Genomic DNA, 288,358 nt, shown 5'->3' with positions numbered 1-288,358 from the left:
TGTCTCAATGGGGCGTATTGAACAGAGCGCACAATGTGAAGCAGGAGTGCTGACGGACCAGAGGGTCAGTCTAAGGAGGCAGTGAAGCTGTGTAGCTCACCCTGAAGGACGAGTGAGACCCCTGGGGGTCTGGTACACTGAACCGGTTCCTTCAGCTGACAGTTCCAAAGCTGGAGGCATAGCACCGATCCTGTGGATCCGTGACAACATCTCAACCAATCTGCTTATTCTTTGAAATACACAACATATAATTGCCCTTCTTGTCTTCATTGAAAATATCTGTAGTTATGCACATTATCATGAAATTTGCTAGATCTTTTAAAAAGCCAGCAAATCTGCTTAAATCCAACTGGAGTTTCTCAGTCTCCTATAGCTGTGGCTCTCAACCTTTCCACACTATTGTACCCCCTTTAGGAGTCTGATTTGTATTGCGTATCGCTCAAATTTCACCTCACTTAAAAACTACTTGCATACAAAATCAGACATACAAATACAAAAGTGTCACAGCACACTATTACTGAAAAATTGCTTACTTTCTCACGTTTACCATACAATTATAAAATAAATCCATTGGAATATAAATATTGTACTTGCATTTCAGTATAGAGTATAATGTATAGAGCAGTATAAACAAGTCATTGTCAGTATGAAATTTTAGTTTGTACTGACTTTGCTAGTACTTTTTATGTAGCCTGTTGTAAAACTAGGCAAATATCTAGATGAGTTGATGTACCCCCTGGGAAACCTCAGAGTACCCCCAGAGGTACATGTAGCCCTGGTTAAGAACCACTGTTCTATAGCTTTTACTAATGAAAGGCTCATGGCTTGTCTACATGAAAAGTTACTGCACGGCAAGCCGGGCATGAATCTACAGCTTGCTATGCAGTAATATCCCATGTGGACCATGCGACAGCACAGTGGAAGTCCTAGAGTGAGGCCTGGCTTACTACTATTTGCATAATGTGCAAGGCTGCTCTCCAGGTTCAGTGCACTGCAGCAGTGTCCATACAAGGCGTTACTGCATGGCAAACTGCTACTCCATAGATTAATATCCTGGCTTGTTGCAAAGCAACTACTTGTGTAGAAAAGCCCTGTTGTTCATCACCAACAAACTTCCTATCACTTGAACTGCTTTTAACTTAGAACAAGAGTTTGTGCTTAACCTGCAGCTAATGATTTCCCTTAATAACCTCCTATAAAGGACCTTATTTAAAAAATAAAGGATTTGAAAATCAATTGGACTACATACAGTATGTAAAGTTAAACACACACACACACCCCTTTGCAGGATCAGGGCCTAAAAACACAGACCAAGGGTGGGAAAAGGGACGCAACATACAAGCATAGTGAGTAAGATGGTGATTGACACGTGTCTTGTTAGTTCTGTAATATTTAAAAGTGTACTATTATACCAGCGTTTCTCAAACTGGGGGTCCTGACCCAAAAGGGGGACACAAGGCTATTGTAGGGGGGTCGTGAATCACGAAAAATATTACTGGTGGGAGAGGGCGCTGAAGAGGAAGAGGGTGTGACCAGATAGCAAGTGTGAAAAGTCAGGATGGGGTGGGGGGTTATAGGCGTCTCTATAAGAAAAAGCCCCAAATATCGGGACTGTCCCTGTAAAATCTGGACATCTGGTCATCCAAAGTACAGCAGCCTGAAGGCAGCGCCGCCACGGCAGCTGTGCAGAAGTAAGGATGACAATACCATGAGTATTCAGTAATTTGCTATCACTTTTTGAGGTAAGGGGGTGGGGAGGGAGGATTGTCACATCCTGAAATATTTTCAAAGGGGGATGCAGCAAAAAAAAAAGTTTGAGAACCCCTGTATTAGACTGTCCCCAGTTGTTCCTTTATACAGTTGTTAGCTGTTATTTTTCAGAGGCAAAGGGGCAGGAGTGGGCTTTGAAGATGGATTTGAGTGTGAAGAGAGTGTGGCAGAATTGCTACAGTATGCTATTTCACCTACATATACCTAATTTATTTTTTTATTGTAATTTGGATTATAGTTTCAGGGTATCCACAGTGACCAACATAACGACAGCCACCCTTTAAAAAAATACATCAGTGCATCTATACCTATTGGTGTCTCTGACATGACATTAAAAACAAGGCAGGATGTGCTATTACAATTCCTATGGAAACATAAAAGGCAAAGGTGAATTCAAAGCGGGTGGAGTAGCTTTCCCTAATTCAGGCTGTTGTTATTATGTATAACAATTAAGAGATGTGACTAACTGGGTTAATAATCGACCATCCAAAAACATGGTAACATTCAAACAAGACTAGAGCCCAATAATTGTTGGACTAAAAAGAAATTTGAGTCACCAAAAATAAATAAATAAATAAATAAAAATTATCCATTTATCCAGGCCACCTTAGGAGCTTTGGACAATTTTTTAAAATTCCTGTTGCTGAGGATCTCTCCCTTAGCTATTTTCATTAATAATCAGGAATTTATCCCTAGGAAATATCGAAGTGGCTATTCCTTGTGGGTAAAAGTTGAGATTACACAATTTGGAGAACCTGTTCTTGGGTCCTGATTTGAAATCATATCACGAGATATACAATAATGGAAAGTAATATAAAGATTCTGTATTTTTGAAATTTACAAGTCATTTTATTGTGAAATCTGGATACAAGACAGCTCTATCCAGACCTTAAAGCACATTTGAGGAGTTGAGCCAGGAGCAAGCTGGAACAAAAGGTTTAATTTCTAAGATATATACGATTTTAATGGAAAAAGATGTTGATAAGAAAAAAACCAGATTGCAAGACAGGAGAGGGATTTGGACAAAGAAGTTGATCTGAATGAATGGGTCTCTATATGAGAAAGAGGATATTCATCTTCAATTTGTGTAGCTCATAAAGAAAATTGTTATAAATTACTGTATGGATGGCATTTGACTCCAGTTAGGTTCTATCATATTTTTGCTACTAGGGAGGCATTCTGTTGGAAGGGTTGTAGGGAAAGGGGAACATACTTGCCCGTGTGGTGGTTGTGTCCAGGAATTAGAAAATTTTGGGAGGAAATTATTAAAGAGATTCATCTTATAACAAAATGCCAGTTTTCTGGAGATCCCCTGACCTGCTCACTTAGTGCTCCAGTGAAGGATCTAGATTTTAAACAGAACAACAAATTAATTTTTTTTATTGTTAGCATCAAGATTTTGTATTGTGCATTATTAGAAAAATCTGTCTTCTCCTATCGAATTGTGGCATAGTAAAATATGGACTGTCTTTGTAAAGTAAACTTGAACACCAAGTATGTACACAAGAGAAACACTAAAAAGCTTATGCCTGCAGAAATTAAATTTCTTAGTCTTTAAAGAGCTACAGGACTCTCGTTGTTTTTGCTGTATACAGACTAACACGGCTACTCCTCTGGAACCAAAAAGAGGATAGGTATTTAGAAATCTGGTCACACGAAAAACTGAATTAGGTTACATTTTATTGTAACTTTTCCTTAATAAAATGTTTTAAATCCCATCCCCTCCCCAAATAAAATAAAACCCCATTAGTACAGAATCAAGATCTAGATGTTGGAGGAAAAAATATGGCCTTTAGTTACCTTAGATGCAAGCTAGATGGTGCTAAAGCATACTAATATGATCAGCTAATGGCTGTTTGAAATTACAATCCTGATGGGCAGAAGGACCTGGAATAAAGGAGACTCTGGAGTTAGATTTTGTTGTTGTTGTTTTTGGTATGGCTTTGCATATAACTTTTGACTTGACTGAATAACAGTAGGTCCTGGTTCCCTAATCCTGTTAAAAGACCCTGTCAGGTATGTTTGTTTACTGAAAACTTTGTAGAGACTCTCATTTATAGCAGATTTACAGGGATGCTCCTGCTCCAACATGATTTTCAGTAAGGTACGTTTGATTTTTTCATATATAATAAAATACAAACATTTTTTCAAAGATGATTCTGTGGTCTCCAACTCATAGTATAGCATGGGAAAACAAGGCTGTGTACTGGTAATGGCTGGGGCTAGTTAGTAGCCATTTCAGAAGTCTACAGGATAAGAAGGGAAGGGGACCTGGAATTCTTAGGGAAGGGCAACACGGTTAGCCTACACATAAAGGGGTGTTCAGTTTACTCAGATTGCATCTAGGTTTAAAGGGGGTGGTTTAAAAAAAACTTTTAAGTGACTGAAGAGTGCAAGTCTCATTTAAAGACTCTGGGACTTCAAAATCTCCCTGAGAATAGTTGTTGAAATTTTTAGCCTAGTACTTCCACACCTGGTAGTCTAAAGAAAATGTTAATCTTTGCCTGTAAATTCTCTCAACAAATATTTTAAGTCCCAACTAAGAAAGCTAGACACCCACATGTATTTGGGGGGGGGGGGAGAGGGGTTCTTCTCCCTTTTGGGAAGTGCCTTCTTAGAAATGCTAGATTCAGAACAGTTAAACTTTTATTAAAACAAATTCTGGGGGGCTGCATCACATGGAAGAATTATTTTCAAACAAGAATCTCTGCCTATCCCAGGCTTCCATGTATTTAAAGTGTGGTTTTACTTATTAAATGTCTCTTGAAAAAACAGTGATTTAAAGGGAAAAAGCATTTTGTAAAACTGCGTTTAGCAAATCCCTGAATTTAATTGTTTAAAAAGTTTTCACAGAACTCAAAATTCCACCTGATTCTCACATCCTTAGGAAAGAACTAAACCAGTGTTTAGTGTGTAACTTTACCGCTGTGAACAGTCCCATTGAGGCAATGAGACCACTAACTTCTGTACAATTATTCATGCTGTTAAATCTGCAGGTTCAAGGCCTTTGTCCGAACTCAAACAACTCTGGTTATCTACCAGCATAGAGCAGGTACACAAATTTCCCCTTTGGCTCCCCATAGTGAAATGTGGTCCAGCGGAGAAGGCCCTAGACTGTGAATCAGACAAACCTACCTTCTACTTCTGGCTCTTCCATTGACTTGCTATGTGATCTTTTGTAAGGCTTTTAACTCTGTCTCATTTTCCTCATTTATAAAATGGAGACAAAGATGCTTATCCATCTTTGTAAAGCACATTGAGATCTACAGATGAAAAGCACTCTATGAGAGGAAAGTAGAATCAAATATACAAAAAGGCTTAAAAAATAGCATTGTGGAAATTTAAATATGCCTCCAGATTAATGGTTTAATTGGCACAGAACAAGTCGGTTGCCTGGAGCTTCTACTGTATCAGTCTAACTGGTCTGCTGTTGTGCCTACGAAGACTGCACCTCTAGTTGTCTGAGCCACTTTGCTGCATCTCACATGCTTCCCATAACATCCTGAACAGTTCAGCCTGAACTGAAAGAAAAACATTTCCCTTCAGCAAATCTCTCTGAAAGCTAGACGTCAGTGGAGTCTACTGACCTACACTGGCTATTGCTCTAAACTCCGTGAGGTACAGGAGTTGCTCCCTCTTGCAGTCTGTGAAGGTGACTGACAAGCATAGCTGAAAACTGTCACAACTAACAGAGGAGAGGGAGCTACTGCTATGCTCACTCGTCTTAAAGACATATACACTCTTGTATTTTCAGTTGAACACTGAAAGGGGTTATACAGGCATGAAAAGTACTTGTGGGCGGTAACGCCATCTAGAACATTATCATAATGGGATGTTAAGGTTGTACTGTTAACTCAACTGTCAGAAAATGGCACAGTAAGGAGTGTATGTCTTGTAATATTTTTGTTTGTCTACTTGCACACATTAGCTGCCTTAATAATCCAGCACATCTTCACAGACTTAGTCGTCACAATAAGTTCTCTTCTTTTGAAGGTGTGTGTTGTAATAAATCTGTCATTTTCTTTTCAACCAGCAGCAGAGCCAACCAGAGGTGCAATTCAGGGCAGGAAAATTGTTAACCATGAAGTTAAATTAGCTGTGCATGTACATTGGGCCTGATCCTACACAAAAATGAAGTCACTGAGAGTTTTACCACTGACTTGAATGGGAGTGGGATCAAGGCCATGCAGTACAGCCTTATTTAGGAGCATTTCAGGGGATGCCCACATCCCCTGAGATCTGCAGCAGGGTCACCTTCCTGCAGACCTCATGCAGAGTGAGAAAGGACTGGTTGAGGAGAGAGGGTTTGGATAATGTGAAGGTATAAAAGATACCATTCCTCTGGGGTAAGAGGCCTGAAGCTGACTGGCTGGCTGATTAGCACTACCTGCTGCACCTGAGAAAAATGCTGGACTGTAATCAGCTGACCCTTATCAAAAAGGGCAGCAGGCAATGGAGGGGGGAGACTGCAACACTGTCCAGAAAGCTGAATGGACTGCTACTGGAGTTACTGCTGAGAGGAATTACTCAGGAAGCCTAATAGACAGAAGGGAGACTGCATCAAATCCTTTGTTGTTGAGGCTGTGAGGTAAGAGCCAGGAAATTTTGGGTTGCTGAAATTACTGGGGTGAGGGATAGACTTGGGGAAGGGACCACTCAGCCTGCACAGATTTTTGAGGGAAGAGTCTGTGAGGTTTGATGTGTTTTGCTAAGAAGGCTTAAAATAAAGCATTGAATGCCATTGAAACTGCTTCCCTGTATTCCTTGAGCGAGTTCAGACAGATCTGCCCGAGAGAGTAAGCTGGCTTGGTAAGAGCAAAATCTAGTCCAGCGGGATAAGGGTGCTATAAGACAGGTCCCAATCCGTCACAGGTGGGAAGAGACCTTGTCCTTCTCTTTCCTATAAACTATTAGAACATTGGAGGGGGGGAAAGTTCCCTCCTGGACTTTTGGAAGGAAAAAAATCTTTTTTTCAAAGATGAGCCTCTCTGGCAATCAGATGGCACTTTAAACTCAATCCTTGGATGGAAAGGGACTAGAGATTTTGCTTTTAAATGAGACCTTAAGACTTCATAAATCCTTTGTCATCCAACACCAAGATCATCAGAGCATATTGGAGATGTCACTAAAGAAACTGTTAATTCTATATTAATGACTAAAGTTTGGGTCTGGGCTCTAGATCTCAGCTAGAATGGAATCCAGCAAAGCTGCTTCTATCCCTCTCTTCCATTCTGGGTTGATGTTGTGGGTTTTTATATTTTTGCCACAAAGTGGCAAAAAAGTAAGAATTTGGGAGTTGTGTAAATATCTCTATTTTAATATAACTTATTTAGAAAGTATAAACACTTTGACAAATTGTTACCATATAAGTACCAAAAATTCAATATTGCTAATTGCTAATTTTCGACATCATAATTCAGGAATCTGTTTTGCCTCATTCACTTTAGATTTTGCCTAAAAATTTTATCTTTTTCCTGGATGTAACCTAACAATTTTGAGGCTGAAAAGTTGAGTGTGTTTTAGATTGGGCCCAAAATTGGGCTTATAATAGAAACTCAGTGCCACTACCATCAGTTACACAAAAAAGGAGTGGCTGTTAATCCCCCTGGAATCATGCAGGAGGCCTCTATGCACTGATAAAAGAAGCTTGCCTGAGACCAAAGGGGCTAAATGTGCTGTCAGCCTTTGCTGATAGGAGAGGGAAATATCTGGACATTAAACTCAGATTCCCCCATTGTGGCACTATGTTGTATTGAGACCAGGCTGGCCACTACTGAGAGTAATATTTTAATTTAGCTGCAGTGCAAATTTCCCCTGGATATACAAAACTTTGTGGGTGTTTGTGAAGGTTATGCAAAATGTCAACATTTCTCAAAAATCTGGTCAGTAAACTGAAAACAATTTCTGGCTATTCAGTAAAAGAATACAAGTTGGGGGGAGGGGGGATTGGTTTGGAAGAAGATGGGATTGTCTCCCTGAAATTTAATTTCCCATGTTTGATTTGCCAGGGATCAGCTACATGTTGCCAACAAATCAATAACCTATATTATAAGAGTTTATCCGACTAGAGATTCAATTGCATACTGTAACTGCAAGAAACTTTGGGCACAAAATCATCCTAGGTTTGCAATTGACTTGAGTTCAAGAATCTCATTTTATGTTCATGAAAGGAGCATGGACAAAACTTTTTCACACAGATGTAAAGCTGGCAAACGTCCCTCATCACTATTGGACTCCTTTATTTCATCTCCAAGAACACATGTACGATAACAAGCTGTACGAAGAGGATGCTGGACTTTTCCAAAAGAGAAAATGTGGCCATGGGGATAAGAGCTGGTGGTTGTGGATGACTGAGCAGTGGCAGATTAATGCATGGGTCGATGAGGCTCTGGCCAATTTGGGGGCCCTTGGAAAAATCTCATGATGCTAAAGCCGCTGGGATTGGGAGCTCCCTACAGCCAAGGGAGCTGGGGAAATTCCCCCTGTTACCTCAACCCGCAAGGACAGCCCCCTAGGTAAATGTAACCCCCACAAGCACATGGAGACCCAAGGGGGTGGAACTCTCTGCTGTCCTGCTCAAGGGGGGGAACATGGAAACCCCCAACACACCATGGGGAGCCCCCATCACCTCTTCCTTCTCTCTCAATGTTCAATCATTTATCTCCCCCAGGCATGACCTATTCTCTCCCCTCCTTTTTGAGTTTTTTCCTTTGTCTTTTGGTGACTGCAAACTATATGGTGAGACAGAGGCTTTTTTGGGGGGTTTATGCCTCCATCCACAGTTTCGAGACCTTTAGATGCCCCTATCCCTGCATCTCATGATATAGTATTTTTATTCTAACCTAATATGTCATGATGTAGCCCTATTTATCCCCACCTATACCCCTGAGACCTTTGTGGATTCCACCTTCCCATAAATGTGGTTCACAGCCTTGGGATTTTAGTATGGATTCTTGCCATGTACATTGTTATATGGCATTATTTATCCACCTGCTCTGCTGATCTGAGGCCTTCCATTGTATATTCTTCCACCTTAGCAGTGAATGAAAGATTATAATGCTGTTTACCTCAGACCATACTTTTAAGATCTTTGTGTGTACTTCTCCCCCTCATCCAGCATGGATTGATGTGGCCCACTTTACACTGGTCCACAGCTTCCAGACCCAACTCACTCAACTATGAATTTTACAAATGAATTGTGGTCCAACCAAATTTATTTAACAAAGATGGTTAGTGGAATCAACTGTTGTCATGGGCTGATGGACATCTGTTACTATTTGAATGCCAAAGCCAACAAGCCTGATTGGGGAATAAAACATAAAGGACAAACCCAGATAGTTATAGAAATGGGAGAAATTTATCTTGTGAGGACCTTCAGTTTCAGTGACTCCTCCCCGCCCCATTACACTGATGACAAGGCATTGGTATAATGGAGGGATGAATATTCTCTCTCTGCAGTATTACTGGAAAAACTATATTCTCATTTGTTTAATAATGACTGAACATCCTGTTGCGTGCTCTGGATAATCAGACCCTGGCCTACTCTTAAAAGTGATTTAATGTAGTTTTTGATTATCTGAAATAGTGAGTCCTAAAACTTAATTGGTAAAATGTTAACTTTCTCATGGTTTGACATGAATTGCCTTTGGCAGAAAGCCAAGAGTCATTTTGGCACACTTCAGATTCTTTCAACATTTGTTCTGTGTTCTTATGTGATCAATTGCCAACTTTATTTTAAACCAGTTTTCACCATTGGCCGAAACGTAAAGTTCTTAATAATAAAATAATTTTACCTTGGGCTAGGATTACTTCTTTTAATTAAGTTACTTTCTGGAATTATGACTGTTGTCTTTCAGACATCTTTGCTTCCATGGTAGAAAAACTGGACTGCAACAGGATCAATAGTTGGGGGAAAAAACGCATAATGGTGAGATTTAAAAAAATTGGGGGAGATGAAAGAAGCACTTTTTGACCTGTGAACGACTGATTCTTGTAGCACCAGTGTTGTCCAGATTAGCAGTGAACATCTTTGTGTAATGGTATGGATAATATCTAGCCATATTCATTTTCTGTCTCAAAAAACTGAGCAGTTAATATAGGCATAATGAACTGGGATATGATTTGCTTTATTATTAATGCAGTGTGTAAACACTGAATGGTATCTTTGTATTAATACATTTTGATACATTCGGGTTTTAATGAGATGTGGGGGGGCCCAAATGTTCTTTGTGCCCAGGGCCCCAATAAATCTTAATCCACCTCTTGCTGTGAGTTCCCACTTGTAATTCAAATTACTAAATTTGAACCTCAAAGTGAAGTTGCAGGGTTGGGTTTACTGTGAACCTTTGCAAATCAACTGCAGGACCCAGTTTCTGACCGGAACCATGTGAGACTCTCACAGTCCTATTCTATATGTTTGCTTTACCAGAAATCATACTGCTTTGTGTTACCACAATTAGAGTATTCATGGATATTCACTCCTTGCCAGGAATTATAAGGATTTGCTGTACAAGGAATTTCAGCCCAATGTTTGTTCTGCCTGGAACTGGCTTATATATGTGCTGACATAAATTAAACCTGATATCTTTGCCATAAACAATACAGGATTTTTCTTTTGGGAATTTATATTTTTTCCTATTTGGTAATTCAACACTCATCATGTTCCTGCCAAAATATAATCTGTTTGATCTCCTGAAGGTTTATCTTGTCTGTATCCCTCCTCCCCCACTTATTAAATATCCGTTTTCTCTCCATCACATTTGTCCTGCTCCTCATTGACTCTGCAATTACATAGATTTGCTGTATCTGAACATCCATCTTTTAAATCCAGCCAGGAATAATTAAGTTTTGTCACCTGGAATTCAAAACAAGGTTTTCCTCCTCCTGAATTACATGCATGTCCTGCCAGGAACCGCATATGGTAAGTATATCTGGCTAAAATCCAAGCCATGCTGTATGTTTGGGCTGTCAAAAGGAGGCCATGTGGTCTAGATCAAAGGGCTCAGGGGCCCCAAAGGATTCTGGGTACTAATCTACACTGAGATATTTGCACACTGTGTGACCTTAAGTAAATGGCTGACTTCCTTGTGCCTCAGGTCAACCATTCAGAAAAACTGGGAGTGGGGTGATAGGGCCTGCTGGATAAATTGTGTCTGTGATGTATTTAATTAACAAAATGATTCATGGATATTTGCCCTTCTTTTAAGTCAATGCCATATGTATTCTACTTACATTAGATTTATCTTGACAAGTGATCAATACTTTATTGCTCAAAATCATATACAGAACTGGTATTCTATTAGAAAATCAACACCCCCCCCCACCACCACCACCACACACACACGTGTCTACCCTTCAAGCATATTATCTATCTTTTCTCCTTTTAGGATTCCTGGGAGAACAATATAAATTATTTTTCTACCCTGAAATTCAACACTTAAAATACCATTTTTTATTATTTATTAAAACTTATATGATGCCTTTTTTTAAGGCAATCTGGTGTCAGATTGCCTTTAAAAAAAGGCATTGAGCTTTAACAAACCTTTTTGTGGGATGTAGTTAAATTTACAGAGAATGTAACTGAGAGTGATTCATCCAAGGTAACAGGTCAATGGCAGAGCTTGGACTGGAACCCGCAGCCCTTCTTGTCACTTGCTGTATTGCTTGTCACTTGCTTGTATAATATTGTCTCAGTGTTTAATTTTTACCACTAATCATATACCTTTTTCTTACTAAGTATTTAGTCCCAGAGTTTGTCCTATTTAAAGTTTAACAGAATTGTTTTTTCTTTCTTTCTGAAATCATGTGCTATACTACTGGGTTCTTATCTGGAATTTATAATCCTCTATCATTTTCAGCCAGCAACCATATATAATTGTCCTAGCAGGAATTAATCTTATATCCATGCTAAAATGTATATACATACTGGTAGTGATTAAATGTATAGGGTTGATTTGCCAGGATTGAAAATGTGGTAATAGTCTATTAACATTATCGTAGATTTGTCCTTTGCATAACTCAAGGACTTTTTCTGCTGGGAATATTTTATATTCTGATCCCCATTGGAGCTATATCTTTCCCTTTTTAGTCTATATTTCGGGCATAAAAGATTAAATTTTTATTAGCACAGTTTAGATTTAATGGTGTTACACCAGGAGGTAAAACAAAAATATATTGCCAATATGACTCATATACACTTCTTCTTCTTAGTATGGCTGATATAAATGTAGAGTAACAACTATAATTTTACATTCAGGTGGCAAAGCCAAATAAGTGCGTCTGGAATACCGGAGTGTATTGTTGTGATGCCACTTTTGTATTTGTGAACCTAGTGTTGTGTCCCATGGTCTGTTATCGGTGACCACAGTCACAAGTTGGAGAGTCATTAATTTTCCATTTGTGCAGCAAGTATCTGTGTCTGCAGTGGTTTGAGCAGATGCGGTTTAGGGTTGCCCATGAGTTTCATGGGAGATTGAAGCCAGGGATCTTCTGCTTCGGGTCTTTTATGAGGTTTATTTGTAACTTCTTGTGAACTCCATTCAACTTTCCAAGCTTCTTCAGAGTTGAAGTTGCATTGTGGAAGGTTAAACCTGTGGGTCCAAAAGGGCTTTCGTGACTTCAAGCAGTGCTGTGAAGGGCTTGGTGGATGGAAAGATATTCATCTTCCATGATCCTCTGGAATTCCTGAAGAGTTGCGGCAACGTAGCAATTGGATGGGGGGGGGGGGCAATGTGCGACTGCAGTGATAGTCAAGGTATTGGGGTTGACTTGAGGCTTCCAGTGATGTACCACATTGCAATGTCCAGTTGGACATCAACACACTGAGTATGGTTACTTCTGGTCCATATCGGCGCACAGTACTCTGCTATGGAGTACACAACAGCCATCACTGACGTCCCTAATAGTGATGCTCCTCAGCTTGTGCTTGACAGTTTCTGGACCTGTGTCTTTGTCTTTGTCTTGGCAGCTACCTTCTTCAGATGGTCATGGTCATCCAACTTCACTCAGACATACGTCCGAGTAGGGTCGTATCGCATAGCGTTGCCACAGAAGGACACTTTCAGGATAAGCTTAGCATTCCTCTTATCAAGATTGAATGCTGTGACTATTTTGTGAGAATTTGACTTGAGCCTCCATCTCTGAAAATATTCTGAAAGGATTTTTAGGTCCCAATTCAAGATGGATTCAATGTCGCTGAAGATGGCTGCTTGTGTTGCCAAGGCACGATCATTTGCATATGCAAATTTGCACAACTTTGTCAGCGGCATGTCTCTTGTGTAAATATTGAAAAGCATCGGCATGAATACTGAGCCTTGTCGCAGTCTACTGTTGAGGAACTGGGGCGAACTGACTTTGTTGCCCAAGCGGACATGTAGCCGCCCATTGCTCAGCATTGTCTATAGCAGATGTAGTGTTTTGTGATGGGATGAATCCTGTGAGCTTCAGCCTTTAATTCAGACCAGGTTGTAGGCTGATGACAGGACTTCAAAGGCTTTGCTGGTCTTAAATTTCCTCTGGAATCCAGCCTTGATGGGTGTTACAAGGGCCAAAACTTGGTCGCAACAACTGCATTTAGGCCAGAATCCTGATTGTTCTTCAGGAATCACTGATTCAAAGAGAGGACTGAATCTCTGGAGGATGATACATTCCAGGAGTTTGTAGTTAGAGCGCAGGAGTGATAACAGCCTATAACTTCCTGGGTCATTGGTCAGCTTGCCCGGTTTCAGTACAGCAGTGACTATTGCCTCTCGGCAGGCTTTTCGGATGCATTCGGATTCTATGGTTTTGGTGTACAGTTTTGCCAGCGATTGGAGTTCCCTGGGACCTAGCTGATGAATAAATTCTTGGGGGATACCATCTCCACTGGCCGCCTTTCCTTTCTTCATTGCAGTTTAAACCCTCTTTCACTTCATCTGTACTGATGGCGATGGGTCTTGTGGAGGGATTGAGGTTATTGTCCAATGTAGGTTGGTATTTTTGTCGAGTGGTTCCTTTTATTCTCTCCACCAATTTGGAGGCTATGGAGGTGGACCAGACTTTTGAGGTCTGATTTTCCGTTGGATTAGTGGCTCCAAAATGTTTTAGTAAGGCTCGGGCACAGCAACTAGAATTTGTGAAGTTCAAACCTTCAATATACTTGATCCATTGCTGGCATCTGGATAAGTTGAGAGACTCTAACAGGGCCTTCACAACCTGTAGGCTGCCTGACTGGTTGTACTGCCAGTGCAGGTCTTGGGTCTCTTTTGTCCAGCAGGGAGTCTATTCTTCTCAAAAGCCCTGTGGGATAACCTTCTTGGTAGCAGCAGTAAGGAGGCCAATGAATTGGTGATAACGTTCTCGTGTCATGGGGATTCAGATCACCATTTTTTGATGGCTTTCTTATAACAGTCCCCATCGGCTTTTGCCAGGTTCCACCATGGGATTCATTTCAACAGAATCACAGGGATTTTGATGCTGACCTGGGGGATGATGGACCTATGTTGGCTGTTAGGGAAGTTGGAAATGTATAAAATTTCTTAGCTGAATGTATGGAATTTGCTGGCAGGAGTTCCTGGATACCAGAATTCTGAGAGTTGCAAATGTCAGAATAACTTAGAGAAAGCTCCCTCCCCATATCTCCTAGAATTTAAGGAATTTAAATTCTTCTTGCTCCAGTTCTGAGCTCATGGAACCAGATCAAACTGTTGGTTTCTGGTGCCACTCAAACCTGTGTTCAATGTGAGAGAATAGATGCAGCATTTTTCTTCTGAGCCAAACTCTCTGTAAAATATGACAGAGTATTTTTTTGAGCGTGTTGGGATAATTGGGCCTAAAAATTTACCATACTTCTGAGCTCAACTGTAAGGAGTGAGGGTAAAGCATAAAGTGTCACAGTCACTTATAACAACAAATCTTGAGAAAAGTTGAAAAAGGGAGACGGACTAAATTAGTTCAAACAAAAAGGCCCTAGTGATATAATTCAAGAACTGTGTTAAGATCATGCCTGATATGCAAGAGAAGTGTGGAACCAAAAATCAGTGAATCAAAATTGATGTGTCAGAAACTGGGCCTAATTGGCAGAAAAAATAATGAGGGGCTGTGCTATTCTGTCCATTACTTCCTTTTGGGGTCCTTAAGAAAAGCGACTTGGGATGGGGGGAATTGGCTACTGGAGCGAGCTTCACCATCCTGGTTGCTATTTTCCCTCTTCTGGGACACTGGGCCTTCATCATCCTAATCCTGAGAAATCCCTTGATCAGACCAGGCCAGAGAGAGGGACCTAGATGACATTACCATCTCTACCGGCTCTGGCTGACTATCTGGGACGAGAGTCTTTCTCTCTCTCACCCAGCCCTGATGTGTCCTTTTCCTTCACCACTTTATTCCTTCTCTTTCCTATCCCGCTCCTCTTTTCTTCTGTCTAGTAAGAGTCTGACTTAGCTGACCAAGAGTGTATGTTTTGCAACACTGCTGTAAGCCTTTGATCAGGAAGAGGGAACTCAAAGCAATGCCACAAATAACCCAGTGCTGGTATAAGTTTTCCAGGTCTCACAGTGGCTGATAAGATCATGTGCTCTGCCTGTGTTTCTCCAGCAGCAAGGTTGCGAGTGAGAGTCCTCACTAGAGACAGAAGCTGCATTTTCTATTTTTTGTTGTTCTTTTCTCTCCCCTTTCATGTGTGTTTGTTTGGATTTGTTTTCTAGGAAATGAAATCTGACTTTAACAACAATGATGACTCCAGCCCAGCTCAACTAACTTCTTTTTCCTCAAAAAGGACAGTTATTGTCATCTTTGATACCACCTAAAAGTCTATTAAACAAAAGGGGTTTTCCTTCTAAAAACAGTCCCCACTTAAAGAGGAAGGGAACAGGTTTAAAATAAAAAACCGTCCTTTACATTTCAAGTGATTTAATTTTGTTCTTTTCTGTATCTTTAACAGGTTAAAAGCATATTTAATGGTGTGTCTGTGAGATTAAGGAGGCGGAGGTCTCTGTATACTAAACCTCTGTATACTTGTTTAAAACTGTTTTATGTTGGATAGCGACTGGGACATGTTAGTACCTTTGACCCATATATTCCATCTAAATTAATACAACATGACTCAGTCCCAAAATTATTGGCGAAAGTACAAAGGATAATTGCATGGACAAGTCTCTACAACCATTCCAAAAGATCAGAGGCCTAAAGGATCTGTGTATGCTTCAGCGCCAGTGCTAACTGGCTTTACGTTTAGCTTTGATGTGAGAAGTCTATTTGAATTTCAGCCTGGTTGTGCTAACATAGTACTGCCAGGTGAAATTTAGCCAGTGTGTGTTTAGAATTTCATTAGAAGTAATTTCATTTTGTCCTGTGGCAACAAATTAGCTACTGACTAACCTGAACTTTTTCCTTTAATCCATGTGCTAGGGCTAGTCTGCTGAAAACAAAGATAGTGTCTTCATTCTACCAGTGATGCCACCTCATCCGTCTCTTTGTTTCTTTCTCCCTTTCTAATTTATGGGGATGATCTTCCACTTGGGGAAGTCAATGTCAAAACTCCCATCAGTAGTGCAGGATTGGATCATTTAGGTCATCTTTCATGCTGTCTCATGCCTGGAACAAATAGTGTATGCCAGTGCACCGACTCGCTCTTTATTAAAATCTGAAAACCCACTCAGTGATGAAGCCCACACACACTAGTGCAGCAGTTCCCAAACCGTGGGTTGTGACCCCAAGTGGGTTTGCTTTATCAGCAGATGGGGTCACAGCAATCCCAAGCATGCAGAGGACGCCATTTTACAAAATGGCTTCCTCCGCACAGACTGACCTCACATGCACCCTATGCACGAGGTCACGTTGCACGAGGGAAGCTATTTTGCTCTACAAATCAGCACTTTCCATATGGCATGATGTCACACGCAATGTATATGTGTGAGGTCATGCACTCCAGAGGACGCCGTTTGTAAAGCAAAATGACATTCTCTTTGCAATGTGACCTTGCATGGACAATGCATGTGAGGTCACTCTGCAGGGAGGACACCATTTTTAAATGGCAACTTCCATGCTGTGTGGGGTAGTGGGAAACAACACATCTGAAAAGGGGCTCACACAGGGAAAATGTTTGGGAACCACTACACTAGTGTATATCACTAATGTCATCAAAGCTCATGTGTATGTATGAAATATTAAATATAATTTTCTGAGTTCCCTAGTACATTCTTGTCTGATTTTTTGGCAATACATTTTGGGCACCAATCCTGCCGCTGACTGTTGATGGGTGGATGACTAACTGAAGGATTGGGTGTCTGGATTGTAAACTACTGATCCTGCAAACACTTACTGATGCTGAAATTTTAATATGTGCTTAAGGGTTTGCAGGACTGGGGCCCATGTGTTTGTTTGCACTCTCTACAGCAGGGAACATACTGTCAATGCTTCCCTAATTATAAATAATCCCCCAAATGCAGTCAGATTTCAATGAAGATAGATTTGTTGGAGTCATAGTTGAGTATATATGGCTTGCTGAATCCTATTTTATATCATTTACAAGAAACTCTAGCTCGTAATTTTATAAACTAAAATACTCAAAAATCAGTACTAAATACAAATATTTGAGGTTAAATCAACAAATCTGAAGAGAACTACCCAAATTGTCAGTAGCCTTATTTATAAGACAATGATAAACCTACAATAAAGTAAAAAAATTAAAGTCAAGGAAGAGCATGTTCTCTTTTCTGCATATTTAAAGAACATCAAGGAATAAAATCGGATCGGATGAAATTCCTGAGAATCTGTCCCTTTATTATAGCTAGCGCTCTAGCAGGCTGGATATTTCTGTGACATCAATGCTTTGGTAAGTACTGTAGTTTACACTAGACATGAAATGAAACTGGTATATACTTAAATGGGGTAATCCTGAACATTCTATCAAAACTGCAGTTCCTAGGATCTAACTGTAGAAGTTCTGCAGGATTCTTTGGTTCAGCTGCCACAAAAGCTTGGAACTGAAATTCTGGGACTAAAATTATGTTGTATGTGGCTCTCGGTTTTGCAGACTGCTTTGGACTCCTGTGAAAGATGAACCTTGTAAAGGTAAATATGGAAAGTGTTTCAGACGATGTGAGAGCTACATGAACAAAGAATGAGGAGAAAGCGTAGGTACAGGCAGATTGATAACTGCCCTGCAGCCAGCTGTAAATGCCTGCTATGGTTCTGCTAGTACATATTCTAGATTATGAGGGTAACGGAAGTTTGTCTTCCTACTTCTGCTCTTTTTATCTGGTTGAATCTAAAAGCAAAGTACTTTATCTTTCTGCCCTAATCTTTACCAGTGTTTCATACAACCAGAGCATAGGTAAAAGGTATGGTTCACAAGTTTGGTTACATATTCTGAGTGGTTTTCTCCAGTAAGAGAACACTGCTGACAAGCTGTGGGGTTATGTGCCTTTGGCTCTTTGCCTGGTTCTCTGGGTAAGCATGCTAACACTGATGTCAGTCTGCAATTGACTTGCCTTCTTACAGTAAGCACAAACAGTACTTGAAAATTGTCATTTTCACAGCCCATATGTTCTTAGCAGGGTTTCTCAGGTGCCGAATGCACTGTAAAGAGAGGCTATTCACCTGTAACCCTAGTCACTGCTGCTCAGGGTAGAGGCTGATGAAGAAGAGGAAACATCCAGTCCCAAGACTGGAATGTATTGATCCATGATAGCCTAATTGACAGCAAGCATCACTGAGATAGGAGGTTCAAAATTAGCTTCCCTGTCAACATAAGAAATAATTTGTAAAATTAATAGATTTTAATGCCAGAAGGGACCACTCCAGTGTTTCTCAACCTTTTTAATACCAGGGACTAGCTCACTGCCTTCCTAAACTGTCAGGGAGGTCTTGGGGACCAGCACAAGTCCACGGACCGATCATTGAGAAACACTGCACTGGACTATCTAATTTGACTTCCTGCATAGCACAACCCATAGAATTTCACCCAGTTACTCCTATTGAGTGTTGAGGCTGGTGGACCACAGAAGAGGGCATTGAGGTGTTACAGTGAAAGCTTTACAGCCTTTTAGCAGTGTTTGCTTCTGTTTGGGGAAATGCCCTTACAAGTAGATTGTTGGAATAAAGCTGGCCTAGGAGATGGCTGACTTTCTACCGAATCTTAAAATAATATGCAATGAGTCAATTAATCCAGGCATATCTCCACTGAAACCCACAGCAAATACCCCTATAAGAGGCCTTTACTATCAATTCTATGTTAAAATATTATCAGAATAACAGACCAAATATCTAGAGAAATCCAGTTTAATTCCCGAGTTGCGTTAGGGCTAGCCCAGGCCATTATCATACCTCCAGCCCAAAGGTTTGTCTTTCTAAGGTTCTTTGACATTGGCTTAGTCTTGTAACATATCTCACTTCTTTTTAATTCTCTTGATTTGACTATCAATTTGTTGATATTTAATAGAAGTATCAACCTGAATCATTTGTAGTTACTTAAAATAAACAACTCCTGATATACATAATCAGGACAGGGCAGGCCACCAAATACTTGCCCAGACTGAATAAAATCCACTGACATCAATAAGGGATTTCAATAACTTAAGAATCATGAGACAATGTTGTGGTGGTGTTTAATTTTATTTTTTAAGGGTAACATTTTCAAAAAATTATTTGAAAGTCAATGTCCCAGTGACTTTCAATAAGAGTTAGGCGTCTAAGTGTCTACATCGCTTTTAAAATGGGTGTTAGGCTCCTAAGTCACTTAGGTACTTTTTGAAAATTTTACCCAGAACGCTTTGTGTTGGATTTGCATTTCATTCTCAAAAAGCAATGTGTCTTGATTTGAGGATAACATTTGCTGGTTTTATCATAGCTCCTGTTTTTAGTATGTTGAACTCAAATGCAGTTTAGAAACTATTTTGACTCTCAGGCCACAACCTACAAAAACTTAGTCACAATCATATCTTCAGTCATTTAAGTAGTTCAGTTGAAATCCATGGGCTACTCATTGGAACTAAACTTCAGCACATGTTTAAGCGTTTAGTGGAATGGGACCTTAGTGAAGGCTCAAGAAGCAGCACACAAAATGCACAGTAGAGCTCTACCAATGGAGAAGAAAACCAGTTACTCACCATGGCGTATTAGCATTCAACAATAAGATCTATAACTTTAGAAATGTTAAAATTCACAGCACTTCCAAAAGGAAGCCAGGTATTACAACACCCATTTTATAAATGAAGAAACTGTGGCTCAGAGAGGTTGATTTTCCCAGTTCCATTTAAGGTTAGTCTAGATTAGGAAAACAGGTCAAAGTTACATCAGGATTAGCTGATATGCATTGGCTAACCTTAGCCTAACCATGAGCTTTCCTTAATATGTGAACATAATCTGCATCTGTGTTGGAGAAAAAGGCAGGGTTCGCTAACCCAAACCTAACCTCAACCTTTCTTCCTAATCTAGTCAATGTCTGTGACAGACCTGGGAATAGAATACAACTGTCCCCTGCTCTAATAACTAAGCAACAGAAACCTGCAGATGAGAAAATTCATGTCATACCATACTTGAAAAGACTAAGATCTGGGCCTCAATAACTAAGGTAAGCTAATCAAGTTAGGCACAAAATGTAATTCCATCCTATCCTGAGGTACAGTATCTGAACAAGCTTTGTGCCCCAAACTAGTTAGTGGTGATCCAAGCCATCTGCATGTATCACCAGTATATTTTTGTGATGATCAGAGGTGAAAGCACAAAAAATGTATACACGCAACAAAAGATGGCTCTTGTGCAAAATATCCATGCTGTATTTGCTTTTATTAAGTCTTCGTGCTGGTATTTCTTTTGTGTTTCAAGCTCACATATTGTTTGCTTTATGCTGGGTTTGAATTGTATTTGATCGGTTGCTTGGATTTGTTTGGACAATGATCAGGGTTTTCCTTTATATTTAAAGTTTATACTAAGGCTGTTTTTTCAGAAATGTATCAAGGCATCAAGCCAGAATATGAATGCCAGAAAGCAGCCGTAGAATTAAAATGAAGGCTGCACCAATTTTGCTCATTAGTTATTTATTTGACTTTTAATAATTATTAGATAGTGCTCAAAGGTGTGCTGGGCATTCCTTAGAGGACTAGAGGCACAATCCTTGCCAGAAAGAGTTTACAGTCCAAGGCTTTGATCCTATAAAATGTGCACAACTCTTACATTTTGTGTGCAACTCTTTTGCTATTAGCTCTTCTTAGAGCTCCAGATGCTGGAATAATGAGACTTCATGGGAATCTCAGATTTCGTTTTTAAAAAGGTACATTTCTAGCCCTTGTGGTTAAAGAGAAAGTTTGAAACATGACCAAAATGCACCTTAAAGGCTCAAGTGCAAGTAGCCAAACCAGAAGGCAAATAAAAAGAACAGAAAATATTTTTTTTTATTTTTAAGCTAATTTCATAATTTTGAGTAAGCCTGACTCGTGATGTTTGAACTCTTGAGGGTGGTAATGCTGCACATGAGTAGCCCTATTAACTTGAATGGGTTACTCATGTACATAAAGTTAAACCTGTGCATGAGTCTGTACAAGATTGAGGCCTAAATTTTAAGTAAGGCATGTGAGTTGCAAAGAGCAGTGAAGGGACAGTGAAGAAGGCTGAGTGAAATAGCAATGCAATGCAACGTGGCTACCCAATTTGGGCAAATGCACAGCATGGTGCTTCAGTTAAGGGTTTGGTCTTTACATTTTCTTTTTTTTTAATCTTTCTTAATAGACAGCATTAAGATGAGACAGTGAATATTAATGATTCTCTTATTCTGGGCATCTAGGAAGAGACGAGTTTTCAGGAGTGACTGATTGAAAATGTAGAGACTAGAGTAGGGAGGGCATCTAAATTGTGTGTAGGTTGAAAGACCTTGTAGTTTAAAGATAGGGTGACCAAATGCCCCGATTTTATAGGAACAGTCCCAATATTCAGGGCTTTTTCTTAAATAGGTGCCCATTACCCTCCACCCCTGTCCCGATTTTTCTCACTTGCTATCTGTCACCCTATTTAAAGATCATATGGTTTAAACCAGATCTGAGAATCTTCCCAGATGATCTCCTTGGCCCACTTCACTCTCAAATGGGCTGTGACTGGCCTGAAGATCGACACCATGAAGCCTGGGCGAGGCAAAAAATGAGGCCCCAAGGCCCTTGGTACAGATACAAGACAGAGTCATTCCTGTGTGCAGTGAGAAGTCCCTTCTTCCGTAGCTCAAAGGCTGTCAAGGAGGTGGATCTGAAGGAAAGTGGATGAAACTGCTGTTACCACATCCTGACGGGTGAGAGGGATGATAGTAAAGGTTCTGTGGCCGCTCCACACATTTCTTCCTGAAGCTGCCTCCCGCTGCTCACTAGCAGGTCCTGGGCACACTACTTGTGGTCACGCACATTTACATGGCAACAGGATTGATGAATGCAAGCTATATAATGCTACTGATTTTTTTTTTTTTTTTTTTTTAATAGCTAGCCAAACTTTTATTTAGGATTGGCTTTTTCCCCAGCTATCCAAATCTGTTAATTGTCTACTAACAGAAGCCTTGGTATAACTCTGGGTATGACAGACCTCCATCAATGAGACCCTTTGTCTTTCTGTAGTTGTACAATTCAGGGCACAACTCAGGTTGTACAACTAGCCTTAAGCATGAGTAAATCAAAGATGTTGGGATCCTGCTCTTTTGAGGGTCCTGAAATCCCTTGAAAATCATGGAGCTCTCAAATGCCAGCTCCTCTCCATCAGCCCTTTCACTACCAGACTTCTCCCTCTAGGCATCAGGAGCAGATGATCCCCAAGTCCAGTGGCTTACATCCCTGCTAATCTCAGGTTGTCCCTGCCCATAGGTGCTGGAACTAGGAATGCCGGGAGTGCTACTGCACCCCCTGGCTTGAAGTGGATTCCATTATATACAGGGTTTACAATTTCGTTCCATGGCTCTAAACACCCCTGTCTCTGCCTGAGAGTTGCTCAGGATTTTCATGCAGCACTGTACTCCATGTGTGAAACCTCACACCCACGAATATGCACCACTGTGTTACTCAAGAAATTGCTTATCATAGGAACTTAAAATGTAAGCGTAGTATTTAGCATCCATAGCCTGAAATTCCTCCGATGATAAACCAGAGTCAAAGCAGGTTAGAAAATGGTTTGTAGCCATTTCTATTAATCTGTCCTCCTGGCAGAGTCACACAGGACATCACTGTTCAAAAAATCCTTTATTCTTCTTTGAGTGATTGCTCATGTCCATTCCACTACAGGTGTGTGCATGCCTCCGTGCACGGTTCCCGGAACTTTTTTCCCCTTAGCAAATCCTTTAGGGCCGGCTTCGGCATCCCCTGGAACCCCGCACACATGCTGCGGTATATGAGGCGCTGCTGGTCCTACATCCTCTCAGTTCCTTCTTTCCGCCCGTGACGGTCGCTGAAACTAGCGTTGCTCTCAGCGAGTACTATTCCCCTTCTTTGAATTTGTTTGTTATTCTAAGTAGTTTAGTTAGTTAAGTAGTTGTTAAGTGTTGTTAAGAGTAGTTAGAAATAAAGCAAGTCCCTTCGGGGACTTAGAGCTGCCGGGCTATGCCCTGGTCGCCAGGATTCAAGCCATGTGCCTCCTGCAGGAAGGCCTTCCCACTCAGTGACCCCCCACGACCGCTGCCTTAAGTGCTTGGGGGAGGCACACAGAAACGACAAGTGCAAGATCTGCAGGGTTTTTAAGCTGAGGACTCAGAAGGACCGAGAAATCCGGTTAAAAGCCCTGCTGATGGAGGCAGCGCTCCGCCCGGCGTCCAAGCCAGTTCACTCCACCTCAGCACTGAGTGTGACCAAGCATCGTTGCCGGCACCAGCTTCGACTCGGCACCGCACAGCATCACCGGCACTGAGGAGGAAGAAGGCACGCGTGGAGCGTGGACACTCCCCTGTGCCATCGATATGGGCAGGGTTGAGTACAGAGATGCATCAAACTCAGCCCATTGAGACTTTCTCCGGTGCCTGCATCTCTGGTCAGGGAGCCTCCCCCGACTCCTGGGAGTGGGAGAGTGCCCCTGCCAACGCCGTCGACACCGGAGGCTTTTCAGGCGGCAAGAGCCTTGTTGGCCTTGCCACCTCCGCACCCCCTCTGCCGAGGGAGAAGGGGCCAGTGTCGCGGGGGAAACCCGCGTTGGATCCCCCTGAAGGGCAGTGGAGATCTCCAGTACGGGGAGGAAGATCTCCCACTGGACAGCCACCGGGGGTAGAGCGAAGACGCTACCCCAGCAGCTGCTCCAGGTCAGCATCATCGAGCTAGCCTGCTTTGATTCAGGACGAGGAGTCTCCCTCTCAGCGCCAACGTCGATCTCTGGCACTGGAGACAGCGCAGGCCAGAAGGCGGCACCAGTCGAGGTCTGCCAGGTGGTGCTCGGACAGCTCCCGCTCCAGATTCCAGACACCCAGGAGTTCGCCTGCACTGAGGTGGCACAGAACCCGGTCACCATCAGAGGACCAGGGACCGCGCAGTCCATGACGTGGAACCCGGTCGCCAGAGTCTGGCGTGGCACCGTGGAGTTCGGAGCGGCACCAGTCTCGGTCACTGAAAGGCAAGCGGCACCGGAAGTAATCAGTACTGAGACGATGCTCCTGTACCTCTAGCTCTTCAGAGTGCACCTCTGGTCGTCGGCACCGCTCACGGCGACGGAGGTGGTCCTCGTCGTCCTCCAGGTCAGAGGCGTCAAGAGGGCGGTACCCGGCACGGAAGGGCACCCGGGACCAAGGATGTGCACGGCACTGCCAGCCCAGTGGCTTGGAGTCTCCCAGGGGGGACAGTCGTCGAGAGAGCCGACACCCCCACAAAGCATCACAGCCTGTAACACAGTCAGCCCCATGTTGGCCCTAGGGTCAATGGCCGCAACAATGGCCTTACTGGGTCCCATGGGGTATCCAGATGGGGCCGGGGCCCCAATCCATCCTGTCATCAGGGGTACAGTACATGCCTCAGGAGAAGACCCGTAGACACCACTCCTCGGACAAGGAGTTGGACCCCATGGAGGGACCCTCAACGGGTGCAACCCTTCATCAGGAAGGGAAGCACCTGCAGGACACACCTCGGCAGTCTTCTTCCTCCTCATTGGACAAGGCAGTCTCCCAGGGCCACATGGCGCCACTGAAGGATTTCAGGTTGCAACAGGAGCTGCTCAAGGTGGCCTCCAACTAGGGGCTGGAGGTGAAGGAGTTAGAGGAGGCCGATGATAGCCTCTCTAATGTGCTGGCAGCGGCTGCCCCAGCAAGAGTGGCCCTACCAGTCAAAGGGTCTTCAAAATCATAAAGGCCTTGTGCCAAACCCCTTCCTCGGTTGCCCCTATGTCAAAGGTGGCCGAGAAAAAGTATTATGTCCCGGCTGAAGGGTCCGAGTGTCTGTTCACTCACCGCGTCCTGGGAACTCTGGTGGTAGACGTGGCCAACCAGTGGGACAGGCAAGGCCAGCCAGGGTCCACTCCCAAGAACAAAGACAACAAAAATCTGGATTTGTTTGGGAGCAAGGTTTATTCCACGGCAAGCCTGCAGTTCATGATTGCCAACCATCACGCCCTCCTGGGTAGATGTAATTTTAACTTGTGGGACTCCCTCAGGCAGTTCACTGAGGCCCTAACCCAGGACCAGGCCGCAGACTTTACCACCATTGTGGAGGAAGGAACCACGGTGGCTAGGGCAGCATTCCAGACATCCAGTGACATTCAGCAGGTAGGGCCATAGCCTCTGCCATCTCCATGAGAAGGTGCTTGTGGCTGCAATCCTCTTGCCTGTCCCAGGAGGTGCAACAATCAATTCAGGACCTCCCCTTTCATGGGTCGGCCCTATTCTCCAATCAGACCAATGCAAAGCTTCATGATCTGAAGGACTCCAGGGCCACACTTTGCTCCCTGGGTCTGTACACGCCCCAGGCTTCCAGGCATCAGTCACGGCCCCAGGGGTGGCAGCAGCCAAGGCCTCCGCCTAGGCCCTTTCAGCCCTATAGAAATAGGGACAAGAATAGGGGGTTCAGAAGGAGGAATCAGCCCCCCCAGCTCGTCCTCAGCCCCCCAGCAGGGCCCCCCCAGGGGGTCGGACAACCGGAGGCGACAGTTTTGATGGTGCGCCTGAGGGTGGCCCCCTGACTGCTCTCCTGGATCCACTCCACCCCTTCCTAAACAGGTTAAGGCCCTTCTATCCTGAATGGGCAAAGATCACGTCAGACCGCTGGTGTCCTTGGGATAATCATAGGGGGCTATGTCCTACAGTTTACATCAACCCTTCCCCTACATCCCTCTTCAGGGACCCCTTTCAGGAGCAACTCCTCTTGCAGGAAGTGGACACCCTCCTCAACATAGGAGCAATGGAAATGGTCCCTCAAGACAGAAGGGGGAAGGAGTTCTATTTGAGGTACTTCCTCATCCCCAAGGAGAAGGGGGGGGTCTGAGACCCATATTAGACCTGTGTCGTCTAAACAAATATGTCAAACGACTCAGGTTTCGCATGGTTTCCCTAGCTTCCATAAACCCTTCCCTGGATCCAGGAGACTCGTCTGCCACCCTCGATCTCAAGGATGCATACTTTCATGTGTCTATCCTCCCCAGCCACAGGCACTTTCTTCGCTTCATGGTGGCTGGCTCCCACAACCAATTTACAGCCCTACCCTTTAGCCTATCTTCGGCTCCAAGGGTGTACACCAAGTGCATGCTGGTAGTGGCTGCCCACCTGAGATGAAAGGATGTGCAAATTTTTACCTTACCTGGACGATTGGCTGATCAGGGGCAGGTGCAGGTCCCAAGTGCAGGACAGCGTGACCCTCACTTGCTCCACATGCAGCAGGCTGGAACTGCTCATAAACGAGCAGAAGTCCACACTAACCCCAGTGCAACACTTAGAATTCATTGGGGCCACCCTGGATGCTTCCCAGGCCAGAGCCTTCCTTCCTCAGCCACATTTCGAGGTGATGGTCTCTATCATCTCTCAGCTACACTGATGCCCCACGACAACAGCCAGACACTGCCTACAGCTGTTAGGCCACATGGCAGCCTGCACGTACATAGTGAGACTAGCTCGCCTGAGGCTCAGACCACTTCAGGTATGGTTGGCCTCGGTATATGTGCTGAGCAGACACCCACTCAATCGGGTGGTCACAGTTCCCCCACCTGTCTTAGCCTCCCTTAACTGGTGGCGGACTCCCTGGGCAGTGTTGAAGGGCGTTCCATTCAGGGAACTGCTCCCGTCGGTCACCCTAATCTCCGATGCCTCAGATATGGGATGGGGAGCCCACATCAGCACCAACCTGAGCACTCAGGGGCTCTGGTCAGGGAAGGAGAGACATCTGCACATCAACGTGAAGGAGCTGAGGGCCATTTGCCTAGCGTGCAAGATGTTCCTCCAATTCCTGACAGGCAGGGTGGTGCAGGTGCTGATGGACAACACCGCAGCCATGTTTTACATAAACAGGCAGGGGGGAGCACGCTCCTTGGCCCTCTGAGAGGAAGCTATCCGTCTGTGGGACTTTGCTGTGAAGCATGATTTCCACTTGACTGCCTCTCACCTCCCAGGAGTGAGGAATGACAAGGCGGATCACCTCAGCAGGTCGTTTCTACCCCGCCATGACTGGTCATTGCACATGGAGGTAGTGACTACGATCTTCCAGAAGTGGGGCATTCCCCAACTGTCGGCCTGGAACACGAAGTGCCTGAGGTTCTACTCGCTCTGGGGTCACGAGATTGGGTCGATTTCCGACGCGTTCCTTATCGACTGGATGGGGACACTCATGTATGCGTTCCTGGCCATTCCTCTCCTGCCCAAAGTCCTGCTGAAAATAAAGAGGGACAGGGCGAACGTTATACTCATCGCTCTGGCCTGGCCGAGACAGCACTGGTTCAGCATGCTGCTGGACCTTTTGATCGCCCCACTCCTGGAACTCCTGAGGTGGCACGACCTTCTCTCCCAGGACCATGGTTGTACCTGTTGTACCCAGACCTGGACTCCCTGCACCTCACAGCCTGACGGAGGGAGAGAGAGCCTGCTTGGTGCAGGTCCAACAAGTCCTGCTGGGCAGCAGGAAACCTTCCACACAGGTCATGTATTGGGCTAAATGGAAACGGTTTACCTCTTGGACGGAGTCCCAGGGCATTCCACACAGCCTCTTCCCTGTACAGGTGATCCTGGAGTACCTGCTCCAGCGAAAGCTCTAGGGTCTGGCGCTGGCCTCGCTGAAGGTTCACCTGGAGGCCATTTCAGCCTTCCATCAGCCGCTAGAGGGGAGATCCCTGTTCTCCCACCCATGTCGGTCAGGTTCCTCAAGGGGGTGGAGAGGCTTTATCTGCAGGTCCATGACCCGGTGCCTCCCTGAGATTTCAACCTGATCCTCTCGAACTCATGGGACCCCCCTTTGAACCCATGGCTTCATGCCCTCTGCTCCCGCTTTCATGGAAGGTAGCCTTCCTGGTGGCCACTACCTCAGCTAGGAGGGTCTCCGAGATTAGGGCCTTGACCTCGGAGCCCCCTTATACAGTATTCTATAAGGATAAGGTGCAGTTGAGGCCGCATCCGCCCTTCCTGCCCAAGGTGGTTTCCCAATTTCATTGTAACCAAGATATTTTTCTCCCTGTGTTTTTTCCCCAAACCTCACGGTTCGGAGGAGGAGAGGAGATAGCATTCGCTGGATGTGAGACAAGCCCTGGCCTTCTACATTGAGCGTACAAAGCCGTTCCGGAAATCGACGCAGCTCTTCGTCGCAGTGGCGGACTGTATGAAAGGATCACCTGTCTCCACCCAGCTCATCTCCTCGTGGATTACATCATGCATCAAGTTCTGCTATGAGCAGGCAAAGGTGTTACTTCCAGGTACCATCACAGCGCACTCAACCAGAGTTCAAGCCTCATCTACGACCTTCCTGGAGAGAGTGCCCCTGCAGGACATCTGCAAAGCTGCCACCTGGTTGTCAGCACATACCTTCATGTCCCACTACGCCATCGTCCAGCAGGCGAGAGAGGACGTGGGATTTGGCAGAGCGGTGCTGAGGGCAGCTCACTGGTAACTCCGACACACCTCCAAAGGTATTGCTTGTTAGTCACCTATAGTGGAATGGACTTGAGCAAGCACTCAAAGAAGAAAACAAGGTTACTTACCAGTAACTGATGTTCTTCAAGATGTGTTGCTCATGTCCATTCCACATCCCACCCCCTGTCCCTGCTGCCAGAGTTGGCAGAAAGAAGGGACTGAGGGGGCGTAGGGCCGGCAGCGCCTCATATACTGCGGCATATGCAGCTCTATGGGATCTGCTAAAGGGAAAAAAGTTCTGGGAACTGTGTATGGAGGCATGCACTCACCTATAGTGGAATGGACATGAGCAACACATCTTGAAGAACATCAGTTACTGGTAAGTAACCTTGTTTTTTAATGGACTATTGCGACAGAACTATGTGGAAGCTCATTTCTGAAGGCAGATGTAGCTGATCCATTATTTATAGTCAGCCCAAACAAGAACACCAAATCCAAACAACTCTAAGAGTGAGGGAATTTTGACTATGCCCTTGGCTTGGATGCATCTCAATTTATAAAAAAAATTTGTTGCCCTATGTCATGCTGGTTGGCTTGTGGGGAAGCGGGGGCATTTGTTATATTGTTTAACATCAATATGTCAAGATCATAATAATTAATGAGAGGTATGCCATGTCAGGTACTGTTAGAAAGGCTATAATGCGCTAAGTAAGATGATGATGTTTATGTTCATGTGTTATATGTGAGATGGAAGTTATGGATATGTTTGATATATCAGCATTTCAAATTGTGCTGTCTGGGTAACGACTCAGACAGGAGGGCTGCAGAACAATAGCCTGCTTAATGGCCCATTAAGACATTCCCAGGTGCAAGGGACCTGTGGGAGAAGCCAGGGATATTCCTGATGAGTCACCAGGACTGGCCCACGTGACTCTGGACTCCATTTTGGTTCCTGTGAAATTCCACAAACAGCATGGCCAGGGCCAAGATGTATATAAGGCAGAGGCCTGGGCAGTCCATTTTGTCTTGAAGTCAGGATTCAGCTTCAGCTACCAACCTACCTCTGGATCAATTCATCTGCTACTGAACTGAAGATGTGAAACAAAGGACTGAGACCCATCCAAGTACTGGATGTGTACCAGAGGACTATACAAGCCTGCAAAATCCACAATTCTTCTAGAAACCTGATGTAAATGGACTTTCAAATCACTTGTATGTATCTGATTGCTCTAATCCTTTAACATTTCTCTTATGGTTTGTTTCTTTTATAATAAACCTTTAGTTTTAGTTGAGAAAGGATTAGCTGGCAGGATGGTATTTTGGGTAAGATCCAAACTTGTATTGATCTGGTACTGTGGCTGACCCTTTGGGCTCAGAGGGAATCTTTTTAGTAAAGAGCATAAAGGTTAAATAACTGGTTTCTTTACTGGACCTAGTGACTGATTGGGAGCCGAAGACTGGAATGCAGTAAAGGGGACTGTGTATATTTGTATACTGGCTTCTTGATAACCGGTGTGGAAAATCAAAAGCACAATTTGTGGCTGGTTGGGAAATCTGGCTTCAGTGCCACCCACCAGTGCTGGGAGAATCTGCTGTCCTTTTACAGCCTGCCCTGACCTTGGCATTTTCAGGTGGCTGCCCTAGACACAGAAGGGTTACAGCCTAAATGTCTGATTTTTATCAGTGCTAAGTTTTCATCTGGAGTGCTACAGCTATATATATATGTGTGTGTGTGTGTGTGTGTGTGTGTGTGTGTATATATATATATATATATATATATCATAGGGTGAGTTATATAACACACCATAAATCAGTGCTCTGAGAAGTGTTTTCCATGGTTCTTTAATTCTCTGTTAGCTTCAGATGTCACAAAATGATTAACAAACATCTGTGGGGGATGCTGTGTATAGGGATGTTATTGTTTTATGAACTCAAACTGCATTCCAGAATAGACTGATGGTCCACATCTAGGTCAGTATCCAATGTTACTTCTTCAAAGGACTGAATGAAACACCCATAAATCACTAATCAGTGCACTGCACACACATTTCCCCTAACCCATACTGCCTTATGGACTGATTCATGAGGATCAATAGCACTTGTAATTTTTTTCCACAATAAATTCTAGTTTGTTAGGTGGAAAATAACCTTTTGGAGAATATACTTGCAGATTGTATTTCAAGAGAATTTCCTGGTGGCTTTATAATGCTCTTAGGTTTTCTCTGAGCTATAACAATATAATGTGTTTATATACAGACAGGTTTCAATTACAGTTGTGATGGATTCTGGCTGACATGAAGTATTTAGTAAAGCATTTCAGTGCTGCAACATTTCCTACATGTTTGAACCATACAGCTCTTCTATTCCACTTCACATCTGTGCTCTTGCTACCCACGGTGTCCGTCATGTATTCATGCCATCTCACCCTGCTTAGCTTGTGAGGACTGACAGACTCAGAGCCCAAGATGTATCTCCAAACAAAAGAAAAAATTACATTACTGCCTTGCACCTTGGCTGGTCAATTACAATTACTTTTATGAAAAGTGTGTGTAAAATCCTACCAAATGTTTTACGTTCATTTTGCAAGGTGTAAATGATAACTTTTGGTGCTATTGTAACACAAATAATGACATGCAAGATCAGACCCTCTGAAAGAAAGGAATATTCTTCCACTATGCCTCTTTATCCTTTTCCCCCTATTAAACAGAATTGTAGCCAATTAGTTCATTTTATCATCCATTTATCGTTGTGTTACATGATGTTATGATCAATTTATATGCTATTTCATATATAACCAATGTACACTAAATAGATTTAAATTGTAGGATTATGAAAGTATAGGATTGATAAGTATTTAGGCATGATGAGTATGTATTAGGTATATAAGTAAAGTATGGCTGAAATGCAAGGCCTACAGGCTGAGATATGAAAGATTTTAGTTTAGCCATACTAGGCCATAGGCTCTCAAATGCTTGACATGAGTGAGTGACCAAGGAATAACCTTATGCTCCAAAGATCACTAGATTACTGTAAAAATGTGCCAATAGGTGATTGCAATAGACCGCAATGTATTGTCCAAGACATCTTTGAATGTAACATTTCTGAATGTCTGTGTTGACCACATGGTATTTGTTATGCATAGATGCTAATGAGAATAAGACCAATTATAAATAACCTATGAAAAATGGGGCACCCCAGTATTCATGGGGTGTGGAAATACCAAGGAAAAGAGGGCTGACCCTTTCATGCATCTGCATAAGGTGTTAAGGATAGTTAAAATTACAATATATAAAGAGTTCCCTGATCAGGTAAAAGTGGGAATACCTTTGGGAAACCCCTAACAAGAACCATCCCTCTACTGATGATCAATTGGTGAGAGGTCCATCGGACCCTAGAACATTTTTGAAGATGTGAGTATGACAAGAGTTATAATTATTGCATAGGTTTTTGTAGGATTTCTAGACGCCTGGGTAATTGTAACTCTATTTATTGCTTTAATAAAACTTGTAGTACAGACAAGACATTGTACTGTGATTGTGTCTGTGGTCATTATCCTTGGACTTCATGGGTTCCTAGAGCCTCCAAATCTGAGAAAAGCACCAGCAGCAATTTCACTCTGTTGAGCTTCAAACTATAGCAACCAGAGCCAAATCCAGGGAGGGATAAGACAACCTCACCTCATTCACTTTAAATCAAATAAAAGGCTACAGAATACAGTGAGACAAACTACTTGGGCTCAACTACATATGAATGTGGATGAGCAACTTCACTAAATGACAATACTGAGGAAGCATTATTTTTTTTAATACATATTGAGAATGTGTGAGAGGATTATCCATTGGGAAGGCTGCGAAAAAGACAATCCTATATACTGACCTGGAGATGTCCCTTCCTTCCACTCATATGTAGAGGCACTGTCCATTGAACTTTTTGAAATTCACTAATTAAAAAACACAATTGTCTTATTTTACAGCCTCTGAAATAGTATGTCCTGATTTTTTTTAATTCCTTGAAGAAAAATTTTGTGACGTTTTTTCTACTTGCCTGCTGTGTTTCTAAGGTTTCCTCCATCCCCTGACTATCATGCTAGCTGCAGGCTGAATGTAGGTCCTCACATCAGTCCTTGGATAGCGGCTACATCACTTGGAAATGTAAATTCACAGTATCCATGGTTTTTTTTGCAGTTTGAATTATTCTTATTAAATGAGAAAAAAGAGTAGGCAGTGAAAGGATGGTTGTCACCTTTGCATATAACAAATAATGCATTGAAATATAATACTTTTTTATATAATGTGAATAAAAGAATGTTGTTCATACATGAAGTCAGGAGATTTTAATTGAGTAGGGTACCATCTCAAGCACATGGAGATCACATGGAGAATAGACCTGGGGGATATTTACCTTGCCACCACTCTTGAGTATGTAATATACAAAGTGTAGGAAGGTGCAGTGGCCTTCCTCTGAGCCTGGGCCCGAGGGAGGGCCGCAAGTACCCAATCAGGTCCTAGACAGGTCGGCAGCCCAGTCTGCCCGGAAACCAGACAGCTGGGCTCCGAAAGGCCCGGCCAGTCGGCCAACCCGGCAGCAGGGAGGCGGGGCCTCAGGGAGGACGGCAGCCATAAAAAGCAGGCCCCGTAGCTCAGAAAGGGGGAGGTAGCCGACGGAGGCAGACGCGCTGTCTTGTCGGCTGCAGCGAAGGGCTGAACCACGCCAGGCCTCTGCCTCAGGTAACCCTCCCCTGGGCTTGAGGCCCCAGGAACAATGCCGACAGCCCGCCTCTAAGGCCTGGGTCGGGCCTCCAGGCCCCCTGGACTGGCCAAGGCCTGCAGGCCCGAAGCACTGGGCCCAGCCTCGGGGCCGCAGCGACTGGGACGAGCCCCCTGAACCGGAGGGCTGGGAGTTCCGCCCGGAAGCTGGTCCGGACCTGGAGGAGCTGCCGGACGCCCAACCCCTGGAGGCAGGACCAGACCTGGAGGAGTTGCCGGAGGCTGAACCCTACCTCCAGCCCTGTGATCTGGAGGAGCTGCCCCTCGCTGAGGAGCTTCCCTCTCTACCCCCCGTGGACGCAGAGGGACTGACTGGTCTACCCCGTGCGGTGTACCCCAGCGACCCGGAGGAACTGGCGGACACAGGTACCGGGGAACCCGGGGAGGAAGAAGCCCAGGGACAGCCAGAGGCATGGCTGTAATAGGGGTAATCCCTGTCAGCGTGTTGTGGCGGGAGCCCCGCCAACTAAGTGGCAACACCTGTGCCACAGCTAGAGCCCTGGGCTGGGACACAGTGGGGTTGGGTGGGCCTGCGTCCCCCTCCCCTCCCCCCGATCCGTGCCAACCCCAAAGAGGGCATAGCATCTACCGCTCCCCTGACTCGAGGTCACTGCTCCTTGCTCGCCCGCCCGCCCTGCCTGGGGGGCCGGGGCGAAAGACTCCTTGCTCGCCCGCCCGCCCTGCCTGGGGGCCGGGGCGAAAGCTCGCCCGCCCGCCCTGCCTGGGGGGCCGGGGCGAAAGACTCCTTGCTCGCCCGCCCTGCCTGGGGGGCCGGGGCGAAAGACTCCTTGCTCGCCTGCCCGCCCACCCTGCCTGGGGGGCCGGGGCGAAAGACTGCTAACACTAACATTCCCCGTTGGTATAGGAAGGTGCAGTGGCCTTCCTCTGAGCCTGGGCCTGAGGAAGGGCCACCTGGACTAGACCGGACAAAAGCCCATCCTACACAAAGACATACATTTTTTTACATCTTTCAGAAAAATGCCATATAAAATGGCTTCTATCAGGTACTGTACTCCCTGCCCCTTCTTAAGGTTCTTGAAATGAGGCGATGCATTAGGAACTGGCAGATATATGTATGATCAAATTCTTATGTGGAATATAGTGGTGAGCTAAGGAAAAGACATGAAATGAGTCAGAGTACACTCTTCATGTGAGACATTTCATTCTAATACCTCATGTATTGCACTAACCTACTCAAATTCCTGCGGAAATGCTTTAGCTGACAATACTGGATCACACAGATGCCCAGTGTTGTGTATCTGGATTATTCCTGAGACACCGATCCCCCTACCTTATGTGAAAGTGGCTTAGTATTTCACAGCTATATTTTGTGCTGCAGATGTGTTCCTAATTGGCTCATGTGAAAGTATATGTAGATCTCTTACCTGACATTGATTTATCAGTGTTATGATTTGTTGTTTAGTGTTGTACTGTGACACTATTTTATTCATAAACTGAAATCCAACAGCTTAATTTGCATGTTTTGCTTTTCAGTACACAGAGTAGAGAGAATGAAATGGTTCATTACAAGTGAATTGGGTCTCTGCAACAGTGAAGAAAGGTCATGAAAATTCTCCTTCTGTGCCAGAGAGATTCTGCCAAGATGAAAATCAATGCAGATTAACAGTAAATTTAACATGATAAATACTGGAGCAGTTTCATAACATGGTATGTGTCCAGTTCAGGAATAGAATGTGGGTCCAGGAAGCCCTGTTACTGGATATAAACGTGGCAGTTTAACATGATTGGTAAGACATTGAATTAAATGTCCTAAGTACATTGTGTTTGATTTTAATGGGAAACAGTGTAAAGTTAATTAAATACCAATTGATTATTGCAAACTTTTATTGAGGAATAGGAATTCTGAAATACATAAATTGTGACAGTTTGTAACCCTTAAATCTTTTTACTCAAGTGACTTAATTAACCTACAATTGTGGTAGTGTAGCTAAACAGAAGCATTTATTGTAATGACTGGATTCTAATTATATTACAATTGATTCCTTAAAACAGATTTAGATCCAAATCTGTTCAGAGATTCACTCTGCATAAATCTTATTTAATATGTAGTTTTTTATTGCATTATCTGAATCTATACCATAGCAGATATCAAATCATAATAGTTTACTGAAGACAGCAGGATTTTCTCTCCTGGAGGTGTAGTTGAGCGGTAATCAGGATACAGTGTGTTTGGACCATGGAGATGTTGCTGCCTTTGTACAGGCTGCACCAATGTCTTCCACAGATTGCAGTGTAACTCACCAGCTTCTGCTTCACTTAAACAGCAGGGATCAGTTAATTTTCATAGCTATGGTATAAATATGATTTTTCTAAATTCGTTTTTCAAGAAAACAAATACTGAAATTGGAGGAAACAGAAACAGCATTGTATATTTTCAGTTTTTATATAACATCTCTCATGTGAACAAGTGAACAAAATATTAATATATACAAGAGTCTTATATAAAATGAAAAATAAAATAAGCATACACAAGGTATAGCACTTGTCATTTTGTATTTAGTGATCAGCTTGTTTTCTCTATAATACATTTTTGTTGTTGATTGTCAACATTAATATATACATTATGTGGTTGAAACTTGGCTCATACATTCCCATTCCAGGAGCAATTTATTTCACAAAATTGATCTGACTGCATTTTCAAAGGGTTTTTAAAAAATTGTTGGTTTTGTTTTTGGTTTTTTGGGTTTTTTTTTTTTGCACACTGCTCCTCTGCACAACCAGGAAAATATATGCCTCATGAATATGAAATAGATATGTGAGTAAGTGTAATTATCTCCCCCCCCACCTACATAATCCTTTTATTTTGAAGACTCACGCTAATATTTGAGTACTTCTGTGACAGAATATACCCCTGTGTTCACACCCTACACACCACTGTAATAATGTTTGTCTAAGGCACAAACCTTATACTAGCCTTGTTGAGGTATCATTTAAAACCTCATAACTGCTGATCTGTATTGTCCTAGTAAAAAGTATGGCAACAATGTATGTGAAATTAAGATCCTCCTATATGGTGGTGTCACTGTTAACACATGTTCCAAACTCCACAGCCCTGACCAAACAGAAGTTGGCAAACAGATCTGTTCTAAACAGAGGAATGTGTGCTTGCCTTAAATTGCATTTAAACAGTAAACAGTGTCATCAGGCAGGGAGGGAAAACAGAGGAAATTCAAACAAGTGAAAAAACCAACAGGGACTATAATTTCACATAGACGCTTTGTCTTCTGGGTCTCAGCTGGAAATGCTTTTCAAGAGAGGGACTGAAACTATAAAAAGGAGGGACAAATGCTCTAAGGTACCCCTCCTCTCTCTCTGTCTATCACTTTCACTGCCTCTGAAGAGACAAAGGAAGCAGCCACTGGACTCTGAGAGTGGGGTCCTGACCTAAAGAGCTTGGTCAGTAAGACTGCTCAAAGCATGTGGTGAGAGAACTTTCCTTTGAATCTAATGTAGTTTAAGTTAAGACCCCAGTAAGCCATTTATCTTTATTGTTCTTATAACAATTTCTGATTTATGTCTCATTACTTGTACTCAAAATCTCTCTTTGTAGTTAAACTTGTTTTTATCAAATCCAGTGTGTTCAAACTGAAATGTCTGGGTAACTCCATTTGGGGTATCAAATTGTAACCGTATTATTTGCTTAGAGGAAAAATGGGCTCAGTATATTTATACTGTTCAGAAGAGGGCTGGGCAGTACAGGACATATGTTTTTTGGGGGAAATCCAGGACTGGTGGAGTGTTTGGGCTCATCCTGCATTATAACCAAGCAGGTAAGAGCTAAGGGATGGCTGGCTGGCTGGCTGCAGCACACAGACATAGCTGAGAGACTTGCGTACCGGAGGCTACAGCAGCAAGGCATTGTAAAGGGCACCCCAGGTTAGAGGGTAGGGGTAACACAATTACTCATTAGTCTGGATTGTACCTTGTATGTCACAACTTCCCAAATTGTAGAGCTCTAAGATGTTGCATAAAAAGTAAAGGCTTGCTGCACCACTGTCAGCAAAAACCCAGGTTACAAGAACCTAGCCACATTATGACTGCATGAGAGAAGTTTTGCAGTGATGCAAAGTTCTTGCAAACTGTGCTCTGCCTGTAGACCCACATTCAGCCAGCATAGTCTGTGGTGTTGGTGGGATAGAGCGAGAAACATGGCCAGATGCTGTGAAAAGCTCAAATTCACTATATTCTTCCAGATAGCCCCTCACAGTGGCTTGTTTGTCACTCAGCCACAATATAAATCTGCCCTCATGTGATTGAACCTAGGGGGGAGGGGGAAGACAGCATATAAAGACCCTATATGCCCTCCCTCAGGCGTTAATCTTAGAACACACTGGCTCCTACTGATTGATGCAGGGCCCTGCATACTGACAGGGGTGAATTTCCCTTGATAAGACCTATGTCAAGGTGGTATTGTTGTAGCACCTAGCCCCAGTCATGGACCAGGACTATATTGTGCTAGGTGCTGGACAAACAGAATGAAAAGACCGTTCCTGCCCCAAAAAGCTATTGTAATGCCTCTGTGGTTCTGTGTGTATTAGGTTGCAATGGAAATAGCACTTTATATGTGTTTCTTTGAGTTTTGACCTGTGATCAGTATAAATCCCTGCCACTCACACAATTGATCATTCAGACCCTTTCACGCTACACACACATTTATAACAGTCCACAGTGTATGTGTTAGATATGCAGTCTACATGTCTTTTACCAGGCTAGTTACAAATGGCAGGAGAGAGAGAACATCAAAGTAGTTAATACTCCTTTCTGTGCCACAGACACTCCAGACATGATTTTAAAGAAACATGGTTCCTGTGATTTCAGCTCATTAAGGTGGCCATTTCCAGATCCAGTTTTAGATATTTTATTGCCTTAATAATAATAAAGTTAGTGTCCCCAGTTAGTTGAAATGGGTTTCCTCTTAGCTGAAAGGGAAAGAGTCAGCATAACTTTGTGATGCACACATTCTCTATTCCCCATTTAAGAGCTTTCCCCCCATATTTGTCTGGGCAGTGCTAGTGCAATAAGGCCTATTCCAGGATTAAGTCTCTTAGTAGCTACCATATTCATTTCTGTAATGCCATTCTTCCTCCCATTTTTTTTCCAGTTTATTTTCTATTTTTATTATTTTATCTTCTGTGTATTTAAGCTGTTTCCTTTTCTCTCCCCCGAGTCTCCTCCCTATAGTTGAGTCTTACAGATCAGTTGTTTGTACCATAAAAAAGGGTAACCTTGATTTTCATCTCTCTTGATTGTTATGCTATTTTTTCCTCTCCTTTGGGATAAATAGGATCCATAGAAAGCACATGCACATTATGTCCAATATAGTATAAATATGGATGATTGGGGGAGCAGTTAACAATAAATTGGAAAGCCCAGTGAGTGACATTGACTTATGCCAGCAGTAGTGAGGGAATGGATGGCCCAAGGGATTGGAAACTGGATATGGTGCACTTTATCTCTAAGGCACCGTTTGAACCTACAGTTGTTACCTTCTGAGGGTATTTGGTCACTTATGTTGATCTAATGTGTTTACATCCAGTTCCTAGCAAAGAATACACATCCCAGAAGACAATTATTACTGGCACCTTTATTCACAGCCTTAGCAGAAAGGCCAACGCTGGATGAACCTGGAGAGGGAACTCCCTCACCCTCTGGATGTGGCCCTTCCAGATGAAGGTTAAGACACACTAATGGGGCATCTTGCTAGATCTTGCAGTTCCAGTTCTTTAACTGGGCTATGACTGGAGGAATTCAATTTCCAGCACTGTCAATTCAGCACCTTCCATAAGCACTAAAAAAATTAAACTACTGCTTTGAATTAAGATTTATTCTCATGGAAGATAAATTTACAACTCTGTGAGCTTCCTAGTTTACATTCACCTACAGTTATTCATCTTCAGTATTTTTAATAGTTATTCTGCACAATTTACTCCTTGAACATAAAAGCTGACTGACCTGCTTTCTTGATTTTTGGATGCTCTCAAGTGCCATAAAACATAATTTGCTTAACTGCCCTAATGCTGTCTGCAGCTAAACTAGAGGACTCATTGTTCTTGGATGTTGCCTTTTAAGAGGCTATCAAGAAAGAATTAAACAAGTTGGAAATCCTCCAAGGGCAGTGAAATCTTTCCTTATGGTATGTTTACACTGCAATGAAAAACCTGAGGCACCAACTCTCAGAGACCACGTCAGATGGCTTGGGCTAAATATTGCAATGTAGGTGTTTGGGCTCAGGCTGGAGCGTGGGCACCTTCTCACGGACATCCTAAGCCAAATGTTTACCCTGCAATTTTATAGCCCTGCAGCTCAAGCCTGCGGCCATGGGGCGGGTCTCTTATTGCAGTGTAGCCATACCTGTAGGGAATGTGTTGCAAAACACAGTATCAGGCTACATCTTCAGTGCAAGAAAAGACGTGTTAGCTCCCTCAGTGTAAAATCCAGCTGGAGACAAGGCTCAGGTAGGGTTTTTTGGGGGGGATTTTTTTAACCTTGATGTAGCTAGTTGAGTTCAAACTTTGTACCTCTTCCCCTCACACCTGGCATTTATCTCCATTAACTATACTGAAGTTAAAACTATCACTTGTGCCTTGTCTCTACTAGGCCTTTACATTGAGAAGAATATCTTGGTTAGTTCTCTGTGTGAACGCACACTTCTTTTTTTTTTTTTTTTGCAGTGGAGTCATAACCTCAGTCACTACAGATAACCAAGAAGTATCACTAATAGGCTCGAAAGGGTGTCCTATCCCTAGTTTTTGTTGGCTGTCATGTCACACACTTTCCAAAGGGAAAGGTTCTTCCAAGTGTAAAGAAGCCATTCCCTATCTTATATCAATTGGATAAGCAGAGGGAAGCAGTTCCCTTGCTGCCATGGTAAGCGACTCAGATATTACCAACACTGCAGAGACATCTCAGAATGAATCAGGCAGGCTGGTGTTGGAGAAGGAAGTATTTTTACCATGACCTTTCCACTGTGGATCAAGATAGACAGAAAACAAAAAGTGGAACAAACGGCCAATTTTCAACATGGTAAAGCTTAGCAGTGGAGAGCTTTGGGATTCTGTAGTGGGACCAGTGTTGTTTGCTATATTTATTAGTGATCTGGAAAAGAGTGAACCGTTACGTGGCAAGATTTGCAAATGATATGCAATTTAGGTGAGGTAAGACTAGAGAAGACTGTGAGGAAGTTGAAACATTCCCCTCAACCTATTGTTATGGGACTCAGTGTGTAGGCATGAAAAAATCTATTCATGCGGGAAACTTAAAATGCTGTGGGATCTATTTCTTCAGTGTAACAGTTTCTATAATCCCAAAATCATGAGTCTTTGTTTTTGATGTTAAAGACAACAATTTAAGTGGGAAGATGCCAGATTTGTGTGGAATAGAGTTAACTTCTGGACTAAGATGGGATCAGCCACTAACTGATGGAGGTTAAAAAGAAATTTCTCCTTGTTATAGTCAGTATTAGTTGTCCATTACAGGATTTCTTGGACCACTGTCAGAAGTTTCTGGTGCTGACCACTATCAGAGACAGGGTACTGGGTTAAATGGACTGTTGGGCTGACTTAGTATTGCAATTCCTCTACTGTGATTAGAGCTGGATGATTTTTTTCTGGCTGAATAGTTCATTTGCCAAAAAAAAAAAAAATTAAAAAAATGCAGCTTTGGATCAACTGAAACTATTCATGAATTTGGGTCAAACTCGGCAAATAGTTTTGGCCAAAACAGCAAAACTTTTCAACTTTTCATTTCAAATTAATGACCCTTTGTTTAGAAACTTAGCTAGATTTATTTATTTTTTTTAATTCAAGAGGGTAAAACCTTTTTCATTTTGTTTTTAACCTTTGTCTGAAAAATGCACAGCTAGAAAATAGGGAATAATTGGCTGGGGGGTAGTATTGCTGAAGAGGTTCTGGGGGTCATAGTGCATCACAGGAGCCTGCAATGCAGTGCAATTGCAAAAAAGCTAATATCATTCTGGGGTGTTTGTCACAGGGTCCACTCACCACTACAGCACCCCCTTCTGGTTGTTCTGGGGATTAGCTCTTCTCCGGTCTGAGCACAGGATTGAGACCGAGGAATCTTATCTTTGTGCAGATATCTACTCCTCCGTCTGCAACCTTAAGAATGTGACTTCACCTCTTTGTCTCATTTGTTCCCTGCATGTAAAATGGACACACTAAAGTAGTTTTTCACCAGCGTATCATACGGGAATGTTATGCGGCTAAATTAATTAATGTCTGAGAGGCACTTTGAAGCTATCTATGTTTGTAGTGGAAATATCACAAATTCAGCAGTCTTGCTGAAATGCAAAATAATGATGTAACTCAAAAGCTCGAGGTCAATCCAAATATTGAGTGTCTTACAAAGCTCTGCAATGAGCCTATTTTAATGGTTACTATAATGTACAGAGCAAATTGTATTGTTTTATTAGAAATTTCATTTCAAGGCAGCATTTTTTACAAATATTAATTCTAACAAAGAAGACCGGTGATTTCCAAGTCTGCCTAATCTTGGAAATTCTGAGGCTGCTGTTTAATCATTCAGTTTTGTGCTTATGTGGCTGGATATAACTGCTAATTGATTAAAGAGATGAACATTCTGCGAAGATTTGTAGCCTGCTAACTCATAAGAGACCAAGGCGTAGAATAACATGGAGAAGGCTTTTTGACCAAAACGCATGTTGTTGTTTATTCACTTAGGGTGAAATTCACCTCTAATTTTAAGATTCCCAAACAAATTACCTTTATGCAGGGTACTAGTACAGAACTGATCCTACAGGAGTGAGCAGGCTACAGTGGAGATCCTCCAAGGTTGATCCTCCAGCCTGTGGCTGGAGTAGTGGCTGCTGCTCCATCCACATCCCCTATTCATGGGTTTTGGACCTTTGGGTCCACATGAATGGAGATCACATAGCCCAAGTCCAGCCTATTCAGTTGGCACAATGAACCCCTCTGTGGGGCACAGTGAGAGGACAGACAGAATGCTCTGATCGGTAGTGTCACTGTGTGGGAATAAATGGCGTGAAAGGCTTTGCACAGGCTCTCCACTGCTGGGTAAATTTACATTGATGCACAATGTGGTGACAAGACCCTTATTCAATTTAAATGGTCTTTATCCTGCACTAAGACAAATAGGCACTAGATACATGTAGAAACCACCAAACCCCACCCAGTATGCTGTAAGGGCCAACCTGAATTTCATTAACGAGCACTTAGAAAATTCAGTCCCTCATGTCTATAAATATAGGTTTAAATTCTGTGACCCTGCTGCGCTGTTACATAATGCATGACGCCTAACTACTTATACTATGACTAAATTGCACAATGCCACATTAGTAATTTTCAAGTTCATGCTAAAGCAACCTATCTAGAAACATTGTAATGATCAGGTGTTACTTAGGTTAATTCATTTCTGTGCCTCGTGTTTATAATATGTTTAAATTTGCTGTCAGTGGTGATAGAAAGCTAAACTAAGTGTAAAGAATGATTCCTGGGTATTGGGCTTCTTATAAACTGTGCTCAGTGCAAGCCTGGAGGAAGTAAAAAGGTGGCTTAAACCACCTTTATATTGCCCCAACCCTGAGGACACCAGATCCTGGGACCTGGTCCCCAGTGCAAGTTAAAACAGCCTTCAGGTTGCTCTATCTTTTGTCCTGTGAACACTTCCAAGGGCTGTGTTACTGGCAGAGGATCAATCAGATGCAGTGGTACCATACTAGAGCCTTGTCCACTGGGAACTTGTCAATATGATGGCCAGATCTGATGGCTTTATTAATACAGCTTTTTCATCACAAAATAGGCCAGAAGCAAAGGACTTAAGGTCATTGGTTGTGCACTGTAGCTTATTAAATACTGACATGTTTTGTAGATAGCATGGAGTATTGATTTAATTTGTAGATGTGTTTATTAACTCTCCTTCATCCCAGTCTTCAATACTGTACACAATTGGATAACTGACCTTAACCATTCTAAGACCAAATTCAACAGAAGTATAGAGCCAATGTAAAAATGTCATGGTGGCAATATTTATTAAACTACTATATGTATAATCTCTTGCCTATTTATTTATTTAATTGTATGTGCTGGAATCATAGTGCTATGTTTGGAATGTGTTTCTTGTTTTGTAGCTATGTTAAAGCCTGACTATACTTGAAAATTAATCCAGAATCAGGTAAAGTGTGAATTTAAAGCAGATTAACTATTCCTGATTAACTCCATATCTTAATTGAGAATAAGGCACTCTTATTCTGGAATAACAGCATCAACATATGGAGTTAATCAGGAATAGTTAGTCTGCTTTAAATTCACACCCTACCATATTATGAATTAATCAGGAATAACTATTTCAGAATAACTCAACATGTAGAAAAGGCCTTACCCTTGTTTAGGGTTTTATCTAATTTTACCACATTGGCCAAGTGAAAAGTGTGTGTGTATGTGTGGGGAGGGAGGGGAAGGGAGGATTGTTTTGTCACTAAAACAAGCAGCTATCACTCTGAATATACACAGTAGGCAGATTTTTTCAATACAAGGATGCATTTTTACAGTCGCTTTTCAGAGAAGAACTCCACTTGAATGTAAACTGCAATTTGGTTTACACTGTTGACCTTAGAATTTTTTCCTCCTTTTGATTTTTGTCATGTATGTTGTATTAATGTACCATTATAAATACATTAGCGAGCATAGAACAATAAATCTTTGACGTGCTATGTGCACTGCCATTTTGCCATTCATAATCTTTTCTAAAATGTCATGTTTAACTAGTAAATATTACAGTTATGCTGGTCAAAGTTGTCTAAATTTGGCCTTATTTTACCAAGAGCTGGTCTTCGCTAGTTAGGAAGTTAGTTAAGAATTTTTTTTTAAATATCCTGTCAGTCATACATCACAAATAGAATTCTCAAAATATTCCTGCTTTGGTACCATACTGTAACACAACTATTCTGTGAAAATTTCAGAACATTTAACAAAAACGCCATTTATTTAAAATAATAAATAAGACATTTTAAATAGGTTATGTATGCTAACTGGATAACTGTTGCATTAATTTCAGGCTTTGTTCCAATGAGAATTAACCTTTGCACTCAGAAATTAGTGTTTTCAATAAATTATCTCAGACAGAAACTGAGTTTAACAATGAATCGAAGTTACTTAATCACATGGCTAAATGCAACTTGCTTTCAATGAGTATAACAGCATCCTTACTACACGCAAAGATACTTGTGATATCAACAGGATGAGACAAAATATTTAGGACTGTGCCCATATATTGTATAAGAATATGCTTTAGGAAGATGAAATGTTTGGTTTTTGTTATAACTCTTTCTGAACTTGAATAGCTTAGTAAGGATGCCAGCATCAGTCGCAAATAATATAATGCTTAGCCAGTCTTTGGACAGCAAAATGTATGCAGTTATGACATAATTAATGGATAATTTTCAGTGTTATTCTTTTTAAAAGTGCATTACAGCTACCTCCATGCCACATTTGTGCATTGTGATAAATGTCTCTACTACATTGGATTCTAAAGGAAGTAATAGCAGTGATGCTGTCTATGGTAAGTGTTTCCCACAGTTAATATTAAGATTTTGTCTCAGGTATTTTTAGTAAAAGTCAGGAATAGGTCACAGGCAATAAACAAAAATTCACAGAAGCCTGTCCCTGACTTTTACTAAAAAGGGAAGGACTAACAGAGCACTGTCGGAGGTTGATCTCCAGCAGCTGCTCCAGTCCTGTAGCTGCTCCAACCCCAGGGGAGCTGACCCTACCCCAGCCACTGCTTCAGCCCTTGGGCCGCTGCTCCAGCAGCCCAGAACTGACAGCTGCTCCAGCCTCTGTGACCTCCATGACAGAATTGTATCCTTATCTATGGCATACGTTACCAATGAAAACAATTGTAGGAACTCTGTCTAGGACTACCTCCAAGGTAAACGCTCCGACCACTGAACTATTGGCTGTTCGGGGGTGGGTGTCTGTCTCCCTCCCTCTCTCTCCAATGCAGAATGAAACCAATGTTGAAACCTTCACATTTTTCATGAAACAGAATTCTTGTTTTCTAACCAGCCCTAGTTATTATATCCAAGCAATAATCAGACAGCCACAGTGTAACACACAACACAGCCACATTACACACTCAGTTATATTTACTGTAACTTTAAAGAAACAGTATGAAGTTGAATGTTTGGTTTTAAAAATATTATTTCTAGAGAAACATCATTTGGATCATTTTTTTGCTCTGAAATTTTAAATAAAAATTAACTTTATAAGACAAAGGCAACATTTTGTGCTCTTTTGCAACCGCATATAATTATCTCTAGTCCCAAACTGTGCATGCATTGAGGATGTGGATACATAAAATAAGCTCCATTAATGTCAAGCTACATTAGGAACACAGGAGTAAAAGCAATGTATGATCAATGGAAAAAAGGCAAAATTAGAAGTAATTTTATTTGCAGGTTTCTCCTTGGTTTTATTACCAGGAAGCATAAAAAATAATTAACACAAAGCACCTAAAAGGAAAGGTTTTGTTACAAGAGGACTGAGTTCATCTGGTTCAAATTCTCCATTTGGTCTCTCTTGGTTTCATCAGTAAAAACTTTTGGTAATTTCTAGGATGGACAATAGTAACATTTGTTAAGGTAATAAACCTTTACTCACAGGAATAGCCTCATTCCAGCCAATGGGACTACTCATGTGGGGCCTATAATCATTCTTTATCCAAATTGCACTCTGAAGTCATTTTTGATTAGATGTTTATTAGGTGTCTGGGTTAATGTGGGCCTGAGAGGCCAATTCATGCACCTGGAAGGTGGGCTACATCTAATTAAAGATAAAGCCCAGCTGGGGAGAAGCTAGGTAGTGCAAAGAAGAGAGGAAGTCTGGAGTGGAAGGGCCCTACAATCAGAGAGTAAGGAACTCTGAAGTCTCTTGCTAGTAGAGTGGCGAGACCAGCGGGGAACAAGTAAGCTTCTGCTGGATGAGGAGGAAGCCCAGGGTGGAATACCTGGAAGACACAGGATTGGAGAAAGTTCCTGTAGCTCATCCCCCGACACAAGGGCATGAACCAAACCTTTGGGGAGGTGCTGATTTTTACCATGAGCCCTGGAAGAGGCTGAGAGAAAGGCCTGAAGGAAGGCTAGTGGCAGGAAGACGACCATGAAGGGAGCAGCAAGATGTCTGATAGAGCAGACCTTAGTTGCTTGTTCTAGTGTCTCTGGACTGGAACCCAGTATAGAGGGTGGGCCTGGGTTCCTCTACTGGTAAGGTGGCATAAGCCCACTGGCATAAGGGGATAAGGACAGTTTAAAACCCTCAGTGAAGGGTGTCAGGCCCATGTGGCTGACAACTAGACATAAGGTTTCTGGACTTCCTGTTGGACTTTCTGTTGCCTCAGAAGGTGTGGGACTAAAATGTGACTGGCTAAAGGGCTGAGGTATGAGGGGGGGGGCAGGAAACGACCATCAGCAGGGGGCACTAGAGAGGAGAAAGCAGCTACACCACATTCAGGCATAATGAGGCATGCTCATGTGGAGTCCACTCTCCTTCAGAAAACCTGCCAGTCGTTACTAGGGAGAAGTGTGCACCAGTGATGTAAGTACACGGCCTGCTATCAACAACTTCTGAGTTCAAAGTCTGGCTCTGAGGCCCTTTTGGGCAACTCACTTCCTCAGCTCTGTCTCAGTTTCTCTATATGTAAAATGAGGTTGACATTTACTTACCTAACTCACAAGTGTATTATGAGGATTGATTAATTAGGTGGTGCTGGTAAAGTGTTTTGAACATAAGTGCTGGGCATTATGATTATTTTATTTCTTTTACACTGGTGCTTGCAATTTCATTTAAAACACATGTAATGAATACTATTTCTTGGGAAATATGGGTTCTGATTCAGTTTGGGGTCTGCCTGACAAATCACAGGATCTTTACACTCTCCTGCCCTCAATGCCTATTTGTTTTGACTGCTGCTGGCTAGATGCAGACTTCCCCAATATATTCTTGTACGATTTCCTTCTGTTTAGCCTGTCATTAACTCTGCTTTATCAGACTAAATTATAGCCTGGATTATTTCTTACAGCTGCTTCAGAATCATTGGTCACAAATAAACAGTAATAAGGTTTAATTATATGGCCAAATTTTTCAAACCAAAAGTTAAGCCCCTAAATCCATATTTAGACATTTAAATAAAAATTATTGGTTTTCAGAAGTGCTGAGCAGCCACAACTTTCACTGAAAGCCCAGGATTAAAAATCATGGCTAGTAGATAAGCACCATACAATATACAAGAAACATACTTTAAAAAACAATCAATAAAATCAGTTCTCATCTCTAATGAGAAGAAACCAAGGACCTTTTCAGAACAGAAATGTAATAGATCAGTAACCTAGTCACCCTTTTCAGAACAGAAATGTAATAGATCAGTAACCTAGTCACCCAACTGTTATTTAACAAATTTTCCTCTTCATAAAGGCTTCTGTGTGGTGAATCACATGTTCATCAACCAGTGTCTTTCCTCGTCATACAATTCAAATTTACCAGAATGGAAACCAAAATTCACCAGTCTAACTCTTACCAATTCTCAGCATCATTGCGCTACTGTTAAAAGTAAACCAGATCTTTAAAGATGAATTTGGTGAGCTTGATCTAGTCCCTACAGGATATTTGCATAAATGGCAGAATCTGGAGTGATGAGAAAGGGGAGGCGAACAGGCTCAAATATTAAGCTGATGAAGGCTGTAAACTTATCTAGATCACTATTACAAGTGGGTCTAGAGCTGGATGGGCATTTTTTAATGATAGCTTTATTTTTTATCCCTTCTTCTATCCACTTTCAACTTCCAAGGAAAAGGAATATGCTAAAAAGCAAATAAGGACACTTTCCATTTTACCTCTTAAAGAAGATAATTTATAACCATTTATTTTATGTGCTCCACTATTATATAGGATCTCCAATCAAGGATCAGGCTCCTGTTGTGTTAATTGCTGTCCAGACCCCAATAAAAAGATAGTCCTTGCCCCAGACCTCACAATTTAGGTTGTAATATAATACTATAAGTCTCTAATTGTGTTATGACTAGAGGCGAAGCTTAAATATAATCCTCAGTATTTTATGGAAGCTTTTTAAAGCACTTATGGCATGTCCAAATGAATCTCGGGTATAACTCCAGTGGCTACCAACTACTCAAAGGCTTTATCCTCATCCAAGCTATTTCCCCTGCAGTAGTACTAGGCAGGATTTCTGTAAGGCTGTCAAATTTGCCACATTTCTAACTGGCAAGAAAAGGTCAGAAGAGGGAGTAGTCCTTTTAGCTTAGGTAATGTACCTGCCTAATTAGGAGAATGGTTTTACTACCTCGCTCTGCAGTGCACACTGCTGTTGCTCTTCACACAAAGTACCTCACTTATATGCCACCCACAGCTGCTGTATTTCCATTGCAAAATCTGAAAAATGAAACTACTTCTGCCTTCCCAGACAGTGTTGGACAGACCTGCAAGTAAAATAGACCAACAAACTTGTTTATAATGTGTTGGAGGCTGATCTGTATTTAAAATGGCCCTGGTTCTTGGTTTTCTCTTGCATATTTTTTCTTATCCTCACTTTTGAAAGAATTCCATACGGTTGTTCTGAGACAATTCAGTTTTGCACTTGACCTAGTTGAAAGGGCCATCCTGAAATCCCGCTGTTATATTATTGCAGCTTTTAATGTTTCTTTTTGCTGGGAAGTCTGCAACAGCATTCTAGCTGTCCACAGAATGGTGAGGTATTTTTTCCTTTTACAGTCTACTAAATAGTATCTATAGTATAGTCATAAGGGAATAGACCAGTTTCACAGCTATTTATTCTGTGCATATATTTTTACAGGAGTAGGACAGCAGTGATATGGGGTCACAAAAGCTCATGGTTGCATGTCCAATTTGTACTATTTGTGAGGGATGTGTTCTGCTATATTTCAAACAGAAGTTATGAAGAAATTACTCAGTGAGGTTCTGTGCCTGTTATGCAAGAGGTCAGACTAAGGGTTCTCCCATCGCTGTAGTTAATCCACCTCCCTGAGAGGCAGTAACTAGGCTGACGGAAGAATTGTGCAAACAGAATTCTGCCACTGGAAGGAATTCTTCCATCAACCTAGTGCTGTCTACACCAAGGGTTAGGAAGGCTTAATTATATAGCTCAGGGATGTGGATTTTTCACACCCCTATGAGATGTAGCTGAGTCGACCTAATTTTTTAATACAGACCTGGCCTAAAATAACTAATTGATCAATAGCAATTACAGAGAGGAGAGTTAACACCTGCTCCCAACTGAAAAACACAAAATTATGGAATAACCAATGCTTTCATTGAACAAATTATAACCAGAGGGCGGGAAAGGCGGGAGAAATGCTATATATGATTTGTAAGAGATTCTCTATTTTTTGATATTTTGATTTCATTTTCTTAGGAGTACTCTATAGCTTTAACATTCCAAAACTAACACTGGGAAAACTTTTTTTATTTTTAGTAGACCAAACTCTGCTGTTATACTGGTATAGATCAGGCATAAATCTACTGAAGATAGTAGAGTTATATAGATGTAAAATTAGTCTGATCAGAATCTGCTTCATTCTGTATCTTTTACTCCTTTTCATACAATAGTATGTTCTCTTACATTTCCTTTCTCCCTAAAACCAAGCCTAATCTCAGTGGACAAAATATAAGTACTTTGGAGGATTTTTTTTTCTTTTTGGAAGAATATCTCAGTTGAATAAGGAATGATACTAAAGCATGTTGAATACTATAACTAAGGAAAGCCGTGGAGCAGTAAGAAATAATAGCCATCACTAACAAGTGCAGAAGTAAAATAAACAAACCATTATCCTCCACTCCTTAAGTATCTGCTTGTTTTGTCTCCTTTCGATGCTAGTTATAAACATAGAGCTACAGAAAGCTTTCTAATAATAGGATAAGAATGTCACCTCAGCCACTATTCTACAATAATAATAGCAACAAATTAGGATCCTTGTTTTATCTCATTAATGGATCATCCCTTTTCCTGAATCAGTGATTACTTTAATGAAACCCTTATCTTTTAATGATAATTATGGGTATGCAGTGCAGTCTTTGTCCCATAGGAAAGGTTTTGAAGAATATAGGTTGTTCAGAATATGGACATTTTTGGTATTTATAACTATCACATTTCATAGGCAATAACTTTCAAAGATATTCAGGCACAACCTGTGTCAAACTTTAGGTACTGGGACTGATCATCTGAATGTCCCCAAATGTCCCCTTCAGTTTCATATACTCATGCAAACTCTAACATGTAATACTATCTACTCTACTGGTGTAACATAAAGACAGGTAGTTGGAGAGGAAACATGATCACTTTTGTAGGGGGGATGAGGCTGGAACCAGGCATTGAAAACACTTTAAACCTTTGTGTTGGGAACCTAACAAGCCATCTAGGCTCCAGAGAGGCTCTGAGTCTGTATTAGGTACTTAATTTAACCCTTACAACACTGAGACTGAATGAAGCAATTTCTAGTGAACTATACTGAGAAGTAAACTTGATCTGAGCTCTTCAGTCCTCCCTTTCCCTATTCTGACCCACCTCCACTCCCACATCCTCCAGCCCTCTCTATCTCTTCCCAGTCTCTTTCCTTTCTATCAGGAGGCACCCAGCCCTTCTACATTCCCCATCCTCAGCACTTAACCCCCTCTCCTTGGGCAGGTTCCTGCCTCTTCTCTGCTGCCAACCTACCTGTCACGGGGTTCACCCACCTCAGGTGGTGCCTCCTGCTGGCCATCTTGGGGATTGACTCTGGCCAAGCATTTTGCCCTCCTCTGGCAGCGTCTCTCCCACCATCTTCTTGCTCTAGAAACCACAGCCTCCTCTTTGTGACTCAGCCCTCTGGCCAGGTCACTACATGGTTCCCCCTTTCAGGGGGGGATGTAACAAAGTCTTTCTTGGACAAGCCATCCAAAGCGGATGCAGTTCGCTGTCCTCTGCCTGGCCTATGCAACAACAAAAACCCCTAAACATTAGTCTGAAAATGCACAGCTAAAGTTTGCAACCAATTCCCCTCAGTTAAAGTAAATGGAAAAAAAGGCTCTGTCTCTAGCTTAGCCCTAGAAGCTGAGACTCATTAAATGTCTACACTACAGTGGCACAGCTATGGTACTGCAGCAATTCCGCTGTAGTACGCTATTGTAGGCACTTCATATGGAAGGGGTTTTTCTCTTGATCTAGTTAATTCACGTTTCTAAGAGGTGGTAGCCAGATCAACAGAAAAATTGTCCCATTGACCTAGCAACATCTACTCCTGAAGTTAGGTCAGCTTTATTACATTGCACTGGGCATGAATTTTTTCACAGTCCTGAGAGATGTAACTAGTTTAATCTAACTTTTAAGTGTAGACCAGACCTTAGTCTTTGAACATCTCATTAGTAAAATTCAGGCAGATAGAGTCAATTATGTCAGGCATCAGCTATGAAAGTCAGAAATGGGGAGTTTCAAGGACAATCTATAAACTCCATTGTTTTTTGTAGTTTCTGTCATATGTAGTGGTTGAGTGGGCCCAGATACCAAGTTCCCCAGAAAAATAGAATTTTTTTTTAAAATTTAAAACTCACTAAATATAATTATTTTACAATAACCGCTCTTCACTAAAGATTGGGGGTGGTAGTGGAGGGAGGAATGACCTAAATGGAGGGAGTTCTGATGTGCTGATCAGAAGGAACTGAGGGTGTGTGGAGGCCATGTCTCCTTACAAAACTTGCATGGATTGTTCCATGTTGAGGCAGAGTCCAGGTGGCCCCCAAGAGTCAAAACCTTTTAGAGGTTTCTGGGCTTTGTGTGAAGTGAGTAAGCACATCCCTAAAAAGTGGGATATGTACTGAATGTCAGTACTTGACAGGGAAGAGGTAATACAGCTCTGGGTGAAGTATCCGTTGTGTAGAGATCTTCATCCCTGGGCTGTCCACAGAAAGCTAAACCCAGGAGATGCCATGGAATTGCAGCTCTACTGTCATTATTCTGCCAGGGAAGGGAGGAGTAAGTCTGGATGGTCAGAATATATGCAGCTGCATCATTCACTGAACCCCATCCATCCTCTGCAATGAATGAGGCAGCGATCCTTTGGAAAAACTAGTATGTGATCATATAATATGACACTGTCATATAATACATAAGGGGTTGGAATTCAAGTTGGCTCAGGGAGGTTGTCTAGGGATCAGTTGGGCTGTAGAGGGTAGAACTGTGACTCAGTCTAGCATGGGCAGCCTTCCTTTCCAATGAGTAATTTGAGAGAAATGCAGTACAATTCCTTACAATTTTTCTACCTATTTCTTGGTGTAGGGGAAGGTTAATCAGGGCCCTGGAAATGTATCTTCAGCTTGCAATATACTCCTTTAAAGACCTGACCCTATTTTCATTGTAATCAATGGGAGTTTTGCTATTAACTTTATTGGAGCAGGATTAAGTACTGAGAGATGTATGGTTAAATTGGCCTCTCAGCTACCCAGTGAAATAGACAGAAGATTAAACCCTGATCCTATCTTTGCCTCTTATGCCATTCCAGACAAATACACACACACTGTCCTAATTCTTTCAAGCTACTTCTTCACCTTCCCATTTTTGAATGTTCAGTTAAGTTACATATTTTATAGTTGTTAACTAATTATTCTTAAACTAATCCATTATTCACCAGGCGTGTTTTAAGTGAATTTGTTAATAAATCCCAGCAAAAAGCTTTGCAATAGTGCAAAACTAATGTGCAAATAGGTCGGTCTGTTTACTATTTTATTTTTGCTATTATTATATCCAAATAAAACTGATCTATCTTAACCCCTCTTTAGATATATATAATGACAGAATGGCTGGCTAATAAAAGCTGGTTTAGAGCCAACAACTGGGGAAGCCTCATTTGTAGACTGAGAAGAGACACTGTTTTTGTAGTTCTTTTGCAGAATTTTGGGTCCATTTAAATAAATAAGAAAATTGGGGATCAGTTGGGCTGTAGAGGGTAGAAAAGTATAAATGGTTACCTCTCAAACTGAAACATTCAGTGCTATTTTTATGCCTTTCATATTGTGACAACATACTGCTTCAATGCAGACTGATATAAACTCCAGGGGGACCACACTGCCAATGGAAAATAGTGAACTAGTGAGACTTTTTTTAAAAAACCCATTGAATATTATTTTACAATAACATTTTGAAATATAACTTGGGAAAACCTTTGTTCCATTGCACTTATGTATGAATGATATTGGGATATTTCTGATGGCAGAAAGAGCTAGATTTAACCAGGTGGCGTGACCCAGGGGTCTGATGTCTGTCTTGTCCAGTTTGCTATTTTTAACTCATAGTTAGACACTGGGTGAAATTCACACTTGTGCAAAGAGACAGCTCAAGGCTAATGCACCACTTATTCCATGTTTTAAGCTCTCAATGAGACTTAAATCATGCATACACCTTGTGTTAGTCCCTTACAAAGGGGCAAATGTCACCCATTCAGCGTACTCTGAATATCAGAGTCCTCTCACTTTGTCCTACTGTGAGGATTTGCCAGCCATCAATGGCCAGCCACCAGTGCAAATGCCTAGTCTAGAGAGGGTAAACTACTCTAAGCCCAGACTTGCATCCGCGCAATTTACCCAGGTTTTAAATAGGCACAAAATCCACTGGTACAAAGTCAAAATTTTCACTAGGAGTTTGCAGCTATACTATTGTTTGAAAATAAGGCAAACCCCCAACAGTGTGAACGTGGCCTCAGTACCAAAAGGTCTATCAACAGGATTGCAAAATTGGCATAACAATGTGGATTTTCCTATTAGAATTAACTTCTGCCTCAGAAATGCTGCATTTTTCTTCTGAACCATCTTTTTGAGTTCTCTGTTACCTTCACCCTAGTTTCAAATGGGTTTAAAAAAAAAAAAAAAAAAAAAAAAAAAGGCCAGTTTTAGATTACATTTACACTGTTGTAAATCTGGAGTAACTCCACTGACTCTCTGGAGTTACCCCAAATATGCACCTGTCTAAGTAGGATCGGAATCCAATCTGAAGACTTTGCATGGTTGACTTATCAGATAAGGAAACAATTTACAGCAGGGACCAAAGACTTTCTTTTTAACGAATAATGGTACAAACAAGCCTCTTATATGTGATAACACAGACTTCTGAAATGAAACACAGCAGGTACAGCAGCAGTACCCTGCACAGATTGTAAATAAGATCTGGTGTCTGTTTGCTGGAGTCTGGTGTTTTGTGTTTTGTTTGATTTAGTTTGATTTTTAGGTTTGAAACCAGAGCTTAAAAACAATTCTCTAAACATTAAATCCAAGGCAAATCTCTAGGGTAGATTATAATGAATGCACAGATGTAAAAAATTGTACTCTCAGAATAAATCATTTAAACCAAAATAAACATTAATGCTACTTTTAAGGGGTACATAGAACCTTTTCATTGAAGGATCATTGCTACTGCTTTAGGTCCTGTGAATTTTGCATGTTAGTGTGCGTATATGAAATGCAAGTATGAAGTTCACAGAAGCTCCAGTAAAAGACATGCAACTACTAAACTGAATTGCTCTCTCTCCAGGGACACCCCTTTTAAATGCTTATAGAGGGAAATGACTAGAGCTGGCTGGGAAAAGGGACATCTTTTTCACCAAAAAAATTGACAAAAAAGTCCTTTTTTTCATTAATTTAAAAAAAAACAATTTTTTTTTTGTCTGGCTCTAGAAATGAGGCATAACTGGTCCATGCACAAGAGTGGGGTGGCAGAAGTATGTACAAGGCATCTCACCTCTCCTTTGTTATCTCTCACTCAAGGGCTTGTTGCAGTCTCTCCACTTGGGAAAGCACACCGATTGCCTAATCCTTGTGCCTCTAGAGATATACCTTGCCACAAAGGGACTAGGAAGAGGGGTCACTATTGCTGTACCCACCCCCTGCCCAGCAGAGTGGGCACCAGGAAGTTCTGGGTAAGACTGTTGCTCCCTGGGGCAAAAGCCGGTTGGAGCTCCCTCCACCCTCAGTGGAAGGCTGTGTCCACAAGGTACAACTAAGCCCTAAATGAATAGTGGAATGTAATGCTTAGTAAGGACTCAAGTGCCTGTCTTGTCAGAAAAGAAGGAAAAGCACTTTATCAACTGCATTAGCGCTCACCTCAGACTGAGTCTACGAGAAACAGCCAATTCACATTGCCCATGCTCAGAAAATTAACACGTCTGTTAGCATAGTGTTGCCCCTTTGGCCTGAGTGGTTAGCCAATATTTGGGGCCTTGCCACGTTGCTTCTGTTAAGAGGAGAAATGGATGATATGAGCCAGGTATTCTTTGGGGGCAAACCTGTTTGTTTACAATGAATGTACGCATGGTCCTGTTCTCCTGAACACAGTAAGAGTAAACAACAGCAGACAATTTCCTTACTCACAATTTCCAAGCTTGCCTTTCCAGTCAGTTCTGTGCCTAACACACGCTATGTATCTGCTCCTTCTCAGGCCATGCTAACAACTGTTTCTCTTGCTGTCTGCCAGCTTTTCTGTCTCTAACATACACACTGCTTGCCAAACAAACCCCTAGTCTTTTCATTTTCACCCAGGGAAACCCTCAACCCACCTGGCTGGGTTGCTGATCAAGCCTTGTCATGCAGCCTATGGGTGGTGGCTTCTGCTGTTTCCAGCTCTTGCTATATAACTGACTTAATTGCTCCTTCCATTTAGTCTGGAAGAAGAGTAGTTGGCACACCCATCAGTTTTCACCAGGTCTGTGATTGTCTGTAGATAAAAGACTTACGTGGTGGCAGCCATTAACACCTTCCAGCATAACAATCACTCCTATGCTAGCATTACATCCACTCATTAGCCTAGTTATTTCCTAAGTAGTAGAAATATAGCTATATTTCTATTATCAACTGATTGTAGCTAATTCAGACTATTACTGGCTATCAGTTCTAAACATCTCTTGTACTTTTATTTAGGTATTGTATACTTCACTTCCTCTCCTAAACATTATATAGTGTTGTGCACTATTAAGCATCTTCTATATTTCACTAAAGAGGTTGCTGCATTAAAATAGTTGGTGAATTTATCCCTATATGTAGCTTTGAAAGGCCTGATTTTCCAATGCTTTTTACTTTGAGTGTGAGCTCTTACCATCAATGTAATTAAAGGCCGAATTCTGATTTGGTAGCATTTTAAACCCACTTTGCCTATGTGTGAATAATTATGCAATCTGCAAGGCAGTGGAAAATAAGGCCCTAATTGTGTAAAAGGTTTCGGGATGAATGGCACTATATACATGTAAAAATGTATTATAAATATTGAGTATTTGTATAACCTCTTGGAAAAAATAAAATATAGTAGACTACAATGACTCAGTGGAATCAAGTGATTAGCAACTAATAAAGACACAAGTAACTACATAAAAATGTTGGACTAACAACTGTCATTTGTACCCCATAAAAAGCAACTATTAGCAAATAGGCTTTGAGATTAACAAATTGATTATCATTATCCTAGTTTGTTTGAAAATGTTCAGTCATTAAGATTGTTAATTATGATAACAGATGCAGTGTCAGTTGAGAGACTGGAGTTTAGTTTTCAGTGTAGGTGCCAAAACAGCAAAATCATGTAATTAGCAACAAGTTTCTGAACTTTTATATTTACTAACACCAGTAGTCAGTTAAGTGGCCAGCACTGTTTTGGCACACACAATGCCTGATATGAAGAAAGGAGATGTTTTGGAGTGCCACACTTTCAGCATCAACATAAAGTTAGTTAAGGTAACCTAGGTTGCCAAAACAAAGTATTTGTACAAAGGAGGGGTAAAAATACTAAAAAGAATTCCTGCTTTTGTGTTGCTAATAAATACAAAATATTATTTGAAAAATAAATTCAAATTGGTATGGACCAAGGAGTTCACGTGTAATTTTAAGAGCAGCAGTCCTAATGATATGTTGTAAACACTATTGCCTATGGATGAGAAAGTTTAAGGATCCAAAGGTGACAATATGATACAGTATCTTATTAAGCTACTGCTAAGTTACCTATATTCCAAGATAATGTTCATTCATATGCATTCATGTCATGGAGCAAGTGAATAGAATAAGAGGAAAAGTAAAGATGAAAATAAGATGAGTAAGGGAAGGATGACATCAGACAAAGAGGTGCAGAAAGAAAGGGAATTCAGTGGAACCTTGTTAACTAATGATTGGGAGTCCTGCTGAGGATACCTGAGCGCTGTAAATTAAGCAAACAAATACTATTAGAAACATAATTATATTGCTTCACAAAAAATACTTTGTTCATTTATTCTGATGAGTGTTGTCTAGGTTTAATTAATGATATTTTGCACTGTCTTAGTAAATTCCTACAGAACATGTTGTAAGAATAAGGGCATGATTTGCAATCTGAGCCACCGTTAATGAATTCTCGGGCTTGTCTCCACTGCAGAGCTAACACTGATAACTTTCTCACGCCAGCTAGGCTAATCAAGAGCAGTTAAGTCTGCAGGGGGGACATAGCCTTTGGTTTTCAAGCTCTTCTAAGAAGTGGGGTAAGATCCCTGAGTGTTTGGTGAGAATTATCTGCTTTATGGAGCAGTGAAGAGAGAATTAGCACTTTTCTACTTTATACGTGAATACATACTAATTGCTACAGCAGTATATATCTTTCTGCTCTAGACCTATCTATATACACTCATTCCAGTGCAAACATTTAGAATATGTATTTAACCATATCTTATAAGAGTTTATTATTAATGTTGACTAGGTTTATGGGTTTAGGGGAATCACTGCATAACTATTGTAGGAGAATCGGACTTCGGAAGTGACCATGGAATTCTAATTTCCTTGTTTGAGTTCCACATAAGAACGGCCATACTGGTTCAGAGCAATGGTCCATCTAGCCCAGTATCCTGTCTTCTGACAATTGCCGATGCCAGAGGCTTCAAAGGGCAAATATCAAGCGATCCATCCCTTGACATCCAGCCTCAGCATCTGGCAGTCAGAGGTTTAGGGACATCCATAGCATAGGGTTGCATCCCTGACCATCTGGGCTAATTGCCATTGATGGACCTATTCTCCATGAATTTATCTAATTCTTTTTTTAACCCAGTTATACTTTCGGCTTTCATATCATCCCCTAGCAATGAGTACCACAGATTGACTGTGCATTGTGTGAAGAAGCACTTCCTTTCATTTGTTTTAAATCTGCTGCCTATTAATTTCATTGGGTGACCCCTGGTTTGTGTGTTATGTTGTTTTTCTCCATACCATTCATGATTTTATAGACCACTATCATAGTCATCTCTTTTCCAAGCTGAACAGTCCATCTCTTTAAGGTCTCCTCATATGTAAACTGTTCCATACTCCCTAATAATTTTTGTTGCCCTTCTCTGTACCTTTTCCAATTCTAATTTTTTTGATGGGTGGTAAACAGAACTGCATGTCATATTCAAGGGGTGGGTGTACCATGGGTTTATGTAGTGGCATTATGATATTTTCCGTCGTCTTATCTCTCCTTTTCCTGCTGGTTTCTAACATTCTGTTAGCTTTTTTGGCTGCCGCTGAACACTGACTGGATGTTTTCAGAGAACTATCCACGATGACTCCAAGATCTCTTTCTTGAGTGGTAACAGCTAATTTAGATCCCATCATTTTATACGTATAGTTGCGAATATGTTTTCCAACGTACATTACTTTGCATTTATCAACATTGAATTTCATCTGCCATTTTGTTACACAGTCACCCAGTTTTGTAAGATTCCTTTGTAACTCTTTGCAGTCTGCTTTGGACTTAACTATCTTGAGTAGTTTTGTATCATCTGCATATTTTGCCACCTCACTGTTTACCTTTTTTTCCAGATATCCAGATTCATCATTTATAAATATGTTAAACAGTACTGGTCCCAGTACATACCTCTGGGGGACACCACTATTTACCTCCCTCCATTCTGAAAACTGACCATTTATTCCTACCCTGTGTTTCCTATCTTTTAATCAGTTACTGATCTAGGAGAAGACCTTCCCTGTTATCCCATGACAGCTTACTTTGCTTAAAAGCCTTTAGTGAGGAACTTTGTCAAAGGATTTCTGAAAATCTAATTACACTATTTCCACTGGTTCACTTTCATCCACATGCTTGTTGATCCCATCAAAGAATTTTAGTAGATTGGTGAGGCATGATTTCCCGTTACAAAAACCATGAAGACTCTTCCCCAGCAAATCGTATTCCTCTATGTGTCTGATAATTCTGTTCTTTACTATAGTTTCAACCAATTTGCCTGGTACTGAAGTTAGGCTTACCAGCCTGTAATTGCTGGGATCGCCTCTGGAGCTTTTTTAAAAATTGGCATCACACTAGCTATACTCCAGTCCATGGGTGCCAGGGTTGTATAATTTTTGGTGGTGCCCTGGCCAGGGTGCTGAGCCAACATCATGTGGGAGAGGGGCAAGGGACAGGGTGGGGATGGGAGGAGGGAGTGGCCGCTGTGCTGCGTGGTGGTGCTTGGGGCCAAGAGCAGCTCCAGCAGGGCGCTGGGCCCATGTGGGAAAGAGGCTGGGGAAGGGGCAGGGTTGGAAGAGGGAAGCAGCCACCATCGCGCCACATGTGTATCTTGGGGCTGGGGCTCGGACCAGGGCTGGGGACTGGGTCCAGTGTGGCTCCTGACCAGCCACTGAGTGTGTTGGGCCCAGGAGGAAGGAGGCAGAATGGCCGGATCGCCCTAGGTGCTGGGGGCTGCTGCGCTTTTAACCTCCATGGCCATCCCCCCAACACCACAGAAATATTGGTGGAGCCAGGCCCACCATCCTCAGTGTTGGTGGAGCCTGGACACCACAGCCCATGTAACTCACCACCTATGCTCCAGTCATCTGGTATAGAAGCTGATTTAAATGACAGGCTACATACCACAGTTAGTAGTTCTGCAATTTCACATTTGAGTTCCTTCAGAACACTTGGGTGAATACCATCTGGTCCTGGTGACTTATTACTGTTTAAGTTATCAGTTCGTTTAAAAACATCCTCTAATGACACCTCAATCTGGGACTGTTCCTCAGATTTCTCACCTAAAAAGAATGGCTCTGTTTTGAGAATCTCCCTCACATCCTCAGCCATGAAGACTGATGCAAAAATTCATTTAGTTTCTCCACAATAGCCTTATCTTTCTTGAGTGCTCCTTTAGCATCTCAATCGTCTGTTAGCCCCACTGGTGGTTTAGCAGGCTTCCTGCTTCTGATGTATGTAATTTTTTTGATGTTACTTTTTAAGTCTTTGGCTAGCTATTCTTCAAATTCTTTTTGTGCCTTCCTAATTATATTTTATACTTCACTTGCCAGAGTTTATGTTCCTTTCTATTTTCCTCAATAGGATTTAACTTCCACTTCTTAGAGGATGCCTTTTTGCCTCTAACTGCTCTTTTTACTTTGCTGTTTAGCCATGGTGGCACTTTCTTGGTCCTCTTACTATATCTTTTAATTTGGGATGTACATTTAAATTGAGTCTCTATTATGATGTCTTTAAAAAGTTTCCATGCAGCTTGCAGGGATTTCACTTTTGGCACTCAACCTTTTAATTTCTGTTTAACTATCTTCTTCATTTTTGTGTAGTTCCTCTTTCTGAAATTAAATACTACCATGGTGGGCTGCTTTGGCATTGTCACTCCCTCCCTCCCGCCACAGGGATGTTTTATTATATTATGGTCACTATTACCAAGCGATTCAGCTATATTCACCTCTTGGACCAGATCCTGTGCTCCACTTAGGACTAACTCAAGAATTGCCTCTCCTCTGGTGGGTTCCAGGACTAGCTGCTCCAAGAAGCAGTTATTTAAGATGTCAAGAAACTTTATCTCTGCATCCCATCCTGAGGTGACACATACCCAGTCAATATGGGGTTAGTTGAAATCCCCCATTAATGGCCTTATCCTCCATGAATTTATCAATTCTTTTTTTAACCCAATTATACTTTTGGCCTTCACAACATCCCTGGCAACAAGTTCCACTATGCGTTGTATAAAGTAGTATTTCTTTTTGTTTAGTTTGAACTAGCTACCTATTAATTTTGTTGGGTGACTTCTGGTTCTTGAGTGGTGAAGGGCTAAAGGACACTTCCATTTTCACTTTCCCCACACCATTGATGATTTTATAATCCTGTTTAATATTTCCCTCCCAATCTCTTTTCCAAGATAAACAGTTAATCTTTTTAATCTTTCCACATATGAAATCTGTTCCATAACCCCTAATCATTTTTATTGCCCTTCTCTGCATTTTTTTCAATTCTAATGTATCTTTTGAGTTAGGGCAACTAGAACTGTATGCAGTATTCAAGGTGTGGATATACCATGGATGTATATGGAGGATTTATATGGAGGGTTTCTTTGGTATCCCCCACCCCTTCAAGTATGTCAAATTTAATTATATTATGGTTGCTATTTCCAAGTGATTCAGCTATATTCACCTCTTGTACTGTTCCCTGTGCCCCACTAAGGACTAAATCAAGAACTGCCTCTCCCCTTGTGGGTTTCAGGACTAGCTGCTCCAAGAAGCAGTCACGGTGTCTAGACATTTTATCTCTGCATCCTGTCCTGAGGTGACATGTTTCCAGTCAATATAGGGATAGTTTAATTTCCCCATTATTATGGGGTTTTCTGTTTTTCTATGCTCTCTAATCTCCCTGAGCATTTCACAATCACCATCTTGGTCAGGTGGTTCCTTCTGCCATACTCTTATTAATCAAGCATGGAATTTCCATCCATAGAGATTCTAGGGCAGCGATTCTCAAACTGGGGAGCGTGAGGTGGATTGTGGGGGTGCCATGGCAATGCCCCCCGAAACTTATGATGATGGAGCCATCTCCCCCAGCTGGGTGAGGGGGCGTTGGGCTGAGAGTGGGGCTGGGCAGCAGTGGGGACCCTGGCACCTCACACGGGGATCCCTGGGCAGGTGTTCGGGGTGGGGCGACCCTTAGGAGGGGAGCAGAGACAGGGGGAGGCTGCTGCAAGTGGTGGGCCTAGCACTGCTGGTGGAGCGGGAACAAAGCCAGTCTAGCCCCACGCTCTGCACTTTGTGCAGCTGCTTCTGTCTCCAGTCAGAGCGCTGCTCCTGGCAACCGCCTCCCGCAGCAGCAGCAGCCCCCTGCCGCTGCCGGGCACACTCTCCTCTCCCTTTGCCGCTGCTGCTCCTCCTCGCTCCCTGCGCTGCTTCCTGCTGCCGCTCTGCAGGCTCCCAGAGGTAGTTTCTTATTTTGTTGTTATTCTTATTGCTTATTGTTTTCAGTTTTGTGTGAGATGTCAGCTGTTGATATATACGTAGGCCCTGTTTTTCTTTCTGAAAGTGTGACGGTTCAGGAGAAGCGGGGAGGTGCAATTATTACACAAAAGTCCACGGGGGGGCTCCATTTAAAAAGTTTGAGAACCGCTGTTCTAGGGTATTTTTGGACTCATTTAAGATTTTCCCTATGCTTGACTCTATGCTTTCTTTCACATATAAAACCACTCCCCACCAGCGCCACCTACTGTCATTCCTATATATTTTGTATCCTGGTATTATCATATCTCATTGATGATCATCATTCCACCGAGATTCCATGAAGCCTATTATATCAACATCCTCATTTAATACCATTTAATATTCAAGTTCACTCCTCTTAGTATTTAGACTTCTTGCATTTAAATACGAGCACTTGTAAAATTTGTCAATATTTAGTTGTTTGCCTTCATGTGATTGAATGAGATTCTTTATCATTTGATTGTTTTTCTTCAGTTCATGCCTGTACTTCTATCCTTTCCTTTTTGCTAGGACATAGAGTATCCCCTTTCATAAATATTCCCTTTAGGGATGTGTCTGTCCGAACCATGTGCTCCTCTGCACCTGGCAGCGTTCTCCCAACTCTTAGTTTTAAAACTCCTTTATGACCTTTTTAATTTTCCATGCCAATAGTCTGGTTCCATTTCGGTTTATGAGGAGCCCATCCTTCCTGTATAGGCTCTTCCTTTCCCGAGAGGTTCCCCAGTTCCTAAAAAATTTAAATTCCTCCTCTGAACACCATCTCAATCTGTTAGGATCCCAACAAAGGCAGTTGGGACCAAAGGTCAGAGAAGAGGCAAACCTGAGGTGGGGAGTAGCGGAGGAGTGTGGAGTCAGTTTCCAGGCCAGGGCCAACACAAAGAGTCAGAGTCTGTGTCAAGTTTCAGGGTTCAAGTCAGGAGGCAAAGTCCAAATCAAGCCGAGTTTGAAGAAAGGAGTTCAGGAGCAAGGAGCAGGAATGGTCATGGCCATGGCAGCTACAGCAGATCCAAAGTGGTTACAGCTGCTGCTTGGAGACAGAAGAGAGATATAAGCTGCCTGGCAGCTCTACAGGTCTGGGCTCTAGACCTGTGGGTCCTTACATGCCCCTGCATTGCGGCTCTGCAGTTCTGCCTGTCCAGCTGACCCTGAATATGGAAGTGGAAGCTTGCCCCAAATGCACACACATGCCACAAATCATGTAACCATACATGTTGTATTCATTGCAATCAAGTGGATACTGCTACTGGGCTTCTGCCTTCATTATTTTTACTCTTGCAGGGTTTTGTTTGTTTGTTCTTTGTGTGGTTTTACTGGGGAAGCTATTAAATTAAATTCTGAGAGAAGAATGATGCTCAAACCTTTCTACTAATACTTTCTGTTTTCTGATCGATGGAACAGCAGAGGTATCCAAGTTTAAAAATATAAATGCATTTTTTGAGTGGAGGGTAGAAGTGGAAAGCTGAGGATTTAACCCTTTAATTTCTCATGTTGGTGAGCCCTCCAGACCTAACTGGTTTACTGAAACACTGAAACTTCAGGGGTACATGTGCATATTCTGCATGGTGCATTAGACCATAAAGGGGCCACTCATTTGGTGATGTATTGAATGTTTTCAGGATACCATATTAGTAAACCTAAAAGTAGTCATTGGTTTCCATTGTACCAGTGGTGCAACATTCATCCCTAGTGGATATATAATGCTGTGTGTCAACAAGCGCTAACAGTCGCTATCCATCTAATACTGTGCTGCACAGTCAGGATTGCTTGTCAGCTCAAGTTCTGATGTGAGATTGTCCTAAGAGAATGAATATAAATATGGATACCAAAGAAAACTCTTGGTCTCTGGACTGTTTAGATTCTAACAGGGCAGAGTAACTGCACAAGAAGATGGTGTAGGCCCCCTGTACTTCAGGGGCCTTGGAACTTGATTGGGAGTTTACAGTTGGGAAGATCCTGGGAGACTACAACTCCCATGATGCCTTGGGGAAAAGGAGAGAGACTCTTCCCCTTCCAGAGAGACAAAGACTAGCATGTGGGGGACTCCATTTTGGTGCTAGGGTGGAGTGCAGCCGAGGCCGGAAGCTGCTGGCTGCCTGCTGCTGGGGTCCCAAAGCTGCTGCTCAGAGCCTGCTGGAGCCTGATTGAGCAGGGAGCTTTGGGGGTTGGTGGCATTGCCCAAGCCAGGGCAGGGACTGAGCCTGGAGCTGCCTGAGGTGGGCCTGCAGTGAAGGTAGTGTGAGTGCCCCCCTCTCTTCCCTCCCCTGTTGTTTGGGGCAGGGCGTGTAAAGGAAGGGGCACTGCAGAGAGACTTTGACTGGGCCTGAGAAGAGGCAGAGAGAGAGTCCCTTCATGCAGGGCCAGGGCTGCAGACATTTGGTTGGGCCAGCTCCGAATCTCCAGCGTGACAACTGGGCTGAACTGGTGCACTGAACCAACAGAGTGCTGTCTCCTTCTTCAGATCTTCAAGCGCGCCCACGTGAGCAAGGGGTTAGGGCGCTGAACCCTGGGGGAGTGTACACTCTGCAGGTGGGGTACACAGTGGCAGTGTAAATGCAAGTTTAGACAAGTTTCATTTGTTTTTATACTATTTTTATTAATTGATTTATTCAACTTCCCTGTGGATTTAACATAATAGTGATGTTTAATTTCAGTCTGTTATGCCATATTTCTTTAATTTGTTAAGTAAAGTTGTGTTAACTCTAATTTAAGTATATTGGATATTTAGTTTGCATAAATGCAATTGTTAAGTTAGACCTATCTCAGATTATTATTATTATTATCAGACTAGGTTTAGTCCTGGAAGCTCCCAAGGCCCGCTATTAAGCATGTGCAGGGGCCAGCCAAGTGGAGGCACCGCCAAGTTTAAATTCCTTTAAAAATAAAGGGACTGCAGCAGGGGGGTGGATAGAGGATTCCCACCTATTCTACATAACCGCTGGGATACTCAGGATCTCCTTTGTTGTTAACAACCTTAGGTGCCCTTGCACACAGGTGAGTGTTGCCTGCTCCCAAGTAACCCAGAAATAGAAGGGGGTTACAATGGAGATCCCCAGAGTTATTCTGGATAGCCCTGAAAGACTTTTGGGAAATTGGCAGATTACTATCCCTCTGCTACCATTTGAAACTATCCACTGTGACTCACCTGTACATATGTTTTGCCTGCTTTAACCTCTCAATAACTTTCATTTCTTTTTCTTAGCTATTAAACCATTATTGAGCTTACTATTGGTTACCTGCATTATCTTCGGTGGGAGATCTAGGTTGCAACTCAACATGGGTGAGTGACTGGTCTCTTGGGACTGAGAGTAACCTGGAATATTTGTGATTTTTGGTGTAAGTGATCATATATTACATAGTCCAGCCTGCCTGGGTGGCAAAATACACTGGCATGTCTAAGGGGCCTGTCTCTGAGTCCATTATAAAACTATTGCAGTACTTTGGATGTTCACATTTGGTACTGGATTGGTGAAATCTAATTATAGGACATATCACCATTTTGGGGTGTCTGCCTTGCTTCTGACAGTCTGCTCTGAGAGAGGTACTCATGGTCATGAGCCACTCCAGACAGCATGATTGGGACATTAATAAAGAACCACCACTATATAATCTGCTTCTTTCTCTCACTATGAATGTGCAGGTCCTTTCAGCTACAGATGCATGAACCTTTGTGCAGTAACCACGGCTTAGATTCTCAAAGGTAGGTGCCTAATCCTTGGGAGAGAGGCACCTTGATACCTTTGAGTATCTGGACCCAAAAACATACAATTACATGCACATTTATCAGTTTTGCTGGATGATATCTGATTCCCATTAGTCAGTAGCTGAAAGTTTACATCCATTTTACAGAAACCCACTAAGCATGATATTGGGGTCCAGAAATATAATCTGCTAAAGAACATCCAAATTCTTTACAAGTAAATTGGAGTTTCTTTTGTGTTTGATTTTTATCCAGCTGCAGCCTGTAAGAAAAAACATCACAGATCCTTTACTAGTTTGCTGTTACATTCAGAATAATTCCCAGAACTCTGAGTGATATTTTTTGTATCTGCATCCAAACCCCTTTGAATTATTCACAGGAGATATTGCTTTAAACTGGCTGATCACTGATCTTGATTCCAACTGCTATTTAATTCCTATTAATGATAACAGATGATCTATCTGTGATTATACATACGCTACAGCATATCCATCCACATTTACATGGGAGTAGTTCTCACTGGGATCTAAAGGAGTTACACACATGTATCTGAGGGCAGAATCGGGGCCTCTAGATACATGAAGGTGGTTCAATGGCACTAAATGAACCCTTGACTTCCAATGTATATACAAATTAAAGTTCTGAGGTGCAATCCTGGCTCTATTGAATTCAAAGGCAAAACTCTCACTGATTTCAGTAGGACCAAGATTTCACCTTTAATTGGTTCATGTAGAAGCAAAATACTGTTGCTGAAAGAATCTCTTTAGGTTTGTTTACATCGACAGTCATTTGTCTAAGGATTCTTTCATTAACACTTGTTCATTCTTTCTAGTGTTGGCATTGTTTCGTACACACATACTGTATCCATACCACCAATAGCAGTTTATATGTGGTTTTCTAAGCCAACCCAATAGACAATGCTAATATTAAATATAAAACAATTCTTAATTCTGGAAATACTTTAGGTAAACTATGTACTGTATTGATAAAACCACCTAGATTCCATTATTAGTCTTTAATTTGTCTGGATGGGTTGAAAGATCCAAGAGGTATCAAAATTCAGACTATAGATTCAGATACTTTGGATGACATGCTAGCAGAGTTAGCCATCTGATTTCACAATTCCTCAGTGTTTTTTCCTCTTGCCATTGTACTGATCTAACTTTCTCAACAGAAACTTTCTCCCAAATGAATCCCAGACATGACACATCTGGTGTGAGTCATATACTCATTTAAAAGTGACAATCGCAGAAAGACGCTACGGAAATGAAAAGAAGCACTTCTGATCATATTTTTCTGAAAGGAACATGTCAAAATGCTGGACTGTAGCCATAATAATCCAGCAGTGTAGTTCTTTGCAGTTTAGTAGTTAGTAATTCAGACTGAAAGAATTTAAAAAAAAAATCTCTTGGCAATCACAGATTTAAGATTTCAGCCTCAAGAAGACAATGTATTCAGTTAATTTATTCCAAGCTCTGGAATGGTCATGGAAAGCATTTCCAATGCAGTAGATCCCCGGAGTATACTTTGTAGACAAGAAACTACATCCATTCATTTACGGATCAGTTGAAGTTGCCCGTTTGCCAGACAATTATTTCAAACCCAGATTAAATAAAAGAAGCAGGAGCCAACATTTAGGCAGACATATTAACCATCATATGGATGATTAGCCAGGACAACTGGCATTAAGCCTCCCCTCTTCTGAGCTCTGGGAAATTGAAAATATTTATCACTTGTACTATTTGTTCATATAATGAGATGTTCATTTTTTAGGGAAAACACAGTAGGTTTGAAATGTATTCCTAGATTATTAATAAGGGTAAATAAAGTGGAGAGTTCTGTATATAATTTATTATTATAGCTTTTATTGTCATGCCTACTTATAGGATGCTATACCAATAGTAGATAAGTTTTTGTTTGGGTGAGTGATCCTTATGTTAAACATCAGTGGTTTTAACATTTTCCCTCTGTTCACTAGAGAATAAGGGGACTAAATGGGTGCTACCTTCATTCCAAGAGGTACTGAGGCATGGTGTGAATATGCCCTACTATCTAAAGGGAATTTTCTTCTCGGGAATGAGCTCCATTTTTTGTACCGTTCTTGTGGAATTTTGGACAACGTGCTATTCTTAGCTAACTAAGTGGGAAAGAATCATGTCTCTGACAATAAATAAATAGATTAATAGATTCCAAGGCCAGAAGGGACCATTGTGATCATCTACTTTATCCTGTGTAACACTGGCCATAGACCTTCCCCAAAATAATTTCTAGAGCATATATTTGAGAAAAAACATCCATTGTTGATTTTAAAATTGTCAGTAATGAAAAATCCACTGCAACCCTTGGTTAATTGTCCCAATGGTTAATTACCCTTCCTGTTCAAAATGTATATCTTGTATCCAGTCTGAATCGGCTTAGCTTCAAGTTCCAGCCATAAGACTGGTTTAGAAATCAGGAGTTTAAAAAAAAAGGTGGGGGGTTTCTTTGCAGTCTGGTTTTTGAGCCTCTAGAATAGAGTGATGTTTTCAAAATTTTCTCCACAACCAGGAGGACTAGAAACTTACTTAAGAAAGAAAGAAAAGAAACAAAGCTGAGATTCTCACATAATTGATTAACTCCTGGAACTGGAGCTATAATAGCAAATGTCACAAGATTCACGGCAAGATCAAGAGAGCTGACAACACTATACGAGCAATGGGCAAGTTGTAACCTATGTATGTGAGGCATGTTGATCAGGATGCTGATACTGATTATATTAAGCAGCTCCTACAGCAGTTCCTCAGTGACGTGGAAAAAGAAAAGCACCTGGGAACAGACAGTACAGAAGGCTGAGCTAGCTACCAAGATGCCCTCTTACTGTCCCCACCTCTTTTTCAGAGCAAAGTAAAGTGAGGGCTGTAAGTAGTCCTAAGGATTCTTTCCCACTTCAGCAAAGTAAACACAGCCAGGCTATAAACAAAAGAAGTCTTGGAGTTCCATTTTTTTTCCATAACAACCTAAGCACGGCTTGTGAGCAAGCTGCTAGCAAAGACTGTCTTTTTTCTCCTCCAAACAAGCAAGGCTTGGCTGCTTCAAAAACACTCTCTGGTGTTTTCTCTGCTCTTCAGATGAAAGCCTTTCCAGACAAGCTATAAATCAAGCATTATTACTTGTTATAGTTAGTAGAGTTTTCCCCTTAAGGAACACATTTTCTCCAGTGCAGCCACATAGGACTGCTTTCCTACTCCCAGCAGCCGCCAACAACTAGCTTTCCTTCTCACTCCAATGTTAACCCTTGTCTTCCCAACTCAATGCATTGTACCACTGTAAACTATATCAGTATGAAACCAGTAAAGTTGGAAAACAACCCTTGTGTGGATGCAGTTATATCAGGATAAGAAATTCCTGTACCAATTTAACTTATTCCCCTAAATTTAGGGGAGACAAACTGCTATTGCTCCAATTTAATTATAACTGTTTCAAACTGATATAGTTAAAGTGGGACAAAAACTGCATCACAAAAACTGTAGTTCTAAAAGTACAAGTGATCTTGTTTCAACACCTCAAGAACACACTTCTAGGAGTTGGTGTATGAACCATTTTTGTACCTACTTAACTATTTTGTTAGGGGTGAGGTTTTTCACTGAAATAGTAATACTTGTTTGTAGCTTTTCCTTGTCAGAGTCTCTGGGTGAAAGGGGAACCCAGGAATTACATAATCAAAACATAAAATAATTTCTCCCAGTGTAATCAGCTTACAAGATGTAGGCTGTTCCTGTTCTCCATGAGGCCAGCTAAATGCTTGCTTGCCAGAGAGTATGTATGTTTTTAATTCTGCAAACCTATAGCATTCTTACTAAGTGAATAGTGACTGAGTGATATGTATATTTTCATGGTGCTAAAATGAAATCATTGTATTATTGCAATCCCTGAATTATTTTAGGGAGTGAAAGTCCACCCAAGCCCCCATGTCTCTGCCCATGAGAACTGAAGGAAAAATGAGAATGGCTGGCAAGATGGTGAGAATGGGTGTGGTGGTGGGGAGATCCAAAGAGGGAGATACTAGAACTGACAGACTGGGCAAGGAGACTGGAACTTGGATGAGAAGCCCAAGAAGCAGAGACTGGACTAGCTAGGTGAAAAAGAATGGGACTGAGAGGAGTCGTGGAAAAAATATTATGTGATCATGTACTTAAAGACTGCATCATAATGCACATGCACAAAGGGGTTGAATTAAAGTGGCACAGATGACCTTAATTCTATCATTTCTTAACTTTAGAATACTTGATTATACAACTTTAATAATGTTCTTTTAACATAGTTTTTATACAAGTGATATATATGAAGTTCCTACTGCAGTCTTTGAGGTTCTGGGAAATAAAATGGTTTTACATGGCTGACATGTGTAACTAATGTTCATCCATAATCAACTTACCTCCATCCAATCCCCCATGCACTCAGCTCTCGCATTCTACTAACCACAATATCTGGAGCCCACAAACTACATCTCAAGTGGACAGTCCTTAAGTACTGGGCAATGACGGGATGGAGCAGCACCACATTTTGGGTCTCTGGCTATCTTAAGAAACCTGTGTTGTCAGCTGAACTCAAAACTGAAGTACCCAGGTAACTAAATACTGAAGTACAAAAGGATTTGGGGTGGTATTTAGGGGTAGAAATGACCTTAGGATGGAGATGCAAGGAGAGAAAGACAGCAGGCAAATATTAGTTTTTCAATAAAAACACTATAACAAAATATAGGGGGTTAAAAACAAAACGTATATTAATATTGGTCATAAGAACGGCCATAGTGGGCCAGACCAATTGTCCGTCTAGCCCAGTATCCTGTCTTCCGACAGTGGCCAATGCCAGGTGCTTCAGAGGGAATCAACAGAACAGGTGAAGTGATCCATCCCCTGTCGCCCATTCTCAGCTTCTGGCAAACAGAAGCTAGGGACCCTTCAAGAACATGAATCTATCCTCCATGAACTTATCTAGTTCTTTTTTGAACCCTGTTATAGTCTTCGCCTTCATAACACTCTCTGGCAAACAGTCCCACAGGTTGACTGTGCGTTATGTGAAGAAATATTTCCTTTTGTTTGTTTTAAACTCACAAATAGTTACAAGAATCAATAACTTCAAGCTCAGTTCTCCTGTGAAGTGCTGAGTTTCTTCTTCAGTGACTTCAATGAGTCATGGTTATGGAGGATTGGGCCCTTACATTGCAAGGGTACAAGATTATTAAATACAGCTATGGCATGATGTATAATAATCTGGTAAAAAACATAGCATGTCACATGGCATCTTGCATTGTATCACATTCAACCTGCTATTTCTCAAATCCTGGCTTTGGTCTTTTATCTGCTCCTTCCACCATACTTGATGTCTGGGATTCATTTTCACTGTCCGTTGGATATTGATCCATTGTTGACTGCTACGCATAGATTAGAACGCATCCCTATTAAAGTACCCTTAGTCTTTAATAAACTGTAAAGTATCTGAATTAAAGGTCTCCCTGAGTTGAGTTGTTGACATATCCTTACACTGTTTTAGAAGAAACTGAATGTCTAATGGTATTTGCAAATACAGTACAAACAGTTCTTTCTTCATATTATGTATATGAATGAAACCATAAAACTGTCAATGAAACATAGTCAATTACCTGTTGTTTTGTTGTACAGGAAGTTCTACAACAGATAATAGTTTTTGCTGGCAGAGATCATCTTTTGGATGCAAAGGATGATCAAGATGATCCTGGAAGGTCCTTAGAGTCTGAGGAGGATGAGTAGAAAGAAGCACTCATTCTCCACCTACAAGATACAAACATTATCTAGCCAGGAAACATAGGTGAGAAGTGATGAGCAAAAGTAGCTTCAAGAATAGGTAAAAGAGGTCATTCAGATGCTGTTCCTATTTCCCTTTCCTTTTAAAAGTGTCCGATTCCTTCATTTTATGCAAAGATATTTCTCCTCTGGCAAGAGTGTAAATGAATAAATGCTGTAGCAGACTTGGCAGGATAAGTATCTTCATAAAATGCTATAGCAGACCTGCAGCATAGTATCTTCAATATAAGTCTTATTTGCCTGTTTATCCAGTGGCCTTTGGGACTTGGTTAACCCACAGAGAATTTTGTGAGGACCACAGACTGGATAAAGGTTATGGGAGGTGGTATTGTCCGGGCTGCCGCTGATGTATTGGTTGACTTTCCTTAAAGTTGCAAACTTTTTCTATTCATGTTCCTGTGCAGTGATATCCCAGTACCTTTTTGTGTTATCTAGACAAAATTAGATACAGATGTATCCCCACCCCTAGTGAATTTGAGTGAGTGCACTCAGTGTTTTGAAGGAAGCATGACTTTGCCTATGTTGCTAAATTGTTTCAGCTAATAAAATCTAAGCAGGAGTGTGAGAAAGAAACTCCACGTGGATTTAAACTATTGGGGCACTATGTAGTTTGATGGCAGAAAACTTTTAATTTGGGTAAATGTAAAGTGTAATGCATACTGCCAAAAATAATCTCAAACATTCATATATTGGTTTGTTTTGGACTGGTGCTGTGGAAAAACTTCTATACGTAGGAGATATTGTGTACTACTGAGAGTGACCAGTGTATTTTCTGCAGTAACAGTTAACTAATGCTCAGGTGCATTAACAAGGAACAGAAAATACTGAAATAATGTACTGTATAGCAATGGTGTAGCTTACATACAGTATTTATACTTATTAATAATGTAATCTAAAATGCTGTGTCCAGTTTTGTTTCTCATCTCAAGAAAGAAACAGTGCATCTTAGACTGAAAAAGTCCAGAATGGGTAGTAAAGTTAGAGGTATGATAGAACTTGGGTTTAATGAGAAAATGCAAAAAAACCAAAACAACAACACACACACACACCAGGATTATTTACCCTGAAAAGGAGATTTAGTGAAGACTTGATTGATTATGATTGGTATAATATAAATAGATCAATCTGTTCTTTTCACCTGTTGCATAATACAAGAACACAGGGATACTTGATTAAATTAAAGGGCAGTGAATTTGAAAGCAATTATGGGAAATACTAATTTATGCTCCATGAAATAAGCCTGTGATATTCACCGTTGCAAGAGGTCATTCAGACAGATTGTGTGGCTGAATTTAAATGAACCCGTGCTGCATGCAAAAGGAGCATAGAGTATTTTCTACAAGGCAGCAATGGAGTTCTTTACCCTGCTCTCCTCTCTAGCTGGTCAGACAGTAAACTGATCTCTTAAAAACAAAGATGGAATTTTTTTAGGGTCCACCATGCCTATGGTCAGGTAGTTTAAAAAAGGAGTCCCAATGTGTCTCATGATGCGGAGATCAGGCTGAATGAAAGTGGCCTCCACCCTATTTTTACAACTAGATTTCAGAGGTAAATTGTTTCTTCTCAGCAGTTGGAAGTATTAAAGGTATCACATACTCATCTCTTGCTTATACCCCCAGTGTAAGTAATATAATTCTAATTGTACCACATATAAATTGACACAAGATTATTGTAAGTATTTGTGTGAGTTAGTATGTATTTTTGTATGTACAGCATATTTATAAGTATGTTATGTTTACATACTCAGTGTATAATCTAGTTTTTCTGTTCTACCATGTAAAGTTTCTGTACCATTTGCTCATTAACAGTTGCTGTGTCCTGTCTTATACCACCAACTCCCATAACTAGTATATTTGTGGCAATGTAATTCCTTTAATTAGTGTTCCTAACATGCAGTTAAATATTTCACAATGTGTTGCTTTTTCATGACTGTTAATTATCATGTGATGTGCTAATTTAAGTTAGTCTTGGCTCTCTCTGAATAAGGTTCTTAATTTATAATTAGCAAGAATAAGTCAGATATATAGTTTATCCATGTTTTTCACAGTCATATGACATTTTTAAATATGTATTTGAGCGGTGTGCTTTTAGGTCCACACAGGTTTGGTACCAGGCTCTGCTGTCACCTCCAGCAGCCCTGGAGCTGCAGTGACCTCCTCCGCCTCAGTACTCCCTCTCTCCTGGGGATGAGAGGACATAAGATGAATGTAGCAGTGGATCTTTTGGCTGGGCTGTGCCCAAGCCTTATTTCTCACCAATCCCTTGAGCCCTGCCTTGGAGCAGAGCTCTGCATTGCATGGGCATGGGTACCTGGCCATTTTTTGTGCCTCAAACTGTCTCAGAGGAGTTGCACTTTGTTGGCTGCCTTGGGTCCCAACATAGCTATTGAGGTAGTTGTGCTCCTATAGGCAGAACCCATTAGTGGTACCATTGTAGCTGGACCTTATGACATTATTTAGCACAGCTCTTATCACAGAGATAATCATCCACGTCTGTTGGAAGAAGACAAAGAGTCTCCTTAGTGTGGGCTATATTGTTTCTGTGGAAAGTGTAAAGAGATGAGATTCATTCATTCTTTATCGCTGTGAGAAGTTACAAATATTACTCCCGCAGAGGATACGAAGGTACTTGGTAGACGTACATTAAGATTAGCTGCTGGTGGAGATTCAGATCACGTCTGGATGCTAATCGGTTCCCACTGAACTCTGCCCTGCCTCCTAACAGACCCAACTTTCCTCTACCAGCAGTTGTGGTGTTCTCTTGAGGAGAGGAAGATGGAGGGTGTTGGAGTAGGCCATCCAACCATATAGTCTCATCCTCAGAGAGTAGTCAATTGGTCCACTGTTCTCTACTCAAGCCACATGGTAAAAACCCATGGCATCTTCAGCTTGATTGCTGGATTGTTACCCCCTCCCTCTCTGTGCTTCTTTTCATTATTTTTAATTTTAAAGAGTGAATAATTATAAAGTGGTCACTTTATCCAGTGCCTTCTCTCTTCTGTGCATTTCACCTCCCTTCTGCCTTATCATTCACATAATTGCAGATGTTTCTTTTTACAATAAGTGCACTTCACTCTCCTGAAAGTGAAATTCCTATTTCAGGTGAGATATATGAGGAAACTGCTTTCCTTCTAGGTAATGAATTGTATTGTATTGTAAGTCTGAAATGCACAAGTCTAGCAAACAAAGAGCTTGAGAGGCTGGAGCCTAACTAGTTGGGCAGGATTCTACTATCTCTTGCTTTTTATTATTATTATTTTATTTTTATTCTCATTTTGCTTTTTCAAATTAGCCTCTCCTCTCATACCTATAAATCTGTGATCTGATACTCAAAATGCCAAACCTTAAGAGATATAACACTGATTCACCACCGGATGTGTAGATGGTGGAGCAGTAAGCAACTGCGGACGCAATAAGGCGGGTGCTTCCTTCAACTCGGAGTGATGCTCCGGCTAGAAGTTGCAGTAGGCCTATACGAATCATCTTGACCTTCTTCTTGCCATTGGAGTTCGATAGTCCCTGCTGAGAAAGAAGGTGGAGAGCCTCTGGCAACCCCTTCCTTCTTTGTTTTGATTATGCACACACATTGAAGGTCTATGCTCGATGGTCTCTCATCCTGGTGAGAAGGACCCAGGCGTCAGCAGTGGCTCAGAAGTTCAAGCAGCCCTGTTTAGGAGTTGCCTTCTTGCCCCAATTCAAGGAAGGCACTAGAAAAAGTGGGCTAAAAATCTCCCTCCCAACTTTCTTTTTCGTGGCTCTAAATTAATCATTCCTTGTTGGAATGTTCATACTATGTTAACTGGACTTGAACTGAAAGACCATGAACTTCGGAAAACAGCCATAATTGATAGAGAACTACATCAACTGGGCATTGATATTGTAGCCTTAGTGAGACAAGACTTTGGAAACTAGATCACTAGATGAAGTAACTACCACTTCTGCTGGTCTGGGAAACTTGAAAATGAACCAAGGATGCATGGTGTCAGATTTGCTGTCAAGAAGTCTGTCCTTAGTGCATTTACCTCTCCAGTATTTATTAATGAAAGGATCATGCGGCTGGTTGTGAATACGAACTCGGGAATCCTGATTTTTCCGTCCATCTGCGAACCAACACTTGACTACTTGAAACAGAAAAAAGATGAGTTCTATACTCCCCAGGAACAAAGTGTCAAGAATGTCCCCATACGGAACAGACTCACTGTTCTCGTGATTTCAATGCCCATGTGGGTAAGGACTGGTAGCACATCATTGGCCAACACGGCACATGTAGCCTTAACAAAAATGGTCAACGTGTCCTTGAGCTTGCACCTCTTGTGAGCTGGTAGTCTCGAATACCTCTTTTGCTGGCAAGAGTGGCAGCAAGGTCACATGGAAGCACCCCTGATCTGGACACTGGCATCAGCTTGACCTTATCCAGATCCGTTGCAGAAACATTTGTGATGTACTGCATGCTCAATCAATGCACAGCGCTGATTGCAACACTGACTATGCCCTTGTCAGGGCCAAGCTCCAGTTACATCTTAAAAAGATCCATCATGCAAAGCCAAAAGGCAAACTTCGCCTTGACTTTACTAACATGAAGGACCCTGACACTTGTGCAAAGTTTCAATGTGCACTTGAGCGTGTTTTTGAAAATGATTCCCCTAATTCTGACACCCTGTGGGACAATTTTAAGAATAAGGTACTGGCCACGGCCAAGGATGTCTTTGGGACAACAAAGAAAAAACAACATGAGTGGTTTGCAGCGTCTGAATATCTGCTGCTCCCACTCATAGAAAAGAAAAAGCAAGCTCACCTAACTTTACTTCAACAACCAGCTAAGTCCAGAACTCTTAAGTTCAAAGAGGCTTAGGCTGCGGTCCAGCAAGCCACTAGAGAATATACCCAGAAGTACTGGCAAGACCTGTGCAAGATGATTCAGACCTGCTTTGAAAGAGGGGCCTTCGTGCTACCTATGATGGAATCAAAGAGGCACTTGGTCCAATTTGTAAAAAGATTGTAAACCTGAAGTGAAAAATGGTACTATCCTGACTGACAGGCAAGAACAACTTGACAGATGGACTGAGCATTACAAAGAACTCTACTCAAAGGATGCCATTATCTGTGATACTGCCTTAGCTGCTATTCCCCAGCTTCCAACCATACAGGAGCTGGACCAAATACCAACTCTCGAAGATGTAGAGAAAGCTATCAAAAGATTGCACCTGGGAAAGCAGCAGGCAATGATCAGATACCTTCGGAGCTCCTAAAGGCAGGAAGGAGAAAGCTTGCAAGCAACATCCATGCATTTCTCTGCGCCTGCTGGGAAGAAAGCCACATACCCTGGGATCTGAAAGATTCAAACATAATTACTTTATACAAAAATCAAGGGGACAGAGTAGACTGCAACAACTACCGAGGGATATTTCTGCTCAGCATGGTTGGCAAGGTGCTTGCAAAGGTCTTGCTGAAATGACTCGAAGTTCTAGCTGAGAGAGTTTATCCTGAGAGCCTGTTCAGGTTCAGAGCTGCACGCTCCATGACTGATGTGTCCTTCACATTGTGCTTGTTGCAAGAAAAAAGCCATGAACAGGCACCTCTCTATGTAGCATCAGTTGACCTACAAAAGGCCTTTGACATGGTTAGCAGGAATGGCCTATACAAGAACCCGTTGAAAATTGGCTGTGCCCAAAAAGGGCTCTCCTTACTTAAGGAATTCCAGGAGGGAATGAAGGCAACTGTCCAGTATGAAAATGAAACATCGTCTGAGGTTAGCATTGATAATGGCATGAAACAAGGATGCTTCTTAGCACCAACCAACTTTGGCATCTTCTTCTCTATTCTCCTTAAATACGCTTTCAGAAATGATCAATCTGATGTACTAATTGAATTGAAGAAAGACGGCAGGTTATTTAACATCAGGCAATTTCAGAGCAAAAGGCATGTCACCCAACTCACTATTGGGGATCTGCTCTTCACAGATGATGCTGCATTCATCTTTAAGTCACCTGATGAATTGCAGAACATGATGAATAATTTCTCTGATGCATGTATCAAGTTCAGTACGGTAATCAGCATCAAGAAAACAGTTGGCACGTCACAGGGCACCAACACCCACCTAAAGTCTACATCAATAATGAAGCTCTGGACAATGTGGATCACTTCTGTTATCTTGGTTCAACTCTAACCAGCTCACTTAGCCTTGATACTGAACTTGATGTGAGAATTGACAAAGCTTCTGTCACCTTTGGCAAACTTACCTCACATGTCTGGAACAACAAGATGTTAACCCTGAATACCAAGTTGCCCATTTATCAGGCTTGCGTCCTCAGTACCCTGCTTTACAGCTGTGAAAGCTGGGTCATGTACTCCAAGCAGGAGCGGAGATTGAACAGCTTGCACCTTCGCTGTCTCAGAAAAAGCCTTGGAGTCACTTGGGACCAACGGATCATTAATAACGAGACCTTTGAGAGAACCAGCCTACAGCCTATGCAGACTATGCTAGACCCCTGTAGGCTTCGCTGGGTGGGACACATGGATCACATCCCTCAAGATTATCTGCTGAAGGCTGTGCTCTATGGCCAACTCAAGAACTACCTGCGAAGCAGAGGAATGCCAAAGCTCCGACACAGCAATAAGATCAAGCAGGGTCTCAGGAAATTCAGCATTCCCACTGACAACTGGACGAGCCCAGCCCACAACCACTCAGTCTAGAGAAGCTGGGTTAAGGCTGGTTCAGTCATTGTGGAGAGTCATCAGAGAGCCCAGGATGAGGCCCATAGGCGAGCCAGGAAGCAGAGTGTGCTCCAACCTCGATCTGGCGAATGGACCGATACCACCATGGGAAGGTCTGCCACTCACACATTGGGGTCTTCTCCCACACTACTGCCAAGCACTACTGACTGACTTGACTTTGCTGTGTTTCCTTTCCTCTGTGAAGATGTTGGATGGCCATACATGAATGAAGCCTTCCCATTTGATGCAGCAGATTCTTCACAGCTCACCCCACATGACCACTAAATGTCCCAAGAAAGACAGGTTCTCCAGGGAACTGGGTGGGGTGGGGTTACATCTTAAAGGCATTAAATAGCAGCGTCCCGCTTGCTTTGGTATGAGAAAAGGTACAACAATCATCAGCAAGTCTTCCCAACACAGATATGTACAGCAGCAGTGTGCAGCCACGTCTGGAAAGAAGTGAAGCCAAAATGTAAAACAAAGATGGACGGGGATAGAGTTGAGTACTAATTTCCTGCTTGGAAAATATAAACAAACGGAAAGAAGATTGGAAGGATGAAGAACTGGGCAGTGGTCCAGAATATCCATTTGTTGAGTGAGTCCTGCTGCACCAGATTTTTCCCAGCAGTAGTGGAGCTGATTTCCTCTCATTTTACCCCAAATATTTATTGTGGGTTTTAAAATAGATCCAATACAGAATAAATGGAAAAGCACTACAGAGCACCTGAAAGCTGATACAAAGATAAAAGAGAAAAATCAAGGAAGTATTAACAGTTTTATTGGGTCTTAACGACTGGGAAGAGATTTTAAAAGCTGCCAGAACAAAGTAATTTCTTTCTTCATGTGTAATAATCCTCTTTCAGGGCATCAGCTCTGTTGCTCAGAGCCTCAGGGCTTGTCCATGGACAGAAGTTATACTGATATACCAGTGCAGTGCAACTGAAATAATCTCTTGGTAGAGTGTATTCACCCTGTCACTTGCCCTAGAGCATGCTGCAATGCACACAGCAGCACACACTGTATGATAACAGCATGGCACACTGTGGGTAGGTATTCCAGTGTCCTTTGCACTGCCTTGTGGGCAATTTTTTCATGAGTTTCAAACAAAACAAAAAGCCTTCTCAAGGGAACATGTCTAGGGACCCAGCCCCTGCAGTGTCTATGGAGCCTTATGCAGAAGCGTGGGAGTCTATGGGATTGCGCTCTTAAACCCCATACCTGCAAGCATGTTTGGTTTTCAACCTGTGAGTAGTCCCATTAACTCACATGCAGATTAGGCACATTAATAAGCATTTGCAGGGTCAGCACTTTAGTTGGTAAAGCACAAGTGAATTTAATAGCACTATAATAACAATAGTTGGAAATTAATACACATGCCAGCCAATCTATTCCCTTCTTGTCACCTACAACGTATCCAGAATCTCCCCTGGTAGACACTCCATTATACTCATACAATATGATCACTAGCAGGGCAGGCCCAGACAGATATGGTTATCTAGCAATCTGTTAATAACAGGCCTGAAGCAGAACAAAAACACCATTGTCACTAGGAAATTAAAATGTGGTTCACATAGCACATGCCTGTCTATACCAATGTTCTTAGTCAAATGCAGACTCAGCTGCCTGTGCCTTATTCAGCAAAGATAGGGATTCCAAATAAAGATAAACCTTCTGTCTTATTGAACTTTTAATTGGCCTATCACTTGATGAAGAAAGTTCAGGATTACACTGGAGACGCTAAATCAGGAAATTCTGCAAGCTGGACAGATGGATAAAGGGTAGCACCATTTCCAAGTAGGGACAAAGGGTTTTGATTCATATTATAGACACCTGGTTGCTTCATACTGTTTAAAAATGTCTGTTTCTTCTATTATGCCATTAATGGTTCCCTTCGTGGCTTGCTATGGCACTGTTAAATTACGGGCTGTTTGAATTGCAGAGAATGATGTTTTAACTAGAGATGTAAAAATTAGTTCGGCTCCTCGCTGCCAAGTGAGAACTGCCTAGCTGTGGCTCCCCCCAGCTGTGCACGCAGAGACGCAGGTGGGCAGCTCTCACTCGTGGGGAGCTGAGCCGAGCCCCGCTGTGGCTACCCTCTCCACCCGCTGGGCGCCAAGCCTCTCCACGAGCAAGAGCTGCCCAGCTGCTGCTCCCCTCCCTCCCAGTTTAAATGGTAATCAGCTGTTTAAAACATTTAAACAGTTGATTACTGTTTAATCGGTTATGCTTTTAAATCCCAAGTTTTTACACACAACAGTGGACTGATGGAACTGCTTTCTAATGCATTTACATACTTGTGTAAACACCTCTAGCATTTGGGTTTATTTATTATTGAAAACATTGCACATTTATTTCTCATGCTTTGGCAATGCCAGTTACTTTACGTGATTTTGTGCTAGAATTACCCTGTTGGGCTGTATGTGACGTGTTGATCACTTCTTTCTTTTGCTCAGTTGGAGTTTAAAAAGGTCTTAAGAGCCAAATCTTTCACCTAATTTGGCTGTTTTAAGTGCAGAGCAGCCATTAAAAATGCCTTTAACCAGCCCCTTCAGGAATTCCCTGGAATTAGGGAGTCCCTGGGTGATACTGAGCAGCCATAGCACTACCTACAATCGCCCCTTTTGTAGCCCTGATGCAGAGGATGTGGACAGGCATTCATTGCTTTGCTTCATTGGTGAATCTCACTGTTGCCAGAATATTCCCATGGGAGCTGTGAGCAGTCAGCATAATTTAGAGCAGCATAATTTAGGCATCTCCAACTCGTATCTGTGGCCAGCCAGCGCAGATCAGTATGCGGGGTCTGCAAAGGTGGCATAACACCCCATTTTCTACAGCCTCTGGTCTTTCTTCCTCAAATCTCTAACAAGTTGTTACAACATTGTCTTGTAGGCTGCCAGTTGTATTAAATTAGGCAGTATGGCTAAACTTTTCAAACTTGGGTGCCTAAAGTCAGTCACCTATAACCATATATAGATAACTAACGTGATTTTCAGAATTGTTGAAAACTTGGACTGAAGTTGGGGGAGGTGCAAGTGCTCAGTATATATGAAAATTTGGTGATTTATTTGTGTATCAAAATATTGGGCTAGGTGCCTTACTTCAGGGACCAAAATTTGAAAATCTCATGCAGTTTCTAATTTTTTTCTTGACACCATAAACTAACTATACTGGCTGAACTAGGTTAATGTACCTGTAAGTATTTTAAGTTTTCCTAGCCCATCAGAGATCATTGGTACTATTTGAAGCAGACCTGAAGCTGGCATTTGTAACATGGAACCATTTTTTCCTATGAGTTGGTACAACATGTACAAGATGTGCCAAGCCTGTTTTGGGTCTCTGTATGCTCATTCTCTGCTAGGTAAACCCTGTACATCATGTTTTCTTGCAATCTGAATTTTAGATTCATCGGTAAAGCACTTTGAAATGTACTGATGAAAAGCGCCATAGAATCATAGAAACGTCAGACTCAAAGGGACTTCCATAGGTCATTTAATCCAGTCCCCTGCACTGAGGTTGGACTAAGTATTATTTAGACCATCCCTTACAGGTGTTTGTCTAATGATTCTTAAAAACCTCCAATCACAGAGATTCCCCAACTTGCCTTGAAAATTAGTTAAAGTGCTTAACTACCCTTACAGTTCAGAAGTTTTTCCTCATGTCTAACCTAAATCTCCCTTGCTGCAATTTAAGCCCATTACTTCTTCTCCTGTCCTCAGTGGCTCAGGAGAACAATTTATCACCCTCTTCTTTAGAGCAACCTTGTATATACTTGAAGACTGTTATCATGTCCTCCACCAGTTATCTCAGTTTTTTCAATCTTTCCTCAGAGGTCATGTTTTCTAGACCTTTAATCATTGTTGGTAATCTCCTCTGGACTTTCTCCAATATGTCCACATCTTTTCCAGTGTGGTGCCCAGAACTAGATTCAGTACTACAGCTGCGGCCTTATCAGTGCTGAGGAGAGTGGAAGAATTACTTCTTGGGTCTTGCTTACAACACTATTGCTAATACCTCCCAAAATGAGATATTTTTTGCAATAGTATTACATTGTTGACTCATTTAGATGGTGATCCACTATAATGCCCAGATCCTTTTCTGCAGTACTCCTTCCTAGGCTGTCATTTTCCATTTTGTAATTGTGCAATTCCTTCCTAAATGGAGTACTTTGCATTTATCCTGATAGAATTTCATCCTATTTACTTCAGACCATTTCTGCAGTTTGTCAAGATCATTTTGAATTCTAATCCTGTCCTCTAAAGCACTTGCAACCCCTCCCAGCTTGACAACATCCTCAGACTTTATCAGTGTGCTCTCTATGCCATTATCCAAATCATTTATGAAGATATTGAATAGAATGGGATCCAGTACAGATCCCTGCGGAACCCCACTCGATATGGCCTTCCAGCTTGATTGTGAACCGTTGATAACTACTCTCTCAGTACAGTTTTGTAACCATTTGTGCACACACCTTTTGGTAGTTTTGTCTGGCTATATTTCCCTATTGTTTATGAGGTCATGGGAGACACAATGAAAAATATTACTAAAGTCAAAATATATCACATCTGCTGCTTCTCCCCCCCCAAATCCACAAGGCTTGTTATCCTGTCAAAGAAGGATATTAGGTTGGTTTGACATGATTTGTTCTTGACAAGAAGAGCTAGGTTTTATTATTTAATAAAAATAGGAAATTAATTCTTAAAATAAATGCCTCACAGTTGATAACACTATCATAAAATATAATTTTTGAAATACAACATATTCCAAAGGGATAATGCCAAGAGGTAAAAAATTAAGTACTTGATCCTAGTGTATTTTAATTCAATTTTAATGCCTTCAGACTTCATTTGGAGGGAGGATGTCCTACAAACGATACGTGTGTGTGCTGGTAAGATTATATACTTAGATCATCAGCCACAGGAAAGCTGATCTTTTTATTGACGTCTCATCTCTCTTGACAAGCTCACAAGGGCCTTTTAGAGTTAATTGTGTTGTGTTTTTTTCCTGACCAGCCAGTAATGAATTATGAAGCTAGTTTGCAAAGTATTGTTGCCCCTTTTTGACTCGAGCAGTTAGTCAAAATTTGGGGCCCTGGGGATGTTCCAGTTGGGTGTAGAAATTGATGATGGAATCTGGTATTCTCTTTGATGCAATTTTATTTATTTACAAGCAATATATAAAGTTCTGCTTTTCTGAATGCAGGAAGAACTAAAAAGTGGGGTAGCTTCTTTGCATAAAGCCCCAAGTCCCTTCAGCCAGCACCCAAAAAACTCTCTAGATTTTTCCAACGTCACACTGTGCTTATAGGCTGCAACTTGGCTTCTAGATCTCCTCAGAGATTCTCCCACTTTCTTGTCTGGCCCCACAGCTAGACTTTTTCCACTGACACACACAGTCATCCAGTCAGAACAAGCAGTGGAATCCTCCACCACCCTGGTGCTAGTTTCTGGGCAGACTCAAACCCCTTGTAGGTGTGGTCCCTTAACTCTCTCTACAAGTATTTTAAGTGAAGGTGTGTTCACACACTCATTTCAATGAAGTTTTAACTCATACCATACCAAGGTTTAACCCAGCTCATAACAGTACTTTGACCTTTAACTCAGGGAACGAATGTGTAGAGTTCTTCACTGTTGGAGTTTTTCTGTCAATCCCAGATTTATTTAAAGTGTGGTTTCACATAAGAACACCCATACTGAATCAGACCAATGGTCCATCTAGCCCAGTATCCTGTTTTCTGACAGTGGCCACTGCCAGGTGCTTCAGAGGAAATGAACAGAACAGGTAATCATCAAGTGATCCATCCTATCGCCCATTCCCAGCTACTGGCAAACAGCAATCCCTGCCCATCTGGCTAATAGACACTACTGGACTTATCCTCCAGGACCTTATCTAATTATTTTCTGAACCCCACTATAGTCTTGGCCTTCACAACATCATCTGGCAAGGAGTTCCATAGGTTGACTGTGCGTTATGTGAAGAAATTCTTCCTTTCGTTCGTTTTAAAGCTGCTGCCTATTAATTTAATTGAGTGACCACTAGTTCTTGTGTTATGAAAGGGAGTAAAAAACACTTCCTTATTTACTTTCTCCATGCCAGTCATGATTTTATAAACATCTATCTTATCCCCCCTTATTCATCTTTTTTCCAAGCCAAAAAGTCCCAGTCTTATTAATCTCTTGTCATATGGAAGCTTTTCCATACCTTTAATCATTTTTGTTGCCCCTTTTCTGTACCTTTTCCAATTTCAATATATCTTTTTTGAGATGCGGTGACCAGATCTGCATGCAGTATTCAAGATGTGGGCAAACCAAGGATTCCTAAAGAGGCAATATGATATTTTCTGTCTTATTATCTAATCCTTTCCTAATGATTCCTAACATTCTGTTAGCTTTTGTGACTGCCACTGCACATTGAATGGATGTTTTCAAAGAACTATCCACAATGACACCAAGATTTCTTTCTTGAGTGGTAACAGTTAATTTAGACCCCTTTATTTCATATGTATAGTTGGGATAATGTTTTCCAACATGCATTACTTTGCATTTATCAACACTGAATTTCATCTGTCATTTTGTTGTCCAGTCACCCAGTTTTGTAAAATCCCTTTGTAACTCTTTGCAATCTGTTTTGGACTTAACTATATTGAGTAATTTTGTATCAACTGCAAATTTTGCCACCTCGCTGTTTACCTCTTTTTCCAGATAATTTATGAATATGGTCCCAGTACATACTCTTGGGGGTCACCACTGGTCCCAGTACATACTCTTGGGGGACACCACTATTTACCTCCCTCCATTCTGAAAACTGATACATTTTCCTAACCTTTGTTTCCTATCTTTCAACCAACTACTGATCCAGGAGAGGACCTTCCCTCTTATCTGATGACAGCTTACTTTGCTTAAGAGCCTCTGGTGAGCGACCTTGTCAAAGGGTTTCTGAAAATCTAATTACAGTGTACCCACTGGATCACCCTTGTCCACATGCTTGTTGACCCTCTCAAAGAATTCTAGTAGATTGCTGAGGCATGATTTCCCTTTACTAGGTGTTCAGGCTCTAGAACCCCATGGAAAAGAGTTTTTTGAGTCTAGAACACACTGTCCTTGCTTCTGTGTTGACATACAGAATTACTCTACTGATTGATTCATCTGGGCAGCAGCCAGGTCCAGGTTTTTCATTAGCCCCCCACTCATCCGATATACAAGGCTCAGAGCTTCCCTTAAGAAGAAAGCTAGAAGCACAGACAGCCTTGCTATAGGAAAGCTTTCACACTAGGTCTTTTTGGAGAGAATATGGACCAAGTTTATGTTGACCTCTTTCAGAGCATGCCCTGTGTCAGGACTTCATTGTTGAGCTAAATCACTGAGAAAGCTGAATAAGAAAAAACACCTAAAAGGACGTGAGTTACATTTAAAAAAGACTTCTCCTTATATATAAAAACATATGACTGCCTGCTTAATTTAGAACTCAAAATACTGCAGCATCACCACTATAAGCAGGAGGATTTGGACAAGTATTAGAGATTATTCTGGTACACTTTTTAAAAATAAGGACTGTGAGAAATTAGATTCAGTGGAAACCCAAAGGCAAACTGGGGAAATGAGACATTTTCTTATACGTTCAAAATATAAAAATACAAGAACGACACTTCTCAGACTGCTAGAAATAGTAAGACTAAAAAAAGTGCAGAAGAGAAATTGTATATCTCTGGAAGGAAGTGCATAGCAAAAATAGCCCCACAATGTGTTACAGCCTGATATTGCTCTAATTGAAATTTAGTAGCAAAAGTCTCATTGACTTAATTGGGAACAAGATTGGATGCACCAATACTACAACAAGCTGTGGGGCCATTCCTGACATGCTCTTCCTTTTCTTCCAGAAATTATTCCAGAATTATACAATTTCTCTCCCTCCCTTTTTAGTCTTACTATTCCTGGTAGCCTGAGAAGTATCGTTCTTGTATTTTTATATTTTGAATGTATAAGAAAATGTCTCAGTTCCATAGTTTGGGTTTCCACTGTACATTATGTCTTCCAGTTTTTAATTTACTTAAAATGAACTAGCCTCTGTGAGAAGACAGCTACTGAAGGGTAACTTATTCCAGTGAATTCAACTTAACCAATGATACGATAGTTACTATAGAAGAAAGAGAATTTGTGCTCCAGTTAAGAACTGGCTGAGAAATTGTAGATTCATCTCAATGCATTATTTAGGAATGTGGTGGTGCATAAGACACAGCTACATTAGAAAGCAAGTATAGGACACTGTATGCAGAGAGGAGCTGAAAGAGGCAAAACCCATCAGTACATGACAGGAAGGACTGTAGGAAGAGTAAAGAAGGGGAAAGAAAAGATGAAAACTGAGAAGGTAAAATCTTCATAGCATAGTTTGTTTTTAATTCTGGAATTATAAAAATGATGGGCATATTACGCTGTTGATGTCCTGTGAAGTTCGTCAGCATGGCATTTTTGTGTAAAACAAATAGATGAGTAAATGAAAAGAAATAATCAAATTGGCATACTATTAAAATGATTAATCAACTGTCACATTTTTAAAAAGTTATTTTTCTGTACTGTAGCTATAACAATCCAATTGATTTAGTAACAAAGTAAAGGTAATAAAATGTTGCCATCCTTTTCCATCTCAGTAAAAAGCTAAATATTGCTGTAAGGCTATGTGGTTTTCTGACCACTGTTTTTTATACTACATGATCTAATATTTGGCTGGGGTACATTTGGAAAAACTTTACCTTTTACTTAAAATCCATCTGCATGTTCGCTTTCAGCAGGTTTAATTGGTGTGTCTTCCAAACATACTATTATACACAGTAAAGTAATGAAGACTCCATCAGATATTTTTAGGTCATAATTTTTTGTCAGCAAAAATAGCAGCCCTTTAGAATAAGTTGGAAATTATCATCACTTCCATTCGGAATCACTGTGATAACAATAATTCTGATGAATGTATATGGTATTCATGCAGTTACAAATAATTGATTTCATGGAATTTCAATGATAGGTCACCAAGGGCTAGATTGCCCCCCTGCCCTGGAGAAACCCACAGGACAGAGCAGAGTATTAAAACTTTGGTCTTGCAGATATTCTAGACTATCATTTTTCCAATTATGTTGTGTTTGGGGGAGCACAAAAGAGGGAAGTAGTGAAATGCTGGCCCTACTGAAGTCTATGGCGAAACTTCCATTGACTTTGATGGAGCCAGGTTATCACCCCAGGTGTACAGTCTCCTTCTTCTATGGAGCTTGGGAGCTATTGGAAAGAGAGGAAGTGTTGTCTAATGATTAGGGCATTAGCCAGGAACTCTGGAGACCTGGTTTTAATTCCTTTCTCTGGCATAGACTTCCTGTATGACCTTGGCCAGTCACTGAGGGCTTGTCTACATGGGACACAAAGGAAATTAATCTGAAGTAATTAAAGATGTGAATTTAAAGCACATTAATTTAAAAACTGCATTAAACTCCAGTGCAGACAATCTCAGAACTAACGTGGCCTAATATGTGAATTAAACTAAAACGAATTAAAACCACTTTATTCATTTAGCTAATTGGACCATGTAGACAAGTCCTGAGTCCCTGTGCCTCAGTTTCCCATTGCAATCCCCTCCCTCATGGGATGTTTGAGGATAAACACATTAAAGATTGTGAGGTGCTCAGATACTATGGCAATGGGGGGCCATACAATTACTTACTGTATCTAAATTGATAGAAAGAGAAGCCCCAGTCACACTCTGATACTGGGTATCTGCCCTCTCACAACATATCACCACAGGACACACTGTGGTAGTGCAGCAGCATTAACTCCCATTTATTCCTTTTCACATGGAAATTCTGCTGATCTTCCTCCCTCACTGTCCCCAAAGTTTCACTGGATTAAGCAGAGGAGCATCCCTGGGTTTCCAAGCACACATACTCTATTTCTCTTCCTAAATCCCTTCCATAATATTTTTTTTTAAATTTTATCTTGAAATGTATCCACTTTGTAGCAGAATAAAAAAAAAATTACAATTACATTTCTGCCTCTCACCACTTTTTTAAGATAAAGGCATATTTTATAATAAATGCCTGGCTGGATAAGCAATAGAAATGATCAAAGTATGTTTATTTCATGGAACTTTTCTTTAACTCAAAATTCCATGTCGTTCAAGATTTTCCATGAAATGTTTTGTTTCTTCCATGACAATACTGAAAACAAAAGTTTCAACTTTTTTCTTAATTTTTCTATTGAAAAAAAATAGGAAGTGTTTTCCCCCCACTGAAATAAAATAATTAATTTTGCCAACAAATGAACATTTTTTACCCAAAATAAATTTCTTGTTTTTGTTCTTTGTTTTTGCAAAAAAAAGTGTCAGATGGTTTTAGTGTCAAAATATCAATGGAAATTTTTCAACCAGCTCTAATGAATAGCTAATTCATTAGCTGAGGAAGCTCAAAAGATCACCCTTCAAAATTGATGTGGTAATCTTAAACAATTGGAAATCAGTTGAAAAGTAAAAATATAACTCCATTTTAAAACATTTCTTTCTAGAGAGATAGAATGATTAACATTATTTTCTGAGTGTGACTGCTCATTTTTCAAATATAAAGTGGTAACTGATCATTTGATGTACTGTGGCATTATTTTTTTAAAGCTGCAATCATTACAAATGTCTAACTGGGCTCATCATTTATTTAAAATAAATACCTGGGCATTCATGGAACCCAATAGCTCAGAGATATTTATTCCATTTGTATCACAGCCTTAGACTTTATTCATTTTAGGAGCTCAATGGACTGAGATGAAAACAATAAAAAACGGTTAGACTTTATTCACTACCTAAAAGGCAATTCTGAGCATTACAGCATATAAAGGGTACAACATGTTCTAACTGAGTCCTGAGAAATAATGATTTTTCAATTTGAATAGATACCAGTTAAACAGTAGCAAAGAGACAAATGGAACGTACCTAAAAATTAACATTCTTTTTCAGTATTGACTTGCACCCAATTTTGTTTTACACACACACATTTTCATCCAACAAAATGCAAAGTTGTATAAAGTACTATGAAGTCATCAAAAGGAAATTCTGATGGTCAAATGTGTCACGAATAAAAACTCAGCTACTTTCATTTAGATGCCTGTTTTCTAAACGGAATGGTAATTACAAATATGTGCATGTTTTAGCAATTGTTCCTTTTTTTTTTTTTTTTTTTTTGTATTACATAGGACCAAGACAAAATGCACCTGACTGAAAATACTAGTGTAAATAACTTCAAGTCTACTGAGAGATACTGGGGTCATATTGCAGGATATGAGAGCAATCAGAAAATGAGAATAGATTTCATTACTGTAGACAGTGGTCACAGAAGTAAACTGAGCTACTGCTGATGCAGCTTAACGTAACACACTAGATTCATTTTATAAATGATTTATAATTTTGCCCATTGAATTACCCCACCTCCTATGTCCCTCATAAAGTTCGATATTCAGAAGCTCTGGAGACCCCAACAAGTCCTAATTTGCTCACTGAAGACCCAGACCTGCTCTGACTGAAGTCAAGGGCAAAATTCCAAAGGACTGTACAGGATTAAGTCTTCTGAAAGTTGTGACCACATTATGGAAACTATAAGAATTAACTGATTTATACAGGAGTTACATTTTCCCTCTTCATTCAGCAGTAATATCCCAATACCATATATTCCTTCACTTTGTTATGCCTCCTCATAGTTCTAGTGGAGGCAATCTCATTATTTGACTAGAGAGTTGCAAGTTAAATTTCCTCACCAGGATTTAGGCCTTTACCCAGAGTTGACAGCGTCCTGTTCAGTAGGTTAGCATTTCGATACTACAGTTATTAATACTCTAGAAACACCTGGATATGCAATCTAAAAATTTAAGTTTTGTTTAAGCACTGAATAGTTTTGTTCATATTCCATAGGATTAGGCAGAATGGCTAGACTTCCATGAGAATTAGCCAGTTTCCCCTAATGAAGGTCCAAACCAGGCCAGGAGAACTTGAAGAAAGACCAACAACAGCTTATGGAAGAAGGTAGGAATCAACCTGGTCATAATGTTATAAATTATCACAGCTGTATAGCTTTTAGATACACTAATTCCTGATGATTTCAATGTAAATTGTGATGTAAAAGCTCTGTACAAAGGTTTGAATTTTAGAGATGTGTGTGTCTCACTAAATTGCTTTTGAGAAAATAATAGGCTTTGACCCCACTGTCCCTACTGAAGGAAAGTTAGTGTTTTGAGCCAAAGAAAAAAATCTTTTTTTGTCTTCCTTTGTTTATCTTGGATGGGATTTTTAAAAACATGAATGTTTACAGTGGAGCTTTCATTGGGATTTGTGCTCTTAAATCACATTGGTACTTTTGAAAATCCCACCCTTAGGGCTTATCTACAGAGTGGGGTAATGCGCACTATAAGGGTGTGACTTCTAAATCACATGAATGCCTTGCACATTAATTAGTCTGTGTAGATACTGCTGGTGCACGCTAAATGGTCCCTAGTGTGTTTTAGCTTAGTGTTAAAGTGCAGTAGGGAATATTAGTGCACACCATCAGGGTCTATGTGGACCGATTAATGTGCAACACATTGGTGTGCTTTAGAAATCACAGCCCTCATAGTGTGTCTTACCTCACCATGTAGACAAGCCCATAGTCTTTAGAGCTGGTTGTTTCATTAAGAGATATGGAAAATTATTATAAATAATAATAGTAGCATAATGATCCACCTAATTCTCTGTGACTCAAAAGGCTGCTGTACTCCATAGGGATGCTGCAGTTGGAGACAAAGGGCTCAGTTCTTGGTATCTACTGAAGCTGCCAGAAAAGATGTTAATTAGTACCATTTGCAATGTAGACACTTGTTCACAATGAACTAGAGAGAGACCATAAATCCTCTCATATAGCTCCACTGAATAAGTGTTAGATTATACATAATTTTCACTAATTATTCACCTGTGCTGGTATAGAGCCAGTGATGTAGATATAAAAGAACATTGCCAGTTCTTTCAGCATCCACATTGCTCCACTCGTATCTAATTTTTTTAGCTTTAGAAATGCCCAATATTCATGCAAAAATTAGAACAACGTAAATTTAATTGTAAATAGAATGCTATGTTCTTAATAACAGCACAAATAATACACATTATTGGACCACATCCATACATGAAGAATTGACTCAATATGTATATAATACAAATGAATAAAAAGGAGCAACTCTCAAATAAATATCCAGCATTGAAGTATTCCCAGTATTTAATGCAGCTTTCACTCCTTCTCCACTGGTCTGGGTTGTTCCATATGGACTAGGACCCCATGGTGCTAGGCACTGTACTGACACAGAATAAAAAGATGGTCCCTGCCCCAAAGAGCATTAATGCTTTAAAGCACTTGGAGATCTTTGGGTACTAATAAAATGCAAAAAGTCGTGTTGGTATTTATTAGTCAAGTTATAATAATGGAAAAAGAATCAACAGATGCTTAAAAGGTTAAGAGAAAATTAGTGTTGCAGATAAACTCATCAGAAGAACGATGTATGAAAGTACTATCAAGAGATGAGATCATGTAGTCCTAGCCCCATTGAAGTAAATGACAAAACTCCTGTTGCTGTCAATGGGACCAGGAGTTTGCTCACATGGTTTGTCAGCCATATTGTCTTTTACAGATAGTCTTTCTATCAAAGGTCCTTTTGGGCAGATCCTCCTCTGCTTAGAGAGCTAAGAGACTTAGACAGTGCATGTACACCAAATTACCTGGAAAGCTGTACAATTCTAAATATTATTAGCTTAACATGGATATGCAAGATTCCTGGATAGGAGACATTAGTTAAGATGGCTGTGGCTTTCACTGATAGAATAGCTCAGAAAAAAACTAGTGGAATCCATCAGATTAAATAAGGATAGTGCTAAATAGTCTCTTATTTTACTAGGGGCAGAGAAGAAGAGTCAGTCATTGGCCCCCTGAATACTACTGAATGAACAAAAGTAAAAATTGCTTATTAAATTTACATATTTTAAAAGGAATAAGTCTCCAGACTTTCCTACCTCATTACCTTGTTCACTTTAACGCTTCCCCATTTTTCATTCCTTATCACCTGCCCTGATGTTTGTAAATGGGTTTTTAATGACCAACATTGTTTTCATCCAGGTCCATGACTAGGACTCTTAGGTGCTACAGTAATTTAATAAATCATGATAAACAGTAATGATTTAAGCCTCAGAACATGCTTATGAGGTACTGTAGAGAGTATAATCAGCTCCATTTTAAATAGAGAGAGACTGAGCCATAGATACGTTAAGTGACCTGTTCAGGGTCTTGCAGATGGTCAGTGGCACAGCTAGGTATAAATCTTAGGAGCCCTGACTCCTCACCCTCTATTCTAACTATTAGAATGCTGCATGGACCATACTCCTCTGGATAGATATGGCAAGGTAGAATAGTATTAATTTGTAGATTCCTAGGCCCAGCTTCTCATCTGGTGTAAATCAGCACAGATCCACTGACTTCAATGGAGATACACCAATGAACACCAGCTGAAGATCTAGCCCTTAGCCTGTAGATTGAATTGAAATATTGTTCTCCAGTTTATGTAGCTTAATAATATATATATAAAAAGACACGCAACTCTTTCTGTTAGCGTGGTGCAGTAAGAGTGCTACCATTCACGAACCAGTCTCGCTCAGCTAAAGCTATTGCTGTATTTTCTCTTCTCCCAACTCCTGTTTAGCACAGAAGAAAAAAAGGAAGGCCTGCAACCCTTAGAGGAGCACAGACAGCAAGAAAAATATAGTTTGTTAACTGAGGTATCAGAGAAGTATAAATTACACCTCTTCATATTATTAAGTACTAATTAAGGGTTGCAAATCTGACATTCTGGCACCAGACATGGAGCCCTGTGTGGTGTCATGAAAGCAGCTACCAGTATGTGTCGGGAGGTTGATTGCTATCCTGTGATTATATTGAATCTGATCATGGTCTTTTTCTTCTCTGACTAATGCTGTCATTTGAATAATAGATCACGAGTACATCTCGCTGTGATAATCTGTTATTCAAAAGAAGTCATTGTCCAAGGAAGACTTGATGCTGCATCACAGAGCAGAGTCAGTTTAATTCAGGAGACAGGAAAGAGCACCAAATTACTGTACAAAAATATACTTTGTGGCCCCTACGTCAATATCTAGCTGCTGTTGTGGATGGGAGGTTGTAAAGTGGAGTGAAAATATCACGACCCAGAGGAAAGAGTGCTTGACAGTCCAAAAGAGGTACCAGGAATGAGTTAATCTCTTGTACTATTAGACATTTTCTCCTTCACCCTCAAAGGAGGCTGTTATTTTTGGATATGATACTGTACATCTTGGTGCAGCTTCCGGTGCAGTGCAAAAGTTTATCTGAAGCCTCTTCAACCAATATATGCAGCAAAATGGAATGGCCAAAATTAACAGATATGACAGACAAATCTAACTGTATGCACAAAATAAAGTGTTAGCAACAATCAGCCATTTTAATGGTAAAATGTTATCTTTAAAAGCCACAGACACATTAGCAAGGGATTGACAGGGAAGGGGAAAGTGCATCTGCAGCTGTTCCAGAGGCATTCTGCAAAAACTTGCTCAGGGCACTGGGGAGCACATAGAAGAGTGACAACAACCTTTTTCAAGCGAGCCTTGAACCAGTGGCCTTATCTACACTTACCTCCACTTCTGGCAGCGTATAGGGTACGTGCAGCTAGCTACATGTGGCATACTCACAATGGTGTGTAGCTATGCACAGCAGTGAAAAGCTCTGGCAGGAGGGAGGCAGCAGTGAAAGGATCTGGCAGGGTGGAACTGCCAGGATCTTTCCCCACTGCCTCCCACTGACAGAGTTTCCCCCCATGACCAGGGAAAGGCTGGGAAAGGCTCCAGCAATGGGACAGTACACTGCTAAATATAGCAGTGAGGAACTTAGAGGCACTACTTGGGTGTGTGCAGAGCCTAGTAAGGTATTATATATCCTACGGTTTAGGTGTGCAGGGCACTCTACTCAACTCACCTAAGCAGTACCTCACCATCTACACTGCTATTTATAACCATGTTAGCTGGGCGTGCAGGCTCTACACATCAGCACAAAACTAGACCTATTAGTTCCACTGATGTGGCTAATAAGGTGTTCCTCTTTCTTCCCTCATCCAAAGATCCAGAATTCTGACAGCCCCTGCACATGTTCACAAAAGCAGGAAAACCAAAATCTGACCCTGAGCAGAATCTGCCTTGTGCCGAAATCTTAAATTGTCCAAAATTGGGGAAAAGGTAGAGGGAAGCTCATTTTAATTTATAAACAGGTTATGGAGAACTGAGGAAAGGTAAGAGTCAAAGAAATGGTAGGCAATGTTTGTTTGGACTGAAATAATTGTTAATTAGGTGTTTCCAAGGTTTCTGGGGAGATTATAAATTTCTTATAGCAACAGCCCAGAATCTTAAAATGAGAAGTGACTGTGTATGAATGAATAGACGTTTGCTTGGGGCACTATTGATGGCACAAAGTTGCCATCCCTTTTGGACATTTTTTTTTCGGGGGAGCACTTGCCTAGTGATGGGTGGAAGAGTGACAGGAATCTTGGGGCAGCACTACCTTCATCGCATTACCTTCACATCACATTGACACTGCGGTTGCCATTACCAGCACCAAAGATGGAGAGACCTAAATTCACACTATTGAGCTTTATTTTTCCTAATCCCATAAGATGTTCTCACCAAACCAGATGAGGAAAGGAACTTAGATAACTTCCTCATCTTCATGGCTGGGTCCTGAGCAACTCCTTCATCTTATTCCTCCTGCCTCCTTTCTGCCTTTTTTGCCTTTAGTCTAATAAAAGTCCATCTTAACCAGCTAGAGCAAATCTGATCTTGCAATAAAATCTTTTCTGCCCACCCTCTGGCCATAAGAAAATAAGAATAACCCAGCCAAAGGTTTTCTAGTGTCAGGGGAGTAAAGCTGAGCTCCAAGAGTGGCTTACTGGTTCATGGGCCACATGATCTGCAAGCATCAGCTGCAGAAACTGATTTTTCTTATCTTTCACTGTTCTTTTGTCTCTTTCTCTTGTGCGTGTAGTTGTCTTGTTTTGTCATAAAAAGAAAATCTGATTCAAACAATACTTGAGAGCTGCCACTTAGCATGAACTTTGACATTTGATTCTATTTAACAGAATTTCAAATTATTTCAGTTGCCTTAAATTCATTAGACAAATAGAGAGAAGAAATAAAGACGTTTGATCATATGCACACTGAGTTATTTATGTTTTAAATATTTTGGGTTTCCCCACTTATGTTGTGTGCTTAATACATTTAAAAAGAATGTCTTGTTTGGGGGTTTACCACAAGCAAAACTAACTTCACAGCAACAGAATCCAAAACCTAAATTATTTTTATTCGGATAGTAAGGAAGGTAGGAATTAGGTATTTTTTAAAATGATAACATCTTAAAAACCTTCTGTGGTTCTCACATCTGGGGAAATGGCTTACCAGGAATTCAAAATAAAGTCTCAATATCAATCTAAATCTAAAATATTTTGGGGTGGTTGGACTTGAGTCTTTGGGCCAGACCCATCTTAGTTATAATCATTGCATGAAAAAATAAGTTATGTTCATCAATATGTTTCAAAGTGTATAGATAATCACATACTTTCTTTTCTTACTTCAGATGATGAAGACATTGTTTGTGCCCTAGTATTATTTTTACAGGACATGTGTAAATAATACCTTCCTACTTGATCTATTTGTTTGATGTACCATTGTAATGTGGGACACAGAAAAAAGCCAATTGCCTGCTCACACGTGTTTACCAAAGCTTGTAATTGGGGAATTATAAATGTAATTATCCAAGAGACATTTGCCTCTTGAATAACAAGTGCATCTCTGGCACAGCTTTTTCACTTTGAATCAGAAATCCAGGAAAGGACAAGGAAACAATGTGATCAGCAGAAAGAACAAGCAAAGCTGAAAAAGAAGAAAACAGAGACAGATGGAGAAATCTGTGTTACATCACACAGAACCAGCGCTTCAGCAAGTAAGGATATTAATTGCTCAGTACATATACACAATGACAAACAGAGATTATTTAGAGTAAAAATGGACTTTTTTCCTAATGTGTCCTGTATGATGGCTACGGATTGCCCTTCTATTTGCACAATCCTGTTTGAGCTCTGCTAACCAAATCACTTTAGGGTTGCATGAAAAAATGAGTGATTAACCCTTAATTCGCCCATCATGTTGCCTTTAAAATTGTCTTATCTTAAAATATCATCTGTCTCTGCATCCAGCTCAGGCTGTCCCTGACATTCTACCACATGACAAGGCTCTTGCTTCCCCTGAGCAGGAAGCTTTAGGATTTAGGGTCATTTTTGTAAAAGAGACTTACTAAGAAAGATCATCTGACAGAGAAACTGGGTATGAGGACTGCACCTAAAAATAAAGATTTTATTTAGGAAGCCTTAGATTATGCTTGCTCCCACTTAGGCATTGCCCTCTGACTAAGCCTACTCCTGGAATGATGCTCTGAATCAGGGAAACCATACTTAGACTGACAGCAATCATACGTATAATCAGAAATGATTGTTCTACAGAACTTTGAGTAGTCACCTCTTACTTGCACCAATTCTACACCCATATAACTCCATTATTTTTAATGGTGCTATAATAGGGTAAATATAGGGACAATTAGACCCTAGATGTCTTTAATATAATCATTATTGTGAGGTAGGACCCTAATGTTGTTGTAAGCTACAGCATCCATTATTTCAGTACTTAAAATATTCTTCCAAGTCCAAAAACTTGCTCTTAGAAAAAAGGAGGAGCTTCTCAAGAAAGTGTGGAGTCTCGACCAGACACAACATTAGTGACAGCATATTTTAAAGTAACAGAAAGTAAATTATGTTCCACAGACTTCAATACTTTGAGGCTGTTTGTTTTTTTTAAGCAAGGTGGGTCACAGGACACCAGATGTTTGGGGGACTGATAACCGAACACAGAGCCTTTTCCCCCTTGTGTAGGCCATTGACTGTAATCCACTCAAATCATTAATTACCAAAAATTGGTACCAATGGCTGTTTGGTGCTGTCACACTAGTTCCCAATACCTACAGTTCACATCACAAAAATTACTGTAGCTGGCACCCTTGTTAGCTGTTGTATTAGGGAGACCAAGGAGTGAATGGACATGTAGACTTAATAACCTCATTTTCCTTGGGGGAGGTCCTTTCACATTAGAGATGGGGAAGTGTGAGGAAGCTTTCACTCTTAGTGCATGTGCTGTATCTAGGCTTTGTTCTCCCAGCCTTTCGATCTGGAACAGGCTCTAAATTCATATTATTATTGTTTTTTAGTGGACTAACGTCCACTCTTGCAGTAAAAACATAAATATCAAAGGGCGGAAGCAAAGTGTTTTTCTAAAAGATGCGCTCTAGGAATTATTTTAGGAAAGTTCTGTGGCCTGTGCTATACAGGAGGTCAGGCCTTTCTCTGCAGCATGGGACATGGGTCATTTGCTGGTGGATTCTCTGTACCGTGAAGTCTTTAAACCATGATTTGAGGAGTTCACTAACTCAGTCATAGATTAGGGTTCTATTACAGGCTATTATATATAGGATATATAGATATTATATATATCTGTTATAGGAGTGGGTGGGTGAGGTTCTGTGGCTTGCATTGTGCAGAAGGTCAGACTAGCTAATGATAATGGTCCCTTCTGGCCTTAAAGTCTATGAGTCGATCACAATGGTCCCTTCTGGCTTTGGAATCCATGACCTTCTAGGGACCAGTTCTCCTAATTACTGTGTACTACTCTGAATGTTCTTGCTGAGAAAATAATTCCTTGTTTCTAGGCCCCTGATACGTATAAAGAATTGCTAACATACTACACATGACTTCTATTCAAATATGAACCTCCACTGATTATCATATGTTAAATACATGAAATAATAATCACATTACAAAACTAATACCTAGTTCTATTAAAATGAATCTACATTAGCCAGAGTAATTATACAAAAATAATTAACTTCATCTGCATATCCAAATATAATCACTGAGGCTCAGGTTCTTATACCCTTACCTGTGTTAAATAGCATCCTGCTCCACAAGTGGTCCGGTTGAGCTCAGTAAGGTGACAATAAGATATTGTTCAACATGAGTAAGCAGATCTGTTCCAAAGGATGTCATACTCGCCTCAGTTGCATGTATGCTGCAGGAGGAAGCAAAAGCACTTAGACATGGATGATTTAGCTGAGGTTAGTCCTGCTTTGAGCAGGAGGTTGGACTACATGATCTGCTGAGGTCCCTTCCAACTCTAATCTTCAATGATTCTATGATAACCCTGATGCAAACACCACTCATCAGCCCATCTTTAATATTTAGTAAATTTGGCAATATATTTAATTTTATATCATGATTTTTGACACAATCCCACACAGCATTCTCATAAGCAAACTAGGGAAATATGGCCTAGATGAAATTAATATAGATGAGTCCACAACTGGTTGAAAGACCGTACTCGAAGTGTAATTATCCATGGTTCACTGTTAGACTGGGAGGGTGTATCTAGTTGGGTCCTGCAGAGGTCAGTCCTGGGTCTGGTACTAGTCAATGTTTTCATTAATGACTGAATTATGGAGTGGAGAGTATGCTTATAAAATCTGCAAGTGACACCAAGCTGGGAGGGCTTGCAAGGACTTTGGAGGACAAGATTAGAATTCAAAACGATTTTAAATTGGAGAATTGGTCTGAAATCAACAAGACGAAATTCAGTAAAGACAAGTACAAAGTATAACATTTAAGAAGGAAAAATCAAATGCACAACTACACAATGGGGAATAACTGGCTTGGCTGTAGTACTGCTGAAAAGGATCTGGGGGTTATAGCTGATCAAAAATTGAATACAAGTCAACAATGTGATGCAGTTGCAAAAAAGGCTAATATCATTCTGGAGTGTATTAACAGGAGTGTAGTATGTAAGCTACAGGAAGTAATTGTCCCATTCTATTCAGAACTGGTGAGGCCTCAGCTGGGGGTACTCTGTCCAGTTCTGGGAAGGAAAGATGTGGACAACTTGAAGAGAGTCCAGAAGAGAGCAACAAAAATGATAAAAGGTTTAGAAAATGTGACCTGTCAGAAAAGGTTAAAAAAACTGGGCATGGTTAGTCTTGAGAAAAGAAGATTGAGGGAGGGCCTGATATCACTCTTTAAATATGTTAAGGGCTGTTATGAAGAGGATGAAGATAAATTGTTCTTGGCATCCACTGAAGCTAGGACAAGAAGTAATAAACAATGGGATTTAGGTTAGATATTAGAAAAATCTTTTTAACTATAAGGATATTTAAGCTCTAGAAGAAGCTTCCAAAGGAGGTTGTGAAATCCCCATCATTGAAGGTTTTTAAGAACAGGTTGGACAAACATCTGTCTGGGAGGGTCTGGGTTTACTTGGCCCTGCCTCAGTGCAGAAGGCTGGACTTGGTGACCTCTCGAGGTCCCTTCCAGCCCTAAATTTCTATGACTCTATGCCAAAGTTATATAGGATCTCCATAGGAGAGCTTTCAATGTCAAAACTAAAAAGAAAGGGAGAATTTCTTGAATGATTTGTCATGCTCTTGTGAAGAAATCAATGATCTACAGCTTTTCACCTTGAATTTAGCCACAAAGTTATTTTTATTTAAAACAAGCACAGATCATTGGAAGATTAAACTGTTGTTGCAACTAATACTCTTCTGTATACTACTAGCAAAGCTGTTTGCTTTGATTTTAATCTGAACCTACATGACTTGCAGAATATTTGAAATGACTATATTTCTAGTTATTTTAATTTATTAATAGTTGCTTATCCAACAAATAGACAAAGGATAAAAATCTGTGTTTATCGTCTTCCCATATTGCCCCCAAACCTGGCAGATTGTAATCATGAGTGAGTATAGATTCTCGGACTCTGGGTTACTTACTCTTAATGTAACTGGACGAAAAGCCATAGACAATTGTGGATTCTACTTTTCTAGTACATTCTTGCAAGGGTTTAGGGTACTGCTGGTATTAGAAAGCATACTGAAAACAAGCTGTTAGTGTGTTGGCCTTAAAAGTATTCTTGGAAGACTAGATATATCAAAAGATGATTTAATAACACACTCAAAGGCAATATTCTGGAGCTTAAACCTGATGGCCAGGAATGATCAAAACAAACAGGTAGGAGTAGAAAGAACAAATCATGAGTGAGAAACTTCCATGTAAAGCAAATGTACTGTAAACAAGCAAAATGAAAAGTGAACTGTTCTGTAAATGACCATTTACAAATATATTAATGTAAAAATGAAGTGCTCCGTTTACCCTCACCTAAGAAATTACTGTACTGTACCCACTGAACTATGGCACTTCTGCTGCATCAAAGTCCTGTGTAAACATGACCTTTACAATAAGTGACTTGCTCTAACGTGTATGTTCTGTGCTCAGACAAACAGGGTGCAAATTAGTGATTGATGAGGTTGATGTTCTTGTAACATAGACAGTTCTTCACTAGGAAATGGAACAAAAGTGCCAATTCATTTCACATAGATTACCAAACAGCTGAGAGATTGTAACTGTATTCCATCATTACCAGTCTAGGTTGGATTTAAATTGGTACCTAGAAGTGAAAAACTCTGTTACTGCAAGATCTCTAAATAATCCAGTTTCAGGATCTGAGCATAGAGGATGAATGCATTCTAGTGAATTGCTCTATTAATTAGTTATAGTACTTTTTTAGTATTCATTTTATGACAAGCAGAATTATATGATGTAGTTCTCTGAAGCTTCTGCATGAATATCATCAATAGTTTTCCATTCATCTAACACTTATAAAATATAGTTAATATGCTAAGCTTTTACAACCTTGCAGCACCATCTCAGCAGGTCAGACGTTTCTCAAGATTGTGCCTTTTCAAATAAAATACATCTAGGCAAGTGAAAAAGAGATATTGCTACAATTAAGTAAAATAATGAAAATATCATGAATAAAATAGATCATGTAAAGTGCTTGATATTCCAAAAATTGAGGTTACAAATGCAGGTTTTAAAAACTAAAAAAAAAAAAAACCCTACAGATTTGTATAATTTATTTTAAAATATACTAAAGCAAAAAGACCATTTTTATAGGTGTACAGTTTATTCATTAAAATCTTTCTGATTTTTTAAAAGCCTCTTAAAACTATATAGCTATCCATACTTCTATCCATTCCACACTCATTTCCATAGTAGCTGCAGTCAATAAACTAGAACTAGTTGAAAACATTCTGCAGCATGTTTTTCTATTTTCTTTTTTTGTTTGACATTTTGATATAAACTTTCATCAAGATTTTGAGTTTCAAAAGAAGTAAATTATATATAACTTTATCTTTCTCTTGATCCCTTTTGAATTCAGTGAACTGTTTTACAGATAGGCACCACAAGAAAAGTCTCATTTGTTTTCAAGTTAAAAGATAAAGGAATGTATATACTGTATATACTGAGATTAAAGGTTTAACTGTGTTTTTCCCCCCCTCACAGGCCGTACGTCTCCAGTTATTTTGAAAATATCCCCATGTATATCTACTGCCAGCCAATAGTGAAAGCCAGTCAAAGAGTGAAAACCAGAAATACATAAGAAAAGGGTAATGATGGGAAGAAATAAATATTGTCTTTTAAAATATTTATTTTTGTACTGAGCCACTGTTGTACGTTTGAAACCAAAAATATTCTTTCCCTTTGATCATATTCATGATGAGCTGGGATTTAATATTTTTCAGTGAAAATAAATTTGCCAGAAACAGTTCACCACGTTTTTTTCCTCAAATGTTTAGAGTAATAATACAATTGTCTAATACTTGACGATTCAGGAGTACTCTCATATCGGTAACATTCATTAACGTTACATGAAGGTGAGAATGCATCATATTTGTAAGCTTAAAGATGGACTTTCATAGAAAATTTCAGGGTTTTGTCTAATTTTACAAGAAGTTATAAATTGGTCTACCACATATGGGGCCAAATCCTGTTTGTCCAGCACATGTGCTTACTGTTCCTACCCTGCAGAAAATATTAATGCCAATACTGGCTGCCCCAGAAACCTATGCGGAAGTTGCTCGGCAGACAGTACTTCCCTCCCCCACCCCCTACAACATGCCAAGAAATGCAAGGGGCATATTGGCAAAGGTTTATGGATCTGGGTATGGTCCACATGTTTGAACATTAGCCCCACAATTTGGCAATGGCTTTTGTAGTTTATCTGTAAGAAGTGTGGCCTATTCATCTTTTGCTGCTGGCCAGAACGTTCCAGCCTATTTATAGATAGTTACACCACTTCCCTTGCACTGGCCAGATTTTGGCCCATGAAAATTTCTACCTCAAGGTAAGACCCCCAAGAGGACAAATTGACACATACTGATAGGGACACAGAAGAAATTAAGTTTTAGAAAGTTACCATGGAACAAGGAGTTATATAAACAAATGTCACATTTTTAACGATGACTTTTGTCAAGTCAAACACACAGGAGCTGAGTAAGTTAAATCTAATGGTAAAAATCACATGCCCACTGAACACAATAGCGACTTGTAGCTAATACTCTCAGGAGAACCAGAGCTTGTGTTTGCTTTTCTTTTGCAATATTTCTGCAACAGTAAACTGTGCCTGATTTTCAGTTGACATATTATCCCTAGACTATCTGGTTCAGAGGATTGGTAATGAGATATAGAAACTTCCATCTCCAAGTCAGCTATCTGAATGCAGTTCAGGTCTGTGGTGAAGAAAACAAGTTATCTGATAGCCATTAGATGCCCCGACATAGGTGAAATGAGTTGGTAGCCTTAGTCTATTTCTTAGTGGACAATTGGATGCAGCAAAATAAACCTACCATCACAGTTTGCACTAACTGGCACTTTAGTTGGCAGTTTCAGCAAACAGGTGAAGGGCTGTGTTAACTGATGTTTTCCCAGCTTGCTCTAAGCGAAATTCACATGCTTGGGGTTTGGACTTAATGGTAAACAAAAATTACAAGAAGATAATGAAAAGTGCAACTAAGACTTCTCCTCAGATTTGGCTGCTCCTAATGTTCCTATCTCGGGGCAGAGCAGCCCACACTCTAATTCCTGTAACCTCAGAGCTCCACTCTCACCTCCCTCTTCTCCAGATGGGGTAACAAGTCACTTGTTTGGAGGAGCCTTCAATTCCAGGCTGATCATGTACAATATGCATACAGATCTATCATACCATCACCTCTCTAGAGGTGATTGCAGAGATGAGAAAACCCTTTGTCAGGGCAGGAACATTTGCACTGCTACTGCTTTACTTATTATTTGGGGAGAGTATTTCAGCTTCAACTTGGCATTTTCCTGAGCACTAAAAAATTAAATATAATTTCCTTGTTGATCAGATCCACAGCCTCCTGAGTTGACCCAAACCCATTGAGGGCAGGATTGTAACACTGTAGTACTACTTACACAAGCAGTCCCACAGAAGTCAATGAGATTTGCCAACATGGATTGCACAGTTCTAACCCAAATTGCAGATAAGATGCCAAAATGGCAAGCTTCTCAATGTATGATGAGCCATAATTTTCTAAAAAAATGGAATGAAGCTATAACTCAGAAATGTTATGCTTTGGGTCCAAGCAATATTCCCTTCGACAACTAGCTGAAAATTGGTAATGTTGTTGCTTTTGAATTATTTGGGGGTTATTTTGAGGTAGACAAGCTAAAAGGCATGGACTTAGACACATCAAATGTATTTAGCTTGTGAGCATATGTCAGCACTGCACTAAGCCTGGGTTCTGACTCTGCTGTGAGCCCAAGCCCCCCTTCCATCCACGTGCAAATCACTCAGGACCCAGGTCGTAGGCTTCTGATAAGGGGGGATGGGTCAGAGGGTAGATCCCGAGTCCCACTGTGACTTAGATCTAAGCCCTGTCATTTTGGAGAGTGGATGCAGCTCAAGCCATGAACTTGAGTCACAAAGTCTGTGTGGACACCTCACCACAGCTGTGCAACTTGGGTCCAGCAACTGTAAGACCAGGTTTACAGTAAAGTGTGGACGCTCAAGGGCTAGCTTGGAAACACCAAGTCCAGAAGCCCAGGTCCCACAGCCATGGGTTTACAATGCACTGCAGACATACACTCGGTTTGTCACATTATATGTTAATTTTTTAGTTTTGATTAAAATGGCTTGAACAAAAGCTAACATCTGCTGGGTGTCCACCGCAGGTATTCTATTCAGGGGTCAGTGTGGTCCAGTGGATAGGGCACCCGACCAAGAGTTTAGAGACCTGGCTTTTGTTCCTCGCTCTACTACTGACTCGTTGTGTGAAACTGGGCAAGCCACTGAGGCCCATATTCGCAAAGGAAGTTAAATGGAAGCTGCAGATGCCTAACCCCTCTTAAAATTAAGCTGTAGGAAGCACCTGTTTGGCAAACAAAATTAGTGGCCACTTTTGAAAAAGTCGCTTCTAATTTCTCTGTGCCTCAGTTTCCCCACCTATAAAGTTAGGATAATGATGCTTATAATATCTTTAGCTTTAGAAAGGAGTGTAAGTGTCTAACTCTCTGAATAATGACATCCCCTCCCCAGTCAGTTCACTATGCCAGCCCACAGTGGTTTCAATTTTCTTCCTTATTCAGCACTTTCTTGTATTTGACATTTTCCCACCTCACTCGAGAGGGGCGAGAAAAGAGGAGCGAAGGCTTTTCAGTGAATTATTTAGAAGTATTTTAATAATTTGAATTCCCTCAGCTCAGCTCTTTCCCCTTTTCAGTTATCCTCTCCTGCAACCCCAGGACTTCTGATGCTGTAGGAATTTGATCCCATATTAGCGGCTTGCGGGTGGCCTGGATCTTCCCCTCTTGGTGTCCTCTGCTGCCTCTTAACACTTTTATGGTTGTTTGAGCCAGGCCCTGGGCTTGCCTAGCTTTGCTACTGCTGGCATTTCGTCTTCAAAGGACCATGGCTGTGGCCATTCAAGTCTCTGCAAGCAGTGAAAAGCCTCTGAAAGCATTTGAAATTTATGAGACTCCGCAGCGTGGTGAGAGTGATGATGAGCATGAAAGGAAAGCTGTTGTTTGTTTAAAATGTTGGTCGATACTATATAATTAAGGAGATGAGAAGGTCTGGGTTCTTGGGTTTTTTAAAGCAGGTTGTTCTGAATCAGTGGCTTCCACTCTGCTACACGTTCCTTGCAATTCATCCCTGATTGTTATCCAACGACTTCACAGTTATTAAACTCAGGATAAATCTGTCCCTTGTGTCTCAGTCCATGTGTATGTTGAATGATGAATGTTGAGTCTGATGTAGGTATTCAGTTACTTAGATTATAAAGTACCTTAACACAAGGACTGCATAATTATTGGGGTAAAGAAATGTTTCAGTTGGTATCAAAGTTTTGACGGGTAATGTAACAAAGAGGTGGACTTGCCTTGTCTTCAAGCACTAATTATCATTTAAGAGAGAGAAAAAAACCCAACATGGATCTGCAGGAGTACATGATAAAATGTTAACAGACTGAGACAGACTATATTCTACAAGACATTTACTTTTTGATTCTGGTAATGTCACTGCTTATATTATATCACTTCAACTTCTCAAAAATGGAAGCAGCCACTTGAATTTGCCTCTGGCAGTAGAGGAACATGGTCAACAGAGACTCTTTGACAAGTGATTCAGCCAGCTGAAGCATTACCTGAGACTGGGCTCCAGCCTGACAGGTTAAACAGCGGTCCCCACAGTTCTCAGGGGGAATAGCAAAAGGCATCTGGGGTTTAGGGCATTCTGCTCTACTCAGGAGCAGAATCCTCGGTATTGCAGGCTGGAGGTAACTACATGGTGCTGCAAGGGGTTAGTGGCATCAGAAAAAGAGTTGCAGGATCCAACCATTACTGCAACAAATGGTGACTTACTCCCAGGGTCCAGTGCCAGCAATGGAGGGGAAGGGTGGATCCTACACAGATACGATTCCCAACCGCAAAGTTCAGATCTCAGTCCCAGTCTGAACTTTCCCAAAATGTAAAGGAGTTTGTGCTTGGCTTTTTTTGGGGGCCCAGCTCTAGTCTCGAGAAGCTTGGATCAGAATGTGGGGAAGTGCATTCCCCCACCCCGCAGCTTCTCTTTCATGCAAGGTGAAGAACAAGTGCCGATGAATCATGAAGGATTCAAGAGTGTAGGGGCAGCTCTCTGGTGCTGCTCAAAGCAGTAGCCTGTGAAGTAACAGCAGCCTCAGCATAGCAATGTGGTGCTATTCAAAGCCTTGGCCAGCAGGGAGTACTGCAAGCTGGTAAGATAACAGCATCACAGGGTGTTAATGGCAATGATGGTTTTCAACAGGTATTTGGGAAAGAAAAAGGCGAAGAATAAAATATTGCCCAATACCGTAAAGGAAACAGAGCAATGACATGATCTAATCCATGTCATTTTAACGTATCAGTGGGTATATACAAATGTTCAGTTGTTTTATTTGATAGCATAGATAGAATGAGGTTAATTTGTCCCTTTAATAAACTAGAGAGGTTTAGACATGTTAAATCTGTTAAGGTAATAAGCTATTTTACTAATATGATAATCTTGGAAAGATCATTTCTGTTTGATTTCTGGGCAGCTGATATTTGGTGGAAAAATATGAAAATCCAAGTAGTGTGAAATCAATGAAACAAGAAGGGATTACTGAAGTATAATTACATGGATGCATTTGAGGAATTACTGAGGAATTCAGAGTATCAAAATGAACATTCTGACAGAGGTACTGAACTGTTTGTCATACTTCATTTCAGAATTTATCCAGGTAGGAAAGTTGATTGGACAAATATATTAAAATCAACGGAAGAAAAGTATGAGAGCTTTTATACTGTTATGTATGAGGCAATAGTAGATCGTTAACCCAGGTTAAAGAAAAAGATACTGGAGTGATTAGTTTTAATCACTGGGAGGCATGTCCAGAAAGGAGAAGATTTTGAAGTGTGACAATTCTAGAAGCCCATGTCTGCTTGCTGCATAGCACCTTCAGCTATCCGAGGAATGATGCGCTAGCTGTGCAAGAGCAAACAGAGCATCCGTCGGCTCAGCAAGAAGAAGGTGCTGAACATCTCAGGGGTTGGTAGCAGAGTCTTGAGTCAGAGCCTGAGTTGGGCTGAGAGGAATATGTGATTTGATTGCAAAAGGCTGAAAGGGCCATTACATGGCTGCCTCTGAGGGAAAAATATCCTTTGAAAATAACAGTTGTATACACAGCTCAGGTCAGCAGCAGCTGTAGAGGTAAATTTGAGCTGGACAGGACTCATACTCTGTGATCGAGGAAGTGGTGGCTATCACATGATTGTAAGACTTTACCAACACTTTTAATTAAAATTCTACTGTTTACCAGTGTCAAGATAGACACAATTTTAGGCTAGATGCATCCCAGTTTCAACCAGGGTGGAGAACTCTGCTGAAGGAAAGCTTGGCATAAGAGGGTTTGCATCAGGGTCACACAGCTGCAACCTCCCTTATAACAGACAGACTCCCAGGAAGCTAGCACAGCCTGAAAAGTGAGTAGAATTAAACAGGGCGGGGTACGGTCAAAGTGGTCTGGGGATGAATGGATTAAGGATCTGATACAGTTCCTATTTAAAACAATGCCAAAACTCTCATCACTGTAATGGAAAGGATTATGCCCTATGTGCATTCCCACTGCATTTTCTGTAAGTAGAAATCCTATGTAGCTGCTGGAGGAAATTAAAGCTATGTCTCCTGATCTCCCCAGGTTGTGAGTTTCTCCTCTGCCGGCAGGGTGAATCTCGCCTTTTGTGTACACATGAGAATCTACTGGACTGAGTCCAAGGGCCTGACCCAAATCTCATTGAATTGAGTGGGCTTTGGATCAGTGCCCAAGTGATAGTACACCTCATAATGGGCTGTAACAAAACATGCAATGGAACTGAATAAAAACAAACATGAAAACACTTATGAAAATGAACTGTGTGCATCTCTCTCTCTCTCTCTCTCTCTCTCTCTTTCCTTTTATTGTTAAATGTTGCCACCCACCACAACCCATCTAATCCGTAGGTAGCTAAATCGCTGTTGCTGAGAGAGAAGAAGGGACTTCCTGATTTTTTTCTGTGGTTTTTTTTCTAATGTTTATTATATTTAATATTTTTTACATGTTGGTGCTAAGCATATAAGGTGCAATTTGTAAAACTGTTTGTATCTGCTACTCCAAGTCTTTAAAATTTCATAAGCACAAACATGCCTTGTTCTTTCCCCGAGCAGCCCGATTTCCAGTTCGGGTGTCTCAGCACATACAGTCTTAAGTATCAGATAATTAGCTTTAAACACAGAATTTAGCTTAATTGACATAACTTCAGCATAACTGAGGTCCGAAAGCTGTAACGCTCTGTTCAGGACACCTGGAGCTGTGAGCCACTGCATTACCCCTGTGCCTTAGCAAGAATGAGCTTTACTGGAGACTAGACTGCATGTCAGCTCCCTGCCCCACCAGTCTGTCCATCTGCCCCAGCAAACTCCTCAACACTCTGCCAGTCTTTACCTTACCTTGCATTCAACAATCAGTGAACCCCAGTTCCCAAGATCCCCAGAGACATGTCTCTGCAGTGTTCAGTCCCTCTCACTGGACACTCACAGGAATGATTAAGTCTGCTGCCTCCAAACACCCAGTGTACACACCAACCCACTGGGTTAGCTGAGGACTCACTCTGTACTTCAGTATGACAGCAGTGATATGGTTTATAGTAAAGCAAAGAATAAGTTTATTAACAAAGAACAGAGGTTTAACTGATACTGAGCAAGAGAAAAAGAGGCAGGTATGGTTACAAACAAACAAACACTACGAAACACACTTTCTAGAGACTAAAAATTAATTTTAGCAAGATATGGTCTTTGCCCAAGCTGTTTTCTCATATCAAGTTACCAGCATATCTAGCCCGCTGGACCAGGAGATCCAACTTTCACAGAATCAGAGGGTGTTGTCCCCTTTGTTCCTTAAGTGATGCATAACTAGAATGTCTTTTTGCGCCCCCTTAGATTTTTCCAACGTCCATTGTCTTTGTCTCAAGAGCCAGGAATACTTCCTAGGGATGGGGAAGGGTGCAGAGTCAGACCCTTCATGTGCTCAATAAATTGTTTCCTCTACTACTTGTTAGCTTGATTGCTTTGTTTACCTTACATGTAAATGTCCTTTCATTGTTCTCTGCCTGTAATCAAGCCAGTCTGACAGGTAAATCTATATTCCTTTGTCTAGGGCAGACTTGATTTATACACAGCCTCCAAAGCATGTTTTAAGAACTTATTTCCAGGAAACGTATATAATCCTTTATACACAACCCTAATGCACATCATGATTTCCAGAACCAGCATGTACCAGTTTATATATAATACCTTACATAACACATCCTAGGTACATTTTATGACACCATTATGCTGAGGGTAGTGACCATGTCAGGTCTGATATGAGTTACACTATAGTGGGCACTGAAGAACTCTTAGGGTCACAAAAGTGTAATAGACTGATCGTATGCTCACACTGATTTATGCTTGCACAAAGCTACCAGTATCTGCTCACTAATGTGGTAGAGGTACATAATTATCTGTATTTCAGACCATTACTGTCCACATGCATGAAAAACCATTCTGGTATCATTGTGCTTCAAGTCAGCTCATCTATGCTAATGTACTCCATCAAATCAACATCCCCCCAGGGCACTAGTTTGAGCACTGTATAGAATAATTATACAATGGGTTGGAGGCAAATGTTTGTGCAGTAGTCATCCTGGACAGCCAGCTGTATTGTCAGTACTGTTCCTCTATGCATGTAGCATACATATATTTATAATATTAGAGACTATTGCGTGGAAATGTTTGTGTTTTATTCTTCAGTGCGGACTGGCACTTATTGAAATTTTCATTAAACATGCAAGTAAACCCACAATTACAGTGTGAAATGAATGCCTAATTTAAAAACATTTTTTAATGTGTTATGTGGGTGATTTGCTGCCATTCCTTTCTAGTTTTATTAAATCAAATTTGCGGACACAACCAGCCATATTTAAAGCTGAGGGTGTAAAAATCTGCATTTATAGATTTTTTAAAAATACTAATAATGTATTAATAAAACTTTCTGGAAACTTTAGCAGGCTGTTATGATCCAGCCAAATTTTATGTTTTAAAAAAGTCTGTGAAGTATAATTTTTGGCAGGTAATTTCCGACATCATATATTCAGCAGGTCAGAGTAAATACAACAAATGAGGACTGTCTGCCCAGATGTATGTAAAGTACGAAGCTTGTTATCTGAATCACAGGGCTCACTTTCAGATTTCAAAGGTTATCTTGAGGGATTCCATACTCTCAGTCTTTTCATTCCTTCAAGTTCCATTATCTTCTGTCCCCAGTAAAACTCAGCAATCAGCAGCAGATGCCACAGTCTTATGTTAAATTTGATACCATCACACAAATTGTGCTCCCCTATATGAATCCCCCTCCCAACAAAAAAAGCCAATTCTGCTGAAATGGGAGTTTCATTAGATCAGTTCTGAATTAACTTTATCTTGAAATGAGTGTGTTAATAATGGGAAAAATAGTTTCTGCATATTAATATCATATTTTATGTAATCACAAAATTCAATACTGTATTCATAATGGAGATGCAGATTCCCTGCATAAAGCTTCTGCTTTCACAAAACTCAATGAAGTAGAAAATCATTCTGAGGTTAAACAATGATCACCAACTAAAACCTTTAGTCTGAATCTCTAGATTTTGAATGCACTAAGAGTTATGAATGATTGAGTCACGTAATTTGCTATAGTTTACAAAGCACTAAGAATAACTTGGTTGAAAAATGTGTAAGAGACTTGCATTTTTAGCTTATTGTTTCTTTCTAAACAGGCAGTAGAATGTGTGTGTGAGAGAGAGAGAGAGAGAAAGAAAGCGAGAGAGAAGGTTTTTTTCCTGGCATTTCAATCAAGTTTTCATTTGTTAGGAAAACATTTTTAAACTGTAATTACCATGCTGATTTGTAGTAATGTATTCTTCATCTGGGGAGAAATCACTGAGTTTAGCGCATTTATAATTCTATCGTGCTGTGGTTGTGGGATGAACTACTTTATTTAATCTATGTTACAAAAATCACTAATCTTTTGGGTCTGAGATTTTTACACAAAGTTAAAAATTGGGCTCGTTGAAACTTTTTTGATGGTTTTTTTTACAGGACAAAAAGGGAAGAAAGTTTTTAAAAAATAGAGACAGTAAGGAGAAAAAACTTATCTCGTTTATTTTTTCCCACTGGAAAAAAAAAAGTTGAAATAAAGTAAAGTGAGAGGTAGTAATGGGCGGAAGCTCACTTTTTTACTACTTTCTGCTGGAAAAGTTAAAAAAGCTCTTCCCCACCCACACTCAGACTCTCTTTCACTTTTTACTTTGCCCCTTTATTTCACATGAAGGAAAAAAAGGGGGGCTGGAATAAATAAGTGAGAGAAGGGGGGGAATGAAATTTAAATTAAATTTTTAAGCAAAAATTAAAATTTTCATTTTGAAAAATCTTTGTTTGAAATTTTTTGTCAAAAAGTGAAAAATTTCACAAGAAATAAAGCTTTCTTTTGAATTTTTTTTCAGAAAGGAAAACCCAAAATTTCAACCTGCTCGAGTTCAATTCAAGAGAAAAATATTGTTCTCTTGAATTGGTTGCTTGAAACATGATTTAAAGATGTAGATCTGTAAAGGTACAGGATACTAAATGATATAACTGTTCTTTATGTACTGTATGTAGAATTATTTATAGCCATTACAATTATATAAAAGTGTATACACATCTCAAATATTAGGGGTTTTATGGAATTGTAATCATTAGTTCAAGCATGAAATGTATGCCAGATAAAGTGTTTGGCTTTCTATAATGTATACATTTTAATTAATACAATTGTTATATTAAAATACTTGGAGATGTGTAATATTGTTAAGTCCAGACAGTTTGCTTCATGCTGTACAAGACGCAAAATATGATGACCTCGCATCCAGTCTCTACCCGCTCTCCTGGCACAGATCTGGACAGCATACAGAGAACTCAGGTGTGTATGGGGGAAATAGTTCTGTGAAGAGGGCTGAGCCCCAAGGCTCTGTGGAAGATCTACTTGACCTCTCTAAACACAGATATACTGGGGCACAGTTTGGCTCATTATAAATGTTATGGTCTCATTTTTTGTAGAAGGGAGTCTTTAGGGGAGATCTGAATGAAGTGTGGGTAGCGGCTTGGCAGACAGGAATAGAGAGCGCATGTGGGAAAAGGCACAAAGACAGCTGAGGGAGAAATAGGCCAATCAGCTTATTAAAAAATATATCCATCTTGTTCAACATCTGATGTTATCATATTAAAGAGACATCAGAGAAGTAGAAAATGTTTATCTTGTCTTAGGGTTCTATACAGTGCCTACCTCTGTGGTATCTTTAGGAATGTAAATAATATGTCTTTAGGAATGTAAATAGTATTAAAATTCATGGCATTACTGAGTGGGTTTCGGAGGGGGAATTTAACATGGAGAGGGAATTTGTGTAGGAAGATAAGAGAAGACAGGAAGGTGAAGCTGGTTTGGAAGGGTGAGGAGAAGAGCTCTGGAAACAGAAAGGGGGATGTTGAAATATGTATACATACAAATATTAAAGGATGTACTTCTCAAACGATCCTAAGCAGGCAATTACTGGTGCCATGAACAAATCACTCCTGCTTATCTCTTGTGACTTAGGATGTGGTGAGAATCTCTATTGGGAATGAGAGCTTTGTTTTGTACAGTTGGGAGGGAACATCACTACTCTTTATGAAAACAAGTATTTATATTCAGCATTGCCATCAGGAAAAAAATGATGCCAGAAAGGTACATACTATTACAAATGTAATTCAGATCTTACTGTATACTTTTTTGAAAAGTAAATAGTCTGAAATATGATATTATCAAGATAGGGGCCAAATGACTGGGGAAAAAGGACAGAATGAAAAAGCACAAGGAGGATGAAAGGAGGGCAGAAGATTTAAGGATAAATCCTGCTCTTGGAGGTGCAGATATTGAAAATTGAAAACAACATAAGAAACCCCATAAACTAATGTGGAACCTGTGTAATGTGGGTGGATCAGAGAAGACTTCACCATGGCACATGGATGTGCCGGCAGTATGCACAGCTAATGTGATGAGGGATGCATTACAGTCAAAGGGGAAAAGGAATGTGGGGTGGTCCACAATCCAGCAAAAATATATGTTACTATCCACAGCAGATATAGAAAGTATACTGTTCCTGGTGAAAGGAGCAGTAAAAAGGACCTCACAGAACTTGTGTGGACCTGTAAGGGGAGACACTGCCCTGCTACTATATTCTTAGTTTCGATACGTGTGCAGTCACATGCCGTTATTGAAACTGATCAAAATGTTTGCTATAAAGTGAGGATTTAGGACCAGATTTTTAGGCACCTAAAGACCTTTAAATATTTGGCCCTTAGCCTATAGAGCGAAGGAGTAGATTTTAGCACAGTGGGTGTTTTATATAGAAAATATACCACAGTGTAAGTAAAGGCTGTAATTCCAGTTTGGAGTCTGATAACAAACATTGGCTTTTATTTACCTGGTTCATTCGGTCACCAAAACACCTTGATTGAAATTACTACCTTAGTAAAACTGGTGATGCATTATTTATGACATGATACTTTAATTGAAACTATACTAAAATCATAGCTTCATATAATGTTTTATGAAGAGAAAGTTATGGGTCAAGATAGTCCTCTCCTCAGCCCTTCCCTCCCACTGAGAAACCCACAGGAAATTTCATGAGGGTCCACTTTGTAGAGTTTCCAGAGAGTCATCATTCCTTCAGGCAGAAGGGATGGTGCAAGAGGCATGGTCTCCCAACCCTGCCATCCTGGGATCCATGTTGAAAGGAAGCCTCAGTGGCACAAATGCCGTGGTGTCTGCTGTGTTGTGGTTTCTTCAGGATGAATTCCTTATGACCATGCAGTAGTAGCCACAAAGAGGATCAGCAGGCATTAATGGTGCTTCCACGGGTCAACAATACAGCAAACAGCACCTGGTCCCTAGCATCATCCCCCAGTTCCAATCCTTTACGCTGCCCCCAAATAACACACAGGGACTAGCAACTGGGGATAGGGGGAAAGAGCTAATGCTGTAGAGTGGCAGATGTCCAAGCATACTAACAAACCTATCATCTGATAGCGAAACAGAAGTGCAAAGCACATAATAATAGAGAAGTGTCTAAATTCCAGATTGCCACCCACTAGCTATTTCAACTCTGGAATTTACAGCCAAACCCACCCCTCCACACTTACTTGATGAAATCCATGCTGTCTACTGGAGGGGGTCGGGGGTTTCCTGACAACACAGTATATATCTAAAATGCTGAACAAGTTGGGAAAATATTTAATGAGTTAATCCTATACTGCAAATGAAATTAATTTAACTGCATATCTTCAATTCCATTTTATGGACTAAAAAGCCAAACTGTTACACAAGCTGAATTTTTTTCAGCCAATGATCTTTTCAGGAAAAATGATAGTACAACTAAAAAAAACCATACATCCAGTCCTGCAATACTTTTAATATTTGTTGTACAGAGTTGGTCAAAACAATTTCAATGGAACAGTTTTCTGGCAGAAAATGCAGCTTTGTTGAAATTGAAATGTTTCACAGGAACATGTTAATTCATTGAAATTCTATAGCAAAAAATGTCAATGTTTTGTTTTGATAATACTGAAATATTTTGATTAGATCAAAACATTTCATTTTGACTATCATTTTGATTCATTTTGTTTCTTTTATATTATATTACAATATTATTTTAATATTTTATTATACTATGTAACATATTTAATATTTTAATATACTATACAAGTCAAAAATGATTTTAATGGTTCTGAATTAAATTTTCTTCTGAATGTTTGTTCCACTGAAATTCCAATTTTTTGTTATAATTCAGAACATTTTTTTTTCAAAATTTCAGCATTTCCCACAGAACAGAAATTCCAGTTTCTAATCAACTCTAATGTCATGCAATATTTACACTATAAACACACAACACTAATTAGCTCAATAGTAGCTCTAAACACTAAAGCCTTAGATGTCGTAGTTGTGCTTGATTAGTTACTGGCACTCTTGTCACCAAGTCTGTATTGAACAATTCCTATCATAGAGTTAGGGGGCATAATGCTATCGGAAGTATTATTGTTTGCATAAAACTAAGTTCCTGACCACATGTAGCCATTGAAAAATCCCATTGCACTTTTTGAAAAGAACGAGGTTTGTCTCAGACAAATTATAACAATGTAATGTCCTTTAATAACATACTGGATTTTTGGTCCAGTAACTCAGAAATGAGCACCCCCTACTGAACAACCAGCATTATTTCCTACAGCATTTTTGTTTTTTTCTCGGTTTCCTATGCCATAACCTGCTTGCTTTGTGAGCCCTGATAAGATTACAACATGAAATGATATGGCTGTCAGCAGCCTTAAACACCCAGACTAGATGGTATGATGTGCTCCATTTTATCTTTAAGATCTTAAGTATCGAGCCTGACGGATCATTTCATTGAGCCAATTCTAATGCAGAAAGCCATTATTTCCTGTGATTACAGAACAGGTAAGAATGAATAACAAATAAGTGTTCTCCAAACACAGACAAACATATTTAAAAGTAAAAAGGCAATCTTTGAATAAAAAACAAATAGCATATGCTAACCCCCTACGGAAAGGCACTTAGTTATAGGGGGGTTTGAGGATCCCTGGAATTCATTTTTTTAAACTCCATGTTACTGGGACAAGAGATTGTAAGTCCCTACCACAAATTTATAGTTTATTTTTATGTTGTCATCTAGCTATCTACAAAAAAGAGAGAGAGAGAGAGAGGTTAATCTCTTTAGACACTGCCTAATTAACATACATTTGCAAATCCATCAAATTTATCATTTTATTTTGACATCAAAAAAGGCACCATTTCATTTTTCTGAATAAAGAAAGGGAAATATAACTCTGTAGCTTGGCTTATATACACTCAAAGATTTAAGTCAGTGTTTCTCAACCTGGAGGGCTGCAAACCCGTGGGACGGGGGGAGGGAGTTGTGAGACTGGCTTAGGGAAGTCATGGACTCAGGCTGTCAGCCCCAGGCAGTGGGGCTTGGGTGGCTTCAGCCCCCTACCTTTTCAAAACGTAAGTTCCACTTTTACTTGCGATGGGTGAGATCCATGGTGGGACTTAGGTGTTGCAACAGTGAGCATCACAGCACCTAACTTTTAGGCACCTAGAAAAATCACAGAAACTTCTCTGCAATCCACAAAGCCAGAGTTAGGTGCCTTGGCTCCCTATAAAAGGGGAGTGAGGGGTACCTTAGAATGTGATCCACAAAAGCCAGCATGCAGAGCTGCTGATACAAGCCAATGGGACATGCTGACAAGGGGGGTTTGGCCCCACGTCTCCCACAGAGAGGCACCTAACCCAGGGTTCAGGGAGGCACCTATCTCTGCTTGCAATCCATGGATAGGAAACCCCCCCCCCCCCCCACACACACACACACACACACCCTCTGGAAGTCAGGCAGCTTAGGCACCTCAAGCATTTCTGATATAAATGAGTTAGCAGCCTGCCTCGCTCCAGACAAAAGAGGAGGGTGGGGGTGCTGCCCTTAAAAATCCTGCGGTTAGAGCACTCCCCTGGGACAGAGAAGACTCAGGTTCAATCCTTTCTCTTTACCAGAGGGCTAGAAAGGATTTGAACAGGGCTCTCACACAGGAGTGTTCTAACCACGGAGCTACATGCTAGTCTGAGATAACGGCCTTCAGTCTCTTCTCTTGAAGCTGTTCCACTGTGAATAAATAATTAAAGAGTGATTGGAGCAGGGGCACTGGGCCAGTAAACCACTGCCCTACAGAGTCACTTTCACGCTTTGTCTTCCTCCCTGCTCTTCTTCCTCCCCTCAGTGACTGTTCTATTGTGGATAAGCACTTAAATAGTTGTTGGGCCAGAGAGAGAGAATGGCTCTCTAGCCCAGTGGTTAGGACACTGAGGTAGGAGACCCCGGTTCCACTCCCCCTGCTCCAGTCACTCTATCATTATTTATTCACAGCAGAACAGCTTCAACAGGAGAGAATGAAAGCCTTCCCCCATGTCAGAATATCCCAGGGTTCAGTGGTTAAAGCACTGCTCTGAAAGATATGAAACCCCTCCCCTTCAAATCCTTTTTCCATCTCAAGTAGAGAGGGGAGGATTATACCTGGGCCTCTCACTGGGCTGAAAGTTATGAGGTGGGGAGAATGCACACACCCTGGATTTCAAACGGAACCTGATCCGGTAGGGGCTGATGTGGAAGGTAGGTGTCCAGGTGCCTACAGGGAGGTAGCAGAGCACATGCACAGAGGCAAGAACGTAGGTACCTAGGGAACATTTACTCTGAAAATTTAGCCTCCATATGAGCTTAGGCACCTGCCAGGTTCAGTGGGAATTTTGTGAATCACAGTGAAGCCAAAACTGGGACTTTGGTGCCTAAACTTCAGACATAGGCACCTACTTCTGGAGTTTAGGCACCTAAGTACCTTTGTGGATCTGGACCTATATCACCTAAGATGATCCCTTCCACCTGTAGTTACCATAGTTACTGGTTAATAGCAATTGTTGCACTTTAGTGCTCAATTTCTTTAACATCAGATGAAATCATCAGTATCACAGATAACTACATTGTATTCCCCATTGTCAGGTCCTTTCCTGCTGAAGTTTGCCAGAAGATTGCAAATCAAGCTTACCATATATTACTGACATAGTTTCCATGGTGAAGAACCACAAATTATAGGTACAGAGAACTGATTTCACATGTCACTGGAATTAAGCCTTGCAGAAGGTATAATCTGTTTAGTAGTATTTAACAATCTAATAATTTGAGATCAGAATTGAATAATTTTTTGTTCAATTGCAGACCATAGCAAGAGATCTCAGTAAACTGAGTCCTGTTGCCCAGATTGGCAATGGAGGTAAGATGCTGGGTAGAGCTAGTAGAAAAACAAATTTGTCCCTATTATTTTTCCCCCGGCCCCAAATCTTACAAATAAGTGCAATAGGACATTATTGCCTACAAATGGTTACCTTTATTTTCAGCTTCAAGAGCCAGAACCAATCTCTAACAGTGAAGTGCCTTCTTGCACTGATTCAGGAATGACTCAGAAGGAAGCATGTCAGTTCATGAGTCACCACATTACCTTCCCTGGAACATGTGTTTTATAACCGGTGTCTCCCATCTCAATAATGACCAGGCCCAGCCTTACATAACTTGTGAGCACTGATGAGATCACAGCAAAAAGTGGTGTGGCTATCAACCAGAGATATAGTTAAAGCCTTTTCAGCTTCTTTGAAGTTTCAACACCAAAATACTTTGTACACTACATTTTTGTTTTTGATAATGAAAAGCAATGCTTAAGCTCTGGTGTGAGTTTGTAAGGCTTGAAAGACTATGCAGATAAAACACTATTTATATTGCATCAGAATGATTATCATGATAATAACCAGGCAAGGGGTTATAACCTTGGTAGATTTACAAAAACTATTATTTAGACCCTGGGGTAAAAAACTGTGGTCTATAATTCTTAGAAAACTGGAAGGTCACATGGTACTGTTTCTTCCTCCTTACTTCCAGTTGTGTCTAGAGGCATCCAAACTTTGCAAAGAAGCACAAGGACACCTATAAAACAGCTGGAAATGAGGAAGAGCTAGCATCTATAAGGGCCATGGCTGCATAAGAGAAGGGGAGGAAACAGGAACTGCCTTTAGAGAGCTGCTTCTAGCTAGCCTCACCTTGTCTGTGAGAGGACTTTAGACTATCCAAGCGCTGTCCTCAATTTGATATCCCTTTCCTAAACAAATGTTCCTTGTGTAGATAAATATTTTTTGTTTTAGTGTGGGTCAGATTTTCTGACTCTGCTTTCTTAGTAAGGAAAGGATAAAAAAAAAAAAAAAAGCAGCAGCAATTAGATGATTCTAAACTAGCTAAGTTAGAATTTGGAGCAGCACCAGGTATATCAAGCAGGAGATCTACCCCCAAGGATGGGGTGTAGGGAAGAAAGAAGAGGATGAGCTTGAGTGCAGACATACCAGGATCCATGTCAACTGTCCAGTGCTAAACTTGCTAATTTGAACTAAGGAACCAGGAAAAGAAAAGTTACTGGGAGGTGAGGGGAGGCAGAGATGGGTCACAGTGATAGAGCCTTTTTCGAGCGTCAGCTCTCTCAGTTTGGAATGGGAAAAGAAGAAGAAAAATGGGGAAAAGAGGAAGAGCCTTTACTCATGCAAGTGCCTCTCCAATGAGAAAGAGAACTTCTATGTAAACTCTATTCCTTCCTTTGACACTCTGTTGCCTGAGCTGTCCTCTTGAATATCAAGAGCAATTTTTCAGTGGCCTCTGCCTTTTAGTATCCTGTTTGATTTCCTCAGGGCAGGAATGGGCTAATGCTAGAGCGTGCACTAGGAACCTCTTGTGCTTTCCCAATGGACATCATTTCAATCGAAGCGGTGAAAAGCTGAGGCAGAAGACACTCTGCTGTCTGAAATCTGGCATTGGACAGTTGACATGGATCCTGGTATGTCTGCACGCAAGCTCATCCTCTTCTTTCTTCCCTATACCCCATGCTTGGGGGTAGATCTCCTGCTTGATATACCTGGTGCTGCTCCAAATTCTCTTCCAATTCAAGGAAGTCCTTAAAGAGATGACCTTTAAATCTGATGCTTTGGCTTTCCTCTGGAATATACCTGCTGAGGCTCTGTCTCTCCTCTCTATACCTCACAGACACATCCCTTGCCTCCTGCTTTTGCTTAATTCTTTCTGCTGTGTTCTAATTATTCAAACTTGGGGAGGAGACAGTGTACCTTCTCCAAGTGACCCCCAGCTGGTGCTTCTGAGTATCTTAGAATCTCTTGTAATTCTTTGCTCCTTTTATCGAAGAGGGACCTCACTCCTGTCAATTTGTTAAAATCCTATTGTCTTCAGAAAAGATACTAATTAAAGGAATCTGAAGGATGAGTACTTGGCTAGACTACTAAAATGCCTTGTGAATGTCCTCTTGTCACTGCAAACTAATCCTTCATATGTCACAGAGCTACTAGTTCTTTTGCCAAGATATTGCTATGAGAAATGTTGAGACCAAAGGCATTATCAAGGGATGGGTTTTTCTGGTGTCACGTATCTTCATGTAGTTTAGCCACATTAGAAAATATACCCTTACAATCAAAGACTCACATTATGGAAGGATGTGGAATAGCGACACCTCAGCTGTTTAGTGGCTTAAGCTTTCATGAGAGAGACCATCAACAAAAAAGTAACTATGTAAAGGCTTTTGATTTTCTAATTAAAAGGGTTATTGTATCTTGATTTCCCATAGCTTGAATTGTTAGAACTGATTAGTAAAGGTTGATTAGTAAAACTATTAAAACTTAATAGGATTAAAACTTTAGCTGATGGTAATTGAGTCTTTGAATTATTCATTGCAAATAAATTGTCTGACAAATTAGTCCTCTTTTTCCTGCTTTTGAACCAATCACAAACTGATCCTAATTTCTATGATTTTATAACTATTCTGTAAATTATTCCTGAATATTTGCCAAACAAATATGAAAAAAATAATTTTCAGCATATATATCAGTAACAAACATTGACATTGGTAATTCATTGAACCACTGGGGTTGTTTGCATCATTTTTAACTTGACGCTGTATTAACTTTCCAGAGTGGCCCCTTCCATTCTGGGGAATGTGCCTTCCAGCAAAAAGATTGCAGAAGCAATTGCTGGGAAAGCCCTGGCAGGGTGGCTCCAAAAGAGCAATGCTGTAGGAAACCATAATGTCCACTAAACAGTCTTATTGCCATGCTTATTTACTAAAACAATCTGAACTTGGGATGTTTTAGGTGAGCTTGGTTCTTCTGGGTTACAGGTAAGAATATTCTATTGATTCTCTCAATAGGCATTTGGCTTTCAAAATATTAATTCTGTGTGTTTTTGCTTTTAAAAGTTAGAAATAGAATAGATGTATTTTAATCTATTGTAGAATTTACAATTGAAAATAGTTTACCCTATGGGGTGTGCATGTGGATTTTGAGGGGGTTTACTGGACTTTCTTATGAGGGGGAAATAAAATATTCTGATTTTATGCTATGTCTGGTGCTTTAGTTTATCTCATGATTACTGCTCTGTGTATTTTGTTAACAAGTAAACAATTAAAGTTAACAACTAAAAGTAATTTATCAATATAGGATGAAAGTATTTACCAATGCTGATAAAGCCTTAAATTATTAAAAGATTATTAAAACTGAAATAATTACACAAATTTACTTGTCACCAATTATGTGGACCATTTGCTTTTCGCACTAATCATGCATAGGTGGACTCCTGTAATTGTAAGGTGCAAGTTGCAGGATTGGGGCTTTGGTTTCATTTTCAGCTTCTTGTGCTGCAAAGACTGGGCTGTTAATGCTGCCGTAGACTATTTAAATGCATCAAACTGTTCTGCTAAAAAAAATTTTTTTAAAGTGAAATTTTTATTAACATTAGGATTTGTGTTGGGACATAGCTTTCTGACATTGTTCCTTTTAAAATATCTATCTACCTTAGTTTTTTTGACAGTGCCCCTCATTGTAGTAGCTGAGCTCTGTTTGTCATTTATAAAAGAAAGAGTTGTGAAATTACATCCATCTATGTTGTGATCCACCTAAGTGGCTGAACTAAGATTTTGTAAAACTTGTACAGATTTATTTGTTGAGTAATAGCAGGGATCTAAGTGTTTTCTATATGTTCAGTTTAGCCACATACTGGCCAGAATACAATACAGAGTGTTAACCAGTAAGAACCATATACATGTAAATCCTTCTTGGTTTGACACACAAATTGTTAAAACTAGTGTGCAACCTTGTTCATGTGCGTAATGCCACACTGCCAGACAAAAATTAAAGTAGCCATGCCAGAGAATTGATGGACAAAATTTATTTCAGGAGTAAACCCACTGAAATCAGTGGAATTGTACCAATTAGCAGTTAGCTCAAATATGTTCAATAAAATAATTTTAGAACAGCAGCACTCCTTGAAGAGTTTTCATGCCACATGGTTATAAGACTATGCGATGGCCACTTCAGGCCAGAAATGGATTATGTTGAAAGTAAAAAATGGTTTCTGTGGCTGCCTAAGGCAAAATTTTGGATCACATACATTGGGTTACATTGTTAGTATAAGTGAGGGGGGAAAATTACTTGCAGAATTGTTTTTTGCTCTTCAGATTCACCAAACTAACTCTTTCAGGTGGATTTCTCACTCCAGAGAATGACCAATTGGTCAGACCTTTGATGGTGATCTTGGAGTTTTTGGTGTTTTCTAACCAGAGCTACTACCCTTTAAGCACTTTTTCTTCTCAGTAAGTAAATTACATAATTGATTCATAAATAGAAACGTTTCAGAAAAGCAACATCTTTAACTACCTTTTAAAAACTAAGGCCCCTTCCATGAGCATCTAGGAGGGTCATAATAGATTGAAGCTGAGATGCTTAAAACGTATTTCCAGGAAAAATGTTATCTTAAGCAAGACCATAATTACTTGGACTAAATCTTCCTGCCATGGTTCTCTTATATGGAGGAGGGGATAAGCAGTAAAGTGGCTATGCAGAGAAGCTTTACAATCCTGTGTCCACCATGGACCCAATTTATTTGTTTCTCTTCTTTTCCCTCCCTTTCTGTCTGCACAATATATGTAGGGATGAGGAATGTCGTAGATAGGCTAGGGAATGGTTTGAGTTGGCCACTGGATCTCTAAATTGCCTGGATCTACTGGTCCCAAGTCATGTGTGTGTGAAAGGGGCATAATAGGTTGTAGCTACTATGAGCCATGAGCTCTAGATCTTTGCCCATGCTAGCATTTTTCAGGAAATCTTCTACTATTGCACTACCACTGATGCAACTCTACTATTGACAACAATGGTAAGAACAGTACACTGTAAACAGATCAAAGGCATTTTTATTACTGTACCATCTAACCCTCCTTGGAGTTCAGATGCTCATAGCAGGGCTAGATAATTTGGTGGTAAACCGTTTACACTAGTGCTTCAGCCATTGTTCTTACCAATGGTAATACAATGGTGGGAAATTCCTTGAAAAATGCTAGTGTGGCCACATCTTGGCTGTCAAGGGGACCTATGCTATCCTTCCAGGTGGGGGTGAACTAACTCCAACCTCTACAGAATTCCCTTCCTTCCTCAGGCTTTTCACACACGTCCAGAATTTTATTTTAGAAGGTAGGGTTAAAATAAAAAGAAAGCATTGTGTATGTGGTCTGAAACATATTGGTTAATCAAAAGTGCCCTCTTATATGGTATGAAGGTAAAATTGCTGCATGCGACTCATGTGAATGGAGAAACAGAAAAATATCCCTGATGTACCTAATCCATCTACCAAAACAGTTATCTATATCTAAAACAGAAGAGAACAAATGATAGACATGAACATTTTATTATATTTGTGTTCCTCAATGTTATGAAATTTCTATTCCTTACCAGTAAGAACTGCATTTTACTTTTTTTGGAATTATGATTTGGCACAGCTAGAGTATTTTTCTCATAGCTTCTAACATATAGTAACTGGATGTGTCCTCTCTGGTAACTCTCAAAACTGTAAAAAGAAACTTACATTTGGTCTGGAGGAGTAATTTTGTTAATGGCTGAGTGCTTTTAAGTTTTTGGATACACTTGAACAGACAAGAGACTTTAGAGTGCATTCATTTAACATTTTAAAAATTTTGTTTTTAATTAATATTTTCCTTTATTTAAAAATGTTTTTGGAGGAAAATATTTGTGCAAGTGGCATGGTTAGGAACTTCTTCTTCTCCCCAAAAAGCAAGCAAATAAACAACAGACCCCATGTGATATACTGTGACATGGATGACTATTGAGGTTTTCATGTCATGAGAGTGATTTAGAAAATAGGAACCAAAACCGATCTATGCCTCACCACAGAAAGCACAACAGTACAATATTCACACATACAACACACGTACATATGACACAACTCTTAAAATCAATTGTTGGTTAATATCTTTGCAGTGGGTGGAATTGGCCCCAGTGCTCATTAAATGTGAATTATAAAGGAGAAGTGTAAGATATTGCCTAGTCTAGAGAATACAAACAAGGAATTATTCTGGCCTAATCTAATAGTTTTTCTTTCCAAACTGTTGTAAGATATAAAATGCTTAGTGATTGTTTAAAGCAAAACTTATTGCTTGCTCTTTTTCAAGTGAATCTGTACATTTCACCAGCTAAGACTAATGAAAGTTAAACTTCATATTTTTAAAATCACACCAGACTATTGCACTAGCCTTTCTCCCTCAGAGACTTGAGTTCAAATCCTCTTTTGAGTTAATCAAGTATGGTGATTCCACATCTATGTGCACCATAAAAGCTACCTGTTTGGCACAGCAGGGAAGTAGCCCAAGCATATTCCAAGTCAGGATTGAGGTACATTGACAGAGCTGGGTGGGGAAGTTTGCACAATACCAGGGTCTACTTTGACTGATGAAAATCAGCGATGAACTCCTGACCCCATTAAAGTTAATAGGAGTTTTGCCATTGACTTCAGTAGGGTCAGGGTTTCATTAGAGGAGTTTTAATCCTTCTTTTCTATGATCACTATACTGACTCATATTTATCATATTTTAAGAAAGTCATAGCCACAAGGCTCCAATGAGTATTACTTTTGCACATTAGTATATTTATGCTATTACTATGGTAAAATTCAAATAATTTTAAAAACCTAACTATTTAGGCAACAAATTTTTACTCAAAATAGTCCATATTTGATCTTAAATGCTAACATACTGTGTTCACATACTCCTTAGTGGAAAAAAAATTATTTAAACAGTAAGGACCAAGTTAATGGCTGGAATAAGCAGAGATGAAGGTAGTGCAGTCTGGTGGATATGACACGCCTGGGATTCAGGGCACTTGGGGGCTATTCCTAGCTTTGCCACTAACTTGCTGTGCGACCTTGAGCAAATCACCTCATTTCTCTGCTCTCCTAGCCACTCTTGCCAGTTGTCTGTCTTACCTCGATGTGGAAAGTTCTCACAGCAGGAACTGTCTCTTACTGTGTGTCCCTACAGAGCCTTGCATGGGTGGCCCTGATCTCAGTTAGAGTCCTTAGATGCTACTGTAATATAAATTCTCATTTCTTTATACTGATGAATTTGAGATAAACATAAAGTACCATTTTGCTAACGAAAGACCAAAATTAATCAGTAGAGAAACATATTAGAAATAGTACAATAAGATATTTTTAGTAAGAAACTGCTTTTATTTTATAATCCATAACAACTGAATGCCACCTCTTATAGCTGTATGTGTGTTCCTTCTAGTCTGACTACATTACAATTAATTGTTAACCAACACCGTACAGTTCATGGTCCCTGCCTCAAAGAGCTCACAACCTCAGACACATTAGGACTTTATGCAATACTCTTGTGTCATCGTATTGAAAAAAAGTCTCCTTATGGTATGAATTGCTCCCATTCTCCTATGCCACAATGATATTTAATATACGGCTTTGTTGTCTAGTCCACAAAATGATCTGTGTGGAATAGACAAAGCCATTTCTCTACCTTAACTCTAAAGCTGATATGCTGTAGCATGCTTTTCCAAAATAAGGCCCTGATCTCACAAACACTTAGGCATGTGCATAACTTTACTCACACAAATAGTCCCAGTGTGCATGTGCACGTTTGCAGGATTGGGGTCCAAAGCTTGAAAATATAGTGTGCTCTATCCTAAATTTGGCAATTGAATAGTTTCCTGTATTTTTAAAAAACACCTTCAAAAAGTGCAGGTCAGAAACTTTTCAAGACTCCCACTTGGGTAAAGAAACCATATAATTTAGCATACAGGCTTACATAACTTGAAAAACAAAAACATCATATAAAAACACAGAATGAATTTGCTTATGAAATACAGTCTTGCCAGTATATGATACTGTAACTATATACTTACAATTGGAAATGCAATTCATTGCTACATTAAATTTAGTTACAAGAAGAAATGAGCATCCTGTATAAGCTTACAATGAATACACAAGAATGAAAATTAGATTTAAACACAAAAAAGGGCTTAATTTTATGGACCTAATTTGGCAATTCTAACTCAGGCAAAACTCACTTTGACATTCTGGTTTAGAAACTGCGGGAGTGGGCACCTAATCCTTCAACTCCAGTTAATACAATAAATTTAAATATGGAAGTATCTTGGCTGTTAAAGCATAGTTATAAGTTGTGTACCATATGACATCGGAATGAGGAGAAACAAGTTTGATGTATCCTGCAATGAATTCTGCAGTGGCAGATGAGGCTCTACATGTAGTGTCATCAAGTTCCTGTGATGAGATGGTCATACAAGGATTGCAGGGGAATTCATAATACATTCTAGTAATACATAATGATACACTATCTTTTGTATTTAATAGTCACATACCATCCATCTTATCAACTTAATTAAAAGAAACACATTGTATGTAATATTTTAAATGATTAAATGCCTTTACATAAAACAGACTAAATGAGAACTGAATATTTCCCAATGTAAAGTTCAAATAATTTTGCAAAGTGTAGGTTCTGGAATCTAACTTTCAACTTTTTAAGGTTAGGTTGTCAGCTTCAGTAAGGGCAGTCCCAAGCATTCAAAAATCATGAGTCAGGTTCTTCAAAAGCACAAGATTTTTTTTAAAAGGGGATCTTGTTATTTGCCCTTTATGCTTTGTTTCTTTCAGATGAACTTGGGTCACAAGCTCAACCCTTTCTCCACAACCATTATGCCTGGAAACTTCCTTTTGAAAAAGAAAAAAAAAATGAGTGTCTCATGTATTCACAACACTGCAGGAGCTGGGCTTTAAGAAAAACACTAACATCATGAGACTTGTGATAAAATCACGAGAGTTAGCAACAGCAAACTCACCCAGAGGAAAAGGCCAGGTCCCATGGGCTATAAATTCAGGACTTCATCCTCCGCTCAGTCAACTGTGAGATCTGCCACTGATGTTGCTGAGAGGTTCACACAGAGATCAAGAGACTAGTTTTTGTAACTATACTTCTAAATATTTATTCAGTGAATTATTGTTTCATTCAGTATCAGTCACTAAGAAAATCTGCTCCCAGTTATGCCTCCAATACTTACACTATTTCTTTTTCTCATCTTCCTTTCTTTGTTTCTACCCATCTTCACTTGTCTCCTCTGTTCTCCCTTTGTATTTCGTTCCCTGCTGCAACTCCCAAATTCCATTCCTCAAGGGCTTCATTTCCATTCCATATGGCAGTGGCTCTCAACCTTTCCAGACTACTGTTCCCCCTTCAGAAGTCTGATTTGTCTTGTGCACCCCCAAGTTTCACCTCACTTTAAAAACTACTTGCTTACAAAATCAGACAAACATACAAAAGTGTCACAGCACACTACTACTGAATAATTGCTTACTTTCTCATTTTTACCATACAATTATAAAATAAATCAATTGGAATATAAATATTGTACTTACATTTCAGTGTATAGTATATAGAGCAGCATAAACAAGTCATTGTCTGTATGAAATTTTACTTTGCTTGTGCTTTTAATATAGCCTACTGTAAAACTAGGCAAATATCTAGAAGAATTGATGTACCCCTTGGAAGACCTCTGCGTACCCCATGGGTGCATGTACCCCTGGTTGAGAACCACTGTCGTATGCCATTCCATCCGCTAAAATGATCAGCAATGGAATAGTTCATGTTGACATTGAAGTGTTATCACTGGCCTTCAGAACTGATGTTCCAATGAGATTAATAGGTGACAGAGGCTTTATATCTTTGACTCATTATTTCGGGCTGTCTGCAGCTTCAGGCAGACACCATGACATCAGTTCACACTTATCTCACATTTGGAAGATTCTCCTTGCATCCATGAGGGCTAGAAATTTACTTTAAAAAAAAAAAAAGGCAGCTTAGAGTTTGCACAATCTGAATATGTCATGTAGGACATGTAAATATAACATGCAGGCCACAGCTGGCCCTGGGGCTGCATGTTTGCTACCCCTGCCTGACACAGTGTTAATATAGCACAAACATACAAATAATTTCTCTTAATGTCTGTGAATATTATATATACACAGGAAACAAATAGAAATTATACACATGCAATATATGGCCCATTGAAATCAACACAGCTGATTGATAATTCATACCTCATACGGTATGAATACCTTGCACATTAAGCCCAGGTCTACGTGACCAGGCTTGTTGACTTGTGTTTCCAAGGTTGCACTTTAGTCTCTACACAGCAATGGAAACTCAGACCTCACAGCTGCGCTGGCACGTCCATATTGCACTACTCAGATCCAAGTCAGAACTTCAGTTTCTGTGGGTGAGAACTATCATAGCCCAGGGTTCCTAGCACCCTTGCCAGCTGAATTGTGGGAGTACTTGTTTGCATATCCCACCAGGAGTTCGCTGGAAGTTGTTTCAGCTCACACAGGCATACAAAATGGCTCAGCTGAGTCTGTGTGCTGCCTGCAACCAGAGCCAACATAGATCCCACACCAGTGGAAGAACTTCTCTATCTCATACTGTCAGTCCTATTTCAGGCCACAGACAGTGCATCTGTGAGATGCTGGTGGACATTTCTGTGGCAGTTTTTGGCCTGCCAAAGGTACCTCTCAGAGGACACTGCTGACATGCCAGCTCAGAACCAGCTGACGCTGTTCATGCCTGTTGTTGCCTTAGCCACAGATTCCTTGTAGGTATATCAGTACAGACTGATAGGACCAAGTCATCATATGGATCAGGGCTGACCAGCACTGGGTCAGAACTTTTGCATGAAGAAGCAGATGCTCCTGGAAGTTTGTGATCAGCTTGCCTCTACCGTCCAATGCCAGAACACCCACAGGAGGACAGCCAGGCTGGTGCAGAATTGGGTTGCTATAGTCATCTGGAAACTGGCTACCCCAGACTGGTCCACTGCTAACCATTTTGGAGTTGGCCAATCAACTGTGAGGTTGATTGTTGCAGAGGCTTGTGAAGCAACCAGGATTGTGTCCAAAGATGGTGGGTATGTGACAGGGAGTACCAACCCCGCACTGGGCCACTGTGGGCCCTTGAGGCCATGCGCCCTTGCCCCTTCAGGTGGAAGGGACAGATAAAAGGAGGCAACCCAGCTCAATCTGGGCTGGCTGAGGAGGATGGATGTGTGTTGCAGGCTCCTGCAGAGGCATCTGCAACTCTCCAAGCAGAGGGAATGGTGGACCCAAACTACCCTGCGGACAACAGATGACCACAGAAACCAACTGGGACACTGAGCAGCTGCCGGTTGAGGAGATGCCCAAGATAAGTACAGACTCACTGTTTGCTCTGCTCTGCCTATAGGGTCAGAGCCACCCACAACTGCTATTGTTTACCCTAGCCAGGAGGCTTGGGAGACTAGAGACTAAGTGTTTGCTCTGCCCCACCCAAGAGCTGCAGATTATTTGTTGGCTCTACGATGTCCAGAGCCTCAAAGCCCAGACTGAGATTGTTTGCCCTAGCCAGGAGGCATAGACTGAGTGTTTACTGGGCCCCACGAGGAACCCTGACTCCCCCCCATCACAATTGCCTGATCCAACAGGGAGTACTGATGATCAACCCTGTTCTGGGCCAACAGGGGCAGCCCCACTCAGCACGCAGGGTCCCCTGTGACATGGTATAAGAAATGTTCCTGAAATAATTACAGGTTTTCAGAGAATGGGTTTACCAAACTGTGCTGGGGTCATCGATGGGACTCACGTGCCCAAGGAGCACAGGAGTACATAAACCACAAAGGTGCTGCTATTCCTTCATTATGGGTCAACCACAGGGGTAGATTCGTGAATATGATGGTGGGATGCACTGGCAGAGTGCATAATGCTTGGATATCCCAGAAATTGGGACTTTACCTTCAAGGAGAAGCTGGAAGATTATTCCTACAAAATGACAGTGTTATAAATGGAGTAATTGTCCCTACCAGAATTACAGAGGACCCCACTTACCCCCTGTTGACATGGGTTATGAAACCATATCTTGATTTCAGAGGACCTGGAAAAAGAAGGTTCAGATATACACTCAGTAACTGTATGAAAGTGGTAGAATGTGCATTTGGAAGATTGAAAGCCTGTTGGCATGGCCTTCAAAACCATTTAGAAGCCAGTGTCATTAATAAAAGTCCACATTATTGAGGATTCCTGAGCCCTTCACAATGATTGCAAAGAGGAGGAGAAACCTTTTCATCAGGAGTGGACTCAGGACACTGCTAAACATCTGAATTGGTACGTACAAACCGATAGTGCCCCTGTTGTTACTGGTGCCGGATCCACTCATGCAATGGAAATCTGACATGGTTTGTGTGTCCATATAATGTCTGCATATAATGGGTATGCATGGTCCTATCCATGAGGAGAAACGAAATGGTATTTGAAGTGGTTGTGTGTGAGATATTTCTTGTAAATGTGTGTTATGCATGTTATCCATACTGGCAATGTACTGCCATTTAAAGGTTATTGATTACTGTGCTGGCAGTTTGAAAATTTTTATTATGAAACTTTGAGATTAGGTATTTGATGACATTCACTAAAGTCTGTGCCTCTTTTACCACTACCTGTAATAAAATGTGTTATTGTTGCCTTCTGTGCAAATCCAACATTTTATTTCACACACATATTTACAAGCTGCCACAAACAGTAGTGCAGACCAGCTGACCTCACTCCATGAATTTGTCTGCCAATCTCTCCTCATGTTGTGAAGCCTCTGTGTCTCTTTCCTCCCTGCGAATATCTTTATCCTTTTGGTAGCTGAGTTGGGCCTGCTGGACCCGGATCTGGCAATTCATTTAATCAAGCATATCTCCCATCAACTCATCCTGAACTCTCTTTTTCTTTCCCCACAGTAAGATGGTTTGCACACCCAGGCTTCAGGTACTGTGAATGATGCCTGTAGAGGTGGAAGACATTTGAAAGAAGAGAAACAGAACATTATTGCCTCAGCATGGTAAAAATTACATTGGAAACAAATGGTTACATACAAAATAAAATCATAACACAGGATATGTCTACACTGCGGAGTGAAGCCGATTTATTTTAAATCAACTTTCACCTGCCAAAGTTTAGAAGTTGCAGGAGCGCGACCACACCACACTCATTGCGTCCCCACTAGCTTGGGTCGACTATCAAGGTGGTGCACTGTGGATAGCTATCCCACAGTACAACTAGCCACAGAGGCTTTTGGGAAGATTGTCATCCTCCCATGATGCAACGTCCTCTCTCCCCCTTCTTGTTCCAGTCTAAACAGACGATTGCCTTTTCGCGCCATTTTTTCAAACCCTTCACTCTCTGCCACACGCACACCATTGCCTGAGAGGAATGGAGCCTGTACAGCTCTGCACTATTATTGTGAGCATTACAAACATCTCATGACTTATTCTGCAGTATTTTCAGGGGCAATACAGGAGCCACAGTGCTGGAATTTGCGATGTTACAGAGGCCACCTTGCTACAAGCCATAGAAAAAAACAATTCCTGTTTGCTGCAGGCTGTCACACCATCTGCAGTCGGTGGGGTGCCGCTTCTGGTCCCGGGAAACAAGTGGTGACTGGTGGGATCTCATCGTTATGAAGGTGTGGGATGATGAGCATTGGCTGCAGAACTTTTGAATGCAAAAGGCCACTTTCTTTGAACTTTGCAGAGAGCTATACCCAGCCCTGAAATGTATGAAAACTCGCTTGAGACCAGCTCTGACAGTGGAGAAGAGAGTGGCCATCACTCTGTGGAAGTTAGCAACGCCAGACTGCTACCAGTCAGTTGAGAATCAATTCAGAGTCGGTAAATCCACTGTGGGAGCAGCTGTGATACCAGTGTGCAGGGCCATTAATAGACTTCTGTTAAGAAGAGTAATGAGTTTGGGAAACATGGAGAACATAGTGGAAGGCTTTTCTGCAGTGGGGTTCCCAAACTGTGGGGTGGCCATAGATGGCATGCACATCCCTATCTTAGCCCCAGACCACCTTGCCACAGAGTATATAAATTGAACATCTGCTGCATCCATGCCACCACCCAACAACTCTGACAGAGCAGCGACTGATGGGCTGTGAGCCTTGTGGGGCCAAGCACCACTGAACGCCCCATCTATAAGATCCAGACTGGCAGAGCCAACTGCATTCCGATTGGCTGAATCACACTATTTAAAGGCTAAGAGAAACATCTGGAGGCTGTCTGTGCAAGTAGGCAGATCCCCGACTTACTGTTGCAAACAGATCCTACTGTGCGTTCTTGATACCTTGCATTGTTCTTGGTTTCTGGCCCCAACCTGCCCCTGATACCTAGTCTGGCTTGTGGTTCTTGGTCCTCTGCTCCTGTGTTCTCACCCTGCCTGTTTTACTAGCCCTACTTTGACTGACTCACATGGCTGTGACCTGGTGTGGCTCATCGACCTTGACTCCAACCTGATCCTACAGCAGGGATTCTCAAACTTTTTTTGCTACGACCCCATTTGGAAATATTTCAGGCTGTGATAACCCCTCCCAAAAAAGTGATGATGCCCCCCCATGCCATATCACCCATACTTCTGTGCTGCTGCTGGGGGTGGCGGCGGCGCTGCCTTCCGAGCACCTGGCCTGCAGCCGCTCTCCGGCCACCCAGCTCTGAAAGGCTCTGCCTGCCAGTCATGCACAGCGCTGCCAGCTGCAGCCATGGCATGCATGGGGGCTGACAGCTCATGCCCCCATAATAACCTCATGACCCCTTGAGGGGTCCCGACCCGTTTGAGAACCCCTGTCCTATGGCATGACACTAATACAGACAACTGCTTCTGGCTTTGACCCTCTTGACAGAACTGGGACAACATCCCCACAAACCCAGGCCCCAGCCTTAACCTGGGCCACCTAGCTGGGGGGCTGACAGTCTCTTTGCTCTCCAAGATACACCAGACTAATCCTTTGTCTTTATTCATAAAAAAGATACTCCCTTGCTGTTTGTTTCATCTAGTAGATTTCTTCTCTTGTAGATTTCATAATCTCTCAATTCACACCTGGCTCAGTATGCAAATAGACACACAGTGTGAAGCATGCATACACAAATGGCCAGATAGGGAATCAGGAGTCAGTTATCTCCTGCCTGAGGGAAACATCTCTGAGGTATATCACCTCCTGGTGACCTCCAAGACCTTAAGGGCATAATTTTCAGTCTAGATACACAACTCCTTAAATACTATCCATACATTTTGCAATAATTTATGACAACCAGATGGCTATTGGCTCTAGGTAGAGGTCTCACAAGCCACCCTTTGATGAATTATTATGCAGGTATCGGATCCAGGGGATCCTGTAAAACTCAGTGCATCCCCTGTGCCCTCTGCCAGTTGGTACCAACACGTCCCTGAATCACAATATTGCATTGCAAGTTTGTGGCCTAAAATAATGATAAAATCATGAGAGGCCACACAAAGAAGCTCTTAACTTTGAAGCCTGTAATCACTTTCTTTGGTTTGTATGCTGCCAGCCTTGAATGTTGATTTTTTGGCCTCTGAAGATAGTCACAGTATGCTTAGACTGCTATCTTAAAAGGCTACTAAACTGCATCTTGCATTCAGAAGATGTGAATGCAGCATGCTTCAATGTTGATTGTGGGATGGACTAGCAACTGAACATGTTTAGAGATGTTTGCATGGTTATATGCAATTCATGGACACAAAGAACTATATGAAGTTTCCACTGCGTTAGCATTTCTCAGCATTTATATTGACGTTCAAAGCAATAGGGAAGGCGGAATCCACAACCTTGGGAGATGATTGCCCATAACTAGCAGAAATATTTATTGATATCAAAATTATAAAAATAGGGTGAGAAATGTAACAGAAAATATAAATACATTATTAATCCCAGTATTCTCTTTTTTTGCTGTTGCCAGCATAGACTAAATACTTGTTCTGGTCTTTCCTGAAATGTTAGGTCTGGTCTTGAACTCTTTGCTTTTGATCTAAAGAAGTCTTAGTTGGTCTTTAGTTGGTATTTGGATAGCATACCATCCTCTACCCTGGTGTTGGCTCCTGAGCAAAAATCAAGGCTTTTAGTATATGAAGTAAGCCACATAATAGCAATAGTTGGCTAAGACAAAAGTATCTAGGGTAGGTTTCTTCAGTGTTGGTTCAACTATTGCATGTTTGAAGGAGGAAAGAAAAGTTTCTCTCTGAACAAGGCATTGGCTATTTACGTTAGAAGTCGCACCAGTTGTTCGTGACTCTCACAAACCAGGAAGGGTATGGGTTAGATGCACAAGTCTTGGGTCGGGACTCCTTTAGCATTTGCAGAATGTTTTGATTAATGAATGTATGACTAAGCAGCTTTCCAAAGACCATGAGCAAGACAATGATCACAGACCTATGATTCTTTCTAAGGTTCCCATACTTTCTTTACTCTCACTTTCACAATTTTGGGAAGGATCCCATCTAGTCTAACCAACCATTCTTTGAAATGCGATTATTATCTATTTTGGTATGAGTTTGAGCTTCTCTAATACCTTCTCTCCTTTGGAAAATAAGCTTCTGTCTGTACCATCAGCCTTCCAATTTCCCTTGAGAATTAATACAATCTGTCTACAGCCCTAATTTTATATAACCCTTATTATTTTTACAGGTCTTGTTTTGCTGACCTCTTTTTCCTTATACAGTATATCTGAAGCATATTATTTCTTGTACAATCTTTCATTTTATTTTCTATTTTAGGTCCTATTATTTTTTACAATGGACAGAATTCCATTAACTTGACATTTTTCCTGATGATTTGACTTAATGCTAAGTCAGGCATTGAAGAGAAATAATAGACAAATACCTATGTACTGGTTTTTTTAATACTAATAATGTGGTGTTTGTTGAACATGGAGGAATCAGACCCTCTCCTAGGAGGGCATTTGGGGGAAAAACACCTTTAATAATTCCTTTGTGGAAACCACAGTTCACTGAAAAACATGGGCATCTGGGTGGAGGCTTTATCTTTATTTTAGTTCAATTTCAGTGACAGAGGGTCTAGATAAAAAAAGGTCACTAACAAACACTTCTGACATGCCCCAAAAACTTGTGTTTTGGAGATTATAAAAGTTAGTGGACAATATTTATAATAAAAATCTTTCGCTGAATGTTTTCTTCTAGGTGTGAACAAAGTTTAACACATTATAAGCAAATAACTATTTGTTTTTTCCTGACAACTGTTGGGACAAGCTGCAGGCAGGAAAGTGAAAAGGCCTCCTCTATACCTGTTAACTGAGACCTGGTCTACACTACAGAGTTAGGTCGACGCATGGCAGCTTACGTAGACCTAACTATACAAGGGCAAGTCTACAGTTAAAACGCTGCATTGGCGCAGATGTAGCACTGTAATGAAGACGCTGAGAGGAGAGAGCTCTCCTGTTGGCATAGTTAATCCACCTCCCCGAGAGGCGATACTATGTTGATGGGAGAAGCTCTCCCGCCTAAACAGTGTGGTCTACACAAGGGGTTAGGTCATGGATTTTTCATACCCCTTAACAATGTAGTTATACCGATATAGCTCTGTACTGTAGACCAGAACTGTCTCTACATTAACATTTTGCTCCTGCTGATGTAACTGCCCTGCTATGCTGACTTAATAACTCCACCTTCACGAGAGGCGTAGAGTCAATATTGATGCAGTTAGGTCAATGCAGTGTCACTGGAGACACTGCATTGCTTACATCGACTGTTAATGGCTTTCAGAAGCTGTTCCGCAATGCCCCACATTGACAGTACAGTCAATACAAGCACTCATGGTGAGGACGCACTGCTGACACAAGTGAGTGTAGTGTGAACATTCAAAAGCGATTTAATTACTGAAGCAGCTGTACTTTGGCAAAAATCAGCTTTTGTTGAGAAAACAGTGGAGGTGTACATACTGCAATGCTCCTCCTGCTGATTTAACTCTCCTGCTATGCCAACATAATAAAACCACCTGGAAATGGAAAGAAGAGAATCCACATACAAACTTGTACTCATCTAGCTAAAATAGGTTTGCAAACACACTTTTAGCCAAATCAGTTCAAGTTTGTATGTTAACAAGGCCTTACAGATGCAAGCCTGATACATGCCAGGTTTAAACTGAAGTTAAGAGATTCTACACAGAGTTTCGTACCAATTTAACTAAATTGGTTTAAAATACCCTTTTGTTAAACTGGTACAGTTATGTGTGCACAACAGACCTAATCATTGCAGAAAAATGTACTCAGCCAATAACAACAGGAGCAAAGGTGTGAATGCACCCCATTCATCACAGTAAATTATGGACTATTTATCAACTTCAGAGCTTATTTCAAACCATTTAAATGCTAACAACTTTCCTTTTCTTTAGGAAAACAAACAAGGAAGTCAAATACACAAAAGCTATGTACTTGCAATGTTAATGTTCCACAATTAAACACACAAAGCGAGGGAATACAGCAGTTAAGGTTCGTGAATTAGCATTAACTTGCCCACATTGTGCATACATAGTTGTGATTACTGGTTAGGCTACTAAATACACACTATCTGCAAAACAGATGAGTTCATGTTTCTGTGAGAACCTTAATTTTTGCATTCCCTGACTTTGTTCAAATATATAACTTTAATGTTGCACTAATGTTAATTTTTTACGCTAAAACTCTAATCTTGCAACGGATGTAGAGGCGAGCCACGTGGATCCAATTACAGAACTGGACCTCAGTTCACACATATTACATTAATTACATGCATCACATAAACTAACGCTCTTTTTGTGGAAATTTAATAAAACATTGCTTGTGAAAAATAAGCAGAGAGCACAGAAATATATGAAGGATAAAAGTCTTCCTCGGCAATAAAAGCAACTCTTTAGACTAATAAGACTTATACACTGCCCTCAGTCCAAAAACAGAACTCCCAAGTCTGTCAATGGTCCAAATGATTCCATTTTTTTAATTGAACAAATAAAATAATTTTAATCCTTTAAGCTTGTTCTAGTTCAATGGGGGGCTTCACTTTTCACACTGCATGATAACTTATTTACTTGGAATGCATTAATATCTGAAACAGGAAAAAAAGGAGAAAGCTAATAGCTTATTATGATAGTATGATAATATCATGCTATCATGATAAGAAGATAAAAAATACAGTTCCATCCTAGGCAAAGTGAATAGACTGATGAATTCAGTAACATGAAAACCTGTAGTTATGCACATCAAAATATGTATTTAAGTTACCATAAAGGTTTGCAAGGTATGCTATTTTGCCATCAAATATTACATTTCAATTCATATAAATTATGTTAAAAATTCTGTATAAAAAACAGTGAGAGTTCTGTGGCACCTTAAAGACTAACAAATTTATTTGGGCATAAGCTTTCGTGGGAAGAAACCCACCCACGAAAGCTTATGCCCAAATAAATTTGTTAGTTTTTAAGGTGCCACAGAACTCTCACTGTTTTGCTAAAAACAGACTAACACGGTTACCACTCTGGAACTCATGTATAAAAAAAGTAGTTTTGGTTAACCTACCATATACTTTCTTAGCTGAAATAGTAAAATCCTTTTAAAGATCCAAGAATCAAACCTGCCTGAGTAAAGAACACTTGTGTGTGATTTCTTGTTTGAGTTAGTCCTATAAAAGATTTTGTCACCCACTTTGTCTCGCTAAGAGCCAGAGAGCCACAGTGCAAGTCCGCACTGTCTCCACATTGTGTGTCAGAGTTGCTGCCCCATCCACCCTCATTCTCTCCTGTAAGTGTATTCAACAGAGCTGCTGCCTTCTTACCCCCACCAACTCCTACAGGGTGTGTGTGTGTGTGTTTAAGGCTATATCTCCACAGGGATAAAAAAAGCTGCGGCAGGTTTGGGTCAGCTGACTCAGGCTCACGGGGCTCAGACTCTGGAGCTAAAAGGGTCCCAGAATTCTGGCTGGTGCCCACGCTGAAGTTCAGCAATTTTTAGCCCCACAACTTGAGCCCAGCAAGCCCGAGTCAGCTGACCTTGGCTGCAGCAAGGAGCCTGCACTGATCTTTTAGCCCTGCGGAAACACATTCCACCAGCAGCTCCCTTCCGCAGCCAGCAGGAGGGGAGCCACAGGCCACTCTGAAAGCCCCTGCGGGCCACTTTTGGCCCATGGGCCACAGATTGGGAATCACGGCCCTAAAAGCTTCTGCCCTCCTGCCCCCACCTATTGTCTCCTTAGCTGTGTGTGTTTCAGCCTGTCTATACACTATGCCAACTTTATAACTCTACCTCCACGTGAGGCATAGAGTCAACGTCGATGTAGTTAGATTGAAGCAATGCCAGTGTACACTCTGTGTTGCTTACATCGACTGTCATTGTCTTTCAGAAGCCATCCCACAATGCCCCACCACACTGACAGTACAGTTGGTACAAATGCTCCTAGTGAGGACGCGCACCGTAGACATACGGAGCAAAGGGTAGACACGTACAAGTGGTGGAATTGATGTGGCAGCTATATGCCACCATAAATTAGGCTGACAATTTTGTAGACATACCTACGGCGATAAAAATGGGTTCTCTCATCAGCATAGATAATCCACCTCCCTGAGAGGCGAGAGCTAGATGACGGAAGAATTCATCCATCGACCTAGCACTGTCTACACAGGGACTTAGGTTGGCTTAACTACATCACTCAAGGAGGTGGATTTTTCACACCCCTGATGTCGTTTTCTAATTTTTGAGTGTAGAGCAGCCCTCACCACTGCTGCTGCTGCCCTCCCACCCACTCATCGTCTCCTATGGGTGTGCGCGCATAACTAGAATCCTGAAAATCTGTGGCTATCCACTTTACCTCAGCGGCGACCACGCCTCAGAGGCAGATACAAATTTTGTATCCGCGCAGGGCTCTCTGTGTAACAGAGCTGCTGCCCCCGTCACCCCCGCACCTCTGGGGGAGAGAAGGGGTAACAGTGCTAATTGACACCCCCGGCTCTTCCACGGAGTGAGTGCTTAACAGAGCGGCTGCTCCCTGCGGGAGCATCAAACCCAGTGGTACCCCTCCTCCCCCGCCCCGCGGCGTGTGTGCGACCGAGCTGCTGCCCCCTCACGCTGGGGGATCACAGCACTAATGAGGGCCCGGCTCTGGCCAGTGAGGAGCGTGCGGCAGGCCAGACAGCCGGGCTCCGGCTCCCGCTCCCCTCCGGCCTCGCTCACGGGAAGGAGGCCGCTGCCCGTCCTTGGCCCAGCTCCCTGCTGCTGCAGCAGCGCCCTGGCCTCCCGCCGGAGTTAAACGCGGGGAGAGCGAGCGAGGCCTAGGCAGCCGGGCTGGCCCGGCCCGAGAGGAAGAAAGGAAGGAAGGAGCGAGGAGGAGGCGGCGGCAGCGGCGGTAGCAGCAGCCCCTGCCGCGGGGCCAAGCCTCCCCCGGGAGGCGGAGGGAGCCGAGCGAGCGAGCGAGCCGCCCTCCCCCCTGCCGCGGGGCCGAGCCTGGGCGCGCCGCTCGTCCCTGGTGGTTCCGGTTGCCAGGCCGGGCGGCGGCGGCGGGGTCACGGCGGCGGCGGCGGGCGGGTCAGAGGGTAAAGGTCGCTCCCCCAGCATCCTTCGTGCTGGATACTCAGCCATCTTGGATCCGCGGGACAAGAAAATTCATGCGGTGAGTTCGGCCCCCATTATTTTCTGGCCCCCTCCCCGCGGCGCGCTCGGCCCGCTCCTTCCCAACGGGGCCTGCGGGCGCTGGGGGTGAGGCCCCCGGCGGTCCGGGCCCGGCTCGGCGGGCGGCCTGGGCCTGGCCGCAGCCTGCCGAGTTTCCGTTTGCTTTTGTCTCCGAGGGAGAGAGAGCGAGAGAGGGGGGGACGCGCAACGTCTGAGTCGGGAGCGGAGCCCTTAGGCCCAGCCCAGGCAGCGGCCCTGGCCTCCTCTGCCATCCCCAGCCGCGGCGGCGGCGGCGGCGCCCGGGCCCCGCTCTGCGGGGAGGGAAAGGCCGGCGCTGCGGGAGGCGGCAGAGCCCGGGGCCCCCACCCGGGGGCCTCCTCATCCTCTGCGGCCGCCTCTGGCACCTCACACAGCCCGGTTTCCCTTCCTGCTGCGCCGCTCGCTGCCCCTTGCCCTGCCTCCTGCTTCTTCTCCCCGCTCCGGCCTGGCCCCCCCATCTGTTTCTCCTCCCCGCCAGTCCTTGGCCTAGTTGTGGTTCCTGAAACCCTCCAGCCCCATCGCACATTCGGCTTGTTTAGCACCAACTTATCCTCACACACCTAATGTCCCTCGTCCCCTGTGCCTTTTGGCTCTGGGCTAAGAAACCGATGGAGCGAAATCTGCCACTCACAGATTCTGCTGCCACTGGTTTTTCCTTATAGGCGATGCTGGGGTTTTGCTGTTCGCGAGTGTGGCCTTGAGGCCTGGGTTATATGAGTCCACTAGATGAAGAGAGGTGGGTGAAATACGGTTCCTTGCTTTTTGGTGTATTCTCCACAGCCTTCCTGAGGGTGGTTGAGATGATGTTGGAACAGGTTCTGAGCCTCTCTCAAGAAATGTTTGTTAAATAAACTTGAAGCAAACGGAACCGCTTCTTCTGAGTGCTGCTGGCTCTTTCTATGTAGGATGGTAGCTTGTTTTCCTGTGTGTGGTGATGGTTCTGCTTTGAAGCAGCTTTCATTGTGAACCAGTGCTAATGGGTACCCTGTAGATATAGCAGGGGAGAGTGAATTCTTGTGTTTACAGTTGTAGTGGTGCATGCATTACTTAAACTTTTATTGTTCAAGTTACAGCTAGCTTTGGTTTAGATATTTTGTATAGTCTGTCCAAAGCCCACAACATAATTATGTGTCATTGTGGATCAGCTGCTTTTCTTTTTTAAAAATCCATGTTGTTAGAGAAACTTACTGCAATAATTGTGGTGTTGGGTTTTTATTTCAAATATAAAATTTACAGATCTCCTGTTTGATTGTTGGGTGGGAAGTTAATTAAGTCCATCAAGGAAGGAAACATTCATGTTGGTTTATGCACCAGTAACATTTGGTGGAAGTGATTGGTTGCTGGGCTTAGTGCAGTAATAGGGGAGCTTAAAGTTTATCAAACTTGCTGTCACATCAGTCAGGAGGCATTATTAGATTTCTGGAAACATGGATGCAGTTCAAACTATTAAGGCATATGCGGACCAGAACAATCTAAATATAATTATTCAGATTTTCATTGCAGAATTTCCTTTATTTGGACCTGAGTGGATTTACATATGCACTAATGTCCTTTGATTTTTTTCCCTATAATAGTATTTTTCAGCATAGTGTATTGCTGATTAAAGCATTCCTAATCCAGTTCTTGAGGACTGCACTATTTTATAACATCATAACTGTGTTGAGAATTCCAGCTGACACATGCTAAACTTCCAGATTTCAAGGTGCTAGATCCTTTTGGTATTGTGAAGGAATTTGAGTACTTTATAGTTTATAAAAAGAATTGGCATACCAGTCATTGGAAAGCGGTATTTCAGTTTCTTTTTCAGGAAGCTGATGATGACGCTAACATTAAGTAGTATTAGAAAAGGAAGGATAAAACAAGTTGGTTTGTTTGCTCATCTGTGTTGTTTCATTATCATTTCTTTCTGATATATGTCTAATGCCTTTAGCTAAGATTTAAAAAGTGACTAGTGATTTTGGGTATTCCAGTTTCTGAATGCCCAACTTGAGATGCTTTTAAAAGCATCTTTTATAAAAAAAAAAAAAAAAAAAAAAAAAAAAATCAGAGGTGTGATTACTTAGTACTTCATGAAAATCAGGCCATTAAGGTGTCTCCAGTTAGGCAGTCAAAAATTGAGGTCTGAAAATCTTGGCCTTTGTCTCTAGCTTGTATTAAGAGTTAGGTATGCTATTTATCCAGGTGCTTGACCCTACATCTGAAATTGGAAACTTGCATTTTTAGGCTTCAGTTTTACACAGTTTGTATGGGTGCAGGATACTCTATCTATCCAGAATTCATTGTATAATCATAGTTTTAATTTTTATAGTTATTTTTGTATTTTAAAAATACACTTCACATCACTCTACTTTCAAGTATTCAAGAATTCTGTAACTTGTTCTATTTACCTGCTTTATGGGTTGAAGAAGTGTGTCAGTTACTAAATCGACAATGTATTGTTAAAGTAAAATGAAAGCAACCTGCATCAGACTTTCTGACTTGATCTAAAATATTGAGCCTAACACTAATTTTTGTCAAATTCTTCTGTCAGAAATGCAAATCTGACTGAAATCTATTGGAATTGTGCACAAGTATTTCAGGGACAGAATTTGGCCTTAAGCACTGCAGGATCCTGGTTGTTTTAAAGCACTGTTTAAATAAATCTATAATTCAACCTGTTACTCGTTTGTGGCAATCTGAGTAGTAATTAAAGAATATATGGTAGTTCCCGCTTTTTCTTTACTTGTTGGTAAACTACTCATCATATTTGTTGTGTATATTTCTAAATATTAGAAAGAGGGAGGAATTTTCAGTGCTCCAGCCTAAGCACATATACAAGAAATATGCTATGTACTAGTCTAAACAAAACTGAATTTCTTTTGTGGGATTGGGGAAAAGGGGGAAACAAAGCAAACAAACCAACAAAAGCTGTTAATCATAATGATATACAGGATTAGTCAATCATTTTTATAATTAATGCAGAAAATACAGTCTGAATTTCTTGGCTTTTGTCAAAGTTTCATAGTTAGGTTAACATTCATTAGCTTATCTAAGAATCTTAATTAAAAAAAAATAGTGTTAGGAATTTGATAAAATTGTTAGTGAAATTTTAAAGAATACATTTGTAGTTGAAAACTTCTGATGTTTCAAATACACTATATCCAAAGACTCAGATTGGTTTGTTTTGGTTCCAGTTTCCTGGGTAGAGGTCATTTATGTACTATAAATAAGACTGACTGAAATCAAGGGCACTATCTTGGTCTATTGGCAAAGGCTCTGATCCTGTAAACGCTTATGTGTGTGCTTAACTTTAAGCGTGCAAGTAGCCTCAGTGACTTAAATAAGTCTACATATTTGCATAAGTGTTTGCAGTATTGGGGTTTAAATATGTATCGATGATTTTCTGAAACCTAAAAAATATTTGTCTTGTTAGATTGACGTTAGTATCATTGAGCTTTATTATAACACTAAAAGAACTGGTTTTTTTTTTAAGTGAAATTATTGCATAGACTATTTTAAAATGCTAATAACCCTTTACTGGTTTTTGGGGTATATATGAGAGAGAGTTGACATCCAAAGAGCCATGTCTATGTTGAATAAGTGGTTACAAAATTAATTGTATATAAAGTATTTTTGAGACTCAATACTGCTGAAATAAAAGCACTATTTTATTTGTACACTTTTGAAGTAAAATCTAACTTACAATATCTTTTGAATTTATGGGAAAATTAATAGTGCCTTGTAAAGAAGGTTCTCAAAATGCATTACAATGATGTACAAGTTGCTAGGTTTTAGCCTAAGGCAAATATGTGGTAGGTGAGATCACCTGAAAATAAAGTTTTAATGATGAAAGTGTTTGACACCTAATTTACACTAGAAAGTTTGGTGGTATAGCTGTATCCTCCCAGTGTAGATGCAGCTTATACTGGCAAAATAGTGTTTTGGGATAGGTTATACTGATTCCCTGAAAGAAGTAAGCTATCCTGGAAAAGGCACTCTTTTGCTGGTATAACTGCATCTGAAATAAGGCTTTTGCTGGTACAGATATGCCTTTAAGAAATCATGCCCCTAACTGACATTATTATGCAGGCAAAAGTTTTTGGTGTAGACCTGGCCTCCATGCCTCTTATGTGAAAAATTTTAATTGTCACTTGTCTCAAGCTTTAGTAGAGAGAGAACTGGTGACAGAATATCAGGCGGTAGCTTGAAGACTGTTATGCTGCTTGTAACAATGTACAAACATGAATTACACATCATTTACTGTACATGTGCACTACCACCACATTAGCCTATTATACAGTAATATCAATGGCTGCTATATTTTTTTAAAATGCTTCCACTCTTCTAATAAATTGTCATGTTTGAATAAATTTCATCTCCAGATAATACATTTTAGGTATTTCTTTAAAAGGTATGCTAGATTTATTAATAATAGCAAGGTATACTTTTATAAGTTGTTTAGTACTGACACTGCTTCATACTGTACAGTACACAAAAAAAACCCCATAATTTCTACCCTGCAGAATTTAAAATTATATAAGAATATACAGCTGGATAAGTAAGGATACCATTTTCTTTTGTAGCTTTTTACTTCTCTGTTGTTCATGATACCCTCTACAAACTTGTATTATGGTAGCACTTGTGTGCTCAAGTCATGGACTGGGACCCCAGTGCTAGACACTGTACAAATTGAACAAAAAAGATGATCGCTGCACCAAAGAAGCTACTGGTGTTTGTTTCCTATTATGTAAATGTTTCTCTTCTGTTTCTCCCCTCAGCTCCCTTATTTCTGTGGCACATAGTTCAACAAGCCTTTGTCTATTGTATGTCAGCCCTTGTTGTTTTTTCATTGATGATCAAAGGTGCTCTGAAAATAAGATTTTTACTAAACTTGACCTCTTCTGCTGTATGCTTGGGTGTTTGTGAAATTAAACAAATCACAGGTTGGGAGACTTAAAAACACAAAAATCCCTTGAGCATTCTCCACCAGATTGTACTTGTAGGTTAAAGTTTGAGAATAAGCTATTTGAGAATCCTTTTAAAAAAATTAAGCATTGTGATCTTTTCAGTCACTTGCTTTTCTTTGCTGATTTATTTGATGTAACAGTCCAAGAGTAACTTATTTGATATTCATTAAAATCCTTCAGGTTCTCACTTCCATTTGTTTGTTTATTTTGGTTTTTTCCCTCCCACCACACCACAAATTTCTGGTGGTTTATATTTGCTGAAGTTGCATCAAAAAATCTGGTCATGGACATTAGTTTGTGTGCTTGAAGCATTTTCAGAGCTCTGGTACCAGTTGATTAGAGCACATGAAACTGATAAGACTGCTGAAGTCAAGTTGCATCTATCTATTTGTAAAAAGCTGTAGTTGGCTTATTAACACAATTAGTGTGAAATACTCATACTCTCTTGGGTAGTGAAATGGAAAGTATTATTTTGCATGTTGTTATAATTGTCGGAGCAGTAGTCCAGAGCATGAGAACGAGAGTAAGAAAACCTGAGCTCTGTTCCTGGCCCTTCCGCTAACTTGATGTGTGACCTTGGGTAAGTCACTTAACCGGTTGTACCACAGTTTCCTATGTGTAATATTGAGGTAATACTTTGTAGCCTTATGGATGGAAAGTTGTGTAAAATATATAGTATTATTATTTTCTTAGTTACTCATAATGGTAAATGTGTAAACAGTGGAAAACTAGCACTTAAAAATGGTGTTGTACATTAAGTCGGTAGGTGACAGTTCTGTTGTTTGCACCTAGTTGTTTTGTTGTAGTGTTGCTGAAACACTTTCCATTGCAATATAAGTATTGTCGAGGAAAAATAAAGTCACACTGCTACATTTTAGAGTTGGATCGGGTGCAGCTTTAATTGTGACACACGCACAATCACATAACCATAGCTATGGGGAATACTATAGCCATAGGGAAAACCCAGGTGGCCATAGGGAAGTCAAGCAGCATGTCTGGATGCTGGGCAAATGTACTTCACCTGGCTACCAGATACAAAAGACTTATATAGGGGTTGCTTAGGTTCATTTACATGTTGATCATATAGTGGAATTGGATTAACAGTTTATACTTAACAGGAAAGATAATCAATGCACAGTGGGGCACACCAGATGCCCTCACAGGAACGCCCAATGAGTCACTTGAGTATACAATGTAGTTTTCAGGGACCCTGGCTAACACCCGAAGATGGGTGGTTTACACAATACCTGTTCAAATGCTAAATTGTATGGAGTGAGTTTCTATGGGGCCGGTAAGACAATATAAATATGTATATTTGTTTGGAACCATTAACAAGGAGTTTTTTCACTTCTGTATCTGGATGAAATAGAACAGCGGTTCTCAAACTTCATTGCACTTGCAACCCCTCTCTGACAACAAAAATTATTACGTGACCATGGTGATGGTGGGGAGGCAGAGCCTGAGCTCCGCGGCCCCAAGTGGGTAGGGGAAGCTGGAGCCCGATTCCGACTGTTCCAGGCTGAAGTCCTTGGGGTTCAGCTTCAGCCCGGGGCGGCGGGGCTTAGGTTTCAGCATCAGCCCTGGACCCCAATGAGTCCAAAGTTGGCCCTGGCGACTCGAGATCCACTTCGGGGTCCTGACCCACACTTTGAGAACCACTGAAATAGAATGACTAATTATATAAAGCAACTGAGTTTATTTCAATATATGGACTGTTAGTCTGAATTTGTAGGTCATTCCTTGGTAAATAAATTTCCTAATGCTGTCCAAATTTGACAGAAAAACATCACTGTGCACAGTTTCTGCCTCTAATTGTCTCAAACAACTGTTCAAAATATTCTAATTAATGAAATAATATTCCCCCTTTTCAGTCTATACCAGGGGCCAACAATCTTTCAGAAGTGGCGTGCCAAGTCTTCTTTCCCCCCGCCTCTCTCCGATGTGACGTGGGCCCCCAGCGCCCTGCCAGGAGCTGCTCCCGGCCCCACCAAAAACGATAAACAACCCTGACACCAGTGGCAGTGTGAATGCTGCTCCAAATCATCTCGCATGCCAAACCCATAGGTTGCCGACCCCTGGTCTATACAATTAATATATTATATGAAATGGGAAATATTTCCTTGTAACTAATTTCTTGCTTTGTAGTTGTTTATGTTGTAGTTGTAAAAATGTTTTCTTACAAATTACAAGTAATTCCACAGAATGGCTAGTTACCAAGTGCATATTCAAATAAGAGCCATAGTGCAGTAAAGTAACAGGAACAAGGTTGGTATGGTTTCCTTTTCATTATTATAATTATGTGGTAGCACTTAATTTGTGAGAGAACACTTTTTACAAACAGCATGTAAAAAGGTGCACAGCCAGAAAATAGTTACAAAGAATGTTCTTCCATTACATATAAATTGTATAGACTGAAAACAGGAAAACACTGGTTCATTAGAGTCAGAAGAGAACAGTCTAAACAGCTTTATGTGACAAGTAAATACTGAAAGCTCACTAGGGACTTGGCTATTGATATTGATTTTACGTGGAAGGCAGTCAGGTACGATGGTATTGGGCCACAGCATAAAACCCCTAAGATAGAAACTTGACATGAAGAAATGGCAGTGTGTGCAATTTGTACGGTGTTAGGAAAATGTATTTGCTACAGAAATGATCTACAAATCCAGAGTTTAGCAGTCCATTTTATATATGTGGTAATTTGGTTTCATTCAGATACAGAAATGAAAAGCTCATTGAAAACCACTGGTTTAAAAGCATTAACAATCTGTGGTCCACGGCCTTATGCCTAAGATTTCCAAAGGGGTCCGCACCTCCATTCCAAGTTTTTACGGGTTCGCAAATGAAAAAAGATGAAAACACTGTTCTAAACATACACCTTACAATATCACCTTGTTCTTGTTACTTAACTGAATAATGGACCAGATAATTTAGTTATGATCATAAAGTAAAATGGTTACTTATATTGGAATCCTAATGTTTACTTTATAAAGTAAATCGTTCACTTTGTACCGTCTGATTTGTGAGAACTGTACTTTTCCAGACCTGGCTGCTTAAATTTTAGCACTATATGCATCAAAATAAACTCAAACGTATTTTTTTGCTTTAAAGTTAAAAATGAAAGCTGAAGTAAGCAGAAGTTTATATGCTAATCCTCTGTGTTACGATGTAGAGCAGGGGTGTCAAACTCATTTGCTATGGTGGGTCAGATTTGAATTAAATGTACTTCAAGTGGGCCATACATACCATAAATCGAAATACTAGGCACTTTTGGAGCGCTGTCTTGTACACACAGCGCTCCACGCACTGCCACCAGAGTACACAGATCTCGTGGCAGCACACGACTCCGTGAGATCTCGCGGCATTGTACTCCCTGGCGGCAGTGCGCGACACTGCCAGAGAGTATAACGCCGCGAGATGTCGTGGCAGCATGTGCTGCCACCAGGGGCCGGACCAAAAAGGTTGGCGGGCTGTAACCTCTACTCAGGGGTGTCAAACATCTGGCCCGCAGGCCGGATATCAGCTGAATTCAGATTTAATTTTTTTTTTTTTAATTTTGTTCCCTCTAGGAATTATCCTGGCATGTCACTTAGAGTATCCTAGAATACACTATTCTGACAATTTAAATGTGTTTCATGGGTTGAAAGGTGATTTCAAATGTGTCTGATGCATTCTGGGCTGCCTTAAGTGAACCAGAAAACACCATAAGGATTTCTTGAAAGAGACAAAGTAATCTTAAAAACTAGCTAAAATTTAGTGCTCTTCTGAATGCTTCCACATTTTATTAGTGTGAGGATTCAGCATGTATACCTGTGCTTAATCCCATTTTGGTTTTTTTTAGTTCATCTTTAATTTGTAACATTTAAGACATCACATCAATTACACTGTTAGACAATTTACTGGTGTTTCAGTTATAGAACAGGATTCTTCAACTTTATATTTTTATTAAAATTCATATACTTTTTTAAAAGTTTCACTATCATTAAGTTTATTATGAATTCCAGATGCATCACCATATTACTTTTTAGCCTAGTCACATGTAAGATCTGATGTCTTTACATCCAGTAATAGGTTTTTAATAAATATAGTTTAAAATAGATATGAATGGTAGGTAATATTTTTATAACAGATTGTATATTCACAAACTATTTATATTGGTCAAGATTGTCAAAAAAGGTGCCCAAGTCACTTATTTAGGAGCCTAATTTGACTGTCTCTGCATTCAACAGCTCCCATTCAAATCAAAACCCAGGAGCACATCTTTAGGAACCCATTTTTTTGCAAACCTTAAGTAATTCATTTTTATAATATGTGTCTTAAGAGCAGGGGTGCCCAAATTTTGACATAACTGGCACTCTTACTTGCATGAAATGTCTCATTGAGGACATTTCCATCTTAATTATTGAGGCATAGTTAGTCCATATATTCCCCAGCATGCAGTGCTCTGTTTTGAGCCAACCCAGTACCTGCTGGGCTTTAAGTAGAACAGTGTTTGCTAGGCTCTGTAGCCTGTGTGGGTGGGGGGTGGGGATTCTCCTTAGCTTTTACAATACTTAAAAACAATCTGTGAGCCTTCTTGTGGAACTCAGTGGTTAAGCTTTGTCCACAGGTCATACAGTAGCCACCCTTGGCCAAGAATTTGTGGTGAAATTGCCTAAGGTGCAAGTCATGAAGCCTACAGATGCTAGAATCTCTGTTAAAAGCAGAACTTTTTTCGTGGCCTATTTAACTGCTCTGAAGGGTACTGAGTATTATGTGCCTAACTTATGTGTAACAAACGTAGGAGTAATATCAATGGATTCATATGGGAGTTTTATCATTTCTTCTTACCATGACACACAATCTTGAAGTTAGCTGGAGTGGTTTTAAATTTGGGTAAAAATTCAAGGTGCAAAGAAAATCCTAGATGGCAAGGAAGTGCAGAGTTTAATCTTTTTTCCTCATGTTAGGTTCATACTGCAGTGGCTTACAAACAATGTAAAGCTAGAAGACAGGTGAAGGAATCATTTTAAAAAAGGATATCATCAAAGCAACTTTGTTAATAACAGTTTCCTCCCGATACATATCCTTAGTGGCGCCTGGAAACTTCAGAATCTTGTCAGTCTGGAATAGGATAAGCCAGTGCTGATAGGGGAAATCGCTCAAACATTCTAGTATGAGGGGCATGGGTAGAAACCCATATCTAATCTTAATCTAGTACGCTATTTTTGTCAGTGTCCTCTTGCAGATGTTGAAGAGGAAGGTGAAAATCTTCATTAATGATCTTGGGCAACTGTGCTTTCCATACATTAATGTAATTGGCCATGTCTCTGCGCTATATCCAGTGCAGCACTTACTTTTAGAAGAACATTCTAGAAAATTAATAGTATGAACATATAGTCTGTGTTCTGTACTTTATTATTGCTGATTTTCTTTTTGCGTTGCCCACTGTGCTGGGAAGCATACGAACACATCCTACTTTGTATTTTGAATTGTAAGTGTTTCCTTCCATGGAATTATTTCCTCTATCAACAAATATTAGGATAAATGATAGCTTTAACTGCATTTGATAAATACTAAATGTCTTATCGGTATTATTGTTGAGTTGCTGTTGCCATATATAAAATCCTGCGGTACTGTTCTTGGAAAGTCTGAGAAGACCAACAGTTTGAAAGTATTGTGTTGCACATTAGGAATGACTCATGCAGTTTAAGGCAGTAGAGAGTATTACTGTTTACAGGTATGTGCATTACACATATGGTAGATATATTTTTTCATTAGAGAGGATTTCTTGTATAATTTGGCTCTGAGCAGTACAATATATAGAAATGTCAAGGGATTAATTTTTTAAATAGTTTTAAAGGTGTGGGGTATGTGTTGTAGATGAGGGGAGGAGGAGAGTATGAAGTGTGGCTTTGCTGTTATGACTTAACAAACCAGAATTGTTAAAATATATAAACTTTTATATTAAAACCCAGCTTCAGGGGAAATTCTTGGTCAAATTATATTTAACACTTTTGGCTTTTCTATGCCCATAGCAGTGCTCTTACTGGCGCACTCAGAATATCTTTGACATGATACTCCCAAGAACTTGCTTTGTGTGCTACTGCTCAATTATAAGTTATGAATTAACCTATGGGTTTAGCAGTTTATCACTGTATTAAGTGATAGAGTGCATCATATATCTCATTTTTGGGGTCACAGTCAAAACAAAAACAGTAGATAAATTACTTGAGGGTTGGAGCAGTGTAACTTTGATTTGTTGGGATTAGTCTTTTAATTAAGAGTAATTTAGTTTTCATCTTCCCTTTTGCCTCATGAAGCTGGTGCCTTATGAAAAGAGTAGTGTATGTTCTAAACACTTTGGGTATGTCTACACTGCAGTTAGCTGACACAGGCCAGTCACGGATGTTTGACTGGGACTTGTGGGTTTCGGGCTGTGGGGCTATTAAACTGCACTTTAGATGTCCAGGCTCAATCTTAAGCCATGAGCGGGGAGAGTCCCAGAGCCCAGGCTCTACCCTGAGTCAGAATGTCTATACTACAGTTTTATAGCCCATCAGCCTGAGACTCGTGAACCCAGTCAGTTGACATGGGCCAGCAGTGGATGTTTAATGACAGTGTAGACCTACCTACAGGGAGTGTCTACATTGCATAGTCAACCTGGGTTCCTTATCTGGGTTTTTAGTCTTAACATCCCCTTGACCTTCCCCCACCTCCACCATACACAAAGACAGACATCTGGCCTGAGTTTGGGAGGTGCTTTAAGATCAGGGTAGATTACCTGGTTGAGAATGTGTATTAGAACCCAGTCTCCACTTTAATTTGGGCTGGAATATGCCCACTTTATAGTGAGCATGCCTAAAATCCTAGCATGTTTCAGCTCAAAGAACCATGGTGAGTGCAGAAAAAGTGAGGAACAGTAACAAGGGTAGGGATTTGTAGCTAGTACACACACTTGGGCTAGGCAAACCCAGGTGACCAATCACCTAGATTAACTGTGCAGTGTGGACATTGAGTGCAACTACAGAGCAGGGAAGCAAAGATCTGGAGTTCTCTTAAATACAAAAAAGAGAAGCTGAAACATAGAAGAGAAAATCCATCATCTCTATTTTTCCACTATCCTTATAAAGACAAGTGTGCACTGATGTTTAATAGGTCATAAAATGCTTCATTTTATATATGTTTTTTTAAGATTAATTTTAAGATAAGTTTTGTATATTTTGACTTTTTTTCTGGAAAAACATCCTGTTTTTCTTCTACATTGAATTTTTTTTGTTCAATATAATTATCTTAATGCCATTTGTCCTGAAGAAGTTTGCAGGTCAATGCAGTTTAAAGCAAAATGAATTGGCAAGGGAATCTGTAGTCATGAAGACAGATTTATAAAAATGCTCAGTGAACCTGCTTTGTAAGGTTGTATCTGAAGATATATAAGGGATTTCTTAGGTGTTTTATTAGTGATTGTGTTAGGTGAATCATTTCAATTGCTTGGCTATCTTTCTAGCAGTCCCTAGAGTGTCAGTTAATGTTGCATTTGGATAGGATAAATAAAATGTTGAAGATGCTTTGACAATAAAAGTGCATCTGTATCTTTGCCAGGTTTTGTTATGTCGCCTTTTTAAGAGTGCATAGTATAGGCAACTCAGTACAGAAATAACATTCATAGTCTCTATAGTTCAAGGTTTTTGTATTTTGTAAAGCAATTGTATTGAATTACAATAAGCCTTGTATGCTTTGTCTGCATTTAGACCTTTTCTTAAATTTTTCCCACTATGGCTACTGTTGGTGCAGCTCGTCTGCTGGTATGAGTTCTAGTGTAGAGAAGGCCCTGGTGGCTGCTGGCATTTTAATCGTGTCGTCATCTTGACCTGCATTGAGCAGGATTGGGTAGCAGTGATTAAAGTGTTGGTGGCTAATGCCCACTCTTTGCCTCTAGCTTTGGTGGTAGCAACCTTGGGCTATTGAGAGCATGAGTCTGTGAAACGCAACCTATGAATTTATTAATAAACAAAAAATTACCGAGGAAAGTTGAAAGAACGTGTCCCTGGAGACTAGTTAACATTCAGAAAATGCATTGTAATGTAATATTATACGTCAAAAAAGTCAAATGCAAAGGCCTAGAAATGAACAGCTAAGGGATGTAGTCACTTGTATTGTATTACTTCACCTATTCAGTATGCACATTTTTTTAGTTGAAACATTGATTAATACAAGGATAACTAAATATAATTAGCATAATTTTTAATCTTAATTTTTACATATGGTTAAAGAAAGAGGAGACTACTGATGGTAGTCATTACCAAAATCTTAATTTATTTTACTTTTATGAAAGACATTTAGTTTTATTTCCAGTAATTACATTTAATGGAATTATGAAATCATCTTTCAGGTATCCTGGATGTGTGTTTTGTGTTATGAATTATAAAATTATATTGTTAGCTGTCAGCTTGTTTTCAATTGTCACATAGTCACATGACTACGTTGGCCTTTATGGAGCATAATTCTTTTGGTTGTGAGAATGTTACCTCGAATAATTACTGGGACATAATTATTTTTTAATTTATTATTGGGGTGGGGGAGAAAACACATTTCTCATAGAGTGTACAAAGGACAAGTGTATTACAAATAAAATTGAAAAGAGGTGTGCTTCTGTCTTGCAAACAAACATAAGACTCATTAGGAGTTTGTTTGTTTAAAAAAAATCATTTAAAACTTTCTGCTATGGTATTGCTAAGTGTGGGCAGATGTTTTTCCTAGCCAGCTCTAAAACACAGTCCATATGCTGTATAGAGTCAAAACTTGCTATCTTCTTTCAATTTGACTTACTAACAATAACAATGTTCAGTTCGTCTTCTCCCCAGTCTTGGTTATTAGTATTTGGACTGCTCCTTAGGTCCTTTCACTCTGGAGAGCCATTCCCACTTCCCTTGTATCTGAGTGAGATAATGAATCACATGCTTCAGAGTGCACTTAACATCTTCCAGTTGTTGCCTTTTGGGTGGATTTCCTAGGAGAACACATTCAGTATGGTACACTAGAGATTCATTCAGTTCCTCACTGCCATATACCTCCACCTCTCACCAACAATCTGACTTACGTTGCCCACTCAAACTTAACTTAACATTGTCTCAATAAAATTTGCAAAAATGAAAATAACAGATTATTAGGATATTATTGGAAATAGGTTGTTGGGTAAGAAATGGGATTTTATGATCTAGTAACTTCTTTTGACTTTTGCATAAAATTACACAAATTTTAACAAGGCAATCAATGTTAAATTTGTGTGGCCACTGATAATGAATATGGAAGACCTATATAACACTATTGAGATAGTTGCATCCTGTTAACTGTTCATTTCTATCCTTTCTAATGTTTGGGTTTTCAAAAAATAACAATTTTCATTTAAAAAGTGTAGCTATTTTGGATGTGTTGGACTCTGTTGAAACATACTTCAACCTTAATGCTTAAAGTTTTAACAAATATTTTTAATTTTAAAAGAAGTGCCAAAGATTTTAAATTGAGTCTGTGTATAAGATCTTCAGGAAGGGAGCTGTGCTCCAACAGATCTTATGAGGCCTACCAGAGCAGGACTCTAGTCCAGATGTTTGTTAGATGGTGAATGTATGTGATGCTGGAAGTTTAATTGTGTTGGATATTGTGCGTAATGGATGGTAGAGAAGATAAGGTGGTCTTTATTCAGATGCAAAACTTCTTAACCATTCTGCATTTTCCTGCCTCCCCGGGCTCCCTGTGCCCCTTCTGTAATCTCCTGGTTTCTCTTGTACCCCCCACCTTTTTTTTTTTAAACCCATTTTGTCCCTCTCTCCCACTCCATGCTCTGACAGAGTCTAGTTCTTTATTCAGAGCCCTGTTTTCCAAAAATGTTTCCATGTCCCTTTCGGTCCTCTACTCTCTCTCTCTGTTACTATTCCTTACCGCTTCCCAGACTTCACTCTGGTCTTTAAACCACTACCTTTTGTTTCAGGAGTTGAAAAGTCAGTTTATAAACACTTAAATGTTTATATTATTACATTAAAAAAACAACAAACCCTGTGTTAAAAGAACATTTAAGTTGCAAAGTCAAAGCACTCAAAAGTTAGGAAATGCCAGAATCAAGGCTGCCCAGGAAATCTTTATTCAACCCCCTTTTGTATATGCTCTATGACATGGTCTGTAATCAATTGTATACTATATTTTTCACACTACCTTGCTTCATTCAGTGCATGGGATGGGCCCTGCTCATTGAATGGGTAGCTATTTAATATTTCTTTTTATCTTCTACATTCAGTGTGTAGCCCCCTGCCTTATTTACCGCACAACTTCCAAGGCCGGCATGGATTACAAAATTATTAATTTCCTCATGGGGTTTTCTAGGATATTCTCAGTGGTATCTTAAATTCATTAATCTTTGTGAAGATCTATCTTTACAACACCACTGTGAGGTATCATCCCTGATTTACAGATGGGAAAGTGAAGAGTAGAGATGAAAGCCTGAAGTGTCAACTAAACTTCGTGTGCTGTTTTTGAGAAGTCTTAGTGTTTTATAGCACTTTTTTCAGAGCCAAGCTTCTTTTATCCTCAGTAGAAGTTGAGTATTCAGCACTTCTGCACATCAGGCCACAAGTGTCTTAAGTTGAGTACCCAAAAGATGAGGAACACAGAATAACCACCTGTGAAAATCTTGGTTCTTGTGCCTTGCCTAGCATCACATAGGAATTCTGTGTCGAGGCAGGGATAGAATCGAGTTCACTAGGATAGAATTCATCTGCCTTAACCAGGAGACTTTTTGCTTGCAGCAGTCCTCTGCCTCATTCATCACACACCTTCCTGTTTTTGCAGCAAATGACATAGGGGTCCTAAGGACAACAGCCTAATTCTGTACACAATGCTGATTCATTCCTGGAATACAGTCTGTCCTGTGCATGAATGAGTCAAGCTCTACAAAAAATAATATGTAATCATGCAATTAAAGGATAATAATGCTTATACAACCAGGGACTGAATTAAAGTTGTCTGTGCAACCTTAATTCTGGCATTTCCTTATTTTTCAGTGATAGACTTTGCAACATTAACATGCTTTAACATAGTTTTTGAGATGTAATTTTCTAAGTATTTTAAAATCTTTAACTTTTGATAATACAGAAATTCCATCATGTGGAACTATGTTAACCCCTCCCCCCCAGTGGATTGTCAGCAGGGTTGGGACCTACTGTAGATCTACAATACAGTCCTCTGCCACTTTAGCTGATGGAGTAACAGTTAATATTGGCTGTTTTGTGGACCTGCCCACTAGAGGGAGATGGAGACACACTTTGCCAATGGGTTTCACAGCTGGTTGTTAGACAGCAAAGGAATGTTCAGATTTAAGAATGTGTTCATTTTAATGCTCTGAAGGGGAGTTGTTTCTAGGGTCTAGATTCTTCTGTCTCTGTTGCCTTTTACTGCTATCCTCCCAGCTCCTTGTCCTTGTTCACCCCTCTCCACCCTTTTGCTTCTATTTTCCTTATTCCACATCTCCTGTCCCTCTCTGCTCCTGACTTTTTGGTTCCTCACCCCTGTGCATTCAAATCAAGAAGCTTCCTCCTCTATACTGCCCTGGTGCCCGCAGGGCAAAGCATTGAGAGCACAGGAGAGACTCTCTCCTTGCTCTCAGTTCTGGTGACCAGCACTAAAGTGACAACTGGCTGATTGGAGGAACAGTTTGAGGACAAGTCCATAGCCACAGCAGCCCTGGGATGAAGCCTGTTCTCTTGCTCAGTAGGAATTTCAGATGCACAGTCCAGTCAAAAGCAGGAGCTGTTTGGGGATGGATATGCCTGGTGCAGGTGGATTTGTAGAATTTAGCTGTCAAACTCTTAAGTCTCTACAAAGCATGTGATGAGTAAATTTTCAGAAGTTTATAATTTGGCACAATATGGGTGCATTTTGCCATTCTTGTTACAAGGCATACTCCTGACATGAAGGAGACTCCATGACAAATTTAAGTCCTTGCTCCAAAGCATGGATGTGCTAAAGCTTCTCAATGAAACAGTTGTAAGAATTTAGGTTTTACTATGTTAAAAACAAATTTTTCCTCTAATCTCTCCTAGAAATGATGGATCCCACTTTTAGGTGCTGCTGCCTTTAATAAAAGTTTTTTTTTCAGATACTTAAAACCATTTATATAAATGTTTATAGCCTCCCTCTCAAAGTAACTTAAAAAAACCAAACAAACCTTAAAGGCACTTATCAACAAGACCTTAAAAAAAAATCTTAATTTCTAGGCTATTCCATTTTTATAAAGATGACTAGCCCAGAAGTGTTAGACTAAACTTTAAGTAGACTACAGTATCCTTTTCAGAGAGTCATAACTGTAAAACTTTAGGTAAAATTTTCAAAAGCTCATAAATTCCTTTTTTCAAAAGTGGCTCAGGCCTGGTTTATACCTAAAACTTAGGTTGACCTAGCTACATCTGTCGGGAGTATGAAAAAGTCACCCCCCAATAGCCATAGTTAAACCAATCTAAGCCCCAGTATAAACACCACTAGGTCAACAGATGCATTCTTTCATCAGCCTAGCTACCTGCGTCTATGGGATGGATTAACTACAGTGATGGGAAAAGCCCTTCTGTAGCTGTAGCAAGTGTCTACACTGTGGTGCTACAGAGGCATAAGTGCAGTTCCGTAGTTGCGCTTCTGTAGCATTGACAAATCCTACAAGATTACGTGACGTAGGCTGCACTTTGAAAATGGAATTTAGGATTGATCAACATGTAAAAATTAGGTTGGCATAGCTACATTTGGTTGGGGTGTGAAGAAGCTGAGACACTCAACTGTGTGGCTATGCCAACCTAACCCCCAGTGTAGATAGATGCAGCTATGTCTATGGAAGAATGCTTCTGTTGATGTAGGAACACCACCTCCTCAAACAAAGTTAGCTACATCAACAGAAAAACCCTTTCAATCCGCTTACACTGTTTCCGTGCTGTGGGATTATGCCAACATAGCTACATAGATGTAGCTGTGCTGGTACTGTCTCAGTAGTGTACATATACCTGTAGACTCATAAGTCACTTAGGGATTGATTACACTTAAAATGCTACAGTGGACAGCTGCATTGCTGTAGCACTTCAGTGTAGATGCTACCTGCACCAATGGGAAGGATTCTCCCGTTGCTATAGATAATCCATCTCCTCAAGAGGCAGTAGCTAGGTCAACAGAAGAATTCTTCTGTTGACCTGTTGCCGCCTACACAGAGATTTAGGCCAGGTCTACGCTACAGACCTATGTTGGTATAACTATGTTGCTCAGGGGTGTGAAAAATCCCCACCCCTGAGCGATGTAGTTGTACCAACCTAACCCCCTGTGTAGACAGTGCTATTTCGACTGGAGAGGTTCTGCCATCGACATAGCTATGGGCTCTCGGGGAGGTGAGTTAACTACGCTCTCCAGTCTGCTCTCCTGTCTGCATAGGAGTGTCTTCGCTAAATTGCTTTAGTGGAACAGCTATGCTGCTGTACATAAAGACAAGCCCTTAGGTCATCTTAACAGCATTGCTCAGCGATTTTTCACATCCATAACAAACGTAGTTATGCAGACCTAATTTTTTAGTGTAGACCTGTCCTTTGGCCCTTCTGAAAATTTTATCCTTTGTCTGATTTTTATCACTCTACCAAAAAAAAAACAAAAAAAAAAACACCACACCAGACACACACCCTGTATCCTGACATCAGTTTTGGCATGCAAAATTTTAGGAAGATTGGTATCATTTGAGGGAATTGAAAATTGGGCTCAAAATGAGGAGTTTGCTCCACCCCTCTAATTATGGAATGACTTCCACAGTTCCATATTGAGCCAGCATATTTTGTATTGATAATTTTTATGGGGGAAGGAACAGAAAAAAAAATTCTTTTTGCTGCCAGTTCACAGTTATGTGGAATAAAAGGATGCAAAACAGAAGAGATTGAGTCAGATAAAAGAGAAGGTGTAGGTTAAATAGTAGGTGAAAATAGGGTGTATTAAATAAGCTGAAAGTGATGATTGAAATGGGACACATTAAATGGAATTGTCATGGGAGATGTAAATAGAGGATAAATTATATAAGTTCAAGTAGTAGATAACTATGAAGTTTTTTTTTTTTTTTTTTTTTTTAAATTGGAGAGAGAGGGTGGGGGGAAGGAGGTGTGAAACTGATACCAAACGATTCATTGGACAGAACTTGGATACTAAGAAAGAAAGTAAGAGTAGAAAGGATAGGAACCATCTAGAGTAAGATTCACTAATTGCAAAATGATCTAGCAAATTTGCAATAATAAATTGTGGACATACAGCAGAATTTTTTTTTTTTTTAAATCAGCTGAGTAAAACTTGGGGAGTGATGTGAAGAAAGGATCTGCAGGGCTTTGTCTACACTTAAAGGAAAAAAAATCTCCCACTAATTCTAACAGTGGTGAAGGTATTAATGGATAAACTGTTATATATGCTAAGAGCAGCTCTAGATAATACAGTGGTAAAAATGCCGGCAGCTAGTAGTCTACACTAGTATTCCCTCTATTGTTTTAGTGAAGCTGCAGTACACCAGTGTTGCGCTACCGCAAAGGGGAAGATTTCCAGAAAAACCTGGGTGTAGACGACAAAGCCTAGATGCATTCATGTCAGGGAGAGACTGCTGTTCCAAAGGGACAGTGTTTTAAAGTTGTTTGACGCTTTGCCTGCACTAATAAGTTAATTCCCTGCTAGCAACAGGTGCAGCTGAACTGGTGTTGAAGGCAAGTCAGTGTTTGAGAACAATTCTTTCTGAAATGTGACTGAAAATTGTTTTGGTCTTTTCTCAACTCACATTTTTGGGATGGAAAGGAACTATAAAAATGATTAGTTTCCAGAATAACAAAATACATCTGGGAGACAGGGAAGTCAAAGTTTTTTTCTGGAGGGTGGGTGGGAGGCATAGATTGTCTCTTATTCTACATTTTGTATGGTAGCTAGCATAGAGACACTGCCATGTTGGTGTTCCCTAGGTGGTACTATAATACAAATAATAATTTTGGAAGTCAGGAGGGAGATTACACTCCACTGCATTGTTACACCTTGTTCATATTTAGAAAGGTGGTGATAATGGACCACTTGAACTAAAGTGATTATGAAAAGCTTTGTCAAACTTTATATACAAAAGCATTTTATCATATTAGCAGGCTCTTTGGATTACATAATTTTTAACTTTGTTTAATTATCTCTCACATCAACATAACACAGCACTCTTACGGTGGCACAGCTGTACCTATACAGCCGTGCCACTGTAAATTTTAAGTTTGGACTAGCCCTTAGATGGAAGGACGCACCAATCCCCCCTACCCACCCGGCTGCAACCCCCGTTGGTATGTGTGTGGGAGGGGGCTCGTGTTACAGGTTTGTACTGGGCCTGAAAAAATTATGCTTGGGCCCTGAGCATAGTATGCACAATGCTACAAAAAGATGTCTTGATAAATATAATAGTAAGTACTAATGTCTACTTTACAATTCCTGTTTTTAAATGCACTGACTCTATGATTTTTAATAAAGTCTGCCTGATTGTTTTGCAGCAGGTCTCTCCAAAGAAACTATCATACATTCTGTGGCTGGCAGGGATAATACTAATTTTTTCCTCAAGAAAACTTTTTAATATATGACCGTTTTGGTACTTGGAAATTCTGCCTCACCTGAATAATTGCAGCTTGGGAAGTATGCAAAGGTACCCAAGGAAAACTGAACCTTTTTCATAGACCAAAAAACATTGTGATAGAAGAGTTATACAGGACAGGTCTAGTAACTGTAAGAGTATCCGCAATATGCTATTTCATCTTGTATAATTACATGTGAAAGGAAATAACATAATCTTGTCATGTTGCCTGCTGGTTGGGGAAACGGGGTTGATCAAGGTTTCTAAAGGTCTGGTGTTCTTAGACCTTTAGATGGTTCACTGCTGCTTTGCTGCTAGCATTAAAGAGCTTCTCCTACAAAGCTAGCTGTTGAGAGATTTGAAATTAATGCCAAATCTCTCAAGTGTCATTATTTGCCTAAATCCCTTTGAAAGTGATACTGTAAAATGATTAGCACTATGACTTTGTTGCAACAAACTTTTTGTCCTTGACTGACCCCCTGTTGTAGATCTCCTTTATTTTAATGTATTATGATGCAATTACCTAATCTTGCCATCCCTCCTTTTTAAATACTCTCTATTTAACCCCCACCCCCCAGAAAAAAAACCAAAAAACCAAAACTGCTCTGTGTATGTGTAATAAAAAAAAATATGTACATGAGGCAGTTAGTCTCACTTTTTTGTGTATTGTGAGGTCTGGGTAGAGAGAAGGCTAAATATATCACCTGTTCCTTCCTCCCACAGTAGCTCTTCTTGTGAACTAGCAGGAACAGCAGACTGAAACCAAGGCTGTCAGTTTGCCAATGCAAACAGCAGTCAGTCAATCTTGATGGTGCTTTATGCAGGCACAGTATCTTTCCCCCCAGTTGTGATTCTCTTGTATAAGAATAATAAGTATTTATTTTGTGGGACACGGAGTGTAGAGATGGCAGTGTGATGATCCATGAGAAGTTTAAACCTTCTCAGCATATCTTTTTCTGCTCTTGAAAATTATCAAGAGAATATACTTCTTACACATTACATGCTCTTTAAAGGTGTCAGAAAAATACCTATGCACTTCTTGAAGTATTTACTGAAAATATTTCTCAAATCACAAGTTTTCCAGTCATAGGGTCCTTGGAAGTGGGTAGGGGCTGGATTATGTACTCACAGTTGGAAAATAGTTTAAAAAAAATACAAAGACATTTAAAACACAAACTTAACCACATTCTTCTTTAAATTACACACAAGAAAGAACTGTGTGTGAAATTGCTGCACATACTGTGTGTGGCAAATGTACTCTTCTTTTGCCAAGCATACAAGATGGAACTTTATCGTTCATTGATTTAAAGGTTATATGCATTTTCAAATACCATGACAAGACTATGCAGGTGGAGGAAGGGATTCAGAAGTGAAGAGACTAGCTAGACATCCAAAATTAGAACTGTGAATACTCCAAAATACCAGTGAAAAAGTGGAATGCTGTTTGAATCTGAAGTTTGAGTTTAGCAGAATGTCTTCAGAGAAACCATTGTACATAAGAAAATAATTCACACCTAGAAATATTATGGGTACCCCTTTGCCATTACAAAGATCTTAAAAGCATCCCACAAGCAGGCAAATAATAATAGTGCAATAAAAGAATAGAGCTATATATCCAGTACTAAAATTTAATCTGACGGTAGAAAAGCTTCCCTGAAAACTTAGTATCTGCCATTACTAAAGTAATCTCTAAAATAAGTAAAACATTGATTATAGAGGAGAAATTTTTCCCTTTTACTTTGCGCATTTGACAGCGCTCTATGTGCATCCAGTTTAACTGTTCTGCTAACACTGTTACATTACCTGTCTCCAGACCATGTATCAGAGCAATATGCATACCTTGCCTCAGCAAGGGCGTGGTGTTCGCTTCTGATACTGAAAAATCAGGGAGAAAAAGGAGAGGGAGTAGTGAATCACTGTATACTAGTATTACTTTTTTGCCTGAGAAAGATGCAGACCACTTTCTAGGAGATCCTAGGCCGAGCAGAGCAAGCCCTGGGCAGCTCAGTGCTTGCAGAAATCGTGGGTGGAGGGCAGTGGCAATTGAACCCCCCATGCCTAGCCTGTGTTTTGGGGGGCAGTGCCTCTCCCAAACTATGCCCATGTGTGTGGTTGACCGGTCAGTTCATAACTCCTGTGTTTGTATCTCTGAGGTTCTACTGTATGGTATATTCCTTTAATGTATTAGAAAATTGATTATAAATTAATGAACATATAAAAATATAGATCGAACTCAGTCCCTTTAAACTTTAACATGCACACATCAGAAAACATGCTAATACCAGAAATAGAGCTTTGTTCCATCTAAATGTATGAACATAAATGAACAGAATAAGTTGCATGGGCTATGGTACTACGTAGTACAAGTGACACCATCACCACAGGCTGGAGTGCACCATTTCGTCGCTCCTGGATTATGAAGTTATGGTAACTTTATTATTCCACTCTGTCATAACTTATTCACTTTTTAACAGTTTTGTAATTTATTCAGTGAATTTGTATTGTGGTTTGGTGTTGATTTGATACAAATTATAGATAAATATATTACTAGGATGGACTTGTATTGAGTGATTGTGACAGTGTAAACCATCAGAGTGGAGAGTTCTTCTATTTTATCAGATGGTATCTTCTTCTTAGGCAAATTTTGTTACTATTTTGTGTGTTGGGGGTTTTTTGTGAATAATTACAACAGGGTTTTGGAAAAATCTCTTTAGACTAATGGTGAAAGTAAACATATTTACAATAATACAAATCAAAGCATTATCAATGTGGTGGTTAGAATATTGAATGTAAACAAATGTTTCAAACAGACAATTCAAATCTAAAACAACTGAACAAATATGAAACAATGTAGTATAGAATAATCCCACTGGAGTTCTGGTGATGTGTTCCTTGAGCATCACTCTTGAGTTAGTGGTACTAATAGCCTTATAATTACTGCCTTATAATGGATAGTAATTATATTTTAACCTATATTTAGATCTGTCTCTGACCTCCTATCTTCCTTCCTTCCTTTTGGTCCATGTTAGGCATGCATAGTGGCTTTGAAATCAAGTACTGGTTTGGAGCTGCTGCTGTTGAGCAACTGGGCATTTTATTTGCTCTTTGTGTCTGCTTCAGACACAGTTCCTCTGAGCGCTCCTTTGGGTCCCTCCTTTTACACCCTCCAATCTGGGCATATGGTTTGTAAAGTGTTTAGATTTTATAGGTTGAAGGATGGCAATATAAATGAAAGATTAGTTAGTATGGTGATTGGGTTTTATGCGTGTTCGTTTTGCACGTATTCGTTTTGCAAACATTTTAAGTTGGATTTTTTTCATAAGTTTTTAAAAAGTATTTTAAATGTATTCATATACAAAATCTGCAGCCTTACCAACTTTGGCTGTGATCTGAAAGCTATAAACTGGATTAGGAATAAGTATTTGGAATGTAAAACTCCAGTGGAGACATGACTGTATAGTAAATTATGTTTGTGATTCAATAGGTGGTGAATAGGGGGTGTTTGAATCTGTACTGGACTAGCAAACTAACATAATGTAGGGAGTGTAAAATTAAGGTCCTGACCTTGTTTGTTGTCATTAAAGATCCTAGGATGTCTTTGGCAAGATCACTGGCATTAACCCCGTGTCCTAACTGAATTAAGCAATAACGTTATCTCTCTAAATTTCCTTTGAAGTTAATTGCTTACGGTTGTCTTAACTTCCCATCTAAAAGTAAAAGCACAGCAATACTGCATGATAAGCAACCACCACATTCCATTTCAGAATGGCTGTGTTTTAGTGGTGAGTGAATTGATTATATGGTTTTGTTTAGTGTTTAAAAAAAAAAAAAAAAGACAAAACCAAGGTTCTCTTAAATATGTGCAGTCTATGAATGTAGAAAAGTACCTTAAATTGATATAACCTTGTGTACTTTTACTTACATCTAAATGTAAAGTTCTGTTGCTGAAATTTGGATTTAAAGTGGCATTTAATGTTTTAGTTGCAGTGAGTTAAGTTCCAGTTCAATGAGCATCTTAATGATGGAAATCTAAATCCCTGAAAATAAATAGCTGAAGAGGTGCTTACAAAGCCTTTGTTAAAGCAGCACAAATGAACTGCTGTAATGTCAATCAAATACACATAGATTGTTGTATACTACTTTCACATTATATTTCACTTATTTTATCTTGTAATGTTTGGTCACAATACCAGAACATCTTCTTGTCCAAATTTACACTGAGAGAAAAGCCTACCTATACAGAAGGCAGATGTCTAATCGAAAAGTGGAGCCAGGCTAAACAGCTTGAGATGCTGTATATCCCCGTTAAGTAGGATAACAAAACCTTTCATCCCACTTCAAATTTTAACTCTTCTCCTCTTGTTCTGCAGGTCCTTTAAGAGCAGTCCTCTTCAAAAAACCAAATTTCCCTCTGCTAAAAGGCAAAGCTTCACTCACTAACCTTAATTCTGGTAGTAATACCCACTGGTCATCCCTTTTTTATTGGAAAAAATTGGGCTTGACTTTGGGGATGATGTTATTTCTTATTACACAGCTTTCTGAAAGTTTCTCATATACTCTTATATGATCTGGGGAAAAGTGTGTCTGAACTTGATTTGCAAATATGAGTAAGGCAAGATCCTGATTAATGTTGGGAGTGATGTAATCAATACAGTACATGCTGGAGCATATCACAGAGGGAAGCTGGCAATTACTTTGAAGAGGGATTTGCTCTCAAGGACTTTCAAATGTAAGTTAAAGCATTTTAGCACAGCCATAATTTTACTATATTTTGTATTTTTGGACATCTAGCACATAACCCTAAAGTGAACATATACTTACATATTTTGCTGTGGAAGAGTCTGATTTAGGATTCTCAATCAGTAACAATATATAGGTGTAGAACAGACCATTACAAATATTTTATATTAAAATGTAAAAAAAAAAAAAAAAAAAAAAAAAGAAAAGTATTTGCAAAGCAGTGTCACCTTAATTTACCCAAGTCATTAGTTTAGGGTTGTATTTCTCCTGCTAAAATTCACTTCACAACAGTCTAGAACAATGCAAAGATGTGGCTGTGATGTCATCAGCTGTTGCAGAGGACCCATAGGTTCCTGATCTGAAGGTCTGGTAGGTGAGTAAAGGTGCTACTGAAATTGAAAGGACCCTGTCAATTGAAAGGACCGTATTAATTTAAACATTATTTATTTTTAAACCCCTGTTCCATGAACATTCTGCCAATATTTCTAACTCTTTATTTTATCTAAAAAGTTTATATTTTGACAAGCAAACATCTTGAACTATTAAGACCCTTACAAATGACAGCTTGAGAAAATGCATTGCTGTCAAGTGTAAAGCTTCCCTAGAAAGTCAAAAGGTGCTGCCCACGGAATAACCGTGGAAGATAGATGTTCAGGCCTTGTCTTTCAAGTTTGAAGTTGGTCCCAGAGCTCCCCTCTGTAATAGTTTAGGGAACCCAGTAGAGAGAACTCATTGTAAGCTATTGGATTCTTCTAAAAAAATAACCTATTTGCAGCCTGTTAGAAAACACCCGTTCAAATGATGTTTGACAGTGATATGTAATAAAGAACAATCAAATACCTTTTCTTTTGTCGAGGTCTCTCTGCCTGTCATTAGGGAGAATGCAATAAGGGGCCCTAGCTTTGCATCCTTCCCTTACTGTTCCTGTGGCAAAATCTCTTTGTTCTCTGTGAACCTAGCTCATATGGGATTCCTTTCCAGGGCAATAGTTGTTCTCCACTCCAGAGTACCTGCTTGGTTGGAGGCTGGTTACCACCAAGTTAAGGGAAGCTGTTAGCTTCAGTAGTGACCACTAGGATTTCTCTTTCTAGAAGATGGAGGCATGGGACCTTTCCTCAGGTGACCTGTCAAGGTGGCCCTTCCTGCCTGGAGAAGCCTTGAATCCCAGGTTTTGTTCTGTGACAGAAACCTTGTGTGGAGAACTGTGGGGAAGAGAGTCTCCTTCACAGCGTTTCAAGAATAAGCTCTTCCCATTCATAGTCAAGTAGGGGAGAGGAGGGAGGGGGAGATGTAACAAAGGAAAAAGAGGCCATCCATCTTTCTGGGGAATCCACAGTAGGCTATAGCCTCATCAATTTCCTTCCATCCATTTCTTTGATTCAGAGCAACGAGGTTGGAACATGTAGGGAAGGCTCTGCTCCCCTCTACAGAGAAGTCAAATAGGTGCCAGAGTTGTCCTTCCCTTCCCTATTCTATCCTACCCTGGAGGTGAATTGCCTGAGTCTTTTTTGAACAGTAACTAAGCAGATAAACTACAGTGACCCACCAGCATAGATATTTGAATGACTGGAAAGAGGACAAGTGAACATAAACTAAAAGGTTCCTGGAAGCCTTTAATTATTCAGACAAAGCTCCTGGGGGAGCTGGTGGACAAGATGGTGGTAGAATTGCTTGATAAATCCAGAAGATCTTTGGCTCCTCCCATTCACTACATGAAAGAACACAAGCATTACACAAGAGTCATACAATGGTCTTGAGAGTTTCCAGCAAGGTAGTTCAGTTGGAAAGAACTGCTATATCTGGAGAAGATACAAACAACTTTCTAGGAGATCCCAGGGTCATTCAAACAGTCTGCAGAACTCCGTGCCATCCTCATCCAGACTGGAACCCCAATTAGGAAGCTACCTTCTCCAGTGCATAAATAGCTGTTCGCTGTCACAGAGTATGCTGTGGAGATCATTAAAGGGATAGTGAAGAGGGGCTCAAATTAATTTAATCTTAGTCATCTATGAAAAGAATCAGGACAGGAACCTGTTAAAGAAATCTAGTGGGAATAGTGCAGGGCCTGACTTAGAAAACCTCAGTAGGTTCTCTATGAAATCAAGTCCAAGTTGGAGACACCTGAATCCATTTGGGCATCAGTCAACATAGGATTTTCCCATATTCTTGATCAGAAAAATGCTGCTTCTAAATCCCCATTTATCAAAATTACACTTTGCCTAGGTGTGACAGCATTTCCAGCAAACAGTTTGCTTTTTGGTCAGTTCTTCCCTCTTCCCCTATCCCACCCCATCCTGATTATATTCAGAGGTGCTTGTCATAAGTCACTGGACAGGAAGCTACCTTGTTGCTATCAGCACATTGTCTCAAAAACAACATAGAACTCAGCAAAGTCACTGGCCCAAAATGAAATGGCCCTTTGTAGACAATTCTGCACCCGTGACTAAAATTAGTGATGGTGCGAGTCAGTGCTGATGAGACAGGAAAAATTCTAAATCCACTAGTCTGACACTGCAATTAGACACCTACAGCTGGCTTGCACCAGCTAACTCCGGCTAAGAGGCCGTTTAATTGCAGTTTAGACATTTGGGTTTGTGCTGGAACGTGGGCTCTGGGACCCTGCAAGGGGGGAGGATGCCAGAGCCTGGGCTCTCTAGCACAAGCATGAAAGTTTACACTGCAATTAAACAGCCTCTTAGCCTGAGTTAGCTGGCATAGGTTTTTAATTGTAGTGTACACACGGCCTGAGAGGTCAACAATTCCAGAGTCACTGTTCATCCTCTCTTGTCACCAAGGCACACGCGAGGTCTCTTCAATTCTTCATTCCATCTTTCCTATACCCACTTTTTTGTCTTGCCCAGCGTTAGCAGTCTTTGTCACTTCTCGGGCATCTGAAGGGTGACACATTCTTCAGGGGTTGGGCCACATCCCTTCCTGCTAGCCTCAGACAGGTCTGGTTTTGCCCTCAATGCTGTAGATGGACTGAAGACCCACTGCCATAGATATATGGACTTTATTAATCTGAGAGGAAATTCTCAGGTAAGCACAGATAGAAAATAGAAACATTTTTTCATGTCTCTAACAGAGATTTTGAGCAGGGTCTTTCCCCATACTCTATGCATAGAGAGTAAACAAAGAAGAGTATATGTGCCTTCCAGAGAAGTACATGAGCCTTATGTCCCCATATTTATGAGCAGCAATTAACAATGTGGAAATAACAAATTCCCTGCAGTTTTTCTCTGTATTAGTCTTCATAATTTCCTGGGTGCAATTCCAGCCTTGGTGGCAATGGTGAGAGCCCTAATGTAAACACAGGCATAGGTATCTTTAGTACTTTGTCCAGTAGACTTGCTCTGAGCAGTTTTTGATTGTGTTGAAAAATGCCAGAAACCACAGAAGCCTTGTTTACACAAGGACTAACCATGCTAAAACTACAACTTATGTTAACAGTGGAGAATTTTTACCAAAAATGCTAATGTAGACAGGGCCTTGGTATGTCTAGGAATTAGAACATGAAAACAATCTTTAAAACTGGAAAATTACAAATCTGATTTGAAAAATATTTTCATTTTGAGGTTTCCGAGATGATTCTGGAGTATAAAATCTTCAGGGCAGGGATTAGTTTCTAATGTCCATATAGCACCTAGAAAAATTGGTCCCTGAACCTCATTTTGCTCTGTGCTACTACTGTAACATACTCCTTTAAATATATTAGTAACACAACCAGAGGAAAATGACAATATGGCCTTAAAACTTTTTAATCTGTATTAAAACTTAAGTATTTGAAGTGCACACTTTTATTTTATAGTATCTTGGACAGTTTTACTTTTAAAATCTTGCTGTTAAACTACATTTTGCAAATCTAATACTTTCAAAATATTGATATTTTATTTTCAAGTCTCTTTTTTCCCATTTTTGTTTTTCTTTGTATTCTTTAAATAACTCAACCCTGTTTCTCCACCTCATCAACCTTTTCTACCATCCGCCCCATTCTCGCTGTCTTGCTTTTCGTGCCTTAATGTTTTTTCAGAGGTCCTTCGGTGTTTTCAAAGATATTGTTGGGTAGCTGAGGCAGCAGAAAAACTAGTTCTGCTGCAGAGTAGAGTAGAAGATAAATATAGTTTACCCAGTTTTAATTCAGAACCAATCATAAAGAGAGGATGCCCAGCTTTTAGTGATATTTTTTTAACCAAACCTAGATTGCTACATTACATTTTCTTTCAAATACGTTGTGAGTAGGACTCTATATATTGAGCTCTTCTGGGATCTTTTTTTCTTACAAAATTGTGGTATCTTGTGTGGATTCTTGAATATGTCTCATCATCTACCTTAAAAATTAAATGTATTTACCTATTTTTTTAAATCTACACTTTCATTCTCTGTGGTTAAGAAGAAATCCTTAACTATGAAATTAATGTACTACTTCCCCGCTCCCAACTATGACAAAATAATTCATCATCTCTTGGTTGCCAAAAAACACATCCCTCTTGTTTTTGTTGTTGTTTTCCCATGCATGCCAAAAGCCCTGAGGGAAAACTGCATGCTACCTTACTGTCCAAACTTCCAGCTTTTCATCCAATTTTTTTCAGAAATCTAAAGCACCTTACAAATAAAGACTTGAGAGCTGTATAAAATTAAAATGTACAAACTTGAGATCCTAAAATATACCTGGACCTAACTTTCAGAAGTGCCTAAAAATAATTAGGTGCCCACGCTTTACAATTTTTTTGGCCCAAATGAGGAGAGAGAGAGGATTTATATTAGACTAAATGGTGTGGAGGGAGCATAATCTGAGGAAGAAATTCCATTTGCAAAACATAAAGACTTCTGATAATTTGGTATACCATTTTAGCTATCTAGTCAGACCATTTAGAAAGTAAATGTGGGAAAGGGAAGAGAATAAAATACAGAAATGAAAGAAGTATAGGATTAAAACAGGAGGGGTTCCACTTCTAAATGCTAGAATACATTTTCCTTGCTAAGAGGATGGTTGAGTAGGTGGGACACGAGTAACAATGGCTGAGGTCAACTACAGACATAGCTCAGAAGTAATATTTAACAGCCCTAAAATAGTTAATGAGGTAGCTGACTTTTTTATTCCCAAATTTTCATTCTACAAAAGCAAAGGAATATGTTACGTAATCATAATTTAATACAGATAAGACTAGTAGAAGAAGTTGCACCACAAAATGATTCTTTAGTATGTAGTTTGTTCCCTGTTCTCCACATAAGTTCTAAGATAGTTCAAATGGCTTTGAACCTGAATGGGTTGAACAAATGTACAAAAGACCAAATACAAGTAAATTTTGCAATATCAGCAAGAAACTAGTTGGCTTCCATTTATCTAGTAAATTACTTATCTACACATTCCTATGTTAGCCAACCATGGGAAATCTCATTCTGTCCTTGGACTCTTCTATTTAAACTTCATAAAAATCTTTACATCTGTGAAAAGGTCCAGTATGCTAACAAAATAATTTTGTGACACTTCATTAGTTTACATGCTGGGTTGAAAGAGGGAGAAGTGCGTTTACCACCAGGTTAAAATATAATTAATGATGGAGAGATTGTCATCTGTGTTCATGGATGAAAATGTATGAAGATTGATTTCTGAAACTGCAAAATAATAGCTAGATATTTACAAGGCAGTGTGGATGAAAATTCTTCATGCGCTTGCTTTTACATGATATTCTATTGAAAAATGGCTTAATCATCACAGTTCTATATGAGGAAACATCAGAATTTTTTTAAAGCAATTGGTTATGCTTAGTAGATGCAAGTAGATCATTATGTAACATCTGATCAAAGTGCAGCCCAAGTCATGTTGTCTCTTTCAATTGTAGGGCTTGTCTATGCTACTGCGGCACAGCTACAGCACTGCAGTGTCCCTCTGTAGTGCCATAGTATAGACACTTGATACATCAACAGGGGATTTTTTCTTTCGTTGTAGTTAACCTACCTCCTTAAAAGGTAGTAGCTATTCTTCCATCAATCTAGCAGCATCTGTACTGGGACATCGGTTGATTTGAGCAACGTAGGTCGGTCAGCCGAAGGTTTAGGCTATAGATCAGTAGTTCTCAACCTGTGGGACACTTGTGGTTCAATCAACACAGCTATGGCCCATGTGACATCTGCAGGGTCCTACAGGTTGTGGATGCGGCCCACATAAAACAGAGAGAGCTGCCTATGCGGCCCACAATGATAAATAGGTTGAGAACCACTGCTACAGAAAACAGGAATATCACTGGACTGCTTGACTGTCAAAAGTCTTGGTACCAAACATCCCCCTAAGAGATTGGGGTATCCTTTGGAAATATCTGTACAAGGTTACTTGTCATAACAAAGCAATTAATTTGGTAAACTGGTTGGAAAACATCTGAATGTGGGGAAAGGAAGTCTATTTTTTGTTTTGTTTTAAGACACACTTAGAACTCCAGGGGTGACATAACATCTGGAAAGCTATAATTGCTAATCAAAGTGAAATTGTTTCAAGGGTCAGGGGAAATCTATGTGATCACAAAAGAGAACTATTACTACATGTCAAGTACATTTTCAATGTAGTACTTTCACCTTGAGAGCCAACTTGTCTATCCTAGCTGACTACAGTTCAAAAATTGAACCCCACAGTTCTTTAAATGGCTCTGCATGTTCCCACTCTATGGGTGGCGCCTTGCGGCCGAACCACCTTCTAGCAATGTAAGCTAGAGTGCTCTTGTTCCCCACTCCGTCCCACCCCTACCCTAGTGTCCCCAGTGTATTGAGGGTGAGGCTATTTAGGGGGCATAATGCCCTCACTACCTCAGTTACTTCTAACTTCATGCCTGGACAGATGTGAACATCTCTGGTCTCTTTGGAGTCAGTTTCTTTCTTTCTTTAGAAATAGTGTTAGCTCATTAAGTTTAGTTCATGAATTAATTTTTTCCTGATTTCAGGTTCTGGAGGAACTGAAGAAAGAGGAAGAATGTTTTAAGAAGTGTGGGTCCTGCCCAGCTGTCTTTCTGGCATGTGATGACTACATGTGCTGCATCAAGTGCCTGGAAGAGTAACACTCACCTTCTGGGTGCTTGATCTGCCGAAACTGTACTGACAGGGAGATTTGCTTGAAGGTCCTTCTTCTAAAAAATCTCTTGAGGCTAAACCCTCTGGATCCGATCAGGCCTTGCATCGTAGGTCAAATAGGCTAGTGTCTGGCCCTATGGCTGACAGCACCAAGAGACTGAAGTGCTCCAAGAAGCCACAATCTCTCTCTAGATTAGGTTTGGTTTCTGTGGCTCCCTCAGCCAAGCCCTAAAGCTATGGATATCCAAATTGAGGACCATGTGACTGCCCTGGTTATGGAAGAGAAGTCGAGAGACAGTTGTACCATTATCCCAGGTGCCATACCTTGCTCCTCCCAGCTGTCCGACCCTAATATAACCTCTGCAGCTGTGGGATCAGAGTTGGTTCTGACTTTAATTTCCGAATCTAGGAAGATGGAATTGTTTGAATATGGGCCGTCAACATGCTTGGTGTCTATTGCAGTGCCGAGGGAGACCCAGCAGAGACACAATGGCTGCTGTTAGTTCTGATGCACAGGAATTGACACTGCTATCAGCTCCGTTCAGATCTAGAAATCTGTTCTGCCCTTGCATTTGGTAGCAGGGCAGATGGATTTGTTTAATCTGATTTGTCCATCTGATGTTACCCACGTCTTTTGATCCACTGTTGTTCCAGCTATGTCCTTGATTCTGGAAAACTCCATCATTGCAGCAACCCAGGTTCACCTTTTGGCTGTAGTTTGTTCGTTGGTTACAAGTGCGAAATGCAAAGTTTTCAAAAGGAGACATTTTTCCCTGCTTCCAAGATCTTCCTTGTCTCCTGTTAAGAAGAAGCAGATGGTGCTGCTGGTCTTTCCCTGGAATACCCTATGCTGTTTTCTCCTGCATGCCTACAGAGTCCCCACAAATAGCTGGATCTCCCTACTTCTGTCCAGATCCCTGTTGCATTCTAATTCAGATCCAGACCTTTAGCCTTACCAGGAGGAGGATAAAGGAAAAATACAGAGACCCGTGGTTTACCTGCCTCCTTCAGGCATGTTTCCAAACCCCAGTTGTTGGGGAGACTGGTAGTCCTGGGGCTTATGGCCTTATTGCGGGCCACCTTGGGAATTTTTATCAACTATCCTCTGCATGAATGAAGTGGTACTGTTTTGTCTGCAAAGGATCTGGCAGTCCAGAGCTTCTCAAATCTGACTCCTCTTGATCAGTTATTATTACAGACAGTGATGCCTGAAGTGTCTGAGGAAGAAGGCAAGGAGGTAGCTCCCCTCTTTGAGCAGGGGCATTTGGAACCTCACTATGCACCTGATTTAGCATTAGATGAACACATGGGGTGGCCTCTGCCTCCTATTGTTCTGAGAAAGCTTCGCAGTTCCACAGTTTGGTAGATCTTATGGTGTTCGCTTTAAATCTTCGTGCAGTGCCTGTTGAAGAGACTTGTGACCTGTTGTTTGATATCCTGGGTCCTACGTCAGGCCATAGAATATGCTTACCCATTTTTGGACGGTTTGCTACAGCCAGCTAACTCTGTTTGGGCAATGCCTGCTTCTTGTCAACCTGCTTCTAAGAAAGCTAATAAGTTGTATTAGATCCCTCTGAAGGGTTTCCTTACTTTCATACCCACCTGGTCCCTAATTCACTGATGGTGGCTGCTGCCAGTAATAGGGCAAGATCTGGACAATCACACACTACCCTGGCTGATAGAGAAAGGAAAAGAATTGATTTATTGGGAAACATGTTCTCTTAATCATTCCTTGGTTATTAGGGTGGCGAATTATCAGGCGGTCATGGCTCTCTACCAGTTCTATTTATGGGAAAAGATTGTATTTGTTCTTTCAGGACTTACCTGACAAGAAAAAGTTGGCAAATGCCATATTGGTGCAGGACCAAAATGTGGCCAGGCATTCCCTCTGGGCCTTTCTGGACACTTCAGAATCTGCTGCCAGAGCATTGGCATCTGCTGTGACCGTCAGGAGGCGTGAATGGCTTTGTTCTTCCTCCCTGACTCTCAGACACACAGATTAAGTTGGAGAATCTCCCCTTTGAAGGGATTACTGGAAAAATTAAAGGAAATGTGGTTGACAGCCATCTCTCTAGGTCTGACTTCCTCTGCTAGTAGGAAACATTTATTTCCTTTTTCTAGTACCAGAGTCCTAACCTCAGTCTTCATCTTATTTTTCTCAGAGATGCCAACATAGTAAGAGGCCTTTCAAACAGAGGACTAAGCTCAAATAACCTGCTGCTTTGTCAGCATCTTTGTCAAGGAACAGCAAACCTCAACTTTGTTGAGGCTATCGAGAGTGAAGAACCAGCTAGTCTGCCCCCTTCTTTTTGGAGAAGAAACTAGTTCTCTTTATGAAAGCATGGAGACTAATTACATCAAACCAATGGGTTCTATCGACTATAAAAAGGGGCTGTGTCATAGTTCGAAAGATTGCAGCCTCCCCATTTCCCTGCAAGTTCCTCTTCAGGGAACCCTTTCATGAGACTATTCTCCTTACAAAAGTAGAAAAATTGCTTCCGATAGGGGCAGTCAAGGAAGTCCCTAAATCCCTGAGGGCCAGGGCTTTTATTTCTATTACTTTCTGGTGCAGCAGGAAGATGGTGTTTTTTGTCCAGCACTAGACTTAAGGGACTTGAACAAGACTTAAGGGAACTTCTGCATTTGGAAGTCCTGTTTTCTATCTGTTGACTTTGGCCTCCATAATCCCTTTGCTATTGATCAAGGATTAATTTGTGACTTGATCTTAAGGAAATGTAGTTTCCTGTTCCATTTTTAATGCTCATTGCCAGTACCTCCATTTTTTGTGGCTGGACACCATTTCCAGTACAAGGGGCTTCCCTTTTAGCTTCTGCACAGCACCCAGAGTGCTTACAAAATGGTAGCAGTTCATTTGAGGAATCAGGGTATTTTCGTTTATCCTTCTTTGGATGGTTGTCCACTGAAGGCCACTGTACACTAAGACTTGTTAAGCCATTTTGTTTTTACAGCTAATTTCTTTTCAGGTCAGTTATCTGTCCTACTCCAATGGGTTCTCTTCATAAGTTCTATATTGGACTCTGTGGAAGGCAGACCTTTTTCTACAAGAGGACAAATTTCTCAAAATGAGTCAGTATCTATTAAGGATTCCACAGGGTTCCACTCAGAGAGTGAAACACTTTTAGGGTCTCGTGTGCCTGATGGCAGCCACTACTTACGTGACTCCATTTGCTTGTCTCAGAATGAGATCTATGCAGCACTAGGTCTCAAGTCAACAGAATAAGTCAGTACAGTCTCCATATGCTGATCACTGTACTTTAGAACATCATAGTCTACCTGAAATGATGGCCAGTACGAACAAATTTTGCCAAAAGGTTTATAGTTTAATCCCCAGGACCTGCCTCTGATGGTAACATTGGATACATCAGTAAGGGTTGGCAGGGGCTCATCTGAATCAGTTGACAATTTGAGAGCATTGGTCTTATCAGGAAACAGCCCTGCATATAAATATGTTGGAACTCAGGGCTGTTCATTTGACCCTCAGGTCATTCCTTCACCTAAAAAGAAAGTTTGTGCAAGTGATGATAGACAATGTATTGTCTATGTATTACATCAACAAGCAGGTGAGTGCTCGTTCACTCTCCTGTGTGTGTCTCACATTCTGCTCTCCTATAAGTCTGTGGGATTGGTGTCTCTCCCTGTGGCCCTGCATCTAGCAGAGAAAAACAATGTAGTTGCAGATGGGCTGAGCAGAGACAGCTTTCAGTGCATGAATGGTCCTTAAAGGATCAGTTGGTTCAGACCATATTCTCCAGCTGGAATTGACCAGAGATGGGTCTGTTTACAACAAGGCCCAACAAAAAGTGTTGCCCCTTTTTGTTCCAGAGCTGGCAGGGACAGTTTCTTCCTGTCTGATGCTGTGCTACTGCACTGGAGAAAAGGTTTGTATGCCTTTCTCCCATTTCCATTGATCTAGAAGGTAGTGAGAAAGATACACCAGGACACAACTAGGATATTCTCATTGCCCTGGCATGGTCGTGGTAACAGTGATTTATGCATCTCCTTTAGTTGTCCAGAGGAGTTTATTTGTGTCTTCCTCAGTCACCAGACCTACTGTCTCAGCTGAAGGACAAGATTTTTCTCCTAGACCTAGCATCTCTTCATGTGACATTGTGGGCGGTTGGACTGTGACATTCTCTGCTCTTGAGAGTCATGTTCTTTCTGTGCAGGGTATACTAATTAACTCTAGAGAACAGTCCATTAGAAATTACCATTTAAAATGGTCCAGATTTCAGGGATGGATGAAGGGGAGAACCTTAATCTACTTCCATTCCTTGTGTTTTGAAATAATTAATGTCCTTAATCCCAGAGTTATCTAATTTATCATTAAAAGTTCATTTGGCAGCCAGTTCAATATATCATACTTTAGTTGATGGTAGAATGGTAGGTCATTTGTTCCTTGTTCGGTCAAAAGGTTCATGAAAGGTTTATTAAATGTGTGTACCTCTGTTAGAGATCCTTCTTGGGATCTCAGTTTGATATTGGCCATGCTGGTAAAATTACATTTTGAAATCTTGGCTGAGTGTTCTCTCTATCACATATCAAGACAGCCTTCAATATTGTTATCACATTGGTCATCAGAGGTAGTGAATCAAATGCTTTTATGGCAGATCCAGCTTTCGCATCTTTTCATAAAGACAAATTAATTCTCAGATCTGATGCCAGGCTCTTACCTAAAATGGTGTCTGATTTTCACATTAATCAGACTATTAATTTGCCATTTTATTTTCCCTAAACCACATTCTCATGTGGGAGGGAATCTGTTTTACATACTGTGTATGCAAGAAGGACCCTTGCTAATTGTTGAAATAGAACTAAGTTTTCATAGATTGTTGAGATTTTTTTTTTGGTTTTGCACTAAAAATCAGATGTCTTATATAGTTTCCTCACAGATTATATCTTTATGGATTAAACAGTGTATTGCTGAATATTACATGTTAGCAAAAGGTCCTGTGCCTGCTTTGATTTGACCACATGCCACAAGGACTTTTTTCTTTGCTTGTCTTAGGCAGATACCAATTACTTAAATTTGCAGGGACGCAACTTGGATTTAGGTGCATGCTTTCACTAAGTGCTGTTGTTTGGACCTGGCCTTTACAGTAGTCAATGGATTTGGTAAAGTGGTGCTGCTGTGTCTATTCAACTAGGGCTCTGTTTCTGCCTTCTGGTCACTTTTCTGCACTAATCATCAGTCTGTCTCATAAGTGGGAATATGCAGAGCCACTCAGAGAAGAAATGAAAGTTAGTTACTTGTAACTGAGATTCTTCAAGGTGGCTCTGCATATTTGCACTTCCTACATGCCCTCCCCTCTCTCTGATCCCTGGTTTATTCTGTGTGTTTGGCTTTGCACTGGAAGGAACTGAGGTGGGGATGGTTCTCCTCTTTCTGCATAGCCTCATCTCAGTACATCAGTGACGCTGAGGAGAAGGGGAAGTGGCGTGAGAGTGCCCTATTGCAAGGCACCACAAAGTGGTGCAGAACCTATAAGTGAATATGCAGAGCCATCTTGAAGAACCTCAGTTAGAAGTAAGCTTCATTTATAAGTAGGGATGTAAATATCGGTTACAAAAGGTAACCATTTAAACTATTGAAATTATATTGGTTAACCATTTAACGGATATAATTTTGTGTCCCCTCTCACACACTCCATCCTCTCCCCATAGTCCCATGGTAGCATCCCCAGCCTGGCTCAGCAGGAAACCCCCGGTCTTGGACCTGTGGTCCAGATTCTGCAGCAGAGTGCTCCACAGTGCCTGCAGCAGTGCCTTGGCTTTCCCGGGCGCAACAGCAGTGTGACTGCGGCCGCCTCCGCCATGGCCCGACACAGTCACCGTGGAGATGGTGAGCCCGCGCCACCAGTTAACAGATAAGTATTAGATGTAACAGTAAGACTATACTTATCAGTTAACCGTTTAGCCGTGTAGTATTTTACATCCCTAACGAAGAGACCCTCAAACCATAAATTGTTATAAAATTGTTATAAAATGACAATGGCCAGAAGTGGCAGGAGGCTCTGTAAACAAGCAATTTTTTTTGGACCCTCCATATCCAAACGTCTTAGTGGGGTATTTCCTTATTCTGGTGAAAGGAAAGATCTTTTCTTGTTGTCCTTTCTACAATTAAAGCAGTTAGTTTGCTTCATGTTGCTGTGACTTCCTCAAAGGTAACACTTATGTCAGATATTGTCTCCAGTTTCCTATATGATGTAACAGAGAGGTGCTGAGAGTTAGAATATTCACCAAGAAACTGTGATAACCAAGTGAGCAGAGGCAAGTTCACAATTCAGTAAAAGAGCAATAGGCCAAATTGCGGTGTTGTGGTGTTAAACATAACTTTTTGTTAGTTTCTGTGGTGATTTTTACTTAATTGATTGCCTGATATGGCCCTGGATCTTCTAAAGGCTTTTCTAAATGCCAAAGGCGTATTGGCCTAGTCTACGAAACAAGAAATTGAATTGGAAATATTTATCTTAATCTTAGACTAAGATCTATTAATATAATAAGATTTTGAGGGAGAGTTTTACTAATCAGTGGAATGTGACTCCAAAATTCTAGCATGGGAAGTGACAGAATTAGAATATGCTGTTTCTTGAATTCCTATGTTGTTGTGTGTGTTTTATCCAAAACCCCAAACCCTAAAGTTCCTTTTATTGTACTGAACAACCTATTTAAGCCTTGTTACTATAACTTCATAGAATTGTTAGTTCAGTATCTAATATTGAATGCAATAGCTTCTTTTGTACGTATTTTATTATAAATCTGAGTGAATATCCTGATCTAGCTATGGGACTAGTCGTCAATCTACAGTTTAGCAATTCTAAATGTGGTGATTTATTTTTGAATAACCACTACTAAAAGAGAGTCAGTATTACTGGGTAAGATGACAACTTCTTCTCAGATGAAGAGCCTGCATTCAGACCATACATAAAGACTTGAATTACTCACCACAAACCGAACATAAGTTTGCAATTTTTAAAGGTTAATTTAAACATGCAGTTGAATATCTGCTCCTTAAATCTAGATATCAACAGGAGAAATGAGACTATGATAAGAGGAATTATTAAATCATCCATGCATTCCTGCATTCAAAATTCTTGCTCTTTTTTTTCTTTTTAAAACCAGCCTAAATGTGAACATAGATTGGAAACTGAACACCTTCTTACAAATTTTGTCTGACAGACTGTCAGTGCCACCATTTTCTCCTCTTGTAGAAATCAATTCTGCAAAAAGTGAGACTATTCATGCTACTGACTAGAAGAACTTTTAAAAACTGAGCTGTAAGGGAGATTCATATGTCACACATTTTCATGGGGATAAAGTAAAAAACATTTAAATGGGAAAGACAAAATGAATGAACAGTTAACAGTTGAGTTTCTGTGGGATTTTAGCCTGAGAGGAGAGTGGTAATTTTGTGTTCTGTAGACACTTGAGTTTTGAATAATGTGTTCCAGGTGTGTGGTTTGATCCAGTGCTTGTTGATATCCCTTAAAGAGGGGGATGGTGCTGTCCTAGTTTGGATAGGTTTAAAAGCCAGTCACTAGCAAACATTCGAGTAGCTAATAGTAGAGTTTCTGTGGGAGTTTGTAGGTGAAGATTTGGGGGAATTTGTGTATTTTTCTTTAGGAGTAAAAACTAGGAAGAGAATATGATGGCAATGGCTATTGCACTAGAAGTGACCTGAGGAGGAGTGGAGACAAAGGCTATGTATACATTGATGGAGGCAAATTTGCCGCGGTCAGATTGATTTTTTTTTTCCCCCCTGAATCGATTGAGTGGCAGTGAAGACATGTTCAATTGATCTGGAAATCGATCTATTAAAACCACTTCCAAAAAAGTGTAGCGCTGTTTCGACGGGAACGCATTTCCTGTAGGCGCAGCGCACTGGAGACTGTGTGCTAAAGGGAAGTAACGAAGTCGATGGGAGTTACTCAAGCTACTCTTCATAGCTTGTGTAACTCCTGTCGACTGCTGCCGAATTTGCCAGCAGTGTAGACCTGCCTAAAGCAAATGGTTGGATGTAGAAACCGTAGAATGCACATCATTCTTGAGTGGGTACCTGATGAAAGCTACTTATTGGTGATATGTCACTTGATAGAGTTTATGGCAGAAAAGAACTAAGGATTAGAGATGTAGGTGGAGCTGACAATAGAATTCAGAAGGGATTTGAAAGTATAATGCAGGAAAAGAGAAAAGTAGTGGTATAGACAACTTGAGGTTTACAGTTAACTGCTGAACTAAAGGACCTGGAGGGTGGACTGCCAGAAGAGGAGCGTGATCCATGGAAGAATGTGACTGGCTAGTGGGGGTGAAATTGAGCTGAATAGCAGGTTTGCTGCTTTGGGAAGTGAGAAGGAGAAATAGGCAAAAGATGGGGTTGTGAGGAAGAAAAGAAAGGAAGCCAGTCCCTGAAAAAGAGCAGAAGAAAGGATGAAGGTAGCCAAGGACCAGAGTCCATGGAAAAATGAGGATGATGAACAGGGAACTGGGGGAGAGAACATAAGACACATTCATACTAATACCAGGAAGAGAGAGGTTTATGTGACTGTGGACTCCATACTAAGAAGAATCAACGGCGTGTGTTACCAGACCAGATCCAGAAAATAGAAGTGTGTGCTATCTGCCAGGAGCAAGGTTTCAATGGAGTCAGTGGATGTGAGACTGGAAACAATTCTGATGGGAACTGGGAAAAAGCGACTGATTGTGCTATATGTGGAATGAATGACATTGCTGGATTCCCACTGGAATGGCTGAAGGACAGCTACACTAGGTTGAATAAAATGTTTAAAGAAATGGAAGCTCATATGATCATCAGTGGAATACTTCCAGTCTCTAGAGAAGGAGGGTGAATCATGACAAAATAATGAAGATGGCTCAAGAAAAGGTTTGGGGATGATTGGCCATTGGGAGGCATTCACAGAATACTATTTTTGACTGATGCTGTCCATTTTAGTATCTGGGTATTAACCTTCTGGGATCAAGACTGTCACAACTGATAAGAAGGTATTTAACCTAGAGATGAGGGGAGAAGGGTGGGGAAGACTTGTATAATCTCCACACCTGGCTTCAAAACACATAAGGAGGAAAATAGTAAATTGAAAATATAGTAAAAGAAAGCAATGCCAAAAGGTAATGGAATGGAAAGTAAGTAGAAAAGAAATACAAATATAGATTGTAATAGTGGTCAAGTAGGTGTTATAATTAGTGGAAGGACTATAACTAATCCAGCTAGAAAACTGGGTGAGGTCTGAGGGAAACGATTGAAATGCCTGTACATGAATGCAAGGAGTCTGGGCATTAAAACGGAGGAACTGGAACTGCTGGTGCATGAAGTCAAACTGCACGTTATATGGTTACATAAGCCTGGTGGAATAGCACTCATGACTGGAATACAGATATTGAAGGGGATGTGCCAATTAGGGGAGAGAGAGAAATGAAGGTGCTGGAGTAGTGTTTACCATATCATTACTGTACCACTGTAAAGAAATACACAATAGTATGGACAAAATAAAATCTGTGTGGGTCAAAATCACTTTGAGGAAGGATTGTAAAAGAATCCCACTATTGGGTTAGTGTCAAGAGTCTGCTATAGATTCCCAGAGTCAGACTTGGATGTGGGTACATGTATCTTTAATTTTATTAGAAAGAAAAATACTACCAGGAATTATGCTATAATAGCAGACTTTAATTTTCTGGGTATAGATTGGAGAATAAATGCCACTTTTATTGTTAGTGCCCAGTTATTCCTGGACATGATAGACAACAGTTTTCTTTTAGTTATTGAACCAAGAGGCACTGCAGTTTTAGACTTTGTTTGGGAAGTAGTGAGGCCATTGTAGAAGAGTTGAACATAGGAAGTAACTTGTAATCAAGTGTTCAGGAGTTGATTCAGTTTGAATTAATTGGAAGGATAATCAAAACCAGGTAGTCAACTATGGTATATTATTTCAAAATGGTATATTTTGGAAAATTAAGGGAATTAGTTAAAGAAGTCAGCTGAACTGAAGAACTCAAAGGGTAAATGTGGAGGAGGCTTGGAATTTATAGATTTATACATTCTGAGGCCAGAAGAGACCATTGTGATCATCTAGCTTAACCTCCTATATGACACACACACTATAGAATTTCCCCCAAAATAATTCTTAGAGCACATATTTTAGAAAAATATCCAATCTTGATTTAAAAATTCCCAATGATGGAGAATCCCCCATGACACTTGATAAATTGTTCCAATGGTAAATTGCCATCATTGGAAATGAGGCGCATTTTTTTTAACAGTCTGAATTTGTCTGGCTTCAACTTCTAGCTATTGGGTCATGTTATATCTTTCTGTGCTAAACTGAACAGCCAATTATCAAATATTTATTTGCCATGTAGGTACTTATAAACTGTGATTATCATCCCTTAACCTTCTCTTTGTTAAGCTAAATAGAGTGAGCTCCTGGAGTCTGTCGCTATTAGGCCTTTTTTCTAATCCTTTAATTTTTCTGGTGATTCTTCTTTGAAGCCTCTCAAGTTTATCAGCTTCTTTCTTGAATGTTGGCACCAGAACTTGACACAGTATTCCAGCAGCAGTCACACCAGTGCCAAATAACCTTTCTGCTCTCTCTGGAGATTCCCTGTTGATTTTTTTTGTCAGGAAAAAAAACTGCTTGCAATTTGCATTGCAAGCCAGGGGGAGAAACTTTTAGGGAAAGGCTGCACACCCAACTGGATGAAAAGGTTATTAGCAGTAATTAGAGATCCTATAAGGAATAGGGGGAAAAAAAGGAGTGATCAGCAAAGAATGCTGCATCTTGGAGGTTAAATGTATGAATAAAGTGAGAATCGCTAAAAGTCAACCTGAATTAACTCTTGCCAAGGAAATTAAGTAATGAGGGGTTTTTTTGTGTGTAAGGAAATGAGGAAGGATGAGATTGGGCTACTATGCAGTGTGAATGGGGAGGAGATTTAAAGATAATTTAGGTATGGCCCAAAAACTAAATTAATACTTTGCCTCAGTTTTAAATAGCGATGATAATATGGAAAATGGATATGCAGGCAGGTTGGCTGATGGCAATGAGTGTAGAGAAATAGAAATTTCCATACCTGAGGTGGAAGAAAAACTTAGGAAACTTTGGCCATACACCTCAAACCTGGGCCTATGCAAGTTACATCTGCATATATTGCAGGTGTCAGTATATTGCTTGTGCAAGTGCTTAGGTGGCTCCTTGCATCGGTGCTGCACATACTCCCCAGGAGTGAGTGTATCTGTGCATAGTGTGGTGCATCATGAGTAGGTATCCCAGTGTGCCACTTGCCACCATCCAGCACAGTTGTTTGGGAAGTTTTGTTAATGCATGGTGGGACAGAAATGGGTCGTGTGGGGGGTGATGGAGAGCAAGGGGTAAAGTTTTAGCATGCAACTTTCTCCATCCCATGATGTCATTCATATTTCAGAATTTTTGCACCTTTTTAAAAAAAACAAAAACAAAAACAAACCATAAACCTATGCAGCCCTCTTCCCTCTCCACCTCTGACAGAAGCATGGAATCTGCACATCTTTGCACTATTATCATCAATGTTGCAAGCACAGGGCGCACAATCCTCTTGTATTTGCAGAACCACACGAAGAACTTCATCAGTGGGGAACATAATTATTTCATGGAGGACAGATTGCTGTGGGACAGTGAAAACCAATTCAAAATTTTTGTGGGGTGGTTCTGGAACAGTTGCAGATGGAGCACTGTTTCTGGGCCTGAAGAAAGGAGGACTGATTCGTGGAATTTCATCATCATGCAGGTTTGGGACAATGAGCAGTGGCTGCAGAACTTTCAGATGTGAAGGGCCATGTGCCTGGATCTGTGCACCAAGCTTACCCTACCCTCCAGTGCAGGGACACCAGAATGAGAGCTGTACTGACAGTTGAGAAGTGAGTGGTGATCACACTGGAAACTTGCTGGACTGCTACCAATCAGTGGAAAATCATTTTGGAGTTGGAAAATCAACAGTGGGGACCATTGTCACAAAGGTGTGTAGGGCCACTAATCATCTCCTGCTATGCTAAACTGTGACTCTCGCCAATGCATGGGACATAGTGGATGGATTTGCCTCAGTGAGATTCCTGAACTGCAGTGGAGTAATAGACGGCATTCATATATCCCTTATTTGGCCCCAGCCACCTTGCCCCAGAGTACATGAACAGAAAGGGCTGCCTTTCTATGGTTATGCAAGCATTGGTGGATTACTGGGGATGCTTCACTGATATCAATGGTGGCTTGGCAGGGAAGGTGCACAACGCTCACATCTTTAAGAACACAGGCCTGTTCAGGAAACTGCAAGCAGAGACTTATACTTTCCTGATTGGATTACCACTGGCAGTGTTGAAATGCCAATAGTGATTTAGGGGAACACAGCCTATATCTTGCTTCATTGGTTCATTACGCTGTATACCAGCCGCCACAAGGAAAGATTCAGCTACCAGCACAGTGGGTGCAGAATGTCTGTTGAATGTGCTTTTAGTAGATTGAAGGAATGCTAATGTTGCTTACTCACAAGATGGAATCTCTGTGAGAAAAATATTCCACTCGTTAGACCTGCCTAATGTGTCCTGCCTAATATCTGTGAAGCAAAGGAGGAAAAGTTGCTGCCAGGAGGGTGGAGGTGGAATGACTGTATGCTGAGTTTGAACAGCCAGACACAAGGGTTATTAGAAGAGCTCAGCAGGAACTATATGGCTGAGGGAGGCCTTGAAATAGCACTTTATAGTGAGCCACTGTAGTGCAGTGGTCCCCAAACTTTTGAGGTCATACCCCACCTTACCTGGTCTCTATCCACCCCAGGAGCTGCAATCAGAAGCCAGGGCTGGGAACGGGGCCAAAGCCCCATTGGGGCTTGGACCAGGGTGAGGGCTGGAGCTGCAGCCGTGGAGCCAGGAGATGGGGTCCAAGCTGTAGCTGGGGCCGGCAAAGGGGCTAGAGCTGCAGCCATGGGGCTGGGAGCCGGCGCTGTAGCCGGGAGCCGAGGGTGGGACTGGAACGGAGATGGCGTCAGAGTGGGGCTGGGTGGTGCTTTGTCCCTGCCCGTGGGGGCTGGCCCCCGCCCCGCCATGTCTCCCATAGGTTCCTCCATGCCTCCTTTGTGGGAGCATGCCCAACTGCTGGGCTGTGCTCTGTCTGGCTCTGCAGTTTTGAGAGGAATTGTCATTGCTTTTGTTGTACGTCTATGAACGTAACACTGTTTATCATTGATCCTGTGAGTTCTGTCACACTGTACAATAATAAGTGAGTGGGTGCTTTCAGTACCACTAGGCACTCTGCAGCATATATTGTGAACTAAAAAGGAGGAATTATTTTCCAAAAAATAGTTTTATTGAGTAACAAAACCAGTGCAAAAAAAAAAATCTTGTTTTTAATGCATTTGCTTTTAATTTAACTTAATACATTAATGGAACAGAACTTAACAAGGAGGAAGAACATTCATGTCTGTTTTGGCTACACAAAGAGCAACTGTGGCTCTCCCAGGTCAGTGTATGTGAAGCTGTGGTTGTCCTCACTGTCCCCCAGTGTGGAGTGATGGGGTAGGGTTGCAGTCCCTGATGCCATGTGAAATGTTGAGGGGGGTATAGGAAGGTGCTAAAATGGAGTTCTCCATGGACTGTAAGTGGAAGTGAGCCTGTAGCTTCACAAGAGTCTGCAGCATCTGTGAGGGCTGCCAGAGTAGCTCCATTATGTGCTAATCCTACTCTTGCACTTTTCTGTTGTCTGCTCTTTCCTTCTCTGCACAGTCTACCGTATTCACCCGCCAGGCTCATGGTCTGATGCAGCACTGGCTTGCAGGATCTCACTGAACATGCCATCCTAAGTCCTCTTCTTTCTCCTCCTTATCTGGCTCAGCCTTTCAGGGGGTGTGGAGGGGAAACCCTTCCAGACTGTAATGGCAGCAGCTACAGGTAAAATACACAAAGGTGCCATTCTCAGTATAGTCACAACAGAAGGCAAAAGCTCAAATTCAGAATTCCCTTCCCTTGTTCCTCTGAAGTTTTATACAAGACATGCTTCTTGACATTTCTGCTTTGGAGTTCTTGTGAACAGCATCACTCCCAGCACTGGCCATAGTGAGTACGGCCTGCCAGGGTGAGGGAAATGAGGAAGGAATTGCTTAGATGCATGAAACTAGGAGTTTAGGGCAATGGCACTAAATACTGTGGCACCATTTTCCACAAGTGGTGATGATGATGATCATTGATATCTCGCTCCTGAGGGTAACACAGGCACAGAGAGGCCAGCTACTGCTGGAGTCCCGAAGCTGTCCAGGCCCATATGCCATCAGCCTATTTGCTACCATGGTGTGTCTGCCGATGTTATTGCCAACTGGTTTGGCAAAGTGTTGTACTGCGGAGGAAGAAATAAGGCTGCCATCCCTAGAAACCTTCAGGAGAAGATTGCAGAGTACCTCCCATGAAAGTTTCATTGCGATCTCTCTGAAGGATTCAAGGGATATCCCTGTGTACATAAATAAACAGCTCCACATGGGTCCCCTGCCTAATTCTAAATGGAAATGAAAAACAGATAATTCTGCTTCTCTTTATTGCACTGCTCCCTTTCTAGTACCAGTACATTAATGAAAAGTCAAAAGCTGTGTTGCTCTAAGTTGAGCAGTGGCGATGTGTCTGTATATCACTGTAATGGGAAATACACACTTATCCAAGGTTCCTTCCCCTGCATTGCGTTTGTCCACGTCTGACTGTTGGGATTGACTTTCCTGTGATGTAGTTTCAGATCCTGTCTTGTGGCATAGCTGGACCCACTGGTTGCATGTCCCTCCTCCTCCTCCTCCTTGTTCTCGCTGTTCATGACAGCAGTTTGTCTTGGGCTTCTCAGAGGTGGCCATGGTGGGGTCTCTGCCAAGTATGGGATGCAGCACTTTGTAAAAGCAGCTGGTCTGCCCCTTGGCACTAGATTGATTGTTGGCCTTCCTGGCCTTCTGATATGCCTGCCTCAATTCCTTTTGCTTTTATGCAGCGCTGCTGATTCCTGTCATACCCCTTCTTCTACATCTGCTGTACAGCTAGCTCGTAGATGTCCACATTTCTATGGCTGGTCTGTAGCTGTGCCTGAATAGCCTCTTCTCCCCACAGCCCCAGGAGATCCAATACCTTCTGTCTACTCCAGGCTGGAGTGTAGCTGGCATGGTTGACTGGGCAGTTGCATGCAACAATGGAGAACTGCTAGGTGTGTTTGCCAAGCTGGACAATCAGGAAAAAAGCATTTTAAAAATCCCTAGGATTTTAAAGGGGGGGGGGGGGGTCAAGGACCATCCATTATCTGTGACTCTTGGGCAGTGGCATTCACAATTGTGACCAGAGCAGTCTGTTGGGCATTGTGGAACAGCTGCTGGAGGACTATTGGATTCAATTTTAGGTATCACAGTGTCTACACTACTACTGCATTGTCCTCCGTATATTAACTATGGCTCAAAGCTGTTTGGGGAGGTGGTGTTACTGCATTGTTGTAATGGGGTGCTTACATCAGTGAGAGACAAATCTAAGTGTAGACACGTACACGATTAGTTTGACATAAGGCATCTGATGTTAACCCAGGGCTCAACAAATTTGCTTCGGAGCTAGGAGCCAGCCCAAAAATGTAAGGAGCCAGACAATGTGGCCCAGCAGCGCCCTGGCCCAAGCGTGGCAGCCGCTCTCCCCTCCCGGCTTCCCCCTGTCCCTCTCCCACAATGTGGGCCCAGTGGCAGGGTGCCCTGGCCGGAGCATGGCGGCCACTCCCCCCAGAAAAAAACTAGGCGCCAGACTTAAATTTCTAGGCGCCATGGCGACCTGGCACCCGGGGTTTGTCGATCCCCGTGTTAACCTAACTTTATAGTGTAGACCAGGCTTTAATGCACTCAGCTTAGCGGGACTAGATAATTTCCATCCCAGAATATTGAAAACTGCCACATAAGATACCTTGCTACCAGACAAGCAATTTTAAATAAATCTATCTGTCCAGGGTTAGTACTGGAGAATAGCTATTGTCTTACCTATATTTAAGAAGGGTGGGGAAAAAAGATGTGGACAATTACAGACCCATTAGTCTGACCTCAGTAGTATTCAAGGTTTTAGAACAATTGATGAAGTCAAAAATAATTAAATACATAGATGATGAAGATATAATGCAGCATGGGTTTACCTGGGGGTAGATCATGCCAGACTAAGCTGATTTCCTTCTTTGAGAAAATAATTGATTTTTTTTTCTTAAATAAAGAGAATGTAGTAGATGTAGCACACTTGGATTTTAGTAAAGCATTTGAAATGGTGCTCTATGGGAAATGAAAAGTTAAATTAGAGAAGATGGGGATTAGTACAAGAATTGTAAGGTGGGTAAGGAACTGGCTAAAGGAAAGAAGGCAAAAGGTTGTGCTGAAGGGTAAATTATAAGACTGGAAGGAGACTATTAGTGCCGTTCCTCAAGGATTTGTCTTGGTACCAATCTTAGTTAATATTTTGTGTTATTAATGACCTTGGCATGAAAAGTAGGAGTGGGCTAATGAAATTTTGCTGTTGATACAGATTTAAATACCCAGGATAAATTGGGTTATTATATGGAACAATCTGGATGACTCTGAAGCCTGGAGTAACAAATAGGAAGAAATTCAATAGTACAAAGTGCAAGATGCTGCACTTAGAAATTCTTATTATTAGATCCTACTATGAACTGAGTACTCATCAGTTGGAAACGGGAGATTGACCTAGCTGTGTTGGCAATAACAGGATTAGTGTGAGCCACCAATGTGATGCCTCATTGATGTGAAAAAGGCGAAGGTGATGCTGGGGAATGTATCAGGCAAGGTGTTTTCAGTAGAGAGAGAAGAATTAATGCCATTGTACAAGACACTAGATCTAGAATATTGTGTACAGTTTTGGTCACTCATGTTCAAGGAAGAAGAATTCAGACTGGAATAGGTACAGAGAAGAGCTATTGTGAAGATCAGGGGAATGGAAGGCCTATCATATGAGAGGTGACTGGAAGTGTTTGGCTTATTTAGCCTAGCAAAATTAAGGCTGAGAGTGGATATGGTTGCTCTTTATAAATACATAAGAGGAGCAAACACTGGAGTGGGTGAAGAGCTATTTAAGCTAAAGGACAATATTGGCACAAGAACAAAATATGTATAAACTGGCATAAACAAATTTAGGCTGGAAATTAGAAGACTGTTTGTAACTATCAGAGGAGTGAGGCTCTGGAATCGCTTACCAGAAGGAGTAATGGAGGCAAACAATGTATTAGTTTTAAGAGAGCTGTACAAATTTATGCATGGGATTGTATGCCAGGTTTGCTTGTGATGGTCAGGGACAGAGCTCGGCAGCCTTGAAGGGTTCCTTCTGGTTAATGTCTTATGTTTCTAAAAGCTCATTCTTCAGGGCTTCAGCAGTCACCAGCGGTCAGGAGGGGATTCTCTTCTCTCCCTTCCTCCCACATGATGGTTTTTGTCTCTTTCCTCTGAAGCATCAAAGATGGCCTTTAGCTGGAGATGGATCAACGGGATGGGATGAACCCAGTGCTTTTAGATGGCACCGAGCGTGCGCACACACTCATTGCGTGGTTCATTGATTCTTGCTCACATGCTCAGGGTCTGATTGCCATATGTTGGGAAGGAATTTCCCTCAGGACAGATGGGCAGTGACCTTAGGGTTTTTTTTTTGCCTTCCTCTGCAGTATGTGATGTGGGTCACTTGCTGAGATAATCTGGGTATATCTCACTTAATCAATTTTCTACTGTTGCAGGGACCCCTGACATGGGTGCACCTTCATGCCTCTTATTTTCTGCCTATGGCACATAATAGTTTAGTCTCCTGGGGGCTGTAATTTTGGTTGTTGGATTTAGTGTGAAAGTGCTGAATAGTGGTGGCTTGTGATATACAGGACTACATGTTGATGGTCCCTACTAGCCTTAAACTGGCTCTAAAATGGCATAAAACTGAAGCTGCATGAAATTTGAAAATTTATTTCTGAACTATCTAATTTTGTTCACAGCTTTTTCACATTTCATTATTAGTTAGCTGGATGATTAATTGTTGCATCTGAATTTTATAGCAACAATGCAATCCAACTAGTGTATGTTCTTTAACATATATACAAAATAGTCAACAATATGCAGATTTACAGAGTATATCAGGCCAAGGTAGTACATACACACTCCTTCTGTTATGGGCAAAGAAGAATAGGTGGAATACTTAAGAGAAACATTTTAATATCAATTTGGACAAAGTGTTTTGCCTGCATGTAGGGAGAAACAAAATATCATTTTGGTATATACAGTAGAACTTCAGAGTTATGAACATGTTGGGAATGGAGGTTATTCGTAACTGAAATGTTTGTAGCTCTGAACAAAATGTTATGGCTGTTCTTTCAAAAGTTTATAACTAAACATTGACTTAATATAGCTTTGAAACTTTACTATACAGAAGAAAAATGCTGCTTTTAATTATCTTAATTTAAATGAAACAAGCACAAAAACAGTTTCCTTACCTTGTCAAATCTTTTTTTTTAAACTTTCCCTGTATTTTTTAGTAGTTTTTATTTAACTCTGTACTGTACTGTATTTACTTTTTTGTTTGTATTTTTTGTGTCTGCTGCTGCCTGATGGTTCCAAATGAGCTTCCGGTTCCAAATGAGGTGTGTGGTTGACCGGTCAATTCGTAATTCTGAGGTTCTACTGTACCATGATTTAGTTAACAGCTGATTTAACACATTAGTAAAAACAAAGGGCAATGCAGAGGAATTCAGAAGATAGCAAGACACAGAAAGGAAAGGAAGTGGAATCAGAGGCAAAGTGTGAGGGGATATCATGTGAAAACCCATTAGTCTATGAATAAAGTTTGATCGTGATGGGGCCTGTATGGTGTGAACATGTGTTGCAACCTCACCCAGCATTAGGAGCACAATTCAAGGTTGCTGTTCCTGGAGTGGGTGATTATTTTGTGTCTCATTGTGATAGATATTAAATTCTGTTTTCTGAGATTGAAGGAGGATGTGGAGATTTCTAATATTTCTTAAAACATTAGATAATTTCAGAGCTAATCAAGAAAGGATTCATTTCAGTCTCCTCACTCTCAGAAGTTATTTTTATTTCTCTGATTCAGTTGTCTCTGAACTTGAAAACTGAACATGCTGTTAAAGCCATGTTCAAATGCCCCCCTCAGTTCAATCTCTTTCTAATCAAGATTTTATCTCCAAAGCAAGTAAAAGTCTCTAAGCTGTGATTATTAACAGTATCTAAATGCTGTCTGCTACCTATTTATCCAGGAAAAAAAAGTGATGAAATTGGAATCTCTTTGAGGGACGAAGCTTGGAAACTAATCTGTCAAAATCTAGGTACTGGGTACACTTCCTCTTCATCCAACAGATGCCTAATTCAAAACATTTAAAACTTTGCTGAACCAATCAGATGCTAGGAGTGAGCCTAGCATACTGCACAAATGCTAGATATGCATCCATTCACATCTCAGTATTACACATCTTTTGCTCCTGTCATGTGACTATTGACACTTGGACAATTATCTGCCAACATGTCACAGAAACATGAAACTACCTTGTTACTATTGTTAAATTCTGCCTCCTCAGCCTTATCAAATTCTAGCTTTAACAATTACCTGACAGCTTTTAGCTTTATGCAAGTGAGATTTATTAAGACATAAACACAATTAGATTGCTTACCTTGAATGATGCTTTTTGGAGGGAGTGTTCTGCATGCTATGCTAGAAAGATTTTTGGTATTCTAGATTAATATATGATTCACATTTCAATTTCATCTAGTTTTTTTACTTAGTCATTTTCCTGTTGTGAGGATATGCTTTTGAAAGAGTAAAACTTCCCCTAGTAATTTCTTCTCAAAGATGGCAACCAGTCTGACCCTGCTTTAACTGATAAAGGAGGAAGGGAATTTTCATCACTATAGTTAAGTCATTAAAAAATAGTGTTCTGTTATATTTTAGGGTGAAGCCTCAGTATGCAAGTGTAACTATGGAAATAGTCTTCTGGCAATGAGTTGAAGTGGTGTGTCCTACTTGAGACTAAGCCCCTGGTTGTAAGGTCTTACGACCATTTCAGCTGAGCAGGACAAAAACCAGTAGTGAGGACATTGGTGAACTTGGTTGCTTAGGAAAAAAAATCAGGTAAGACAAATTTCCCTTTCCTGGGACTACGCAGTCATCCATTGATGAAGCATGTGTACAGAGATTTTGTCATAAGGCTCTATGTACACATCAGCTGTATTCAAAATAAACACCAAAATATTTTTGTCAAACAAAATGGAAGAAAATCAGAGAAATGTTGATGCTGACTTTAGGAAGGGGTTGAAATTTATGCTTGAAAATAAAACAATATCCATTTGTTTTTATTAACTTGTAAATAAAGTGAAAATAGTTTCTTGTGTTTTTTTCCTCTGTGGAGGTTGAACATTTCAGAATGGAGAACAGTTTCTTATTGCATTTTCAATCCTGCATTTTAGACTAGATAGAAAAACATTAATTTTAAATCTTAAAATGACTAGAGAGAGGGATTCCTAATGGGAAGTAAGTTCAGTGTTCAGCTTGCTTTCCCTTCTTGATCTTCCCTTGGTGTATATTTTGGACCTACAGGAAGCCTATTTTGATTATCCTAATGTGCCCTTGCTATCTAGAATGAATGCTAGTGAACCTATATCTGTAGTACCAGATGTTCCAGTTTGGGCTACTGTCTCTTTTTCTGAAGGTTCTTCATAATAGCAGAAGTTGCAGCAACCTTTAATAACAAGCAAGCCATAAATATGCTACTTTAAGACTAGTTATTTTTAGCATCTTTCTAGATTCCAGACATACAACCAGTTTTCTAAATCATTTTAGATGTTCCTAAATGTGGTCAGCTGTGTCCTGCTTTAAGGACCAAATAATACATCCTGACTACTGAGACCCACTTACAACCCTTCTAGACCGGTGTATAATGCAGGGGAAACAGAACGTGTCTGAGGGTATTGAGTGCACGTGAGCACAGTCATTGGTGATCTCTGCCTTTTTCATAGTTTGAGATTGATTTAGGATGATTGATTCATTGCATTATTGCACTTCTCTATGACAAGTAGAAACTCTGGTATTCTCTTCAAAGCCAGGCCCTAAATTTCTTTTTGTCTAGGCCAGAATTTAGATAGTCTGAACATCTTTGTTCAGTGAGGTCAAGGGTCTCTAAAATATGCTCAGCCACAGATAGATTTTATTATGTATCTGAGTTGTAGAATGAAAGATGTACCGTTTCCCCCTTCATTGCTGAGCCCGTTCCATAAATATTTCTGCGTGCTGCATGGAGAGGTTTCAAGTGATGTAGTATATAGCGCACCATCATCCTACTTTCTTGCATGAAAGATTGCATGTAGATTGATGTTCCTCACCATGGCATCTGTTCCTTTCTAGATTCTGCCCCTTTCTCTGAGCTTGCTATCAATCATTTGTTTTGGTGGACTGAAAGTAAAAGAACTTATTACCTGCACAGATGCTTCTTTACCTTCTTATATTCCCAGCTGCCTATTCTGATCTGCATTTTTGTGTGTAAATAGTTCATCCTGGAATTACGTGTTATAACAATAGTTATTTCTTGAAGCTATTAGTCATCGACAGGTTTTTACGTTGGAAGCTGCGGAAGTCTATATTAGGGCTGAGCATGACTGGGTGGGGAAGGAGGATGCCAGAAATGGAAGTTCTGTGATTCACTGCTACTTGCTGTCAGAACAGAAAAAACAACCCATCAATTTCGGTTGATGGATGTGAGGATGCAGAATCATAGAAGATTAAGGATGGAAGAGACCTCAGGAGGTCATCTAGTCCAAACCCACTGCTCAAAGCAGGACCCACCCCAACTAAATCATCCCAGCCAGGACTTTATCAAGCCTGGCTTTGAAAACCTCTAACGATGGATATTCCACCACCTCCCTAGGTAAAGGCCTTTGAAAGAAATATTTTTGGAGGGGATATTTAAATGTTCTTATTCAGTATTAAAAATGCAGATGTCACATTGCTTTGGTGCATGATAAGTGAAAGTGAAACTATTTCATTATCAAATCTCAATGAAGAGCAAAAAGGAAAACAGCACAAATAACGAAGAAATCTTTCAAAAATGTTTTTAATTTAAAATGTTGACATAATATAGGTTTAAAAAAAAAACCCCCCACAAATGTTTATACTGAGAATATGACTTAAATTTATAGATGCCAAAATACTTTCCAATTGTCTTTATAATATATGGAATCTTGGGATTCAGTATCTGACTCATCTTTATATTTTGGCGTATTGTATATTTTAATCTAGTAGACGCTATTGCAACACTTATTGCTGTTCAAGTTGCTTTTCTGAGGGTGGCTTTTCTGTTAAGTCTCCAAATTTCCCCTATGTTGTTCAATATTTTCTCTTCTGTTAGCTCATTTTAAGCTAGGGTAAGGATAGGAATAGCCACAGTACTTTATCCTATCTTAGGGACACTTTTTTTTATTTAAAAAAAAATTTAACTGGTGTTGAATTGTCCAAAAGAGATTCTTGAATTACACAGATAACTACAATGCTGAGAAGATATTATTGGCTCAATCTGTGTTAAGTGGTTTTATCAGAGAAATTATTACAAAAAAAGGAAAATGCAATTGCTAAATATGTAAGTAAAATCTTCATATATTTTTTGTAATGTTTTTGGAAAATTGAAAAATAATGGATTTAAAAACATTTAAAAGAGGCATGGTCAGGTTATAATTTTTTAAAAGTGTAAACAATATATTTTTAAAACTTCATTTTTAAACTACATTTTGCTATTCTGTGTCTAACATTTCTTTAACATTTTAATTAAACAATAGAAATAGATTAGCAAATTTCACTTCTGTTTATACTCAGTAGCCAAACTTTTTCATTTTCTTACATACTAACAGTGTTTCATAGCTTGATTGTAGATACCAAATTGTTACAACCATACATAAATAAAATTGAAACATTTTGTAAAAATTAGCTTTATGAAATCTATGCTATAAACCAAATTTGACTTCAAAGTGCCCCTGAAATTAAGCTGAAGGTAATAATTTTGTAATAGAACTATTGGAAAAAAGTTTAGACTACTTTTACAGACTGTCTGAGGTAGATGTGAAGTGCTGTTTCAGCATAGAATGTTTTAATTTTTTCTTGTAAAATGGGTTAGTATTGAAAGTATTTTTTATTGATTCATATAATTTAATTTGCTGATACCTTAGTGCAACCATGTTTAAAAATTCAAGTAAAAATTGGTTCCATTGGCAAATAGAAGCTGTTTTTTATTGAAATGTTTCCAGAATAGTGTGTGTTTGTTTTTTGATAGGAGGAACTAGGATGTGCTTGACTAGAGCTTTTTTTCTTTTTCTTTTTCAAAATTGTGCGGCTTTGTCTTTATGTCTGTCCGAGCTTGGTCTTGCTACTTCATTGAGGGCTCATTCCTGCTCTGTCCAAGCATGACTAGATCAGAGTACCTCAGAAGGTCATCAGTGCTGTTTTTTAATTGATGAAAATGGTCATAATATAGTGACACAAAGCATTTTTCCACCACTGGAACTGAGAGTGATGTCTCTCCAGTGCAGTCAATTTATGCTTTTAGGAAGTGAGAGATGAGAGGAACTGAACTGAAGTCATTTGCACAGTGTTGCAGAACATTGCCCTTGTAGGCAACTCAGCTGACTCAAGCAATAGTCTTTTTATATGCAAGGGAAAATGGTAATCAAATGAAGTGAAATGGAATTGCAGTACTACATTAACTGAATGAATATACTTTGTATTTTCTAGCAAAGATAACTAAACTTTCTTTTGTTCTTTGGAGTGGTCAGGACAGGAGTAATGGAGAGAAAGTATGCACTCAGCCTTTAAGGAGAGGGAGTGCTTGTTGTCCATATGTCTCTACAGTAATCTCCTCTTAGTTTTTAAAATGGTAGTATCAAGAGGCTGTAAATGAAAGTTTCTTCTGTTTCTGTCCTAGACAATGATGGTCTGTAGTGTTGTCTTCTAAATCTGTAAAAGTAAGTGGAAATGGGAAAGGATTCCTTTGAACTTTAACAGCAATGAAGATAATTCCTGAACAAACCCAGTTGAACATTCTCAAAAGTTAAAATCTATTTGAAGGATAATAGATTATTTTGGAATAGGCACACTGTGTTTTAGTGAATATGATAGGCAATAACTATTATGGAAAAACTTGGATTTAAAAAAAAAACAAAAAAACATTTTGGTTTATTATTTTCATCTATTAAAAAGTGTGGTGAACATTCCCACAAAAAAAACCTCTGCCAACTTCAGAGGTCACAGCCACTTAACTACATAGCAAATTGGAATTTAACAATGAAATTTATAATTAAACCTTTGATACAGCCTGAACACTAGCAAAATTAAAGAGCAAATCTGTAATGTGCATTTTAGTTACAAATAGTGGAATGTGTTTTGTTCTGAATTTCCTCTAGTAATCCTACAACTTGTAGTTTTAGTTCCAGTAAGTTAGGAGTGGTGTATTTTCAAAATTTGAGTCACAGCTGCAATGGAATCTTTACTTAGTGGAATCTGTGGTTGTGTTAAATGTTTTCACCTTTATGGAAATATGACCCCAAAGATCTGAAATTGTATACATTTTTTGTTCAAGACTAAAAGAATTTGAATAGGTGACTTTAGATTTTTCTCACCATAGGGTGATTATGTGAAAAGTCAAGAAAGATCAATACATTTTTTTTTAAAATTGCAGCTTTGCAACAATACTTTACACAGATAGCAGCCATGTTAAGAAATGAATTAATTCAGTTGCTGAATGATATTGCCTTTGGGCATGGGGCCAACAATGCTCCAGTTATCCTGGGTACCGTAGGGGCAAAGGGCAAACCAACCCCTTTCACTATGTTAACTGTTTTCATCAGACAAACACCTGGAGTGGGTATTTTGCATTCTTATCAAGACTTTCATGGTATAATAGTACCCTGTTTTTATTGCACCTTTCAGTCCAAAAGGATCCCAAGTAGTTTACAGAATAAATGTGCAAGGTTTACTTTAAGGTGTCTGTGGTGGAAATTCTATAGCCCTTCTGAGAACAACTGTACACAGGTATTTGCAGGAGGGAAAGTGAAGAATAACTTCCAGTTAACCTTTGCTGCTATGGCTACCTCCCACCTTGGGTAACACTCTAACCATATGAAAAGTGCCATATACTCTTCAATGCAAAACCTGTGACTTTTTTATATCTCATCTATAAAATAGTCCACCACTAGTACAATGCCCTAGAATACCATACTGAGTCACCAATAAGAGTGGATCTTACTCTCTCAGCACCACATCCTACACCACTTGGGTCTTCCATGGAGGTGTCCACTTCAAGTACTGACAAAGTTTCCAAAATCCAGAGAGATTACAGTCCAAAAGGGCTCCTTTCCTACCTAAATTTTCATGTAATTTAAAAAAAAAAAAAAAGCTTTATTTCTCTGTTGGCTTTGGTTTCCCTTTCATGATCTCATTCAGTGAAATAAAACTGATTTAGAGACCTGTTCACCTCCTTGCTGCCCCCTTGGATCTGGAAGCACAGTTTGACTTATCCTACTGTCGTCACTGACTATTTTCCCCCCTGTGTATTATCTCTAAAAACTATTATTGAGACATGATAAACCTAGCACTTTCTTGCATTCTGCTTTCAGGGCTGTTGGGATTCACTTTTTTTTATTCCCTGAGGATGCCAAATTTTCTCTGAGGTGCAGTAGGAGACACTGGGGGGGTGAGCCTGCAAGGTGCAGTAATAGGGAGAGAGTAGAAACCTTCCTGAAGAAGACAACAGCAAAAAATGATATATTTTGATATTTATAATGCATCGCATTGGTTTAGTGTTAGATTTTTTTTTTCCTTCCAGAAAAAGGCTTACTTAGTTTATCTTTAGGTTCGAGAATGTTTCCTAGTATGTGTAAAAACCATGTTTTGAGCAAGTTTTGGCAGGGTTTATTTCTTACTCTCAAATGTCAACATTTGTACATTTCAATAATTCTTAACAAGAATTTAATATACTGTAAGTTAATGCTTTTATTGCATTTAGTTCTTTAGTTTTAAAAACTACTAATGCACCCCCCCCCTCTCCTTAAGAAACAGAACAAACATGTAAAAATGTGTTACTAGGAATGTGACTTTTGAACTTGAGGAACAATGAACTGTCTTACTTGCTCAGGTTCTTGGTGCATCCTTACTAATAACTTTATTAATCTACTTCATTTACAGGAAGTGTTCTTCAGTCAAAGTTTGCTTGCCTCAGCAGAGACAAAAATTTAATGGGCAAAAGTACAGTGTTTAGGTAGGTAGATATTTTCATGGTGTGCTCAAGGTTCTTCTAGAAAGGACTTCATTCAGTGGTAATGGAATAGGAATCAAAATGAAAAATACAGTGTGTTAAAAAATACTGTATGTTGGATTCCATGATGAAGTGATGAGGAAAGTGTATCTGAAGTGTATTAATGTTGTCAATTAGCTACTCTTCAAATTTATATTTGTTAAATGAGACTACAGAAAGTTCTTCAGAATGTTAAGTGTGTGAGATTGGTTTATTTCCTTGTGTACCTTTTAACTTGGCAGATATTTGTATTCAGTGGTTGTAAACAAGAGGCTGTTCTTTTTGACTTTCTGACATTTGAAATCTCAAATGTGAATTTCCTGATCAGTTATGACAGGAGTAGACTTCATTGCTTCACCAGATATTTTTTCTACATTTAGTGTAAATGAATGCAATAATGTTTACCATAATGAGAGAAAAGCAGTGTGCTTCATTTAAATAATAAAAGGCTTCTTTTCCAGTTTGTCATAATTGTCACTAATAATTTTTAACGCTAATAAAAATTACGGTTAAGAGACCACAATGGTGTTCTCTTAACAGTGGTATGCACAGAAGATAGATGAGTTTACATTCCCTTTTACAGATAACATTCTCTTTACCCTTTTCCAAAAATAAACAAAACATGAACTAAAGCTTTTTCAAATTAATATTATCTAGTTTGCAAATATTTATTGGGTTCCTTTTGCATTTCTTCAGATCAAACAAACCTTAAAGGTTAGTAGTAGTCCTTGAAAAGAGTTTTCATTTAATTCTCATTCTGAAAGAAAGAGAGAGGAAAAAAGAAGTCAAAGACTACAAACATATTTCTTTATAATTATGTAGGGTATTTCTTAGGTGGCATTACGTTTAATTCAAATAAAAAGATTGAGGGCACCACCACTAAAACTGGAAAGTTTGTTTTGTGAAATGTACGTTTACTTTATACAGAGTTTTCAAAAAACACGGATGTTTAATAGCACTCTTTTTGCTGCATGTATCCAATGTAATAATACACTTAAGCATTAATCAGATTATAGGATGACCTAAAAGGATGGACTCTAATTAAATAAAAAATGAGCTGGTGGTTGCAAATAGGAATTTAAAACTAAAATTTTTAATAATAGAATTACTATTATGTAGGAACCTCGGTAGATAACCCCACACAATGAACAGGATTTCAAATAGGAGCCTACAGAAAATTAAAAGATCAAATAGTAGGAGAACATGATCATGTTCATCAAAAGCTGTTAAAATAAGTTGAACACGGAAATAACAGAGATGGTGATAGGAACAAGTCAGAACACGTCTCAACTAAATAAGAATCTTAAACAAAACATATTTATTTAAGGAGCTGCCAAATATCAGGAATAACTTGCCTGCTGTGATTTTTGTTTTTTGATGAATGCTTGCTTAGTTTTAATTGCTGAACAGTTTCAGAAAGTGCTAAAAATTATTTTCTTTGATTACTATCAATACTGTGCTGTAACCTTTTGTGGTTGAGTTGTAGCTAATAAAATAGGAAGGTGAATCTTTCTCTTGTATACTCCTATTTTTCCAGTTCTTGTTATGGTTGTTTTTAGTACCCTGGTGGGAGAATGCCAGAACTGGCATGGGGTGGTCTCCTTCCATGCTGCTTTACCAAAAAAATTCTGCCTCTAAAAGAGGTTTCTAAACTGATCTTTTTCCCTATAGCAAAACTGGACAATACACCTTACACCCCCTCCCGACTAATTCTCATGAACACTTTGTATTTTAATGAACTGCCTCCTTTCAGTCCCCAACATAGTGCATAAAAAGAAGTTGAAGGCCAGCATGGCATTTCCATGCTCTGTACAAGTGGAAGTTCTGCCTCTTCTGCTCTGTTAGCCATCATTGAAAACACAGCAGTGGATGAATGTGTGCTGCTGCCAGCAGATTCAGCAGTGACCTAGCTGCAGTCCCCAGAAGCTGTGACCAGAGGCAGATTGCTATTTTTGCTGATGTAATGATTTAATCTGAACCAGGCAGTAGAAGCAGCTGTGTGTGACGCAGCTCTACATAACTTTTTTGGAAAGTAAGGCCCTTTGAAACAAAATAAGGTCAGAATTTCCGTGTTGGCATAATATTTCAAGGCAGACTAGTACAGCTGAGTAGTAGGTGAAATTATCACTCTACATTGGCAACAGTCTTTACTTCTCTTCTGCTTGAAGTGTTAAAATGGCTTTGTTTCACAAGGTAGATATGTGGGGAGTATTCAGGCTGATCTTCAGACTGCTCTTTCTCCCCCTCCTCTCTCCAGTTTCTCAGGAAGGCCAGTCTGCTCATTTGATGATACTAGATGAAATCTGAAAAGGGGACCCAAATTTGCTCAGGTAGTTAATCTGAACCAACATGGAGGAAGGCAAGCCACAGAAACTAACCTATATATAAAATAAGAGGCCACTACCAAAGAGTCTGTAGATATTCTACAAAGAAACTGGAGAGCCCTCACATAGATTAGTTCTCAAATGCACATTTCTTCCTTCATTAGGAATGAGTATTAAGACAAAGCAAAACCTCTATTAAGAGGAAACAAATTCAGGAAATCCTACAGATCATCTAGCTCTCAAAGGGACTTCAATCTAAAAAATTATTTAGGATAAATGAGGGAACAAGAACTTAATTTCAGTTTATTTTTCACTGAAGAAAGTGGGCAATCTGAACCTCTATCACTAACTCAGATTTAGAGTGCGTTCCCTCTGGAATTTTTCAAAACTAAGGTCAGAAGAATAAGTTAGTATACTGGTGAATAATCAGAGAGAAAAATAGAGAAGATGGCAAAACTCATTAAACATATTTTTTCATAAATTAAAGAATAATTCTGCATTTCTCTTTAGTCTTCTCTTGAAGACATCTGATCAGAGTGGGAACATCCCAACATGTCAAGAAAAATGAGCTGTCAGATATATGTTTTAAACTCTTCCAAAAGATAGTGTACTGTCACGCTCCCTGTGGCTGATACAGCTATATCATTAGATACAGTTATCCCCTTGAATTATTTTATTCCAGTAGAACCTAAAAACAGAAACAACCAATGGTTTCAGGGCTGTTGACAATTTGCAGTTCCTTTTTTTTTTTTTTTTTTTTAAATCTGTTTTACTAGAGCCTTGCTTGCCTGGACCAGATACTTAATAGATTTGATAATGGTTTCTATCTTAAAGAAGACTTCTAGTTTCCTCCCCTGCATGCTGTTATCTAGCAGATAATGGACTTTAACATGATTTCCAGATGTCACATCTGGCTGGGAACTGAAAAACCAATTGATGAGTGGAGTAGCTGATACTGTCCAATTGCTTCAGACGGAAACTTATGAGAACTCCCAAAAGCCTGTAGTAGAAACCTCCTCTTCCCTCAGCTTTGTTATGACAGAAAAAATAAAAATAGAAAGACAGAAAAGTAAAAGCCCTGTGATTTTTACCTTGGTGTAAAATCAATTGTTTTTTATGACAGGAGATTGAGAATATAGAAAGAAATTGGGATGTTCTAGGTGTAAATAAAAAGAATAATAGAGAAGGAAAGTCCTGAGCAGACTTCAATAACCACAGTTTGTCAAACTCCAAAAATAGTGCATAACAACCAACTTTACTTGTCCCAAGATCCCATTTATTTGGAAGGAAAATTGTGAATTGCTTCTAAGAACTGTGGTCAAGAATAACTTCTGTATTCTTACAATTAGCTATCACAAATAATTTGTCGTGGATTATCTGTTAGTCTAGAAACTCATGAAAATGTTAACACTTTCATATTGTGTCTAATTCCTGGAAACCAAAAATTATGCAGAAACCCATAAACCTTCTGAATCATGAGTCAATGGGTGAGGTTCCACAGAGAGATTAATCGTTTTTGTATTTTATTATGTATTCAATCTCTTGTGCAATATCAAGGTGAATCTGAGTACTATGACACATCAAACATCTGATTCAAATTCATAATAGAAACACTCAAATAAATCCTATTGGCTATCTCTCTGTGGGAATACATGACTGATATCAAGGAGGTATATGTGTATATCTCCCAGTAAAATCTTGCCACAGAAATTGTTTTGAGATTTGCATATAACTAGAAATATTGAATATAGTCCCTTTGGTCTAGTGGTGTCACCAAAGGCTCTTATGAAATTCCTCTGTGGTAATCATTCCATTGAGGAAAAAAGCATATGTATCTACCCATTTGTGAACTACCTTAATCAGAATGAACTAAGAAATGAAAAGATGGTGCCAATACTGGCATCTCTTGAATTAATTCATATCCACAGAGAAAGAGAGCTACTTAATACTAATTTAATGCAGAATTTAAGGGTATCACTAAATTCTCCTATTTAGATGTCTATCTTCAATAAGAGACAATCCAAGAGTAAATAACTATGAATCTTGTACTGCACAGCAGTCAGATCTCAGTAAATATGTCGCAGCTCATTGAAAAGGTCTTGTCATGTAGACATTCTATCAGAACAAATTTTTATATTGTACCTTTCTAAATGTTTCTAGTCTCCATGAATGTGCCTGTGATTCAGGATCAATGCAAGAAGGTAACAGTGCTACATGATGTGAAACTATCATTCCTAAAGAGGAGGACAGTGAAACAAAGGTTTGGCTAGGGATGTTGTATCTTTGAAGCATAGAGAACACTGGTTACCAGATATATACCTTACATGGATGGAAAGTAGGCTCTGTATTCCAAATTTCTCAAAGATAGTGGACTACTTGAGCACATACTGATAACTGATGGAAATCTAGCTCCCAAAAACTTGGTAAGCTTTAAGGATGGAAGTGCTGGCTGTCATCGATGTTGTATGTAAATTGACATGGTAGTAAGATAGCTCGCAGCCTTGTCCAAGATTGTTCTGTTTTTAAATTGGGCAAAAATAACCCTATCAATATGGGCTTCTGATAGCCAGAACAAAAAATGTATAGACTAGGTAGACGGAAGACTCCATTTGCAAGTGGTCAGAGCCTAATGTGTCCACAACAGACCTATTCTCATGAGATAAAAATTACAGAATAAAAGCAAACCACCCATGTAATACTTTGAGGCTTATGTGCATGCAGTAGACTGGATTAAATTTTGCAGCAGAATTCCTAAACTCTGCTGCTACATATCTACCTAATGCAACAATCTGGTGCAGCAGACTGGAAATTCTGTGGCAGATGCATTTAAAATTTTTTTTAAAACCCTGAGGTTTTAGTGAAATATTAAAATGAATAATGCCCCTCTTATTTTGGTATTAAATTCAGTTTAATGTACTTTTGGCCCACATGTTCAGATTTTATGTTAGCAGATTTTTGTAGTCCTAAATATCTAAGTGCAGCAGGAAGTTAGACAAGGTAAGCGAGGAAATATCTTTTATGAGACCAACTGCTGTTGGTGAAAGCTACAAGTTGGTCCAGTAAAAGAATATTTTCTCATCGACTGTCTCTCTAACATTCTTGGACCAGCACAAATACAACAACACTGCCATCGGAGGGAGCTGGATGTTTTGGTGTCTGGATAGGTGACCCGTGACATGGGGGATATTATTGGATAAACAAAGTTGAATGTTTTTGCAAAAATTACTAATAGTGAAACCATTAATGTTGATATTGAAAGATAATTTAGGACCTAGTTGGAAAAGAATGAGGGTAACAAAGATGATCAGTGTTAGAACTAAAGCTTAGATTCTGATAATTTTCTCTTTTCCCTAAGGAGAATAAGTTAGAAGGTAAGGAGGAAAAGAGCAGTATCTGTGGTACTTGTTTCCTCTTGCTGGCTACAGAGATGATGTTTCAGGTCTTCTAAATCAAGGATTCTCAAACTATTTGAAACATGCTCACTTTTTTTCCTCTCGTAAATAGTCCTAGAATGCCTTACATTGTTTCAGCGCCAAATCCCAAAATGTGGCACTGTTAAGTTCACATGCTATATATAGCCAGCAGATGCATTTACAGTTTGAATTCATAGATTCCAAGGCCAGAAGGGACCAATGTGACCATCTAGTCTGAGCTTCTTCATAGGCCATAGAAATTCCCTAAAGGTCGTAGAACATAAATCTGATACTTCTCACATTTAAAAAATATAATTTTAAAGCTGTTATTGAACTATGATTTCCCCAGTCCTATATAGTCAATTTAATTGCTGCAGCTGTTTACAACAGTGACGTTATTTTCTTACCGAGGCTCTGCCTATGCATTTGTAATGCATTGATCATTGCAATTCTAGGAATTCTTTTAAAATGAAAACTTAGTCTGTAATATTTTCATGACTCCAGAAAATAACCTTGGAATCCTGATCATGGGCTTTAACCCAAATCACTGTTAGACCTCACAGAGCTTCTTTAGTTTTCTTCTAATTTAGACAGAAGAGAGAATCAGTTAGCATCCAGCCATCTACATGTCAGATACCTGTAGATGACAGCATGGAAACCGAGTGCCAACAATTGTTAGAGGCTGTTCATTATAAGTACAAACACTAGTCAGAATTCAATCATGTTATTCATTTACTGACTGTTGACAGCAGCTTTTCTGTTCATAGTTAAATGTGGATACAGACAGTCAAACAGTAAATCCTTCCAGATGCAGTGAATATAATGCAGCAGGGTTTCTTGCTTTATCCTGATTTCTGCTGTTCCTGAAGTGTCCTACCTGAAACCCTAGTAAGCGTTCCTCTTGATCTTATTGAGTCATATGGTGATTTTAACCTCAATGGGGTTAGAACTAAAATATTTTATTCCTTTTGCAGCAAGTCCTCATAAGTTTTTCTATACTTTTTCCATAGTTCTGAGAAGTTTACTTAAATTCTTTCTAGTCTCACTATTACATGAATCCTGCTGCAGTTTTCATTTATATCCCAGTATTTTACTACTTTTGTAGTTGTGGCTTACTGTCACTTATTATGTAAACTGGGGACTAAGGGCATTCCAATACTTCAATCCATCGTTAAAGCTACTTTCTACCAACTATCCATTTTATATCTATTGTCTCATTTCAGAATTTCTTATCATATTTTACTTTGACAAAAAGGATTCTTAAATCTGTTTGACTTTTCTTTAATTATCTAGATAAGGTGGTCCACAAACCAGCCCTAAATCTTGCACAGTTTAGAACATCGAACTCAATCCTAAAAAGATCAATAATATGTAAAGGGTTAATGGGAGAAAAATATTTGTTTAACAGTTCAGTCCAAACCTTATTGCCCTGTAGATAGGTAGGTAAAAACTATTCAAAAATCTTTATAGTTAAGCAAAGAATCCAAGCACAGTATAGTCAGTATCTTCAGCATTTGTAAATGTTTTTGCCAATTTAATTTCTCATTGGAAAGCTATGTAATGTACATAATTTGAGAAACTGAATTGCACCATGTAGGTATAAAAAAACTGTCAACATTAGAAAATATTATATCCGTGCAACAGGTGATAGATATTGATAAATTAGAGCCCTGTGATAAATAAACTTTACAGTTCATTTTTTACCAGCTCATCTGCCCCTCTGCTCACTAAGGGCTTGTTTGCATATAAAGGTGAATTTAGATTAAGGGAGAGAGCCAATTTAAAGTGTATAGCTATCCTGAATAACTGCATATCCAGACGCTCTTCTTCCGGGTTAAGAGTGTCCACACTTGGAAGATACTGAAAAATCATTATTTCAGAATAGCTATTTTGGAATAACATATGTAGACAAGTCCTAATACAGCTCCTCTGAATCATATTTAGCATTCTGAAAACGTGCCAGAGAAATGTTTCCTCCTCCATCCAAAATTACACTTCCTGAGGCAGAATATAATGCTTTTCTTTACCCCAAAATGTCACAACTTTGAAAAGTGGTATCTCATGATCCTGCAGGGTGAGAAATGGGTGCATTGTATCATTAGAAGTGGAGTTTTGGCAGCACTCATTTCTGTCCCCAGAAAGACCTGAGAGAATCTGACTTTAGATAAGGGTGGAGTGACTTAAATAATTTAAATGGCTTGATTTTTTTCCTTCAAATCACTGATATAAACTGGGTTGAGACTTCATAAAATTAATTTGAACACTTGCACTATTGCAACTTTAAAAAGGCATTTATAATTTAATTTATTACAAATTTTCATCTAAAGTGCCACTACTGATAAGGTGTCTGTCCTATTTTAATTTTACAAAACAGCTGTAGGCAAATTAATATTAAAGGCCTAGAGCCTGCAAACTCTTAAGCAGTTATAGAATTTTATTCACATGAATAATTCTGGGATTATTCATCTGCTTAAAGCATGTGCATAAATGTTTGCAGCATCAGGGATAAAATTGTATTAACAACAACTTTTTTCTCTTTATGGCCTAAAATTGTTTTTTTCAAAACAAAATTTCTTCATTGTGGACAATGATAAGTTTAGACTTTTAGCATATTAACAGAGTTATTGTGAACTCTTTTTATATAGAGGCCAACATTTTCAAATACAGGAGCCTAAAGTTAGGTACCTAATTAACAGGTCTAACAGCCTAACTGAGAAATTTTCAAAAACCCAAGTGATTTAAGAGCCTGGGTATAGCCTGGTTGAAGCATTCATATCCACTTTCTTTATTTATAGACATTCAGTATATTGGGCGAGTTGTAAATGTTGCATAGGCTATTTGCCTCTTAGTGTTGTGTTTGCACTGTGTTCTCACATTAAAGATGTTAATGAGGCCCTGACATTGCCTTACTCAGTATAGAAGAGTATTTTAAATGTGAAACTTTTTGGTAGAAAATAAAATGTAAAAGTCTGAAATTCAATTAACAATTAGTAAATTAATTTTAAATAGTACAAAACACTCTCATGAGCAATTTAAGTCTTAACACATTGCTTAAATTTAAAATCCATATTTATTTAATCAGTTTATTTTTAAGCTTGTTTTTATCCACATTGCTTTTAGATGTGATCTGTTTAGATGTAGAAAAGCTGTTTTATCTCATCTTTTTGTGTTATGGCTCCTGCTGAGCCCTGAACAATTAAAATCATACCTAACGCAGCCTTAGGCAGAAAGTTACAAGAAATAATTCCAAGAATATGTTTATAAACACTCTAAAGCATCCTAAAATATCTCTTTTGTAAAATGTGGAACACGGGGGGTGTGTGTGTGTGTGTGTGTGTGTGTGTGTGTAAACTTAATTCATAATGACTTGCAACCCAAAGTTTTGTTGATAAAACCTCCATGCCCCCCAATGCTATGTATTCCACATACATATCTGTGTGTGTGAATTAAAATAGTCGTAAGGTCATAAATATTGATCAGCAATATAGCATTGCAAAATTCAGTGTAAATGTAAACCCAAAACAACATATATGTACATCAAAAAAAAAGTTTCATGTTTTGTGAAGCAATTTTTGAAATGCTATACAATTTATAAGCATGTTAGCATTTATGTTGGCTACATGTAATTACTGCAGGGCTGTAGTAATAAAGCTAAATGTGCAATATTAAGACTTAGCTCAAACTGATGGGAACACAGATCCTTTGAAAAGTAAATAATTAGTTTTGAGATAAATTAATGCAAGTAAAATTTCAGGTTGGTGACTCCTAATGATAGTGACATAGGAAGGCAGCAATGACTGTTTATTTGAAGGTACTGCACAGTAGCAATGAACCAGTTGAATTTTTTTAATGTACAAGAGAGAACCTACAATTAATGCAAGAAACTCCATTCTTTCCTTTACCCATGAGCCATTTATATACGTCATACTGAGATCTTCCTTTTTGTAAATCACTAAGGCCTGATTCTGCAACCAATTCAGTATGGGTACAGGGGTCTGCCAACAGAGTCAGCTATAGGATCAGTGCCCCAACTGGTTTGATCAGTAATATGAAGTGTAAAGAAAAACCTTAAAGTCAGACTTTTATGTTGATAAATTACTTTAAAGCTGCCTTAAATAGTTAGTTGATTTTTACTTAGTTATTGCCATACGTGTGCTCGTGAGAGAGATTTAAGATTATAGAAATATTCCCGTTATGTTGTTGCTAAAAGAAAATAAGGAATGAAAAGTATTTAAAAAGCAATCAAATATGCATGTTTTGCCACTAATACAGACTGTTGGATGTTCTTCCCTTCTGCCTGAAAAGTGACAGCCAATCATGCTCTTTGCCTTCCTGTGAGCCTCTATAACTACTTCTGCTACTCTCTGAAGAAGCAGTAACAGTTCCAGGAATAATATTGCTATTTCGGTACTGAAGTCAAAGCAAGTGCAGAAGAAAACTCCAGCAAAGATAGTTGCTATGAATGAAGGAAATGTTGATTTATGGCAACATCTTTTGAGTCCAATTTTGGATCCTTTTACTTAAACTGAGATTAGTTTCTGTTCCCGTAGCTGGTATAAGCATTGGATTGGATTCTTTAATTTTGGATTGGATTCTTTAACTTGTCCACTTATTCATATTCTGGACAATTTCCTGAGCCAATCAGTTTGGGAACCAGAAGTTTCAAATCAGATATTTTGGACTGGTACAGACACATTTTTTCATCTTTGAAATGATCTGATTTTTTTTTTTTTTTTTTAAAGTTAAGGTTTCTTATGAACTAGTATATTTTCCCCCTAATTATCCTCAACATTATACTTGCCAGATAGTGTGACTTGGAAAGAATTATTTAATATTTTGGATTTCTGTATAGAAGAATTGGCCTTGGATGGTTTAGATACACAAATCCTGCATCTTGGAAGAGGGTTAAAATAGATGAGCATTGCAGTCCCTTCTAATCATATGAACAAAAGCATAACTGTAAATACGGCATTGTATGAGAGCCTAGAGAATAATCTTGCTATTTGTGGTGCTAAAGAAATATAAATATTGCATAACTGTTTTACCGCAGTTATGACAGCAAGACATGACAATGTTCTGGGTCTTGGTCTTAGATTCATAGATTTATAAGGTCAGAAGGGACGATTATGATCATCTAGTCTGACCTGCACAGGGCAGGCCACAGAACTTCACCCACCTTCTCCTGTAATAGACCCCTAACCTAAGACTGAGTTATTGAAGTCCTCAAATAATGATTTAAAGACTTCAAGGTACAGAGAATCCACCAGCAAGTGACCTGTGCCCCATGCTGCAGAGGAAAGGGAAAAACCGCTAGAGCCTATGCCAATCTGCCCTGGGGGAAAATTCCTTCTCGGCGCCAAATATGGAATCAGTTAAACCCTGAGCATGTGGGCAAGACTCACCAGCCAGACACCCAGAAAGAATTCCTGTAGTAACTCAGAACCCATTCCATCACAGGCCATTGGGCATATTTAGCGCTAGTAGTCAAAGATCATTCAATTGCCAAATTAGGCTGTCCCATCATACCATCTCTCCATAAACTTATCAAGCTCAGTCTTGAAGCCATCTATGTTTCTTGCTCCCACTGCTCCCTTTGGAAGGCTATTCCAGAACTTCACTCCTCTGATGGTTAGAAACCTGCGTCTAATTTCAAGTCTAAACTTCCTGATGGCCAATTTATATCCATTTGTTCTTGTGTCCACATTGGCGCTGAACATAAATAATTCCTCTCTATCCTCCTCCCTATCTCTACTGGAAATACCTCACCTGATGCATCCTAGGACCGCATTAGCTTTTTTCATGGTCACACCACATTGAGGCAAAGTATTTGTTTAGATATTGGGCCATGCCTAGATTATTCTTAACCTCCATGCTATCCTCAGTGCTTAGCGGTCCCACTTCTTCGTTCTTTATTTTCTTCTGGTTTATATGGCTTAGAACCTTTTACTATTGGTTTTAATTCCCTTTGCAATTCCCTTCCCACTCTACTTGGCTTTTGGCATTTCTTACTTTGTCTCTGCATGTTCTGACCTCCAAGAGAGAGCTTTCCTTACTGATCCTTTTCATCTTCCACTCCTTGTAGGCCTTCTACTTTACCTTATTCACCTGTCTGAGATGCTTGCTCATTCAGCTTGGTCTACAACTGTTGCCTGTGAATTTTTTCCCTTTCCTTGGGATGCAGGCTTCAGATAGTTCCTGCAATTTTGACTTGAAGTAATTCCAAGCCTCCTCCGCCTTTAGATCCATGGGTTCTTCAGTCCAGTCCACTTCCGTAACTGATTCCTTTAATTTTTTAAAGTTAGCCCTTTTGAAGTCAAAGACCCTAGTCACAGATCTATTTTTGTTTATCCTTCCATTTAGTTTGAACTCAGTTAACTCATGGTCGCTCGATCCAAGGTTGTTCCCTACAACCAGCTATTCTATGAGGTCCTTACTACTCACCGATACCAAATCTAAAATGGCATTCCCTCTTGTTGGTTCAGCAACTATTTGGTGAAGGAATCTGTCAGCTCTCACATCCAGGAAAATCTGGGCCCTATTATTATTACTAGCACTAGTCTCCCAGTCTGTATCTGGGAAATTAAAATCTCCCATCATCACACAGTTCCCAGTAGTATTTACTTCATTAAAAACATTGAGAGCTCTGTCCATACACCAATTGGATCCCGATGGTCTGTAGCACACTTAAGCACTATCCCAGGGGAAGCTCTAGTAGCTTTCTTCACCAGTCATTTTTGCCCAGACTGTCTTGTCCATTGCGTCATTTCTAATTTCTTTACAGTCTACTTCATCATTGATATACAATACTACTCCACCACTTTTGCCTTTATTTCTGTCTTTCCTAAACAGCACATACCCATCAATATTGGTACTCCAGTCATGACTACTATTCCACCATATTTCTGTTATCCCTATAATATCTGGTTCTTCTTCGAGGGCTTGCTCATGTCCATTCAGAATTAGGTGTGTGCATGCCACATGCACCAGTGGTGGAAATTTTCCCCTAGTGGTACCAGTAGGGCCAGCTCTAATACCCTCTGCGTGGCACATGTATGCGCTCATATATAGGGCGCTGCTGGCTCCCCTCCCTCTCAGTTCCTCCTTACCACCCATGACGGTGCTGGAACACTCTCTTGCTCTTGCAAGCTACAGTATTCCTAGTGGTTCTTTGTTTTTTCTACTGTATATAGTTGTTTTAAGTTTCAGTTGATAGTTAGATGTTTACCAACGGTCAGGGCATGCTTGGGTCCCCGGGTTTTAAACCTGAGCTTCTTGTAAGAATCCTGTGCCTTTTAGTGACCCACACCAGAGCTGTTTGAAGTGCCTGGGGAAGCTTACCTTCGTGAAAAGTGTAAGATTTGTAAAGGGTTTCGCCCCAGAACCAAGAAGGACCGAGACATTAGACTTTAAGGCCCTTCTCATGAAATCAGCTCTGACTGGTGTCAGAACCACGGTCGAACTTGGCACCCAGTACGGCAGCATCGACCAGTAACGCTCCTCTGGGGCTGGTGCCCGCTCAGCACCAATCGACATCTCCGGCACCGAGGAAGAGAAAGGCACATGCCAAAAAAGAGCCGAAGTCAGTTAAGAAGAGTTCGGGTATCGCAGAGAAGTCCTAATTGGCCCGAAGAATGCCTCTGCCTGTGAGGGCATCGAGCATGACTCCGGTACCACTGCCAACTCCGGGGAGTGACAGGCCCACACCACTTACTGGTCCCTTCTACGCCTGAGGTGTTCTAGGTGATGAAGGACCCATTGGCCTTGCCAGTGCCACCTACACCATAGGATTATAGAGCAGGACACTGAAGTTCAGATGCTCCGGCCAGGAGCCAGTCCAAGGGAAAACCGGCACTGATTCCACCACAGCCCCTTCCTTCCATGCTGGTTTTGCAGCGGTTACCAGAGTCCTGGTACTGATCCCCGGTACCGCGTTGACACAGCCCGGGGTCAAGGCTTTGGTCACCGAGTGCCAGGCATCGGTCACCAGAATGGCAGTAACGGCCTGAAGAACACTGGTGCCGATCTCCGGAATGACAGCAATCGCCAAGCTCCCGGCACCGCCCCATGAGCCCTGTCAGAAAAATCTCTGGAGCCCCAGCACTGCGAAAGTCCCTACAAGAAGCCCAAAGACAAGATGTGGTCAAGGCATGAGTGGCGCACAGGTTCTCAGCACCGCTCCTCATCACTGGAATCCAGGCACTTAGGAAGAGGTGCAGAGAAACATATGGCATCAGCACCCTCTGGTCACCATAACGGAGCTCCTTGGACTCGGGAGAAGATTTAGTCGTCCCCCTGAAAGGACAAGCCCCCAAGCAGCCCACTGGGTTCCCCCTGCTGCCGCAGATGGGAGTGTGGCTGCAAGGTCAATGGCCAGGTCCCTGGCTATTTTGGAATTCGTGGGAGTTCCCTCAGGCCACGATGACGTACTCTGTCATCTGCAGGCGCCTCGGTGCTGCAATCCTCCATGGACCCGGCTGCGGCACTGGAGGTACATATTAAGTCGGAACAAGAGGACTCTCAGGTAGCCTTTCGGTCACCACCCCGACCAGGGAGGAAGAGCCGGCTCCCCCTCAGATCCCTGCCTTCTCTCCTTGCCAGATGAGGCTGTAGTGGGCCCCTCCCACGCTGCCACTCTGGACGATTATAGGGCGTACCAAGACCTGTTGAAACGGGTGGCGGCTAATCTGGACCTCAAAATAGAGGAGTTTTCTGAGCCAGTGGATAAACTCTTTGGCATCCTGGCATCCACAGCCCCTTCCAGAGTGGCCCTCCCAGTGCACGATGGGGTGCTGAAGCTCGCTAAGGCATTATGGCAGACCCCAGCTTTCCTGCCCCCCACATCTAAGCAGGCGGAGAAGAAATATTATGTGCCCACCAAGGGGTTTGAATATCTATATACGCACCCATCCCCTGGTTCGCTAGTGGTGACAGCAGCTAACGAGCAGGATAGGCAGGGACAAACAAGTTCAATGCCCAAAAACAGAGGCCAAGAAATTAGATTTATTTGGTCGCAAAATGTACTCAACAGTGAACCTACAGCTGAGAGTATCCAATCAGCAAGCACTTTTGGGCTGCTACCATTTCAGTATCTGGCAGTCACTGGAGAAGTTTGCTGACTTTCTCCCACAGTTCTCCAAGCAGGAGTTTGAAGCAGTTCTGGAGGAGGGGAAAGCAGTGGCCAGAGCCTCCCTGCAAGCAGCTTCGGATACAGCGGACTCGGCAGCGCGGGCAATGGCTTCTGTGGTGTCAATGAGGCTCCAGTCGTCCGGCCTTTCAATGGAAGTTCAACAATCCATCAAGGATCTTCCGTTTAATGGTTCCGCCCTCTTTGCAGACCAGATGGACGCCAGGCTGCATGGGCTCAAAGACTCAAAGGCTACTTTGAGATTGCTGGGCCTCTACACCCCATCTTCATCTAGGAGACACTTCAGGCCCTCTCAGGAGCAGCGATTCGGGGGTCAACCCCGGTTGGAGCCCTATGGGAGGAGGCACACGAACTATAAGCACCATCGGGGCACTTCGCTGGCCTCGAGATCAGGACCAAGCACCATCTCTCAAGGGAAGGCGAGGTTTTTGAAGGCGCTCCCGAGAGCGACCTACCAGTCTTCATCCAGGATCCAAATTTCCATTTATTTTCTTCCCGCCTAGCATTGTTCCTTCCTGCTTGGAGGGCTATAAAGACAGACAGCTGGGTCCTAAACACAGTGGCTTTTGCCTATACTCTCCAGTTTCTTTTGCTCCTGCCTTCTCACCCTTTCTCCCCATCCCTCTTCAGGGACCCCTCTCACGAGCAACTACTCGTTCAGGTGGTGCAAGCCCTGCTATATATGGGTGCGGTGAAGAGGTCCCTCAAGCATTGAGGGGAAAGGGGGTTCTATTCCCACTACTTTCTGATTTCCAAGGCCAAAGGAGGGCTGTGGCCCATTCTAGACCTATGTGCTTTGAACAGATTCCTCAAAAAGCTAAGATTTCATATGGTCACCCTGCCAACTATCATCCCCTCTGTGGATCTGGGCGATTGGTATGCCACTCTCGTTTTAAAGGACGCCTATTTTCGTATTGCAGTCTTCTCGGGCCACAGGAGATTCCTGCAATTTACTGTGGGCACCCAACACTACCAGTTTGCGATCCTACTGTTTGGCCTCTCCACCGTGCTGTGCGCATTCACCAAATGCATGGTAGCAGTGGTGGCCCCCCTCAGGTGCAGAGGAGTGCAGGTTTTTCCTTACCTGGATGACTGGCTGATCCAGAGTTGTTCTTGGGGGCAGGTCCAATGCAGCATCGAGACCTGCCAGTCTCTGGGTCTGTTAATAAATGAGCAAAAATCAATATTAATACCAATTTGAGAGAGAATTCATAGAGGCAGTCCTGGACTCTACTCAAGCCAAAGCACTCCTGCCCAAAGACAGATTCTTGACAATGTCAGGGCTCATAGCCTGACTGACAACCTACCCCTTACCATGGCAAGAGTGTGCCTCTGTCTCCTGGACACATGGCAGCGTGTACATACGTGGTCTGGCATGCCAGGATGCGACTTTGGCCACTCCAGTTGTGGCTTGCCACGGTTTACTCGCCAGCCATTCATTCCTTGGAGATGGGGGAGGGAGAGGGGGGATTGTGAGTACTATGTACTTACCTCCCTGTCATGGTGGCTGGAACCTCGGCATGTATTGACAGGGGTACGTTTCGTAGCCCCCAGGCTGACTCTGTCGTTGGTATCAGATGCTTTGGACATGGGGTGTGGTGCCCACCTTCGTGCCCTAAAGACTCAAGGTCTTTGGTCCAGGGAAGAGTAGTCTTTTCACATCAACGTCAGGACGCTCAGGTTGACTCACCTGGCTTGCAAGATATTCCTACGACACCTCTCCAACGAAGTGGTAAGAGTCCAGAAGGACAACACAGCTACAATGTATTACATCAATAGGCAAGGAGAAGCCAGGTCTTCAGCCCTCTGCTGTGAGGCCATGTGTCTCTAGGAGTTCTGCGTGAGCCACAGCATCCCTCTGGAAGCAGTGCACCTACCGGGTTTAAAAAATACACTGGTAGATCGTCTGAGCAGGACCTTTTGCTCTCACCATGAGTGGTCTCTCCACCAGGAGGTAAGCAGACAGCATTTTCTAAAGGTTGGGAGCTCCCCAGGTAGACCTGCTTGCTACCAGGGAAAACAAGAAGTGCGCTCAATACTGCTCCCTCCTGGGGTTTGATGATGCTTCCCTGTCAGATGCTTTTCTCCTGTCATGGACAAGGGGTTTCTTGTACGCTTTTCCCCCAATACATCTCATACACAGAGTCATCATGAAGATCAAGAGGGACAGAACATGGGTCATCCTGATATCCCCAACATGACCCAGACATCATTGGTACTGGATGTTGTCGGAACTCTTGATGGCCCAGCCATGGTTACTCCCACTGAGGCCAGACCTTCTCTCTCAAGACTGAGGCCGGATGCTCCACCCGGATCTGGCCACTTTTGTGCCTGACGGCATGAATGCTCCATGGATGAGCGCCATTGCTTGTCCAAGTCCAGAGGATCCTGTTGGAAAGCAGGAAGCCTTCTATGAGGGCTTCTTATTTGGTGAAGTGGAAGCACTTAACCTGCTGGGCGTCGAGTCAGAACATCTCCCCAACTAAATCCCCTATTCAAGTGATCCTGGATTACCTGCTTCATCTGCAGCAGAAGGACCTGGCCTTCTCGTTTATCAAAGTGCACCTGGTGGCGATTTTGGCTTTTCACCTTCCGCTCCAAGGCAGGTTAGTTTTCTCCCATGAAATGGTGTCCAGGTTCCTCAAGGGCCTGGAGAGACTTTTTCCTCTGATACAGAACCCAGTCCCTCAATGGGATCTAAACCTTGTCCTCCCAAGACTTACGGCACTGCCATTTGAGCCATTGGCTCCTTGCTCCCTCATGCATCTGTCTTGGAAAGTGGCATTCCTGGTGGCGATCACCTCGGCATGGAGGGTCTATGAGTTAAAAACCCTGACCTCAGAACCACCATACACATCTTTTTTCAAGGACAAGATACAGCTTTGTCCCCCTCCCAGCTTTTTTGCTGAAGGTTGTTTCCCACTTCCATGTTAACCTGGACATATTCTTGCCAGTGTTCTATCCAGAGCCTCACAAATCCAGCAAAGAAAGGCATCTTCACTCTCTCAACATGAGGAGAGCATTGGCCTTCTACATAGACAGGGACCAGGCCATTCCGCCACTCCATGCAGCTTTTTGTTGTTGTGATTGCTGACCGGATGAAAGGACGTCTGGTGTCCTCCCAGCGGATCTTGTCCTGGATTATGGCCTCTCTCTGGACCTGCCACGAGTAAGCAGGTGTCACTCCCCCGGCTTCCCTGTCCGCCCACTCCACAAGGGCTTAGGCATCTTAAGTGGCCTTTCTGATGTGTGTACTCATTCAGGACAGTGTTATATAGAGCCAAAGATTGCTCAACTTGGAAAGCCACCATTCCAGCTACTTAAGGATTCTTTATAGAATTATGATTCTCTGGTTCCCAGCTCCTTCAAGAGCACAAGATGTGGCTTATTCACTCAGAGCTGTTCCACTAAATGAGAATGTGTTTCTGCAGTCTTGAAAGCAGCGTCCTAGGTTAGACAAAGCAAAATCCTCACTAGTTCCTTTAGAGCCTCATGCTGCTTCTTAGAAAGATTTTTAATCTTTTAATTTTTTGTTTCCCTTCCTTTTTAATTTTTCCCTTTTTAATTTTTTGTTTATAATTTGTTCCACAAAGAACTTCCTAGTAGCTATTGCTTTTCCCAGACAAGTGACTGAGCTGCTGGGGTTTTCACAGGTGATGCATATTTAATTTTCCATGAAGAATTGTCTGTGCTGCCTTCATGCCCATTCCTCCCCACTTTATCTACACTGAGAAATGAGACGTTCCAAATTTCGGTGACACCTTAAAGTTGAGAGGGAACTTGTCACAGTCTCTTAAGTATGCAGTGATCTCCGTGTCTGCACAGAACAGATAAAAATATAGAATTAAAATGTTGCATGTTTTTATTACTACTGTTTAACCGAATCAGCCAAATCCAGAGGTATTTGGGTTTGCATTGGTAATGTGCATAGACCTTTTAACATTAGGGTGGCATATAAAGTTACAGAAATTCCATGACTTGGAAAGAAAATTGCTTATTCTGAAGTTTGTGGGCTCATTTTAGACTGAGCTATGAGAGACTTCAGAGAAATATCAAATTGTTCACCTAGTGATCCATTAACACTTTTCAATCACTTGGCGTTGCAACGTTGGCATGGAGACATTGGCAAAAGAGTGCATTATGATGGTTCGTTAAACCAGTGAATATTTTTATAAGGAAAATAGGTTGAGTTCATCCCCTGGTCAGAACTCAGCACACTTTTCCCTTTTCTATATTAGCAGCCATCTCTGTAGCCTCTTTATTTCCAACTCCATCCCATGTAGAGAAAAAGAGCAACAACTAGTCAGAAACCCAATCTGTATTGTTTGCTACTCAGTTACAGAGTAAAACATTTTCTACCTATTAAGTATTCCTTGGGCTTTGGTTACATCAGTATAAATGCTCTTCCGGGTGTATATATATTAGGATGCAGAGTGCTTTTGAATTTGTAGGATTAACAGCTGTAGGCTAAGAGGTATTTTTTTGAATGTGGAAAGAGTACTACTGGAGGCTATTGTGAATAAGAGAAAGTGATACATGAAGAAATCTTGAGCTGTGATTAGCTTCAGCCTACATGAAGGATTGCTTCTCCTATTGCACTGTTGTAATCAAGGTACTGAAAACTCACTTGTTTTTAACGATGGTAACAGTGAGTTTGAACTCTGAAATGCAAGACTCTGCTTTGGCTCACACTTCGCAGTTTGGCTCGGTGTTGTTCAATCTGTAGATGAAGGAAAAGTCTTGTTTAGTTGAGTGTAGTGCTGGCACAAATTTTAATAAAACAAACACTTAAACTGCAATACAATCCAGATTTTCCTTTTTCCTGAAATGAAAATCTTAGGTCACTTTCTTGTTCCAAGACTTGTCTATGTTCATATGGCTGGAAGTAGACTGTTTAAACAAATAGATTACACCTGATTTATGAAGAATTTGTTCAGTTTTTTGCAAGAAAAAAATCTGTATCTGAGCATAATATCTGTATCTGAGCCTAATGAAATATAGTTATATTTCACTGTATATAACGACCTATATTGAAAACAATTGCAAATGCCTCATCTTGATGCTTTGTCAGAAAATGTGTTTGTGGACACTTATATCATCACAAAAAAACTTCATAGACTTACTTGTTTCAGTTCAGCTTTGAGAATTGCACCTTTTCTGCTTTGTGTGGAAACAAATTACTATTTATTTTTAGTATCTTTGACACTATTTCATGATCAGCAACAGATAATGTTTCATTTTCTCATCAGAGTTCTTTATATATATTTTTTCTTTCATTAGTTCTCTATCTGTAGACTTGGCAGAATTCAGTTTTTATTTTTTATCATTTTGATAGATGATAGAAAAAAATGCTTACAAATAAACTGTTTTCATCAATTTCGGTGTTCACAGTTGTGGGAAATTATGGGATAGTCAGACAATAATTAATATCTGTAGACACCTTTAAGTACAAAGCAAAAATAATAGGTAGGCAATTAACCAATATAATTTTTTTCTATCTTTAGAATATTTCTGAGTGATCAGTGTCTTATTTTAAAGTAAAACATTATATATGCACAGATATTATTGGTAAACATAACATGCCTTGAGTTTTAAAATAAGTTTTCTCCTTCCCCCTCTTGTCCTATCTCCTCAGTCCCCAAAGCATCAGAAACAAAAATGCACAACCCACACTCTCTTCTGGCAAAAGCCAAGAATAGGAAACAGGCCTGACACTGTTCCCTAAAAGTTGTCAAACTCTGGCTGTCAGACTACTGAACGTGCAAATACTAGTATTGCTCCTCCTCTAATCATGTGCTGCCATCAGCTCCACAATATTGAAACCTGAGTACGCTGGTTGATCTCAGCTATTTTGGTGTGGCCTGGAAGAAAGGTAGTCTCCCAGTAAACTAAGACCCCAAGCCACATAGGACTTCATAGGTGAGTCAAACTTTAAATTGTATCCAGAAAAAAGAAACTAATAGAAAGCCATTGCAGTTGTTGTCTAAGAACTTGTGCAATCCACTTCCCATGACTAATGCTGTCAAGTAAACAGCCAGTTGTGTTCTGTACCCTCTGTAACCTCAAAGTGGTCTTGAGCCCTTCTCTAGAGTCAACTTAGAAAGCATAAAGTCATGAATTTGTTTGGCAACGTCCAGGTCTGAGAGAAATGGTTATTAATCCCTTATCCAGATATAAATGAAAAATTGTGCCTTGAGAGTCAAATGCCAGGTGACAGAGAGCAAATTGTCAATGGAAAGATCCCTTGTAATGTGAATTTCTCAAGCAGTGGACAGTTCTCTGAATTGTGAGCAATCATAAATAGCGGGAGAAGGAACCAGTCCTGAAATATTCTCAAGTACCTTTCTGGTGGTTCACTAGCACCATTTCTGGTTTATAGTAGACAAGGTTATCACAGTGATAGTGAAGGGCAGTGTCTATAACAGTGGTTCTTAACCTTTCCAAACTACTGTACCCCTGAAGCCTGAGTCCCACCCCCACGGGGCTGAGGCATGTAACTTAGTTTCATGGCGCCCCTGTGGCTCCAGGCAATTGCCTTTCTTGCCACCCCCAATACCAGATCTGCACTTGCGACCCCTCTAAACCCCAGGTTAAGAAACACTGGTCTATAACTAATAGGGGCAGATCTAACAACCTCTCCTTAATGAGGGAATTAATAAAACATCCATTATACAGCATTATACATGGCTTGGCATGTTACAAAAATACATATCCCTAGTCTTAGAGGTTTTCAAGATCAGTCAGTCAAGACAAATAGATTTTTGTCACAGTTGAGATAATAGGGAATAAGGGAATTGTTAAGGTAGGAGAAATTACTTGAAGTGTGTTTTAAATAGGGACTTTAGAGAGAGAGAACGCACCAGAAGGTTCTTGGCATTGATGAAAACAGAGAAACTATTCTAGGCATGGGGGCAGCCTGGCAGAAGGGCCAAAGCCGAGTGGAGAGAAGACAGGGAATGGTAAGGCAAAAACTGTGGAAGACTGAGACTTTCTCCATTACATACCAAATGCAGCTGGTAAAAGTTTTATTTGCTCATTGAAGTGACCGTATCATCTCCCTCCCATTTTGAATCCCTCTCCGCTGCCATGTGTTAATTTCACATTTCTGCTATTGCCACTAGGGTTCTACTTAATTTTATTTTCCTGATCAACCACTCATCTCTTAGCTTTGTCCTCTGCTGTGTAGGTTTCTACTGATACACCTACAAGAACCTATGCAGTTAATAATGGATAGGTGTAAGGACAGTTGGACACAGTTGATGCATATAATACAAATTTAAAAATCACATGAAATTGAGACATGTACCTGTCATCATTTTGACCACTTTGTATAGTTCATCCTGCATTAGTTTTTTTTAAAAAAGGCTTATTTTAATTGAACTGAAGTATATGAATTATGAAGGGTATGGTGGACTCAGGTGTACTCTTTTATGCATCATAACACAGCTGGCTGGAAGGTGTACTAACTAGTGTCTAGGCAAAATAAATCCATAAACTTAAAACTAATGATTTGTGAATTTGTACATACAGTTTGCTCTTCTCTAGCATTTAAAATACACCCATCAGTTGCAAATGACTTCTTTAATCCGCATTTATTTCCCAAATGTATAAATTATCCCCTCCCCTTTAATTAATCTCACTAGGGCATTTGGCTCAGAAGACCACTATTAACTGTTTAATGTCAATATTATCAACTATTTAATGACATACCGATTACAGGAGCATCATTTAAAAAGAGAACAAATACCATACCACTCTTTTTTATATTTAGAATGTATACTGCAATGGATTATTTATAGGTTCCTATAAAAAACTTGGTAGCATAATATATGAGCACCTCAGAAAACTTCAGTGTAGTAATCGCTTTACCTTTATGATATCAGGTGCTATGATCTCTACTTTACAAATGGGGGTCCTGGGACAAAGAGATTAACTGACTTGCCTACAATCACTGAGGAAGTCTGTAGTAATGCTAGGAATATAACCCAGATCTTTTATATTTGTCTGGTGCCTTGACCACAAAACTATCCTTGTTCCTAGCAGGAAGTTGAAGATAAATTTGGGACTAGATTCTGGTCTGATATGTTGATGAGCAAATAGGTCAGCATAATATTGGGGGGGGTGGCTGTTGGGGTTTATCAGCACTGAAGGTGTCTTTGATATTGTGTGAATGTATGGTATAGATTTACATTTGTCATGACCTGAGTGAAAGACGTATGAGGATACAAGGGTAGAATTAAGGTTATTTTCAATACCTTAGCTTCGAATTTCCATATTTTTTGATGTTTGGAGATTTAAAACTTATTTCCTGGATTTTACTTTGAAGCCTTTTTTTACCTGTAAGTTACATATTTGAAGCCTTAAGTTCATCTTCATTAAGTTGGACTGGGACCGTTTTTGCTGGTGCAGTTTTTAAAGATGTAAATCAGTGACACCTCTATGTATGATTTTTGGCTTGGAATCTCTGTACCAGTCAGTTTTACTGTTGGTACCTTGTAGAAAGGCAAAAATTGAGATAACTGTCCCTAGATAAGCACTTGACACTTATTGTAAGTTAGGCTCTCTTTATCAAGCGATTTCTGTTGTTCCCTATGTGAGTCAGAAGGTGTTGAGTGGATAGGATGGATATTAAGCTAGAAGAGGTGGAAGTGGTGCGTGACCAAGTGATACACTGAAACCACAGGCTAATATGGAGGGAATATTGAAATAAAAGTGTGGTAGACTGTTTCTCTATTTTTACTATGGAACAAAAGTTCTACCCTCTGAAGGTTATTAGAACTTCTTCTCTCATTGCTGCCAAGAGATTTATGCAATAAAGTCCAATGCATGTAGGCTGTGAGAACCCCACATCAGAATATCCCAAAACTGAGCAGATAGAGCACTCTGCTAAGAGGTGTGGAAGACCACAGTTCAAATCCTTCTCCCCTTCTGGCAGAGAGGGGGGAACTGAACCTGGGTCTCCCACATCCCAGGCAAGTTCTCCATTCACCTCCAGAGCCAGGAGTTATTTTTAACCCTGGACAGTCCAGCCGGTTGCAGGTGACACTGGGGAAGGCACCTCGTGTGAGTATGCAATTCCAGTCAAACTATAAGGGTTACATGCTTTTATATGTAATATGAAGAAAAAGTGAGGTGCAGTAGCTATCTGCTTCCCTAGTGGCCGCTTCAACTACACAGAGGGAGCTCTCCGGAAAAGCCTGTTTATGTGCACGGGGATGGGCCAGAAATCCCCTCTGGAGATCTCAAGGAAACTTTCCTGCCGATACTCTGCAATCTTTTGCGGAAAGTTTCTGGGCAGGGCTGCTTTATTTCTTCCACCATAGTAGGACACTTTCGCACAGCCCTCCTGTATTAACTCTGCTGGCATCATTGCGGTACACAGCATAGCAGCATAAAGATCAGGTCTGTACCCAGGTGCTTGCAGCATCTGCTCCCTTGCCACCCTGTTACCTTCAGGAGACTAATATCACATAAGGTCACCTGGAGGAGATGGTGGAAGTTTTTTCATTACAAGTGCTTGTGTGGCAAACAATAGAACATGTGATTTCCCTCACCCATGGCAATTTCCGGGTCACTCCACCATGGTTTCCCTAACATACCAGTGGATTGGTTGGCAGGAATTGACATTGACCTCAGTATCTGCAAGGCGACTATTACCAGCAGCGTTAAGGGAAGGGAGAGGTGGGCTTCCTATGTTTTCTCATGGGTGCAAATGCTGCTGCTTCTCCTGGTGCGCAGCCGGGAGGCTGACTGGAGGTGGGGGGTGCGATTTGCCCTGGGCCCTGCACTCCCTTAAGGACAGCCCTGCGCAAGGTATTTGTAAAGCTCACAACAAGAGTGCACAGCTGAGCAGAGTCCAAGCTTCTTGGTCTATGTATGGCATGCACATGGCTAAGCCAGACTTTTGAAAAATAATGGGTTGTTTGCTGTTGATATCAGGGTAGGGAGGGAGGAAACTGCATCATGGGAGGCCTAAGACATGTTCCCATACCCCTGTGCGACCATATTTTGGTCCAATGAGGCTGTGCAAGCTCTTCCCACAACCCCCTACAGCTAGTTGCACTGTGGGATAGCTACTCACGGTGCACCGCTCTGTGCATCAGTGCAAGCACAGCTAGTGAGGATGCACTCCACCACCCCAGTGTGTGTGGTTTGGACATGTCTGACCGACTTAATTACTGTGGTAGCTGGATGTCGACTTAATTTAAGTTGACTTAGCTTTGTGGTGTAGACATGCCCTCTAGGTTCAATAGTAACTAACTACACTCCTCTTGTAAACATGCATTTCCTAAGTTCAGTAAAATGACATGTCCCCGTCTATTTTGAATCTCTGTATTTGTTTGCGTTGTAATGCAAAAAGATGATGATTTTTCTTGAGCTTTCTTTTTATATAATTTTAGGAACTTTTCAACTATTTTTTCCAATAAAAGTGTTAGTTCAGTTTTTGGTACTAAGTTCAGTTATACACATCTCTGCCTGTGGAGCTTTGCCACAGGGACTTCTCTAGCTCTTGTACTGGAGCAGTGTGGCTGCTATGCATGATTGACACTGAAAACAGTTATTGCACATACAGAAAAGTTGCTTTTCTATGTTATTTTTACAAAGTCTTGGTGGACCCCATATAACATGCTTTGGAGTAATGACTTAAAATGTCTATTTTTGAGAGTATGAAAGGAAAACATTTTCTGAAATTACGAATATCTGTGCTCCTCTCACTTCTCTCAGATAAACAACTAGATGTTTTCTTAATTTTTAAATCTCTCCTGAGCAGTGAGTATTGTAATTCAAATTTCTCTGGAGAGAGAACTATGTAGAAGTTTCAAGGTATTGAAGCTGTCATACTTATTTCTTTAAAGGAAACACAATGTAGTTACAGGAGACAGGTTATATATCTTGAGACTCCAAAGTACTTTAAACAAAACTTGACACAAATCTATCTATGAACTGAATAACTGGTTTCTGATTGTCTAGTTATTTTAAAAGGGTTTTGTGAATTGAAAAATAATCCTTTTGTATAACACTAGTACTGTAAGATTATTCTTCCAAACTTCTTGACAAATTTGCTGCTGATAAATATATCTATCAGTCTCTTGTTTGGTCTTCTGTAGGTCTGAATTTTTAACTTACATAGGTTTTTTCAGGTTTAAAGAAAATAAAGCAAGTGGAGAAGACATTGACAAGCCCCCACAATTCATTGTTGTATTCATTGCAAGAATACAAATCTGTTTCAGAGCTAACCTGCCATTGGAGTGGAGACTAATTTGGTTAAATATTGACACGTAAATGTATTCTGGGATATTTCAGGCAAGCATACATAGTCCTGTGGAGCAAGGACCATGTTTTACTGTTCCACAGGCCAGACTGAGCTCACTGCAATTAAATAATAGTGGGAAATAACTTGAACTGATTCTTAATTCCACATGATATAATTTATATTGGAAATGTTTCCAAATGAATATTATCAATTGTAAATTATGAATTTATAAACCTATCATTATATCACTGAACTAAATTCCCTCAAATTATGCTTTTTAGTTCAGTGCTAATGTTCATCTTTTTTCTCTAAAACTGTGGTGAGAATCCATTAAATGAACTTGTCAGCCATGTGTAGATTGAATATTCTAATGTAAATTATATAGGTAAAAGTGCTGTAGAAGAATTTTGTTAAAATTATATGCTTATACACTAACAGTATAAAATTATTGTGGGTGTCTGAATATTAACTATAGAAATAGTCTGTCAAATATGCTAGTCACCTGGAAAAGTGGACTTTTTTCCTAAAAATAGTCTCCATTCTTAATTTTTTATAAACTGATGACATATCATTAACTTAAATTGTTTAAATTATAAGATTTGTCTTTGCTTTAGTCATTTATTACATGCAATTTAAAATATATAGAACATGTTGTTACATGCAAAGTAATGCATATCGGAAAATATAATCTCAAATACACATACACAATGATGGGGTCTAAATTAACTGTTACCACTCAAGAAAGAGATCTTAGCGGCTCTGTGGATAGTTCTCTGAAAACTTCCACTCAGTGTGCAGCAGCAGTCAAGAAACATAACAATGTTAGGAACCATTAGGAAAGGGATACATAATAAAACAAAAAAAATCATAATGCCATTATATAAAGACATGGTATGCCCACACCTTGAATACTGTGCAATTCCACTGTGTGCAGTTTTTGGTCACCCCTCTCAAAAAACATATTAGAATTGGAAAAAGTGCAGAATGAACGGCAACAAAAACTATTAGGGGTGTGGAGCAACTTCTGTAGGTGGAGAGATTAAAAAGATGGGCTGTTCAGCTTGGAAAAGGAATGACTTTTGGGGAAGGGATATGATAGAGGTCTGTAAAATCATGAATGGTGTGGAGAAAGTGAATAAGGAAATGTTACTTACCCCTTCACATAACACAAGAACCCGGGATCACCCAATAAAATTAATAAGCAGCAGGTTTAAAACAAACAAAAGGAAATACTTCACACAATACACAGTGAACCTGTGGAACTCATTGCCAGGGGATGTTGTGAAGGCCACAGGTATGACTGGGTTAAAAAAAATTAGATAAGTTAATGGAGGATAGGTTCATCAATGGCTGTTAGCCAAGATGGTCAGGGATGCAAACCCATGCTCTGGGTGTTCCTAAGCCTTTGACCATTGGCCACAGTCAGAAAACAGGATACTTACTTGGATGGACCACTGGTTCATCTTCATGTCTGAGAATTATTTGTTAGAGTTTTTTCATTAAACTTGACTCACCTGGGTTAAAATAAACTCATTACTTGCTATAACTTGTATAACATCCTTGCCTTTTCTGTGTGGCTTTTTAAAGGAGTGAATTATTTTTTTTCCACAAAAGAATTGGTCCCTAATCATTTATTTTAAAAAAGGATATTTAATGGATAACACAAATATTCCAGCATTCCATCTCACTCTGTATCCTAAATAATTTTGCATAAATAAAATTGTCATAGACTCACCTAAACTTCTTTCTAGACTACTTTTAATCAAGAACCAGTTCTGTGTCTCATATCTTTACAAATTGGCCATGTGTAGTTGTCTATAGGTTGAAGGGGAAACTTTGAAGAAAACACGACTCTGGGGAGGTAGTTCAGATCCTGTTGATTTCTGGAACTGTATTCACAAAGAAAACAGAATGCTATTCCATGAAAATGTTTTTACGCAAAAAGATAAATACCAGCTAAACAGTCTACTTTAGTTTCTTACTCAAAGAAAGACTTTCATAATAGGCAAAATGTTCAATATATTGCCATTCTCACTTTGTTTTAATACATTATCAAAGCTATTTTGTTTAGACTGGTGTGTACTCCTATGAAGTACGCATCCTCTTTGATGATATGGTGAAATTATAAGAATTGCATCACAATACTTCTCACAACAACAAAGTGAATACATAATTACAGAGCTATGACATCATTGCTGGATTAATCAAAAGATATGCTGGACTGAGAGGTTTTATTTAAAAAGAAGTCTTCAATAATAGCAGAGGAAACAGAAAAATGCAGTCAAATCAGGCAATTCTTTAATATTAAACTTCACTCTTTTTTGAATTTTCCTTGAGTATGAACATTTTTCTGTTTTCTGCTTTTCTCTCTAATCCCCTAATCAAACACTGTAAAGGGAAGATCAGTGTTGTTCATCCCATAAATTGTTTTAAAGACTGTTTTGAAATGTACTTGATTTAGAACTGCTTCTGCATTTTCATGTGGAATTAGGCCAATTGTCTTTCTCTTTTTATACAGTTTCTGGCATACATGGCTCATGATCTGAAAATATTTTGTTCATAAGAGTTCATTTTAAAAATAGTTGCCATCTCTTATATGGAAAAAGCAGGAGCTTCGGTTTTAAGATTATAGTTGATTAAAATATATTCATAAATCACTGAAAACAAGATAGGTGGGCTTTGGTGGAGGCATGTTTCAGTGGCATTATGGTGCAATTCTAAATCATTGGTACATTCACTAGGAAGCCATGAGCAGCAAGGTTCTATAGGGTCCTTAGGTGAAATTCTGGCAGTATTGAAGTCAGTGGCAAAATTTTTGGACCCAGAATTTCACCCATGTTCCTTGTCCTGCACTAATGTATCCACTGATATTGGAAGGTAGTCATAGTATGGGTATATGTGAGCACTTATTACAGGCTAATAATCCTACCACTCTGAAGAACTATAGTAAAGGATGGGTTTGGAGAAACTGACAAAATTACTCCTAAGAAATTCTCTGGCTATAAACTATTTTTCCTTTCCTAATATGCAATTTATGTTTACTAACTTCAAGATGAAGAGCAGTTACAGGATTAAATTGAAAACTTTTGTCCCCTTCTACTGCAAATAGTTACATTGATCTAGGGTTTAGACTGGTATAGAAAATGAAAACGGGAATATATGGATTAGTTAAAAACTTCACCTTTTATGCCTAATAACTACTGTATTAAATAACCTTTGTAACTTTTCTTCTGAAACTTCTTAATGTTAAATGGAAATATCTGATCTTTTATTCTAATAAAATCAATAAGAAAATACCCCAAAACTACGCTGTCACTGATTTAGTAGGTTCAGCTAATCTCTACCTGCAAAGTAAATGCATGTATTTACTTTTACATAACTTATATTTTATTCTAGTCATACTTTGTTGTCCCTTTTCATAGACTTTTTTATGCAGTTATTTGTGATGTTTGTTATAACTCGAATTAGAAAGGTCAGAATGTGAAGTGAGGATTTATATATTGTTCAGTTTAATTTATATTGTATTGTACATTGCTGTTGACTTGCATCAAATTAGATTTATCTTCGGCAGTGAAAAATGAGATGACGAACCACAATTTTATTTACTTAAAATAGAAATTATTTATGTGGGCTGGTAAAAGTGGCTTCCAACACATTTGCAAATGCTATCTTCTGACTTAAATTTCAGCCTGATTCAGTGGCTCTCTAACGTCCTAAATTGGGCTCATACCTTAAGTATTTGAATTATTTCATTGTAATGGAATTATTACATTAATTATTTCATTAATTGTAATTTCATTGTAATGGAGACCCCATTTTGCTTTGCATTGTGCAAATACTGACTTGGCGCGCCAACAATCTACATTTTCTTATCAAGTATCAGGTTTATTGTCTGGGTGGAGCACCTGGGACACAGCAGTTGGCTGCTGTCAGGTTGAACTTGTGATGGTTGCCGCCATTCAGTACGGACAGGAAGCCTCAAGCATTTCAGCTTCACTGCTTTAACTAGTCCTCCTAACTTCCTCCCACAATGTGGTGTTTCCAGTTTTACAGTTCTCCTGAGATCCTGAGGAGGCTGTGCAGTGCAGGGTGCCAGTCCCTACTAGCAGTGCCAGTGCAAACACCAAGGTGGCACATCTCGCTGCCCTTAGTAACAGCTATTTAGGTGCAAAAGCTGGGCACCGCTGCTTTGCTTCTCCCCTCCCCCCTCACCTCTCTCCCCCCCAATTTCAGCCTACCTCTGCTGTTGGTGCTTCAGATATCTCATGGGACAATTCTTCATTTAATGGCGGGGGGGGTGTACCATGCATGGTATATAATGCTGAGAATTATTCACTCAGCACTGACAGTATGCTCAGCAGTGTACAGAACATAATTAAGACAAAGATTTTACTTTAAGAAGATGGACAATAGCCAAAATATAACACACTTCAGAGGCAGAGACTGTTTTGGGGGGGGAGGGGAAGAGATGCGTATATGTTGCGTAGCGCCTATCACAGTGGGCTCCTGATCCATGTCCGGAACTTCTGAGTGCTACTTCATTATAAATATTTGTGCAGCCATTTTTTAATGCATATATAATAGCACCACTTGCGCTATCCGGACTTGCACTCTGAGCACAAGAATAGGAGCTGTCATGAAGCGGGAGCGCTACCAGGAAGCTGCCGGACACTGCAGCAGCCCGGAGCTATTGGGCTGCTGCAATAGTTGCAGCAACTGTAAACAGTGAGTGCAGCCTCAGGAAGGTGAAGGTGGATCAGGAACTCACTGGTTGCCTGTGGAGTCCCAGGCTCCCCATGCCTCAGCTGGGCGGGAGCAGAGGAGTTGCCCGGGGAGTGCACCAGCGACCTAACGCTGTACCCACCTTCACTGACGAGCCATTTCTGAGCTGTGCACACTAGCCCCGCGTGTCTCCTGAGGTACTGCCCGGAGATCCCAAGAAGACTGTGCAGTGCAGGGTGCCAATCCCTGCTAGCGGTGCCAGCGCAAACATCAAGGTGGCACATCTTGCTAAGCTTAGTAACAGCTATTCAGGAGCAACAGCTGGGCACTGCAGAGTGGGGTGCTGCTTTGCCCTCTCCAAATCTCCGCCCATGCTTTGGAGGTTATTGTGGCCACCAAAAAATCTGCTGGTGGCTGCATGAGGCCACAGTAGTGGCAATTGATTAATGCTGGCTTATCTGCCTGTATCTGTTAATCCTAGTGATCATCTTACATTGGTTTCATTTTCAAAGCTACATTTGTTGGGGAAAGGGCTAGAAACACAGCTTTCATTTTATTTTAAAAAGTGATTATCATCACTCTACATTTCTAGTTCCCTCCCAAATCATGGGCCAAAGTCTGGTTGCACTTTAGTGGCTGTTGGAGATCCTATCATAGAATCATTCTCATGCTCTATTTCTCCTGCCTTCACTCCTCCTCTCCTCTCCCCGCCCCTCCCCAAATATGAAAAAAATCAATATGCATGATCACGAAACTGGTGACAAAATTGTAAGAAATACCTTTTCAATTCGTCCACTTAGGACTAAAACGGTTTAATAAAGAACATCGGATACAGGTAAAGAGTAAAAAAAACCTACTTTTTATTTAACAGGTTTGCAAAGCTGGGCACAACTCCAGAACAAAAATCTATTCTGAAAGGAGCGCGCCCCTCCTTTCTTATTCAGCAGTATATATCTCCTATCCCGGCCGAAAGAATCCCTCCCTTCGTTCCCCATTGGCTGGGTACTAAAAGGTTTACACCTTTCGCGACCGCCTACTACATACATGGTCTTTTTCATACAAACGTCATTCCATGTTCATGCTAATGAACCAATTTTCTATGCAGGGTGTGCGATAAGATTCTAACACCTCATTACGCGTGCGTCTTTTAAGGTGCCTTTTTGACCTTCTTCTAACGGGATTGTTTGTTGGCACATAGCCTTAGCAAAAGCGGGTAGACCTTGGTTTCTTTGTCTTGTGGTTTGCCCTTTATCTGTATCCAGGCGCTTGATGTCTGTTCGGCCTTCAACTTCTTCTTTATCTATTAGCCCCCCCCTTCTTTTCTTTTTAAAGCATTTCTTAGGCTTGAAGCTGATTAAGTAACTTTCTAAGTTAATATATGCATATAGCAAAAATATTACTTTTCTATACCTACAACTATTTTATTTTTTTTAGACTCTTAACTCTTTCAAAATGTAATGAATATACACTCCTTCATTTTTACTACAGCTGCTATGTGTATGTCAGTGTTTTCTTACTCTTTGCTGCTACAATCACAAAATATTAGCATTCATTATGTTAACGTTCCAGCTCACAGCAATGCTGGACTCTGGCATCCCAGCCTTGTAGACAAATCTAGTGGTGCTTTCTGCCTCTTCATTTATGCCTTTCAGTAACTATTGTGCAAAGTGTAACCACTGAAATAACAATATGGACATAATACTGCCATTACATATTAGAAGTCATCTCTGTCACCTTCAGCCAGTCAGAAGCACACTTAACCAAAGTGGTACTTGATACTGTTAGTGTAATTCAGAGAGGAATTCATTAGCCAAAGGAAAACAAAACAGGCAGGATGAAGTACACTTCTTTCCCTGTTATTTTATTTGCTATCTGATGGGATGTCTTTCTTTCTGACTCTTCTCATACAAGCCAGAGTTCTTGAGTACATGTGCATCATGCACTTGTAGCTGACTGGGCTCTGTGATCTACCAGGGTCTGCATCACAATGGAGAACTAACCTTTCTGGTTAATTTTCTCTGATGCTTCTGGTGGCTCAAGAATAAGCAAGTGAGTTTTGTCTTTAGTTCCATCACGGTTGAGAGAGCCCCACTTGCTCTCAGATCTTATTTCGCTCACTATTGTGGTGCTTTTTGTTGTATACAACTGTGTAATAATGAGTCTGATTACACCAATTACATGCCAGTGAGCATTGTTCTATGTTTGTAGCCAGCCTTAACAAGTGGTAGTTATTCTCTAGATATTTTCCATCCTGTAAACTCTTGCTGTAATATTGCAGCAACAGTCTGCCTAGGGACAGTAGAAAATTTTCTTTCTCATTCAGAAGTTTGCCAGCTGTATGCTGGAACACGGTTTTAAACCAGAATGCCTTTTGGCCACGTTTGTGGTTAGAAAGTGTTTGAAGTGGACATTAATGTTAGGTTGCTTGATTACCTGCTTGTTCAGGAGACAGGTTCTTAAGATGAATACTGTGATTGCAATTTCCGTACCTTCTAATCTTCCCAGATTCTTTCCACTGCAGTTCATGATCCTTAGCAACCATCTGACTATCATGCTATTGGTTTTCTTATAAAATTGGGTACTAGTGTAAAGTGCCATCGCTGTTATCCTATGGCGTGATCCATGCTGTGGTTCACAGTGAGAATGGTTGGCAGTACTCTTAGTACTCTGAATTCTTTTATTTGCATACAACTTCCAAAATGCCCTTCAGCTTCCATCATGTTTCATTGTATAGGGGGAGCAGCCAGTTAAATACTACACAAAAGTTCCTGTTCTTAGCAGCAATGCAAGTCATAGACTTGGACAACTCTATCAGTGCTTTCCCCATATAGCTATATTTGCAAAATCCCATGGTGTTAGATGGAACATGTGCCAAGAGAGAGTTTTCTTGTCAGCTTGAGCTGGGCTTTTTAGAACATTCCATAGTTTTGAGAGGTTACCAACATTTTCCTGAGATCTAAGGAAAGCAAGGGAGGGGAAATGGTAACTAATTTATTTACCAATTTAGCTACATCTGATGGAATTTTATGGGACAAAGGAAAAAGGCATTTCTACAACTTGAGATTTCTCCCTGCTGAATATCAGAGGCCAACTACAAGCATGAATGTGTTAATGATTCTCAAAGAAAAGGGTGCAAAAATCCTTTATAATGGAATGTGTTAAACAACCTAAATATAAGGGTTCCTACCAACTCCCCTTATAAGCATGGCTCTGTAATTTTATGTCATGATTATTTTGGGTTTCCTTAAACCAGAAATAAAAATGACCCCTACAGAATATCAGAACTATCCGAGAATGAGGCACTGAAGTTCATATTTCTAACCACGCTTTCTCATTCTGTAGAAATCTCCACATTAGCAGATACAGTTTTTTTTAATCATTCCACTGAAATGCTTACTTGGTATTCTGAAACTTTGCTGGAAGCAAACAAAAACTTCATATGCAGAAGTACACTGATCTACAGCAAGCCTCTTTGTGTTCCACAATATAATGTATATTTGCGCCCTTGCTATGGAGCTCTGTTAGTATAAAATTAAAGTAATGCTTTTGCTTTCAGATTTTAAGGAAACTTGAAAAATCATAGTAATTCAATAAGAGGGCCGATAGTATTTCCTTATTTTTTTAGGTGTTTATCCAAAAACAAAACAAAAACTTGTTTTGTTAGTAATAGAATATGCCCATAAAATCTTTATGCCATTCTGTAGTTCAAAAGTATTTCTCAAGCATAACAGTGCCTCCATAACAGCATAAAAAATATGTAGCAACACAAACTACATTTTAAAAAGTGACTATTAATATAGAAATTGTCTTATTCCTTTTGTTTATTTTGAAAGCCACTGTGTACCGAGGATAATAATTTTTCTTCCTATTTAGGTGACAAACAGCATGTTTGGTGCTTCAAGAAAGAAGTTTGTAGAGGGGGTCGACAGTGACTACCACGATGAAAACATGTACTACAGCCAGTCTTCGATGTTCCCACATCGGTCGGAAAAAGATGTAAGCTGAGCAAACAATATTTTGCACCTTAATAATGAAGTAATCTCATAACACGATATATGAAATTGAAATAACGACAGAATGACCTGTACTCAAGGGTATTTCTTTAAGCTGTATCCTATGTAAGTTAGAGTAGTTGGTGTGTGGGGTCCTGCTGATAGTTCAAATGTACTGCTTTAATAGCCAACTCAGAATTTCTCAGCTGGAGATAAATGTAGTTTAGTTTCCCGAGAAGTCCTATATGGATGGCCTGGATCTACTTTTCAAATTCAACTCTGAGAAAGATTAGGTGTATGATGTCTATCCTTAGCCATTGCACAAGAACATTCATTTCTTTTTTGTCCCTGAGATTGTGTTTCTGGCTCTTTGCTGAAGCATTGCTTATTCTCAAAAGAAAAGCTACTCCTTTTTTCACATGGAGTGCTACCATACACCTAATTCCTTTGTGGCCAAACTTTGTGAGGCTCACTAGCTTCTGGCTCCCGTAAGATTCAGAATTAAATTGAAGATAATGATCTGAAAAACATTCTTCAAATCTACTGGAAAAAATAAACTGTTTTATTCTGTCCGCCTGCCCTCAGAGGCAGGGAGATTCTTATAGTTCAGAAGTATGTCGAAGGACAAAGTTCTAGAAAACTCAAAATTGAGGACTTAGTATGATTATACAGAACATAAGGGCCTATAGTAGTTTGTTAGAACACCTTTTCCATGATTGCCTCCTGTTCTATCCTTTTGTCTATCCTTTTGAGAGGATAACATTACAAGATAGGATACTTTAGTCCTTTACTCCTTTAAGGAATTGTTTGACTTAACACTTCTGTGGCACTATCACTATATATTTCTTTTCAACAGTGAGGCATTTAAGTGGTAAATGGAGAGCTTTTTCCCAATTCCATTTTAGTAGACAATGGGTTCTAGACCCTCTTTAAAAAGCATACTCTAGGTGCAAAACTATATTTTCTGCCTATAGTTAACTATTTACATAACACCTATCACTATACTGTTCTTCTGGCTTGCCTCAACCATTTACGCTAGCCTGAACACTTTACCAAGGGGAAAATGACAAAATTAAGGGGAGGGCATCTGAAGGTCTTGTCTTATTATTGGATGATTTAATGCAAGTGGCTGGATAGCAAACAGCACTGCAAGTAGTTTAGGAGATTCAAAGATTATTTGAGAGCTATGGGTAAAACAAGCATAAATGCTATTGCTATGGATTGCAATAGGCAAGAGTCAACATATGACTCAAAGTAGGTCATCTTTGGCAAAGGAATTGAATAGACATTGTTTAGTGCTTCAGGCATTTTTAACTTCTTTTGACAACTCAGAATTCCACTTGAAACAAAGGTGCTTCTAGTTTGAATTGACAGTGCGACTACTGCATCCAAACAGGTGGTAATTCTGAGTAAATTATTGTGTAAGCTTTGGTCAGAAAAGTATCTTATTCTTCTGAGCCCTCCTCTCTTCTGAGGAGAAAAAATACACTGGCTGATGTTCTAATTACATGTTGGATCACAGAAGAGAGTAGAGCAAGGTGTCACCTGAAGCCCTGAGTTTGCTACTGTAGCTCAAGGCATTGTGAGGCCCTCAGGGTTAAGGGTAAGAGGTGACACAACTTTTCACCAGTCTCGTTCACCAGAACCATACAACCTCAAGTTCTTTGACTTCTCACAGACAAATCTGTTTCTGACAGTTTGCATCTGTAATGACAAAAGACAGACCTTCATGTTTTGTGAAATAGATTTTGCAGTATAGGTTTTCTCCATTTTCGGGCCACAGGACTTGGTGTTCATTTTCTCTCCCAGTCCTTTGACAAATAAAAAAGGCTATGGAATCAAAAAAATCAGGGACATCAGCATAATCTTTGGATTAGTTTATTAGTTTTGTCTTGCCTGGAAAGTTGTCTGAATTTTTCTATAGCTTCCAGGCTTCATCTTTTCAAAGCTTGATGTTTTGCTCTGACCATCAAATTCATTTTTTCAAAAGGTGGCTTATGAGAAAAGTGACTTACTTTATCAGAAGCTTTTCTTGCCTGGGGATAGGAGCTGCATGACAGAAGGAAAGGGGTGAAAGCCACATCTGGCATGCATCATCTGATAAGGAAAAATTCCTTGCTGATGCGAAAGTATGAGACTTCAAATTTTGAAAATGTTCCCTAGCGCACACTTTTGAGTTATTGCAAGCTGGCTTAGAAAAATTTTAAACTGTGAATACCTTTTGGTTGGAAGCTTCTGCTTGTGATATCTTGAGAGAGAAAATGGGGTTTGAGGTTGTCATCACACCACCTGATCCCAGAGAGTTGCTGTCGTGTAAAGATATAAGAATTCAACCCATCCATTTTGGATTGCAATATTTTGGATTTTGGGGGGGGAGGGGAAGTATGCAACAGAAATCTGCTTTTTTTTTCTTTTACTGAGTTTTAATACCCTTCACATGCATTTGCTTTTTTATTTTGCCATTTTGCTTTGAGATTAAAAGACTTTTTTTTTTGTGTGTGAACAGGATGATTTGAGGGTTGTTTTTCTTTACTATTTGTTGGTATTGCAAGGACACTTAGGGAACCCCAAATCTGAATAGGGTTTATTTGTAACGATGACTATTATGTATAGATGTTTATGCTTTCAAAGCTCTGTATACATATTTATCATTTTATTAATTTTTAGTTCCTTATCTTCCATTTGTTAATGTTTTCATTTTGTGGCTACATAGTCTAATACACAAGTTATTTTGATATTTTGGAGTTTTATCCATTAAAAAAATTAGGTCTCGGTTGCAGATAGAAACGCCTACTGGCTTTCATATCTAGTTAACTAAAAAGTGTAATACATTTTCAGGAGACAGGTTTTTTCAGGCTGCTGAATAAAGTATCTGGCTTTAGAGTTTGACATCTTGGGCTGCTGCTACTTGCTAGGATAGTGAATAAAATGACAGTATTTTGTTTCCTGAGAAAATTTTGCTTAAATTCCTTTAGTTCAGTGTTTCTCAATTAAATTTGGCCATGGAACCCTTTTGAACTCCATAAAAAATTGCAGAACCCCTCAAACCCTTAGCAGTCTTCAAATGTCGAAATAAGCAAAGGTCAGCATTTCTCACTTAAATTACACTTACACTGGATACCCTCTGCCGGAAAATCCGAGACATCTTCCCTTTTTCGGCGGCGTGGAGAACGGCGGCTCTCGGAACCCTAACAGTTTTCCCGTGGAACCCCAATTGAGAAACACTGCTTTAGTTAATGTTTGAGAGGCTTTTAGCTAAAATTTAGACAGATTCACAATTTAACTTCAGATGTTACATTTAGGATTGTGTGTCAAAAGCATGCACATGGAATCCTCTGTAATTACAAGGAACTAGGCACAGTGAGGTTAGCACTGGATGTTTTAGTAGCATTAATTTAGATGATAAAAATAATTATTTAGTAATGAATGAATAGCTTTGACCCACTTGAATAAAGCAGAAAGTTCATCTCTGGCAAAAAACAGATTAGCATGATAGATGTAATGTTAATAGGAGATGTTTATTTTCATAAACACTATAAATATATTTTAAAATAAAATTGTTTCGAACTCATTTCCCCTGCTTCCTTTATGAAACTCAGAACTTAAGTGCCATTTCCCTACAACAGCTGATACTGCTAATGCACAAAGCCTGCTGTCCTGTGTGAGAGAGATTGAAGACTCTCTCTTCATTCAGCTCATTATAGGTGAAAAAGCTTTTATTGATACTTTTAAGAGGTGAATAAAAGATGCATTTCTATAATTTGACAACAGTCTGAGGAAATTTCTTGCTGGACATAAAAATGGCCATACTGGGTCAGACGAATGGTCCATCTTGCCCAGTATCCTGTCTTCTGACAGTGGCCAATGCCAGATATTTCAGCGGGAATGAGCAGAACAGGCAATCATCAAGTGATCCAACCCATGTAGTGCACTCCCACCTTCTGGCAAACAGAGGCTAGAGACACTCAGAGCATGATGTTGCATCCCTGCTCCTCCTGGCTTAGCCATCGATGGACCTATTCTCCCAAGAACTTATCTAGTTCTTTTTTGAATCCTGCTATAGTTTTGGCCTTCACAACATCCCCTGGCAAGGAGTTCCATGGATTGACTGTTTTGTGTGAAGAAGTACTTGTTTTTGTTTGTTTTTGAACCTGCTGCCTATTAATTTCATGGGGTGACCCCTAGTTCTTATGTTATGTGAAGGAGTAAATAACATTTCCTTATTCACTTTCTCCACACCAGTTAAGATTTTAGTTGCCTCTTTTCCAAGCTGAAAAGTCTCTCTCTAATTTCTCCTCATACGGAAGCTGTTCCATAACCCTAATCATTTTTGTTGTTTGTTGTTTTCTGTAGCTTTTCCAATTCCAGTATATCTTTTTTTGAGATGGGGCAACCAGATCTGCCCATAGTATTCAAGATGTGAGCGTTCTATGGATTTATATGGGCATTATGATATTTTCTCTTATCTCTCCCTTTCCTAATGGCTCTTAACGTTGTTAGATTGTTTTGACTGCTGCTGCATATTGAGTGGATGTTTTTCAAAGAATTATCCACAAGGACTCCAAAGATCTCTTTGAGTGGTAACAGCTAATTTAGATCACATCATTTTGTATGTATACTTGACATGTTTTTCAGTGTGCATTACTTTGCATTTATCAACATTGAATTTCATTTGTCATTTTGTTGCCCAGTCACCCAGTTTTGTGAGGTCCCTTTGTAACTCTTCGCGGTCTGCTTTGGACTTAACTATCTTGAGCAGATATAAACTTGCATTGTATAATGTTAAACGTGGCAATGTTTTAACAATTTATAGTACGAGTTTATCAAAAGTTGCTACAACTTACAAAATAATGGCTTTCATAATAATGTATACTGCATGATGAGAGAGCCAAGTGTTTGGAATTTACAGAATATATACTGTATTACTTTATTATCTAGGAGATTATATCTGCTTTGGACCTATCAAGTTTGGGCATGTAAACATAAACAAATATTACTTGGCTAGAGATTCAGGTATTCATGTTTTGTACTTTATTGTCCTTCAGTTTGCAGAGAGGAAGGAAGTAAAATGCATCTCTGAGCCCTGGTCTACACTTACTGGGCGATTCAGCGGCAGTCGACGGGAGTTACGCAAACTACATAGAGTAGCTTGCGTAACTCCCATCAACTGCTGAGCTTCCCTTCTGCGTGGCATCTTCATTGCACTGCACCACTTGAAGGGGTGGTTTTACTGCATTGACTTCTGAATCAACTGAGTGTGTCTTCACTGACCACTCAGTTGATTGACTGTGCCACCGTCAGTGTAGACATACCTGGAGCCACATTTTAAGGAATTATAGGTAATTTTTATTTTACAAACTGGAATGTATATAGTAAAGTTGGTAGTTATTTTCACTTCAAAATCTCAATACTTATAAATATATTGGGTTGCAAATACTTCACTGTAAATGTCTACTTTAAATTCTTTGTTGGAATTTTAATAATTTAGAGAAATGGTTTTAGTGGTCTTACATTTTGTAAAAGGCTTGTTACAAAACCTAATTTGGGGGAAATTTTAAATTACATTTAAGGTAAAAGGAGAACTATTAATAATATTAAAGATAAACCAGCAGAGTATGATCAACCTAGTTTTTTTGTGTTAATTATTTGTTGGCTTGACTTCTAATTTTGTTAAAAGGTTAACATAGTGGTATCTCCCTTTAAAAGGTATCTCCCTTCATCTACTTATGTCATTCAGATGGTACCTATTGTGCTGTATAAATAACAGAAACAAAGTAACACAGGTATAGAATGATTCTCCTATGTTGGTGTACCTATCTGACTAAGAAGATATTTATCAACCTTTCTCATATGTGTAGCTATCCATTGGTCTGGATATTACTCATGGATTTAAACTTGCTTATTCTACCAAAGTAGAGGCAGTGGTTCACTGTACTGGACTGATGCAGCACTTCACTGACCACAGCTTACACTGTCTCCATCTAGGAAAGCAGCTTTAGCCTCACTGCTTTGCTCAGGGAGCTTTAGAGCATGATCATTTCACAGACTTCTGGAGAAATTCAAGTGAATGAGCATACAACTTTTTCAGAGCTGATATTATCAAGTCTGGATAAATTGCATTGCAGTAAACCTATCTGGAGGTAATGAAGGCATGTATAATAGAAACCAGGTCATCAATAAGAAAGGGAGGGACATAGTCACCTAATCAATTGGTGATAATAGAATGTGTTCCTTGTAGATCCCTATATTAAATCTAGACTCAGTGAGATGTGTGGTTGGACCTCACAACTGTTTTGGGCCAAGAAGAGTTTTGTGTGATTGGACTTGATTTGTGCCACTTGAAATTTGCAAGTCCTTACCCAAGCTATACAAGAGTGACTTTCTTACCTAAGTTGTTGTTGTAGTCTTTGGTCCTTCCTGTTGCCTTTGATTTTAAACTGTGCAAACAATAAAATTAAAGTATGTGAATTAGGTCAATTGTCTATTTTTGTCATTTGCTTGAAGATAAAAGTAGCCTTGTATTTGATATTTTTCCTAGGAATTAGCTCTTCCTTCAGGCCGGTCATCCACAATATGCAGACCAGTGGATTTCTATGTATATGAGAAAAAATTAGCTTATTTATAATTTTTATCTGAATTATTCAAAGGCATTCCACAAAGTAATCCATTATGATTATCAGGTTGGCTGTACTATTGCACTGTTCTTTGCTTTTTTTTTACTATTGCATCTGGAACAATGGGCTTTCTGATTGGCGTCTCAAACATACTATAATAAAGACAATCCTTCAGCCTACAGTTAAATAGTGCTCTAAAATGCAGATGAGTTTAATGATAAAATCAAATACATTAGACAGTGATTGTATCCTTCATGATAAACTACTTATAAATGACACCTTGTGTGCCTTCCCAGCTCACCAGAAGTTTAGGTAAAATACAGAGTATTAAGCCTCCTGTGTTTCCTAATACTACATACCTAAGAGGCCATATTAAAGATTTTTAATTGAATCACAGTATTTTTAAAACATAGCTATAATCTCCTGACCATCATATATAGCTGCCATTAAATTTTTATAGTTGCAAGTGATTACCACCCAATTTCCCCAATGCTTTTAAAGAAGAAAATAGTGGTGTGTGATTTATTGTTGTGTGGGCACTGTTTTCAGATGTTGGCTTTCTAATGTCAATCAATGTATGTACATAAACAGTTCAAAATTAAATCGTAGTCAAGACAAGCATTGTATTAACTAGGACTGAGACTTGAAGTCTACATTGGAAATACAGTACTTGATTCTTCATTATGCTATGGCACCATTATGCCCATTTGGTAGTGCAAAGGACTTTAAATGAATTGGCTCTCATCAGCAGTGTGTTCCTCCAGTATATGAATACCTGAGTGGCATAAAGATCTACCCCATCCATTACCACAGGGGTTCTCAAACTGGAGGTCGGGACCCCTCAAGGCATCGTGAGTTTATTTGGGTGGGGGTCGTGAGGTGTCAGCCCCCATGCATGCTGTGACTGTCAGCTTGATAGCTAATTATTTGATTACGTTATGTATATCAGTTGCCAGCTATTAATGTTCATATTTTCTTAGTATTTAGTCACCTACTCTGTGTCAACAGATTTTATAGAATCTCCCTGTCAGCGTAGTTGTTCAGCTCCTCTTCGCCCTGAATATTTGTACATGCTCTCTTGAGTCCACTTAATCTTTTTGGCTAGTTCTACTTCATAATATTTTTCTTTTCCTCTTCAAGGCATCACTGTGAATTTTTGTTTGGATGCCTCACTTATAAACCAATTCAACTACAGGTTTTTCTTTTAACTTTGTCTCATAATGTCACAATAGCTGTTGTTTGTTCCTTGTATTTTTCTTTTTCAGAGGAATTGTGATTTGTCCTGCCTCACTTATGTCACATTCTTGGATTTTACCGCTTTTATACACTGGTGGTTTTAATTCCCCCCAGATTTGCTTTCCTAGCACCATTGTCCTGTTCTGTGAAATCCATCCCTTTCTATACTGAATTCAGGTAGCTTGTGGTCACTGGTTCCAAGCTTCCTTAACTTTTTCCTGTTCTAAATCAGTTCTTTGCTATTGATAAAAAGCTACTCTGGAGCTACATTTTCTCTGGCTGGAGTGTTTTTACTTTGAGTCATGAAATCGTCCTTTGTGTATATTGAAATCTCTCCCTAGTGATGTGTGTATGTTTGTATTTGTTGTCCACTAAGCAACTGAGTGGGATGTGTGAGACCACTGAAAAATGAAGTCTAGATTTTAATCAATTAGTATGATACAAATTTTAGGTATGATTTTTTTTAGAGTTATGAAGTATCTACCTTTCTTTGTCCTCTTAGTAACAGCTCTTGGGTTTTTTTTTTTGTTTTGTTTTTATAATATAGATGCTGGCATCACCATCAACATCAGGTCAGCTGTCTCAGTTTGGGGCAAGTTTATATGGGCAACAAAGTAAGTACTCTATTCATTATTGATGTGCTTGTTTTATGATGTATGGATATGTCATTATTACAATTTGGAGGGAGAACATACATATAGTTTTTTCTGTTAATTACGTAAGAGAGCTTGCATATCTTTTCATCTGTGTGACCTGTGCCAGATACAGTTTGGTATGGGTTAGTAGTTTTTGTATGCATCATGATTTGATCCTCTACAATTGCTAAATAAATATCACCTAAAACATGCTATAGTTAAATGCAATGTAATATCTATGGTTTAATCATGACTTTTAAAAATAAAACTAAGAAAACAGGCCAAAATAAACCTAATTTCTTGGAGAACAGATAGAGAATAACGTGAACAGCTTGATTTGTAATGTGGTATTTTATACCCACAAAGGGCAAATTTTGAGTCACTTCTAGATTTTCATGATTCCTAATTCTGTAAAATGTGAGATAGTAAAGCTGGGGAAATATTTGAGGTTAATAGTTAGTCTTCACTGTCTTCCTGATTTGGGGCCGCAGCTATTTTTTTTTTTTTTTACCTTTTTTCCATCGCAGTTGTGTTATGTCCATTAAGTTACCCAGACAATATGTCTATACACTTTTCTTAACAACCTAATATTTCAATTACTTCTGGCTCTGATGCATAAAGTGTAATATATCTTAAGTGGACTCATGCTTCTAGTACGACCTCCTAATTTCTACTTTTACAGGCTTCTGTTTCTTCCTGAAGTCTGGAATAGGGGGAGAAAAAAAAGGCCATTCTTGGGACTTGATGATATTTAACCATTAAAATATTGTTTGGAAGAATAAAATTGGTAGTGCCAACATACTTAGCATTGGAATAGTGGCATCTGCTTCATTATCCATCCAAGCAGGTGCCTCATTCTGGAATGGGATGACCAGTTCCAGATTCCTTTAAATTTGAGTTAAAGAAACCCAGTTTCCAAGTACAAAATTAGCCTTTTATTTTCTTCTCAGTTGGTCAACCAAAGTCGTTGCCTATTAAAACTTTTAATGTTAACAATTATTAAACACGTTAACAAGGGAAAGGGAAAGAGAGAAAAATAGATTTCAGCTGGTCCTCACAGTGAATATTCCAACTCATCACAATTGCCAGCTGTAGAATATTTTTTGATATATGAATATATGTAAATAAATGGAGTTTGATCTTTCAATTAACATCAATCCACAATTTTTACAATGATAATTACAATATGGAGTATTGGCAACATTGTGGTTTCCAAAGTGTTAGGATTAAGGTTTCTGTTGAAGGTTTTTCAGACCTCATCTATAATAATGTTAACCTGAGTGTATACAACTTATATCCATAGTCTACATTAGTAGTGCTTCATTAATTAGCTTTCATGCAAGCCATCCAGCCCTTCTGAAGAGATGTCCTGTCCCCAGAGAATGCCTCCTAACTTACTTTGTCACTATGAGGTCAATATCTAAATCAGTTCCTTAGAGATCTAGTTTATCGCCCTGCTGCCAAACCAATGGGCCAGTTATGAGGAATAATTTTTAGCTGCACTGTTAGATATGCTAGTTTTGTTTCCCCATAATATATATTACATGAAATTTTCCTTTTTATTGTATTTGGACTTAGTTCTGAAATTTTCTTAAAATTTAAATAGAAAAGTTGATTTATTAATTAGAAGAATATGTCATGCACAACACTGGTAAATGTCCTCAGAAAACAAAAGAGAGCATTTCTCCACGGGGTATTTTTTTTGTCCCAATTATTTTAAATAATGTGAATTTTCATTTTATTTGTCTTTCATGCTGAAATGCTTTCTTTATTTGCTGTATACACCCACACATTTATGGTGAAGCACTTGTGTTGAACACAATAATATTGAACACATAATATGGCATTCACAATGATTCTTTTATTATATTAGTGGGCAATTAAAATCTCACTTTCTCTTATTTCAGAACATTAGACTTAAGTTAATTACAGATAGAAAATTTCTATGGTCAAGAAGCACTTCATACTTTACAGAAAACAATTCTAAAACATACTATGAAAACTAAATTAATATTTTTATTGAAGAAGTGTGTCTTGTTTTGCATAAGATGAAATAGTGTTTTAAACACAGGTCAAGTGTCTATCCACTTATTCTAAAACAATATTTCCAAAAAAGTTATTTTAAAGAACTTTATGAAAATGTATTTTCTAATTGAAATTTTACATGGATTTAAATGTAATATATTGAGAATAACATAATTCTAAATTATATAAGTATCCTATTCTAGTCATAATATTTTTCTCATGTTCAGGGGTGCAACTATCGCTTTTTGCCAGATGTTCTTCAGATACATATTTTTCTATTGAACTATTAAGAGTTTTTAAAAATGAGGGGTTTTTTTCTACTTTTGTTTTAAAAATGCTCTAATGAAGTGCATATGGACTTAGCCAAATATGTACTTTTTAAATGCTTACATAAAATGCATTTTGACTTTGGTTTTTAGAAGATAAGCATGATGCCAACAGATGAAAAACCAGAAAAATTCTTAAGAACAAGATTGTGAGGCACTTTAAAGAATAACATTGTCTTGCTTATCACTAGCGTGATTAAAGTTTTCAAAATGCAAAATGAGAGTCAGGACACTCTTATAGTATTCCTTCAGTTTTCAAACTCTGTTTCAGCACTGATTCTAACAAACCAGTCGGAATATAAAACCTGCAAGTTAGTGATATAAAGTTAAACCTATAACACTTACTGTAGAATGCAAATATCAATGGAAATGCAGTTTTGGTAGTACTTGTCAAATACAAAAAACTTTCAAATAAAAAGCCTTTTTTCTGAAAAATATAAAAAAGATAGCATATTTGAAATAAGTGAGTTTAGATCATGTAAATAAGGACTTATTTTTTTCACTGCATTTTCTTGCAGCATTATACTAATATTTTTTTTAGATGATCAAGTTAGATTAAGTTCCCATCTACACCAGATGATTAACACTTTGTTCCTGATTACTACATATTTCCACCCCTCTGAATTTTTTTTCAATAGGTGCACTAGGCCTTCCAATGAGGGGAATGAGCAACAATACCCCTCAGTTAAATCGCAGCTTATCACAAGGCACTCAGTTACCGAGCCACGTAACGCCAACAACAGGGGTACCAACAATGTCACTTCATACGCCTCCATCTCCAAGCAGGTATTTATTGGTAGCTGATATTTCTGCAATCGTGTTTTTCTGCAGAGAAGTTTTTAAACATGCTGCATATTTTACCTAAACTACTTTACATTCTAGTTAATAAAAAAGAAAAATTAATTCCTTCTATGGATCACTGCCTGTGTTGGGGAAAATATTTGTAATACAATGTTTGTCTGTATGTATAAGGATAGTGTTCACTTGCAAATTCTGCTGCAGGAATACAGACATCATTTGACTGCTTGGTAAATGTGTGGTTAAAATTATACGCATGTTATACAGCATTCAGGATATCAAGGTGGTAGGACAGAAGCACTGATATTAACAAAAGATTTTATATATCAGTTGATTTAACTATAATACATTTTCACACCCATAAGACTTTTATTTCACTTCAGATATTTTTTGTAAGTATTCTGCACTAGATGTGACCAAGGTTTTGTCTAGTCTCATTGTATAAAGGGGCATCTGACTTTTTTGAAGAAACCTAAAACTCTGTACCGTTTATTGAGAAGTCATTATCTAAATGATGTGCCATATTGAAATTGATCATAAATCTAGCTAGTGACAACCTAGAAAATTGATTATTCATTGTATTTCTGTACTGAAATTGAACAATGTTGTATAGATTTAACTTTTTGGATGATTTCTCTCTTTCAGGGGTATATTGCCTATGAATCCTAGGAATATGATGAACCACTCCCAGGTTGGTCAGGGCATTGGAATTCCCAGCAGGACAAACAGCATGAGCAGTTCAGGGTTAGGCAGCCCCAACAGAAGCTCGCCTAGCATAATATGTATGCCAAAGCAGCAACCCTCTCGACAACCTTTTACTGTGAACAGGTAAGACTGATTTGGTCAAAGTACATACATGCAGCTATGGGCATGTTCAGCAGTATTTCAGAAATAAAAATCTAGTCTTATCCATTATTTTAAAGTTTGAAGTGGCAGCAGTAGTTCAAATCCCTGCCTTGTGGCATGAGAGGGGTCTTTTGGTCCTCTCACTCTATAGGCTATCTCAGTATGTTTGCTATAATGTATATCAGCAATTAAAGGACCAAATAAATTAGTGGTTTTATTTAAAAAAATAAATAAATAAATAAAAAAGCTTGTTAACATTAATTGAGACACTTCCACGACAAGTAGTTGTGCATCTCATTTAGGCTTGAAATGCTAAAAAAGCTGTAAGACTCAGAAACAATAATACGCTTATGAATTTTACAATTGGGGAAATTATTTTGATTTTGCAGATCTAGGCATGACAAATATTTGTTTAAATGCCCCTTTTCGTAGTTGTCAGGTGTTGTTCAGAGATAATGAAATCCCAGTCTGCAGTAGCTTTTGAATTATTGTCTTAGTCTTTTATGTATGTACATCATCTGCTTTCTTCTTGCGTTACTCTCCCGTTTTGGTAGGGATGATCACTCGTACCCATGTTCCAGATTGCTATTTTTTATTGAAGATATTTCCAGTGTGGGGATTTACCACCTGGCTTTAAAGGCAAATATATACACATAGGTCTATAAATACATATGTTAACAGTGACATTTGTAGTATAATTTATCACTAAACTCCAATGGACTCCATGGAGGACTGTCTCCCCCCTAAGGCAATCTACTGATTTCACTATGAGCTGCATGGTGCATTATAAGAGTCACATGATTCTTGGGATGTTATGGGAGATGTAGTCTGATGAAGGAGTTTTGTTCATAGGGGAGAATGGGAGCATCAAGGTCCTGAACTAAAATTCCCATAAGTCAGTGTGCCATCATAGGAAAATGCAGTTTAATAGTAAAATGATTTGAAACTTTTGGGTCATTCAGTGAACTGGAAAAAAAAATTTCAATTTCAGAAATGTCTAAATATTTTATTTTTATCAAAAATGTCAAATTAAATGTTTCAACATTTCCAGATTTTTCAGAATTTCCATTCTGCAGAAAACTTCAGAATAATGTTGAAATGTTTGAATTTCTCATAGGACAGAAATTCCAAATTTTGCTTGGCTCTAGGGTATGCTTTAAGACTACTCAAAATGTTCAGCTAGCACAGCATGCAGTGGATCACTGCTGACTGTTTCTCTTGTACTGAGCACATTAACCTTGTGTTTGATTGTTTACACTGGCTTTGTTAGTATCTGGGTGCATTTTAAAATTTTGGTTTGAGTGTATAAATCCCACAATTGTTTAGGTCCTAGTTACTTTAGAAATCACCTCTGTCCCCATATGGGACCACACCCATTGAGATCGGCTGATTTGCCCAAGTTAACAGTTTCAACTTTATAAGTGAATCATGACAAAATTGATCGCTTTTTTGATCAAATTATACTACCTATGATAAATGGAATACAATAGATACCATCTTGACTTTACTGTCTCATGTACCTTAGTAAAGTCAGGATGATATCTGTTCTGTTCAGTTTATCCATAGACAGTATAATTTGATCCAAAAACGATCAATTTTGTCATGATTCACTTATGAACCTATGTTGTTTTAGTGCCTATGGTTCTGTTATCCTTAAGTCTATTAACATTTTTCTTAATTTTATTGTGAATTTTTTACAGTGGAATACTATCTTGATTAAGCAAGTCATGCTTCATTGTTTAATTTAAAAAAATTGGAAAAATGCAAACTATAAAACAGTGAAAATTGAGTGTAAAAGATGAGTGCAGGTTTTTTAGTCGGTAGTAATTCAAGTGAAGTGTTAATCAAGTATCTTTGTTTTCCTTTCTCATCCTGTCTTCTAACACTCAATTGGAAGTTACAAAGTGTTTATTTGCCTGTATCTGATTTTTTTGTGCACAGTATGTCTGGATTTGGAATGAACAGGAATCAGGCATTTGGAATGAATAACTCCTTATCAAGTAACATTTTTAATGGAACAGGTGAGTTTCCTTTAAATAGGTAGAGTTTGAAGTATAGTAGGAAGCATGAATGTTTGAAATACATTGTTAAAAATATTTGTATCTCTAATCTCAAATGTTTGTAATTGTGCACAATGATTTTGTACAGAAGTGTTCACATTACTTTAGGATATGCAGTTAAATTGGCACTCTGACATTAATATATGGCAAATGTTGTGTAATTCAGTTTTTAAGATCATATGGAAAACAAAACAAGTTTTGTAGCAGCAAATGGCATACAAATAACACTTCTGAAATTATATAAGGAATTAATATTTGTTTATATTACTTTTAAAGACAGAAAGTAGAAGAACTTAAATTACACTGAAAATAGCTTGCTTTGCATGGATTTTTCTTTTTTTTTATTTTGGTTTTTTGTTTGTTTGTTTACACACACATTCATAACAGCCATTCAAGTTTCAAAGTCAAAAATAGTTAAAAATCCAGGGACAAAAAAGGGACAATCCTGTTAAATGTTTATTAATATGTAGGGGGAAAAACGTATCACTTTAGTATGAAAATATTATGGTGAACAACGTCTTCAACTGTTTTTAGAAATCTTCCCTTATCTCCAACTCCTCTTAGACAGACAGACATAAAAACGATCCTTTGAAATCAGTAGTCCCAGTTGGACTGTTTCTAGGAATTCCAGACCTTTCATTTGTATTAAGCAAAAGCAAACGATATATAAATTCATCCAGGAAAATGCTTTATTGTAGGTACATATGGCTGGTAAGCTTTCTGTATATAACTACAAGGCTATATTCACATCTTAAATGTACTGATGGTGTCATAAAGTAAAAGATAATGCCCAAGTAGTTTGTGTAGTCACTAGAATCTTGTGATGGCATTATAGATCTGTACTTCAAAATTTGTATACACTAAACCACCTGTTGCAAATCGGAATTTATGCCTTATCCTGGCTTTCACTATGTGTCTTTTGCAATTGCTTCATTTGCCCTGTCCTAAATTATTAGGGATTAAAGGGCCAATGCTGCCACTGATACTACTACTTCCCCTCTCCAAGCCCTTCTTTTGTTAGCTCCCTATTGTCAGTGCAATCTTTTTTTCCCCACTATGAACCACTGATAATTTCAGTCCTGTAATTGACGGGTGCAATGTTACATTCATGAGTTACCAGACCCTTGGCATATATTATTGAGTTATTTTAATGTTACATATAAAAAAACAAAAAATGCTCTATAGCCTACCCTGTCATCTAGATGTTGCTTATTTTTAATTTAAACAGAATACTGATAGAAACATAAAAAGAAAATGAAGTGTTCTCCTACCTTTTAGTGGTGGGATTTTATTTCTCCAGCATATCATCTGTTGCTAGCACGGTAAGCCATGGAAATCACATCTTGGTGCCACAGATGTGTGTCTGTTGAACATTTTAACAAAATCAGTTTGTTTGAATTTACATGTTTGTGAAAAGAAAATATTTCTGATCCTTTTATGTGGAAAAACTTGATTTCATGTATAACATTTCAAGGGGGTTAAGAAATTGAGTGCTTTTTATTTTAGATGGAAGTGAAAATGTGACAGGACTGGACCTTTCAGATTTTCCAGCACTAGCAGACAGAAATAGAAGAGAAGGAAGTGGCAACCCAACACCATTAATAAACCCGTTAGCTGGAAGAGCTCCCTATGGTAAGAATGTACTTCTGAGAACTTTGCTGAATAAAGTCAGTGTTTACTTTCCTGATACAAACTTGTCTATTTGTAATATGTAGTCATGAGCACAGTGGGTAATATTTTCAAAAGTGCCTAGATCCCACTGATCTTCAGTGAAATTTAAGAGCATAGGTCATATTTTCAAAAGTGATGAAGGCACTTACAAGCTGAAGTCTCCTTGTTGCATTTGAAAATTTAACCCAACATCTCTGCAGCTGGAAGTTGACTTCAAACTTGTTCCAAGTTGTTATAACTCAGCTGTTTAAATTTACCTTTCATTGAAAACTGACAAATTTTTTCAGTCTGGATGTGCATATTTTTAAATAGCTTTAAGTTTTTTGTTTCCTGTCAAATTGATTGCCTGTTTTTTAGATGCCTATTGGTCAAATTATCACAACATACTTTGTAAATAGTTTATTTTAGAAATAAAATTTGACTAGTACAATTAACAGTAAAAAGTCAGCATTTGCTAAGAGATGTGACACTGTGATATCAGAGATACTAGAGCTACCCCCCTATACAGTGCTACCTATTGACTTTTTAATAGTGAACACAGAAATTGATGCTTATGGATTTTTTTTATTAAATCTAAACACAGATACCAAGCTTGTTCAATAAATACTACTGGTAGAATAGTTTAAAATTATCTTTGGTCATGTGTCTGGCATAAGTCATCAGGATAGCTTAGCCTCAAAGTACAACTTTTTCTTGTTCCTTAACATACATTTGTACTGCATATAATTTCTGTACTTTGAGTAGTTGCTTTTGGGCCCTACAAGAAAGAGGGTATTAAGTTCTTTTTAGTTCATTCTCCAAATTTTTGACAGAAAAGGCTCTGTGACCCTGTAAAATATCAATCAGCGTTTTGTTAAAAGATCTTATTTGCTTCTATAAATGCCAGAATCCCATGCAATCAGAAGAAATAGGATTCAGTCAACCTGTTTCCTAAATTTAAAAAAGGGAACTTTGATCTCTTCTTGACCTTAGACATTTTCCAGTGTTCTGTTGTTAACTATTGGTACGCTTTAGCTGATCTACACCTGTCCTGAACCTTTGGAAGATGAGCTCTAGGTTTCCTTCTATCTGCACTTACTCTGCATCAGAGATCTGAGGAGTACTTTGCATCCAGATTATTGCATTTCTATGTCTAAGCAAAAGTTTGGCCCCTGGGGTCTCTCCTTTTTATAGGTACAATAAATAATGCTTCTCTTCAGTCCTTGGAACCAATCTTCCAATATGAATGGCCCACTTTTTTGAAATTAGGGTCAGAGCATTGAGGCCAGTTGATATATGTAGACTTGCATGTTTCCTTACTGTTTAAGTCTCTCAAGTATAACTTAGTGATGTTATGCAGGCAATTTGCAATAGATCTACTTAAAATATATAAACCTAACCAAATTTCAGAAAACATTTACAGTATTTAAAGGGAAACAGATTTCAATTTTATAAAATGTGTACTACCAAAACACTACTTTCTTCCTTTCATCAATTTGCTTTAATACCATTTTAACAATTCCTCTCAAGGTTGTTGTTCTTCTTCAGATGTTGTAAGATGTTCAGAGTTAATAGTAAAAATATCGGGCCTAATTAATTCTTAGTGTAACTTCAATAAAGCCAGTGCAGTTGTGCTAGTTATGAATTTGGCCCCCAATTTTTCTATTACATCTCATTTAAATGTGAGAACTGAGTCAGAGACATACAGTTCCTGTAAACCAACACACTTTCATTTTTCATATTTCCTGTTTTAAAATCTATTGCACTGTACCACTCGCTCATAAAATCAGCAGCAGAAAAATGTTGTACTTGCTTTCATTTTGATCATAGTCGGAATGGTAACAAAACCAGCAAGTGAACAATCCCAGGACTTCTCAATACACAATGAAGATTTTCCAGCATTACCAGGTTCCAGCTACAAAGATCCAACATCGAGTAATGATGACAGTAAATCTGTAAGTAAATGGTAAAACTGTTTTATTCTTTCCCTCCAGTAGTCAGGTTTGTTCTTGACAACTTAGTTTAAAATTGGCAGTAAAACAATTTGAGTACACTTGTACTTCCAGGTGACAAATTTTAACAGGGTCTTCTATAAACTACTTAGTACTTGAAATATTACTATATGTACTATGCAGATTGGCTTTCCTGGGGAATCACTGTCCTCTGACCATGAAAATAACCTTGATAACAGATGATGGGGCAGGAAGAGGGGAATCAAATTACCTTCCCAGTTTCAAAAAAATATCCTGTGTACTTTTATGTACACTTTTGGAGCTAGAAAAGCTGAGTTTTATTGTCTCTTTTTCAGGTGTATCTCACAAAGTTTGCTTCTAGAATAAAGATATAATTGTTCTAATATTCCCTGTGCTGAGTTTTAACATAGGGAAATACTTATTCTGCCAGTTCAGCTCCCTCTTCCCTAGCTAGATTCATGTTATTCTCGACAGAAATAATAATTAATGCTTTCAACATTACAGCACCTTCCACTGAGGTTCTCAAAATTCTTTACAAACTTAATGAGCTAGGTCTCACAATGTCTCTGAGAGCTAGAGAAATATTTTTCCCCAGTTTTTATAGATAGGGAAATGATGGCACAGGAATAAAATGATCTTACCAAATACTACACAGAAAGTCTGCGTCATAGCCAGAAATATAGTTTTCTAACTCCCAGTACTTTGTCTTAACCATAAGACTATTCTTTTAATTATTAACTATTTGATCTAGAGTTCATTGCATAAGTTTATTTACTGTGCAAGTTTGGTGATATTGGTATCAGTGAGGAAAGTGAATAATAGAAGTCATTGCATGGTTTGGGGTTGTTTACACTGGAATCTGAGGACAGTGGCTGAGGACAGTTAGAATATAGCAAAGTTTGGCAAATTTTGGTGGGTTTTTTTATTCTGGTTTGTCACTCACATTATTACATAAATATATTGGACAGAGGACATGGAACATTTAATATTTCCCAAAACAAGAATAAATTTGTAAAATGATATTTTTCCTCTTCAGTTAATGAGGCAAGCCATGAGTGGCACAGGTATTAAAGTAGGCACTGTTAAATACAACTCAAGTTCATTGATCTTAGATCTAATTAATAAACTATAGGTAGTTTGTAATGTTGCATGGAAACCATAAATATTAAATTCCAGGGATTTATAGGTAGAACAGAGAGTGTAACTACCTCACCAGTTAAAATCACATGATGCAGATGAGATCATGGAGCTGATTTGATAACATAAATCAGAGTAGCAAAATGGCTAATTTAAAAAAAAAATCCTAGATTCAATATTTTAAAGGGCATTTCAGAGTGGTTAATCTCAACTATTTACAACCAGTTGGGGATTAATTATTCATTTATTGAATTTGGATGGTTCATAGGATTTCACTTCCATTAATCTCTGCAAAGAAACTGCCAAAAGGGGAAATATCCTAGATCTGTACCAGCACCATATACCATTTGGAATTTTTCAGTGAAGTATCATGAATCACCAGAACTATGAGAGATTTAACCATTCAGATCACCAAATTAGCATTTATCCACATTATACACTTGGGTGTTTTTTGAAGTAGTGTAAAGCCTTTGAATCATCCAAGAAGCTGTTGAAAGATATGGGAGTGAAGCCACTTTGTTACATGCAGTCCTGCTATCTGGAGGTCAAATTCTTCACTTTTGATTCTTTGGAAGAAACTGCTCAGGTTTGCCAGTACTGAAAAACAGGAGGTTGAAGCGGCGTCAGAGAGGGACTGGATGAAAATTGAACTGATAGTATGTGATTCTATAAAAAGTTGTCCTGTCACAGTACTGTGTAGACAGTATGTCCTGATACATTGGTTTACTGCAGTTTGAAATAACAGTTCACATTAGGAAATTTAGTGCACAGCAGCAAGATCTATGTGGACAGTTAGGGTGCAGCGTTCTAAAGCTCTGTAGACTTACACCTGAACTTGCTGTGCACCAAGTGGGTATTTAGACATTCCTTTAGTTTCTTTTATCATCCCTTCCTGTTATATGTCTTATCTAGACACTAAGCTCTTCAGTGCAGTATCCTATCAGTGTGGCAACCAGGCATTCTATGGTGCTGTAGAAATAGTAAATAGTAATTATGGAAAAACAGTTTGTGGTAGTAGAGAGCAAACATTTTACACAGTTTGCTTGTCAGACGTAATGTTATATTGCTTTCCTAACTGGTGTGTCAATTGTAGTTTGCTGGCTTCTGTAATTGAGTCCAGTTATTCTATCCAGCTACTGAAGCTCAGAAGGGCTATCTGAGGAGACAAAACTGTTGGCCAGCATGTGAAGTGAAGAGCCCACAAGCACCTCTTGTGTCATGCACTCATTTAGGGATGCAGTATTTACACTTCCAGTTAATATTCTGCTCCAAGTGTGTACAACTGTAAAATCTTTACATGTCCTGACTTTTTAAATTTCAGGTTATAGATTTGGGAGTAGTTGTTATTTTAGAGATGGTAAAAAAAAGGAGGAGGAATTAATCGTACCTACAGACTGGTAACAGGACTTCAACTGACACTCAGAGCTGTGGTTTACATTTTGCTCATAAGTAAGCCCTGAAAAGTGTGGACAACTACATGTCTTTGTTTTTAATTCCTTTATGTACAAACACCAGGTTTTTTCCCCAGAACGTAAAGCTGAACTACCTTGTAATGTGGCACTTAATTTCTTTTGGGATATGAATAATACAATACATGTATGATCCTGTCAATGGATTTGAAGAGCACTTAATTCAGAAGGGCTGCTTAACCAAGTTTTCCATGTTGGTTTATGTTTTCAGTCATGCTAACTTGCACAAATTACTTGTTTCTTAATAGAATTTGAATACATCAGGCAAAACATCTTCTAGTGCAGATGGACCCAAATTCCCTGGAGATAAAAGTTCAACAACGCAAAACAACAACCAGCAGAAAAAAGGGATCCAGGTGCTACCCGATGGTATGTTTGAGCCTTTTCTTCTAAACTTCCTAAATACTTTCAGATGATCTTGTTGATTCCTCCACTTTTTGAAAGGAGAAAGTTAATTTGTTGTTCTTGCCCAGGTCGGGTTACCAACATTCCTCAAGGGATGGTGACGGACCAGTTTGGAATGATTGGCTTGTTAACATTCATCAGGGCAGCAGAGACAGACCCAGGAATGGTACATCTTGCATTAGGAAGTGACTTAACAACACTAGGTCTCAATCTCAACTCGCCTGAGTAAGTTGTTTTCAGTACTGTCATCGGTTTTGTTTTTATTATGCTGCTGTTCATAATATTGGGTTCACTTAGTTCACATGAATATAAAAAACTGCAGATACTTTGACAAATTAAATTTGAGAATGCAATGACAGTAAAGTAAAGCTTTCATTAATAAAAGAACTATGCTTTGAGGCATATTGAGATCTTGTTTTGTGAGCTTTCAGTAAGCCAGGAGGCTTTTCTTACTCCCTTAACTTGTTAAGGTTTTTCTTCAGGGAAGCTCTAGTGCACTGTTAATAAATTTCATGCATAAATTATTTTTTAAATAAAAATTTTCCTTGAGGATATCTACATTTAACAATCGGGCAGCATTTTTATTGTAAATTAAACTTACATTGATGTAACAACAAACAGTATCCCTGTATAGTTGTATTATTATCTTCAATAGCAATATACTGTTGAAGTTAGCTTCTAGTCTTTTAGCTACTTTATATTCTCCATGTGCATAATTGTGAGTCCTCCATCATGATATCACAGGGCAGTAAGGGATTTTAAAGAACCTCTTACACCTCTTTGTGGACTACCTACATCACCAGAGCCTATGTGGGTGGGGAAACAGCTGCTGGCATCCTGCTACTTCTCCTTCCACACGTGGGAAGTGAGCAGAGAATTGGCTCCACCCCCCAACCATCCCCAGTACACCTGCCCATGTATTTGAGCTGCTGTAAAGTGGAAAGTCATTTGGAGCAAGGGAAAAGCAAGAACCAGAGTCGCATCTTTCTTACCTTGCTTCTGGAGCAGTTCATTCCCTCTGAAGCACCTGGCATTGGCTGCTATTGGAAGACAGGATACTGGGCTAGATGGACCATTGGTCTGACCCAATATGGCTGTTTTTAGTTCAGCTGCACACTATCCCTTACTTGGGCTGGTTCACAGAATTGAAATCCTGCCCATGTCTGGTGAGATACATGGGCAAACTTTGGACATAGAGCTCTAAAGACTTCATTTACTCTGCATACCCTGATAAACACAGTACTAAAAATATAATTAAAAGGTTTTGGATGCATGTTCCACCTACAGAAGAACCTTTCTGAACTTCATATTTTGTCTAAAAAAAACCCTCTCTTTTTTCACCAAAGATTTGTGTACTGTGTATGTTGAAATTTTATAAATGCACACAATAAACTAACCAGCAAATCCAGAATGGAATGACACACGTAGGTGAAAGGAATTCTTTTGCACTTCATGTTTCTCAGATTATATGCACATGAAATAGGTATATAGGTGAGTTCAAGAAGGATTAGAAGAGAGTACAACAAAAGTAAAAAGAGAAAAGTGGCATTCTGGAATTTGCACTCCTTATACAGCAATTAGCACTAATTTACATCTATCCCTCATGTAAATTAATTATTCCCAGCAACTATTCCCATAGTGCATTTCTCAAAAAAATTTCAGACCATTATTCCATTAGAGAGACAAGGTGGCTGAGGTAATATCTTTTATTGGACCAGCTTCTGTTGGTAAGAGAAACACGCTTTTGAGCTTACACAGAGTTCCATTGGTATTCTTAGGACTACACTTATGCACCATAACCACTCTTCTAACATGAATGGATTTAGAATCTGCAGAATGAAAAATATACGTAGTAATTTCTTTAGATTTAGTGCTGCTCATATAAATCACTTCTTGTTTGAGTGTGATGGGTTTTTCCTATTTCACTGAGAACGTGAGAATTTTAAACAACTATACTAAGAAATAAATCTTCTCAATACTACCTTCATAATTTATAGTACTGATTTAATTTTGACTGAATCAGTGGGCGTATCTCCAGGATATGTGCAATGTCAGAGTTGTTTAATATTTCCAGTATAGATTGCCTTCAGAAAGGCTATGTTTGAACAATCTGCTTGGAGCAAAGTATATCTGAATTCAATATTTTAAAGTCGATTTAAGTGTAGTTTTAGCACCTGTTACTGAATATTTGAGTTTTTGGTATATTCGAGAGCTTGCTCATGTCCATTCCCTGCTAACAGTGTATGTGCTGCATACATTGTTACTGGCAATTTTTCCCTTAGTGGTATTCAGTGGGCCAACTCTAGCACCCTCTGGAGTGGCGCACATAGGCACCAGTATAAGGGGCGCTGCCAGCCCCCCGCCCTCTCCATTCTTTCTGACTGCCTGTGACAGTTTCTGGAACGATCCTTCTTGCTGCGCCAAGGCTTTCTTCCCAGTGGGTTGGACTCTTACTCGTTTGTAGTTACCATAGATTAGTATATATAATTCTTATAATCAGTGCTAGTGTAAAAAATAACATAAATAGTTAATTCCTGTTGTCGAGGGACTTCTTTGCCCCAGGGGCTGGGCATGCCCCGATCCCTGGACTTCAAGCTGTGTGGCTCTTGCAGCAAACCTGTGCCAGTGAGTGACCCACACTCCAGTGCTTAAAGTGTCTTGGGGGAACTTGTGTGAAGGACAAGTGCCAGATCTGCTGGGACTTTAGACCCTGCACTAAAAAAGACAGGGACATGCAGCTGAAGACTATCTTCATGGAGGCTGCACTCAGACCAGTCTTGGAGCCATGCCATTCTAATTCACCACTGAGCACTTCAGTGTCGGTGCAAAAAACTCCCCCAGCAGCTCTTCTTAGCACCATTCAGCATTTCCAGTGCCAAGGAAGAAGCACAAGAAGCAGCACTCCATCAGCTTCCAGGAAGCACTTCAGGCCCCAGCAGTTCAGTTCTCAGTGCCCCCCAGACAGGAGCCCTATGAAAGAAAAGTGAGAGGTTACAAACGGCGCCAATCTCTCCCATCCACCTCAGCCTTCCAGTTGGGGTCTCAGAGATACTCCAGCAGGCCCAAGCAGGCCTTTTGAAGGTGCACTTGAGGGAGCCGTACCAGTCATCACTTTAGATCACCTCCTCCCCCCCTTTTGTTTTTGGACCATCTGTTGCCTTTCAGCCCAGCACGTCCCTATATAATATTGGACAGTTGGGTCCTGAGTATAGTAACAGTTGGATATCCCTTCAGTTTTTATCCACGTCCATCCCCCTCAGGGATCCTTTTCATGAGTTAACTCCTCGTCCAGGAGGCACAACGCCTCCTACACATGGGAGCCGTGGAAGAAGTTCCTCAAGACTTGAGATGGAATGGGTTATACTTCCAGTATTTCCTAATCCCAGAGACCAAGGGGGGGCCTCTGACCCATCTTGGACCTGTCGCCTCAACAGGTATCTCAAGAAACTGAGTTTCCGCATGGTCTCCGTGGCCTCCATCATTCCTTCCCTGGATCCAGGAGACTGGTACTCCGCCCTTGACTTAAAGGACATTTATTGTCACATCTCTATTTTCCATGGCCACAGAATATTTCTCAGATTTATAGTGAGTCAACACCACTACAAATTCACCATTTTTCTCTTCAGCCTATCGATATCCCCCAGGGTCTTCATGAAATATATGGTGGTTGTAGTAGCCTTCCTCAGGCACTGAGGCATGCAAGTCTACCCATATCTCGATGACTGGCTGATCATAGGTCAGTTGCAGGCTAAAGTACAGAACAGCATCAGCATGGTCCAAACCACCTTCCAAACACCGGGCCTGCTGATAAATAAGCAAAAGTAAACTTTTGTCCTGGTTCAGAGAATAGAATCTATTGGGGCAGTGCTTAACTCGACCCAAGCCAGAGCCTTCCTGCTGGAGGCCCGATTCCAGACCATGTTGGACCTGATATCCAAGATCATCGTCCATGCAATCATGACAGTTCTGCCTCAAGTTACTGGGGCACATGGTGGCATGTACTTATGTGGTACAGCACACAAAGCTACGCCTTAGGCCCCTCCTGAGGTAGCTAGTGTCCGTTCACTCCCTGAGCAGACACCATTTAGACTCAGTGCTCACAGTCGTGCCCCTGGTCCTTGCCTCCCTGGACTGGTGGAAAAACCTGAGATCGGTAATGAGGGGAGTGCCCTTTGTTAACCCTTAACCATCGGTAGTCTTAGTCTTGGATGTGTCAGATCTAGGGTGGGGAGCCCACCTCAATGAACTCAGGGCCTTTGGTCCCAAGAAGAACTCTCCCTGCAAACAAACATCAGGGAACTTCAGGTCAGTACGCTTAGCATGCCAAGTGTTCTTTCCCTAGATCTCAGGTGAAGTGGTGAATGTCCTGATAGACAACACTGTGACTATGTTGTGACATTCCCCTGGTGTAATCTGGCCTGGTGAATCATTGTCACCCCAGTCATCCACTCCTGGATCTTACACTGCTCTGCTGTGAGAACCCCCCACTCATGGGCTGTTTACACACAACCTCCAGCATGTAAGCTGCTCCCAATTGAGTGAGTGCTTCTAGCCAGCCACTCTTGGATTATACAACAGAATGACGCTAGTCACTACCCCCCAGTTCCGGATACAGTCCTAGGAACTTCCATCTTAACAATGTTTAGTTATGCCCACTGAACAATATAAACTCAAATAAGTTCATCAATTTAACAATTGATATGACCAGTCTTTTTACTCCAAGTGGAGTCTCCAACATACTTCAAACCAAGTGCACTGCATTAGGTAAAGCAAACAAACAAATGTATTAACTATGGAAGGATTTTAAGTGATTATAAGTCACAGCATAAGAAGTCAGATTTGGTCAAAAGAAATAAAAGCAAAACGCATTATAAACTAAGCTGAACACTTTGAGCAACAGTACAAATTTAGGCATTTCTCACCACAGGCTGACCATGGGATGGGAGGTAACAGGCTATGTACACACTGACAGTGGCAAATTCACCGCTGTCAGATTGATCTTTCTAGATCGATTGAGTGGTCAGTAAAGACCCGCTCAATCAATCCGGAAGTCAACACACTAAAACCATCCCCTCAAGTGGCATGGTGCTGTGTCGACAGGAACACATTTCCCATTGGTGCAGTGCAGTGAAGACGCTGCGCAAAACGGAAGTTAAAAAGTCGACAGGAGTTACACAAGCTACTCTGCATAGCTTGTGTAACTCCCGTCGACTGCCGCCAAATTCTCAAGTAACTGTAGACCTGTCATTACTCGAAAGTTCAGTTGATTCTCCATTGATGCTCAGGCCAGTCGTTTGTTCCTGAAAGCTGAGCTTGGTTTGTCCTATACATGCCTTGATGAGGTGTGAACTGCCCCTCTGCTCCTGGAGAGTTTTGCCTGGACATGTTCTAAGTCGTGAGGACACATCTTTGGGCATATTATATAGTGCAACCTCATAACTATACACATGAAATTGCAACCAACATAGTAGTATAACAATAATGGTGAGTACATCATGTGCATTTCAAAGACATTTAATGTGACATACTTAGCATTAGATACCACACAATTATACTATAAGGGTGAACATGGGGGTGCAGGGCATCACATATTTTACATCAACAAGCAGGGAGGGGCTCCATCTTCAACCTTGTGTCAGGAGGCCATCTATCCATAGGACTTCTGCACAAAGCAGTCCATTCATCTCGAGGTGGCACATTTCCCGGGAGCCTAGAACATCCTGGTGGATCACATCAGCTGATCCTTTTCCTCTCACCATGAGTGGTCCCTTCCCTCAGAGGTCACCAGATCTGTCTTCCAAAGGTCAGGGTCTCTTCAGGTGGACCTGTTCACAACCAGGCAGAACAGGAAGTGCAGTCAGTTTTGTTCGCTGCATGGGTGCAGCTCAGACTCCCTCTCTGACACTTTCCTATTCTCGTGGAAAGACCAGCTCCCTTAGGCCTTTCTCCTGATCCCCCTTGGTTCACAAGGTCCTTCTTAGAATCAAATGGGACAAATCAAGAATTATTCTGATAGCTCCAGCATGGCCCATAGGCATTAGTTTGGAACTCTTGGATCTCTCAGTGGCGCCTCCTCTCTTGCTTCCAGTCTGCCTGGACCTTATTTCACAAGAGCACAGACAGCTGCTTCACCTGAACCTCTCTTCCCTGTACCTGACTGCATGGATGCTTTATGGCTGAACCCTGAAAAGTAGGCCTGCTTAGAACAGGTTCGACAGGTCTTGCCAGGTAGTAGAAAGCCTTCCAGCCTACCTACTTGGCCAAGTGGAAATATTTCATTTGTTGTGCCTCTGAACGGAATCTTTCTCCGTCTTGATTTTCCTCTTCAGTCTATCTTGAACTATTTGCTCCACCTAAAGCAGCAGGGTCTGGCATTCTCATCTATTAAGGTTCATTTGGCATCTTAGCCTTCCACCCCTCCGTGAATGGCAGATCAGTATTCCCCCACAAAATAATGGTCCAATTTCTCAAAGGGTTGGAAAGACTCTATCTTCAGGTTTATTAACTGCTCCCCTGCCTCACCCCCCCTCCCCAAGACTTAAACCTGGTCCTGTAGAGGCTTACGGCTCCCTGTCCCCCTTCGAACAACCAGGTCATTTTTCTACCTGTCTTCTTCCCAAAACCGCACAAAATCTCTAAGGAACAGCAGCTTCATACGTTGGGTGGTAAGTGGGCCATTGCCTTTTATATTGAGAGAACTAAGCCCTTCCACAAATCCACACAATTGTTTGTAGCAATAGTAGAATGGATGAGAGGGCTACCCATGTAAATCAAAAGATTGTTGTCCTGGATTAACCACCTGTATTCGAGCTTGCTATGAGCAGGCCAATATCCCACCTCCAACCATCGTGACCACACATTCCACAAGAGCCCAGGCTTCATGAGCAGTGTTCCTCATGCAGGTACCAATCTAGTACATCTACAGAGCTGCAATCTGGTCGTCAGTTCATACTTTCTCATCCCTCTACGCCATCACCCAACAGGCCGGAGACTATGCCAGTTTTGGGAGAGCGGTGTTATGGTCAGCATATCCATGAACTCCAAGCTCCCCTCCTGAAGTACTGCTTTTGAGTCACCTATCATGGAATGGACATGAGCAAGCATTTAAAGAAGAAAAAACTGTTACTGACCTTTCATAACTGTTGTTCTTTGAGATGTGTTGCTCATGTCCATTCCATGACCCACCTTCATACCCCTCTGTGGGAATTACCGGCAAGAAGGAACTGAGAGGGTGTGGGACCAGCAGGGATCATTATGCCAGGGCATATGTGCATGGCACTAGAGCTAGCCCAACAGATACTACTAAGGGAAAAATCTCTGGCAACAATGCACGCAGTTCGCGCACGCCTAGCATGCAATGGACAAGAGCAACACATCTCAAAGAACAAGTAATGAGTCGTCATGGATAGTTTCTCTGAAAACATTTGCCCAATGTGCAGTGGCAGTCAAAAAAGCCAACAGAATATTAAGAACCATTAGGGATAGATAAGACAGAAGATAACATAATACCACTATATAAATCCATGGTACACCCACTCCTTGAATACTACATGCTGTTCTGGGGGCCTTATCTCAAAAAAGATATATTATTATTGGAGATAGTACGGAGAAGGGCAACAAAAATTCATTAGGGACATGAAACAGTTTCTATCTGAGGAGAGATTAAAAAGGCTGGAGATTGTTCATCTTAGAAAAGAGACTGAGGGGGATATAAAGTCATAATTGGGGTGGAGAAAGTGAATAGAGAAGAATTATTTACCCCTTCACGTAACACAAGATTTAAGGTCACTCAATGAAACTAATAGGTAGCAGGTTTAAAATAAACATAAGGAACATCTTCAGACAGTGCAGAGTCAGCCTGTTGCATTCATTGCTATGGGATGTTGTGAAGGCCAAAAGCATAAATGGGTTTAAAAAAGAATTAGAAAAATAATGGAGGATAACGTCCATCAATGACAATCCGCCAAGGTGATCAGGGATGCAGCCCCAGGCACTGGATGTCCGTAATGTCTGACTGTCAGAATCTGAGAATGGATGATGGGATGGGTCACTGAATATTTGCCCTGTTCTTTTCATTCCCCTCTGAAGCATCAGGCATTGGCCGCTGGTGGAAGACAGGATACTGGGCTAGATGGATCATTGGTCTGATCCAGTATATCTGTTCTTATGTTGTGTTTAAAGTCTCCTGAAATATTCATCAAATAATTTGTATACTGCCCAGAACTATCCATTAGTAAGAGTGTTACCTGCTTTTAATACAGTGCTTCATGCTTTTCTGTGCCTGTATGAATTATTTTTATCCCTAGATCTTTCCTTATTCCAAAAGCTAGAGATCTCAAATACAGAGCAAATGCTGTGTTCCATGAGCCAAAGATACTGCTTCAGACAATTGTCCATTACTGCTGTTTTTAGCACATTCTTTACTATATCAAATGTTTAAGACTACAGTTAGTCTTTTTAAACACTTTCAAAACTTAACAGACATCACAATAAAAGTGATCCACCTTCCTTATGGAATATAGTAAATAAGTCATGTTTCATTTACATTATGCAGGGGATCAGCTCTTTAAAAACCTTTCCTGTGATAGGTAGATAAAATTAGGAAGAAGTGTCTTTACCCATTGATATTTTTGCAAAGATTCTCATATTATGCTGATTAAAGAAATTGGCCTAGCTTTCTTTGTGATATTTAAGGCAGTGGTTAGATGGGTGAGTGAGCCTTTATTTTCCAACTCTTGGGAAGCACTACACAGTTGGAAAGATTTCTCCAGTCCGGTGTAGGAAGATATAATTTATCTCTCTGCCAAAAATTGGCTTCTGTGCTCAAGGAGACCTGACTGTAAGAGCAGGTATGAGATTTTTGTTACTGCCACTCCTCTGTGTTTTTAGCTGACAGAAAAGTTATACTTCTGGTTCTGAGTTCCATTGAAGCCCAGACTGTGAAGACTGCTAAGCTGATGCACTTGATTTGCTCCTGTGCCAGTCCCAACCCCCTTTGGGGAATATTTCCCCAGCCACTCCCAGCAGAAGAAAGATCTTGGTTGTTTTGCACTGATGTTGCCCCCTGTGATGCCTGCAGTCAGGATCTATGAGGATCTAAGCTATTATCAACCTTGGGCTAAAGATGCCTATAGTGTAGGATAGGCACCACTTGATCTGGGCACATTTTTGTTCAGGAGTTGGTTGAGAATTGGTCTTCTCTTTGTGATTACTCAGGCTTCAGAGATTTTTATAGCCCTATTATGCCTTCCTGCTAGAAGGTGCAAAGATTTAATAGGTTAGTAGACTGAAGTCTCATTTGCAAAATGTCACGACATATTATCGCAAATAATTAAAACAAAAATGCAGCTGCCAAAAAAGTACATCTTGTGATTCGCTGTCCTTTTCCTCTACCTGCTTAATTACAAAACTTCAGTAGTTCTCATTGGATAACTGTCATTGATTCAAATTAGCCAATTTCTGCAGTGTTTAATTACTAATCTAATAGCTCAATTTTTCCTTCTTAACCAAGGATTAAATGAAATTAGAAAATTTATACTACTACATTTTTCATATGCTCTTTCATGTTCCACTGAAGTGTTGAGATCAGTTCTTTGTCAGCATAGAGTAGCCTTTAAAGAGAGGATACAATCATCATTTGGGAGAAACAAGGCCTGCCAGATATAAACCTTTTTCCTCTTTTAATTGTGGGTTTGGATTTATTAGCCCATCAGGCTCCTGTGAGCTGTTACACAATATCTCCATTCTACTTAGTAGTCTGGGCTTCTCAGAGGGGTTGGAGCCAAAGACACTTAAGTTTTTGAGCACAATAGAGAATAGAATCCTGGTCCTTTTGGGGAGGGATGGGGAAGGTTGCCATTGAAGTCAGTGATGCCATAATTTCACACTAAAAGTTAACGAAGTAACTAAATATGATGGTTTTGGGAGGAAGAGGAGGAGGGATGGGGGTTTGAATGTCTCCTTCAAATTCATTGCTTTATAATTTTTATATGGTTTTTTTCCTGTTCAGAAATCTCTACCCCAAATTTGCATCACCTTGGGCATCTTCGCCTTGTCGACCTCAAGACATAGGTAGGGAAAATAAGTTGTGTTTAATGCTGTGTTAATATTTATAAATGAGACTCAATTACATGGATTAACAATTAGTTCAATTCTGATTCCCTTATCTAGACTTCCATGTTCCATCTGAATACTTAACGAATATTCACATTAGAGATAAGGTGAGTGTGCTTTCTTGTCCTCTATAATAAAATATGTAGATAAGAGGCTGCTTGGATTATAGAATACTTCTCAAAATAACCCAAAAAGTAATTTTTCTCAGATGGATATCCCTCATCAAATCCAGTGTTTTTTAAAAAAATCTTAAATTCCGGAAGAACAGAGGTGCATGAAATACTCTAAGAATGTTACATACCCTTTCGGACATTACAAGATCAAATTAAAAAAAAAAAAAAAAATCCCTGCATCTATTCCCAGTTTTGTTTTTCTTTAATTTCTTGAACGCTAAAAGTGGTTTACATTAGTTTTTGGGGAATTGTGAGAATGAGTTTGGAAAATGACCAACACGAACTATTAGAACCATAGTCACATAAAACAAAGCAGTAGTCAGTTTAGACCAGTATCCTGTCTCTGAAAGTGGCCAGTGTCAGATCCTTCAGACAAAATCATCAAACCCTTATAATTCACGTACCGTAGTATACCAACTCTATACAGTACAGATTGATCAATTCTCAAGCTTCAGGATATAAGATGATCAGATGGAATCAATCTTATTCCTTTCTTCCCTAGCTAATGGAAATAGGAATTTTACTCTGCATATATTTAAAAAGAAATCCTAAATATTGGGTGTTGATGAGATCATTCAATAGTGTTTTAAGAATTAAGATGTAAAGGATTGCCATACTAATGTAACTATGTAATGACAATTGTAAATGAACTAATACATTTAAAAGTAAAGTGAGCAGATCAGAAAATAAATTTCCTCTCCCCTGACAGGTTTGTTACTTACATTAACTGTCCTGTTTTTTATATACTAGGCAAATTGGAAAGCTTAGTTTAAACTGGAGAAAAATTGAGCTTTCGATTAGTATATTACACTACTATATATCATAGTATAACATTTGCAACATACTTAATATAATGGAAACTGTTTCTGACTATATTTTCTTGTCATGTTTAAATGGTATCAGCTGTCATTTGTTTTACCTTTTTTTGGTTTTTAATCTTAATTTTTTTTATCTTTTGCAGCTGGCTGCAATAAAACTTGGCCGATATGGAGAAGATCTACTGTTTTATCTCTATTACATGAATGGAGGAGATGTATTACAGCTATTAGCAGCAGTAGAGCTGTATGTTCAAAATATTTTGGCCAATTTGGTAATATAATAGAATGACAATTTACTGTAGTAACCACGTAGTAAATCTAAAATTCTGCTTTCTAGTTTACTTCTGAAAGCTAGGAAAGCTATTTTAAGCCCCTACAAATAGAGGCATGGTCTGTGCACAGGACTGGAAGCCTGGAGCTCCTGGATTCTAATACTTCTCTAGCACTGGTTCATTTCTGTAGTGTCTCAATTTGTAATAAAACGTACCTGCCTCATATGGGTTTTGTGTTGCTTTTAAAGCACTCTGGAGACAAAAAGTGCTATATAAATGTAAATTTATATAAATGTAAATGCTATATAAATGTAAATTTATATATATATAAAAAAAGAATTGTTCAAATTAATGGTGTGCAGAAAGTGAATAAGAAAGTGGTACTTACCCCTTTACATAATCCAAGAACTGGGATTACCCAATGAAATTAATAGGCAGCAGGTTTAAAACAAACAAAAGAAAGCACTACTTCACACAGAATATAATCGACCTGTGGAACTTGTTGCCAGGGAATGTTGTGAAGGCCAAAAGTATAACTGGTTTAAAAAAAGAATTAGATAAATTCATGGAGGATAAGTCCATCAATGGCTATCCGCTAAGATGGTCAGGGATGCAACCCCATGCTCTGGGTGTCCCTAAGCCTCTGGCTGCCAGATGTTGGGACTGGACAACAGGGAATGGATCATTCGATAATTGCCCAGTTCTGTTCACTCTGTCTGAAGCATCTGGTATTGACCACTGTTGGAAGACAGGACACTGGGCTAGAGAGACCATTGGTCTGACCCAGTGTGGCCATTCTTATGTAACCATCTAAAATCAAAACAGCAGCAAAATGGAGGACAATAAACATTCAGAAAATGGTTTTCTGCTGGAACAGACCAACCTCTTACCTAGCATAGCCAAGATTTTGGTCCCTCATTAGGAATAGATTTAATAAATGGTTGTATGGAGCAGATAAGTTGGTGTTTGCTGGACTTGATTTTATGCCTTAAGAGATTTTTTTTAATAGTTTAAACCAACTTCTGTTTGAAAGGGTGGGTTTTTTTGTATTCTGAAATCAAAGCAACTAACATCAAAAATTCTTTTTCCTCCTAATTAAAAATGAAAGATTTAACCGCGATTGGAGATACCACAAAGAAGAACGAGTATGGATCACCAGGGCACCAGGCATGGAGCCAACAATGAAAACCAATACATACGAGAGGGGAACATATTACTTCTTTGACTGTCTTAACTGGAGGAAAGTAGCTAAGGTATTTTTTCTTCCATTGTGTAGATTTTTAAATCTATCACCCATGTATTTTTAAAAATCCCCTTTTTTTACTCTGTGTGAGAGTGTGAGAGAGAAATATCCATTCTGTACCCCGCACCCTGGCTTTCTGACTTGAATTCAGATGTAGGAGGGAATAAGGATTTCCTAAATTACTGATTCGTTACTGGGAGGAAAAGGAGCTGTTAATTCTCTCTCTCAGAAAAATGCAGAATATCATTTTCCAAAAGTTCTAGTTAAAATCCAAATACTTTTTTCTGATTACTTCTTGCCATTCAGAAGTTGTGCATACAGATATTGTACTTTGTTTTAGAACATTAAATAGAGAATACAAACTTTTTATTTTAAAATTAAAACTTTATTCCTTCATGATATTGCCTTCACATACTTGCATTGTAGGAGTTTCATGCTTTGTCACTTGAAACTCAGAATCCTTTCATAGTAGGAAATATTTTGGGGAGTATACACAAGATCCTCAGAACCAGTGTTCTGGGCCAAAGGGTGTTTTTAAACAAAAAAACCAATACCCCCACTTCTGTTCATCTTATTTTGTTCCTTTGTGGCAGACAATACAGTCTAAAACCCTTCCTCCCCTTGTACAGGATCATTGTCAAGATTTTATAGAATTTTATTTTTCTACAAAAATTGTTAGTTATCAGTGTGTTACCTTAAAATTATGCTAAATAAGCTATTTTTATAGGAGTTTTTTCCCCCACTAGAATGTGACTATCAACCAGGAAAATAGGGTTTGAGGTGCTTTCCTTGCCCAACCCAAGTGTCTAATTCCAGAGGACAAGCAGCAGAGATTCTCACATGCAATATGATGGCAGTATATTACTTGAACACTTAGGGGAGGAACTGACTTTCATTGTTATGATGAGATGCTGCTGAGTGCTTTTTCAGAACGATTCATTCAAAACAAGATGATGTCTTTAGCTCTACCTCTGCCATGAGCTTAAAAAAACAAAACACCCACTGAATACAGTGTGATTGATTGGATCAAGTGTCCCTCAAGGATTCACTGAGAAGTTTTATTTTGTCATTATAGGGTCATTGATATGGCATGATTTGCTACGTTTTAATTGAAATGTCTGATCTGCTACAGAGCAGATATTTGAAGTTCCACATCTTATGCATTGGGAAAAGGGGCATAAATATATGCCCTTCTCCCATTTCCTCTGTTGCTTCAAAGTTCCAAGGAAGATTAAATTGTTCAGGGCCAGTGTGATCTTGATACCTTTGGCTCAACATACTTAGTTCAAGAACCTACCCTATAGGTTACTGTTCCCTATAACATATTCTTGGATCCACTGTCTCAAGAAAGAGGGCAAATCTTTCATCCAGCCTGAGATTCCCTTAACCTGAAAGCCTAATTGCAGGATTGTTAGTTGGTGAGTCATTGCACTTTTCTGTGTAAATCAACATCTCTGCTTTCGGAATCATGAAAATATTCTTCTAAGCTTCTTAATAGTCTGATGAATGTGACAACACCTAGTTCTCACAAAGTTTATGGAATCTTTTTTTGACTTCTTGGTGTGTTACCTTTTACATCTGTAGTCAGGTTTTGTTTTGATTTTTTTTTCTCTGGGTGGCTATCTCACAGCCAGGAGCATTTCCACACTGCATATTTTTAATGGCTGTGCTGCCTTATACAATTTTTCATAAGGGCAAGGTAATTGTAAGGCCTCAAACAGAGAAAAAAATTAGCTAAGATGAACTTGGCAACTGAATTGGTTGATTTCTTTATCAATTTTTTTCCTTAGTCTTAGGTTTGCTGTCAGTAATGCTATCCTACACGCCTGAGATGTTCAGAGGTATCAACTATTACCTTGATGGGGGGGAAAGGCCCTATTGGAAATCTACGAGGTTGTTCCTTGCTTTTGACGAAGAGTGACGGCCAAACACTTTCAGTTCTGAGTCAACATAAATGGATCATATTATGTATTCAGACATCCTGTGAGCTCACTAGAATTGCTGTACCAGAAAGAATTAGTGCCCGTTCTGCCACAAGGGTAGCAGCCTGAGTAGCTGCTATTCACTACATGCCTATAGTAGAAATTGTAAAGTTGCTACTTGGAGCTCAATTTCTACTTTTAGAAAGCAGTATTCTCTTTGGGAAATGTAGATTGGATTCTGTATTCAGGAGAGCAGAACTTCAGTCTTTTTGGCTAGTGTGCTCCTCATCCTTCTTCCAAGGGATAGCTAGTCTCCTGCAACAGATCTCTAGAGGTAGTGTCATGAAGAAAGATTACTTATCATTAGCTGTTGCTCTCCCAAATGTATTGCTTCTGGAAATCCACACAGATTTTCCTGCCTCCCTGAACTTCACAAATTGACAATATTTGTTCAGCATTAGGGAGCAACTGAGGTCTAGTTATGGAAAGAGAGAACACTTTTTTATACTTCTTTCTAAATTCTGGATCCAAGGAACCTGCAAGCATAGCCTCTTAACAGGTGATTGCTTTGAAAGGGTGCCACATGACAGGCATGTGGTTTCTCTAGGGCTGATCTGCAGAGTCAGTACATTCAGAGAAAAGTTAGGTATTTTTTCTTTCTAGACACACTTGGTTTCTTACTGCAAAGAAGGGAGCTGGAGTGCTACCATGAAGATTTTTTTTTAAATTTCTTTTTAGTTTGGTACAAAATATCTGAGGCAAGCTGAATATTGGTTGAAGGGGAGCTATGAAGGACTATGGGGAAAATGTGCTTTTTTGAGCAATGGAAAAATAACGATTAGGCTAGCTCTTACTATCTGTGTAAAATCGTTATCTAAGAAAGTGAGAATTTCAGGTACAGATGGAGGGCAAGTATGTGGCCTTAAGTCTGTAGTAAAAATGCCATCTCTACTATTAAACTTGGAGTCAGTTTCCTAGGACTTTTAGGTTTTATCCAAGTGATATATCCCATTAGAAAAATTAAATTCCAGGGTAGTACAAATATAAAATAATGTAGAGAATGTATCCTAATCAATTGCAACCACATGAAGACATTTTAAAGATATTTTTCTTGTATTTTGTTTTACTGTAACAGATACAATATTAGCTAAAAGTGAGAATATCAGTTTGCCAGAAGAGCGCATTAATAATTGCTACTTAATTGGTCCATGGATGTTGCTTCACTGCAGTAAGGTTGGAGTTATCTGCAGTAATACCATCACTTACATATGTACTTTTAAATAAATTATTTTTCTAGGTGCTTTATAATCTTTCCTCTTGTTTTGATTTATATGTGCATTCCTTGGATGATAATACTAAAAGCGTAAGACCTTGTTTTTAAAGGTGTAGAATAGACTTACAATTTAATAAACTTCTCTAAGAACATCCTAGATTAGTTTTGACAATCTAATAAAAATAGATTATACATAATCATACTCAGTGAGATAATAAACAACATTAATTAAATGAGTTTTACTTTACATTCACCTTCATTAACAGACTAAAAAAGGAAATGAGTGAAAGTTGAATAAGCATTGAGACAGCTTCCTAGATTGTTTTGAAATTCAAATTAAATGAATTCCACATAGACATTTAGTTAAACAGCCCAAGAACTTAAATAATGAAGTATTTTATTTCATATTCACCTTAAGCAGAAATAATAATGAAATGCTGATCACAACTATGATATGCTTATGGCTTTTCATCCTATTCCATGTAGAAAGTACAATGTGGTTAGAGAAATTTTGATTTTATACTGAGCAGGTAAAGCAAGAGAATACTCAGTGTATAGCTTCCTCTGTCGAAGCTGCTGAGGATGTGCTGAAAGAGACTCAGCAACAAGAGAGAGGAAGGTGGAGACAATGCGTCCAAGTAATGCCTCCAACAATTACACATTTTCTGAAAGAAAATTCTCTTATAAAAATTCCAAAATTTTAGTTTAAAAAATGAGGAAAGGTGATCCCCATTAAGAAACAAAATTAAAACTCTTGTATTTTATTTTTCCTTCCTAGAAGCTTGAATTCTTTATGGTAGAGAAATTTAGACCTCAGAAACCTTATTCTTTGCTTAAAAAGGGATGCTGCCTATACTAAATATCCTTTCTAATATTTAAGGTCAATATTACTTAAATATTTTTATAATTATGAATGGAACAACATTTAACTTAATGACAAAGACATTCTATAGAGTTGTAGGTTTCTACAGTCCCTAATTAGTCCCTAATTTCTGGTTGGGTCTTTTGTGTCCTTTTTGTAGCCATTGTTTCTAGTCTAATTTAAAATTACATCTAGTAATGGGGTTTCCACTCTTTCCCTTGGTAGACTAATTCACTGTCCAATAGACTTCATCATTTTTCCTGTTTAACTTATATTTGCCTTTGCTCAGTTTTATTCCATTAATCCTCTCTAAACAATTTTCTTCCATACTTGGTGTTCACACCTACTAAATATTTTGTATAAATAAATCGATTGCTATGACATAACTCACTCTTTGTGACTGTAATCAGAATGACATATGAAAAATAAGATTCACTGCACAGAAATTTTATTTAATATTGGATATGCTTTGTGGGATCCCCCCCCCCCCCCCCCCCAAAAAAAAAAAAAAAAAAAGTATGGTATCCCTATTCTTGGTTAATTCAAGGTATTTTTAAAAAATCATTGCTTCCATATGAAAAAATGAAGCAATTTATTTGATCAGTGTTTGCTTGATAGACAAGTTGAAGTTTTTCCATTTCTTTGTAGCTAATAAATTCAAAAAATTTCAATGCTATTGTTCATATCCAAATCTATGATGGCCACTACTAACAAAAGTGAAACATAAAATAACATGTATGAAAGTATTTTTTCTATGTGCAATAAATACACTACTTTTTGGTTTTCAAAAATATTTGGTCAGTGAATTATTTTTCCCTATATTGTTAAATATAATAACTTAAGTGTAATTACACACTCTGAATTTGGGATCTTTTAATACTTCAGCATACCTGAAACAGCAAAAAAAATTGACAAACACTGTTTTAATGCTTACAAAACTTGCATCCTGTAGGTGTTCATTAAATGTTTACTAAAAATACCCGCAACAATAACAAATCTCAATCCATATGGTCCTAAAGGAACTCTCATGAGCCAGTAAGATTCCTTCCTTCCTTTAGACGCAACTCATTAGTTCAAGTAGCCATTCTCTACGTTTAATCTTGAAAGCACTCCAGAATGTGTGAGGGTTTGAGGTAACTGATCCAGACCTACTTTCTTGCTTAATAAGTTTTGTTAAAGTAGCAATTCCCCAGCTGTGGTCCATAACCTGGTAATGATCTGCAGAGCCTTTTCTGGTCATCTGCAGAACATGACACCCTGAGAACCATGAACTGGAAGGTGAGAGAAGGTAATTTGAGCGGCATTTTTCCTATTACAAAGTGACTGACAATGAAAGAGCAGGAGAATTATTGCATTAAAGACTCTATCTTAAATTATACCCCAAGAGCCAGGTGTGGAAGGGTTTTCCACACACTGACATCCCTTATTGCCCCCAAAAGAGAGCTCATGTGCTTGTGTATTACCACCACTCCATCCATGGATGTACCTGGGGGAGGTTGGAATTTACCCCCCAAAATTAATATAGTGGCACACTACATTAACTAATTTCCATTTCCACCTCTTGAATCCTAGAAGCTGCCACAGCCAAGAAGATGGGGTGGAGGATGGGATGAATATGGGAGCCACTGTAGGGAGACAAGGCTTTCATGTAGATGGCCATGGCTTCTTGTAGATGCTGCTGGGATTCCTCAGGTTTGCAGAAAGCTTTATTTGAGAGATGTAGAGTCAATTAATTCTGAGCATTATTCCTTAAATTCCCTTGTTACCATGATGAATTTTTCCTCCATGCCAGGTAAACTTTATTTCCCCATAAAGATCAGAGGCCTGGGAGTCAGCTCCTGAACTCTAGATCCAACTTTTGCATGGATTTGTTCTCTAATTCAGCTTACCCATCTGTAAAATAGAAATAATACAATATATTACTACCTCCCTGTTGTGAGGTTTTATTAATTTGTTCAATGCTTAGAATGTGTTGTTCAGAGTACAAGAATAAAGAGTTGACAAAATCCCTACCCAGATAAGTTTAGAGGAGTTCTCTTGTTTGAGATAGCAAGCTAAATACATTTTAAAGTTGAAGACAGAAGTGTTTATTTAGCCAGAGGTGATTATTACTAAGTTAAGAGAAAGTATCCTTAAAGTACTGTATTGAAACTGTCAAACTACTAAAAGGTTAAAAAAAACAATCTTTAAGGCCCAAAAATGCATGTATATTTTTGCATATACCCAAGTTGTATGCACAAGATGCCAATGTGAGTACACAAACTGGGGATCACAATTCAAGATCATGCAGTGGAACTGTAGTAAAAGTAGAGCATTGCATATTCACAGTAGGGTTGTCAAGAGGTATTTAAATGGTAGGGATCCCAGCAGTCTGAATCCTAATGGTCGCTAGCCAATCAGAATATATTCACAGATGGAATGTTTGAAATATTTTTATAATTACTTAGCAAATCAAATGCCCACATAATGCAAGGAATTGTATAAATGAGGAAGAAACTGTGCATTTATGAATTAGTAGCTGCAAGAGCCTCATACACTGGCTGAGCATATTAATAGTCAGTATAATTGTTTACAAAGTGCTTTGGGGTCTTCAAATGAAAGCCACTATTGAAGTGCAGTGTAGTAGTAAAGGACTTATATTTATGCCTCAGCAAACCTAAAGGAGAGATGAATACACCTGAAGCTTAACGCTTCACCCACATATAAAAGGTGGTGGAATCTTTGTTACATCTGTGATTCTTAAGTAGATTTAAATCTCTTTACATGATTGTTTATTCTTCTTACATTTCATACCATGAAAGAGAAACTTGGCTTCATGGTATTCCTAACCATTTTGCCTTCTGCTAACAGTTGGCACGGTGATATGCCAGAAAATGCCTCAGAACTCACTGTTGTGGCATCTAAAATAAATCTTTGAGAAGATCTTTTGAACCATTGAAAAGTAGCTTTACCTCAAAGTTTACTTAATGGCTTAAATGTGTCTTGGCTGTATGTTTAATAGTTTAGGTGCTCACAACTAAGTTTCTGAAGCTAACTTACCATTAAAAAATGGGGAAGCCGGTGCTATTGTAGAAATAGCATTGTATTGTATCGGTTTGTTGTTTTTTTTAAATAATTAACTATGATCACACACTAAATTTGTATTTTTTGCCCCAGTTATAAAATAGGGATTAAATCAAGCTATTTTTAAAGCATCATTTTATTTAAAGAGACAAAGTTTGTTCATAAAGGACAGATATTTACATATGTAAGGAAAATATCGACAATTAAATAACCCTTTTGTTTAATTGTAGGAGTTCCATCTGGAATATGACAAATTAGAAGAAAGGCCTCATCTGCCATCAACCTTCAACTACAACCCTGCTCAGCAAGCCTTCTAAACACTTCCCTTTTCTCGGGGTATGGCTGTCTCGGCACAATACTCAACATAACTGCAGAACTGATGTGGCTCAGGCATCCTGGTTTTAATTCCTTGAGGATCTGGCAATTGGCTCATGCAAAGGGTCACCATTTGAGGTCCTGCCTTACTAATTATGTGCTGCCCAACAACTAAATTTGTAATTTGTTTTTCTTTAGTTTGAGCAGGGTCTGAATTTGTTTTTGTTTATTTTATTTTATTTTTTGCCAGCAGACAAGCTTGGGTCTAAAGACAAGCGATTACACTGTCAAAAGTTTACCACTTAGTTTCCAAAATGTAAAAAAAAAAAAAAAAAGGAAAAAGACAAAATTAGACAATTTGCATTGTTCATTGTAGCACTATTGGTAATAAAAAATGTTTGTGCATTTTTATGTGAAGATCCTTCTCGTATTTCATTTGGAAAGATGAGCAAGGTCTGCTTCCTTCATTTTACTTCCCCTTCTGTTTTTGAAAGGCAGTTTTCGCCAAGCTTAATGCAAGAATATCTGACTGTTTAGAAGAAAGATATTGCCACAACCTCTGGTTAGTTTCCAGGGTTGTGTATTACTGAGCTTCATCTTTCCAGAATGAGCAAAACACTGTCCAGTCTTTGTTACGATTTTGTAATAAATGTGTACATTTTTTTTAAATTTTTGGACATCACATGAATAAAGGTATGTATGTACGAATGTGTATATATTATATATATGACATCTATTTTGGAAAATGTTTGCCCTGCTGTACCTCATTTTTAGGAGGTGTGCATGGATGCAATATATGAAAACGGGACATTCTGGAACTGCTGGTCAGGGGACTACTTTGTCGCCCTGTGCACTAAAGGGCCAGATTTTCAGCAGCCAAGGACATCCATACCCAAGTGAATGTGATGGGACTTAAAGAAGTGAACTGAGACAATTCACTCTGGCTGTTTGAACAGCAGCGTTTCATAGGAAGAGAAAAAAAAAAAAAGATCAATCTTGTATTTTCTGACCACATAAAGGCTTCTTCTCTTTGTAATAAAGTAGAAAAGCTCTCCTCACTGCAGTGTTGACTTTGATTTGAGATTGTGAAATCATTTCTTCAACAATGAAAAATGAAAATAACTGTTGAAGTATTAAAAATATCAAGCTGTACAGTGGTTAAGACACTTACATTGAAGAGTCTTTTAGCTGCTGACAAATAATTTAAGAGATAACATACCTTTCCTCACTAGGCCAAAAATTATGGTCAATTTTGTTTTCATATTAAACAAACTAATACAAAATAGAAAATTATTTTTTACAAATGGGATTGGGTAACATTTGAAATGATAGCAAGGCTTGTATTTAAAGTACTTTTCTTTTTGTGATGGGTTTGTTGGTTTAGAACTAAAATATCCTAACTGGTCACAGCTTTATTTCCACGCTGATATTTTATCACTTCAAACAGAGAAGTACATTTCATTTGATGCATATGACTTCCTGAGGCTCAGACCTCAATAAACAAAACCTGAATGCACCATTTCTTGAAAGTACTGTAACTGTTCTCTAGACTAAAGAGGGAAAAAACCAGCCTGGTTAGCGTGTGTCCCTTATTTTAATGTGACAGCTATTTTACATTCAACGACTTGTGAACTATATTACATCTGATGATGCAAACTATGTTTTAAAAAAACCTGAAGTTACCAAAGCAAGAAAAGACAGCAAAACAATGTCAGTGAATCTTGATTTTTTTATTTCAGTTTTTAACCTATTTTTCTATGTAGTACAAAACAGTTTGTTGGCATTTATCAAATAATGTTTGGAAATTGACCAATAATGACATTGCTGTGTTTCTGTATCAGGTGTATAGCAACTTTAAATTCTACATTTTTATATGTATTTTGGGATAAGAGAGACATAAAAATATAAAACTACTTATATATCATCTTTTTATTATTTAAAGCAAACAACTTTCTCAACCTGAAAGGAAAGTGATGGTCATAATTTAAATGGTTGTAAACACTGCTGAAAAAGTTACTATGATTATTCCCTAGCTCAGAAAAGAATCAAATATTTAACTACTAAGAAACAAAAAATATAAACGGAAGAAAGATGTATGAAAAAAATCACAAGTTTAATGCTCACTTATGGTAAATAGTTCTAATTTTAAAAAGCCTGCTTGGACTTCAAGATTTAGGTTTTAAAACGTATCAGAAGAATACATTTAACTTTAAGTTAGATGTGATTATTTGTGGTCTAATATTTTTTCCTGCACAAAATCAGCCTTGGTGAAATGAACAAAAGTAGAGTAAGGAGCAAGATAATCTAGTGAAACTAACAAAACAAAACAAAATCTTGCATGCTGCGAAGCATGTGATGACATTTTAAAACGAATCATTAATCTAGAGTTGAGAATGTAAACGCATCTTCCAAATGGTGACTTTTGTGAAGCCTTTGCATTCAGTTACACTAGTTCAAAAGCTTAATGTGTTTAAACTTAATATCACATAAAATGCACAGTGTCAGTACAGGAGCTGATGACTTATCCTATCCAAGGGAATAATGGTTTGGCTCATTTATCCTGCTTCTTGGTAATTAAATGAGGGGGCACAGAGATTTGTAACTCCTTGGTGGTTTTAGTTTTGTTTCATGTTGTGCCAAAGTTGGAGAAGGAGCTTTGAATATAGAACAAAAGATATAAAACTTTAAGTACTCCATGAACAATTACAGGTCTCTTTATTAAAGAGCAGAACATTTAAAAAAAAAATCTTACTGAAAACATTTCAAATCACTGTGTTTTGGTGAGTGAATTGAGCTAGGACATTGTGGGTACATAACATTTCAATACAAGACCTGTGGCACAGCCATGAGTGGCTCGGGTCAGCTGACTTGGGTGCAGGCTGCTGGAGTATAAAATTGCAGTGTAGACATTTGTGCTTGGGCTGGAGCCCATACTGTGAGACCCTTCCAGGGCTCCAGCCTGAGCCTGAACATCTGTCTACACTGCTATTTTAGCCACTCAGCCTGAGTCAACTGACCCAGGCTCTGAGATTCGGTGCCATGGGTTTTTGATTGCATTGTAGACCTATCTCGTGGGTATGTCTACACTGCAGTGTAAGCCCAGGGTTCGAATTCAGGCTCAAATCTAACCTTTCTGTCTACACACAAATCATGCTAACCCAGGGTCCCAGACCCTCAAGAGAGTGGAGGATCCAAATCGGAGTCAATCCAGGACCCAGAGTTCAAACCCTATTGCTTTGCAGTATAGATGCAACCCCATGGGACTCCTCCTCTGGGAGTGCACCAACAGTATTCCACAATCCCATGGGCTACTTTCTTTGTTCTCTGGCAGTCAAATTTTCTCAAACTGCACCATGATCAACGGCTAGAGCAGCCACATTTCGGTAGAGGTCTGGGATAAGAAGTCTGGGATATGGGTATTTGTGCAATGTAGATGCTGGAGCCCAAGGTTAGGACCAAGAGTTTAAAAATTCCTAACGTGAGGTTACAAATGAGTGTAGATGCTTAAGCCTAGGTTAACAAACCTAGGATCTGCTAACTTGAGTTTTACTAACCCTGGGCTTACATTGCAGTGTAGACATAACCTATGTTGTAACCTCTGGTATGTTGTATACCCTATGGCAGCTACTGTACAAAAAAGTTTTGTAGGTGATTTTATATTCCACTATAACATTATTATTCTTGAAGTAAATACTCCAACTCTTCAACTGTTTTCATGCAAGTCTTTTTCTGTAATTACGTGTGGTCCTCTGTGGACAGTATGCAAGGTAAGTTTTGAATAGGAATATAAAACTGGATTTCTTAAAACAGCTGGAAATATTTAGGTCTTTGAAGTTGTCAGACATTTCTAAATCTGTGATTTTGTTAGTGCTTGTTATAAAGCATTTGTTCACTGATGTATTGAAACAGATGAAGAATTATTTTAGTTTACTTGAATAACCACCACACTGTTGGGGGAAAAAATTAAATGGACATTACTCACTTGACTAGAAATAGTACTAACAGGAATATTCAGTTAGACAGCCATTCCAGCCTTATCTCAAACCACTGTGCCTTTCATAAAACTGAATTAAGGACAATCAGCCTTAACACTCAATTCCCTGTCTCAGTTTTATTACAGCAATGTGCCCTGATGATGCAAATATTTACCCACATGAGTAACTTCCTGCACTTGAGTCTCACTGAACACACAGGTGGTCCTACTGAACATGTGAGGCTACTCACATGCGTAAGATTATTCATGTACAGTATTTTGGCCTTGGATGCCTAAACTATCTGCCCTTTATATTTTAGTATTAGTGATTGAATAAGTGTTAATCCAGCACAGTGATTTAGAATCTTGCTTCTATTTTGCTGTACATCATGTGCAGTGTTGTATCTTTCATCCAGTACAATTGATTTTAATTTTTATACTTTATTACAGTATATAATCTTTCAAAGAAACTAATGATTCTCAATTTTAAGAATTTTCTTAAAATAAGATGAGTCATATACTGTAGTATTTAACTTAAATTCTAAAATGTGCTGCATTTCAATAACAGTAACCACTAACTTTGAGTTACAATTTTTTTGTAATGACCTAGAGGCAATGCTGAAAGCAACTGGAAATCTTCAATATTTCTGTTTCTAGAAGTCTATGTAGCAGACAACTAGATCCTGCCATTGATATCTAATTGGTAATGACTCAATGATTCAGACAGGTTAGTCAGTTTCTGAATAAAAGTGTGTTGAAGTTATTAAACTATACTGGACACATTTAAAATTGATTTTTTAGTAATCTCCCAATGACTTGAATTAAAACTACTTCCACAGGTATGTGTATTTATATTGACTGAAATTGAATGCAAACTTGATTGACAGTGCCTTATTCAGGAAGGGATTTAAAATGAACAAGTTTGATGCTAATTAATGAATGAGCTGCATAGTTTTAGATTCCAAATAACTAAATATATTCCAATTCCATTGGTTAAAATAGTTAAACTTTTCAGAATATGCTTACTGGTTGGATACCATGCTTCCCCCCACATTTCTGTCAAAGAGGATTCTTTCAAAAGTATCTGCTGTATTGTAACTTTTTTCTCCTGGATTCTCAGTTGAGACTGTACAGTAGGGTGAGAAATTGGGGGATTTGACTTATTTGTTTCCCTCCCTCTAACAAATAATTTTGCCCTCAGCATTTTGGGGGCATCAGAAGAGTGTATTAGTCAGATGGCTAGCTGTAATGCAGTTAATTTACAGATTAATTTTTAAATTGTGGTTTGAATAACCTCAAGAGATTTAATTTGGCCCTTTGAAAACAGTCTACTATTGAGTTACTTTTCAGCTTTTTTTAAAAATAAAGTTAGAGGTATCTGACAAATGTTTCTTGAATGTTATGATATCTGATTTTGAAACATAGTGCTTCAAGTTGGATACATAAAACATTTCAACTTGAACTTGTTAGGAAATTTGAGCATATAAAAATCTATTTTATTTCCCATAAACATATTCATGTTTTATCTGTGAAGGTGTCAAAATGGTTGTTGATATAGCACTTCATTGTATACAGCTGTTAAAAGGGCTGCACTGTCCACTGTACAAGCAAACTAGCAACTGCCATATCATAATCTTCTTTCATATGCCTATGCACTGTTGCTGATCAAGAGCTAATGGAAAGCTTCATTTCCTGAGCGCACTTGTGCAGACAGGTTGGTGAAAAGAAGGGGGAAAGGATGTCTCCTTTTGCTCCTCAGCCCTGGTGTTCACTTTTTTCTTTGAAGGTATGGGATGAAATCTATTTATTTGTTTACAAATAAATAAACAAACTGCTTATGGTATCATAAGCGTTGCATTTATAATAGCTTTGCTTCACTGAACTTATATACATGCTTCTAAAAATTGTACTTAAAGACTTCAAGAAATATGGGAAGAGTTCAGTCAGTCTAGTATGGCAGAAACACTTTTATAAATTACTAGTCCAGGCCCTGTCTCTTAAAAGAAATACAGGTTGCCTCAGAGCTCATTCTAGGCCTGCTACTCATAACTGTAGATTGTCTGAGGCAGCTTTCAGATGTCAGCAAAGTGCACTCTGCTTTTCATATGAAGATTTATCTCTGGAATGCAGTCTGTCCACAGATTATCAAGACAAAACATATCTGAAACCAGTGAGCAAGTTAATGCTACGTGAGATTTTTCCAGTTGTCAACATATGTGGCCATTTCAGTAGATTATCAGTCGAAAGTATTCAGTTCCTCCAATCACAGGAGCTCTACCCAATCACAAATCCTATTCTAGGGTTGGGCGTCAATGATTGCTTATGTAACTTTTGCTGACCCAAATAAAATGTATGAAATGTAAATATTTCTACAGCCCTTTGTAAATGTAGAGGGCCTGATATGTGGTCAGCATTATACTCCATCCTCATTTCACCATCTTCTGAAGGTACCCTTGTTCAGTGAGCTAACGAGGTAGCTAAAATTGGTTTTGTAGCACTTCGCAGCCATGAACTAGTATTCTTTCAGCAGAAGGTTAACTAATTTCATGGTGAAATATGAAAGAAAAGGCTTCAAGATGAACAATTGATTAAATGTGTGTGGGTTGGTTTTGTTTGTTTAGCAGGTGGATGAACTGAGGAATGTAGGCAGGAGAGTTTCGGTACAACAAAGCAGATCGTGAATCTCAGAAAGTTAATGTGTCCTTTACATGCAAAGACCACTTGTCTTATAATGACTAATGAGCACAGAACCCATGGCTGGGTATTGATACTGGAAGTGGGGCAGGGAAGGATATGGAGTTGAATACCAAATAGGAGAAGACTCCTATTGCTAATTGTTTGAAAGGTGAAGACTAAAAGGGGTAGGGTCAGTCATGCGTTTGTATAAGAACAACACAATGTAATGAGATAATCAGGAGCCTGAGGAAAAAGACAACATGATAGGCAATAAACCTATATGGTAAAAAAAAATAAGTTGTTAGGCACCAGAGGGCTGGGTGCAGATCACATAGGTTTAGAATCAGTGTAAGACATTTCAATATTTTGAATATACACACACACATGCAAAAAGCAGCAATGTGGTTCACAAGAGAGCACCATTCCCAACATGCTAACAGCACAGAGTGACTGGAGGGGACAGATGAAGATAACAAAAGATTAGCCAAAACGAGGACTGTTTGAAATATAAAAATGTATTGCAGCAGATAATATGAAGAACTAAAGTCGGCGAGGCATGCACCTAAAATTAGAGTAATTTTCCTGAAAAATATTTGGTGTTACACATGTAGTTGATACACAGCAGCTCTGGATAAAGAGTGCAGTGATGCAATTGTGGATAATATTCAAAAGTATTCGTATCACAAAAATAGATTCTGAATAGCCTTCCTGCCAAATATTGCTGAATATAACATTTGAAGAACTTATGGATCAACTTATTTTTAAAGGCTTCACATTGCACATTGCCCCCTTAGAGAAGTGACAAAGTCTGACAGTGGACAAAGTGACACTGCTATTCCATACTTATTACGTCTGTATTTTGTTCAATGTACATGTCACCTTATGAACTGCAAGCTCATGTTCTGCCCTGGAATTACCACTGCCGTCTCTATATAATTGCCTACAATAAAGGCTATGGAATCAGAATTTAATTACCGGTACAGAGAAGGTAGGAGAGAATTGAGCATGCTGTTTTACAGCTGTATCTTTAGGCAATGCTTGGTCAGCATAAATATGTTAGTGAATTAGTCAATAGGTCTCTGAAAACACCCAACACCTTTTGCAAACAGATCAATATTTTACATTGGAGTGGGCAGTCTATGGCCCACCATTAACTGTGCAAACTCTCTCCCCCCCCCCCCCCCCCCCCCCAAATCTGGTGTTTGCATGCAAATAATTTGGTCAGTTATCACTCTGTCTACTCTTCCGTATTCTGCATAAATGATTAAAATGCTCCTGAAGAACAAACAGCTGATCTGTCAACAACATAGACTTGTGAATTGGGTTTCAGACCAGATCCAGCACTGAGATGGTGCTGATCATGATGTAAACCTCAGGGTTGACTGGGTGACTTGGTGAGGTAGAAAGAATCTCACTGTTCTGGCTCTGATCCTTAGTCTCATGTTGTAACACACTGGTGGGGATACCCAGAGCTGTGAGTCGCTGTGTTACCTCTGCGCCTCAGCAAGCACGAACTTTGTCAAAGACTAGACTGTGACTCAGCTCCCTGCCACACCAATCTGTCAACCTCACCAGCAAACTCTTCAAGGCTCTCTCTGCCCAAACCTTGTCTAGCACATAACAATCTGTGAACTCCAGCCCCGAGTGCCTCAGAGATATTTCAATATGCAGCCCCTACCACTGTGCATTTACAGACGATACTAAACTTGCTGCTCCGGTGAAGAGTCAGTACAACAGTTTGTTTATTTAACGGAGGCAAATACACCCTTCCCTTCAAACACAATGCTGAATCAGTTTATAGCAGAAGTAAAACAAGTTTATTAACAAAAAAGCATGGCTTAAGTGATACAATGTAAAAGAGAGAGAGGCAGAGATGGTTACAGTCCAAAAAAAAAAAAGTGAAACACATCTAAAAGACGACAACTTAACCTAGCAAATAGTCTTTGTTCAAGCTGTTTTTTCTCACCCTCATTTCCTTTCCAGCTTTTCATTGGCCAGGACCTTTCAGAGAGATCAGGTCGCTTGGTTTCCGTGTCTCTTGAGATGAAAGATAAAGATGGAGTGTCTCTATTCACCCAAAGGAATGTCTTTGTTTTACAAGTCAGGAAGGCTACCTGGGAACTCAGTTTCCTGTGTCTCTTTAGGGTACAGGAGCCATGTTAATTCTTTCTCTCAAGTTCAGGATCAGAATTCCCCTGCCAGTTCAGCTCAATGGTTTTGTTTACTGCAAATATGTAAATTCAAGTAAAACCACATTCCTTTGTCTAAGATGGAGTTGTTTGTCATCGTTACCTGGGCTAGGCTGTCAGTCTTAACCATGTTTTAGTATCATGAGAATGGACATATTAGATCAGACCAATAGTCCATCTAGGCCAGTACCCCATCTTCCAACACTGGCTCATGCCAGATGCTTCAGAGGGAATGAACTGAATAGGGCAATCATAGAGTAATCCATCCCCTGACATCCAGTCCCAGCTTCTGGCAGTAAATTTGGGGACACCCAGATCATGGGGTTGCATCCCTGACTATCTTGGGTAATAGCCATTGATGGACTAGACTCCATTAACTTATCTAATTCTCTTTTGAATCCAGTTCTACTTTTGGCCTTCACAACACCCCCTGGCAACAAGTTCCACAGGTTGACTGTGCATTGTGTGAAGTATTACCTTGTGTTAAATTTAATCTGATACCTATTAATTTCATCAGGTGACTTCTGGTTCTTGGGTTATGTAGGGGTAACTGACACTTCCCTATTCACTCTCTGTACACCATTCATAATTTTATAGACCTCTATCGTATCCCCTCTTTCTTGTCTCTTTTCTAAGATGAACAGTCCCAGTCTTTTTAATCTCTTCTCATATGGAAGCCGTTCCATGCCCCTAATCATTTTTCTTGCCCTTCTCTGTAGCTTTTCCAATTCTAGTATATCTTTTTTTGAGATGGGCTGACAATAACTGCATGTAGTATTCTAGATGTGGGTGTTTATATAGTGGCATTATGTTGTTTTCTGTCTTATCTATCCGTTTCCTAATGGTTCCTAGCAGTCTGTTCGCTTTTTTTTACTGCTGCTGCAAATTGAGAGGATGTTTTCAGAGCAGTGTCCACAATGACTCCAAGATCTTTCTTGAGTGAACAGCTAAATTAGAACCCATTATTTTGTATTTATAGTTGGGGTGGTTTTCCAATGTGCATTACTTAGCAACATTGAATTTCATATGCTGTTTTGTTGCCCTGTCAGACAGTTTTGTGCGAGCCCTTTGTAACTCTTTGCAGTTAGCTTTGGACTCAACTGTCTTCAATAATTTAATAATGTCTTCAAACTTTGTCACCTTGCTATTAACCTCCTTTTCCAGATCATTTATGAGTGTGTTGAACAGCACTGGTCCAACTACAGAACCAAAAGGGCCCCCAGCACTGGAAGAAGGAGTAGGAAGCAACCCAGGGAATTGGACAGTAGCGGTGAGTGACCAAGACTGAGCAGCAAGGTATCAATTTCCTAGAGCCTCGGATCAGGGTACAGTGGAGAAGGGTGGGCCTGTGTCATCCTACCCCATCCGACCCACCACAGACACCACCAAAGGCCATCACATAGACTTTGGCCACTATGCTTTACTGCCCTGAACCCCGGGCCAGCCCCACTGACTCCGGCCATTGGGCCATACTGCCCTGGGAAGAAGGGCAGCTACTTGGACTTTAGCCACTAAGCCTTACTCTCCTGAAGCCCAGGCCTGCCTTAGTGACTTGGGCAATGGGACCATACTGACCTGAGAGGCTTACAGGATATACCTGCCCCACAACAGACTTGTTAAAGGCTTTCTGAAAGTTCTGGTATACTATAGCCACTGGATCATCCTTGTCCTATTGACACGCTATTGACATTCCTATTGACACCCTCAAAGAATTCTACTAGACTGGTGAGGCATGATTTCCTTTACAAAAGCCCTATTGACTCTTCCCAACATATCATGTTCATCTGTGTGTCTGATAATTCTGTTCTTTACTATAGTTTTAACCAATTTGCCTGGTACTGAAGTTAGACTTCCTGGCCTGTAATTGCCAGGATCACCTCTGGAGCCTTTTTTAAAAATTGGTGTTAATTTAACTAACCTCTAGTCAGTCCCTGCTACAGAGGCTTATTTAAATAAGTTACATGCCACAGTTAGTAGTTATGCAATTTCATATTTGAGTTATTTTAGAGCTCTTGATGGTGAATACCAGCTGGTCTTGGTGACTTATTACTGTTTAATTTATCAGTTTGTTCCAAAACCACCTCTATTGACATCTAATCCTCAGATTTGTCACCTAAAATGAATGGCTCAGGTGTGGAAAGCTCCCTCATGTTCTTGCAGTGAAGACTGATGCACAGAATTTATTTAGCTTCTTTGCAATGGTCTTGTCTTCCTTGAGTGCTCCTTTAGCACCTTGATCATCTAGTGGCCCCACTGATCATAATGAGGAAATTCATAACTTCACATATAATGTTAACACATGCATTTTACAATGATATTAATAACCAGCGTGTTGTTAGCTATGTGACCTCACAAGGCATATTTTGTACAAATATTATTGTAGTAGTATATAGGGTGTGTAGTAGTACAGAAGGGATTAGGGAGACATATATTATAGAGATTTGTGATGGCTGCTATTTCTCCACCTCAACAGCATCCACTTCCAGAGGTCTGCAGTAATCAATCTTGTTGTTCTTCCTATTCAACATCTATATTTAATCCCCTAAAAACTTGTATGTATATTGCTGGTACTGGTGATGTGGCTTCACTTCAGGCACAGCCCCATTACTCAACACTAACAGTGCCTGAGTGACAGTAACACCCAGATTAGCTAAATCCAGGCAAGACATAAGGTGGTGATAGTAGAGCACTAGCATAGGTGGAGTCTTGGCGGTCCCGAAGGACTCATCACTAGCCCCAGTAACTAGAAGTGCCTTTCAATAGCTAAAGCCAGGCATGAGATTGCCCTTTTTCTGCTATGGACCTGGTCACAGTGGTCCACATATTTGTCATTTCCAGGATCAACTATTGCAATAAACTGTGTGGGGGGCTGAAAGTGAATGCCATGAAAAAGCTTCACACAGCACAACAAGCCGCAGCCGGCTAGACAAGGTAATGAGCACACTTCACTCGCTGCCCTGCATGCATCTGTCATGCTGGTTAGATTAGGGGAGCATTTAACGTATGGTTTAACATCAATATGTCAAAATCATAATAATTCATGTGAGATATGCCATGTCAGATACTGTTAGAAAAGTTGTAATATGCTAAGTAAGATGATAGTACTCATGTTCATTATATGTTCATTATATGTGAAATGGAAGTTATGGATGTATTTGATATTTCTGTATGTCAATTTGGGCTGGCTGGGAAATACCCCAGACAGAGTGGCGGCAGAACAATAGCCAGCTTAATGGCCCATTAAGACACTCACGAATACAAGGGGCCCAGGAAGAGTTACCAGGATTGGCCCATGTGACTCTGGACTCCATTTTAGTTCTTGTACTATTCCACCAGACAGCATGGCCAAGGCTGGGGGGTATATAAGGCTGAGCCACAGAATCCATTTTGTCTTTGTTCCTGTTCAGCTACAGACACACACCTACCTCTGGATCAATTCATTTGCAACTGAACCGAAGGACTAAGACCCATCCAGATACTGGAAGTGTACCAGAGGACTATACAAGCCTGCAACTCCACAATTCTTCTAGAAACCTGATGTATACGAACTTTCAATCATTTGTATGTATCTGATTTGCTTTGACCCTTTAACATTTGTCTCATGTTTTGTTTCTTTCTTTTTACAATAAACCTTTAGTTTTAGTTACTGAAGGATTGGCTGGCAGGGTGGTATTTTGGGTAAGATCCAAACTTATATTGATCTGGTACTGTGGCTGACTCTTTGGGGTCAGGAGGAACCTTTTTAGTAACGAGCATAGAGTTTAAATAACTAGTCTCTTTACTGGACCTAGTGGCTGATTGGAAGCCAGAGGCTGAAATGCAGTAAAGGGGGCTGTGTGTATTTGTGTACTAGCTTCTTGATAACCAGTTTAGGGGAATCAGAAGCACAGTCTGAGGCTGGTTGGGAAGTCTGACTTCAGTGTCACCCACCAGTGCTGGGAGAATCTGCTCTCCTTGGACAGCCTGCCCTGACCTTGGAATTATCAGGTGGCTATCCTGGGCACGGGACGGGT

The 288,358-nt window shown here is 39.8% G+C and overlaps 1 protein-coding gene and 1 long non-coding RNA gene across 4 annotated transcripts; one reads left to right on the top strand and one right to left on the bottom strand.

Moving 5' to 3' along the window:
- Positions 1–127,549: 127,549 nt before the first annotated feature.
- LOC137163627 (uncharacterized) lies at positions 127,550–128,519 on the bottom strand. Its single transcript, XR_010922740.1, has 3 exons — positions 128,220–128,519; positions 128,001–128,086; positions 127,550–127,868 (listed from the first exon to the last, which is right to left on the bottom strand). It is a non-coding gene; the product is annotated as an uncharacterized lncRNA (long non-coding RNA).
- Positions 128,520–140,412: 11,893 nt separating this feature from the next.
- CNOT2 (CCR4-NOT transcription complex subunit 2) lies at positions 140,413–276,565 on the top strand. 3 transcript variants are annotated; one of them, XM_067564034.1, is made up of 15 exons: positions 140,413–140,664; positions 234,161–234,283; positions 242,677–242,743; positions 245,754–245,901; positions 246,559–246,741; positions 248,701–248,780; positions 250,326–250,451; positions 252,300–252,424; positions 255,297–255,417; positions 255,522–255,678; positions 265,463–265,524; positions 265,624–265,673; positions 266,701–266,801; positions 267,938–268,082; positions 275,423–276,565. In XM_067564034.1, the coding sequence occupies exons 2-15, from the start codon at positions 234,173–234,175 to the stop codon at positions 275,507–275,509; spliced, it is 1,563 nt and encodes a 520-aa protein (XP_067420135.1). In that variant the 5' UTR covers positions 140,413–140,664; positions 234,161–234,172; the 3' UTR covers positions 275,510–276,565. The 3 variants fall into 3 exon arrangements, with proteins under 3 accessions (XP_067420135.1, XP_067420134.1, XP_067420133.1); XM_067564033.1 differs by lacking the exon at positions 275,423–276,565 and adding an exon at positions 269,863–271,294 and having other exon boundaries at positions 140,584–140,664; XM_067564032.1 differs by lacking the exon at positions 140,413–140,664 and adding an exon at positions 193,136–193,230.
- Positions 276,566–288,358: the final 11,793 nt, after the last annotated feature.

This window comes from Emydura macquarii, unplaced genomic scaffold (genome assembly GCF_026122565.2).
Source record: "Emydura macquarii macquarii isolate MOO-44397 ecotype Brisbane River unplaced genomic scaffold, CSIRO-AGI_Emac_v2 contig_2636, whole genome shotgun sequence".
In the NCBI taxonomy this organism is placed as follows: Eukaryota; Metazoa; Chordata; order Testudines; family Chelidae; genus Emydura; species Emydura macquarii.
This window is presented reverse-complemented; position numbering and strand designations above follow the sequence as displayed.

What these genes read in the sequence shown, in the direction of transcription:
- CNOT2 (XM_067564034.1), top strand. Translation starts at nt 234,173, where the DNA reads ATGTTTGGTGCTTCAAGAAAGAAGTTTGTAGAGGGGGTCGACAGTGAC. An exon ending in ACGCCTCCATCTCCAAGCAG is followed by an intron (nt 245,902 to 246,558) that starts GTATTTATTGGT and finishes TCTCTCTTTCAG; the next exon opens with GGGTATATTGCCTATGAATC. An exon ending in GTAATGATGACAGTAAATCT is followed by an intron (nt 252,425 to 255,296) that starts GTAAGTAAATGG and finishes GTTTCTTAATAG; the next exon opens with AATTTGAATACATCAGGCAA.